This window comes from Falco rusticolus, chromosome 3 (genome assembly GCF_015220075.1).
Source record: "Falco rusticolus isolate bFalRus1 chromosome 3, bFalRus1.pri, whole genome shotgun sequence".
NCBI classification, from domain to species: Eukaryota; Metazoa; Chordata; class Aves; order Falconiformes; family Falconidae; genus Falco; species Falco rusticolus.
The window spans coordinates 105,927,715-106,216,072 of NC_051189.1; the positions used below are offsets into that span (position 1 = coordinate 105,927,715).

At 43.9% G+C, this 288,358-nt stretch overlaps 1 protein-coding gene and 1 pseudogene across 1 annotated transcript; both read right to left on the bottom strand.

Moving 5' to 3' along the window:
• Positions 1-80,232: 80,232 nt before the first annotated feature.
• LOC119144550 lies at positions 80,233-229,457 on the bottom strand (annotated as a pseudogene).
• Positions 229,458-230,323: 866 nt separating this feature from the next.
• On the bottom strand, positions 230,324-233,254 carry ACTRT2 (actin related protein T2). The gene is given in 9 exon segments (XM_037380051.1): positions 230,324-230,499; positions 230,502-230,596; positions 230,598-230,664; positions 230,667-230,772; positions 230,774-230,849; positions 230,905-230,974; positions 230,977-231,150; positions 231,153-231,257; positions 233,194-233,254. Coding segments are annotated over 9 exon segments (930 nt in total).
• Between the last annotated feature and the right edge of the window lie 55,104 nt (positions 233,255-288,358).

Consider the following 288,358-nt stretch of genomic DNA (forward strand, 5'->3'; position numbering starts at 1 on the left):
CATACTGCTAAAGCTAAAGATGTTCAGTCAGGCAAGATACAGGGGAAGACTTCCTTAAAGCACTTGGAAACTCTGCGTACAGGGGGTTCCGGGAACCAAGCATCACTAAAGCAAGCACAGTGTACAACACGACAATAACTCAGGTCCTGAACCAGCAGAGAGCTTAGGTATCCGTTACCTCTAAGCATGTAAACAGTTCCACTACAGTCAAATTAAGCATGTGATTAAACACCTTTCTACATCAAGCGAGATCTTATAAAATACGTATTTTAGTGCAAAGTCAGCTTCCCACTGTTTTTATTTCTGCAACACAGATATTCTCTTGCAAAATACAAGAATTTCTATCTAATTAGGAACATCATTTGGTCCTTGTATTGCACAGTAAGGCAATACATGAGGAATCTGAAATATTTTAATAGATTTAAATTTTTTGCAATAAAAAAATATATATTATTCAAGATTGCAGCAAGGCCTGCTGCCAGGAGATTAAGCCAAGTGTGCTTAACAGACTGTACCGAGCAGGTATTAGAAAAACTTTTCTCCAAAGATTTATACTGAGGGTGCTACGTTGATACATTTCCTTGCTAGCTTATTCTAGCTTCATTTCCATGTAACAAGGAACAAATCAGACCTGGGCAGGATTTGTGGGACCCATCCACTGGACTTCCACAGCTGCACCATGGGGAAGAGCTTCTGCTTATCCTTTGTCCTTTGTGCACAAAAGTAATAAAGGACGCACTAGTACGTCACGGTCCCGTGGCTCATCTGGGTAACATGGCGTCCGCAGGACATACACAATGTAATAATCTCTCCAGATAAGGGATGGAGCTGAGGCACAGGATGGGTTTTGTAGACTTACCAGGACAGGTGTAGGAGCATCCACTAAAGGGAACTGTGGGTTTCTCCAGTCATGTTTCACTCTGAAGCTCTAACTAAAGGGATTCTTCAACTCCAGCATCAAATTTAATAAAGGTCTAATTAAAATATAGGAAATACAGGCTTGCAGCTCAGGACCCATGTCTTAAGAGTCATGGAGTTGAATTCTTGTTCTTTTCCCCACTCCCTTTCTAAGCTTGTTGCTGAGAGTAGGATGGATGATATCCCTAATAATTCTTCACTTATGAAGGAGCTGCCCAGATTGTGGATTGGTAAAAAGATACCTTTAATCTTGCTAAAGACAGAAAGGCAGAAGTCATCATTTTGACTGCCTGAAGCTAACACAAGATTGGTTGCTGAGTCTTTGAGGTACCTGCAGTAACAGTTCCAAGAGTTACTACAACCCTCCAGACCCTTGGAACCCACAGCTGGCACAGCAGCAGTGTAAAGGTGTAAGATACAGGACTGCAAAACTCCCAGCCCTCCCAAAACCCAGCTCTGACCAGGAGGCCTGCTGCTCCTCCCAGGGCTGGGATCTGCTGCCACTGCTTAAGCAACAGTGCAAGGAAGAGTTACGTGACCGTACTACAGCGTGTTGGAGGCCCTGCACCACCTTATTGCCTCCCTGGATTTTAGTAAAAATGTAAGTGAAGAATATCTGCATAACAGTTTTCAGGTGGTGTGTGTGGTTGGTTGGTGGTTTTTTTCCTGCACACATATCTACAGAAACACGGTCTATAAAACCCCACGGCATGCAAAGCTTTGACTAAGGTGCGTTTGCTAAGTCAGTATTCTGGACAGCACAGAGAGCATCGTCACCCTGTGGTACAGGAAAGGCATCCCATCATTTCTTGTGAAGCAGTTCTTTCCCTGTGCTGATAGTTTTGACCTGCTCCCATTCGGAGCAGGACCATCCAGCTGAGGAAACAGCACGACCTGACACGCATCTGAAGGAGACGCTTTTAGAAAAGGAAGTTGGTAGACTTTAGGCGTGACATTTGCACTAACAATTTTGATTCAAATACAGTGTCATTTATTACTGCCTCTTGTATTAGCTGCACCACAGTGCCCACTGGCTCCGATTCTATCCCCCCCCACCCCCCAAGTGCTGCAGGAGTCGAGCTTGCCTGCCTGCCTAACAGTGTTCAGACAGTGACCACGAGGGAGAAGGTTGATAAATGGCCAGTTTATAATGCTGTCATGCCAATTTTGTCCTATGGGAAATGTGTGTCTCTCTCAAAACAGCTTATTACCAACCTGTGGCTGGGGCAATGATCAATCAAACTGATCAGATATGGCAAACATGGTAACTGATATAAAGAAGATTTCTTACTACACAGTTTGAGGTTAACATGACAAATGGTAGAGTGAGAAAGAATAACTTACAGGGGAAGAAAATAGCCCATTAAATGCTGAACTTAAAAGTAGCTTTGGGAAGCAGAGTTAACAACAATTCCTTTTAACATGCACTCATATTCCCTGTTCATTAAGGCAACCCTGAATGCATTCCCTTGCATACTCCTTGTATAACCCAGAAGGAATGGTTTTTAAATGTACAGTCAGATTGTAAAGAGAAATTCTAACCACATATGCAGGTCTTCAGTACTCAGATATGATGCAGGTAATACATTGTTTCATGGCTCATTTTCTGTCGCGTATGACAGCTGAGCAGCAATTCAGTTGTCTAAAATGTGAAGAGTAGCCAATGTACAACTCTGAGTCAAAGTTCTGTATAAAGCAATAAATAAAATGGCAAAATCTGTATTAAGAGAGGTGCTCGGGTGCCAGGAAAGACAGAAAACTGTTCTGTCCTAGGGGACTGAGTTGTATCATGCATTGAGGTTTGGAGTCTTAACATGCCTATAGCCAGCAGAGTACTCTACACAACTTCAAATTTGTCTTTTCTTAAATTTTTGTTTCTGTTTTCGAGTTGGTTTGGGTATTTTTTTTTTGGGGGGGGGGGGGCGGGGCAGGGTGGGAGCAGCATGACACAGCCTTGGATTGGAACTCGGATCAAAGAAACCCTACATGTGACTCCCTGCTCAGCCTGATCGGTTCAGTCTCAAACAGCCTTTTCACACCTTGCACTTTGGTGTCTCCACTGGCCAAGCGGAGCTGCAGGACCTCACTTCATACAGCAGATCCAGTCCCTTCCACTGCCCCTGCCTGGTACCAGGGCTGCAGGGCATGCTACCAAACACACTCAGCCCACAGCTCAGATGCAACCTGTATGCCACCTTAGGCAGACCAGACCACCTCCCTCAAACTCATGTACTTACACTGTAAGAGGTTCAGACTGTCACTTATTAAGAATACACAGACTGCCTAACCCGATGAGGCCTTGGTCCTGGGTAAGTGTTCCGCTGCAGCTTCAATAATAAAGGCCAATATGCAAGTGCCTTGTCTAAATGAGCTGCTTCGCCACTGCTGACAGCAATGAAAAGATGTCAGATGAAAAGCCTAGGGCAGAGCTACATCACATTGTGTCAAAATCCCAAAATATTTTGAAGAGAAGTCTATTGGCAGTCAGAACAGAGCTGTCTGAGATCAATACTCTTCCCAGAACTTCATCTATTTGCCTCCAAAACCATGGAGAGAAAGTGGTGAAATTCTCTGCGTTGTGCATCACCTAACTGTAATGTAAAGGCTCTTCTAAAACATGCTCCTAGAAATTCGCTTTGTAAACCAAGATCTAACGATGGCTCAGTTTTGTCCCTTTTTCATTAGCAAGCTTTCTCTAAATGCTCAGATTACTAAATGCCCTTTTAGCTTTACTGGTCACACAGTACTGAGATCAAGTCTGGCAGAACCAGGTGCATAATTTGACCCGTTATCTTTTTGGGTCTGGAAAAGGGAGCGTCTCTTGCAATGTCAGCACACCCCTCTGTAGTTCTGACTCTTGGAGAGTTGTTACAGTGGCTGTTGAGCCTCCGGCGAACATCTGATATTATTCACTTGACTGAGTTTGTGAAAACGAAGCCTTATTTGCTAGCAAAATTAATGAGAAGAGTCTTCAATGAGACAATAATTTATGGCTTCCGCAGCAGCTAGCATGTACAGTGAAATTCATCTGACTGTAGTCTTCACAGCAAAGGCAAATATTAGGGAAAAAAGGAGTGGACTGATTTTCAGAAACGTTGTCTGTTATTTCAAAATCAGGTTCTTAGCTGGGTATTTTATTTTATGAAGCCCTTCCAAATTTGATGAAGGTTGAAATAAATGGGCCTTTGTCCCCCTCACTGTACCATTGCATTTAATGGCAGTGAAATAAAATTCTGCTCTGTGGCTATACGCCAGAGATTAGATGATGGGAACAGCTCGCAACATATTTTAAATTTTGTGGTACGTTGAAAATTGAGACACATTCAAATATGTTTAGAAATTCATACATTCGGCATTATCTATCGTTACTTCACAGAGAGCTGCAAAAACATATCCTTTTCCTTGAAGCTCCCCTCTCTGATCTGGTCATAAACACCAACTCTTTGCCTTTCAAACACAGAAAGCTGCAAACAGAAAAGCCAGAAAAGCATCAGACAATAAAAATACGTATAATGGCTACCAAACTCAGTTCTTCTCTCCCCCTTCTTTTTTTAACAGATAGGTTTTAGACTCTATAATAATCATGCAGCTAAGATACAAGGTCTCTTGTTGGCAATAACCTACATGACATGACTTAGAAGGCAGGTGTTACTGTAATTAGCTATTGTTTGACTATCAAAAGTCAGAGCTGATTAAAGCCACTAAGTACAAGTGCACTATTTTATTTCAAAGAATATTATGAACTGCATGCTGGGACTCTTTCACTGCGGACCTACCTTCCGGAGTCTGCTAAGAGCCCATGCCAGCAGTAATCAAAACTAAAATCTGCATAAACCTTCAGGGTTTTAATTCAAGCAGAGCCCTTTCATTAGAAATATGTTACTTTATGAAATCTGGTCGCCAGCAAGGGGAGAAAAATGTGACTTCTTAAGAAAAGTGAATGGCATCTCTTTAGTGATTAACCCAAGATTAATGGAGGCTCCTACTGCTAGGCCTAAGTCCATTTTATTGCTAATTCATTTAGGTACTATTTCAGATGTACTTGATGAAAGTCACCTGCTAAGAAGTCATGTTTTGGCAAGCAAGGATAGCCATTATGGTCAAATCCCAAATAGAATTTTTATTAAAGAAGCTTTGAAAAGTGTCTTGTATTAGTCTTTCAGAGACATACTATTTAATGTACTCAATTAGTTAAAAATTTGGGGCCCAAGTCACTAATCAAACATTCATAAAGCATTATTTTTTTTTATTATTTTTTTTTGTCTACATGCATCTTTAATGTTCCAGGTAGGATGAACACTGTACTGAACAGGGACATTTATATACAGACAAAAGAAGCAATGCTAAGACTTACCAAGAAGTGGGTGGGATTTGGGATAAGTGCACGGTTGGATATGTGAAATGTTGGCTTGGCAGAGCATCTCTTTGTTCCCCATGATACTGTGAGGGAGTGGGAACTTATGCAAATCACATGTTCTTAAACTGTACGTAATGGCTCGGCTTTGGCTTGTGTGTACCTTTATAACATGAGGCTTGATCGCCTAACAAAAATCATTTTAGTTTTAGACTTTTCTCCAGTTTGTTCTTTTTACAAATCATAGTTTAGGAAATGTAATGAATAGAGAGCACAGAAAACTGCTTTGTTACATGTACCATGTGTACGAGAGCGCTTCTACACAGACAAAGCACCCCCGTATCCCACCCAAAGTTCAGACCTTGCCTGCAGGCTGGTTGCGCTTTGGGCGAGCTTGAGCTTAATTCATGGACAATTCTACGTGCTGTCATCACATATTTGTTAGGTATTTATACTCCTCTCGAGACACTGGCTGCTGGTCACTGCGAAGCCCATGATGCTCCATCAGAGAGACCTTAGCTCTAACGGCGTGACCTTTTTTCCCTATATTGTTTAGACGCGAACATCCTGACAGTGAGCCCAGAAACACTCTGCACAGGAAAAAGCACGTGCCAGAGGTAGTTCTGATGCTCACAGACAGCCTGACCTTCACACGTCATTGTGCCCTTCTTTTTCAAAAAACTGGATGTACATCCAAAGGGGGCAGAAAATAAGCACAGACGAGCAAGATGCCTGCTTCCCCCACTCAGCTCCCCGCTTGCCAGGCACATTCAGTGGCATAGTGTCTCCTAAAAGCTACGGTTCCTGAATTATCGATAGCCATGAGTGGTAACCACCGCACGTCTATTTTGGTGCAAGTTACTTGCTCATGTATAAAGACAGGGGCCTGAGAGATCCCACTCGATGACCGGCACAGCGCCGCTTCACAATTGCGAAGGAGCAGAGCGGTTTAGTGCAGAGGCAAATCAATCCGACCGTGTCTGGTTTGGGCATTCCAGCTCGTTTGGGCTGAGCTGGTTCCACACTGGGGAGATGACTGGTTTTGCAATCAGCTGCTGGGCCCCACCAGCACGCACATGAGCCAAACCCTACAATTCACCCTTTGCTTTCTCACAAGAAGTGTGCAAACGCCTGAGCTCCGGCTGCGATCGCGTGCCGCACTGCTTCCGCAGCTGCAGGGGGGCACAGACGGTCCATCGCCCACCTGCCTTCCCGAGCTTTAACTGCCGAGGACTGAGGTGCCCCAGAGATCACATGAGATGACACCGCAGAGCAGCTCGTGCCCTGTGTACGCTGGTGGCTTCTCTGGGGGAATGCAAATTCCCCCCCCCCCCAGGCTTGGACAGACCCCGCGGAGGGCCCTGCTTTGGGTGGCCATGCCAGAGGTGGTGCAGCCAGGTCCCCTGACTGTACTGGTAACGTGGGGCTACGAGCAGGTGGGGGCATTTGAAGAAGACGGCTTCAGGTTACTTTTAGCAGTGATGTCTGAGCAAAACCCAGTAACGAACTGATTTTACTCAGGGCCAGGAAATGATCTCAAACTTCCCTTCAGTACACGGCTGTAATCCTAAGGAAGATCCCCCCAGATCCCTTTTCCTAGCAGACTGCTTCTTCACAACACTCTCATCGGGTTCGTTAGCAATATGCTAATTTTTATCCTCACCATCTTCCACACTTTCCTAAGCATTTACTACAGCCAAGACTATCATAATCGGCTTCCTTTCTGTGACCAGCTATATGTTATTTGTGTGTACCAAAAACCTGTGAAATTCCCACAGGCTCACAGTGAGTGAGACCCTCCTCCCCTCTCCGCCAGGGGTGGCATCGAGGAGCTCTGTGGGAGCCTTCTCCGGCCATGCACAAATGGTGCACACCTCTACAGAGGCACGGGGAAAAGCACAGAAGGATTTTTTTAAGTCCACTCTATATTCTTTGGAAATGTATTGGAAGTTTCAATTTAAATAAATGTCTCAGCATGGAGATGAAGGGAGAGAAAAATTACATGTGTCTGCGATGTAACAAAGTTGAAGATCTCTTAAAGCGTAGAAAATTTGACATGACATAAGATCTCCTCTTTGTCTCCTGGAAATACAGAACACTTCTAAATGTAACAATCTGGTTCTTAAACTGGTTTTGGTTTTTTAAATGAGTGATACAATTTCCAAATTATTTACTGGAATGGTTAGAGTTAGTAAGAGCAACAAAACCAGGAAGACATGTGCAAGGTGCCACAGAAGAGCCTCGTTCAGGTCCTTATCGCCACACCCTCCCGCCTCCCGCAGGGGTTCCATCCTGCATCCCCGATGCTGATGGGCGCCTGGCAACATGCACTTCAAGAGAGCAAGGATATTTCCAACCCTCTACTAGAAATATTCACAATTATTAGAAATGGCAACACATTCTGTGGCAGAATTCTTCTCCGTGGAGGCTACAAAAATCAGCATGGACTCTTAAAATACTTTGCTGAGGGGAATGTGCTACTAAAAGAGCCGCCTACATGTGATAACAAAGTTAACTTAATCTGTTCCCCCTTGTGTGCTGGGGCACTCATACATGCAAATCTTGTCTTGTTCAACTGTGTTTGTTCACCTCCATAGTCCTTCGGTGATTCAAATCTGTGTCTTACTATCCTATAATACCCTTGTCTAACAGTTCTTTTTAAATGCATGTGTTAATTATCTTGCCACTGCTGTAATTTCTCCCTGTAGTCCATTAATTAAGAGGTCACAATCTAAGAGCATGTTTACCCAATAAGCTTTCTTTTTTAATTATCTTAATTGCTTGGATACTGACAAAGACTCCATCCCTCCCCTTTCTCTGAGTGGATTAGAAAACGACATTTCAAAGCCCCACACAACGATGGGTTTGTAAAACACACACGCGCATATATATATACACACACACACACACACATAAATATATGGTTTTATAACTCCACAATGTTCAAACACCAGAGGTCAACAAGACACACGATATTACATTTCTACAGCTATATAAAATGTAGATACAAATGGCCCTTCATTAATTTATCTATCAGTCTAGAATGCTATATATTGGTCAGGAAAAATGTAAGTGACACTTTTAAACCTTCAGAACTAAGAACAAGAACAGCTAGATGTATACAGCTTGCTCTGTTCTGCAGACCATCGCAGTCTCTTACAGAAGTGCACCTGCATGGACATCTTTGAATAAAAGCAAGAAGAAAAAGAAAGAAGAAAGAGAAGAAGAAAGAGAAGAAGAAGAAGAAGAAGAAGAAGAAGAAGAAGAAGAAGAAGAGGAGGAGAGGAGAGAGGAGAGAGGAAAGAGGAGGAAAGAGGAGGAAAGAAAGGAAAAGAGGAGGAAAGAAAAGAAAAGAGGAGTAAAGAAAAGAAAAGAGGAGAAAAGAAGGAAGGAAAGATAGAAGCAATAAGCTTTTACTGCAGCAAAGATCAATTCTTACTCCCCCACCTCTAAAATATTACCCTCCCGTAGGTCACATCTTGGCAAGGTGGTCCTAATACTTTTTTTACTGACTTAGCAAAATTCAAAAGACAAAATCTCTACCACTTAAAAATTTTAAACCTCTCCTTTTTTTCAAGCTTTTAAAAGGGAAAAGTAGCTATTTGAATTCCAGATAGGATTTTAACACAACAATTAGTAGAGGTTATGTCCAGAAAAATTACTACTTTGTCAGAATGTGAAACAACATTTGATATGTCAACTAAAGTAAAGTTTTTTGTTTTAATAAAGCAAATGTCTCATTCAGACTAGTCATCTCGGGAACTATATAACAGAAGTATAATTACTTAGAAATTGCTTAGGTAAGCGTGATTGATGCATGGTAAATAGATGTTTCCAGCACTTATTGTTTCTTCCTGATGGATTAGGAAGAGTTGTTTAACAGTTCATTTGACCAGTCTCTCCTGGTGTTTCTTGAGTCTGGCTGTGCCAGTCAGCACCAGCAGTTCCTGGTAGTTTAAGTCTCTTTAATAAAGATTAAGATGTCAGAGGTCCTGCATTGCACAAAATCCCAATTTTATTAACTTCTCATTATCAGCTGAAATATGAAGTGCATTTCTTTTCATCTAAAGTAAGGTGCTTTCTCAAGGGAAAGAACAGATATATAATATACATTTATGATGATTAAGGGTGGGTTTGTTCCAACCCTGACTGATGTTGGTGAACATTTTCTCACACGATGGGTACCACATATGCTGATATTTCTCCCGCAGAAGGAGTTCAAGTATTCCATGACTGTGGACCGTCACAACGTATTAGTAAGTTGGCAGTGGTGAACCCCGTGGTCGAATACTTGCACTACAGCACTTAAGTCAACAGTGTTTTCATTAAACAGCAGCAACACAACATGCACCGGGCAGAAATACTGAACCTCAAAAGTCACTCAACGAGGACAAGTAAACCATTGGCACTCGCTACGTTCAGTGTTCCCCTCCCCATACTCTGCAGATCTAGGAAGACAACAAACAGCACTCACAGACTGCACGACACTCACTAAAACAGATCACAGCAGCATCCAAAGTCCACTCTCCAACCAGAAACGCAGGTAAGTTCAAATACCACCTACGTGAACTTAGGCAGCCACTGATAAACTGCTGAAGGCAGCAGCACCGTGCAGCACCCCAGTACTGTCACTTCTGAAAGATTTCTTTTTAATCCCGTACGCATCTAACCAGGCTCCCGCACCCCAGCAGCTGCACGGTGGCACGTGAGCAGCCACTGAAGCAGGGCCTTTCCCCGCCCGATCCTCAGCGCATACAAAGCTGCAGAATTTATGCATTCTGCATATTTTAAAGAAAGCCTTTGACGTACTTCTTGTTTTCAGCCCTCTCTATTGCAGGAAGGAAAGAGCTGGCACTGTGTGTACTTCCCCAGAACAGGATGATTTGCTGGAAATTACTCCGCAGAAAGAGTTAAGAGGTAAAATCGGTTCTTCTAGTATAACACACGTCCTTCACGACAGGATCAAAACTGCACACTGCTTTACAGGGCCGCTCTTGTGAGGGTTAAGCTCTATTACTTCTGGTCTCTGACACTGCTAATGGCACTCTCAAACTAATTGCATTTCTATACCTATACATACATCTACGCAACAAATAAGCCCTTTAATCAAAGAGCTTCATCTACTTCTAATTAATTCCATTTCTATGCCTTTTTAAGAGTACAGGAACATACAAAGACACAGATGATAGAGTACATTCTGTTGCCAGTTGACAAGTTCTGCTCTGCTCAAGTCTCCCTCATGATTGAGCCTAGTTCTGTGCGTCACCGTCTTACATCTTTAGTATCGCTCCTGCTCAAGACTGAGCAGATGCACGCCAAAGACCGAAAGTAACAAGCCAAGGCTGTGGGGAATTAGCTACGATTACCACACTGAATTGCTTTTGCATTCGTTTATAGATTCAGATGACTTTTTGTTTTCATCAGAAACGGTATTCATCTTGTCTTTTGGGTGCACACAGCAACGCAGTAAGAGAAGACTATGGCATCAGCTGAGCAAACAGAGGCTTGCTGTTTGCATATCCAGACCTAACGTAAAGTCTACAATTTGAGGGCCACCAACTTTGAAGGCAACACTGATTCCTCTTCTACACTTATTTCTTTGATAAAACAGGTCAAATGTATCAGAAAAAAAACCCACCACCCCATCAGTACTTAGGGCAAGAGAAATACATATGCCATAAGCTGTCTATTTCAAAGGTATGTATGTACAAAAGGCATGATAAGTGGGTGCTGAATAGTTAGGAGTGGCAATTATCAGTTACACATATCATTATAGTCTCTCAACTTTTCAATAGCACAGAGTTCCTAATACCATGTTTACGAGATCAGGTAAAAGGGGACTCTTAATACTGTGCAAATATGACTTACCAAAGGACTTTGCTTTCTCACCTATTCTTGGGCTTTTCAAATCAACATTATTAATTGGCTGGCTTATCGGTAAGTGCTGTCTGGCAGTTAAAGGATGTTTCCACCCATTGCAACGATACATAGAAACTAAGCAATGTCAGCCACAAGGACAAATAACTTCCATGTTGAAACAGGAAAATATTTTGACACCTTAACTCTTCTTTATAAAAGCAGAACACGTTTCAGCATTAACTTGCTATCCTTTACTGCATTTGTTACTCCATATTCCACCATCCTTGTTTTTCCTTATTATATTAATTCAGAACTCTGGCTTACAGTTGCTTTTATTTTTCTTTTTCTTCTTTCCTCTTTCTTTTCGTTTTTTCTTGTTTTCTATTATTCAGGTGTGTATAAATACATAGTTTAGAACCTGGATCAACTAGTTTCCATACTAGGAAACTCAACTACATCAGAGTTTAGGAGGTAACTTTCAGCCCTCCACATTGACTTTCTCTTAACCTGCCAGCTCTCCTGAGCACAAAATCCACTTGAAAATGGACAAAAATGTTTGGCTGATAAGGAACACTGAAAACAAAGAGCATAAAACTTACCAGGTGCCATTAAAAGAAAAGCAAAAAAAGTCTAAAATAGGAAGAAAAGCATTCCATGCCCCATCTCCCATTTTTCAGTATGCCTCAGCCTGCACGTGCAGCCGACCTGGAGAATGAAAGGACAGGCTGAGCCTCCCGGCCTCGTTCCCTCCACGGCTTGCTTTCCCACTGATTAACAAGATAAACTTATAAGCACCATAAAAACCCGTAAGGCTAGAAAGGAACTCAGGAAGTCACCTAGGCTTTCCCTTATTCTAATGCAGGATTGTGTATATCTAGTCCAGCCTGGCAGGTATTTGTCTAAACCTCTTAAGAGCCTTCAGTGGCAGATATTTTATCTCCTCCCTAGAGAGTCTACTCAGGTACTAAACTAGTCTAGTATTTCATTTTTCTTCACATCTAACCCAGATCTTTCTTGCTACAAGGCTGGCTTCTTCTCATCTTATTCTGATGGATGTGTGATACAGATGATCGCCCTCCAGGTTAATGCAGAATATGAATTTTAGCTTCAGCTGTTTGTTTTACAGAATGACATCTGCTTATCTTAAAGAATTTTTCCAGTAGAAGCACAATTAAACTGAATTTATTTATTTAAAGTATTTCTGCTTCTTTTAAAGAGGATTTCCCTCTGACACCACACTGGCTTTGCGGTTGTGACCCATGAATTAAGATGCTCAGGAGGGTTTTTTTCCTTTTCTTTTTGAAAAGGAAATAGTTATTCATTTAAGTAGATATTTAAAGAAAAATTGAACAAATATTTGATGTGCTGTGTTAGCATGAAAAGGGGGAGCACTGTGTAAGCACAGTAAATGCAGGTGAACTGTTTTATGTGAGTGAAAACAAACTGAGGGAAGAAGGGCTACTAACAAAGGTAAATCATGGCCACGTAAACACAAAGAGAGAGGTATGGTTATTCACAAATGGGAAGGATGCTTACCAAACACATGGCTATTATAACCCAGCGTTTGACGTATTTCAGCATCACAGAAAAAGAGCAGAAAAAGCACGAGGCTAACAGAACAAGCAGGGATACAGGATGATACAGTGAATGAGATCAACAGATATTTTTTTTCCTACCCAAAGAGAATCCAGTATATTTTCTGACTGACACTAAATATTAATTTAACCACATATCTGAAAAATATATTCTCCCTCTTCAAAGCCTAAAAATGTGAAGGGTTTTCCTCTGGCATAATACTATAGCAACTAAATACTAAAAACAACATAATACTAAAAGCAACTGTTTTCAGTCATTCAAATAGATGTGCACAGGATTGCACCCGTCTGAAGGCAGTTGAAGGCAGGGGCCAAATCTACCAGTGTTGCAGTCAGGCATTTTTTCCAGTTATCCATCCCTTTTTTTAATAAATCAGTGGCATATAAGTTTGTTATTCATAATATTTACCATTTACTTAATAGCTAGTGAGCTTCTAAAATTTGCTCATTATGCCAACCATATCCTCGTTTGTGGTTCTGCTTTGTTATAGAACTATCCATTCAGACATACTAAAAGAAAAAGTCCTTGCTCTTTAATTCTACTAAACCAGCGCAAGAAGGAAAACACAATCTCAAAACCTTGTCCAGCTCCAAAGCATTTCTGAACTTTCAGAGAAAAAGAAAAAATCCATTAGCTTCTTTTCTCACTATTTATGTACATAAGCTTCTAACACTTTAAGACTTTGGCTGGCATTACAAACAGAACAGAGAAAATACAACAAGGAAACCTATTTCTTGGGTATTTCCAGCCCAGTTAGTGTGAGGAATTAGAAGAAATTAATGTAAAAAAAATGTCATCTGCAAAGTTTTCATCAAGGTTTTTCAGACCAAAGGGGTTCTGATGAATTTCAGAGATGCATCCAAACTTCTGAGCAAGTTTCCAAACCAAACAAGACTGCAAACTCTGACATTCATCAGCGACTTGTTTGCCAACCTTCCTATCACACAGCAAAAAGGGCCATTTCAAATCATCTCAGAATAATCTGCTTTCATGGTCATGGTCATTTTACTCACCTCCGTCTGTGTAACACTTTTAAGTCACAAGAACACAAACATCCATATAGCAAATGGCTAAAGCCTTGGTCCACGTTCAGAAATAACATAGGCATATACCAGGATTAAATAATAATCCTTGCTTTTCTGACTTCCTTACTCTGAGAAAATCTTGTCATCTGGATAATAATAATTAAAATGTCTATTTCTTAATATTATGCCTTCTTTTCTTGGACTTAAATTTAACTTTAAAAAGCAAAACTGATCCTACAGCTGTGTGAACAGCAATCTGGGCACAAAGCAGTGACTTGCTCTGCCTGAAGTCATTCCAGCTTCGGGATGAGGACGGGATTTGCTGAATGCCACTGCTGCAGACATTATCTACCAATACAGCAATGCCTTGGGAAAATGAGTGTGACCTTAAAGCCTGACATCTCTGTACACCAGGATTGCCCCATTTTTACCAAGGGCAGCACAGATACACTGAAGTTTGCTCAAGCAGGAGATAGATGCTCTCTGCCGTAAGCCTATCAAAGCAAAGAACAAATGAGCATATGGTGAACATCAGAACTGGAATGGAAGATGGGATACCATTCAAATTAAAAGTTTTTATTGGCAAAAGGACCAGCAAATATAAACTGCCAGGAATAAATTTACATTGGAACTTAGCAGACATGTTCTAGTCATCAGAAGACAGAAAGCCTGAAAGAAATTATCTTACTTAGGCGGGGGCACAATCCTTCTGTGAGAGATCGTACATCCTTACCGCATGCGACTGTAGGAAATTGGACAAAATAACCCAACAGGATTGCTGTAGATCTCTGTTCCTAACAGGAATTAAGGTGAAAAAGAAACAACTACCTGTATTAAGCATATGAATTAACAGAAAAGGAATTATGTCAGAATAATGACCACTGCAACTCGAGACAGACCAAAGTAGAGCTGAGCAGTCTCAGAAGATTGACAGTGTTTTTCTTAGTGTGTAGATTTTACAGGGCAACCCGGGCCTCATCATATATGAGCTCTTTCCACATAGTTTTCAGGATTCACCTTTTTTAAGATTCTCACGACGAAGAAAATTAGTAATCTCTATTTCAAGGTAGTGGTAGTGAGTAAAAGACTGCTTGAATTTGCCAATACAACTCAGCAAGTAGCCCCAAACTATTTCTGGGCATAACTATGGAAAGAGAAAATGGAAAGAGAAAAAAAGTTAACCAGATATTAAGGGAAGTGAATGAACAAGAAAGTCAATACTTTTCTGGGTTTATATATAAATTATATGCAATTGCAGGGGGAAAGAGGAAAAATGAAAATTCCTCTTGATTAATTTCAAAACTTAATTCCTAAGGAAAGAAGAATTATAACATTTTAGCACTACCATAAAAACTACCTGGATGTGACAGCATTTATGCAGACTTCCAGAGTTTCCACCAGACTGCACAGAAGGAAGAACTAGTCGCCTTCTGGGTGACGCAAGCTAAAGCTGAAGACTGAAATTCCAGTGGAAATTAAGAGAAACAATTTCTTTAGGACTTGGGATTTATTCTTCTGGAACAGAAGGAATTATTGCACCAACCAGGGTCTAAAATGTTCTGACAGCAGATATGCGTAACTATCTCTACAGTAATTATTAATGATCTGGAAAAATGCTCAGTAGCAAGCTGAACTCACTCTTCTCTGAGGCCAGCGTTCACTTCAACGAACCCCTAAAATAATCAGCTAACTCATGAAGATTAGGAGATAGGATGCCTGGATACAAAAGAAGATTTCTTAATTTCAGTTACTTATAGGACAGTTACTTACAGGACACATTAAGTAAATAGAAGGAGTTTATAAACTGGTTTGTAATCTATTCCACAGCTTTCTATACTTCTTTTCTACACCTCTGTATTTTATTATAAAATAAGGAGGGAGGAAAAAAAGAAGGAAAAAAAAAACCCCAAATCATGTGGGTAGCCAAGTAAGGATTTAAGCACTTAATTTAGGTTCCTCTACTTCTGCTATTACTACTACTATTATTAATATTTTTTTTTATTTGCAACCTTTCTCTGTGCAGTAACAGAAAGTTACCGTAGTACATGTATAACTGTACATTTCAAAGAAAAGTAACCAGACTTCAAAGCCTTACAGCTGCCCAACCGGACAGAAACTGGTATAAAAAAACCCTCTGCAGTGTCAAGAGATAGAGAATATTCATTTTGCTCAGCTCAGGAAATTAATCAGGAGATCTTCAAAACTTAACATCAAGCTAAGGCTACAAATTCAGTGAAAATTACTCAGTAACTGAAGATGGAAGGATAACGTTCACATTTCATGCTCCCCCCCGCCCCCATTATCTTCTCTGTAGGGTCTATCAGAAAGAAGTTGCTGCCAACTCAATGAAGGTACCAAAGGCAACAAGGGAGAGAACCCCGAGCTGTGGAGCACCGCTGACAGTCAAAGGGCAGCCCGTGGGCTTTGCAAGCCGTGTGTCCCCCATCAGGCACGCTCCTTGCTCACCAGTTGCAAACTCTGTGATCAGCTGATAAATTTAGAAACTGCTGACCAGCTAGCGGGGAGAAGAAAAGTGAACTACGTATCTTGACTTCCAGGTTGCAATCTTAGTAACTCATAGGTCACCTTGAACAACTTCGAGATAATTGCAAATAGCGCTCCCCCCCCCCCCCCCCCCCCCGACTTTGCACCTCTTCTCCCTACTACTCTGAGAAACACCCACCCATGTGAAAGAATACTCAGATCTGCCAATTTTAACAGGACCAGCGCCACAGGGCCCTTGAGGTGTACCCTGAACCTACTGTAGATCAAACCCAAAGTCCACCCGCGCAAGCAGAGGCTACATTCTGTTCTTCTGGATGCTGAGCAACCCCAGCTGCCAGCCACGGCGCACAGCCCAGGGCAGAAGAGACCACCAGGGCAGAAGAGACCACCAGCCCAGCAAGCACGGGCTAACACCGACCCAACAGGCAGGGCTGAAAATGAATGATGCCAGTATAGAATCTTGGACATGTTGCCATTTCCTCACCTGCTGCTTTATCTCCTCCTTAGGAAGGACGAAATCAACCCTGCAAGCTCTTGTGCCTCCGAATTAGCATGCAGGGGATTTGGGACTGTGAACTTGGCAAGTCCCCGTCAGTTTAAGTACTACATAAATACTCACTGCTATTGTTGATATAAATTAACACTAAGGCTAGAATTGGTTGTACATTTCTCAACCCCAAACTGTTGAAAAGTTACAATTTGATTAAATCAAAGTATTTACAGAAATTTAGATTTATCAGAAGTTAAAGGAAATAATCTGAAAGTATAACTCAATTAAGTTTAAGTGAAATATTTTTGGCCCAACTCAAAACGAAACAGTTTTGAAAACTCACAATGTTGTGAAAAGAAACATCCATATTGAGTAAAAATAATTTGAGGACAATGATTAAAATGTGGAGCCAAAATTTTCTTATTACCATCAAATAAGTCCAGTTTCATATGGCAGGTCTGAGCATACAGCACTCATTCATGCAACTACTGTATCTACTACAAGGAGCAAAGGAAATTAACTTAATTAGCTTACGAAGTGCTGCTATTGCATGCTGAAACTTCCACGGATAAAGACAGACCAGACTAGTGAATATCACTGAACAGTTGACTTCTAGTAATTATTTTTCTCCCCAAAGTGCCCTATGAAAAATAAATCGGGGCTTTTTTTCAGAACACATATTTTATAATCTCATAAAAACCTCATCTAATCTAAAACCCCATCTAACTGGCATCATCAAAATATACTGCACTCCTGGAACGTGTGTGGGACAACAGTCATATCTTTACTGCTTTGTAAACCCTTGATATATTTCTAGAGCAAAAGGGGGGGGGGGAGAACAAAATCATTTTTTGTTTTGCTATGATATATATATTTAATTATAGGTCACTGGCATCCAGCTCCCTGCTTTTTGGCTTTTCTTTTCTCTTTTGAAAGCAGCAGCATAGGTGCTAGGAGCTGACTTCGGGTCACTCTCTGCTATCCACCCCCTCCACCCAAACCCCACATTTCCTTCCCCCCCACCAGTTACCAGCCAAGTTGTTCGTTTTAGCTAGCAAGCTCTAAGCTCCCCCCGCCCTCCCGATAGATGCTCCCTTTAATAGCTGCACAGTGTGATTAACCAAATCCTGCACACACCTCAAGACCACAGATTATATTAATAGAACCATCTGGCTTCTATAATGTATGTAACATATACGACAGATCCTGATCCTAACTTTCACTCCGGAACAGAAACTGTCCTACACGGCACAGTCTGTCCTTACAACACTGATGTATTCCCAGTACTGTGTAACTGGTGGCAACACACCAGGGCAGGGCTGCACGCAGCCCCACGTTGGCGGGGTACCAGTCGCAGGCTCCTGGCACTGCCAGCCCATCCTGCAGCGGTTCCCAGCTCCAGGAACAGGTTCCCAGCTCCAGGAACAGGTTCCCAGCTCCAGGAACACCTCCGGGCAGGCTCACCCTCTGCAGCCAAGGAGGGACTGCGGGGCCGACCGAGGTGGGGGTTACCTTCCAAGTTAACATACAGTTTTGAAATCCCAGAGGCTATCATTCCAAAATTTGTGATGTTTTGTCTACTCTGGTGATTTAAGGTTTGTCAGAAAATGTCAGAAAGGCCACGAGGCCAAGGGCTTCCTGATGACGGAGGATTTTCTTTCACATGACCTTCCTGAAGTTGATTTTGGGCTCCAGACAGTGCTGCCTTCAGCTCTGACAGGGGCCGGCTGGCAGCAGATTCATGGGGATCTCTGGGGCATTCTGGCATTTTTAAACTGAGTAGAGGCTGTAATACCTCCTAATCATCCAGAATATTATTTCCCTAGTAATCGTCTTACAGGCGGTACATAAATGCCAGCTTTTCAGTTTGCAATTCATTTTGTTAGCAGGAGAAAAAAAAAAAGCGTATGTGCTCAAAGGGATGCAAACCATTAAAAACATCTCTTGAATGAAATTAATAGACACGTGCGTAGAGTATTTTTAATTTCACATGTGAAATTACACGTGTTTTTTCAACAGGGAATCACTGAAACCAATTATACAGACAGAGAAGCAGGATTGTGAGAAAAGCGTTAAAACTGTCAGTGTGTGCTCGTGCACGTTTTCACAAACGCCAAGCAGAGAGCCCACTCGCTGGGGCACGGGGGTTTCGCACCCTTTAGGAAGCTCTAAGCTGTAAAAGAAGTTTATAAATTTTAAATTTGCATACATCTTTAGCATAACCGATTACTCAGCCAAAATTCCTTAACAAGTCTCCTTTACCATCACTGTCCTGTGGGACCGCCTGCCGCTCTAGGGGAGGTACCCAGCCCCCCGCACGGCCCGCAGAGGGACAGGGGACACGGCGTCAGGCTGCGGGACAGCTGACCGCGGGATTCTAGGAATGCTCACCAGCAGAACGCAAGATATTTTGAACCACTTACAAAAAAAAAAAAAGGGATAGAATGAATGACTTGGCCAGCTAGCTAATGAATTACCGTTTCTGCCCTAACGAGATGAGGCTGCACTGATGCTGAAATATGACTCTGACACTTATTATAAATCACTAGTGGAGTGGTTTTGGCTTTTTTCCCCCTCAAGCAGACCACTAGTCGGGCACAGGGGTTAAACAAGACAGCAATTTGGACTTGACTCTTACTACTCATACTTTGTACTCGGAGACGCAGCAGCTCTGTGATTCAAATCGACATGAGCGGGTTGGTTTGTTTTGTCAAGGGAACAGCCTCCTGCCTTCTCGCTTCCAAAAAAGCGTAGCTGGTTTTGTTAATAACTTGAGGCCACCATAAAGGCTGTGTGTTTATGTTTGAGATGCATTGTAAGAAGACAAGGTGACCTCTCGTAACTGTCTATGCCTGAAGTTAAATGGACACTTTTATCTTAAGAGACACTGTTCAACAGAGATGCACGTCATTTGGGACAAGGTGTATAAATAGCTCAGCAATACATTTGTCCAAAATTTGTCCACCGCCCTCTCAGCCACAGCAATTCACTTATCCAAGAAAATAAGACAGCAGGTTAAAACTTAGTGCTAAAAGAACAAATCAGCATCACTGCTCTTCGGTTTACACTGGTGGCTGCAGTGATTTAAACACAAACTTGCCTAGAGTGGAAGGGAGGAAAAGAACCAACTTCATCTATGAAAAGGTCGGATTTCAAACTGTATGTATGAGGTGTTCACACTGTATCCATCCTTTGCATCATCTTGCCAACAGGGAACATGGTGAACTGCCGTTCACCACCCAAAACATCTATAGTACTGAAACTCCTGGACACAGACCCGTGCTGAGGCACGCTGCCCACATCTCGCTGTGATGCATGTGGCCATAGTTGACTGGAACGTGCTGGAGATATGGAGGGAGCAAAGTTAACCACTGCTAGTCGTCTTAACATGGCCTGATTTATGGGTTCAAAACCCCTCGAGACCTCTTCGTGGAATCATTTGTCATACACACACACACATTCTATACAATCAAGCCCAAACATCTGTATCACAGAAATTAAACGTGCGCTGTTATTCTTGCAAAATAATTTAAACCATCGCTTTTCTCCCCCGACTTTTCTGTGCCAGCCTTACACCTTTTTTTTACTTTACATGCTTCATTTCAGCAAAATCAAGGATGCAAACTTCTTAGAAGTACTTAGTTTCCATGGAAACCTAAGCTGACCGCAACATTATTGTTCTCAAGAGGGAACTGACTTTACTATATGTTCATTCACTGAATTAATGGACTCCTGGTTCTTTTATTAGCAGCTCTCCAACAATAGAAAGAGAGAAATGTTATAAAAAAGACTCTCAGACAACTGTCCACTCTTTTGTCCAGGGCTTATTGGAATGACGCAAGTCTATTCAAGAAAAGATTATAAAAATCAACTCAAAGCTGCCTCTGTTTGTGGCAGCTAAACATACCTTTATTTCATAAAGATACAACCTATAAAACAAGCAAATTAAAGCTCTTTCTGAAATAGTAACTGTAAGGCAGTGAGGATGTTGAAACTGGACTTTAACTATGATAACTGGTATTGTTACACAATCTCAGAGGGGTTTGTGAAGCATCATTAACCTCCAGTTTTGGTCACTGTGCAGCGCTGCCTTCCAGCTCTCGATAGCCTGGTCCCTTTTATAAGAACACGCTCTCCTTTCTTCACCTAAACTTAAGCACACAGAAGCAGGCGCTCTATGAAAAATAATTCAGTCTGGTTCATAGTGTAAATTCTCAGTGAGTACGAAGACTGTTTTAAAACCACTAAAACTGGGGGGTTGATTCTCCAATATACAGAACTGAAAGATGAAGAAATATCACCAAAATTGGGATTTTTAAATCCTTACTAACAGTTTCAAAACACCTTTTATTAGATATAGATAATAAATATATTCATAGTATATATTAAATGCAGGCATGCAAATGTACTTTGTGCAAAGTGCTGCAAATCCTGGAACTTTAAACGGCTCAGGTTAAAATCTCGATCTCTCCCTGCATGTATAATATTACGACAGTCTGTGCTCCGGCCTGAGGGTGTATGGCCCAGCTAGTAATTGCTCCACAAAAGACAGTTAACAGTTCCCTTGCTCTTCTCTAACTACCTTCCTGACTGCTTATTGAAGTCTGATTTCTTACTCCTCTGGGTCATCATTCATCAGTCCTACAGATCCCACCGGGAGAGACCGACCAGACCTTTCCATATCCCTTGTTGCCAGAGGCCATTTCTGACGGCCCATGATATAGAAAATGTCTTCACAGCAATCCAGTGGGACAAACTATGGTTATAATACCTAAATAATCATTTTGCAAATTATCATAATTATCAATCAATCATCTTGTGTGAACAATGTGTTTCTGAAGTATCAGATGGTTCCTGTGACCTGTAGCGTTTTGTATATAATAATAAATCTGGAGAGATTTATGGCCCTATCCCACTTGGCATCTGCAGTAACACAACAGTAGTTGGCTTTTACTTTTGTTTTAGGAATAAAGCCTTTCCATCTACCTAGCTTTCTTCTTTACTACTTGATGCTTTTTAAGAGGTCAAGATTTCTAATCTCACCCCGTTTTCTAACAGCAACTTTATTTAAAAAAAAAAATCTACATGATTTGGGAGTAGAGAATTAGTTACTATGCTGGATAAATTTCTTTCAGTTTATAGCATCATCAGCATTACATTATCAGCTTCTAGTATTTTGCAATGTACGTACAAAGTCAGCCAAAGCAGGCAAAAAAAATTGGTTCTGTCTTCAGTTTTTGTTGTTGTGTTTTGTACAATACCAGATTGAATCCAACTCTTTTGAAGCCGATAGCATCTCCCGCTCCCTGTGTAGTACATTCTTGTTAATGGATAAATTCAAGCTCTCGAGAAAGTCAAAGAATAAATTTAAAGCCTTTTGCCAAATGCCTATCCTATTGGATTTTGATAAGACGGCTATTGAGCTTTAATAATGTCTTCTATCCTTTTTCAGCTGGCCCTTAACATGTCTCTTTATTTGTCCCTAAAGCCTCTTCAGCGATGCCTTTTTATTACAAGTCTCTCAGCTTGCTCTCAAGGGAGACAGGGTCGACAAGAGTGATAGATAGATAACTCTATAGATTATCTCCCACAGATGTTTTCTCTCCAGTAGCCCCTCAGGCTATTCCCTCTAAGTAAACAGAAACTAAATAGAGAGTCTACTGAAGAGAGAAGTCCCTGAGGTCTCTTGTCACCACAGTCAGAAAAACAGCCCATCCAGGGGAGGCTGGCTAGGAGCTCTACACACAGAGCCTCCTTCAATATGATTCTCAAACCATCATCCAAAGTGACTTTTTGAGGAGAGATAAATACACCTAGCACTGCTCCTTGGGAAAAAAAGGTGTCTCGTAATGGATGCTGGCCTTGTTTCCTGCTGGAGGAAGTCTACATCTTTCATCTCCCTCTCAAAGTTAAATCAAAATGACAATGGAGATAATGATAACAAGCCATTTTTTTCCATGTATTAAATGCAGTGGAGAAGCTTAGAAAATTCAGGGCAAGAGCATGTGAGCTGCTCTTTAAGCAAAATAAACAGACTGCGGGAAGATGGCTGGGAAAAAAAGAAGTTTGGGATTGTGAGACAGTATAGGACAAAACACCCACAGGTATGACATGCATTTGTGCACATCTCTGAATATATGCCTTCAGTGCACTGAAAGAAGTTAATCTCCCTTTTTAGCATTACTTTCACAATCGATTATCTAAAATTAACCAAACAGGCATGTACATTTGCGTGCAAGTTAAACTAAGTATCAGCAAGCTAAGCAGATACAAGGAAATCTTGCCATGAGTACACCACGTTTTAGTCTATGGCACAGCACGTTTCCAGATAAGGAAAAATGATCCTGGGTACAGGTCCTTTAATAGTATTGCTAGAAATCTGAATTCTTGTGAGACAACCAGCACCAAACAAATCAGCTTTCTGGTGTTAGTGGTCCCAGCAGAACTAACAGTAATACGAACTGAAAAATACTGGGCATAGTGGAAAAACACTTCTTATTTTGCTCCAAGCCAAAAAAGGCCTTGCTTTATTATACGATATAATAGTGTCTGCTGTGCTACATCTTCAGACTTTTCACTGCCTTTCAGTGTATGAAAAGTTAGGCAAGAGAGCATTTAATTTTTATAATTTTTTTTTGGCAGCTTAACAGCAGAAATAATACTGGGGTCAATTTTTAAGCAGAGATTGCTTCCTGTGCATCTTCCTCTACCTCTCACTGCTATCATGCTTCCCCTTCGCTGCTCTGTTGTTTTTTTCCTGTTTCTACAGATTTTCTCTGCATTCTAGAGATTTTTTTTTCCTCTTTCTAGCCCTTGTTACTACCCAATTTTAAACCTGTGATACAGCAGTCAGTCAAATGAGCCACTGAAAATTACAGTCCCTCAGTTTGGCTCCGACTAGTTTAAATCAGCCCACCCACTACAGTTACATTTGTCTTCAGTCACCTTCTCACCACCAACCCATCTCTGAAGGAACAGGAATAAATTGAAGTCAAATCTCAACTATTGTATCTTCAGGGATATGACAACTGAATGATTTAGAGAGGCTGGAAAAGGAAATCTTCTCCCAAGAGGGTTCTGTACCACCGGAGCAAAATGCTAGAGTACTACTTACAAACAATTTTAAGATACTACAAAAATTGTACAGAATGATTTTTCATTCTTTATTTTTCATTTTCTTCTGACTGAAAAGCTGTCTAGCAGTAGTCTTTTCACAAGCCATAAAGTTTAGACTTGAACTCTTTACCTTACTGCTTTGACCTTTTTTACCCTAGCTGTAAAACCCTACTGCCCATCCTTCAATAAATTTATCACCTCATAAACTCCCACTAGTGCTTCTCTACAATGCATTTAAAAGACAGAAGTGGAAGGCCAGTTCTTCCCCCCTTGTCAAATATCATAATTGTCCAGTTTTATACCTGCTGTACAAAAAAATATTTAAGGGCACGGGATTTTTCAAAGACCTGTAGTTTTGCAGCATTTCCCTTTGAAATAACAGTAAGGAACTTTAAATCCAAAACCATGTATTGAACATATAAAGCTGCCAGTCTAACGTTTCCTTCTGCCCTGGTTTCATACAAAGCTTGCTCTCTTTAGGGCAACGTGGATTCTGCGAGGCAGGGATGCAGAATTTATTTGTGATATTGTAATTAAAGGCTGAGAAAGAAATAGCTGAGCAGTCCTAGGCCATGGAGAATTCACTCCATCCTTGTGATAAGTGCATTGCGATAATAAGAACCTGCCACCTTGTCACCATGTCTGTTCAGACAAAAGGATCCCACAGAGGCAGAGACGAACACCAAATGAGTTATGGAGATGAACAAGGTAAAAAGTTCAGCGGTATTGCGATAGGTCCTTCGCAAGGTCATCGGATGGTCAAAGGATGTTTCGTATCGGTAGCCTGGCTTTCTAAAATAAAAGCCCATTTTTTTCGACATGGTAAGAATAGAACGGGCCATACTGGACATGTGTCTAAATATCTTTCCCCAAACTTCGGAGCCCGACAAGTATTATATTTCACTTTGTTTGGCAGGGTGAAACAAGTGTTTCCTTTTAGCTTTCAGAGTTAAGAAACAGTACTGAAGCTCGCCTAAATGGACGAATAAAAATGGCAGTAGTTGCGAGTTCCGATTTAAAATATTTTCCACTTGCGAAAAATCATATTTGATGAATAGGACTGTGCATAGCCATTCTAAGACAATTGCATATGAAAAGAATTACAGCTCGCTCATTATTTCAACAAGGACGCACTACCTCTAGACGTCTAGAGAGGGTATAATCCAATATGACTTGTAACACTTCACTTTGGTAAAGCTGTTAACCAACAGATAGTCACGGAAAGAATGTCATTTTAGTGTTACTGAGAGTAACCCCAACAAAAAGAGTGGACTGGCTACTGAAATATGTAGTACTGAGGCTGCCTCACAGCTACTACGAAGAAATTTATACAGCTGGGCTGTATTTGGAACACATTTTTCTCTGGTCAGTATTATAGTTTAAGCATCACAACGCAATGAAAAGCACCAGTAATACATCATATGAGTTACATTTTATCCTTTCATATATCTGTTCCTCTTCCCTTGGACTTCACATAAGCCACATTTACATGGTGAAGTGACCTCTAAAAATTTAGCACTTTTAACAAAGGACCAACATTTTCTTTTACTGGAAAAGAGGTAAATGAGGTTTTTCGATTTGGACTAGTAGCTGTTTATTCTGTAGCTGAATCAAGAAACACTTCAAACTATTATTTTCCTTTTCATAAATACTGGAATCACAAAAAGACAGAAAAATACGCCAAAAGAACCACAATACTTAATCCAAAAGAGCAACAGCAAATATTGGAAAACTTTTACGATGCTATTGTGATACACACCTTTGTTCAAAAGAGGAAAAAAGTGTCTACGTGTATTTCAAAGCCAGACAGTAAAACAACTTGCGTAAGTTTGATCCACGTCCTACCTTTTTTATATTGCCCTCTTGGGAGGTCACCTCAGGATCAGTCAGTATTTGCTAAGAAAAAAAACAAAACAGGAAAAAAACTGAGTTGCAGCTAAGAACGTTACAAAATAATAAAAGAACATGATGATGATGATGATGATTACGTTTTGGTTTTTGCTGTTTTTATTTTTTTAAAATGCAAACTCTCAACTGCAACAGAGCACCACGGACATTTTGGAAGTTAGATGGAAGGCTTATACCAGAACTACTATTGTATTCTCCCACATATTTTAAGGTTTTCTGCAGCTTCTAGAAATAATTTCTTTAGGTTTAGCTGACAAGAACATGTTTCCCAAATGGCAGGTGATATAGAAGGTGGTCACTAAGAGGATGGGGACCTGCGGGCTCTCCTAAAGTGAGTCCCCTGGTGCAGGTGACCAAAGCCAGCTGCCAGTGCCACAGCTCGCTGTGCCAGCTGGCCGAAACGACGGGTGACAGGGGCAGTCCTGGTGACAGGGGCAGCCCTGGTGACAGCCGCGTTCCCCACACGATGCTGGAGGCGCCTCTCCCCTGACAAACATGCGTGCTCTCCCCTCCTGCAGCCAGGTGCTGAGCTTCAGAGCACACCAGAGCCCACACCAACAGCGGGGACCGCCTGTGGGGCTGGGGCTCGGGCTGGGGGACCACTTTGGCACCTCGGCGCTCCCAGCAGCTGCGCAGGAAGCTCTTTAATTCCTCCTCCAGCAGAGGTGTGGTGATACAAGTCATTAAAACGCTGCTGTGCTCTACCTCCGATTAAATCTAGGTCAGCAGGCATTCGGGGAGGTCAAGTACCTGCACTTCCCATCACACTGGCTAGCCCCACCAGGATAAACACTCTCTACCAGGACCCGATGGAGCAGCTGGACTCCCGAGTATTTGAGCAGTTTCACTGACCTCAGTGGGGATCTCAGGTGTCTAAGGTTAAACACATACTCAAGTGCTAGGGTGGGCTTGAGGTCCTCGGGGCTTCCAGGCCCACCCGATGTATTTTGGCTATCAAAGAAGAGCGGAAAAAAGCTCCAAGGAACCGAGACCAAAACGCGAGGAAACCCAAAATGAAATGAGAGTGGCTGTACATTGTGAAGGACCCTTGCTTAAATAAAAATAAAAAGAAACAAAAAGAAAGGGCCAAGGAGACTCTGTTGCATTTCAGCAGCCGAGGATTTGGCACAGAGTTCGTGCACCCCTTTGACCATGCCCAGGTGAGACTGACCAATGTACCAATTTCAAAAATGTTGGCAACTATCCCCAAGCTCAGCTGTAATAACAACTTGTCAGGTTTTAAATCATAAGAATCCTAAACCATTCTGTGTTTTACAACAGCTCTAATAGATACTGAAATTGTGGTTTAGAAAGTAGCTGAAAGCAAACAGGACCAAGAGGTGAATACCAGAGCAATAAAAATCTGTGTGTTCCTGCACTTGTGTGTTGCACATACGCAAGCTGAAATCTCACGCTGAATTATGGAAAGTTAAATATCTGTCACGCACAGCGAGAAGCACACGTCACGGGGTTGCTGGCGGGTGCTGACCACTCCCCAGCGCAGAGCACTCGCAGCTCCCATTACTTTCACTGGGAACTAGTGACCCTCAAAAGCCTTTTGAGAATTAGGCCACGAAACCTTCAGAGCTGTAATATAAATATGATGGTGCTAAATGCCTTAAAAACCTTCATGAAACACTGCTGCTTCCAAATGAAGACACTTAACTATAATTATTATATGCAAAAAACCCCTTAAATACAATTGGTTAAGTATGTGCATTCAGAGTACATAATCCACCCGTTCAACATGACCATAAACGTAGAAGGGGAAAAAAAACTAAAATGAAGTGCAAATTGGGCTGTGGTATAGTCCTATATAAACAGGCTTAAGAGTCAGGAATTCCTGAGTCTGAATCTAAATGCCAACACAAGCTTCCTTTTGTTGGTTTGGACAGATCCACACTCAAGGGGCAAGTTCTGTTTTTCAAACTGTATTTGTTGGGGTTTTTTTTCCTTTCAATTCATAGCCAATCCCAAATTTCAAAATTCTTAAGAGAAGAGAATTTCTGTAAAAAGTATTTCATACATATTAAAAAATGGCACTTCCACAGGAAAGCATTGGTGGCTGTTTATCTAACTGTTCATTCAGAATATTGCAAAATGGCTGATTTTTGACAAGGTGAAATATTTTTTCAGTTTCCTTCTATTACAGAACTTCTGGGGAAACAAGCCCTGATTTCATGATGAGGTTTTGTTTCAATGAAACCATCTCCACCCTCAAATTATCAGAACATTTACGTGTGGAAAAAGGTATTTTAGCAGTAATAGGGGATTAGGAACTCTTTTTAGATGGTATCATCCATCCTTCCTTCACACCGGACTGTAAAAAGGAAAGATGGTTACGTCCAAAATGCAACAGCATGGGAGTAAGTTCTGCCACAGCCACTCTGCCTTAGGCTGGACATGACCCATAGCCTGAACGTCCCACATTTCCTATTTGCCCCTGTCAGTAGGACAGGTTGGCAGTCTGACACTGAGATAGTTTGGGTATTTGGCAGGGTGTGGTGAGTATTGTGTGCTTGTGGGGGCAGAGGCTAGAACCCAAAACCTCCTGCTGCCAAAGCCATTGCCACGGCTCCGACAGAGCCTTCAGAAACCTTCCCGGGCTACGGAGGAAATGCCAAAATCCTTCTTCTGCATTCCCAGTTGGGAATGAAAACTGCTGCCACCACCTTTCTAGATGGACACAAGTTCAGCAGCTGGCTTGGGCACGCTGGCACACTGCAAGCTCTGAGGGGCAAAGTCCTGTGAGCTCACCCCGCAGCACGAGGAGAACCCGATGACTGCAACATCGCGATGTAAATAGTACCTCTTAATTAAATGAGAAAGGAAGAAAGAGGGAAAGTTAAGTACCAGATGCGATGTTTATTAATAAGAATAACAAAAGATACTTTGAAAATCTACTCATGGGGTAATTTTAGCTCAGGCTGGACTTCATCTTATGCGAATGCCATAAGACTAAATATAGTGCTTGACGTGTACAGTGGGCTGCACTTTTGCAGTTAACACAGATGTTCTTAAATGTACTCAAAATTTACACCATATGCTTTTTCTATCAACTGATATGTTGATTTTAGCCAAAAAAAGACAACATGTCAGCAGCAGCCACGTCAGGAAAACTTGTGTTTCAGGAATCTGGTTGGAGGTGTATCTCCTCTGACTGTTGATGAATTTCACTGCATTTCATTTCCTGGATTCAGCAAACTGGTGGCAACAGAATCCTGACTTAGTTACATTAGTTAGGGATGTGCTATAATTTTTGCAAAGCCTCCTGAATGTATACTAAACATGTCAAGTAACACCATGTGATTCTTTTTGAAAAACAGTTTACAAGCTGGCATTCTCCAGCTGCAGTTAGCCCTAATTTGATTACATTACCGAGACAGATCACAATGAGCTTATGTAAATAGTAACGTTATCCATTCATTCTGTGAGCTCAGATAAACTGTCATTCAAAAAAAAAAAAAAGAAAAAAAAAAAGAAAGAAAACTTGAATAAGCATGGCTTGATGCATTCAGCAAACTAACGGTGAAGATGGCAGACTAGAACCTGCCCCTGCTGTATCACTTATTTTTAAGAAGTATTTCCACATCTGCTCTGAGTTGGAAACAGAAAAGAATGCCCAATAATTCCACAAAAGTCAGTGTGCAGATACTAGCACTTTTTTCAATAACTTGTTCTTCATTATCATCTGACTCTTTAGTAAGACCTCAATACATCACGGCTGAAGTCAGTGAGATGTAAAGTTAAGCCAGCATGTCAATGTTTACATCAGTGCCCAGGCACCTGCCCTTGAAGCCCACGCTCTCCAAGCTATCCTGCCCTACACCCACACTGTAGAGCCCCTTGCACCCCCATCCCTGCTCAGCCTAGGTCAGCATTACAGGGGCATCGCTTCCAACTCCATAACCCAGGCTGTGCCACCCACGCTGTCTTAAACCTGCCCCTTCTTCAGGGGGCAGCATGCAGCCGGATCATAAAAAAACTTACCTTGAAGACACTTCTTTAGCCTTAAATTAGCTGAGGCGCTGTGATTCTTACTTGTGCCCAAGTTCACGTTAATACTTCAGACGAAAGCACAGATTATGTGTCTACTGTGTCTAATTTGCTGTTGTTAATAGGTAACTTACTCCGCTTGACTGAGATGCGATGACTATACTGTCTGCACCGTCACCCGGTGCACATGGGAACAGCAGGACCTGCAGAGCAAACATCTTCTTCCAGCCACCTTGTTACAGGCTTTAAAATCCGCCTCAGCCGTGCTGCTGAGAAGCAGTCACACCAGCACAGCGATCATACCAACCCGACACTGGGCGTCCTAATCCTGGTTGGTACCCTCCACCTCCAGGACATGGTCCCTAAGTATAAAAACCCACCTGCCCAGCTGCGGTACGCATCCCTGCATCCCTACAGCACATAGCATCCCCAGGGAACGGCCACTCCTGCCCAGCATGCAGGCAGCAGCTCACCTGCTTGCTGTACCTCTGCTCCAGTTCAGCTCCGACACTGTTACTAAGCTACAAATCTTGTTCTTCATCATTTCCATTAATTATTCCTTTAAAAGTTGCCTCCTGCAAACTCCAGAGAGTGCTAGCCCTGACCCAGTCAGGTGTTTCAGCAAGTAGTATCGGTGATATTGATAGAAACATTCACATACATAAGGGCTTTTCCAGAGGCCTGCAGCACAAAGCACCTTACGGGATGCACCTTATGGGATACAGCCCTCCAAGCACAGAGGGTATCAAAAATGAGGATCAAAATGAGTATCAAAGAATCAAAAATTAGTACCAAAACTCATCTCGGGTACTGGGCAGACATTCCCACCTCCAGGTGCCCTGCGCTGTGCTGCAGCACCTCAGCCTCCATGGAGAACCGGCAATGTTCAGGATGCACAGGCTGGAGTTGGGATATAGGGGTTTTGGTACAAAAAAATGAATCTTCTTTTCAACTGGCTGCTAGTACACGTTGGCTCACTTGGCTCTAACACATACAGAGACTCTTCATTACATCTGTCTGTATCTAGCTTTCGCAAAAATCACAACAGCATTCTCACTCCCTGGCGCCCAAGGACAATTTTACCAAAAAACCCAAACAAAAAACCAAACAAATCACATGAAGTATTTTTCATTGTTACTATTTGCCTGAGACATGAAAAGCCATCATTCGTTATATTGACAAATGCTCTTGCTGTAGCAATAAAGAGCTAATCAACTCTGCCATTAACAGCTCTGTAGATTGCAAATAGTGAATGCACGCACAGGAAAGCGTTTGTTTATTTATTAACACTTTGCCAATTTTGAAGTGAAACCAAAAAACTGATTTGTGCAAAGCATAACACTGACGGAACAGCTGTTGCTTTTCTAGTTCTTCCGTGAAGTCTGGCGTTCTACGTGAAGGTCTCCTGCAGCATCTAGCTGGGTTATCAAAGCCTCACTGCTGCTTTGCAGCACACCCTTCCATCGCACAGGCTAGGAGCATCACCGACCAAATACAGACACTACCCTGGGCACCACAGACCTTCCAAACAGCACACAGAACCAACCCAAGATCTGTCAATCAATCATTATATAAATATGAAAAAATTAAACAGAAAATTGGGTGAGTTCTGAGCTCTCTGTGAAAGGAAAATATCTACTTGAAAAGCCTATAATTGAGGTCCAAAGACTGAGTTGCCTGAAGTTATATGGTAAATCAGTGGCAAAATTCTTTCGCCTTCACTAACAGACTATGGAGCCTGCCAAATGAATAAACTGGAATAATTAATAATCCGATCTATTGTCACCAAAGCTATCAAGTCCTGAAATACAAACAGGACTATTGGTTATCTTCTCTGCATTAATGTTATATGGGTGGCCAAACAGTGCTTCATGAGCGACAACAGCCTGCGCAAAAACCGTTAAGGGTGTTAATCCAGTTCATGATGCTGTTTGAGTATTGGCAGGGAATGAGCTGGCTTAATATTAATTTTGATCCAGATGCTTTCCGTGTAAACATTTTCACCTTCAGTGTTGTATCTGTTTTTACCTCCCAGCACAAAGAGACACTCCTCATCTGAGCTTCCTTAATGTCCTTAAACACTCTCATGATTAATGCCCATTTTTGATACTTGATGCTTTTGTCTTTATAAATATAACGTCACCCAGTTAGGAAAGCCTTGCCCAGGAATGCCTTCAGATGATCATCCCAAGACCCCCCAAGGTGGAGCTATGGAAAAGGTCAGAAATTATATACGCTGACGTAGGCCAAATGAGTTGATGAAAAAGCACTGTAATGCTATTTATGCAGACAAGATTAATTCTGATGGTAACCGACTTCAAAGGAACGCTGGTGCACGAGGACATAAGAACCATATAAGAGTGGTATTAAAGAAAACAGATATAAAATACACATGAACCTAATTTGGGATTGCCAGGTTTACATTGTGTTTCTTTACTGTCATTTGGTTTTTCCACTGGGAAGCTGTCCCATCACTGCACAAACTGCTGAAGAATAAGCCTATTGAAACCTGTCAACCTCCTTTGCAGTTTGGAGCAAGAAGGATGAGCAAGACAGGCTTTTGAAAACAGCAAATAGCATGGCATGGGCTCACCCTGGTGATAACTGTAAGCGTGTTGTTAAACTCTGCATTCAGGAGCTGGAACGGTCCTTTAAACCGCACCGGCTAACAACGCCACAATAGCTAAGTCACAAAGATGATGTTCTTTCATAGTAAAGCCAGAGGGAGAAGGGACCCGTGGAAAACCATTTCAGTACTTAAGTATTTTTTCTATTAGCCATATTTTTAAAATACAGGGATTTCAGAGCACTTTCTGGCCACAAATTTACCCAAATTTTACTTTTTCTATAGTACGTAAATTTGTGAAGCCCTATTAACTTGAGGAAATTTTCAATATCCTGCCTTGGGAATTTGAAACAAATGTGCCTGGAATTAAGAGGAAAGGGAGGAAAGCTCTTGTCTGAGAGGAAGAATTTCCTTTCCTGGCTGGTGAGTGAAGGAGGATGAACAGCACTACTCTGACTGGCAAGAAACAAGCCAAGGGCTGAAAAGAATATAAAGAATAAACCAACCATTCACTGCTAAGGGCAACCCCAGCACAATTGGGAACACTGTAGAGCAGCCAAACTGTGGTTTGCGGACCAGTAACAGTCTGCAAAGCTGTGGTATGCACTCCACAGCCCGTTTTATAACCATTTATTTTTCAGCTGAAAGTCTGAACAAAAAGGTGGTACAGCACTGCACGAAAAACATGCAAAATTAGGAGGGGTTCATGGCCCAAATTTCTGGTAACCTGCCGCAGGGAACACCTCTGCACTTGCTCACACCTTATGTCCTGCACGGCTTTGCAGAGGAATTCTTCCTGCTTGCCAGCTCTCAGGAGAACAAACTGCAGTTTACAGAGGTAAATCATTACAGGTTATTCCAAGGGGCTTTCAAGAGAAAAGAACATCCTAAGTCATCTTCTAGTAAGAAACAGAACCTTCTTATAACATGAAACATCCTTCTACGCATCCACAGAGGTGCAGGAAAATGCCAGGGGTAGTTAATATTAAGAAGAATGAACATCAAACATTAAGAACGTGCTTAAAGACAAAGACAACAAGACAGAAAATAAACACACAATTTACATACATGGTATCACAACGTCTGTATCACTTTTTAAAGACAGAACTCCTCCGTGGCATTGCGATCAAGTTCAGCTGCAAATACCAGGAAGTTAAACAGAATCTAATGGAGAGCATTTGTAATAACTTCAATAAGCTGAGGACTTGAGACTTTCAGCCAAGACAAATAAGAGAGGGTACTGATTAGTAAATGTCACCGTTTCTCTTGCCAAGCACTCAGGGACTGGTGATAGGAGAGTATTAAATATAATCTCACAGTCTTTAGGGGCTCTTTGATTTTATATTGCATTCTTATCGAGTCCTTAAAGTCCAGTGTTAATGAGCATGAGAAATCTGCTTGATAGTTTGGCAGTTTTGCTAAAAGAAAATATATTTCATTCATTACATGTGTTCCTTGGATCCAAGTTAGAGATGCATTTTCCTTCCATAGGACACCACGGCTAACCTGTCCCTACTCTTCCTCTCCACTTCAGCAATCCAACATCACCTTTAGCAACCGTCTATTTACTATTACAATTCAAAGGAAATACCTTAGTCTTACCAACTACAGAGAATGAGATCTTTAAGGACCCTGGAGTGGAGATGAAACATTTACGTAGGAAGTGCACACCCACTGCATCCCCCTGTTCCAGTGTATAGTGATTCCTGAAGGCAGAGTAAGTCCCAATTAATAACAGAAGCCTGCAAGTCTATTGTCTAGTATTTTGCTCATTTCTTGAAACACCTCCCAGCAAAGAAATATGTAACTGTACACACAATGAAGAAAAAAAACATTAAATTAATCATGATTTTCTATTTTAAATACGCTTACCAATATTAAATTGAACTCCCTTTTTCCTGAAGGGACATTCCATTATAAAACTGAATTCTGAAAAGATGAAAGGGACACTTCTCTTCGTGTCTAGCACTGAGCAGTGTGTACAGTCTGTGGATTAAACCAGAAGTTGTAAGTATTGAATTGTATCTATTGAATTGTATCTATATTTGCTCAGTTTGCTCACCTTCAAACCTGGGAACATGCTGAGCAGACTTCTATACTAAATAAAATATGAGATTCACTGAGACAACGTGCTTCTGAACTGCAAACCCGTTACATCTCCACTCTAACCACAGAGAAAATAGTAGTAGAACAGAAGCTTAGGGTCATCAACTCTAAATTCTGTCTGCCACAGAACTACATAACACAATCACTTAATGTAGCTAGAGCTATTTATTATCTGAGCAAAAAATCATCTTGAAGAGTGAAGTGTAATGTTTTGGTTAACAGATAAAGCTCTGCTGTTTGCAGCAATGTAAATGGATTGGACGGTTAGCTTTAGTCATATATGATCCATCTAGCCTTTATTCTCGACCCTTTTTAGTTATAAAAATGACCTTGATATTGACAGAATAATATAAATGAACTTACTCTGTACTTCATATATTGATAACCTGTTTGTTAAGATGATCAGTAATAATCATAAGTAAATAAAGAGAGATCATACATCTTCTTGTAATGGCAATGCTGACGTGCACTTGATCTGACGTATGGGGACCTCTGGGCTTCAGCTGAAGAGCTCATAGTTCATATTAAATTGCAGCCTTTCTATCCAGGACACACATTGACATATGAATCTATAAAGGCAATGCACTCAAACCTTAATATCTAATCCTACCTGTTATGACTAGGGTATCTTGGAAAATACCCTCAAAGGGAAGAAGTGTATTGAAATGGATTCAACAAATATACCACCTAGTCCCTAGAACAACTCATTACTCGAACTCCAGTCATGTATGCCTCCCTTTGGGTGAGGTTCACAGACAGCTCATCAACTGGTTTGCCTCATTCTTGGTATCACTGAGGTGGCATTCATTTCCAGTTCCATTGGCAAGACTTCAAAGACTCCTGCCCTTCTCCCTGCAGCAGCAGAGGTTAAGTCCCTTCCAACCTATATGGTGACATCAACACTATTTCTTTTTTCTTACAAAATCCCCTTCATTGTAGCCTATTGATGCTGAAACTGACGAGCACCAATACTGTAGGAAACAGGGAAGCCTCAGCACTTCCATCTCCCTGTACACACAGTTGCCAAAGAGAAGGACTAGGATTAAATGCACCCAGGTAAAAGGTTTTCTTCCTCGGGTCTCAAGATACAGAGCAGGGCCAGCTGGCTTTGCCTTCTTCTGTCACCCATGCTGAACGACACAGCCTCCATCCTTATTAAAATGTAATAATTACAGTTAGGACTTTGAGAAAGAACAGAGAAAAATGACATAATTTCATTCTCTTCCTCACAGCTTAAAAAGACACTGATAAGAATTACAAACTGGTTTACCGCTTTTCAAGAGTATATAATGGATAATTTTTTTTCACAGGCATGCTCGCCTGTCTTGGTTCAAAAGGCAAGTCTTCCCTCTGCTCAAGTAACACACACCTTTGTGAGCTCACTGAAAGTGTTCTAAGTTCTCTACATGCCAGTATGTCAAATCACAAGCACAAACATAAAACATAAAAGCCAACCGGCGAACCACCGCGTACAGAATTTGCCCAAAATCCAGCTCCATAAACCGCAGCTGTATCTAGAGCTTATCCTCGGTTCCATCAAAATAATGGCCTTCGATGTAACCACTATAGTGCACCAAAGCTAAATAGCTAAGCTGTGACATGTAGGTTTTTGATCGTTAATCACACTTGAAGGAAAATAAAGCCAATATGCAACGTTCCCACCAATTTCAAAAGTCTAAAGTGGGAAATGCACTGTCTCATTTAGCAGCTTAGTTTTGCTGCTCACACTGTGAAAGGACCGAATGAAAACAGCAGCCTTCCTAATGGCTGGTACCGTCCAGGGGGAGCATAGGCTGTCTGGGAATGTATCCCCGCCTGGCACTCAGACAGAAAGGATGGGATATGTCAATTTGATACCCATCAGCAGGATAACCTAACTGTCACTTTAACATGACAAGGTCACAGACAGCCAGTGTGCTGCAGCAAGAAAAATGGCCCATTAAAGCTCGAGAAGAACTGGAAGAGAAACATAAGGCTGATTTTGAGATGTTCGAATCCTGTTTATTTTAGCAGAAGATGCAGATACTTCGTGCTTCTTTGCAGGGATGACCTTTTCTGAAAGAATAAGACGACAACGTTCACTAGCATAGCCACCGCGGGTGCCTGCCACAGACAGCTTGAAGGAAGTTTACATCACTTAACTCTCAGTTAATTTAGCAAAACAGGGCTTTGATAAACTGCAGCTATGAAGAGCCTTGCACGGGCTCTAAACAGGAGGGGAATATTCTGTACTGGTGTGTTTCTTCCATGGTATGAGTTGTGTTAACCACACAGGTTAAGAAGGAACAGCTTCTGCTGTTGTATATGCCACTCATCCTCAAGATGCACTGCCGCTCAAATACAGAAAAAGTACTTACTCTGAGTTAGTAAGTTAACTTGGAGAGGAGTTCCCCGTAAGTGATGTTCTGTGCAAGGAAAGAGAATGATAGAGGGACAGAAAAGGGCACTTTGTCTTCCTTTATTCAGAAGTCATATTAAGCAAATGATACTCTCTATAAAGTAAATATGGAATTATTGTGTGGACTAACTTCAGACATCAGCACAATCAGTTTCTTATTCAAAAAGCGTAGGGTGTTTTATCTGTATTGATAGGGGGTGCCAGGTGAGCTCCCTTTTAAGAGCTGTAGAAACAATCTCAGACAGAACTGGATAATATTATGCTTGGAGTGATAATATTGTGTTTGGAAAAGGTCAATATTTTATTTAATCAGCCAGACAGAGAGTGGGTGGCAATGTCAATGCATTTTCTTGAGAGAGGAATTCAGGGAGTCCAAATGGAAATAAGTTTCTGGTTTTTTCTCAGGCTGCTGATGTCTTCCACAGGTGGGAATCTGTGTTTAGAGTGTCCAAGGGTTGGACACTCATACATCAGGGCTGGGTGTAGCTCCAGTGCTGCTTCGGGGGGAATGCCATCCTGAGGATCTGTAGCTTCACTTTGCATCTAGTTTGTAAACCAGCTATGTGTCAGGCATTGACAAATAAGAGAATTACAACTGCAAGCTAAAAAACATTAAACCTAAGGTAATCTTTAATCTTTAGAGCATCTGTATAAACTACAAATATGAATCACTCCTCAAAATAAATCTATGACTGCACATCGTGTCATGAGCTTAGAAGGAAGTTTTCACTTTCTCAAGTATACAACACAGTCACTGAGACACAGACTGTTAGTTGGTTTGGTCCCATTTCCAAAACTTTCTAAAACAGGTAGTAAAAAGACATCCAGAGTGAGGAGAGAGAACTTTTATCTATGTAGATATCTGGCATTTGTCCCAAGTAAGCTTCTAGAAAGGATGGAACCCTAACAGTAAATCCCTCAAAAGCCCCTCAAAGGCTTTTAAAGTAATTCCTGGGAGAGACTAAAACCTGCTGGTGAGAAGTGGAAGGATGCACTGAGCCTCTCAGGAACTTCAAAGATGAAGGAATGTGGAGGTTTTAGCTCATTATGATCCCTTACACTATGGATCCCATGAGCACCTCTTCCACCAAGTTCCAGGCAGCATATTCTGGCCAGAGGAGCTTCTGCACTCTCTACACAAGCGGGAGGCATCCCTCTCAGAAGCTCAAACCTGCTGCTTTCCTCTTCCCATGCAGCACCAGAGAAAGACTAACCACAGCTGAAACTCTCCCGCAACTGGTGCCAGATGTAGCTCAATACCCTCTGTACCACACACTGCACTGCAGAGAAATGGGCAAACCATCCTGAGCCGTGGATTATGACTAAGATTTAGAAGCTTTTGCTTAAGCTTCTGTCCCCACACTAAATCCCATAGCAAAAGCACTGAAGATCTGTTTCTTTCCCTTCCCTTTGTTTCAGATAGCATCCCAGGTATCGTTTGGCACCTACCCTCGCCTTTCCCAGTGAACACAGTGAAGAAAGGAGGCCTGAAGACTAGAACGGGCAACAGACTGTCGGCACCAGTGCCACGGTGCATGAGAAGAGGTGCAGCATCAACCTGTCCTGCATCCTCTGCACTCCAGCCTTACAGGAACTGGCAGTCACGTATCCTTATTGTCTATGCTCCTCAACATATATTTTTCTTTTCTCCAAACTGAACAGTTCTACACATAGTCCTTTCCAGCAGGTCTTTCCACAGCATAATTCATTCTTCTGCTCTGCCCTTCAGCCTCCTTCTGCCAAAGTGTAATTTGGGGCAGCACTCAGACGGTTTTCCAGGGCAATGGCATCCTCCCATCTGTTTATATAACAATTCCCTTTTCAATGGGACTTGAAAGAATGTGTTCTTTACACATTCTCACATTATATCTGCCTTTCCAGACAGCTGTTGAACTCACAGCAGAGACTTTTCGGGCATTGGGGAGGGGGCTGTTTTACTTTAAAAGTACATACAATAAATCAGCGATAGGATATGTGAAAACTGAGGTAGACAGTAACACCACCCTCTCCACCAGGACTGATTCTGGCCTCCAGGACAGAAATGGGCTTTTATTCCCCAACAGAGAGGCCAGTCCTAATCTAGGCAGAACACTGATTAAAAGAGCCAGTGAATAACTAGGGAAATGAGCTTACAAATACAGTGAGCACTTCATTTCTTGAGGTCGGAGAACATGACCATTATCTGTCTGCTCACGTTTTCTTGATTACACATCTTCTCTGTAAAAAGACCTCACAGCCAGCACTTCAAACAGACACCTGACAAAACGCTTCCCTCAGCTTTGACCATGATTCTCAAGCAACGGTCCTAGCTGTCAGAGCGGTGGCTCAGAAAATTCTGAAATCTTTGCAAAAGACTTTCCTGAAGTAAGCCAAAATGCTACCAGATTATTTTTTTTTATTTCATATGTTATCCTTAGTAACTCCAGTTGTTTGCTATCAGAATTAAAATGGATTCTACAGTTGGAGCTTCATTCAGAACAGTAGCAGGAAAAAAAAAAAAAAGGACTTTTTTTTCATTAGAAGTTCTGAAAAGCACACACAGCTCTTCTTGTTATTAAACACTCCGAGTTCTGATGAAAAACTTGGGAGATCCAGCTCTGAGTATTGATTAAAAGGAGTTTTTTCATCTTATGCCAAAAAGAACATTGAGGTTAAAAGATGGCTCCATACATGATCTTGCCAAATAGCATTTCTGTTTATGTCTTAAAAACTACCACCTATAGATCACAGACAAATGTCCATAATGTATCCAGATGCGGGAAACAAAATGTATTTAAGCCATTGAAGAGGGTTTAATGAAGTAAAGCATTTTTTTAACTGCCAGCCCAAAGTAAATAATCACTGATTTGAGTACAGTTAAGAGATCCTGTCTTACTCACCAAATAATCTGAATGTGCCATCAAGGAAACTCTTGCTTTGTAGGAAGAACAACACAGCAGTTTCACATTCTCCTAAACTTGGTTCTTGTCTTCCTCAACACCCTAAACCTCTTGGGACTGAGAAAGCGTAAAGCAAGCACTGCAAAAGCAACAAACTCCCTAGCGCTTGTCAGTCCCTACTGCTGGGTCACCAGGGTCAATTGGTCCTGCTTTGACTTAAGGAAGGGAAGGATGAACTCATTAGCGAAAGGCTGTGATAATTTCCCCCTGTTTGCCCATGGCACCTGTTGGGACCAAGTGGGAAATGGACCAAAACCTGCCAAGCTGGATGGTCCTGGCTGTTCCAGGACCACAAACAGATGAACAGCTGTAAAATGAATATTGTAGCTTTTACAGAGAAAAATATGGTCATCTTCAATGGAACGTTCCTATGTTTCTTGTTGAAGGCTTATCTACTGCTATGAACATTTGGCATCATACTGTAGATCGTGCTAACATTCAGACAGTTCCATAAGGGACTCTGAGGCTCAGGATGAGTTTGTGGTGTCTTCAGTTTCTCAAAAGACACCACGTCATCACACTCTTCCATACCAGGCTTCCTAAATACCACCACTGTATTTAAGATGTGCCTTTTTATAACGCAGAAGCAATGTGCATTTTAATTGTATTTGTTTAAAACAATAAAATAATGATTTCTTGTATTAGGATAAGCAATGGAATAAAGCAGAGAAGCAACAAAAAAACCCCATACTATATTGAATAATTAGCTATTTTGCTATAGCCAAGACTGTCAACTTGACTGTAAATTTATAATACACAACTGTATATACTCCTTCCCTAATGCAGGCAATTCAGCCTTTTGGTTAGAAGAACATTAAAATTATATCCAAAGCAATAATCTGTCTGACATTTTTCTGGGACAAGAGCTTGACTTGATTAAATCACTCACCTTTAAAGACTTACTTTTACGCTCTCACTTTTGCCAGCAGTGTAATGACAGTGGCATTATCTGCCAGTCTATATGGCGTCTAAATTGTGTTTTAGTTCAAATAAGAAAAAGTGAAAAGAGAACTTTACAACAACGTATCCAGGCTGTACTAGGCGGCAAAAGTACTAAGTGTTTAATTCACTGTTCTGAAAGCAAAAGCTATTTAAGAGAGCCCTAAAAAAAAAAAAAAAAAAAAAAAAAAAAAAAAGGTAAAATACCTGCTTTAACTGATGCATAATAAATGCATGACTCAAACTAATACAGACAATTATGACTCAAACTAATACAGACAACCTAGGTTTTTGGAATCACTTATTCCACAACTCCAAGTTATAAAGACTGGGGGTTTTACATTCTTGAAAGCCTTCCAGGGTGCATCAGAAGCAGCTGTACGCAAGGCAACCCTGGCAGTCCTGGGGGCTTTCCTGACAAGCTCAGCAGATACATCTACTCCATTATTTTATTCGGACAGCACGCTGGATGGTGTGACGCAGGCATTCTACATGGAAATAATTCTTCAGGTGAAAAGGAACATTCCTCCTTTACTGGAAAGTAAGCATGAAAGAACATTTCCACCCCTCTTTTGCTCTCAGGGCCTTCTGTCTACACAACCGGTGTAACTTGTACACTGTTTTTCACCTTTGAGGATGCACAACAAAGGGACCAGGTGAGCACAAACAATGGAAGATAGCCAAGGAAGGAACAATCCAGGCTTACTTTTGGTTTTCTCTTGTGCACGTATAAAAAACAATGGTATTTTGTAGAGGGAGATTTGGCCCTGTACAATTGCTGTCCTAAGTCACTCTAAAAGAATACACAAAGCAGCATTTGTGACATTATCTCACGGGCCATAACACCAGAATTCAAGTTATGTGCATTTGAGTTATAAGCTTTTATTTCTCACAGATTTCGCGCAATCTGGTTCAATTATGAATTTGACTGCTTTTTTTGCAGAATATAAAATCCTATCCCTTGCACCACGTAATTGTGTTCCGTGGTAGAACTGGTATTCATCATTGCCCTGCTGTCCCCTAGCCTAAAAGATAAAACATCCACAGGGTAATAAATGTCAAACTATGATTATTGATGCTTTCAATTAAATTGATTATCTATTTGAGGTGTATAGCATGGTGATTTATTGCTGTCTCTTTACGTTGCACTTGGCACAATGGCTTCTCTGAAAGGTGAGCATTTTGACTGTTTCAATAGATTTTCTATTAAATCTGATTTTTCAGAAGTGGCTCACAACCCTCCCAGTGCTTGGTTAACTGAAATGGCACCTGATCGAGTCTGAAATACGCTACCTCTTCCCTGTTATCTTCTGGAGCATGGAGGTTAGGAAGCAGTGTGTGAAAATGGAAAAGGAAAACTTTTAAGTGTTAATGGAAGGACAGAATACATCCTTGATTTACATCCCTCGTTTACAAACTTTTGTTTACAGACTATATTTAGACAAAAAGGGGTGTGTAATCTTGAGCTTTGTTGAGTACTACCCACCTCAACAGAGAGATGAGATGACCTTCGACTCGTCACTGGCATTGTGTTTTTATTAGTTTCAGATAACCGGAGCTATAAAATTCAAAGACATTTGCTCACCAATGATAATCAGCAGCTGCTTCACAAACAACACTTTTGTTAGCTGCATCACGGTTAAGGTGATACAAGTTGACCTTTATCTGATAATTTACTTGAAGAAATGCCTTATGTGGCTGGACAACCTAGCACCAGCTTCCACTGTTGTTGTTTCTCCAAAGCACAGTAGTTTGTTTCAAAAGGCAAATTTGGCTCAAAACCACGTATAGGCTTCACCAAGCTATGCATGCTTTGTGAAATGCAGGAAATTAGCATAAGAAAATCTTAATTCCCTTAATGTGTTCTGCCTAGCTGTGAAGAAAAATATGCAAAATTTATCTTTAAGCAGGTAGACTTAAAAGAATCTCAGCAACAAACTCCACCGTTTTCAGGGACACATTTTTCTCCATTATTCCCCACATCTGATATTTCTAAGTAATGAGGAAGCACCATGTCAGATAACCTTGTGACTGAACTTCCTGGTGCAACACTACCCGCCGAAGTTTCCCACCATTATTATCAGGAGCATCCAGGACAAAAGACCAAAGCCCATCTGCGCTAGCTGATACATAAAATACAAAGATGAGTCTGCCTAAAAGACCTTGCGAAACAAGTAAACATAACAGATAAACATTGAGAACAGAAGAAGAGAAGGATTACTATCCCAATTTTACAGACAAGACTTGAGACAAGAAATTAGGTGACGTGCCCAAATCACACAGTCTCTGGCTTTTAGAAATTGAGTTTCAAGCTCCTTAGACCTAATCTTAACAATAAGGCTGTCATTCCTCCTCAGATGCAAACACCTTTGACCCCAGTAAGCTCAGAATTATACACACATCATTTCAGACTTTGAAGCCTGGCTTATCTCTCTGTAGTGTAACTGTCCCCTCCACTGTAACTAACAGAGATAGCTGAGTAAAAAACAAACAGTCAAGGAAGAAAAAAGAAAAACAAAATCTACAGCTCAGGTCAGAAGCAAGTGTTTTGCATTTGTTACGTTCTACTCTGACCTGCCAAAGCCAAAGTGCTTTGTAGTTTCTGTATGTGTTAGGAATCTATTAAAACCTAACTGAAGCATGACCAGCTTCAGAGAGGAACCACAGCAAGTATCTAACAACCCCATGCAAACCTGCAGAAGAGGTAAGGACAAATACTGATGTAGCATTTCCATTGGCTACTGCTGGCTGCACCTGAGAATGCGGAATGTCATAATCCAGGTTCAAATCCGGTCATCAAACCCTGGCGGATACCAGTTAGGAGTTTCTGATGTACCCCTATTTGAAAAGTCAACTCTTTAATAGCTCAGGTTCATCAGAACATCATTCTGGGGCATCAGCTCAGAAGAACAAGTGACACAATCCCTGCAACCCAAAGGTTTTTATTAAATGTCCCCCTTCAGAGGACTAGACCCACCCCTGATGGACCTGTAAGAGCAGGTAAGAAAAGTATTGCACACTGGTATGGCAGCAGCACCTGCACTGGTTGCCAAAGATGAGGCTTCAGAAAGGCCACTTGGAGATTCCTGCTGCTGGAAGATGTTTTCCAGCACGGGACACGCAGGTCCCCACCACCACCAACCACACACCAGGGGTAGTCAGTGCTGGTTCACTGAACTGTGAAACACTGAGGGGAAAAAAAAAGAAAAAAAAAAAAAAAGAAAAAAAGAGTATGAGGAAGACAACAAGCAACAGGTAATTAGGACAAATCCTTTTTAAAACTACAGATCAAGGCCAGTTTCCTTAACCATTTCTGAACATCAAGGTCATTTCCACAAAAAGATAAATATCTGTACTGTAAAGTTTATGTGGCCAGCCACTACCCCTGCAGCAGAGGTTAGAAAATGTGACATCTGGTTTCCAAAGGATCTCTGTGTGGCCACACACAGTTGTAATTATAGCAACAATTTGTAGAGAACATGAATGTATTTTTTGGGCTTTAAGGATGACACTAAAGGCCTGGAAGGAAAAAAAAGACAACAAAAAAAAAAAAGAAGGAAACCCCATATGATGGAAGGCACCGACTTCCCTCCTTCGCACACATCACGAGCTCCCAGATGCACGGAAACAAATTCAAAGTAACCCTCTGTGGTGAGGGTTACTACATTGCTCTGTGTCCATGGACTGATTGACAGAATGTGCCCGTTGTGATGGGAGCAGCAGCTCGGAGGTGAAGGTGTTTGCATATGTAAAGTGCCTGGACTGCTTCCAGTCCTACAGAACTGAGAAAAATGCAGAGGCACTAAGACGCAGGAGGAACACGGTGTTCAGGCTAATTCTGCCGCCGTGTCTGGCTTCTGGCATGGGGTGTATGTCCATGGCTGCGCGCACAGTGAGAAAGCACACCCCGTATCACTCTTGGCTCGTGCTTGGAGCACTCTCTTTTCACTGGCTGACAAAGAAACAAAAAATGACCAAGTGGCTCAAGGCAACTCAGGGCTTTTTATTTCGTTTGACTTGAGAAATAACTGAATTCCTTCACCCTGAAAAATTTATGAACCATGAGTACCGCTCCCTTCAGCACTGACTGTCCACAAATGCCTTCCTCACTGAAGCAATGCACACAGGAGGTCATGGCAAGCTAGCATGGGGAACTCAGTCCACCACTGTTCACTCTCTGCATTCTTTGGATACCAGGATAATGATTTTAAAAAAAAAAAAAAAAAAAAAAAGGAGTAACTTTCTGAGCCGCTTCCCATAAAAGTTTCTTCTTAAAATTATTTTTCAAATTGCATAGGGCAAAGTTCTGCCCCAAAAAGGCAAAGAAAATGAAAACTGAAATGGAAGCAACTGTGGTTACTTACTCATTCTAGTACAGTCCATGGCTCACAGATCTCTCCACCCAGCCCCAACAAAAACTTCCTAAATCCTCCCAGAAGTTTGAATCACTCTCTCCTTTCCTTTCCTTCCTGTACCAGATGCTAGAATGTGCCTCTTCAAAGGAAGTTAATTCTTGGATTCACCGATGGGCTTGGTTTCATGCACAAAGTGCTGGAGCTCCCTGTTCTGGCAGTAAGCGTTGTGAAAGGCCCGTCTCAAAAAGGAAACACATATTTCGCGTTCCATTCTGTAACATTCAAACCTGGAACCCAAAATAAACTGCTTTTTCTCTCTCCCTTTCTTCATATCAACTAAGTAGTACTGTTTTCATATCAGATCATAAATAACTGCCTGCTGAGATCCACAGGAATGAAAACTGTAAACCGACTCTTAGAAATAGCATCTTCATTCTCGACAGAAAGAAACCATCACATTTGTGCTTCAGTTATCTACTAAAGGCGAGGTCTTTTTCGTCCTTTTTTTTTTTCTTCTTTTTTTTTTTTTAATAGGGACGCATTGAAAATGTTACCGTCTTATCAGGGCAGCTGTACGCAGCTATCAGTAATAACCGTGCTGGCTGGACTGGACTATGCCACAGAGGCACCGAGCAGCATCTGCTCTGTTTAACACACAGGAAGCGCAGGGCAGGTTTCAAGAAGTGCGCAGAGGATGTAATGGAGCCTCTAATGTGTTTAGGTTTCTCCAGCGGAATCCAGTTTTATCAGAAAACAAAGGTCCTGATGGGATTATCAGTAGAAAGAAACCCAGAACCTGTCTAGTTGGGAAAAGGGCTGCGGAGATTGTTATGTCAAGGTGCAATAGCTTCCTTCAGGCAAAACTAAAAGCTACTAATTAGTCTCCTCCACCAAATTAACTGGAATTCTGTGTCCACATGGAAGATTTTTAGCAGAAATAAATCAGTGCTTGCCTCGTGCTGATTCCTTGTAGAAAGGAAAGAGAAATTAAGATGTCTGCCTAGCATACTGAAGTTGCTCTACAAGAGGTACCAGTATCTTAGCGAAATAAAATGTTACTTTCAAGCAGCTCATTAAGAAGTGTACAAAGTTCATCCCTGTTATACATCCAAGTGCTGCACCGCACTGCCCATTATGATGAATCAAACGTCGTCTAAAGCTTACAAGCACTTCACACCTTCAATATCACTGCTCCATCTTCAGCTAATTAGTCCTCGCAATACACAGAATGAGACAAATGGAGGGGTGGGAGCAGCAAGGGGGAAACAGGAACCAAAACAATAAAATAACTTTTTTACAGGCAGATAATAAGATTGCCATTTAGAAAGTAGTAATTATTTTTTAACTTGATCCTTGCCTTGTTCTTTTTTTTCTATAAATGATTAATAAAACAATTATAACAATTCTTTAAATTCAAATACCAGCCTGTATAATATAAAATTGAACCATGTCAATCTGTTAGTCTCAGCTCTGCTCAACGCAGCTGCGTAACAGGAAAACACCAAGGCAAAGCCATAAAAATGAAACCTTCTGAAGCTCTCAGAAAGGTTCAGCAATCACTCATTAGTCAGTGGGGATGATCCAGATCGCTAAAGTTTCATAAAATCCAGCTTTACATGCTGATGAAGGTATTACAGTACACTCAAAAACAGCGTTTTGATTCAAGGGCTCTTGATGACCCCATGAAATAAATACAACATGGGTATTTTAAGGAGAGAACCACAACAGTGCTGAAATACACAGACCGTTTTTTTTTTTATTATTATTTGCCTTCCATATCCTTGCAGACTCGCACTGTTCTCTCCCTACTCCTTTCTCTTTCTACCCCTTTGTCACATTGCTGGAATCCTCCAGCAGTTCTCAAGGATTACACTCTTCACGTGGTAAGACATATCATACAAATCCGTTCCTCTTACACAAGCAATACCCAGGAATACCACTACTATCGTTAAAAAACAACCACTGCTGCTGTTGGGTGACACGTTGTTTTGTTAAGGATGTAGAGGGGCTGTTCATCAACAGCCTGAGCCTTTCTCCCCAGCACAACATTCACCTTGGTCCACCTACTATCTGTGCCATAACAAAGGGTGCCTGGTTTTATCGACCGGTTCCCAAAGGGGTTGTAGCTGGCTCGGAGTGGCGTCCCACCTCTCGCTGCAGCTGTCTGGGGTCTCTGCCTTCAGACAGAAGCAGAGGATGAGACCATACACTTTGCTGCTGCTGAGCAGAGCCCTCCTCCCTTTTCTCTTCCGTGCCCCCCTTCTGCTGTACCCTACCATCCCCTCACCTCCCCCACAAGCACCAACTAAAAAAGGGAAAGAATGAGAAAGTGAGTACTCTGTAGCTGGCACTGCAGACAATGTATGTCTTGTGTGAGTAATTTAGCACTATGGCCAGTCAATCTGGTTTCTGGGCCCAATGCCCTGACCCTCTTTAGAGCTGCTCTCTCTCTCCAGCACAGTGTGAAACATTTCCTTTCACAGCACTGACACTTTGCAGATTGAGACGTCAGGCCTGTCCAACTGCAGCAAATTAGCAATTTTTCTTTTACTAATTGGAAATAAAAATGTTTGCTAAGGGAATAATTTGTAGGAATGCAGTGTTAGGTTTCCGGCTTTTTATAAGGATGCTTTAAACTTTATACATGTGCACTTTTCTTCTGTTTTGATGCCTTGCACTGTAAATTTTAATAGGTTACTTGACTGCTAACTTTACAGTCTCAGCCTTCCAAAGGATTAAATGAAGTTTTTCATTTATCTTCCTCTCCAAGGCAGCAGGGTCTTCTTAAAGTAGTGCCTAGCACAGCTTGCCCACTTCTCAGCAAGCAAAGAAAGGGAACACAACTTCAAAGGGTTAAAAACATACACGGCTACGTGGCATCTGGATGAACCTTGGGCAGGCGATTTGTTTGCGAAGCCTTCAGTTCACAGCTCTCCAAAGTTCCCCACGAGCATGGTGGAGAGAGATGGGTAGCAGATTCAGGAATGCTTTTCAGCATTAACCTGCCACAAACGGGCAATTTCATAACCCTGAATCCGCATCTTAGCGCAGCAGTTGCACCCCAAACAGACCCGAAGTGTAACGACTGGCCCCTCCATCCCTGCTGCTAGGGAAGAGGGGCAAGGAGGCTCTTCTCTTCCATTTTTGCAGTTCATTTGCATTAATGCAGCTTTGCCCATTTAATGAGGAAATATTAATACTTTGGGCAGGGTTTGGTGGTGACGGTGTCTGGAATTTGAAACTCCTTTCACATGCAAAAGTGGACTGGGGACAGTTTGATCTATTTGATCCTAAAAATCACTGCAGTGAAGAAACGGCATGCAAATGGCAGTCGATAATGACTTCCTCAAATAAAAAAAGTTCTTCAAGAAAGTGGGATCAGGAAAGAGCCTCCTATAATCTAGGAAAACCTGCTAAGAAACTAGAAATTAAAACAAAATGCCCTTTTGCTGAAATACAGTATTTTAGTTTAGCGTGTCTCTCTCCAGTTCTTACAGCGTGTAATGTCTTCCTGCAAACTGCGCTCCAGCAGTAGTACATTAGCTCTTATAACAATGCCAGCACATAAAGAGTTACTGTTCTTTCCCCCTACACCCCCCCCCACACACCCCCCCCATAAAGCATTTGACAGCCATGCCTAATAATTCTTTCTGGTGTGGTTTTTCTTTTTCTTGATGTCTTTATGTGAATATGAAGCCAGAGTGAAAGGCTTTGGGTGACCCCCGTGAGAGAGAAAAAGTATGAACTACAGAGAAAAAGAGTGAGATATAGACTCCCTGCCGAGACATAGGCATCTTCTCTGGCAGCTCACAACTTGGCTTCAGAGGGCCTTTGTAAAGGAAAAAGGACTCTTCTTCACTCAGGCTGTGACAATAGGTGTTTTGTCAGAGAGGGACAGGATAAAAAGCAGGGGGTGGGAGGCGAGATCATCATCGGCAAGGGGCTAGCCTTTGGGGCCTGCAGATGTTGGAAGGAGGATGATTTATTGCTCCAGTGTCCTCAGTGGCATTTGGCTACCTTCCCAGACCCCAGTATTGGTGGCTGGGTGGGAGGAGGGAGTGCTGCACAACAAGGCATCTCCATCCCTTCTACGGGCAAAGCGTGCGGGGGGCTGCGGGGGGGCGGCCGCCAGCGCAGCCGGGGCACAGCGGCACGGCAGGACTCAGCCTTGCCCTGGAACAGCCACGCAGGGAACGGACGGCACAGTTATTATTTCTACACCACCTGAATATGAAGCCCGCAAAAAAGGCATTTTTAATTCCTCAGCCTAGAAAGACCTAGCAGAAAAAAAAAAAAAAAAAGGGTGCGATGGTTACTATAAACGCAGGCACTGACAACCAGCTAACAGGATGACTTTGCGCTGGGAAGAACCAGACCCAGTTAAGCCATCTTCATCCAAACTGAGAAGTTTGGGGGTGTCTTTGCGGGTGTGAACACGCAGGAGATCCATCCTTCCCGCAGCTCCTACTACCAGCCAGCAGCACTCAGGCTATTTCTGCATGGCTGTATCATTGCCCATTCATTAATAAAGGTGTGAGAGGAGCTGAGGTGCAAAGCTAGAAAAGAGCTGTAGGACTGGTGGGACCTGCATCTGGCTGTCTGACCCCAAAGACAATTTGGTTCAGTGTGTGAACGGCAGGGAGGGATGTGATGCCTGCTTCTTGCTCAGAAACTACAGAAAGGCTTGGAAGCAGTGAAGGAAGATTTATGCAAATCAGCTGAGAAAAGGAACCGATATTTTGGATGTCTCTCCATACCCCAAAAAATCTCAGAGCTGTTTGAAGTCTGCCCACTGCTCCATATATCCAGTATATTGAAAAGTATCCCAGATCACTGAGCCAGGAAGTTCTGGATCATTTCCAAGAAAAAGGAATCGCAGCCTAGCAAGAAATACACACCAAGACAGTATATTGCCAGGAGTTTGATTTAGGAGTTTTGCTCCAGCTCCTTTCCTCTTTTAATATACAGTTTTCCACCACACTTTCTATATAAATACTGTATCCTATGGCTGACAGCCTCTTTTAGTAGATTTATCCATTAGTGGATTTACTAAAAATGTTTTCTGTTGAAACAAGGGCACATGCTTCACCTCGGCAAAAGACAAATCAAGAGACAGTATTAAAATACAATACCAGTAAATCCTAGACAAGATAGATGTAAAGAAAAACTTCTGGAGTCATTCTGTACAGAAATTGCTGGTAGAAAAACCAGAAGACAAAATGCAAAAGTGGAACGTGACTGAAAAGGGCATGAAAGAAAATCTGCAAAATTCCTGAGACGAGTGCCACAATAATAATGCTTAACAAAACCCAGCTAGTGAAGAGTGCTATTAGTTTTAATTGCCAAGACCCAATAGCACCTATTATAAGGGAAATCTCAAAATGCTTTACCAAGTTCCAGACACACTTTTCTGCATGTGCTCAAAACTGTTATATCCATTTACAGAAGGAAGTGAAGCATTCAGAGTATAAGTGACATGTCCAAGGTCACACACAGAGTCAACTGCAGAGTCAACAGAAGAGTAACTAGATCTTTGCTTAAAATCCCTTGGCTTTGACTGCTAGACAATGGCTCCCCCTCCCACGTAATCAACCAGTTATGGAAAGGCATAAATGCATATCTGCAGGACTAAGTATGTTCACTTGAGAATAAATGTTTGGATGATTATCTATAAATTATATGACACTATCCAGACCTCTCTGGTTTGGAAGTTGGATAGAAATTTGATGAATTACAAGCAAGACACAAACGTAAGAGAAGCTTCGCTTTGACTATTCCTCTTGGTCTCAGCAAAAAAATAAGAATTGCATAGATAGACCAAAAGAACACAATCCCCACAGATCCGAGTTTTCCAAAACCTCACAAATTATTATTGCTATTCCCAATATTCGACTGTTTATCAGTATTGGCATTTAATATTCTACTACTCATCTCACTGCAAATTAAGGTTTTCTGAAGTCAGGCAATGACCACAAAGACTGAGAAAAAAGTCTATTTAAAAGGCAAAAGAAATGTTGTCTGGACTTCCATAGACTGTCAGGTCTCAAACGTCTCACATTTTCTGATTAAATTATTGCCATTCTACAAGTAAGTCTTACGTAGTCTGCACATCTCAGGAGTTGTAATTAAAATAACGGAGTTGATCTTTTAATTTCCATTGAGACTCTGTCTGTGGTTCATACACATACAGATTCCCATTATTTGAGTGCAGCAACCCCCGTACACTGCGTGGTGTCAAGCTCTCTGGCTCCTGAAGGACATCATGGTACTGGAAGTAGAATATATGTCAAACTACAATGTAAGGGAACATACTGTTAAAAGCTGGCTTTGTCTATTTTTTTATTATTATTATTTTTTCTTTAATAGGCAGTGTTTGGACTACAGGCACAGATAATACTGCATCTTTAATGCTTTGCAACAAATTGCCACATCAGCACTAAATACCTCCACTTAATTTTTCATTTGGATACGATGAAACATTTTTTCCCATGGAAAGAAAAGTCTGGTCTTTGTGATTGTGGCACTGCCAGCCCAAGTTACAGTAAAGGTTAATCACAAACAAGAGACAAGTAAAGTAGACAAAGAGCATCATACACTTCACTTTTCAATGGATGTTTTCATAAATGTATGAATAATTTAAATTATCATTGCCGAGTATTTATTCGAGTGTTTCAGGGGAAAAAAATGCCTCCTCTTTTTTTTTTTTTTCCCCTCCTTGATTCTTTTCATTTCTGTCTCATCTCTTTTATGTGCTGCATCGGCTGTTTTCTTGCCATCTGAATCAGTTTTTTGGAACAATGGGATGTATGAGGGCTGAGGGGGCAGTTGAAGAATACAGCCCTTGTTGTACACTCTGTGACTTGACATTGATTAATGAGGGTGCGGACATGGGCAGAATTTGATAGAGAGAGAAGGGGAAATTGGAGGACCTGAGGGCACCAGAAGGAGGAGGGCAAGGAGATGACAGAGAGAAGACTAGAACGATGCCAGTGACTCCGCGCAGTTATGTGGAAACAGCGAGCAGCAGAAGTGACACCACTGGGGGCCATCTACTGTGAAAGACCCGAAATAGCTGGAGAGACTTCTTCTATCCTGGGAAAGACCTAACAGTGACAGCAGGGCACTTCAGAGACTGTCGCACCTCTCTCTAGGTTTATCCTGCATGTCAAGACCTGCTGTGTCAACATAACCCTTTCCTTCATGTCAACATTTGCCCCCAAAATTATTGGTAGAAAAAGCCTTGTTGCTTCCCCTATTCTTCCAGACATACCTCAGTCTCCAGCCTGTTGGTTTGCTTTCAGAGCCTAAACACACCGCGGCCTGTAACCTTTCCTGCAGGAGTCTAAAACACACATACGACTGTGCTTAAAAAGAACACTCAGATCAAGGCTTTCAGGATGTTTGGGGAGCGTTAGGTTGGTATCGCTTTGTAAAGAGAAGAGTTTTCCAAATCCTATTATTTCAGTAGGATGTCTTTTATTTTCTCACGCGAATAAATCAAAAGTACTTATGCTGGTCATTCATACACTGAAAAGCCAGAGATGTTTTTGGCTGGCTGAAAGTTTGGGGGATGTGATATGGCTTTTTTTTATTATTTTTTTTTTATTTAAGAAACCCACCTGTCCTTTCAGAAGTCTAGGCCTACAATGTGTTTAATCAGTTGGTCAAGTTGTAGGAGAAGAACAATACGTTTCTTGAGTCTTGTCGAGTGGTTCGGGCTTAATGAAGCCTGAAGCATACAGTCACCACATTTTCTTTAGTTGCATTAAATTGGAAAAAAAATTAAGTGTATAATAGAAAAGTTTAAAACAAGCAATGAAAAATGACTGCAATCTTTTAAGATCCAGTAAAATCTTTTTTGCATCCAGAAATCTTCAGACTTTTTGATAATGTAGCAGACAAAAGCACTTAAATATGATTGAACAGAATTTTATATTTGTGGCTTCAAACTTTGTATCACTCTCACCTGCTGCTTCACTGAGGTGCCACTATACTTGTTCTTACTGTCTGTGTTCAACACCACTAACAAAAAGCTTAAGTCTAAGTAGCAAAAATCTTACATCTAACATGTATCGGATTTAATAGTTCAGCAAGTTATGTGTAACATTTCTAGAAAGAAGGATATAGTAAAAGAGCAGCTGGACCACACGGAAACATTCTCATTTGGTCTCAAAATACAAGTATGCAAAGTAACTGTTTTTCTCTGGTGTGAGAAATGAGTGTACTAGTTGGAGAACAAATTTTACACCTCTACTTAGCACTTCAGACTGGGGGGGCGGCTCCCCATGAGGCACAGTGTTGCCTGGAGGAAACTTTTGTTTGCAATTGCATTTGCAATTGCAAATTAATTTAAAATATCGTAAGTAAAATCAAGGAATTCTTTACAGGGTTAAATGACCCAATACAGATTATAAAGCGGCAAATAATAGATGCCTGGCGTGGCAGCTGGCCTAGGATTACAGCTAGGTGGTGAAGCCACATAAACGCAGAGGTGGCATTCCAGTTGGCCCACAGTCATTGTTCTGCCAAAGAACTTTGCTGGGGCTCACAGTCACTGTCCCCAGAGGCTGGCCAAGGGGCCTGAGGCAGAAGGGTTGACAGACACGTCTCTTTCCCACTCCACTCCAGGACTGACCGCAGGTCTTTCCTGCTCCCAGTCTGCCAGCGCCCCAAGCTGTGCACTGCTGACCCGGGAACTGCACGTGGGGAGGCGCTGGGTGATTCGGATAAACAAGATAAGCGCATCTACACAGCATAAGAGACAAGCAGACAGCTGTCACACATCTCTTTCTAACAGGTGGAAGACAGATTAAGTGTTTGCTCATTCTGCTGTTTCAAGGTGCAACTGAATAGCACTTCTTTGAACTGGTAACTCTTAGGCTTGTCTTGCTGGATCCTGACCTCTGCAAAGAGAGATCAAGGCTGCTGGCTCAGACAATCTGAAATGGTCACCAAAGTGCTCAAAAGCCATCTGAAAGCTTTACACTGATCTGTGTCATGTTCAGTTGGCTTCCTCACAAGGGCCTCATCAAACAAGGCACCGCACCAAGAACACGGCAGCCACCCAGTGAAAGCCTGCTGCTTCAGGAGTGAAATGCAGCACGCTTTGTGCAGCAGTAAAGACAGGACCTACAGAACATCTCACTAGTCAGAAATCTTTACACAACCCACTCTCGATGCAACCTTGAAACAAAGCAGCAGTTTCAGTAATTTTAGTCAGAGAGAGCGAATCCACCCCAAAACAGCAACAGCCCAGTTCTCAGACTCAAATTCAAATTGTTTTGCCTTCCTCCATTGCCCCAGATAAATCCGCTATCTGCCAGACTACTGACTGTTCATGTGCTAATCTGACTCAGCCTCTCATTCATGGCTGTTCTCTTTTGCATAAAACATTAAATGTTCATTTAAGGGAACAGTTGTCCCTACACCCTAGGCGAAAGCTGTCCCTGTCTGCCTGCAGGCCACTCTAAGTGTGTCCCATTTTCCCTTCATGTGGGGGAAGAGCAAAAGATCCTGGGTTTGCTGCTGTGCATATAAAAGGAACGCAGAAAAGTTTCACAGATGAGTTCAGAGTCTCCCCCATCTCTCATCTGCCGTGACCACCACCAGCCAGCCACCAGCTTTAACGCCTCCCCCGAAGAGCAGCAGGAAAATACTACAGGTGGCTATCAGTTGCCTCCTGGCTGTTAGATGCACACAATCTGTTTGAGCACCGGCGATTTCTGCCTGCAAAGACAAAACCAGCCTCCTGTCCCTGAACATCTGGCTGAGCACGATGCCTTAAGACTTTTTCACTGCAGCAGAATCTTCCAGCGTTTCCCTTTCTCTCTCTCCTCTCTGCATCCAAGACAAGCAGTCCAGTGATCACCTGCAATGGCAGCCACAGAGGGTGACCTGAGCCCTAGAGCTACTGCTGGAACAAATGAGAGAGCTTAACTAGAGCAAGACTGGCATAAAAAGGAAAGAGAAAAAAAGAGAGGAACAAAGATTCCGTCCAATTTGCTCTTTTCGGCATTGTAAAAACTGGCCTGTTTCCCAGTATATCACTCTGCCATTGAATAAGGTCAATTGCAGAGCAGTTCTTCAGTCATCCTGATGGGTTTTCATGAGAAAGTGAATGGAGTGCAAATTAGCCAAAGTCGTCACAAGCTTTTTTACTGTCACTCTAAGCCTGACAGTCCAAAGGAAAATGAGGATTAATAAATCTAACGAACTTTCTCTATTATCCAAGCCAGGTTAGGAAACTATTTATTGTCTCTCTTTTTCTATGTTTCATCCATTTTGCCTACTGTGGTGAAGCATTTCAAGAAGAAAGAAACAACAGACGCATGCACACACACGCTTGCACGCACACACACAGCTTAACCTCTCTGAATCTGCTAGACAGAGCCACAGACATACCAGAAAATAAAGGCACCGGCATCATGCAAGCAAATCAAGATTTAAAAGCTATTTTAACTCGTACATATCATACAGTTTTACATGAATCCTTAAATCTGCTGATTTCCATTAACTAATATGTGTGCAATGTGCCAAACGTGCATATGTTATGGGAGAAAGAATAACGACTGCTAGCAAGTCTGAAAAATTACATTTTTTTAAGAGCAAAGAATTGGTTTCAATTAATGGGGAAATATTTTTAACAATTATATCCACATTCGTGAAGTAGTTTTAGCATTGTTTCTATTTTTTTTTAATAGAATAAGGCATTTCATTAGCTACTGATCTAGAATGCAGATCTTAACTAAGTTACTAAAATCACTTGTATTCAGGTAGCTTTTGGAAAACTAGCTTAACTAAGAGTGACTTGCCTGAAACATTCTCAGAGGACAGGAGGTCACAGCAAGCCTATCACAGAAGTGACGCAAAAGACCTCTAGGAAGCATTTAGCATTTTTTATGTGTGCATGCATATACATACATACATATGTATCTAAATATACACAGACACGTACATATGTATTTACAACCAGCATAATGCAAATCTGTCCAACTTCACAGTTGGGCAAAACATTAAATTTGTAGTATACTGTGATTAGTACAGTAGTTTTCATTCAACAATCTCAAAGTCCCTCAAAATTTTCATGAATCAGGCCTCATGCTGCCTGAAAATAGATGTATATGTTTTCAGAATGCATGTTTTAAGCACCAATTAAGACATTTCACACCTGCGGTAAAACAGGTGTGGAAAAGAAGACAAAGAGATCAGCCACTTGCTAATGTCCTTGGAAATAAATGCCTGGGAGGAAACCAGCACAAATTTCAGGTCAACTGGCTCCTACTGTAATCTTAACAAAAAGTGATCCAACTCCTGACTTCTGAGGATTCTTCCATATTAATGGTGGAATTGAGCAAAATACACTGTAAACAAAAGATTGGCATGAGGATCCTAATAAAAACACTCCTACTACAACAAGGACAAAGATGCTAAGAGAACATTGAACTAGTCACACACAGAATCAACAACTCTTTTTTTAGACTAAAATGCTGAACATCAACACTAGCTACAGCCTCAAATGATGTGATTTTTCATCTTCCCTCTGGTAACCATGAAAACTGTTATTTCAGATCTTGCTTCTTGCCTTTGTGTTGGTACTGACAACAAGTGTATTCCTCTCCCATCATTATCTGCTAAACTTCTTTCATTAATAAGAAGGGAAAAGGTTAAAAGGGAAAATGCAAGGTTTCATTCTGAAACCTAAAGAAAATTTGCTTTAATTTCTGCCATATTTCTTCAAGATAATCAAGATTGTAGCAAAATATAAAATCATTAAACACAGTTGGGCATGCTCATAGCTGCAGTGGATAACAAACCAGTTTAAAGTCAAGTCAAAGAGTTTGTTTCAACACTTTGTTTTCACCTTCTATGTGCAGACACTTATCAGAACAAATTCCCCCTGAGGAAGCTCATGCTCCAATCTGACTAAGCAAAGAAAAATTGTTTAGCATTCAAAGCAATCTGGCATTTGTTGAGATTTCCCTTCTACTTTTACAGTCACTTGTCATTCCCTTTAATAAGAGAGAAAACTTTCCTGACCATCTAAATTATGCCATATTACAGAAAACACACATACCCCAAAGTAAAGGTAAAATTATGCTGCAATCATCAAATCAGCCTTCCCTTCTTTATCCCATCTGTATATTCTCCTTGTAAATGCTTAAGTATTGGCTAGAAAGCTACATGAGCAGCAGTCCTACCTGTTTGCCACTTAAATTGCTGGTATTTTAATCTCATCAAAGAATCTGAGTTTTTCTTCCTGCTGTTTTGACTTTGCTGTCTCTTAGTCTTGTCACATTCACTAGTTTTGAATAAGTGCAGAACTTGCATTTACAGAATTTGCAATCTGCAAGATTGTTTAAGTGATTTATCAAATACTTTGATTGAACACTTATTGCTGTTCCAGTTCTGAATCTCATTTAAATTGACTGGGCTTGACATAAGCCTTTAGAGTGAACACAGAAATGAGTCCGGGCTGTGTCAGGGGAAAAAAGTTCCACCTCCAGCCCCAGCACTTCTTGGAATTGCACGCTGATAAAATCAGCCATGTAATATATTCCTTATTAAGCATTTTATGTCTGATAAAACCAGAATACCAACAGTCAGACAGGCTTTTAGTTTATTAATGATCCAGCACAATGTCTCAGCAGGTAGGTTCGTAAGACACAGAGCATCTAGCATCACCCACGTTTCTAAACCAGAAACTCAGTATTATCTCTCTGTGGACCTGACGGCTCCGTGACTTTGGCACGCTCTGCGCAGCCACAAAGACCACATTACTTAAACAGAAGGTACAACCACTTTGCACTCGCAGACAACATACACAACAGAGTAACGCTGATCTCTAAGGAGTTCTGTAATATCTGCAAAGTTGAAAAATGGCAATTTTTTGTCATCAAATAGATCCTGTACTTCTGGGGGATACAAAGCAAACTGAGGGAAAACAAGCTTGAAGGTCTACATAGAAACCTAATGCCACACCAGAAGGGATGCAGCAAAACTCCTCCATGAAATTAGAAAGCAATGCACCACAGACAAGTATCGCTGCAAGATATCTGTTTTAACACGAAAAAGAAAAACCATCTGTAACACAAACTTTCTTTGCATTTACCTCTATGATACTGTCCTAAGTGTTCACCCTGCATAAACTTTTTAGCGGGCTGTTTGTATCTACCCTACTCTAAAGATACTATTCAACAGATGGATTAACTGAAGCCATCGGAGGTGACTCAAGTGACTGTGCACCTGATTATTAGACAGAGGCATGGGTCAGCTCTGACAAGAAGAAGGTTCTTCTAGCAGGCTGCTCTGAGAAACCCTCAGCTTTGAAATGTTTTTATCCACTTTCTATGAAACAGTCAACATTTGTTGATCTCCAAAGATGCTGCAAATCCCTTCCTTCCTTCCTTCCAGATTTCAGTGAAGAAAATGGATGCTGCCACGTGTGTGTGGATTGTGAATGGCTGTGCATGTAGCAATGCCAGCCACCTCTTCGGGTCTGGCTGCTCCCAGTCATCACAGACTGCTCTGGTCGTGGTGAGGCCACGTTAACCTCTGCAGGTTCATATCAGTAAGTATCACGGAGGCTTTTAGACTTGCCATTTCCTAATAACAAACAAATAAAGTTTTATTGCTTTTCTTCCTAATTTTGCTTAAGTACATGGGATTTGACAGAACCTTACCAAACCACCCAAGAGCTCCCCTTGCATGTTCAATGCCTTATGCTTCACTGAGGTACTGTTTGAAATTAACTCTCAGTATATTAAATTCATGCAAGAGAGGGGCTCCCCTGTTGTTTCACAATTTAAGGTAGAAAAAATACAGTCTCCAAGAACATTTGCTGTTTGCCACATTGCTTTCAATGGGTATAACGATTTAGAAACAAAACTTAGAAATTAATGAAAGTATACACAGGTGCTGTAATAAATTCTTATTCATATAGATGAAAACATACAAAAATAAAGTCTTCAAAAATTACAAGTAGCGATGAGCCAAAACTAAATCAGATTTCAAGCACTCAGGATTTCGAGGTGATCACATACAGAGTTTTCATCATTAATAACAAGCAAGCAAAGACAGAATAAATGAAGAGAACTTGTTTCAGTTCATAAGAAATTAAAATTACATGCTTTTGCAGCATAACAGTTGTGAGTCTTTCTTACTAAATCTGTTGTCTTTCAGGCTCATGGCATTTTCAATGCTTCCTCCAAACTCATGTGGGATAATGCACTTCCAAAAAGTAGGCTCTAGGTATGCACATTCTTAAAATCAACCACTCAACACGCATCCAAATAAAAGTGAGCTTTCCTACCCATTTTCCCCAAGAAAGGAAGCTCAGAGCCCTTTTATGCATTGTGAATGGCCCACCTAATTTAGACTGAATTATACCCTAACCTTCATTTCCCCTTTACTTCTTTGCTCCATTCAGCAGTTTCTGACTTCAGCTAATTCACTAACAATCCCAGCTGGTCCTTCCCAGCTCCCAGTTCTTTAGCACATTGTCCAAGGAAACTATGTGCTCCTATCTACACTGGTATTCCACTCTCCAATTAACCTACTGCTGAGAGGCTTTACCCCTTTTCCACCATCCATTCCTCTGCACATACATCTTTTTAACCTCTTACTTCTTGAATTAAAGTTTATAAGATCTCTTCCAGGTGAGAAGGTGTTAAATTTATTTGCTAAACGTGGTACTGGTTACACAGGAAGATACAACACACACAATCGGGCCATAGCTATGGAAAAATAATCTGGTTGATCTGGAATGCATTTCAAAGCCAAGTGTTAAGGCGCAGATTTTTAAGATGCAAGTAAACAAATAACAAAAGAATTTCAACACTTGCTGTATGACAGGCATATGCCTGTTCTTATTACTGAAACTGTGCAGAGTAACTAAGGTCAGCCAGAGGTATGGCTGGTATTTCATCTACGCAGCCCTGCAGTAGCACTGCTTAAGACATGAGGATGGATTTTCTATTCTCATTATTTAAAAACCATCAATCACTTTTCTATCATACAATTATAACTCTGATGACAATAAAATGAATGCCTGTACCTATGCAATCATGTCTTCTTTACTGTGAAAGTTCTACCATGTCTGCAAGGGTAACAGTCTTAAACATGTCCGTATTTCAGATCTAATTTCTAATACTATTTTAGTATTAGATTACTTTAGTATACACTGTTTTGTCTGATCAGCAACATAGATGATCCTAGTTATGGGGCGCCTGATCATCACTCATCTCCTTGCACAAACAGAATAAACCAGGCTAGAAACAGCTCTGCTATCTTGGGATAAAAGCCAAGACTTCAACATCTTGAAGTCCCCTACCCAACGACTATGTGATTACATGCAGCAAATTCCCACAGCAAATGTTAGTAAATCTCACTTGATTCAGACTACAGACTTCTCTCTCCTCTGTTCCGGCCAGTGCCTGCACATAGCCCCTGCTGATAAAAATGTGCCTTCCTTTTTACTTAAAACTGTTGTGGTTATTTCAAAAACTTTTTTCTAGTGTAGATTAAGACCACATTTTAAAAGATCTAAACTTCAGCGTATGCTTCCTGAGAGCCATCTAACATTTCATTTTCTGACACAATGCCAAGTGTCTTCTTTCTAGGTAAATGGGACAGATCTCATTGTTGACAAGATCCTAAATAAAACAAAGATAGTGAAAATGTAATTGATGGCTATTAAACACCTACCTCCCCCAGTTCCTTCTTTCTTGTACATTTGCTTAGAACCAAGCGAGCATAATAGCAGCACAGTGCTCAGAAAGTGGTTCTCAGAACCAGGCAGCGAGAAAGTCAATATGGAGCAGTGTGTCCATTTGTTTTGATTTATCTCACTAACTTCAATTGACAGTTAATTCATCAGAGTAGGAAAATGCCAGTCTAGTGAAAACACAACTCATGAAGGAGAGGGAACAGAGTGGAAAACGTAGAGTGTGGATAATACAGGTAATAAATTAAAGGATACAGTATCTGTATTTTATCATTCACATTCTGAATTTGCTATATTACTACTCTTGCCAATTACAGTTTATAGTAAGCAGTAAATTTACACATGCATTTATCAATACATATATCACACACACACGTCCTTTACAAAATGAAGGAACTTTGAAAACCAAGAAAAGACAGGAAAAAAAGTCACTTTGGCTCAAATTTCTAAATCTGAAATTTCCAGCCAATCACTACAAAATCTCATAATAAATTGCAGGCAAGACGTGAATTTACAGTGTGATTGTTGGCTTGGATCTAAATAAAGAGTTGAAAATGAGATTTGCAATAGAAACACTGGTGCACCACTAACACGAGTGCAGCACTGCCAGAGAGCAGGGAACAGAATGGAACACTTACACCTTCATCAGGTCCTAAGAAATGCCCTGAGTAGACCAATGGTCTGCCCAGCCCAGAAGCCTTAGGAGGGCTGCATGTCCCCCTCTAACTTGGGGCACTGTTTGGTGTGTTCCCTGTTTTAGTCCCTTGACCCCACAACTTCTCCCTTTACGTCATTTGTTACCACCCAGAAACATTTAACTTCTTCCTTGGTTGTTTTTTGGCCCTTGATGCCCCTTTCTGCCAAAGGACAGCCTCAAGGACGTTTTCAGGGTTGGTCTTTGCCTGACCTTAGGACAAGAGCAGTGATGACAATGAAAGCTGGAGACAGTATTTAGGGAGCCCATTACCACTACATTTGCCTCGTAGACCTCCAGTATCCAGAGCCACTACGTAAGAGATATTAGAGACAATATCCCTGCCTACTCCTGCTGATACATCCATCCATGGGCTGGATTCACACCACCCCAGTCCTCTCAGAACCTTCTGATCTACCTGTCTCAGCAGATACCATGTTCTGGAATTCACTTTTCACTACATGAAGTAGTACTTGCTTGTATTTAATTTAAACATTTTTTCTACTAGTTTCATCAAATGCTCCTACTACAGGTATTACATTATTTCTTAGATAGAAATTACAATTTCCCTTTATCCACTGCTTTCAGGACTTTGTAAACTTCAACAGTTATCTACTCTACACCTTCTCCTCTCCAAAGTCAGCAAAACCAGATTTTCTAGTTCTTCCTTCTAGAAAAGTTGTTCAGTCCTTGGGAAATTTCAGTGTCCCTCCCCTGTTTTTTCCCCAGCTCTGCTCTACCTCTCCTCACACCACAGCTGCAAGATGGAGGCCCACCACGATCTATATAGCAGCACAATGATGTCCTCTGCCTTCTACTCAACATCCTTCCTGGTAAGCCCCGTGTACTGTTGACTATTTTTTGGCTGCCACTGCACACTGAGGCAATGATTTCACAGCTCTGTCAGCAGAGACTGCAAGCTCTCCTCCCTCCATTCTGCCAGTTTGAAGTTCAGCATTGCACAGACACAGCTTAGATTATTCTCCACTAAATTACATGACCTTACACGTATGTAAATGGAAGTTAACCTGTGACTGTTTTCGCTCACTTACTAAGTTTTGCAGGGTTACTGACATTTCGGTCAGCACCATCCCTGACGCTTAACTTATGTCTGTGATGTACTGCTAGTCCACTTAGCAGTAAAACCCAATTTCTCCTCCAAAGAACATAGACAACTTGACAAGAATCTGAACTTCCTGGATTCTTTTTTTTTTTTTTTTAAATCAAGCTTCTGTGTTTATTAAAACCTAAGCACAGCTGCAGTGGACTACAAGAAATTAAGCTTCTTTCTGTCCATTTCCCAGGAAACTGGACAAAAGCCAAAAATAATCTCTCCCATTATAAGTAACTATCTGCATTTTGCCTCAACAACTCTCCAGAAAGACAGCCTTTTTATCTCCCTTCCACACTGCTGAAATTCATTTTGGAGATGATATTAAGCACTTATGAATAGCAAAAGACAGTTAACTTCTGAGAGTGGAAGTGTCCGTAAATCAGTACTTTGAACAACAGTTTGGTTAGTATTTACGAGAGCAGATACACACACCTCTTGTTTGAATGCAAGTAAACATATAACATGGTGCAAGCTTCATAACAGTATAGTACTTTTGCATTATTAAGCTCTCTCAATAAGAGATTAAACATACCCGCTACTGAGAGCAAAAAAGATTGCATCAACTCTAGAAATCCTATGACTTCCACATTACTAGCTAAAAGACTGGCAAGGCACAAATAGGGGTTAGCCACACAGAAGATACAAAGCAATCACAGCCTGAACTTTCACCCAAATATCTAAATTAAATCAGAAGTCTTCCAAAGCTTTAGAAAAACCTAGACGTTTCTGTTATAATCACAAGTCACTGCATTTTGAGGGCTTTTACTGCTCAGAAAGGAAAATACCAATTAATTGCAGTAGGGTTTTTTGGTATGTACAGTCACAGGAAGATCTGAAATTCTCATAGCCAAAATGCCAGGCTTGTCCAGTGAATACGCTAAACTCCTCATAACCTTAAAATAATTTCAAAACATTGGTCTTTTATCTGCATCCAGCTTCTAAACATCTTGCGGTTGATGTTCACCATTGCTTGACACTGCCACATGAATTTCACAAGTTGGTTCTTCAGTATGTTTTTGCCCTGCTGCTCACTTGACTGCTTCCACACTCCCCCCACACCCGCCATTCATTCCATCCTTCGCCTCTTACTTCTTTTTCACTGTAAGCTGAAACATTCCAAAACATTCAAATATACCAGAAGCTCAAATAATCTACCGAGGGTGCAAAATCTGCTTGCATTACATTTTTCTATGTAGACATTTCCACCACTTGGCCAGCCCCCCCCAACCCACCCCACAGCAGCAGGACTGCACACCTGGCTCCAAAGGGAGCATCGCCGGCAGGTTCCCAGCCTGCCTTTGTGCCTCGGCTGTGTTCCTCGACTGACGGGAGAAGACACACATGCAGTAATACAGCACCGGTAATAACCACCGCTACCAATATCAAAGGCTAAATCACTGGAGCTGTGTTTAATTCTTCCCTTGCAAAAGCTTTCAAGTCAACTCAATTAAAGTAATCCACCACAATGATTCAAGTTTTACAGACAAGGATTCCGCCCCCCTCAACTGAGCAGCTTGTGATTTAACAGTAATGTTTCAAAGTTGTTAAACAACCCTTTCGTGCATTATATAAAAGATGAAGAAAGCTAAAAGGTGTAAGCACTAAAAAGATACCTGATGTCTTATGGTATCAGGGGTGGAATTACCCAATTCCGCTAAAGCTAACAACAACCACCCATGTTGTAGAGGCAGGTTGTTCACCCAGACTATAGCTGAAAACCCTCCCCTCCTGCAAGAGACAAATATTTATTTCCCTGCTTACAGCACGTCCTTCGGACTATGGCTGTTGCCAGCTAAAAGTGTAAAAGTGGATCTTTTCTTTCACACTAGGCTCTTTGACACTTGTCAAGTTCACTTTAAAAAAACTACAGCTCTTGCAGCATTAAAATCATGCTCCCAATAACATTTTTGCTGGTCTGCTGCACAAAAATACTGGTAGCACACACATATGTAATCCAGTTTTTAAAATTTGCTTTAAATCAAGCAACTGGATTTAAATTTGCAAGACCCCCTTGTTAGCAGTTCTGAAAAAGCTGGAGCCCCTCTCCCTGCGGGGCAGTTTTCTGCCCAGGCTGTCCCCCCTCCCTGCCCCTCGTGTGGGGACAGACTGGCCTACCAAGCAGGAGCCCTCCCTGCAACGGTCAGCGGAGCCGGGGGACTCCGTTACTGCTCAGACCTACCACTTTCTGACTTCAAGACAGGAGGTTTATCCAGTTCCCAACATCACTCTCCTTTTCCAAACATTTGGCTTTGGTGATTCACCCCCCACCCCACCCCCCGGCTCCTTCCCTTTCCCTTACTCCAAGTTTAAGGCAGTTCACCACTTACGGTCATTTACAGCTTACATCTCAGTAAATCCAGAAGGTGTCTGAGGAAAAAGAGGGACTAGCCAAGCATCTTAATCCCCCTGTTCATTCATGCTCTCTGTAATGTTCTTTCAGGCCTCTGCTGAGAGACTAGGCTGAAATGAAGGCTGATAAATTAGTCTGGAGGGAAACAAGGCAGATTCTGCTTGTAAAAGGTCATTCCAACTTTGTTCTGGGTGAGGGTTTATCTTGACTGCAGCTGCGACAGACAATGGCCGGGGCCTAAACGGCAGAAATCCTAGCTCTGCTCATGAAATTACTGTGCTGATAAGGTAGAATGGACTTCAGTGAGATCTAAATGGGAAAAGGGAGGTGGGGGACAAGGGTGAAATGTAGGTATTTTTGAACATGATTGAAGAGGGATGACACAATAAGATGTACAATTAAAGCAATGACTTGCCCAGGCATTATCTGAAAGTGAAGAAACATACTGCTTGCTAATCAGATCAAAAGGAAGAAAATACCCACTTCTGCGTGTGGAACAAACTGCCTCAGTACAAATGCAGGCATGAGTGGGCCGAACGTTGCCGTTTCTATACCAGAAAGGTTATGAAATGCATTAAACACAAAGCTGATTCTTAAAGATCAGGGCTTCTGAACTACTGCATCATTTACTGTACATTACATTGCTTCCAGGACACGCTGGAGATTTACTTCGCTCGCAACATGTTGCCAAGAGCAGCCTAAATAAGCCCCACTAAAGAGCGCGCACAGGCAGGGTGTCTGGGTGAGAATACTCTTCAGTGCAAAGCACTTTACCTTTTTTAAGCACATTTTGTGTATTTCTAGGGCAAAGAGAGTGAGTGATGGCAAGTTCTGACGAACCGCTCTCTCGTCTGTGCTTCCTGATGTGTACACAGATTGACTTCCCTTGCAAGAGAGATGCCTCTCCTTTATTTACTCATCCCACTTGAATGTGCATGTCTCTGATCAATGCAAACACATTAAATGGTCACAGCATACTGTTACCAGTCTGGAACCCAATTAGCTAACCAGCTTCCACTTAGGCCTGTGCCTCTGATGATCTTCTTATCTGTTTGCTTTCAGAGAGAACAGAGAGAACTAGGAAATGAGAGATGCACAAACCAGTCGAGGTGGGTATTTTACAAGGACAATTTGCAAAGCAGCTGGCCTTAGCCACAACTCGAGAAACAAAGCACACGATTAGTAATAAAATTTTCAAAGACATCCCTATGCATGGACACACTCCTTCCACTCTGACTGACCAATGGCCACCTTGTCTGACCACTAGCCCTCCTCCTGCAGACATGCTTCTTCCATTAATGTTTCTAAATGTGACTCAAACTTAGCCTCGCACCTTCCTTGGATAAACAGGTCCTGCATTCCAAAGTTGTAAACTTTCAGTACAAAGACTGTCTCATTTTGTACAGGTCCCAGTATTTTGCTGTGATGAAATACACCAAAAAAAAAAAGGAAAGGATGAATAACTAATACGTCAACAGTGAAAACCAAAGACCCACCTACATCCCACTACTTCAGAAAGAACCACAGACCAAAGGGGTCGTTTTCATCACTGTATACAAAAAGGTAACCCACTTGCATTTCCAGAGCCAAGTAAGGAGCAATCAAAGTGCCAAAATGTGTCAAGTGCTAAATACCACAAAGTAAGAGTTGCTACATTTAGCAGTTCTCCAAACCTGCGGTGCTGCTCCATATTTGCTATGGGGAGAGGAGGGCAGTGCCAAATTATGCAGAGAATGTGATTTCTCCTTTCTCTGAAAGTAATTAACAGAACATTTTATTCTGGAAAATTCACTGTTGCTACTTCTTGTATCATACAGATTGAAGCAAAGAAATTTAATTTAAAACCTTCAGACTTCATGTTTAACCAGCAACTCAAATGAGGTTCACTGAAAGGTTTGCTCATGTCACAAACCTTAGGAGTCTAAACACAGCTCCAAGTAATTAAGCCTTAACTCAAAGCTGAGTAACGACTGTCTCTAATGTCTTAGCACAAGGTCACTGGGACTCAGGGGCTAGGGATAAGCTACGCAGAAAAAGGACCCCAGAAAATAACTGGGTGAACACATAAAACATTGAACCTGGCTGGCAGGGTCCCTCACACAGCAAGGACCGTACTAGAGAGGTGTGGATAGCCTACCTTTAAGTAGGAAAGCGGCAGCAGCTCCGACCTTCGAAGACACCTCCCAAGGTCACTGGAGAACTCAGGTACATTCTGGTATGGCTAGCTCATGCTGGAGTCCTCGGTGCCATACTATCACACCTACTACTAAGTAGCACAAGTACTGTCTTCTCAAACAGCAAACACATCTGTGATTACCATGCAGAAGCAGCCTATGAACAGCAAAGCAAGTTATTTTGCATTGCTTCCACCTTCTGAAATTGCAACTGGAAGACTCCACAGTGATGTGTCCTTTAAAGCCCCATGTATATTTATGTTTTAACTCTTAACTTATTGATCACTTCCTTTACAAAAGCCTACTGTGTTCCAATGCTCCATCAGCCAGGCTTTTCCGGGAACAGACAAAATAAAGGCTGGATTTCTACATAGGTTAACATTCCAGAGAAAGTAGTGCCCTGTGTTCTGCAAGGCTTTCAACAAGAAGAAGAGCTATTTTTCAAACCCTGTGGTCACCGCTGAGCTTTTTGTGGGATTTTCTTTTCCTCGTTTTCTTCTTTCTCTCTCTCCTTTTTTTTTGTTGTTTTTTTTTTAAGTGTGGATGATAAAATACTGTTTCAGAAGTTGATATTCATGGATGTCTCTCAAAGACGAAAAGAAAATATTTATTTCCTTTTTCTGCTTGTGAATCAGAATGTTCTATTTAAAGAAAGTGCCCTCTGCCGGATTGCTCATGAGTTATTACCCCTTATGGAAATAAAGGAGAAATATCAGGAGGTATTCTTAGTCATTCCCTTCCCCTGTCTCTTCTTTTTTTTTTTTCTTAATTCCTTATATACCCATGTTTTAGAGAAGGGCCTAAGATAGAGCAAGATATCTTGGCATTCTTGGGCCTAAAAAAGGCTTACTCTTTTAACCCTGACATTGAAGCATTTGGTGAAACATCAAAAAATGGTACAAATTTCAGTCATTTCACTTGGATGTCACGGAGAGCATTTTTCATTTGTATCCAGGGTTGAAATTAATAAATTACACTCCACCCCCCAACAGATTTAGTTGTAGAGAATGGGGGTTTGCCTTTGATACAAGAAGCAGCTCCCCTGCACACTTCCCTGCTTTTTCTTTGTTGCTTCTTTTTCTGAATCAAAAGCCCGTAGCATGTGCCTACTGGCATGTTTTTAATACCAGGCATAGGAAACAGCCCAATAGTTGACAGGACCTGGAAGCTAACTCCTTCCCCTTCCTCACCACAACAAAGGCCATGTATTGTGGAGCAAATTAAAGTGTTGCTGTTCTCACCACAGTTGTCCTCTGGAAAGGGGACAGTATCTAGCACATATAACATTGAGCAACTTTGCTGGCCCAAAATCACAGAGTATTTACAATATTTAGAGTTCAGTGAGCTTTTTGTCCTCCTTGAGGTTAGTTTTTTCACTTACGTGCCCATTTTCAGTCTAAAGCAAAAGTTTACCTGCAGTTTTATAATGCACATATATATAAATTCTAACTACAGATGCCCACTAGCAACTACTAGTGGCTAAGAGCATATCTGGGAGGTCCCAGAGTGCTCTCACGTTCTGTTTACCTTATGAAGCCATAGATTCTTTCTTTTTCAGAATTATTCTAGCCAAACAAAACTTTGAGAAATTGTGAAGTAATCTTGCATGGGAAATGTTTTCTGCGTAGGTAACACGCTCCATCTAGGGAATGGCCATGCACACCACTCTTCAGCAATTTCCAAGACTGCTCATTCCCTGCAAGAGCATTAGATGTGGTTTTGAAAACAGCAATTCATAAGCTCTTACCCTGAGCGATAGAAGCTGTTACAGTAACATTATTCTCAAGCCAAAGGGAAAGGCAGAGGCCAGAGAAAATGAATGAATCAGAAGACACATGAAGAAAAACTACAAGGAAATGTCATCACATCCTTTCAGTCTAAGAGCTAAAAGAACATTAGCAAGAGATGAGTGCAAACAGGTTTTGGGATTTCTTTGCTCATTTAAAGGATTCATACTTCTTTTAGCATCTTTTGTTAAGAAACAGGACAGACAAGAACATGCTTCTTTAACAAAACGTATCAGCCTTTAAAGTGAACTGAAGGAATTTAGCCTCATGTTCTTTTAACTGGAAAGCACGGCAAAACCATCACTGCTAGAAGAATGCTTAGAGTCTCCTTCCTTTTTTAATATTTTTAAGACTCCAGGAAATACAATATAATTCTCCTCTCAGCACTCAAAGCCAGTCGTGTGAAATAAATTTCCCTTGGCACTCACAAGTATTTAAAAAAAAAATAAATAAAATAAACACAAAAGACACCCCCCCACCAAAATTTCAATATTCTATTTTGTGGGAACAGGGAGGTTGAACTACTATGAATCACTGACACTATAAAGCATGTTCAAAAAACAGCAGAGTTTTCCACTGGCACAGATGTGAAGCCAAGAATGTCTGCTGCATCCTTAGCTGCCGGCTCTTATTTTTTCCACAGTTATTTGTCTTCCATGGGACAGCTTATATCTTCACCCTAAAGTATCAAATGAAAGCACTTATTTTCCATATGTAAAGAAGAAGCCTGCCTCTTACACTTTAGCGTAAGAGAAGTCTCTTGTGTTTCAGGAAATAACCTCTCTTAAAATACAAATCAAAACAAGGAAACTAATAACTAAATTTTATTAATGGTATTTACCCTGTGAAGCAAACTGAGCTAAAAGCGTATCTGATTGTTTCCAAATTCCCTGGAATTCAGTTGCTATATTTCTCTCCAGGATGTGATTCCCATTCTTCTCTCAATTAGCAAAATAAACAGTGCTATGATAAATATCACTATTTGCTCAACAAAGTGATCAAAATCATTACGCCTTTTTTTTTTTTTTTTTTTTAGGTCCCAGAGGCAATAAAGTGAAAACATGCTGTGATTTATTTGGGGTACTCTGAATGGTATGTTCTGTGTCAGCAGGCAAGGAAGTAATAGGATCAGGAGAGCAGAGCAGAAATGCAATCACGTCACACTAAATAATCACAAGGCTTTTAGTTTGGGTGGTGTCTTTTAAGGAAAAAAAGGTAGATAAACATGACCAGCACAGTAGTGTCAGGGAATGAGGCACAGAGGGAAAACACACGGCACACCATCCTATACAAGCACTTACTGAATCATCCCTGTGAGGGGGTGGGGGCCGGAAGACCGACACATCTCATTTATTTTTATGAAATGAGCATGAATCACTCACTGTCATCCCATGTTAAAAAAGCCCTTGAATAATAGGTGTGGTTTAATTTAAAGAATATTTTTTACAACATATTCCACAAAGCAAATGTTGGAGGAAAAACATTCAAAGAAACAAGATAGTAAAGACCTGCTGCAGATAAAGTAGGACATGTATTCACCCAGTCTTAACCCAGTCCCTCCTGTCTGACTAAAAGGAAAAACATCTATAATAAAAAAAATACGTATCTTTTTTTCAAGATACGGCAAGTAAGACACAGCATTCTGTATTCTCTATGACGTTTTAGGCTATTAGGAGAAATAATGAGTAAAGCTGAAAGTTTCAGCAAAGAACATTCTTCTTTTACCTCCTGGAGCTAGATGTTTTACACCAGAGCCAGGTCTGGATCAAACAGTTCAGGTGAAAAAAAAAAAAAAAAGAGCTGGCCGCTGCCTCCAAACAGGAGCCCATGTTTCTTGCAGACTGCAAAGAAACACAGTTAACTGTTTTGTTTCATTTTAATTTTCACAGATCTAGTCTTATTGAAGTTTGAAAGGAGAAAGCTATTTCTGCAGCATTAATGCCTTGGACAGAAGAGAGAGACCCATTTTCAAATCAAAGCCCTCAGCAGCCCATTTTCCAGCCCCCCTCCCAATGGATGTTTTTAATTACAGAAATTAGAAGAAACCAATCTTAATTGTGAAGTACAAACTGAAGCATTTTTAAATTTGTGTTGTATTTTAATACGCTGAATTAGCATGCCTAAGCTTTAACTACAAAAATCCACAGAACAGCAATAAAGCCATGCCTTCCTACACACCTACACATAAAGAGCCTACTTCAGCGTCCCCCCACACTGTTTCACGCCTGAGGCTACCCACAGCAGATGGGGGCCCATTACAGATGGGCACAAGTCCAAACCCATTAAGAAATTTGCACACTGACCATGTTCAGAAGCCAGATAGGCATTTTTCAGCACAAAGATGCATCCTATACAACACCATAAACAACAGTTTTCTAGCAAAACTGAGATGTTGCTAATGAAAGGCCACTTTAAAATGTGATGTAAAGCATTCTTAGATATTTCCACTTCTAGTGGCACTCTTTGTTTAGTCAAAGCCTGACAACAAATTTCCTGTGATGAAGGGCATGAACTTTCTGTGCGAAAGGCAGAAACACTATTAAAATTAAGGAACTGACGACTATTAAAAACAAACAAACAAAAAACATGAGGTTTTTAGGATTTGAGGGCGTGAGCTGGGGTGTCCAGAGAAGTGGCATTATCAAGAGTATAAACCATAGAAAATGAACTGAGAAGCATGAATAGATAAGAAGGTTGGGTGTGAAGCACAGACATCTTTCCTGAAGCACAAATACTAATACAACTACTAGGACAGGCACTTCAGGTATAATGGTAATATCTCGTTAACCAGCAATAAGGAGTCACGTGTAAGAAGTCTTACAACCACATTCACCTCTCAAGTCACTGCAAGTCAAAACGACAGGTTACAGAGAAGTATTGTCAAAGAATAACATCAAACAGCATGAGGAACACTTCTCAAGGAATGCTACAGAAACTAGATCTGTTAGATTTATCACTACTGTAAGAAACAACACGTAGAGGCAAAAGTCTAGTCAACAAGTTACAGGCTGACAAAAAAACCCTCCCTTTTCTTTTTTTCTCTTGCTGCCGGTTGTCTGCCAACTAAAGTTTTCTTAACAGAGGACGGAAACATAGCCCAAGTTACAATTTCCTAGCATCATTCCTAGTGACATCATGTCAAGTTGCCTTGAACATCTCTTTAAGGCCTTTTCAACCTTACACACAAAGGAAACTGCTCAGAAACCAACCCACAAGCAGACAGTATTGATTACATTAATTCCCATTTAGCACACGAAGGTATCCATGTACGTTGTTCCCCGGTGAAATGACAAGGTACCGAGTGACTAAAAATGGGTTTCTGAACTGCCTTTAAAGTGGAAAACTTCAAGAGGTGTCTGCAAGTGCAGGCAAGGTCAAAAGAGAGAGTGTCAGGGCGGGTCGAAGGCAGTGTTTGAGGACATCTGATGGAGGACACATAGTCCTTCCTTTCAGGCATGAAACATACGGGCCGAATCAGAGAACAAAAGAATGCCGCTGGAATGCGAGAAGGACCGCAGAGAAAGAAAGTTTGTTCAATTACGCTACAAAAATAAACAGTATCACAAAGTCAACGTAGACCGAAGTGAATAGATACGGCTTGTATCAGGCCTGGCACTCAGTGCAGAATGGATATAGGGAACATTTCTTAAAAACATGAATGTAAATACAAACTTTTATCAGAAATACAAGGACAAAGTTTTGCCAAGGTCATAGAAAAAAAGATTTGCCTTTCAAATTTGATCTTACTTCTAGTAGCCAAGGAGGATAGAACTTTTGTTCCCAAAAAATCAACCTTAAAACAAAACACCAAACAACAAATGCCACCTATAAAATCTAGGTTCAGAAAAAGAGACTTCACCTTTCTGTAGGAGCCACTTCCACATTGCAGCCTATAAATAATAAATATTTCATATTCCTAGAGGAAAATTGTGCTTTGTCTCAGAGAGACCTTAAAGTGATCAGTGCATCAGCTAACCTCAAGCTGCCCTACAACTACAGCCTCCCTGAAACAGGCAAGTGTTTCCAGTGTATTTACAGGGATGGGTTTTTTTCCAAAAAATCCCCGTGTTTTGAAGCCAATACAGTAATACTAATCAAATGTTCTGTCATGATATTCACAAGAAGAGAAGCTAACACAAAGATGAACTTCTAAGCAATGTCGTCGGCAGGGGGGACAGGGAATCAAAACTCTGTTGAATTTCCCTTCTTCCCCTGCATTAGGAGAGAGAGAAAAGCAAACTTCTGAACTCAGCCATTTAACCAAACTCTGGTTTTAGCTCTTCATTCAGACACTTCCTACTGCTGAACAACAAAACATGACTGAGTTTTGGTTTTCTAGCAAGTGGGGTTTGCTTTTTTTCTGCACTTTGGACAATTAAAAAAGTAAACTAAAACATCTGGACATACTTCTTTGGGCTTCACAGGATCAAACTGCTCACTGATTTTTCAGGCTTCACAATCAAGAGTGTAAATATAATCAGACACAATTTAAAATGTTAATGCTTAAGTTTGGCCTTTTTGACCTTGTTTTCTAAGAAAACAGAGCTGCTGTGATTGCACTGTTGGCTTGCCCACATGATAAGTCCTACAGTTTTATCCCTTAGTTGCTTCTCACCTCTGTACTCAAATAGCTTTTAAACCGTGGCTTCATGTCAGTTAGTGGCTGGTGGAGGAAACAGGCCAAGTTACTGCTTCACCCGGGCAAAAGGGAGGTAAAATTCACCTTCGGCGTGTTTGGATGGACAGGGCTAGCCCTCAAATAGCACGTGAGCCTGAACCAGCTTCCCCAGATGCAGCCCTTTCTCAAGACAAGACAGCAGATCTGATGCCCATCACGGGTGTTGCAGTGTTGGTGTGGACATGGGGCTACAACAGAGAAGCAATTATGTATTCTATAACGGACACTGGAGGCACTGGGATAGGGCTGTGGACACAGAGCACAAATCCTAGGCTATGTTTCACTGTTCACAGAATCTACTATAATTGATGGTAATTAGTAGGGGTAGAGATATTTTCAAATGAAGAATATAGGAGCAGAAGAGAGTAAGATGATTTCTGGAACAATCCCAGAAAAGCAGGGAGAAAGACAGGAGTTCTGGGATAGTGCTGGTTTTCCCATTGAAGATTGTTTTTTGTTTAGCTCTTAGGGGAAAATGACTTTCACATTTCTTTATCTTTGCTGCAGAACAAGAACTCAAGAACATCTAGAGTGTTAATGGGTACATGCTATTTTTCTATGACCAGTTAATAACGCCTGCACAGCTAACATGGACTGGAAGTCAAAGGTAACACACCCAACTACAAAACATGATGCGACTAATCATATTTCTTCCATTGTGACAAGTTCTGAACACAATTTGAAAATGACAAGCACTTTAAGAAGTGACCCAACATCACTTAAAACCAACCTTCCAAAATGGTGCTAGGGCAGTATTTGTAGCCCAAGAAGCTATCTTAAAAAGGATTTCTGCTGCTTTTTAAATACTGCAGGTATTCGGGGATGCAAAATAACGCAGGGAAATACGGCATTAGCAAAGCCACTACTGGTGTCCCCAGGCCAGTCGGGACTCAGTCTAGCTTTATGAACAGTTTGCACAGAAGACAAATGAATGTGATTAGCACATTCAGCACGCTTACCTCCCATCCAAAGTTTGTTTCCTTTAATGTGCTCCTTTGTACTGTCATATAGGGTCCAAATCTTTCCCCAACTTCAATCTTCTTTTTGGCCCAAATCCCTAGCCCTGCCCCTGGAATCGAAGATTCTCTGAGTTCAAAATCTGGTGGGATTGGAATGTCATCAGGAATGTAGACGGGAGCTTCATAAGGTGAGCCCTCCTTGGGAGTGAAGTCCTCACTGGTGGGAAAGGGTGATGGAGGTCCGACAGGAATGGGGGACATAATACTGTCCTCTGTTTCCTCCTCTGCACTTTCGCCAGCAAGGAGATCAGGGTCGGTCTCGTACATATTATTTACAATCTCGCTGTCACCTAAAAGGGGAAACAGCAGAACAAAACACACTGAAATACTCACGTGAACATCAGTTAATCTCTTCTTGGGACAAAGTTTCATAAAGCCTAGTTCACATGCTTTAAGGATAAAAGTAGTGGCAGAAAAAAAGATAATCCTCACCTACAGAACTCAGGTGGAACTGAGGTAAGAATAATCCTGCTGGTTGCACAATATTCAGTGCTCCTGAAGGATGAGATGGAAGCTAACTGCCGGCCTGCCCCGGCATACTGGATCAGGGCTACTGGGGGGGGGGCTGTCTTTCAATAACAAAAAGAGGGAAGAAAACACAGAAGAAGTGTTCGAGGTTCCCTGTAACCATTTATTGTTTTAACTGGCTCAGTATATTTTGTAGAGGAAATAAAAGAGAAATTAAGGTAAAATCTGAGTTACGTTTGGCAAGAACTGCTTGCCTAGTATTTGGGTTTCTTGGGTTCAATGTGTCACACAACAGAAGCGGTGCCTGATCTGACCTTCCAGCTACGTCTCAGCAATGTACCTTTTCAAGTGTAACAAAAGCATCGCTAGTTTTTAACACTACTTTGAGCTAATGTGTCCTAAGTGCTCGAACAGTGAGCATTTTAAGCTACACTCCCAGCCACAGTACAGATATTGTTTCACTGAACTCCACAGGACAAGGATCTGGTTTGCAGCAGTGCAACAACGGTCAAAGGGCTAGGGAAAGGCTGTACCCTCTTCTATGCCACACAACATCTCAGAAACTAGACAGGAACAGATGAACCCAAGCAGTACGATAAGATTATTCTTTAAAAAGAAACCCAAGCACTTAAAAACACAGGCCTAAAATGCTTATTTAATTTCATACTATTAGGATGTAAGAATTTCGGAGGCGAGTCACTATTTCTTTTTTCCTTTTTTAAAATAATGATTTGTGTGGTCTTTCCACAAAACATCTGCAAAACTGCAGCTGTTTTTCCTATGCCTCAACTTCTTCAGTGGTATAAGGTAGTAGAAAAAACCCACACAAACACTTAAGAAAATTTGAATGGGATGTATATAGAATAAAGGCAAAATTTTAAGTATAAGGACTTAATATTAGTAGCCAGAATAGGTAACTGCCATCCAGTTAGAAATACCATATCAAATCTTTCATGCTTAGCATCTTCAGTATGATCACAGCACTGTTCAGCTCAGTGACTACAAAAGAGTGGGAATCAAATTGGTTCAGAGGATAGGATGGGAGCGTGTGTGTGTGCGCGTGTGTGTTTGGGGAAAACAAACACACCACACACACACACACACACACACAAAGTAAATGCCCTTAATCCTGCAAGGATTTTTAAGCTTCATTTTCCAGCAACAAATTATTACACTTCACAGATTACAAGTCAATTACATTATTAAACTGTAAGAACATGTATCCATTTTCTGGTTTGATACTGGCTTGTACAAGCTAAAAGTATTCTTCAAACATCCCTTGCTCTTCCATTACTTGCCAAAAACAAATAATCTGAGATATGTTTACCAGAATGCACCGAAAGAAAACTAAATAAAGAAAAAAGTCTGTGAGCACAGCAGTTGACTAAGAAGTTTTCAGAAAAATAGTTGACTAAGAAGTTTTCAGAAAAATACTTTTAACCGGAAAATGATAGTCTGTCAAATCCAAAATGCTTCATTCAGACATGCATTTCAGTGATTTCACGGCAGAATTCTGCTTGCTGGGTGCAGTTCTGCTAAGAAACTGCCACATTTCCTCCAAGTTCAGGTATGTGTCAACCAAAGAGGCCAATCTTCCAAGGTAGCCTTGCCATATGGACTCTTAGGGCTTCCTCCAGCTATTCCATGCTGTGCAGATGGGCTCCTACAAGTCCCTGGACCTGCTGTTCTAACAGAGACTCAGCCGCATTTCCACATCAGGAGCCTGGAGAACACAGCTGGAGCTCTGCTTGGACTCTTCCCTCCCTGTCACAGGGCTGCAGGGAATCGTAGCTGAGTGGACATCAGATCTCAGAATGCAAAAATACATTTCATTTTTCTGTTTTCGGAACCAAACACTCCAATCATTTCAAAGTTAATTATCCCCTTTCCTCCTTTGCTTTCCTGACCACACCAAATTCTGAAATTTAAGTGTTGTGATTACAGAAGTAAGATGATTTTTTAAAAAAAAACTTATTACTTTTTTTACAAAATTCCCCAAAGACAGAAAACTCTGGGTTTTGACCAACTTTTCCTTGGACTTGTACACAGTGAAATTCCCACACTCAAACCACATTCTGACGTGCTTGTGTTTGGCATACACTTATTCCTATGAAATGCAGCTATTATCGTGACACCACTGCTGAAAGCTCCTATTCAGTCTGATGAACCAGCCCTGCTTAGAAGAGAGCTCGTTCTTCAAAGAATTTACAAAGAGACAGAAGGGGAAATAGTTTACAGAGTCTTACAGGTGAGACACATAGCCGTATGAGAATAAACAGGTTGCTACACAGCTGGAAAATGAACCTCAGAGGTCTTAGCCAAGCACCTTCATGAGGAAAGCAACCTCCTTACTCCAAAGATACAACAGAAAGGAGAGATACTTCAGTTGGCAAGACTGCCATTACAGTTCCTGTCTGAAAAAATGCCTTCTAACCTCACAAACACCTATACTGCATAGGAATACATGAGACTGGGTTTGTCCACTCACTGGGGAAAAAAATAGAGCAGAGTAATTTGTAAAAGCATTGCCGTTGCAATCCAAACACAGGCCCACGGTCACAGCTAACCAGGCCTCAGCTGTAACGCAAGTGTTTCCCATCAGTCTCTCCTAGCTTGCTGGAAAATCAAGAACTTGAGTTCTTTTTAGGACTCCAAAAATATGCTGCACAATAGTACATTATTTCCACTTTAAAAATCTTGACATTTTCAGGGGGTTTAAGGTTTGATGTTACAGGTTTATAATTGTAGCGATCATTCTGAAACATTCTTTGGGCAAACAAAAGAAGCAATTTGGGGGTGAGCATAAAAAAAAATAAAAACACAAGCTGCTGTATCAAACAAAAACCAAACCCCACGTCACTAGTTTCTCTCTTATCCACTGTAGCATCTGTGTTCTGACTATAAAACCCTGGTGGTGTGATTTCCTGAGCCAAGCTGGCCTGCCACACTAGAGAGCCCCTATGCAGCGAGGCAGAGATGTACCATAAACAACCAACAGATCTGCAAATAGGTACAGCACTGATAGATTTTAAGGACAGAAAAGAGGATTTGTGCTAAGTCCACACAACCTCCTACATTACTTAGACCACGGGACTCCTCTGAATTATTTCCATCTTCAAGATCAAAAGGTGGTACGTTGCTTATGTTTGAGGCTGAAAAAATGCCCTGCTTTAAGATCTCCCAGCAATGGCCAGCAAGCCTTGGTACGCCGCCCCACCGTCACACCGCACTGTGAGGCTCCTGCCCAGTAGCAATAACCGTTAAGGGGAAAGGGCTTGTACAACACCCACCCCCCCCCACGAAGCACACAGTTCAACAGCAAGTGCTAATGGAGAATTAGAAGCCCCTTTGTCTCCTCTCTCCCTGCCAAGCCGTCTGCCTCCTTTTTACCTTCCGCATTCAGCATCTCTCCCTTTTCAATTTCTGAGGATGTCACCTCTTAACCTCTTGAATGAGCTACATAGGATAGAATATCTTTCACTGAAATGTGTGTTTCCAACCCCTTAAAGACTCCTGACTGGACCATCTGTGGGTTTTTAACAACTTTTTTGAACTCTCTATATTAGAACTGGCTAGAGGATGCCAGGATCATCCAAGCAAGTGCTAAACCCAGTGAGTTTATAAATAATATAATACATATTTTATATACATAATAGATAATATATATTGTAATATATAATACATAAAATAATATAAATTAGTTTATATATATAAAATCAAATAAATTTATCAAAGGAGCTCTACTAAAGACAACAGGCTTAATCTCTGGGATACATTTACCTCTCTGGATTCCTAGTGCTAAACGTGACCTTTTACAGATTTTACAATCTTTATCATACAAAGAAAGTATAATATTTTAACATCATAGGCTGTATTTAAGTGAACAGTTTTTCAGGCATCATCAATCATTTCAACATAGAGTTATCAGAATTGGGCTCTTGTATCTTCTATTTCCTATATCTGAAACATGATATACATACATATTTAGGTCCAACTTTCCAGTGCACAAAGACCACTAATGAGATTTCCCTCTAACTAACAAAGAGCATTTTTACTCTAATGGTTTGAGATTAAGAAGTAAATTTCAGACATCTTCCCTGAAAGCTACTAGGAAACAAAAAAAGTAAATACTACGCATCTTCAAATTTTTTGCCACATCAGCACATTAGAATACCCTGTTTGAACTGAGTGATGCACGTTCACATGCCTTGTATCAATCTGAAGCACAATCGATAATACATGCACATACGGAGCGGGGGGGGGATCAGCTGGCAAGAAAACTGTAGTTTTAACAGAAAGTTGGGTAAAATGTTTAAGTAATATTCCAAAATACCGGTCAGTAAGAAAATTATGGTTCGTTGTGTAAAGCTAAAATGGTTCGCATGACATTACATTTAAGTTAGTTGTAGCTACCCCATAATAAATCCATAGTTATAAATCACAAATTAATCCTGATTTAACAAAAAGACAAATATTCCCATCAGCTAGTGCATTAACTTTGTAGTGTACAATTCCAGCCATTAATTGAAACTCAGCGTGGATTATTATTTCCTTCTAATCCCATAGCTCACAGAGCAAAATGGGATGTTTGTTAGTACCCAACTTTTTCAACACTAAACAAAAGATATCCTATCTGTTGAAAGGGAGAGCATCTCAAGGAATTGCAAACACTGCTTACTTACACACGAAAATATTATTCTAGTGGGGAAGTCTCAGAGCAGAACTTGTAAAAGAGGTGTACTGAAATGTAAAAGCAGATTTAGGAGAGGGAACAGTGCAAAAGAAGTGGCAAGCAACCGAGATGGATGAACAAACTGACTTGGAAAAAGGTGAGCTTTGAGCAGGGTACTGACCAAAAAATCAGCTGAGCTCTGCAGTTCTGATTCTGGAAATTCTACCTGACAGGAATAAAGCTGGTATAGGGATGGTCTAATTCATTAATTTAATGTTAAATAATTTTCAGCAATTGGAGAATTACGAATAGACTGAACAACTGCTCTGGATCAAAAAATGAGTGATACCCAAAGTAATTCTCTTGCACACCCATCAGACAAGTGGTGATGCATGATCTGGAAGCACCTTTCAGTAGGCCCCGGCATTTCGTAACATCAACTCTTAGTACAAAGAGTCATCGGAGCTATGGTAGGTGAAGAAGATTCAGGGTAAACAAGCGGAGAACCAGGCCTTTTTTGACTGTCCCACACCATCAGACAAGAGGTGGTACCCCAGGGCCGCCTTCCGCATGTGGCCAGTCTCACCCGCTAGAGGCATAAGGGCATCATCCCTGCTAACCAGGTCCCACCAGAACACACCTGTGGTGATGCCAAACAGCAGCATGAACATGAAATAAGCTGGAGAAGCAAGTTACACAACCAGTTCTCAACATGCTAAAGGGAAAAAAAGAAAAAAGGGGGTGGGGGGGTGGTGTAACCACAAGTCCCAGGGAGCCTGAAATACGTAACAGATAGGAAGCTTAAAGGGTGAAAACGGTAGACTTGGAGAGCAATAATGTTTGGGGATTTTTCCAAGAGGAGTCAATTGCTAAGCTACAACATTCAGATGTAACGAAAACGGAGCTTTTTTTTCATCCAAAAAGGAAAAAAGTGGGGGAGGGAAACAGATGAAGGGGAAAAGAAAAACACATTTGTCATACAATACAAGTAGTTGAAGTATTTTGGGAACAGATTTGCCATCTCTCAATTAAACATGAGGCAGCATGACTGTGCTTTCATTGCACAGTAGTTTCCACTATGATAACAAGTCCAACAACCGCCTCATTGTGGACCATGCAGAAATGAGAGGGACTCCCACAGTGCATATTAATGACCGACCTCTGATGTAATCGGGGGGGAAACAGCACCCAACAAAAATTACAGTTTTCACTGCAGCATGGAAGACAGTTCTTGCTGCCAAATAGAAACCATCAGGGAAGAATAGCTGAAAAAGCAAGGCTCAACTTAAGGTATACATACTACACGTCTTCTATACCCTCAGAATATACCTTCTGTGTGAAAGACACATCTCCTTCTCTATTTTTTTTTTTTATGCCTAATAAAGATTTTCCTGAGTTCATGCCTAAGAAACCTGGTGGCAGACTTCACTAAAGACGAGGATTTTCATTCCTTTGCCAACATTTTTTTGCTCCAGCTTTTAAGAAATACAGAGAACTGCCTGCTACAGCTTACAAATGTTTCCTCTGCTAAAAAGTGCAACCCTCCTTACTCAAATATGTAGCCAGAAACAAGCTTTCATAAGTATGATATACTCCATAATCCTGAAAATACTTGTGGTTGCTGTAAATGTTTTCTCTCCTAGTATTAGCAAGTCAAATTATATTCGACTCTATGATTAGCCTCTTTTGCACTTAAGAAATAGGAATTCCAACTGAGTTGAAAAGCAAAACTAGGTTTATTGGAGCACAACCTGTGAAAATTTTCAAATGATACAAGTAGAGCATAAAGACACCTCGCTACTGAACACTGGTAATTTTATTTCTTCTATGGGACAATCAGGCTGGTTCTGATTAAACTTAATTTACTCCAAAGTTGAACCCGTATGTGACTGACCTCATATTTTAAGAGAAATCATGAAACACAGGTCATCTTTTCCTCCTGCCTTTTTAGTTGCTAAAATCAGTTATCAAGGACTGGCAACGGGCATGTGGTGACAATGAAACAGAATGTTTTCAGGTCATGATAGTTCTGATACAAGAGATACCATACGGCATCCGTGTGAGCAGAATCACCAAACAGGTATGTGGATGCACGCTGGGTTCGTCACCACAATCAAATATTTAGATCAATAGCTCTGACATAGTATTTATTAACAGCCAGGGCTCTCAAAGAAAATCAGAGCTGCTCCTGTACCTGTCGCTCCTTCCGTGCGCTGCCCAGCAGAAGGGGCAGCCAGCCTGCATCTGGCCAGGACCCGCTGGAGGTTGTGGGTGCACGGACAGCACAGCTCCTCATCCACCCTTCCTATCATTGCTACCTGCCTTCTCCAGAACATCACTGGGCAAAACTCTGGGCAGCGTGCCTTCTGAGTCCGCCTCGGAAGCGGTAAGCCCTGCTAGGAAAGAGCTTCCAGAGATCCCCCTAAACCACACAGATGCACTAGCTGATATTCTCCACAGCTCATGCTTATTCCAGGGATTTTAGGCAAACTCAGCAGCTGGGGTTTAGTTTTGATTGGAGCTGAAGCATCTGTGACAAGTCCATCTACTCACACTACTTCTTCAATATTGATTAAACCTCGCTAATTTCTGGTTATCACATTGCTAATAGGCCTAGAATCATGGCACGGCGGAATCTTCTAGATTGCCATTGCTGCTTATTGCACCAGTTGCTGACCTTACTGCTCTTCTCAGGATTACTCTAGATGCAACACAACTGGTTGGTTTGGTTTTTTTAAAAAAAAAGAAAAAAAAAAAGAGCAGAGAAACATCTTGTTTAGGAATAATCTTCCTTTCTGCTGAGTTTCAACACAAATCAGCTGGCTGCTATTCGAGAGCTGCATGTGGGATGTGGCCATTCACTGATGACAACCATGCTGTCCTACATCTGTCCCTCTTCTAATGGCAAGTATTTCAATACTCTGGAATGTCTGGTTGTGTGAAAAGCAGTACAGAAATACAACTTGACCTTATTGTTATTGTCATGAAACTAAAATTAGTCCTTCAAAGCTCACTAGCAAAATTACTCAATAAAAAGACCCATTGAAAGGATATTTCCACAGATAATCAGATATGGGTACAGGCTTAAAATCTGTGTGACACCAATGAGTTTCTTGCAACAATGAAAGTGATGCTTTAGTATTGATGAGAGATCTCATGAATAATCTATTTAGCAGCTGTAATGAAAGAAAAAGAAAGTCTGATGTTAAAGGAAATGGTGCTAGAAGAAACAATGCCTTAGATTTCGGGGGGGGGGGGTGTAGGTTTTGTATTTGTTTTTTAATACATTTCTTAAGAGTATTATTATATTCTGCTAAGGAAATGTCTGCTTATCTGAAATGACTAAGCACCTTCTACACTCACAGGCATTGCAAAGAGCATCTCCAACCCCTTCGCTAGGGACACTTACAAACACACCGAGAATGAATTAATATTGGACTGCTCATGTCTGATCAGTAAGCACAATCTGCCTTGAACAGCACTGACCTTGAAATAAATATAAAACTGGGCCCGATCCCACATTCCTTCTGTACTTGGAACTCCCATCGAGAGCAATGGGAATATTCAGAGCAAAGAGACGACGGGACTGAGCCCCTAACACTGTTGTTATATTCCATGGCACTGTGCTGTTTGCTGACACGTGGTGACTTTCCAGGCTCAAATCTGGCAGACAGCTCCAGAATGGGATGTTCACAGAAACACCTCACTTCTACTTGTGCGTAAGGTAACAACAGGCTGAAGTCCACAATGCTGCCAGGTCAGAGGATGCTCTTGTTGAATTGGTCCATATTAATGCAAAATATGTGTAAAAAAACAAGTATTTTCATTTTCTACACAACAAGGAGAAGAATTACAGGCACCCACTGAACTCACACTTTGCCTTTGAAGCTAACCTGGAATCTCTGGCCCCAGAAAAGAATGTGAGCAAGACAGTAGAAAATATAAATATGCACCCAGCATTGTGACTTCATACCTAAGACTGAAACAATGCAGTGATAGATTGACAGACTCTTTTTCCTTAGGTTGTTGAAAGGTTTTTTTAGTCAGTTAGTCAAACGTTGCAACTCATTCTGAGCTGTAAGTTTAGAAGCGCATACAGGTATTAAAACTGTAGCGTTGTCTAGAACTGTCTGTTCTTGGGCTATTATAATAGAAAAGGTATCATCAGAAAATACCCACTAGGCCAGGACTTCCCTGGGATTCATTTCCATTTTTCTGACTCTAGAGGAAGAGCAGTGGGTGACCCCAAACACCTTTTCCAACCCAAAGAGGAATGTCACCACCACCCTTACAACTCCATGGAACGTATCGAGGTTCCTACGCTGTATGACTTTTCCTTTAGAAACACTCCCTAGGGAAGAAAACAAAGCGATCAAACAAAAAATCACCAGATACAGTGCTACATTAGAAAGAAGACACAGAATATTTCACACTGCCAGAAAACAAGACCGCCTACATTTTTAACTCTGGGGCGACAGGATTCTGTCTCTATTTGCTGTACACTCAGTATGTTTCATCAGCAAAATGAAAGTCATGTTTATGACCGATTTGTAGACCAGCAGAGCTGGAACAAATCATCAATGTTACAGCCTAATCCAGCCAAGAGTGCAAATACTTACATTAAGCAAGTATGTGCTTAGCCACTGCCAACAACTGGCAGGGCTCATTACCTCTGAATATTGTGCTGCCCATCTATAACTTACTTCAGATAAATTATAACAAGTACCTGTACTATACACTGCCTTACTCCATTCGGAATTCTGCATGAGCTTTGCTGCCTGCTCTCTCTGTCCTGGACAGGGTGGAAAGCTGACAGCCAGGTGCAGACCAAAACTTAGAAGACACATCTATAAATCACACAGGACACTCGAAAGCACCAAACGGCACCCACCCAAACAGTGACTTCAGAACAGTGAATGATCTTAGTGATCAGATTGCCACCTGATGGCCACAGCTGAAATACAATAGAAAATCAGAAACCTCGTCCCTACTTGGACTGAATCTGTCTGGACTTGGTTATGAAGCCCAGTTTCCACAAACTTCAAGCACTTTGCAGCGCCAGGAACTGGCATCTCATTTCACATGGGCTCACGTTCTTTAGGACGCAGGTCTTCTGCAGAGTGCTTTGCAAACGCCAGCATCAAAATAAAAAAGTCAAGGTGTCCAACACATGCCTCAACGAGACTCCACTATTCAGTTCATCTAGGCATGGTTTCCCAGTCACTCCACTGGTGAAAGCAACCGACTGTTGGGAAGAGAGTTCACCTCCAAAGGCACATTTCCCTCAACACACAGGGAGTCTTCAGAGTAAAGGAAAGAGTAGCTGGTGTTAGTAACACCTCACAGAGTTTGCATATGTAAGCCAAAGACCTAAAATTCAGTGCAAGACCATCTCTGGAAGCTAGTCTAAATTATTTGGGTCTCCTTCCCCCAGAAAGGATGCAAATTAGTGCCAAAACTGGTGACAAGAATTATTGCTGTTTCATTAAGGATGGGACTGAAGCACGAGATGTTTCACAGCTATACAAAAATGGCTTCTACTCCATCCACAGACAATATTCACTTAATTGTAATGGCTGTAAAGAAACAACAGTAAAGACTAAGTTACTTAAGATTCTCAAGTCCGTCACACAATTTCTTCTATCCATTCATTGCAAGAACCTTTCTCCTCTAACTAAGCTGTACCGGTATCTACAGCATCTGCTGGTGGATGCAGGTCAGAGAGCAACACATTCAGCAACCCAGCCGAAGTGCCGAAGAGCACCCTCCTGCACACAGCTGCAGAGCCATGCTCCGGAGGGTTCCATACAGCTCTAACTCCCACAAGAGGAAAAGTAGATTCTGCTTCAAATGAACGTTTAGTATGTCTTTTTTTTTTTCTTTCATTCATTCATGAAAACCCTTCATCTTCACAAGTTTCATACTTGAAAAAAGACGCGCAATAAACGTACAGGGAGGGAAGTGGTCACAAATGGGAAGTGGTTTTGCCAACATGCCCCTGTGCCAAAGGAGTGCCACACGATCCAATGTGACCTTTGAGAAATTACACTGCTAACACAATCCTCTACTTAATTTTTTAGTTTAATGGGCACTGCTGCTATATAAATTGCTGTGATTATGCCTATTTTTTCCTCCATGGATGCTGAACGTACCTGGAAATATCCAGCTTGAAATAATATTTTTCTTCCCTTTGGTTAGCTCTAATTTCTGCGTGCCCCCCCCCCCCCCCCCCAAGTCTTGCGCCTTGAATAACTGATGACACTAATACATAAAACATTGTAGACATATTTCTCAGTGGAGTAAGCCTCTTTCTCCTTTAGAGCACATCCATAGGCTTTCACAGGCTCTCTAACTTTACTATCTGAAAGCACCCAAAATGTTACAATACAAAGGAACTAGGGACAATCAAAATGGTTCCAGGTAAAGGTCTGGTATTTCATATCCCCTGCTCAGGACAGAACGGTTGCACAGTTGCAATAGGCCAAGTCACAAGTTACTGGCTTTGTTCCAATGGCCAAGCCAACCAGCTAAATTCCACTAAATAGGTGTGCATATAAAATTCAGATTCAGATTCTGCTAACCTTAAATCAGAGGTGACACCAGCACACACCCTCCTTACCCAGCTCTAGCAGACATTCAAATGCACCTCTTTTAGCCTGTTGGTCTGTATTTTCCCTTAAAGCACTGCAATTATATTTTACTTACACACTACAAAGCACAGTATTTCAGGAATGCTCAAGAAGCCGGAAGATGCTGATTTTGTAAAAAGGATCCTGGCAATGAGTGCTCAGGTAACACAGTCCTGACAGATCCAGCTGTCCAAAAATCCATTTGCCAATCCCACTGTACCTCAGTCACGTCACTTTGCAGCAATTAACACCTGTTCTGACAAACCCATAAAAATCATGCCATCGCAAAACACATTTCCAGGACTATTCATAGAAATTTTTATTTATGCAAGTCATTGAAATTAAGTCCAAAGGAGACACAAGTTTTAACACATCTCCTGTGTAACATTTCAGAAAAGAGCAAACTATTTGCACTTCTCTCACAACAGGAAACTTTCACTGTTACTGCTGTATTTCGGTGTCCTAGTCTAGCATACAAATCACTCCATCTTTGCAATCGATGTTTAAGGGTGTAATACTTGAAACTTCCCTGAACCTCTGTCAAATGTAGAACTGCTGTGGAATACATTAAAAAACAATTTAGTCCTGGAGAATACTAAGAACTGCAGAGTTATTCAGAGATGGAGACAGTGAGGGATGAGGCAGAAGGAGACAGGACGAATGAAAAGGAAAAGGACTATGATAAAAATTAACTATTTGCAAATATAACACCTTTCCCATGTTTACTTTGTATATTCATTTTTCAAGTTTCCCATTTATGGTCTGTTCTGCTTGATTGTAACTGTACCTCTCAAAGCAGATTCAAGTCCTTTTATCAAAAGGAAACAGAAACACCTTACATCAGAAGTGAGCTGTAAGAACAGATGATGACTCACTACAGAGCAGGAGAGTTAATCAGACGTCTTTTTAGATAAACATCCTAAAAAATCAGTTGCTTCAGAACTTGGCTGTAAGAAGAACAGGTATTAAGAATTTAAAGTGCCTTCGGTTTTAAGTAAAAAAATATAACTGTTTTTTTTTATTAAGGGATTTCTGCTGGCAGAAATGAAGAATAAAGCTCGAAACAGTATTTCAATGTGTTCCTTAATATGCATTTTCCTCTAGTAAAACCAGCAGGGAAAGTGTCCAAATTACTCTCCACTAAATGCCAGTATTATATTTCCAGTAAAAGTCTAGTTCAACCAGGCATCAAAAATATTTCCATACAAGATCCTTTCAGAATCAAACTTAAGAGAATGTTGTTGTCAGTAACTACACTTCACCTGATCTCTCTGTATTCAGCATTTTGTTTTCTATTGGAATTTAAGACAATATTTCTACAAATTGTGCTATGTTAAAAAATTAATTCAATGCATATTTGGCTGCAGTAGATAAAGTAGGTTCTTTTAAGCAAAAAAAGCTCTACTATCTTATTATTAAAGCCACTGGAAAAAATATTAGCCTTTGGGATTTCTGTCTCTAAACTATTTACAAAATAATAGCTCCAATGAAGCGTCACAAGAAATGTACAATGCATTACACATACAGTCATAACAAACATTTGTGAAGAATCTATAGAAATAATGTAACAGAAAAATGCAGAAAGGAAGAGATGAAAGCCTAAAGAAAATGCTCCACTTCGTAAAGAAAAATCATAATTGCTTTTCAGTGGCTTGCTTATTTTTGCTACAAAATACCTCCCCTTTAAAAATCTATAAAACTATAGAAATGGTCCAATTCTACAGAAATTTCTTTCCTGGAAATGTAGTAAAGTGGAACTTTAAAAATGACTGCAAGATAAATTTTCTGCTAAGAGAAATGTTACCTATTTAGAATAAATAAATAAATGCAGTTAGACTAGCTCTCCAAAAACTATCAAATGATGCTGGATATTTCTCTCAGTCCTGGATGTCAAACCATAGAACAAGAATAAAGCATTTGTAAGTCTCCAAAAGGAGACCTTGCAATTGGAATTCACATCTTTGCCAAGTGCTTTTCGGCTGTTGTCACCGTCTCATTGTCATTCAACTCACTGTGGGTTCCCCAGGGTCCAGAACAGGAGTCCTGGCATTATTAACATAGCAGATTAATAGCAGTGGGAAAAGACATTTTCACAAACATGCTAAATATTAATATTAATCGATAACAATTTATATTTCCTAACATGAGCCAGACAAACATACCCCAGGCATGGAGGAGAGGAGGGAGGGCAGAGCAAGGAAAGGGACAGTGTCAACAGACTATACAGAATAAAAGGGAATCAGTGAATCAATGCAGGACAGAGGACTGAGCCGTGAGGTGGGTGTCAAAAGCAGAGCTCTATTTTCAGAGGCACAGAGGCACACATTTAATGCCACAATATAAGTTGGATTTTCCATCCCTGGCCGAAAAAAAAATCCAGTGAAGCTCACCAATTTTATATCATACAATAAACGGCAGAGCTCTGCAAAAACAGTGACAAATTGCTTCATACTATTTTTACCATCCTGAGTAACACTGCACTCCACAAACCTGATTTTCCTCAACACTCACAACACTATATAGGTATTTTTTAAACTCAGATATGCACAAATTTACCACATTTCTAGATTTCTATTTCAAGCTATTTTCTACCACCTACCCTTTCTATTTTAAAGCAAAAAACTTTGTAAAACTTGTTGCATTTTTTTGAATGGATTAGCCTAGTCAAGTTTTTTAAAATTCAGTCTTTGAAAGTCATCATCTCACATACTTTTTAGTTAAGAACAGCAGAAGTCAAATGCACAGTTCTATTGCTAAAGAGGTTCCCAAAGGACCCACCCCCCAATGTCTGTGTTGCTTAAGCCAAATCAAACTCAAGACCTCTTAGCAGAACATAAATCCCACCCAGTCACTGAGCTGAGTCCCCCTAGAACTGTGTACGACCAGTGGAGGTTTGATTCACAACATTCACAGACACGTATCTGCAGCCACCTCAAACTTCACTTTGACCCAAGAATGTTTTTTCCAGACCTGAAAGTCAAGTGAAGATCTGTGCGAAAACTCCTCTTTGTACAGAAGAGGCTGCCCGAGCTCTGCCCCAAACAGGACACACAAAGGGTTGTCAAACGTTAAGCTGACGCTTTTATCTTTGGAGATTTTTTATACAACCACATTAACGGGCACGCTGAAAGAACACACACTGTCTCTGTGCGCAGATCACAGCAAACCTTATGATCGCCAGAACGGAGGATGGATGAGGACACGGCACTGCACCTCCACCGCTGCCGAGCCCCTCTGGGAGGGCTGCACCTTGCCGAGAGGCTCCGAGCTGGGTGCCCCACGCCGTGCGGTGGTCGGGAGCTGGGCTGGCACATCACCCCCCAAAGCGCTGCCCTGCCTGGGCTTAGCAGCAGGTCTGCCTGCTTCTGCATCCAGAGCTGAGCATTCTGCCCACATTGGGGGGGCACAGGCTCACTTTACCTGTTACAGAAAGCACCCTGGCTTTGGCTGCTGCTCCCCAGTTCCTACTCACGACCCCCAACTTTTCCTCAACAGAAAGCATGGTTTGGCCGCGGTCCCACGTCACTGTCCCAAGCACAGACAGGGCGCTGCAGAGAGGGACCTCTGGTTAGACCATGAAGGTTCCCTCCTAGAACCACGGAGCCAACTTTCTGAGATTTGACAGTGCCTGGGAGCAGAGGATGGTGTTCAAAAACTCAACTGGAAATGGCTTTCCCACTCCCTGCGGATTCGCTTTCGAAGCACATGGAATGCTGGAGGGGTTCACAGCCGGCCCCTGCCCGGCTTTGAGCTTTATTTCAGTGCTCCCACACATCCTTCACCTGCCTCTAGAGCCCACCAAGCCTAATGGTGGCCTGCAACAAAAGTCACAAATAATTGTGTTTTCTCTGTGTCCTGGGCATCTAGACAGCCTTGTCACCATATTGTCAGGCCTTTTTTCACAACTGTTAAAATTAGAAATCACCCACTGATTTTTCTTAACAGTAACTGCCCATAAACTGATGATGCAGCTTCATGGAGAGAAAAACATCGTAACAATCAAGCACAACCAACAGCAACTGAACCTCAAATTTGCATCTGACCTTCGTGGCCGAGGTGCAGCTCTAACTAAATCCATTCTGTCAACTTCCAGCTGAGACTCAACCTGTCAGATTTCAAACATGCAAACAAGGAAAACTCAGCAAAGACTGACTTAGAGGTCTACCGAAGATTTCCCACCGTTAGGCTGAGGAGTCAGGTTACTGATACTATGGGAACAAACCCGAACTCCTTTCCTGGACCAAGCACCTTTCCTCCAGCTACCATGTTCGATGGATTACAGAAATATTTAACTACTATGAAAAAAGGGAATTTTAATGGAGCAAGCAATGACAGTAAGAAACACAACTTTTTCTAATCCCATTCTCTGCAGAGAGCTCTATTTCACCTCTAAATATTTCACATCCTCATTTCAACAAATGTTTGCACTGTGAGCACCAGTGCAGAGACTACTGTTTGGGGCATTTTTTCCTGCTCACTCAAGTGGTCTTTAAAGTCAGGCTTTCCTCTCGATAAGAAAAAAAAAAAAGTCCTGACAAAGGACTAAGCATATGTTTAATCCTCGTGCTTTTTGCCACTGAAGCCTATTTACAAGTCATTTGGACTGTGAAAGTGCTCCTAGACTTTTTCTGCAAAATATAGGACAGGAATGACAGCAAGTTCAACAAATGACAGTGGGATGTAACAGTACATATAACCCTTCTCGAACACTTTGTGAAGAGGTACTGCTCAGCAGGTAGGTTTCCTGAGCATTTGGCAGATGGGTTACAGGACTTTCCCAAGGAGCTGAGAGTGAGTGTCAGGCAACAGTGGATAATGTTTGTAGGAATCTCACGATCTCCAATGGAAAATCTCCCGATACCAGGTAACTCTGCAGTAGTTTTATACCCACTCCGTTCACAATCACGCTGCAGTATTCTTATGGCTTAGCTTGACAGATCCATTAACATTATTTTTAAGCTGGGAAGATGTGGAAGCATGAGGCAGATGGGGTGTTTTGCAGGGCACGTAGCCACATCTGGGCAGAGGTACGCTAACCTGCTTCCCTCTGCTCTTTTCCAAAGCAATCTTGGGTGTTGCACCCACCACCTGGCCCTATTTAAAGCTACTACATTATTCTAAAAAGGATTATTTATAGTAAAAACACTCCCGGGACTACTGTATTTGTATTTCAGGGCTGCTGCATCCCCTATTTCCTCACTGCTTTAATATAGCCCGAGGCAGAGCGGGTGAAATGACTTGCGATGCCACTGTAATTTTTATCAAGGCTTGTTCCTGGTAAAAAGCCTCTTTGTTTCAAAGAAATGTGATTTGGCCTTTTTCCTCCTCTGCTCTATTCCTTGGTTAATATACCACTTCCACTTGCCCTGGGGCTAAGAAAGGTATTCCATGGAATTGGTCAAATCTCACTGTTTTTCTTCTAAATCACAACTGGCTTTTTTTCCTCGACCCTTGCTAAGCACTATCTAAGCTGACAGTCTGAACTTGAGATTTTATTTGTGCCTTAACTCTTCAACTCCTGGATTTTAGCAGTCACATGGCCACGTTAAAGAGATGCATGTCAGGACTGGTCAATCTGCTCTGGCAAAGGAGAGACTGCAGTGATTAAGAGCAAGGCAGGAAGGAGAAGCTCTGGCTAATGTTATTTACTATTTGAGGCAAATTCAGCCATCTCTGAAAGTGGTATATTCAGCCATGTAGTCATTTACCATAAAATTGAAAATAAATATCTTCTGCTCAGCTGACAACTTTCAATCTCATTCAAGGAGTTTAAAAAACACTTTGGAAGAATAACTGCAGAAGAATATATTAGAATATAATATAAATGGAAAAAACATATAATGAAACACACGAGAATTTAGACGTGGCATTGTGGAAGCTCCAATTCCCCACTGAAAACAATTCTCTCAGAGATATGTATTGCAACAGCTTGATTTAAGTTAAAAAATAGTATGGATGCTTTTTTAAAAAAATAAATAGAAAATCCTGTTCTCTTCAAATAAAAAGTCCAGGCTAACAAAAATATTCGAAAGAAAAAAAAAAGAAAAAAGTAGAAGAAAAAAAAAGTGTGGTACAGATAGCTAATGGGCTCAAACACATTGGATAAGCAGACTTTGGCTATCAGAGGCCCATGATCCTAAGTAAAAAGAACAGGGCTTCCTCAAGTAAAAGGCACGATTAAAGTTACAATTAAAACCATAAAAACCACAAGACAACAGAGAAAAGAAACCCAAGTCTCGACAGCTTTACCGTTCTTTCGCTAGACTGGTTCTTTTAAGGAGACCCACCATAACAGCATTTGCTGTAGGAAAGCTTAAACCTTTTCCCAAGTGACATTATACTTCCAGGCCCCTCTTCTGGAAATAAGACATAAACCAAATCCTGCCATGAGCCCCCATCAGGGACCTGCCTGGACCTCCAAGGAGTCCAACAGAAGCAACAAACTGTAGCAATATGGAATACTGAGCTATAGCAGTACAAGATGACTAAAGCAATGAGCCTTGATACCAGGTGAGGCAGTCAACCTCCGTGAAACAGTTTGGGAATGGGATCCAAAGCCTAACTTACACGGGTTACACGTTCGTATGTAGATGAACCAGTGACACTTTGCTGGGCAGCTAGGGCTTCTCCCTCTGCATCAGCATCCGTGGCACAAGGAACTGATACAGAAGTGCTTGGAGAAACATCATTCTTTCAAAACTCCTCATGGCAATCCCATAAAAAATGATACACAACTTTGAAATTTTATTTCATTAGAAGAAAAGCATAAATTAAGATTATTTTTTTTTAACAACACACTCCAAAATATTTCAGTTCAACGCTGCCAAATCACTTCAAGATATTTCAGCATAACTTTAAGGAACAACCAATATTTTAGCCTTGTTAAAAAAATTCCCTTTCTTGTTGGAAATTAAATGATACTGATAAACTCCCACACAGCAATTAAGATTTATTCAACAAATATTGACCAGCCCCATCAGAAACTTTTTACAACTGAACGCACACAGTTCTTGGTCTAATTTCCTAGAACTAGATATCTGCGTGTAAGCTCACAAATATGTTATTAAAAATATTAATGGATCTACAGTGTCCCAGACAAGACCAAAATAATGTGTATTTTATTTAATACAGAATTGGTTTATTTAAGTACCAGTGGACTTCTACCTAAGTTACTAAGTTTAAATTTGTAATTTTCAAAGTCTTTTCAAAAGGCAGGCTCTTCAGTCCTTATGTACCACAAAGAATTTTTCAACACAGTAATGCTTAACCCAGATTTGGGATTGGTTAATCAAGTTTTAATTTATTCTGCCTCTCACATTGACAAATAGGGTAGATTTTCCTATGAAATATATGCCAAACCCAGCATTCAAGCACACTAATAAAATATACTTTGAAAGCAGAAGCTGCTGCAAAATCTTGTTTGCTGCTCTCCTGCATTTATACAATCCCCACGGTCTCTAATACAATGTATAAATTATAAACTAGGCGTTGCAGGATTTTTTTAGAAATCTCTAAACTCATCGTGTTTGGAATCAAATTCCTCATTTAACAGCACTTGGAAGCACTGCACATAGTTGACAGCGTAAGAGAAAAACACTTCACCTCAAAGAAAAACCTTAAAGCTGGACCATGCTTCATTATGCAATATATTACTGCATCTTCACATAGGAAATGGGAGTAAACATCCCAACCAGACCTTTAACAGTGACAATCGATCAAGACTTCGCTTTGTGTTTGGTCTGAACGAGAGCATCTCCATCCTGAATTACAGGACAAGTCACAGTCCCTGATGCAGCAAGTTTTCAGTACTGTTCAGCAATTTAAACACATTTCTAAACTTTGCTACCCATAAAATTGTATTCACATAAAGTGGATTAAAATTGCAGAAATGGCATTCTGCTTTCTTGTGGTTCTTCTTTTGAGATCATTTTCCTAGATGCAGCAAACATGTTTACATCAAAATTAAATTCAGACAGGAAAGAGAGTTCATTAAGGGAAGCACAACCCAAAAGTATACAAAGCCTTTACTTCTCTCAAGACAGTACCCACACATTGTTGTGAAAAGCAATGTATCTTTAAGTAGTATAAATATTTCTTCTTGTGTTCACTGACACAGCCTCTGTCAGAGCATCTGTGCAGAAAACAGAAGAAATGCAGCAGCATGCAAGACAGCCTTTCCTACGGCGTGCACATGTGCACACACACACAAATACTACAGGATTGTTGCTGTGCCCCTGTCTGCAAAGTGAACCTGGCCACTTGATGTTCATTCCTGCACAGCGCTGAGATCTTCTGGTTTTTATTTTCAAGCTTCCCAGTGTTTTCCTTTTCTAATGCCTCCATTTTTCTGCTCCCTTGATAGTCAAATATATGATAACTTGCGAGATCTCTGACAGGTCAAATGGTATTTTTCTTCATATACGTGACTTTAGAATGGTGAAATTGCTTAAAGATTTCCCGTACGTACTGCATAAAACAAATAAGGCCTTATAGTAGGGTTATTTGACATTTGTTTTCTACTTAATACCAGGATTTTCAAAATCGTCCTTCATTGGTCAGCTTGGCAAGAGTATAAAAACTGCAGGTAATGCAAGCAAAAACAAGTTGGTCAAAGCTCCCTGATCACTTCCATCAGAGCGCATCTGCAGAGTGTGGTTCCAAAAGCCAACACCACGAGGATGCCAAGCAGCGTTCCCACCATCTCTCTGGACTCTGAGGTACCACTGGGCTGCACCCTGCATTAGTCATATGCTCTACAGAAGCAATTACCTCACCAGGAAGACCCAGCATTTCTCACCAGCACAGACAGAATCAAAAGTCCTCATGAAATCAAGCCAAACTCTTCTGTAATTATCTACGAGGCGCAGCTCACTAGTTAACAGGTAATCAAGTACCAGTTCCTGCTGCAGCATCAAAAAATTCTGCTGACTTCTTCATGGATACTGCCTTTGCCATATCATTTCTTCCTCTCTCACCCCATTCTCCAGCCTAACCTCAAAAACCACCAGGAACAAGAACCACCTCTCCCAGAGGACCCCTCCATGCCCAGGTTTGGTAGCAAGTGTCAACAGTTATTTGATTACTAGTGTTAATTGGAGGCTTGATTGGGCAAGGAACTGAAAGGAAGGCACTAGCCAGCAGCGCTCGGCAAGCACAGAGAGGTGGCTTTGCCAAAGTTCTGTGCCCCAGAGCGGCCAGGGCACTCTGGATACAACCTTGAAAGAATAAAGGGAAGGAGGGAGCCACGACATACTAATATTAACCATTCATCCCCACTATACCAGATCAAACCTCTTTTGTTTTCTCTCTCTTCCCCCTCCCAATGCAAACACAGACACAAACTTTCAAAAAGCCTCTATGCATCTGAACAAACCTCTCTGCAACACAAACAAAATCCCCAACGCTTGCCACATCCTATCACAACTGTAATAAAGATGTTTATAGTTTTAACCATCAAATAAAGTGCTTAATTCCACCGAGCTTGTCCCCTCCACTCAGTCACTCCACAGCTTCATTTAGCAGGCCAGTGGTAAAAAAAATTCATTAATTTTTATTAACAGGGAGAGCCATTTGTTCCCTGTGACAATATTTGACTTGTCGAAATGATTTTCACCTCTGCCATGAGGTGCGCGCTCCCCACATACATCACCCGATTACTCCAGGAGCGGCCAGAGTTGCAGTCATTAGCCAGTGAATTAACGACAATCCACAGCGCTATTAATCACGCTGACAAAAGCGTTAGCTTGCTGCTGACCCGAGCACGGCTCTGGGACACGAGCAGAGGAAAGGAGAGCACAGCCACAGGGCTAGGAAAGAAAGGATTTTTTTCCCTTTTTTTTTTTTTAAGCTGCTGAGGCAGGGAAAAAAGGGATAGAGAAAGAAATCAGAGAGTAACGGTGGAGCAGGAGCAAGCTACACATGGAAACTGAGGAAGGCACAAAGGTGCTAAGAAGAGGCGGAAAGAAGGAGAAACATCAAGTCACCTACTGTATGTAACTCAAAAGTACTTTAAGCATCACATATTAATTTCTTTTTAATTGCCTAGGTGGTTCAGACAGCTTATTCCATTGACTTTCACTAGGTACACAGCAAGCCTCCAAACCAGCTGCGGTGACTTGCTGCGGTCTAATGTCAAGTTTCTGTCCCAAGCTGCCCTCCCCTCCCCACCTTCCACACCAGCATTTCCTTCTCTCGCAGTCTGCAGCTTTGTACATTAACAGAAACTAAAAGCAGTGGCGGTATATAAGGTAATGCTTTAGACGAGAAAATTTCCTATCTCAGATTCTGCCATCCCTTCTGTAACTTCCGAGAGAGAGAGAGAGAGAAGGCAGGAACTGTAACCTCTTAAAACAGCAACAGGGGCCAATTTTGGAAATTCTTGGAAATACAGCTGGTTTGATCAAAGCTTATTCCCAAAGGCCTCTCCTCTCTCTCTCCGGAGATTTCAAGTAACCATGTTTCATAAGGAATTGAATGAATCCTCCTATCCTACTTCCAAAATAACAGTCTCTGAAAACTGTTGGCTTCCAGATCACACACCACTTGTGCCTAGAAACACTTTGAAACTGTCAGCATAAACCACGGTGCTTTCTGGCATATAGCCCCATTTTTATTTTTTTTTTGCTTTAACATGGCTTCTAATTTCAAGTTTCTTAACATTGTGCAAAATATTCAGAAGAGAGACACACCAAACCCAACCACTGCAATTTTTTGAAAATGTAATGTTTTTTAAATGGCACAGTCTTTGTGCTCTTTATGACAGTGCTGCACTAATCCAAAACAATACATGTATTTGACTGCAATTTTTAAATTGAAAAACAGCGTCAGCAGAAACAGCCAAGAAGGGAAATCTGAAGAAATGCAGTTCCCGTACGAATGCATGAGGAAGGAGACTTACGCATGCTCTGCGGTAGTGGAAGAACAGGGAAAAGAATGATTCTTTGCAATAGTTTTGAATGTTCCTGCTGTATTGTACAAGCAGTGGCAAAGAAACTGCATTCTTTCGGTCTTGCCCTGTACCATCAGTTCATAACTCCCACTAAAGCAGTTTCAACAGTGAGACCATTGAAAGTTATGAAGATAATAAAACCATGGTGAGAATTCCAAAAATCTCTTTCGAAAGTTTTTACTGCTTTTTTTCCATTCATGACCTAATAAGGGATTTAACGGAGAATTTTCAGAAGTGCCCAGTGGATTCTTCCCCCTCAATTACAAAAGCACATACAGCAAAACACTGTAACTAGGGCTGCCGTAACACAGACGGTGAGGACCGGTGCCATAAAGCAGTTCTTGGGGTGTTTGCAGTGTATCACCACCTCTAACAGACATTATGCCTCCACTGCAACCCACCATCTACTAATCAATTCTCTGCACTCTTGATTCCCTCAGTCACCGTTTATCTTTCTCTTAAACCCTTTTTTAAAGGCAGTGGAACTGCTACTAAACAGGTTGATGTTTCACTCTTACCATATAAAATAATTTTAGAACCTGTTTCTTGTTACTCCCTTTCACCAGTTTAATTCTCCTTTTGCAGCGAGGAATGTCGTAAGGAAAGCTGGGTTCGGAAATCCATGATTTCCTGTCAGTTAATTCATTTCAGCAAAACAGAAGGCAAGGTGATATTCCTGTGTAATGCTGCAACACTGATACAGTAATAACCAGGGGCTATAAGGGATCCCATCTGCTGCCATTTTCACTGCACTACTGACAGCACCAAGTACCCACCTTGTGCAGATTTATACTCTTCCACCCTGAAGCCATTTTGCCCCATGTACAACTTCTACGAATTTAAAATCAAAGCAGGAACATGAACTGGTCTAGGTGTAAACCACTAACCCTGGTTCTACAGCTGACTTCACCCATTTGGATTAGCAAAGGTTCCTATGGCCTTATACACAACACAATCAACTACCTTTCATTTTTTAAGGACTCAGTTTGGAGGCAAAAATAGCATTAATGCTAATAAACAGAATTCTACCTAAAATTTGTGCTGCATTGAACACCTGTCTGGAGTGATCTGTTCCAGGACTAGCTCACCAGCGCCAGCCAATCCAGCCAGGTTTTAAAGATGACGGCAAAACCAGGGCTCTCTAGGGCAGCCTCCAGCACCCACCTCCCTCAGGCAGGAGCCGTTCCTCCCTCCCTGTCCGATTCCTTGAGTTACGTAGAGAGCACAACTGCTAGAGGACATGACAGAAACAGATGGGGAATGAAACAGTCAGCCATACTACACCCTCCCCTACAGGTCCACACCATGAGTCTCTTCAACTTCCTCAGTAATATTACATTCAGCATCCCTATCTCCTCACTCACAGGCAAGAGATGACTGGTTTGAGTGATGAAACTGTTAATTGTCCCACTTCACAACTGGTGCTTGCCTCTCCATTCCACCACATTTTCATCCCATCGGCACCCAGGCTAGTTACTCCCTCCACTATTGGTTATGAAGATTTTCATTGAGACTTGATAGCTAAATCCGGAAGGATTTACTATAAAACTTGATACCACTCTTTTAGTATCTTTTAGTAGATCTACACAACACAACATTTCTTCCTCCTGTATTTCTCGTGCTAGAAATACTTTTGTTGGGCCACATACCACAGCAAAATGATTCATGTTCCAGGCTGCCCAGTAACACCACCGAAATGCAAGGTCTTCTCTTCTCTACAGCTTGGACTTTGCCAGGCCACAGCGTACAACAGTCAACTGCAATTGAACAGGCAATTTTTCTGCCTTTGAAGCTATTATTAAGAAAAATATTTAAGATAAAAATATTTTTACATTTTGCTTTTGACTGGCTAGCAATAGTCCCACATTGTTTGAAATATTAACTGCTACCAAAGGGAACTTAAAGCTTTCTCCTTAAGAGGAAAAATCCTTATGCTCTCAACCAGGTGTCTAAATGACTGTTATTTTTCACTGTTTATCCTTCCGGAAAACATGCAGATGCACTGAAAATACACCAATCAAAATTAGCATCTTATTTTTATTCAGAACTAAATACAGCTACTGTCTTCTAATATTGCATGTTAACATCATCCACCCAGAACAACAAAACAAAACAAAACAAACTCTTCCCAGATGCTCAAGAAAGCTCTATACCCTGTAAAGATCGCGTTTTAAAATTAATTAAATAAATAAATTGATTTCACTTTTTGTATCTTCTGTATTTTCTGGTGTTTAAACTTAGTGTGCGCAGCACCAAACTTCATCAGACTCCATCTCTGCACCTAGTTTGCTGCTAAGCCTCTCCTTTTGCTTTCCTTTTTCATGGCAATTCCCATTCTATCCCTCTTTCAATAGGTGATTTTATATCTCACCTGAAAATCTGTCTTATCACCTGCCTTTGCATTCATGTCTTTCTTCCTACGTTACATATTGTTTATTTCTGCAGTCGATTTAGAATACTGCATGCATGGAAGTTACTACAGAAAGTTTTCTTTTTGAAACAATTTTTTAAAAAATTAATTTCTTAAATCAGTGGTAGGTTCTTTGTCTCTTTTTGATTTTTTAAAAGATTTTTTCTTTGAGAAACCAGATGTCTGGCTTTGAAAGAGAGAAAGACCATCTTTCACTTGCCTGGGGCAAGGTGTAGATTCAGAGTTCCTAGCTTTACTGCTCTTGTTATATCCAGCACAAAGACAGAAAGCAAAGGCACTTTAAAAAAACAAACAAAACCAAACAAAACCCAAACCAAATCAGAACACACGCACACAAAAAAAGAAAACACCAAAAACCCCTTACCTCTTCTGGCTGACCAAATGCTAGGTGTGATGCATGACTACCAGCCAGTACAGCTCTAAGACAGTGAACAATGAAATGAGCATCTCCGTCTTTATTTTTGTCAGGTCTTAGCCGTTCCTGAGAGCTCTTCCAACTGAACTCAGCTCACTATTTGAAACACAGCACCTCCATGTTTCTTAGATCTGTGCCCTGGACCCTACTGATCTACAAAACTGAGGAGCAAGAATTAGGATGTTCACGTACAGTAAATGATAACAGCTGCAAAAGCCTGCTGCTGCCACCCGACAAGATAAGAAACCTTTTCCAATCAATTTGTGGATATGATTCTTGCTATCCTGGATCATGATTCTTTTAGTTCATTCTCAAAGCAAAACAAATTAAAGCTCAATGCATATGAAATGACCGCAGTTTTTTTTCAAGGTTCTCAACTAACTGAAAAAATAATAATAATAAAAATTTAGATCAACTTAATTCACAATGGAATCTGTTTTTCTAAATCTGGGACATCTTAGCCCCTGCATGCTCTCTCTTTTCCTTTTTTAAATTTAGGTCATTTCAGGTCAGAGCTCAAATTTTTTAGCTTTTCTGAAATAAAACACTATTAAAAAAATATTCAAGTCTCTTGTTTGGACATTTTTGTGATTTTCCACTTTTCTGACCAAAGCTGCTTTCCAAATTCTGCCTCCAACACCTTTTTCTTCTTTTATAAATCAATTACCTGTTTAAAAAAACCCAACACTACTTAAATCTAGACAGACACCCTCTACAGAGAGGGCAATTTACCACTCATGTCATCTTTTCTGGATTCTAAGATTCATCAAGGCATTTACGTAAATATGTGTAAACTGAGCACATTAATCTGAATTCGATCATCTCCACAGTTGTCCATGCCAGCATCCATGTCAAGTTTGCCCTCCTTTTGTAAACACAGATTCAGAGATCTAGAGATCACAAAAACGAAAATCTGGTGCTTAATGTTTTTTCCGTACCACTTTCTGGCTGCTTTATATCTTCTTCTGAAATGCATGGTGAATGAAAACATTAAATGTTTCACAGACTTTTTAACTTAGGGTCTTCATCCCCACATATTTTTCATATTACTCATATTCCCCTGCTTGAGTTAAACTCAAACAGGCCTGGAACAACTTCATTAACATAAAACCACATGATAATAGCAAACAGAACCTTTTAATGGTTTATTTTCTTATTATCTTGTGATATATTTCATCTTCTCCCCCTTTTCAGAGTGCTACTACATTCTGTTTTCACTCTGCTTGCTGGTTCAAACGGAGCCCCAGCTTGGCAGCAGGGAGCAGTCACACATACAACAGCAGATTCCATTAAGTCCAGAACTTTTAAGCTCACAGACTACAAAACACACTCTTACTCCCTTAGTATATATATTAGGTCCAAACTTTTCACACCCCAGAACATCTTCTACCACTCTACACCAGTTGCAGCATTGCTGCCATGTAAGCATCCATAAAGTCAATAAAAACACAGACTTGGCTTTGCTGAGAGATCAGAGCGGCAACAATACTGCCCGTTATCTACTGATAAGGGAACCCCCTCCGACCAGCTGAGCCTGTTCTTTCAGTTCCTTCGCCCTCAGTCACTTCCCTTTGCAGTCTGGATGCTAGGAACACTGTTGAACCCAATTTGCGTTTGATCAAGCTATCCCGTTTGGTACCAGGGCAATCATAAAGGCTCCAGTAAAAGGTATAAAATATCCCATGTTTACTTTTAACTTAATGTATAAGCACACTATGCTATATCCCAACATTACCCAAATAACCCCTGTCTAACAACAAACAACAAAGAAAAAAAAGTCTTCACCCTCTAAATTTTGTAATAATTCACAGGCTTAGATGGTCAGGGAATATGACAAGGGAAGCTCTTGTGCAATAACATTTATTTTTTTTTGTCCCAAGAACACAATTTCAAAATTCTGGAGTTGCAACAATTTTTATGAAGGTTAAAGGATTCTGAACTTCATGAGAAACTGCATCTGCTTCAGGACAGCTCTTCCAACTTATTTCAGTCATTCTTACTTTTAATAATGAATAAAAAATTCTTTACAAGATTTCTGCTTTAAAATACTTGCTTTCATTTTCTTGACTTTTTAAACATGTCATAAAAAGCTTCCACAACAGCTTAAATGCTAAAGAATCGCTACAACTTCCTTACTGTTTTGTACATGATAACTTAAACCCTAATTAATCAAAAAATGCAAGGTAAGTGTATTATGTCTGACTATAAAGCACATTTACTTAGTATGCATTGACGATATTTAATCTGTAGCTTGAGAGGCTCAGTAGCAGCCTTAGTCTCGTCTTTAAAAAGGAATGGCAATTTCTAGGATTCACATTCTATCATAGCTCAAAGTAGGTTCTCTGAATAAATGGGAGATGGAAATCAGTGAGATATATTAGCACCAGTATATATTTTTCATTTCCCTCTGTCTCTGCTTCCAAAAGAATATTGGTGATGAATTTGCAAATGGTTCTGGATTATGACAGTGTTTTTTACCCTTCATTATTTATCCCCCCCACTGAACACCTCTATTAGAGATTACAGTGACAAATGCATGAATAAAAGGCAAAGACAATATTTTAGCACTGCGGTGTAAATCTCCTTTTACGCATTATTAATTTAAAGAAATCCATTATACCATACAGCTCTGAGGGGAAGACAAGGTTACATAAGAACTGTTATAGGCAGCTGGGGGTCAGCTGGAGACAGAGCCCCGCTGCCATCACCCTGCCATGCTCAGTTCTCCCAGGCGTCTTTCTGGAAAATCTCCTTTTCTTTAATATTCTCCTCTTCTTCATTTCTTTCTGCACTTTTATTTAACACAGGCACGAGGTGGCTGACAGCCTAGACCAGTTCTGCCTGTCTCAGACTGGACACAGCACGGGCAGAAAGACCACCGGTGTGCCTCAGACGGGTTATTCCCCAAGTCCCACAGAGGGGCATGGAAGGAACCACGTATCAAGGGCGAGAGAAGAATAAACGCTCCTTTGCCAACTCAGCACGTTCGGCTGTTCGCTGCAGTTGTGAAGAGAAGCGTGTGTGGTAAAGGGAGAGGAAGGAGGGAGAAATTAGCGCTTACTGAAGAAGGTTTTTTCTGCTGTGGACCCTTAATTCACCGTGACCTGGACTGGGGCCCAAACTTGTATCGCCTGGGTCAAGCTGTTAGGTAGCAAAACTGGCGATCCTACCCTATCTGGGCTCCCTTTGTGTAAAGCCTTCCATACTGGCTTTCTCCAAAAGCCTTTGAAACAAGTGAATAAAAATTATTCCTTCTCCTCTCTTTTCTTTTCTTGAAGACAGAGCTTAAACTTTGGGCAATATCCTGTAGCACAGAGCTAAGTGAGGCTTTGCACAGTGTCTCCCTCTCTGCCGCTCCAGCAGAGTAAGAAGGGGAGGAAATGCTGCTCCTATCAAGAGGAAGGAAATAGGAAAACAGATGGAAAGTACTCAGAATTGGAACAAGTGCGTTTTAAACAATACAACAGGTCCCTTTCACTCCAAAATAACAGAACATTTCTGTGGAAATCTATATACAATCATGCCATCGACAACAAAGATAACAGGGAAATAATTCTGTGAACCTGAACTGAGAGTACTTTTTGTGAGAGCTGCTAATCACCAGACACAATCTTCATATAGCTCCCATCATGCAAACCCAAGCCTTTGATTTCACTTGATTTTTTTTTATTTTTTTTTTTTTTAATCTTGCAACAAAAGACTTAGGACTAAAATACCCAGAGTTTATACCTACCAGTGATTTAAAAAATACCCACCCATTTGCAAGAATTTATCACCCATTCTGCAGCGCAGCAACTGACTGAATTATTTGCAGTTCATCTACTCAACAAATGTGGTCTCGGGCTTTTTCACTGACAATCTTCTAAGAGATTATATGTTGCTCTGATTAAACTCAATCCTACAAACACTCACGGATGAAATACAGAATCACAAAGATTTTGCTGGGATTCTCTCTCTATGTGCTTAAGGGAAAGCAAAAGCCCTTCAACAGAGAGTAAGGATGCACAACTGGAATGTCCAAAAATGAGAGCTTTCTGTTCTATTTTCTGCACCACTATGGGTTTAGGCACTTGAGACTCTGTTTGAAAATGGAAGGTTTAAACATACAACCATTTAAGCATAACAACAATATAGATTAAGCACCTACTCTTGCTCCCATTGACAAAAAAGTTAATCTCCCAGTTTTAAAGGGATTAGCAACAAACTCATAAACTGAAAGGTTCTTGCACTTTAGGCCTCTGTCCTTCAAAAGAGGAACATGTTATCGCAGTATTTGTACAACATGTTGTCACCTGACTCTCATTTCTACTTCTCTACCTGGTATTTCTTACAGCGCGCCAGGGTGCTCCGCGAGGTTCTGTATCATAAATTCAGGCTTTCTAATGCCAATAATAAATGGAGCTAAAGAAGGACCAACACAGGTGGCAAAAAGCAGACCCCAGAACAGCAGAAATTTCGTTCTGAAAGGCCAGATAAGGTTTGCATGGTAATTTGTGAAATTCCTTGATTTTATGCACAGGACATACTGAATATACCTTATCGGAGTACACAACAGTTCTGCTTCTGCTCCTGATGACACAGCTCAGAGTCAAAAGAATCCAAATAAACACAGAGGGGGAGGAAAAAGATCAAATACTAAGCTTCTCAAAAGCCTGGTGAGGGCTAAATTCTAACTTGATCTACTTGTTCCCTCAGTGGTGTTGGTAACTTCTCCCAATCATTAACTCCTAAAATAAAATTTGGGGAAATAGTTACTTTGGCATTTTTTAGTTCCTACATTATGCAGTACAATAGATTCCATTCCTTCATAGCTGAAAGGACATTGGGAAATAAAACACTTACCAGACGTACCGTTTTAAGCTTTCAAGACTGATTTCAAAACTGTCCCAGCATTCGCTACCCCCACTGGAAACGTCAAAAAGGAAATGTCCTGCATTCAGAAAAAACGCAGGTACTTACAGCTTTCTGAAAAATTGTGTTTCTTTAGGATGTTTAATATCGGAAACCTAAGCTCACTAGTTCTCTTTCAAAATGTAGACTATGGTTCATTGATTTCTTTCCTTCTGAACTGAGGATCTCAGTCAAGGGGGTTGAAAATAAGAGACTTAATAGTAATTTTAAACCCCTAATTTGTTTGCCCTGCCCCATGCTCCCTACACCTTCACAATAAATCCTTTGAAAAACTGGAAATGCTTTCCTGAAAGACTGATGGGAAAAGTTAAAAAATATCATGCAAGGAACATCAAGTTATCTCTGTTATTTTAGGCAAAACTTATTTCCTGCTTTTCTCCCTTCAGACTTACTAACAGTCTGCTGTAGAGCTCAGGCTTCAGACTGTTCTGTCAATCAACGGTTAGAGAGGTCACTCATACTGGGGTTTTACTAGTGTACAAACCTCCTTCTGTAGAAGTACCTTCACCTGTACAAAGCCCTGCTGTGGGCACAGGAACCACAGCGAGCAGCTCCAGCACAAGCTCCAGCCTACAGTGGTGCAGCAGGTCTGCGTGGGAAGAGTTTTACCCAGTTCAGCAACACACACAAACCCAGCTGCAAATTCCACCGCTGCTGACAAGGCCACAGCGCTGCAAAGAGGGTCGGACCACGTTTGCGCTCCAGGAAACGCAGGAGGAAGAAGGGCCATGGGAGTAACTTGTGTGACTTTCTTATTTCTGGGTCTGGGGATACCTTGTACAAAGACTCTTCCTCTACAGAGACTTCGGCTTTTAAAACATTAACATTTTATAAAATACAACACCTGAAAGCCCCCAGTGTCACTCTCCGCATCACAAATGTCTGAAAACTGCCAAGGGAACTGTCGCAATGTACTAACATTTATGTAAAAATTACAGAAATACTTCCATAACCCCTCACTGAAGTTGATGAAAAGGGTCATTATTGCACCTCAGTGATCCTGTCCTAATAAAAAAGAAATTAGTCTGTTTAATAACAGTGCATAATGAAGACTGTAGAATAAAGCAGTGGATAATTTGTCAGTGATTAGAAGGTCAATGGGTCAACTTATGAACAACTGAGTTGCTTTACCTGAGGGTAGCCACTTATGTAACTGGAGAAAGCCCCTCCTTTGTCTCCGTTATCTCACCACGGGTACATTATCAAAATAAAGCTGTAACTTATCAGTCACGAGGGAGACACAGCCAGGTAACTGCAGGGTCTATCAACAGAACCTGGAATTCTCACGGTTTGTTTGAAAAGCTTTTAAAAAACCAGACGTATTTTTCCAAAGGCACATACCTTCCCCCCTTTTTTTGAAAAGGCAAGTTGTACTTTCATCACAAACTTATTATGGGATTACATCACTTCTGCAGAAATATTTTTTTATTGTAGTCATCTCAAATGGGAAAGTCTGCAGAAATAACAAAGTTTTTGCTCGATTTGGTTTGTAATCCCTGCACCATTTACTTCTGATCCCATCCTGGATAATTCAAGTTCTATTAAACACAATGCCATGCTGGTCTCATTGCTGAACAATTCACTGCAAAAAAATTCTTCTTGAGAAACCTATAAAGCTGAATTATTACCTGCCAACCTTCAAATTCTAAATTCTGTATTTTTATACAAACAGGTCCTGATACTGCTTACAGCTGAAGGAGAAAAGGAACCCATGGTCCTCACACTGTGCTAGTTTTTGTTGACATCATCAATTGTAACCAAGGAGGAAAATTCAGAGCCACAAACTGCAGGCTTATGAGATTTTCCAGGTCTCCTGCACATATTTACATATACATTTTAGGGGCCAAGTTTTGTCCTTAAATGCCTGCACCTAGCCCCAGTTTAAACTATAGCTTCTGTGTGCAGTACTGTCGTTTATACAGGCTACAACTAAGATTAAGGTGATCTTGTGCTAGATGCCATAGAAGCAAAATCCACACAAGATATGTGCCTGAAACACTTTATACCTCAACAAACAGAAAACTACAGAATTTTTATGCCAAAGGCACAGTTGAGAAACTAAACCTTAGAGATATGATTTCGCCAAGGTGATAAGAGTGAGGGCTAGGAAACTATCTCTGCTTTTACTAAATCCTATGTTAGAGCCTTTGCTGCAAAACCATCATTCCTTTTCACTGCTGGCACTCACACAGGGCTACATAAATAGTTGAACCCTACTGCCAGGGCTGTCTGTGGTAGGCACTTTGGGTCATCTCTAACATGAGCAGAAACCAGTCCTGGTCCCGATTCACGCAGCACTTTGCAACAGGAGAGGAACAATCCTGCAAAGTGCTGAGTGCATTCCTAGAAACATCCCATCCAGTCGGTGAGTTCCAGAGACATTCCCCTTCTCCAAGCACTGAGCAATAAAATTCCTTAAAGATTACAGGTATCATCTTGACAAAGGTTTTCACTGACAATGTGTTTCAGTATGTGGCATAGTGTGACTTGATATTCCTGTGTTCCTTTGGAAAATTTAATTCACAAGTAGACAACAAAGAACACCTCTGATCTTTGAAAAAGCTGAACGTTAACTCCAAACCTATATGTATGCAAATAATTTTCATTATTGTAATGTACCATAATATTGTGTAATAATAAAAAAATTAATGTAAACTATTCCATTTATTTCTAACAAAGGTTAAAGACGGCTAAAAATATTAGCAGCAATTTTCAGTGCACATATGCGCGCGCACACACACAGAATCAGGCAAAGCATCTTTGTTTCTTAAGATCAGGTTCCATTCAGAGTGAAGGGATAGAAAAGCAAGCTGAATTTGAATTGATAATAACATTGTGACTTGAGCTCCAAGGAATTCCCCTCACCCTCACAACCACTTTTTTTTTTTTTTTTTTGCTTAATATAATTAAATTGGATGAGGCAAGATACCTGATCAGTTAACTTTTCCATTCCTCCATTTCCAATTAAATAAAATCTAGCAACAAGTTTTTGCAAAAGATTGCATTCTACGCCAGTGGGTCAGTGGCCAATTTAACCATAATAAATAATAGTCTAGTCTTTCAAAGTTTCAATGATTTTTTTTTCTGTAGGTGAAAAAAGAACCCGAGTGCTAGAAGACAGTTTGGATTTCCTCTGCCTTTTTACACTGCCAAGTCACTAGCACACTTTCCTCTAGCTGGCTAACGCATCTCCCTGGTGAAAATGTGCAAACTGCTGCCTCAGACAATCCCACTGTAGCAAAGTCACTGGCACTCACTACAGGCGTATTTGCTGTGAAATTATGTGACTTCTCAATAGCACAACATTCAGGTAACATGCAGATTCAGCGCAACTTCCTTGACTTTGCTGTTTGCATTCTGCCACTTAAATGGCTGTGGTTGTGGCGGAGTTAAAATATTTCAGGTCTGAGTTAAGGAACAGTAAAAGTTCTAGTACAGAGACACTTTTTTCCTCCTTTCTGACAGTGATTGGCTTCCCCTGCACCTCTTTTGTTTTGAGAATTTTGGAGTATGCAGACTTGTGTAATGCAGAGATTGCTTCCAATTTAATTTAGTTGTTTTGTCTTTTATCATAATGGAAACGAGCACAGGATCCTTCTCAGGCTTTCTGCCATATGAAAGGATGCAGAATTTACTCTTGTGGTTCCTCAGAAGGATGGGGGAGGGTGAGCAGTGGGAGAAGGATTAAATAAGATGCTAACTGAGGGTAATACAGCAACTCCTGCATAGCTAGCAAGACCCAAAACTCTACTCTTGGACTCTATGAATTAACATTTGCCTAAGTATTACACATAATCTGCCAGATGTCAGCCCCTGATAAGCTACAAGAGCCCTTGCTACACTTCGCGGAGAAGAGTGCGCCAACCAGTGACCCAATGAGTAGGTCCTCTGCTTTTGGATCTGAAATCCACTGTGGATTCAAGTGGGTAGAGATTATAAACTTAGTCCCTAACTCTGCTAACAGATCGTTTTTTCTCTGAATGTGTTTGACGTTTTTAAGTATCTGCTAAATGGTTGGAGTAATCACACTCAGTTCACTGGTTTCTCAAATCGTTCACTTTTGCTGCTAGGGTTTCCTCCTGCAAGGCAGTGGCACAAGGGCTATCAAACACGGGGCTCCGGGAGCTGACCTTCTGAAATTACCTGCACAAACCGGGGGGCTGGTCACCGCAGACGCCAGTGCCAAACAGTGCCCCAGCTGGGCAACCTACCTTTTTAAACAAGTGGATAACAAATACTGCCTGTTGTCTTTGTGCAGTATAAATATTTAAACTAATAATCATGCAGGAGAAATATGCGAAGCTTTCAGGATTTACAAACATTTTTCCAAATTCCTGGCATTCAGCCAAGCACTTAACAGAATATTATGCTACGAAGCACAAATGTAACTACAGGTGCAAAAAAGTCGATCATTTCATTTTTTTCATTGCAAGTATGCTCCAATACTAACACTCCTAACAAGTTTTCGGACAGCACAGTTCCCAGGACAGATGGAGGTCACAAATCTGTGTAAAATGGTACATTAGACCGTAGGGCACCTGATTTAGCTGGCCAAGGTACTTCTACCTGTGAGAAGAGACTTGGACTTCATCAAATTCATGGAAGAAAACTAGCCATCCTCCTGTTTAGCCAGATGAAAAGTTCCATGAAATATCACACTGAAGGGATGAAAGGATGAAGGGAACACTGAGAAGCAGAAGATGGACGACTACTTCTGACTAGCCAGCCTGCTTCTACTCTCACACACATTAAGCAAACGCATGATTTCTGGCACCAGCTGCACAGAATTATGAACCCAACAGGCAGGTTTTATCCTACTGGACAAAATCTGTGTCAGGATCAAATCACCCAACTCCATTCTTCATATGTGAATATGACGTACGGAATTAGACTCTATAACTCGAAAGTTATAAAGTAGGTATGTTTACTGCGCGCAGATGCACGGGGGATCGCTCCTCCACAAGCGTGCATACCCGAAGTGACGAACCATCTCACATTTATACAATAAAACAAATGAATATTCAATTAACGCCTATACATATTCGTTACCTAAACCCCGCTTCGTATGTTAATTAGCTTATCAGTCCGTTTCCTGGAATGTGGTGGTCTTGCAGGTTTGTAGGTGATTCATGTTCTTGTGACCATCCGATCTTCTCCAGCAAGGAGACTTAGCACTCCCTCCCTCTAGATAGCATTTGAATGTCTCTCATCCTTTTCTCATTCTCTTTTAAATAGCCCCTTTGTTAGAGGAAGAAGGGCTGGCGTCTCCCCGTCTCCCCTTTGTTAGAGGAAGAGGGGCAGGCGTCTCCTCAAAACTGTAATTGTCTCCTCAGAGCTGTGTGCCTATGTGACCAGACACCGCACCCATGACTAGTCACCATACCCACATTCCTGAGTAGACATATACAATCACAGTCGGTGTCCATTGTCCCCATTTCACACTATTTCTCCATATCAAATAAAAAACCCTTAGTCAGTACTACTGGAGTGATTTCCACTGCAGTGCTTTGTCCTGCCTTTATTTCTCTACATTTTACAGTAAACTAACTGGTACTTCTCTTGGAAAAGATGAATAGGTACAGGTACTTTAAGACACACAACATCCTTCCCAGCTCATTGAAGGGATGCAACTGAATTGTTAATAGCACCCATTAGTAGCAACAATGTTCAGAGAAGACCAGACAGACACTTCATCACCTTGGCACTCTGGAATGTTCCTACAATGACGAGAGGATACTGGGGATGCTACATTCAATCGGCAATCACAGGAACATTCACTCCTTCACTGTGCATATTGGGTGTAAAAGAAATTAGCATTCTCTGTATTACAAAACTTTCCAGGTGGAAACCTGTTTCAGGTATGAGGTCAGAAGCAGAAGAGGAAGTTCTGCCCTCTTAGTCAATCCTTGGAGACACATCCTAATCAGAAAAGCACACACACACCCCCCAAGGTCTAAGAAAAAGCCAAAGATGTCCTAAGAACTGAGATATATTTGCAAAACTACAGACACACATACCACTTGTTCCACAGAAAGCAACATACTCTTGATTGGCAATTTTAAAAAAGGCCATGTTTCAAGAGAGAATATGCAAATTTTTTTAAAGATAATAACAAACTACATCTTAATTTTAAAACCACTTTACATTGTCACCGAAACCTCATTTACTGACCACCTTGACAACAGACTTTTGAGAAATATCAAGTAAACGTGATGCAAATATATTTTTAGCCATGAATGACTATTTAAAGAAAGCTCAAAATATTAATTCAATATAAAACAGTACTTTCATTCTTACAACCTAGCCTTTACACAGAAGAATAAGAAAATAAAGCCATAAGCATATAGTGTGCAATAGTTTTTTGCACACTTAGCAACTGGCTTTAGCTTTATTAATAGCTTCCAGGAAATCTGAAGCACAGGTTCTGCTGAGCCCCAAATATTAGCAGCACACAGAAGCTGAAATTTGCTACTGTGATCCTTTATGCACAAGAATATGAAAGATGAACTATTACTATACAGCATATTTTGTCAGGGCCAATGGATGGGATTGGGTTTTTTGGAGCCTGAAACTTCTGACTACACCTTTGAGAAGAACTGTTAGGTATCACATCAGCATTGCCCTTGTGAAGGTGAAACAATGCAACATCGCCATTTTAATCAAGAAATACATGAATGAACCTTGAAAAGCAGCAAAGGAGATCATATGGTGTATATACAGAGTTTCTGTTAACACCGGCAAAGGGACAATCAGCTATGGACCTACACTTCAGTCTCTAAGCTGTCTAGAAGCCTAGGAGATGCAGAAATTGGAGGGACAGATTTTGATATGTATTCAGGAACAGAATCAACTTCAGGGATCACAGCTTCAAAAAAGCTCCATTATTGTCACACTGTCAGGAACTGGAGAGGCAACACATCATGAGATGGCAACAGTACAGGGCTTTAAATAGAATCATCTTAACATTTGCATAAACCCAGTACAGACATTGCTCTCCACGCACCAGTCTGCATGCCTGCATAAAGGAAGCACCTAGGTGATTCGACCTTTATGGCTTAAATTGCGTATCAGTGCATTACAAATTTTATTTTAATAATATGCCAAACACCTAAGTATTTGAGAATATATAACGCCAGATTAGCACATTCAGAAACTTCTCAGAAGCCATTTCCCAATACCTTGTATAAGCCATGTGATCTGATAATCCCTGTTAAACAGAGAGAGCAGATTACATGAAATCATACCATACAATTAAGTTGAATTGTAACAGGCTACAAACATGGCGTGGGATATTCATTTGTCAATGTATCAGATAAATTCAAATACCTCCTCCGCGATCCTTTGGCTAACTTGTTAGTCAAAGAGTTCAGTGATTTGCTGGAAACACATGCAGGCACCAAGTTTCTGATTACACTGTGAAAATCTTCTCTAAACGTGATTCAGCAAGACGCAACATGCACCTCTGGAAGGGCAAGAGTGCTTCTGCTACAGGGTTAAAGGGGTGGAGAGGCGAGAGGAAGAAACCCACATACAACACAACACAAACAAACCAAACCCTTCTTAGGTATTTGTCCACCTGCTTGGGCTGCACAGGACTGTAGCAAAGCAAACAAAATCTCCATGCTATCAGCAGATAGCACAGTTCATGGTTAACTTCAAGTAGCACAGAACACACCTCTTCAGAAACAGCAGCAGCTCAAACAACTTCAGAAAAAAAACCCCACACACCCACAACCTTAGGAAGGGTGGATGGCCCTGGCTTTCAAAAATCAAACTCCAATGTAAACGAGATCATCGCTGCTGTCCTTACAAGTCAACAGCAGGGAAACCCTGGAAAATCCTCTGATCCCCACAAAACAGAATTTTTCAGGTGGCTCATTTCCACCACATTAAGCCTCAAAAGATGTCTTTTGGGCCTGTAGATCTTCACTCCAACCAGACTACAAATCTCTGAGGTGGTTATTATCTCTGATAAATGTTTGCAGTGTGTGTAGCATAACATTTATGGGTGGGCCTTTCAAAGAGGACAGAACCACAAGTAACAGCAGGCACAATAGCAACTGCACTATATCAGAGAAGTAGATTTTGTTACTCCTACTGTTGTTACGTCTTTCACACTTGAACTGTCACAAAAATGCTATCTGAACTAAGGTGAAATCCCTATTTTGTAAGGTAACTTTCCCCCACAGGTGCTCTCCCTCCATCTCCTCCAAAACACCTGTTCCCATTAGACAGAGGACACAGATTAGCTGAACCATTGGTCTGATCTGTAACATCAATTCCTTCCCAAGCATCAACACCAACATGCCAGGCAGATAAACTGAGGACATCGTTACCACTCTTACAGGGAGCCAGAACACAAGCACCTCTAAAACACTATATCACTTGAATAAGTGTCTAGAAGGGGAAGCTGATGTCCAACGCCAGACAACCAGTAAAATCACAACCCAGTAAAAACAAAACAAATCCATGAGTGAAGACCTCAGCATCCTTTGCCAACCATATTAATTTTACTAAACACATTTCTAGGAACAAGATCCCTAAATCTGTGAATTGAACACTGCAAATGAGAAAGCCCTGAGTAAAATGATAGAGCAATAAGGAAGACAAAAGAAGTAAACTTCAAGAAACAGTCTTCCTGCAGTTTAGCTGCCAGTTTGTACAGGCTGAAGGTAATGGGCTGTTCATTTGAAATTATTCCTCTGCTTCAGATAGGTATCTCCAGAAGTGCATTTGGCAGCAGTGAAAATCCTGGTAAAGACAGTATTTACAAACACAACGTTCATTAGAGCACATTAGTAACAGTGATATACAGGTATCAATAATTTCTCTATTGGATATCAATATTGTGGGTTTGACCCTTTGCTGTGGAACATCCACACTGACAAATCTTTCTGCCCACACACAAACCTTTTTTTCAAGCCATATTTAGTTCTAAATGGAAGACTATAAAATATCTTTATTAAAGTTTGGTCTTAGATTAGCACTGTGGCTCTCAATCTAGTGCACACATTTCCCGCCTAATGATAAAGTAAGGGAAAGCAATGTGATGGCTCTTTCTACCTTCCTGATTTATAACTGTCTATGACTATAGGTCAAATGAATGAAAAGCACCTGGGGAGCATGCTGCAGAACAAGTCCTTAGTGTGATAGCAACCCTAGAGTGCAGAGAAGATAGCTAGTCCGGCTCAGTCAGACAAATTAGATAATTAAATGGAAACAGGCTAGATAAATTGCACTTTCTTAATTGGGTTATCAAGAAACAATAGTGACTATGAATGACCTCACTGTCTGTGTAGTCTAACACTTCTCTCTGTAGGAACTAGGAGGGAGTTATTCGTCTAGGCTACGGTTATTGTTGGCCTAGAAAATGAATGCTTAAGAACAACTTTTTTTTTTTTTTTTTCTCTCACCAGAAGCCATTACAGATAAAAATCTAGGTCTGCTGATTTGGAGGTGGGAGTGTGCATGGGATGTAAAGAAAAGAAGGACTGCATGAACCTGGCATTAAAAATTAATAGCGCTCTCACCAAAGTTAACTGACGTGCAGCAGATCATTGGTGCTAAACTCTGGGTTTGTTCACACCCACAAGTTTGTCATCACTTGAATTGTTCACACAAGGGGGTTCTGTGCTCTGTGCGAGTGTGTGCTAGAGAGAAACAAAATATCGCAGCGCTTCCAAGATGCTACAGAGAACACAGTGGTCAGAAGGCAAGAGACTGGGAATTAGTCACCCCCCAGTCAGGCCAGAAAAGAACCCATAACTGGGATTTTATGGCTCAAACCTTCACTGTTCCACAAAGTCGTAAGTGTGCATCTTCATGGAAGTTGGCACTGGGAGAGAGGAGAACAGGAAAGAGGGAAGAAAAATTCTTAGTTCCCCAATCTATAAAGCATCTGTACCCCTCTACGAAGAGTGGTGGATATGAAATAAATTAGCAGATTCAAGACCATGGGATCTAAAACAATCTGTGCTGAGCACAGCTCATGTCTCTCCTGCTGGCAGTTCCGTATATTCTGATACAGAGGATGTCTAAAGACTCCTGATGTATGGCCAGTATCAGACAGTTTAATATGCTTGCCCTAGCCCTTCTCACTCACTGTCTGCCCTTTAGTATGCAGAACTACTTGGGTCCCTGGTTGACCTGTGCTGCTAAAACGCTATCAAAAGCTGAAATACCAAATAAAAGCTCTTCTCTTCCCTCCTTATAGGACCATGCACCACACTGGCTTGGCACTTAGTAACTTACTTCTTGTTCAGATTTGCATCACTAAGCATAAGTGCTGTGCAGTTTAAGGATTCCTAAACCTCCAAGACCCTGCATGTTCTCAGGCCGACAGTCATCTAACACGGGCACACACAGGGGCCTGGAAGCACCAACATTTGACATCACTGATGGGCCTCTCCCAGACACCTGCACAGTGAGGAACACGTGCCTCTTTTCCAAGGTAGCTACGCGTGGTCTACGCTGCAATCCCCCCCTAGCTCCCCAATAGCACAAAGACTGTTCACTTTCACCAGCTAATAGATTTTAACAGGAAAGAATTATTAATAAAAAACGCTTCACATTTGTCTGCATTGCCAGGCAAGGGAGCCACTTATTTTCCTTCTATGGTGCTGGTCTGAAAAAAGACCTAGGAAAACATTCCTCTAAAAATTAGTCTATGTTGCAACTAAGTCAACCAGCTATTCAGATACATCACCTGTTAAGCAAAAAGTGAATTACATCCACTTCTTAGTACGTTGCTACAGAACAGAGTCCACAGATACCGGAATTCAGTGTTTTAAAACATTTTTTAACAATGTCAAGATCTTGGTATTATCTACTGAGCTACCGCTCCATCATGCTCAGATCCTGTTTAAAAATAAAAAAACCATACCCAGAGCTCCTTTGGAGAAAACTCTATTAAATAACTCGCATGCTTACTGTGCATAGCACAGAATGACCAAGTGCAGGGGTGGAAAACTGAACATATACATTTAAAGAACATTTGAAAGAAAGAACAAGCATATGGCTTATGTTTAGAAACCTCTCTTGACTCAACAACCCCGAGGCTACAGGCTGCATTGAAGTCCAAGCTTAACTTGGTCTTAGTTGCCTGCTGTATTTTGTTAAAGTAGCCCCTTTACCCTTCATTGAGTTAATGAATATTATGATCTTACTTGTGCTCAGTTATTAACATCCTGAAATTGATTCTAATTCCACACACACTTCCATTTACTTCTGTTCCCTATTTACAATGCAGAAAGTAGCCGTACCTGACAAACTAACAGTAAAAATGCATTACAGGATGTTTGCCGTTTGTTAGCTTAAATTTTAAGCACTTTCTCATAGACAGCGCTACCTAAAGCTACTTTTACTCAAGGTTCCTATTAAGATACCACATGCTCCATCCTTATTTTTATTCAAAATGACAGGAAACCAAAAACATCAAGTGAAGACTTTTTATTTAAGTCTCCAAGAGATCTAATGAAAAACATAACTAGGGGCTGCATCCAAGAACACATTTAAGATTCTCTAATTATGAAAAGGCTACTGACATTCTTCAGCTAGTTACCCAGAGTGAGACACTGGCAAGTTTGGGTATTTTGAGACCCAAACAATAATTTCAAGAAAAAGAAAGGAAGAATTCCATTCCTTCTTCACCTTTTGTTCAAAGAACTGAAGCACTTAGGCAATGCCTACAACCCCACTAAAGCAGTAAAGTACCAACATGCTCACTTTTAGCAATAAGCAACCTGAGGCACAGAAAAAACAGATTCAAGATAGCATCCTATCACCCCTAGACGATGGGTACTTGGGGGGAAAAAATGACTATGAACAAAAAAGCTGGATACTGGTTGTCCAGTTTAAGGTGGCCACATGCTTTTTTGTGAATGGTTCTGTGCACAGCCCTGGTATCTTCCTACGTCCCTACCCATTAAATATTAAATGGCTGGCTGAAAGCTGAATGCTTTGAAAGAAAAGATGACACCTTGAGAAATATCAGAAGTTTACTCCCATCAGCCACTAGTTTAAAGCCCCTCAGGACACCAGCTGCCCAGTTAGATCTACTGCAATGAACAGGCAACTGGAGAACATCCCAATACTGTTTCTCTCACCCCAACAGGCAGATTAACCCTCCCCACTCTTCACTTTTCAGGAAATTCTTAAATGAAATTGTTCTCATCACTTCTATGCAAATGGATTTTTCTCTATCAGTGAATGGGATTACATCCACTCCCCACACCTCCACACACACAAGATTTGAAAAGAGCTACATTTAATTAAACATCTCTATAGGATGAGGTTTAACAAGGCAACTATACAAGCATGAATTTTAGCATGGCAAAGTCTTTTAATCAGGCATCCAAATAAGTCTTTAATTATTTACAAATTTAGATTTCCTGTAACTGACCATTTTCCATGAATTCAAGCAGAGTAATAATTAAATTCAATTTTAGCCAAAGTTAGGTCATTTTTCTCCTAAACTTTGTAAAATATATTATTTAAATAATCCCCCCAGTTGCTGTCAGAGTGCTAAAATTTGCTTTTGCATTCAATCCCTCAGTCCCTCAGTCTCTTCTGAAAGGAATGAAGCCATGAATGTTACCTCAAAAGCAGAATCAGTGATGGATAATTTGCCTTTATGTATTAGATCGATGTGTATAGGTTCAACATAAATATATCAGTAACCATTTGGGAGATTTACATGAACCTTCTGCAGTCCTGCTTTATAGTCAAGCAGGGGAGAGTTAATTATTTCTCCAGAATTTATCTTCTGAATGGATATTCACTTGATATGTTATTCACACTACTTTGCAACGAACTCTGCACTTTCCTACTTTTCTCCCAGGAAGTCGCAATCGAAGACAAAAGCCTGCAAATGATAGACAAGGGCAGAGGCCATGTCCAACTTTGATATCTTGTTGATAACGTATTGTACAATTAGATCAATTTGACAATTTCCATTATGGCTGATAAAATATTTATTGAGCCTTAGAGATGATGTCTGATCCCTGTGCCATTTGTTTTACTAATGGGGGAGATATTTACCAAATCAGTAAAAAGCATTCAAATTTCAGATCCTCATAGCCTCCCCAACATTAGATTTGCAAATTACTGGCTGAAGCTATAAATTACAGCACAGCACAGCCAGACTGATGCCAAGCTGACAAGGTAGGTAGATGGCTTGCGATGACATTGTTTCATAGAAGCATTAATCATAGCAGGAAAGAAAATACTCTCAAATTGGTCCATAAGTCTAAATATTAAGGAATGAGAAGCAGGTTGCCAGGAGATAGCTTTAGCTGCAGCTGGAAAATTAGGAAATGAAAAACCCTTTCTATTATTTAACAAATCATCTTAATAATGTTTTACGCTGTAGTGCCAGCAAGCAAACGAAATTCCTATTCTTTCCCATTTGCTCTTTATCCTCATTGCTCTTTAATAGGAATATTAATAATCTGAGGACTGGTGCAGCTGCATTTTTCTTCTGCCATTAACTAAAAAAGGATACATACTAAAAGAAAATAAAATTTTCATTTCCACGTTTAAACTGTTTGCTTTGTCAGCAACACCAACAGGGGCTATAGCTCCTCTTCTGCTCTTATGCTCAAGGTCAAACATATGTTTATTTATGTGCAGGCCAAACTTATTAAAATCTCACAAATCAGATAAACTGCAGAATCCAGCTTACCATGAAATACTGAGACAGAAGTCTGTAATCTTAAGAAAAAATATACATGTATCATTGTTGATTAAATACAAGCCCTGCTGATTAATTTGGAGAAAAACACCACCTTACAGGGATGATTATACAACGAACAGCTTAAAATACTTCCCTGCTAATAGCATTATCAAGACCCAGAACCTTACAGTACACTGGCCAAGGGAGATTCATAGCACACCAGGACTAAAGCAAGTTGAAAGTGACATATTTGTCTGGCAGACATAATTAAAGGTATAATATTGGTGCTAGAGGTCAGAGTTGTAGAGTCCTAAGGCAAAAACACTTTGAAAGGAAAAGCTCTGAAATAAGGGAATGAAGAATGATGTTGGTCAGAAGCCTGACACCTCTCTAACTAAACTTGCTAAGGTTTGTCTCAGCAGGCCTGATGCCCACATTTTTCCCTTCCCCAGCAAAAAGGCAAGGCACCAGGGTTCAGAAGTCCCAACAGGGGCCCAACCACTAAAGCTCTGCGCCTCACTAGCTCCCATTATAACACACCGATGGCTACATTTCCGACAGAACTCCACGCTCGCTGCATACCCAAACCTTCAGAAAAATTATGCTATTATGCAGTGCCTAAATAGAATTTGGGCATCACATCACAATGCCCAGCTCTTGGACACACTACTGCCATTAGGCATCTACTCTCCTTTTAGAAATTGATGGGAAAGCAAGACAAAGATTCATAAAGGACCATGATACTGAATAGGGAAGCGCTTATACAGTTAGCCACTTATGGTTTGTCAAATAAAATGCTAAACAACGGGTCTGCCTTAAGGTCTGGCTTGGTCAAAAGCTTAAGTGTGATCTCTACAAGCTGGACTTGTGGGTTCATCAAAATGAGTGGCAGAAGATGATAATAATGGTCTTCTATTGGGAACGGGAGCAGTTACACAAGGGAAGATGCAATTTCCTTTTGTTGCTGGAGAAAAATGTCTTAATCACAGGGGCCTGCATGCTGTCAACCTTTCCTGCCGAAGCAGGTCCTCCTGCAGAAAGCGAGACAACAAAGAAAATGTCCCAGTCAGCTAATGCCTAAGGGTTTAAATTACACTGTTCTCATTCATAGACTGTGCAAGGAAAGTAACAACTGCATCTTCTTCAAAAATTTTCTAAATTCCACAGAACCTTTATCCAGTATCATCAAAACAAACAAGTGAGATGCTCCACGTCTTAGGTGAGTACCTAACAGGGTTACTGTATAGAAGAGTTAGGCAAGCAGCACATCTCAAAATAGGGTAACACTTATCACAGTGGAGGTTCTGAGGATCCACATCACTAACTGCACACCTGAAACACTGAAGTGGGTGATACTTCATAACCTCCACAACTCCCACTGTTGCTTGTTTCATCTGCTCAGCATACTTCACTTGGGATTGTAAGCAGCATTTCTCAGCACAGTACACATTTCACATAACCTCTCCTATAAAAGCATTCAAACAGCACGCATTTTAGCATTTTGACAAGTGATGACATAGGGGCAGAAGAAAATTCACCTCCAAGCTCTCAGGAAAGCCCTTGCTACCCTTGTAGATTTGTTGCAGGAAGAAATGATTTGGTGAGCGTAAAACAAGAACTGATGGAACCTTCTCTCAAGATGCTCTGGGGTTCAGAAAAAAGTTGAACTTACTGCTTCCAACTTCTTAAAATCCGATGCAGCTTGCCAAAGTCACCTTCATGCTCATGCAGTCCCTTATACCTTTTGCCAGACCACCACAGATTCAAAACAGCTATAAATCCCTCTTCATTCCACTCCCCAACACTTCACTTAGTAATTCACAATGCTCAAGAGAGAAGGTTACTACACCTTTAAGAGTGACATTTCAAAGCAGTGCTGTCTTGTTTTGTTTGAGATAGCAAAGTTATTGTCCTTTGCGCTGTCTGGCAACCTCTCATGTCCCTTGGATTTATCTCACACACATGATGCAGCTTTGTGGAAGGGATCGGGAGAGACTTTGCATTCCTCTGGTAGGATGATACGAGTTTGTATCTAAATCTGTTCCATATGACCCACCTCACATGGTTAGTGTCTCGCCGATTCACTTGTAAAGGTCAAGAAGTATTTCAGCTGAGGCTTCGAAGTCAAAGGGTTTGTTAATAAAAAAAAAAATCCCACTGATAGAATCAGGACTTCATAAAGATACTGTGAGCATTCCTTATTCTTTTGTGTAGATGTATTTAAGGACTGCAAGAGGCACAGGTGCAAGGGTGAGACTGTGGGTGCAGTGTTAGGGGTCTCACAACCTTTCCACCTTAGATGACTGAGCCTTAACACACCCTAGGATAACTAAAATCCTTCCAGGTCCAACAAAATCTAGGTCAAGAGGATAGGGTTTCTCACCACATTTTTAACAAATAGCAGTATTTTTTTAACTAATTGAGACACTTCTGTTTTGCTTCTGGCCTGTCAGAACCTGAAAGTGCAAAGCTCTGCAGAAAAGCTATTCAAACCTCTCCAAAAACTACAAAATGTAAAGATTAAACAAGTTCAAAACCATATCCAAAAGCCTCCCAGATCATCGGTCTCAATAATGAGCTACTGCAAACCAGTGGAAGTGAATGGGGCCAACACTGATCCCAATTTTGTTAACCAAATAGCTCTCGCCATGTCATAAGATGGAGGCACTCTGTTCAAATCAACACTCCAAAACAAGCAAACGTTTGCAGTGAGTTTCTCTCAGGCAAAGCAGTTCTCCTTTCTCTAGGGAGCACATCCTTACAGCATCCCAAGTAGTTCGACGCCACTCCCGTATGTGTTTTCAGGAGACAGTGACAGGCACCACGTCCCAGACTGTGAGAACCAGTACAGCAAAAAGCAGACAGTGTTTTTCTAAGGAGAGAATTTGGAGGATGGGTACAAAGTACACCTGACGTTTTTTATCATATACAATGATTTTTAGAATTTTAATCTAAATATTTGAAATTTCAAATAATGAAAGTCAAAGCGGAGACTTGAAAGGAATGAACAGAGACAACTATATTTGTAACTAGGTCTGCTATACTTTCCAATTCCTAAGAGGCTGCATTTATGCTCAGGGTATGGCTCTGTGCATACAACTCTCCCAGGTCATCAAGTGAGTATAAAAATTTACAGTGCATCAATAACTCCACGGAGGCTGCCAGTGTCCACAGTTACTTTGAAATATACGCCACGTAACATACCCCTCTCTCATTAACTATCCAACACAGACTGTCACAAGATCTTATTCATATAGTCATGCAGCTTGCAAGTATCAGCATTCTCCTGGCAAAGCTGAAGTACAAGTCAGTTTGAAAAACCGTATCAAACTTGTACTTAGTTACTTTACAAAAAGCCTCACAGAACTCCATGGCAACTCCCAAGCACTTTACAAATTCTCATTACAAATCAAGCTCAACCAGACCACAGCCAGCCACATCTGGAATAGGTTGGAGGTAGATAATCAGATCACTAATAAACTACCAAAAAGGCAGATAAAACTGTTTCGTTTTGCTGTACTCTTCCATATGCTTTAGAAAAATTGAGATTAAAGTATCTACACACAACTAACACTAACTGCTTTGTCTGAAAGCAGCAATACCAGTGTCTTACTATTTCACCTGTCTCTCATGGAAAGCAAAGTTGGTCCCTCTGTGTTTGGGTTCCACAATTCTAAGGCTTACAGCTATCTGGAACACTGATATTTTGACTTACAGATTTTACAGAAAGAAATTTCCATAGCATTTACAGCTGGAGCCCATCTTTACTGCCAATGCTATTTCATGTAGAATTGTCTGGGACAATTCTGCTCCAGAGGCGTACAAAACTTCCACCAGCAATCTGTCCATTTTAAATCACCAAAAATAATGAGGAAGAGATGAGTGCAAATTGAGACTAGAATGTCCCATACCTAAGCCAAGAAAGAGGAGCTCCTCCAGCAGTACAGACAGTGCTGTTGTACACCCCCGAGACTAGCAGAGACCATGACAGAGCTCCTGGGTAGGAGACTGTGGAGCTGCACACTGCAATACCAGGTTTCTGCAGGTCAGGAACCCTTCACAACACTTGTCAGAAACTGGTGAGAAGTGCTGTACTTCCCTAGTGTGTTACAGAACTGGTTGAGAAATAACCCCATCCATACTTTCATTATCTGTTTGCTCCAGAGATTGTTTTCTAGATTCAAGATGTAGCAAATTTGGGTGCCCACAACAATCTATTATCCAGAAAGTAAGCATGCTTCAAACAAATAACCAAGCTCATGAGAAAACAGCGGAGGTACAACAGCTTTTAGAGAATCTTTATACATCCCAAAATCTTATGTTACAATACAGCTAGGCATGAAATTAATTTAAATCTGACTATCATTACATAGGTTTGAACTTCATCAACAGAGGCAGAACAATGAATGGCACCACATAAAGGTAAAATGCTTAGAAATATCTCTCTAAGGTTCTGATCTTAGGGAAAAGAAAATCAAGCTTATTTTTAACCAACAGGTAAAAGGAAGATTTAGGAAGCTGTTTTCCATCTTAACATTTCTGCTGAAGTTTGACGGCAAAATAGCTGTGCTGCAGTTGTGTGGCTCACCTCTGAGGGGTTTGTAGATAGTATGGAAATACCTATTTCTCATCAGGCAATATGACCCCTATAATTACCAGTGATCCTCAGACAGTGATGCTGTTTAATGCCAACCATTTAAACAACAACAACAATAAAACAAACCAAGATAAATCTATGAAAAACGCCATACTTAAAAAAAATAATCCATATTGGCACTGACTGAGATGATTTGAGGCTCTGATATCTTACCACAGACACACAATATAAGATTTTTTTCAGGAATGGTATTAGAAAGTCTGATTGTTGCTACCAGTTTAAATGGTAAAATCCATTCAAGTGCTTTAAATCAGGCTTGACATATCCTGCTTCATTCTTGGTCCACAGGACTCAGCTTGCCCTTGGTCAATTTATGACCAAAATACTACCACGCCCAATCTTGCATCATCATTTTTAAGAAGTCCTTTTTAACTATAGGCATTGTAGTTTCCCAGAAATCCTGAATTTACCACTGGACATACGATGTACATGTGCATATATAAACAGGCTAGACCAACCCTGATTAAGTACTGCATTTATCTGGAAGTCCATTAGACTATGAACACAAGGTCTTGCAATATCCTTACCAAAAGAAAGGCAGAAAATGAAAGGCAAGATAAAATGACAATACAATTTATCCTTCATGGCCAGTGCAATCACTAAAATGTGGAAGCCGATTACTGCACATCAAGTTGATGGGTCTGTAATATACAGTTATGTTTATCAAGAACTAGTTTAAAGTCACAAACTCATTTCACATAGACCACCAGCCAAGGACAGGAGGAAAAGTTTTTGGACAATGCCCTGTATATGACCTACGTGGACTAAAGAACTATGACCACCATTTGAAATCTCCACAGTATTGCATATTCATGAGTAGCTTTTATCCCCTTACATGAAACATTAAAAATTAACAACAGATCATCTGACTAAGACCTGATTACACACAAGGCAGCAGATAGCTCATACCTCATGCAAAATCAGCGTTGTAACTTCCTTCCTGATATAGCTACTTAAAGCATTTACCATCTGCATGTGCATATCATGAAGGTCTCAAAACTACCTAAGGGTGAGATTTAGGAACCTGTATTCATTTTCAGAGGTCACATGAACATGCAGAAGCCTAAGTGCTATTTAAAGTCAGCAGCATCTGTTATCCATACCTTAACACCAGGTCAGTATTAATATAATGAATCCAAGGCTCATTTACATTAGCACTGGGAAGATCATTGCCCCAGTTTTTCCTCTCATTTAGAGAAAGCTTTTACAACTTTGTCTCTCCAACAGACCTTGTGGGTGGCCAGTGTTTTCACTGCTGCACTAGCAACTTCGACTTTTAATCCCCCTGCTAATACCCCAGCCTGATTCGCTTTACTGGCGATAGATAAGTCATGTTTCTGGGTCCCGCACACAGTGACTGGACACCACCTCTCAGTGGCTTGCAAGCAAGCTCCATCGCTAAACAAAAGGCAGTCTGTTTGGTCACCCTTCCCTCAGAGAGGCTTAAGAACATTTTTGTCATTTTTGAACAGCTAATATCTTGCAGAGGGAAAAAAAAAAGTTGTCTAATCTCTTTAAATTTAATCTTTACTTTTTGAAAAATCTGAGCACAGATGCTTAGTGCTGGACTATGTTCCATTAGACTAATTAGGTCAAGATTACCTAAAACGGTATGACTCCACCAACTCAATTTACAATCCCTCCCTCCTGTCCCTAAACTTGCACTGTTTGGAATTTTATCCCCTTTTTCTCTGTACTCCCCCAGAGAGCACAAAGTACATGAGCAAATATTATTTTAAAAAAACAACAAACAAACAAAACAAAATTTGAATGACTGCTAAAGTGAAATCCAAGGGATTCTTCTCTCAGTCTTCAGTATCAGTCCAAACTGGACAAAACTTTACTAATATTTCCTGACTTCAGGACAGCCGTGCTCAATAGCACTCAAAAAAAAAAAAAAAAAAAAGTCTGCTTATATTCTTATATTTTGCTTTCTTTACAACATGGATACAACTTAGCACTTCTACAAGTCAACAGTTTCCTGTTAATGAAAAAAGACAGATGGTATTTTTATTGCTTTTCTCAGTTTTTGAGGTTTTCACAAAGTTTTAAATATTTTATACCCATTAAAGCAAATAATAACTAATTAAAGCATCGCAAAATATAAAATAGTTTGTGGATTTAAAACCAAACTTTTAAGAGATTTGCTTGCACTGCTTATCAATCAGAACACCCATTGCTATTTGGTACATTCGATCATCCACCTGCCCCTTGGACCAACCTCCATGGATGGGTTTCAGTTTCTGTATTTTTCCAGTAAAGATTTCTCATATTCTTCACAGCCAGCACAACAGTGGGCTGTTTGGTTCATGGGTTCAACATTAACACAAATACCTAAGAAAAAGGATACATTACACCCCCACCCCCCCCACAAAGGGAGCCCCAACTCACCTCAGAATCTAAATCCCACTGAAATCAAGCACCTTCTGAAAGGCATCATTAAATAACTATGGGAACAGTCCCGCATATTTCATGTTATCCAAGCCTTGTGACTAATTACTCAAAACAATCAAACCAAAGTTACTTATTTTTATTTGGGACCTTTCAGAATATGAATGAATGTACAACTTGCAAGCTTTTAAAATGCGTACAGTTCCTGGAAGAAGGTAGATAATTTGCTTAGCACATACAACCTCACAAGAGAGCAGAACAAGCCAGTGCTCTAGTTGCAGGAAGAGTTGTGTGAAAAGTCCGTCCCCTATGCAAAAAAATACGCTGAGAGCTCTTGCCTAAGCTGTAGAATTTTCCAGTGAGTGTTAACGAGTGCTACTTGAACCTCAAGGTGTTTGAATTGGTCTGCACTTCATGAAAGCATGAGACCAGTCTAGTGCCTGTCTCTAGTAATCCCAGCATCACTAAGTTGCATAAAGCAGGCTGGAAATCCCAGGACAATGCACTCCTGTGATACTGCTTGAGCGTTCAAGATTTAGGTCCAGGCAGAAAAATCAATACTGCTGATATGAAAGAAGGACAAAACGAAAAAGAAGGTAATGACCCACCTTTAATCTCTGCAAAAGTGCTTCAAACCTTGCATATCTCCCCTTAGTCCACCCTTCAATAAAGCATGCAGGGTTTTTTCATTTTAGATCAGGAAGAAAGCAATGCGGGTACAGTACAAGTCTCAAGGGTCCTTTTTTCCAAAGGATTTAGTTTTCATCCCTGTTCTTTATGGCAGCTTCCCATTCCTTCCACTGTCATTCATGAGAGGACCTTCTTCCCCTTCCTCTTCTAAGCTTTCTCACTTTTCATCTAGACAGTTCTTCTGAATTAGGAGTTTGGAACTGAGATTGGCTTATCATAGTATATTAAAAGTATATATATACAGTCATAATTTTCAAAGTACCTAAATACATTTTGTCTTCCATTTCTACCCTTGAATATCACTGAGATAACTCTAAACCCATTCAGTTACAGTATTATCTAGGGAGTTTAGATACTATAACATCTCAATTTCATCCTTACAAAGAACACAAAGAATTTAGTCAGCATTGTCTTTCATCTGCAGAAGTCTTTCAGCTCACCATCTCTACAGTCTGTGGGACAGGAATATTGCCTGCTGCTGCCATAGAGAAGACAACAGAAAAACTGGATCCTGAGCACAGCTTCACATCAGCATGCTGCTTTCATCTCAGCTCCTAAATTGCTCTGCCCTCATTCCATACTCATATAAACACCTTGTCAATTCAGATCTAGAAGAGGTGCTGCACTTCAGGAATGGGTTTAAATGCATGAGAGGCTTATTGTATAAAACTCTGGAAGGATACACAGACTCTGGGGTAACCTGACAGAATGGAAAAGAATCAGGGTGCAGATCCTCAGAGGAAACCAGACCGCTAGGCTAGAGCTTTCTAAGTTACAGAAGTTAGGAGTCTGTTGTGCACTTCAATATATGCAACATTAAAGAAGCTATTTAAAAGTAGCTCAGTGGAAATACAAGAGTTTTGCTAAAGGTTCTGAGTAAAAGTATTTGTAGTTTACTAGCATTTGAAGCTGCAAATACATTTAACTGGCATTACGTCAAATGTACTGTAATAGATTAAACCAGCAACAGTACAGAAACATGATTTCATAGTGGTATCTAAGCAGGGTTTCCCCTTGAGGAAGAGAGTTTGCGTGTATGCACGCATATATATTTTCTCTCTCTCATCATTTTTTCTTCTGATCATCAAACAGGTTTTCGTGAGATACCACCTTCCTGTCTTCATCTTTTATGTCCTCAAAATGAGGATGTGGATAGTTTCATCACTGAGCTAGACTATATCAGAGTAATCTAGGCATCATAAGCAGTAACGCTGATGTACACTGATGTGCTGTTTCTTCTCATCCCATCCCTTCCTCCAAGAAAGCAAAAAGCTGTCATCTAGGTAGGAAAAGTGTTAGGGAAAAGGGGGAGGTTCACCCAGCAAACTCTCAGCAGGTATATTACCTCAGTTCACCTGATGCTTTTAACATTTCACATTAGCTTCAAAAGCAATTAAATTTAGAGCAGTTAAAAACCATTACTTTAGCACTCAGCTATTTTAAGACTGTCTGAACAGTCTGCAAAGTGCTGCTGAGCCACATCACATCAACAGCCAGCCCCAAAACCATTCTTAGTGCTGCTCTTCATGACTCTACCAGTGAAGAGGCAAGTTGCACTCGCCTAGGAAGGCCTGTCTGTGTGCCTCTGAAACTCAGCTTTGCCACTGTTGATGTTCAGCTGCACTAGCAGCCTGACCACTGGTCGCACACAACAGTGTGTCCTGAACACCAAACAGAACTACCATTCACAAAGGAACGTGGCAGATGTCTCAGATTCTGCAGGTTATAGGTGTATCAGCTGTAGAAGCACCAGGATGTTTTCCAACTCAAATCTTTAAAAAAAATAAAATACTGTTGTTGTTACTATTACATGTTTAAAACAGAAAAGGCCCTAGGAACTATACTGCAGATGACCATCCTGCACTGTCATAACTGAACTATATAAACCTTTTCTACTATGCTAGTGAAATTTAAAAGCTCTGCAGACAGGGCACGCTTTCAGAGAAGCCCGTCTTCTAGCCACGCCTTTTGCTAGCAAATCATCCTTCAACAAGGAGGTGAAATTTTAGTGAATCATGCCTATCAAAACAAAGGATCAGAAGCACAGCAGATAATTCTAGCTTCAGTAATATCTCAGCTTCTGAACTTCTCCATACAGTAATCTCAGTCTCTGAAATAGCCAAACTACAAACATAATCATACTTAATAAATTCTAGTATTTTGGAAAGAAGTGGCATCACATTATATTAATAAAAATGGAATTATGAAGTGGTCCAAGAAACCAAAGAGAATAAAAATGGCATTTGCTGTTGCATGGACTAAGTGAAATGTCACTGACATTAGTTGCTAAGCTTAAATGAGTGAACTGGTATTACTTAAAAACATGGTAAAATTTATTTACATGAATAATTACATCATCATCACTCACCACAGAACGAAGCATAACAAGAAATGTACTTAATGCACACAAGTGACTGAAAGACTTTGTTGCAAATTAAATTGTTTACAAAGATATGCCACTGTCATCAAGATGCGACAGGCAGTTCTCACTACTAAAAGACACTAAAATCAGTTCCTAGAAAACAATACTCTCCTATTATTTTAAGCACCTTGGATTACAAAATACAAATGAACGTTAAGATCAGAGAAACTTCACACACACCCCGATTCTTATTTCATACTTGGCTGCTTTTGCCTACTTGCATTTTGCCTGGCTTGGATAAAGAAAAAAAATCTGGTGAACTTCACATACAGCTTAGGGTCAGCAGACATCCTGGTTTCCTATAAATTAAGTGCTACCATGTTTTTGTTTACATGTCTGAAGAAGCTTGGCTGTATTTTTTTAAGTATTTATTTTACCTACTTTTCACGCTAAGAGTTTAATCTACATCTAAGTTACATCTATTTTTACTGATTCAGGGTTCAAATAGTTGAAAAACTGTCCCATTTTCAAACTGCTGGTTTGGGGGAAGTTTGGGGGGTGGGTGTTTTGGGTTTTTTAAATGTACTATAGCACAGATTAATTTAATAGATATTAAAATATGGGGAAGGAATATTCAAGACTGTAAGAACAGGGACATAGTGACAGATCACGAAACAGTTAAGATACTACCTTATCACACATGAGTTCCCAGCTCTGCCACAGACTTCTCTTGTGACCTTTGTTAATTCACCAGTAAGATCAACTGACCCAAGTGCTGCTGAACCTGATCAAGTGTTAACACCAACTGCTCTCCATTACCTCTCTATCTAGCTGCTGCTTGTACTGGTTTCTATGAAATTACCTGCATAAAAATAACCAATTGAGTTAAAAGGACTCACTTGTCGTGTTACAGACTCAGAAGGCAAAGAGATAAGATGAACAGTTAAACTGTCAGATTCAAAGGGTCAGCCACATCTGGCAGGGAGCAAGGACAGCAGGTGAGGCCAGGCTGGGAGCCACAGCCAGACCAGCAGCAGCTGGGACAGTTCTGCTGACTGGGTGCCCTTAAAGTTTTGACGGATGAGCACAGAGGGCTGACAAGGTTACTGCCCCACAGTCGTCAGCCCTGCCCCTGCAGCACAGATGTCTAAGATGTTGTGCATCAGCTCCTGAACTGCTGCAGTTCACAGTGTAGTTTTAAAGACAATCAGAAGCTACAATGGCTTGCTTTAAAAGTTTCATAACAGAATTTGCTTTCCCCTCTGTAAAAGGGGGATGGTAGAACAGTGCTACCTCAGAGAGGCAATGCAACACCAATTACATTACGTATGTCTAAGTTTATACTAAGACAAAAGCATCCGCTCACTAAATAAGCAGTGCAAAATTAAGCAGAATTAGGACAAAATTGATTTACCCATCTTGCTGATATTTCCAAGTTTTTGTTTCTCCAGATACAAATTTTAATATTTTGGATCTTTTTACATTCTATTAAAATGGCTGAGACAACCCAGAATAACTCCATGATAAACCGTCATGGCAGAAAAAGGTGCGAGTCTCTGGTTTGAGTCAGGCTGGGTGTTTACTTCTCCCTCTCACAAACAATTTGATCCTGATGACTAGGAACCTCCTTTAGGAAAGGCTTTATCAAAATTTCTGGTTAGCTTCAGGGTAAAGGTTTTGAGAAAGTCAGAAGTTCCACAGAAATTTAGCAGAGTAGGCCTAAAGCAATTAATTTTTCATCCTACAAACATTGAAACACAAGTATAACTTCACACACTTATTTACCCAGTGATGCGTATCACATGTGGGTCTGTTGTCATTTCCTTTTCTTAGAAATATGTTTTATCCAACTTAATATGCAATTTATTTAAGACAGGATCAGTTATTAATATGCTCTTTCAATTTCTGGAAGATATGAGTATCTTCTTTGGCTGAACAGTATAATAGTCCATTTATCAGCGAGGAAAGTCTCTAGAGGAATCAGTTTTTTATTTCAAATATACTTTTGCAGTTATTGGAAAAGATTCAGCATTTTTCTTGGAGAAATATGTCATTAAAGTAGAAAGATGAGGGAAATGCTTGTATGCAACATAGGCTTTTCTCTGATAGCAGACTGGTGCCCGTCTGGACAGATCCCTGAAGACACAAGCAATCCCAATTAAATCATGAGCATTGAGCTCTGCCTACATAGAGCCGATGTCTAGATCAAGACCTTGGAATGTCAGCTTCGAAATTTCCTTGGCAATTGCATCACACAGCCTACTGATATGAAAAAGCAATAGTACAAGCAGGCATTTCCCTCCTCTTTCTATTTTAGTGACTTGTGCCTCCAAGGGGAAAAAACCAAACAAAATAAAAACCCCAACTTTAAAAAACCTTAAATGCTGCATTCGGTATAGGAAAGTGTGAAAGGAATGAATTTGAGATGTACTGTCAATGATCTAAGGGTTAGCTGATTAAGTTCAGTCTGATAATATTCTACAATATTTCAGTGAATTCTACAGCATGAAATAAAATACAAATTTGATCTCCCTCACACAAACTCATAGTGAAGTAATAAATATTTCCCTACAGAATAACTTTCCCGTAAGCAGAGATTTAATGTAGCCCAAATCACAATCTACTCATTTCAGAGCATTAAAAACTAATCAGACTCTCACTAGAACTTAGATCACTGGAGGAAGATTCACAGTACAATTACACTCGCAAACAGCATCCACACTAAGAAAGTTTTTATAGATGTTTTTCACTCCCTAAGTTGGGGGGGTAGGGGTGACTTTTGTTCTCTTTCTAGCCATCTAGAAGACAGGAAAAAATAAGATTATTAAAAGGAAAACAATAAACAATGGTGGCCTTTTAGAGACTGGGTGGTTATGTTTGGAACTAACATTTCCAAAATAAAATTGTCAGGAACTAAACACAATCATGCTTGGTCAAACAAAACTTTTGCAAGTAAAACAATGAAAACTATACTGGGTACAGCAGAATTCCCCTGCCTTGTAAAGGTTAATTCTCTTCCCTCACTCTCACAAATCCAGAAAAAAAAAAAAAGGGTACTTGCTGCCTCAAGAAATGTTAAATAACATCTTCCCAATAAGCCAAAATTATGTGTAGCAAAAAGAAGAACAATATTCAAGAAAACCTGTGTAAAAAAAAAAATATATTTGGGGAAGGTGGGCTTCTGGCAAGCACAAACACAACCGTTAATGGATTTTTTAATAACTCTGTGCCACACAGTAATAGGGAACCACCTGCCAAAAGCACAGCAAGGTCAAGTAAGTGTCACATACATGTTACAGCCAAAGAAATTCTGTGATCATCTACTCTGACCTTCCACAGCAACCACCACTGAAACAGTCTCATATAGTAGCATGGTAGGTTTCTAGCTTGCTTTTTTGTCTGGTCTATTTTCTTTTCCTCAACTTCAACATGTTTATTTTGTTGCACATACCACCCAAAATAAACACAAGCATTTTGTGATGCCCACAGTTCTCCCCTTCCCCAGCAGCACTCTCTGCTCCCACCCCAACTGCGATTCCACAATTATTTGATGAGGGAGAGTGTCATAACACACTTGGAGTGAATCAAACCCAAAGGCAGGCAGAACAAACAATACAGTGTGTGTGTGCGTGTTTGTGTAAAAATCAATCACTCTGGGTTTCTCTGGCTTTCGGCTGCCAACAGCTGAGTGGAGACGCTGAGAGCGTGCGTGTGTCTGCATGGGGGGGTCGGCCAGCACTGTTTGGGCCTGCCATCCCCACCCACAGCTTCTCTGAGCTCAGCCCTGCGCAGGCTGCTGCAAAGAAACTCATTTTTGCCAACCCATTCCCTGTGTGGCCTGCACGCCTTCCCCAGCTGCGGCCAGAGAGCGGGCACAGCTTTCCCTCTCGGCCTTGCCCCGTGACAGCCCCCTTTCCCTGCCAAAGGGGCCCTGTGTGCCCCCGGGCAGCTGACTCGGCCGCTGGCAGTGTGGGCAGCCATGACAGGGCAAAGGTAGGCCCTGGACCCCACACCCAGTGTAAGTGCCCAGCAGGTGCTGCCTGCGTGGCTATGTATGTGGCCTGGCTACCACATGGGCACGTAGCCCACGCTAGGTCTTGGCCCTGGGCTGGGCCACTGCCCTCAGGCCAGGCCTCAGCCCCATGGGACGTGGCCCCAGGCTGGGCTGTGGCCCACAGGCCAGGCCTCGGCCCCATGGTGCCTGGCCCTCACTGGCCCCACAGCACCCCCCAGGCCTCAGCCCCAGCCTGGTCTGTGGCCCTCAGGCCAGGTCTCAGCCCCATAGCACATGGCACCCCCCAGGCCTCAGCCCCAGGCTGGTCTGTGGCCCTCAGGCCAGGCCTCGGCCCCACGGTGCCTGGTCCTCGCTGGCCCCACAGCCCCCCCACCCCCCGGCTGGGCTGTGGCCCTTAGGCCAGGCCTTGGCCCATGGCCCTCCCAGGCCTCAGCCCTGCAGCGCCCGGCCCTGGGCTGAGGCATGGGGCCTGCTGCCGCCCAGCCCCGCGGGCCCAGCTCCCCTCTGGTTTCTCGGGGCAGGTCAGAATATTTAAACAGTTGTATATTCAAAGACCACAATGGAGGGAAGAGAATTACCTAAGGACAGGGTTAGCCTGTTTGATCAATGCATAATCAGATAACTGCTCCAGCTTTTTTACAAGTCTTTAAGCAAAGATCAGCCACTCAAATTCTAATTCCTTTTGCTAATTAAGCAGCCTGTTAATTGCTCTCGGGGTCTCTAATGCCATGTCATTATGCTTTTTAACAGCCTGCTTGACATCAATAGGGCTGCAAGCTCCACACAAACAAAGCGGGCATCTAGCACTTACTGAATTAGGCTAATGCCGGCATTGGAGCCGGGCACTGGCACGTCGCCTCCAGCGGGCGGCATTTCATTATCATTTCATCATCCCTCACAGCAAAAAAAAAAAAAAAAAAAAAAAAAAAGCAAGTTACAAATGTTCAACACTTACCAGAGCGGGCAGCAAAAAGTGCTGAACCTGAGGAGAAAGGCCCGCAGCCCTCGCTGGCCGCGCTCAGCCCCTCGCCGACTGCTCACCTGCGGGGCCGCCCGGCCCCGGCCGCTCCCCGGCGCTGTGCGCGGGGTCAGCGGGGCCGGCCCGCGGGGGGGCCCGCCGGGGCTCGGCTGCGGGCAGGGCCCCATCCCCCGGCCGGGGGCTAAGCATAACATGTGGCTCCAGCTGAGGGACTCCGGTTTCCGCACTCCATTAGTCCGGGAGAAATTCCACCGGTGAGCCGCTGAGTGAGGGGCCTTGTCTGCCTGTCACAGATTAGGCTCCGGGAGGGCAGTGGCAGGGGGCGAGTGCTGCTTGCCCCCCAGAGGGTTTCACCGTGACTTTTATTTCGACAGGCGTGCATGCACACACAGAGATGAAGCCGCATGATTTTTCAAGGCTCCCGGGGAGGAAAAGCTGCATGCAGCAGCGTGAAACGCACAGGGCCCCTTCCCAGCGGGGGCCGGGGGAGGTGGCGGCGTGAGGAGCTGTGCCTGGGGTGCCACCGGTGGCGGTGAGCCCGGCTGAGGGTCTGCAGCGCCTGGGGGTCCCCGGGGCACCCCAGCAGCCCAGGCCCTGGCTCAGGCACGAGGCACACGGCTGTGGGTGGCTCCTGCCCACGCGGGATGAAGGGCCAAAGGCAGAGGGAGGCCTGGGCCGCGGCGAGCGAGCACTCCCGGCAGCAGGCACAGCACCCTCGGCACAGCACGCACACCAGGGCTTTGACCTGTGCTGAGCTTTACACCACGGAAAGGCACATCTGAAAAAAACCTTGAAGTTTTCTTACTCCCAGCCTCAGCCATCAGTACTGCAAGGCCTGACTGTAAGGGACTTGAGCTATGCACCTCTGCCTCAGCTCACATCTTCTCACAAGCTGCTCCTATCATTATTCTCAGAGTAAACAGACTTCTCCAAATGAATGCATCCCCTCCCAGTGCTACCCCCCTCTCTCTGCCACAGAAGGACAGAGCTGTGCAGCTCTAGCTGCAGGTACCAGCTAGAGGCATCACTCTGCAAAGCGGCTGGTCTCTTTAGCCCCGAGAGCAACACATGATCACTAGTAATGAGAGGGCAAGTTAAAATTCTGCTTTACAAGATCTTCCAGAGCCTGAGAACTGCAGTTAGGTATATCTCTCTTAACGTGAGATACCTAAAAATGCATAGATCTTCCCTGTTACTGAACAGCCATCCATCATGTCAACAAGAAAGGAAGCTAGAAAATAGCCTTGATTTCTCTGCCCCTCAGCACAGACATCTTGGCATCCTGAACATGTATCTGAGTGACCTGTACTGTCGTTGAAGAGTCACTGTTATAACGCGTGGAAAATATTTTCAGTTATACTAAGAATACATAAATTGTATTACGTTGCTGGACAGGACAACTTTGGATAAAGTAAAAAACCATGAATGAGTTGCAAGACCAGACTGAGATCTCCACTGAAGCAGAGTCCAAACAAACTAACTAAACCAAAGTGCAAGTTCTACTGGACATGCCCAAACTCAGCCGTTCTTATTGCTGTTTTTATTTTGACATCACTTAAAGAAATTGCTGGTAAACTGAATGAAGAATTCTTCATACAAAGATGTGTGAAAAAATCCAGTAGCACAATAAAAATAACTCATACCCTAAAAAGAACGGGTATAGGTACAAACCATTTCTTACCAGCATCTGTTTCTTACGAAAACTGAGGTCCCAATCTGGAAGATGCTTATGCACATTCCTAATTTTTCACCAGTTTTTAGCCCCATACATATGATTTAAGGAGAAGTCCTCATACAGACAAAGCTAAGCACTTTCTTAAACCACAAGTACAGCAACTCATTCTTAAAGTGCAAAGATTGAAGAATACAATAAGAAATAAAGGTCTTTTAAATGAATTACTAAAGCATACTTTTGTGTTTTGCAGCAGAAATAAAAAATGCCAAGGTGCTTTAGCAGTTTTCAAAATATTCATTTGTCAGGCATCTTAAATCATGAGATGGAGTAGGTAGCAGATATTACAAAATGCTGAACATCAATTAATAGAACAAGAAATAATAATTATTAAAAGCTATATTAGGGATGACTCCTCTTTTCTCTTGAGGACCAGATGTTTGTTTTCCACTATCAGGCCGTTTACTGGCTCTTGACGCAGAAATTTGGTGTTTGGACAAAACAAATTCTAGGTCTGGGCTGATAACGAAACCCAGCGCTTCAGTTCCCATCAAAAAACATCAGCAGCCCTACTTCTCCCTTAGTGCTTTTAGCACAGATTCACACTCCTTTCAGTTGTGTTTTGAAGCAATTGGTCTCCCAAGCTTTCTTGTATCGTAAATAATGCTTGATAGCATCCAAGAGATGCATCTTTGGTAGAAACACTGAGCTTCACCCCGACTCAAAGTCCAGAAATTAGGGAGGCATGCCCAGCACTGTCAAAACAACAGCACAGATGGGTCAGGAGGGCACACGGGACGTTGCAGCATCCGTGCTGTTATTAGGATCCCAGAGCTGAGAGCGAAGTGATGCCATCTTTCAGCACAAAAAAAAAAACCCTGGCACTTGGGGAACTCTCACAGGTAATGAGTAGGCAAGTGAATCGGACTTTGAGATCTGAATTCAGTATTGACTAGGAAGTGACCCGACTCCCATCAGCTGCTACCCTGCTCCTGCCTCAGTGAGGATCACTTAACAGAGAAAGCATTGCTGGTTTTGACAAACCGACTTGACTTAGTAGGTGCCTGCCTGGGGCCACTCTTCATTTCTGAGCACCAAGAATGAAGAGAAAGTCTTGGGTACACCTGGCAGGAACTTTTGTCTAAGTTTTCTCTGTTTCTCATCCAAACCACAGCTCCACCTCAAAATAGCTAAAAATGTGCTAGTTAGGGAACTTTGCCTGGTAGAGAATGGGAGTTTTAACCTACATCCCTCTCATTGCAGGTAAATGCTCTACTGTCCAGCTGGAAAATAAGTTGCTCTCCCCAGTGCCCTCCCTCCACCAGGGAACTAGTGTTTATTGCACCAGAGGCATTACATCTGCCTGCATGGGGTTGTTTTCAGGCAGGTGACAGGCTGAGAGAAACCCGGGTTTTAATTCCAGCTCCAGATTAAACAGACAGGAACCTGAACCTGCACCTTCATCCCAAGCAGCTGCCCTATTTACTAAGTATTTTGGAGACCGAATCTGTCTGGATTGAAATGCAAATGCTGAAAGATCTCCATTTTTTCCCTGGGTAAATTTAAGAGAAATTTGGTAAGCTCGGTTATTTTTCTGTAACAAAGTTCTTGTTCATTAGCACTCTGTGGAGCCAGGCTTCTCTTACCCAGATCTACTCACGCACCCTTTCCCCATTTCTTTGTCATTACCTCCTCTTCTGCTCTTCAGTGCAATCCATCTTTCACTCGGCCTCTTCCCCCTCTCTTTTCCTTACTCTGTCCATTTTCAAACAGCAGTAGCAATAGCCTCACTATTACTGACAGTTTCCATCTGGTTGCTATCTCCCTATGCTAGCTGTAGTCTGGGAAACTCTCCATGTTGTCCTCTTCCCCTCACCATTTCCTCTGCGGCTCTGGCAGGAATGGCTAGTGCTCTTCAAACAACCGGCGAAATAATGAGACAGGACGAGCATGGTCTGCCCAGATAGCTACACTGATCTGTACCCACAGCCTTCAGTATTTCTGCTCCGGTGTCACCAGCAGAACTCATTTTTAGACTGCTTCCCTTTAAACTTTGCCTTGTTTTATTTGCTGACATCAATCTCTGCAGTTCAGACTGTAGCTTATATCAAATGTGCCTGGTTATTAGCTAAGTTAAAAGACCTATTTCAGCTTCATTTCGATTTCTTTTTCAAGGAAATTTTGGCACATCAGAATGAGAGACAGAAATATTTAGTATGTGACCTTCTGCGTTGCGGGGTTGTCTAAGGAACGGCTATTACTGCTATCACACACAATTAACCCTTTGGCTGCTGACCTTAATTTACAAATGAGAAAAGCAATCAAAAGACATGCATCTGTGATCCCCCAAATATGCTGCTGTTCTTAAGTGGAATTAACCTGACGCCCCTGCGTATAGCCATTTAGGTACAGATATTTATGTCCATGCATGTGTAACAGGTAAAAATGCATACACACACAGAGAATAATTTTATGCATCTCCTATGTCTGCTGCAGGATAGCAACACAATTAAGTCACCATGACCGAGACAATTATCCATACAGTAAGTAAAATGAGATGTCCACAGTATGCTGCGGAGTTTTTAAACCTGTGGGAATAAAGTACAGAAAGTCTGTAGAGTCATGCAGCTAATGAGCAATAAATACACACTGGCACACCCTCATCAATTTTTAAGTCTTGGTATGAAAAGAATGTAATTAATTAAGATATGTTGATTTATAAGAGGTGACATAACAAGATGGATAGAGAAATCTTTTTCCTCCAATCCGTCATGGTTTCTTTCCAGAAGACGGCCCAACATGTGACGATGTCCTCCTTGGACAGCCATAAAGAAATAAGCCTGAGTTGTGTTCTGGTTTTCCCCACTATCGCAAGGCATATAAACTTCCTTTTCAACCCTTATTTGCTTTTGGCACAACATATATTTAAAGTGAAACTGTTGTAAGGACGCAAAAGGAAAAAGAAAAAAAAGAGCTGACAAAAATTATATTTAGAAAAACCCTTTCCACTTTTTTTACTGTATTACGTTTCTGCACATCGAAACATAAACCCTGTTTCCCTTTCTCCCCCCACCCCCTTAAGTCAGATGACTTTTTTGTAACTTGGCATACAGACAGTCTGGTATAAGACAGGACTGTAGCATTTGTTGAGTCAAGATGTTTAATTTTTTTCACTCACATAATGATCCTTTTTTCCCTCCAGCCACTTGAGTTTTGTTTATGTTGCTTGAGCCCTAAACTAATACATGAATTCTCTTCACTGCCAAGATGACGACTTCGGCACCAGGCTAGATGAGCCAAAGAGGACTACATTCACTTTTAAGGATAGAGGTATTTTAAAAGACTTTTTTCCAGTTGTGACAAATTAAATGCATTAAAGGAAGCAACTGCTGTTGCGAGAGCTACTGGACTTCAAGGAGGAACTGGGAGAGTTTTATTTTCTTTGCAAGCACTTGACTTTTGCTAGGGGGCACTTTGCCTCTGTGCCAACTCTGGCTTATATTTTATTATTCTTAGAACAAAAGGTTGCAGTAATTAGAATTGGGGAAGTTGTGCTCAAAGAAACTAAGTCATCAGATAAATTTGATACCATTAAGTGGTTAGAAAAGGTGGGATCTTTAAAAAGAAGAATAACTGCTTCAATATATTCGTTTTATCCTGTCAAGGAAAGATGAATGAGAAGTACAGCTACTTTCACTCAGGCTAGACATGTAAACCTTGTACTTAATGACTGATGAGCAAAATTTTTTCTCTTCCAACTGCAGATGGGCAAATCCCTCCTAATTACAAAACACAAGAAAATCTAATTTTACCAACAGAAAGCAGCGCACTGTCCAAATGTTTCCCAAGCAAGAGCTTTAGGTGCTTGTTGAAGACAAAAAGCCAAACAACATTTCTTATAATGTGATCCATATTCTACCACATGCACATTTAATATAAAAGTTATGTTTGATATATACCGCCTTAGCATTTTTCTATTTTAACTGAAAGCCTTTTGTTCTGTCAAGATTATAGTAGGATTTGCTTTCATTTTGCATGATGTTTCACTCAATACATCACTAACATTAGCAGGACTTAATAAGGGCCCACCTTCTCCTTCCCCCCGCCCTGCCTGAGGTCTTTTGATGCATATTCCTCCAGAATCTTCAGATGTCCAACACTGTTTGAAAAGTGGCCACTCTATACCCTACTCTCAGAGATAATGAAGAGGATGAGTCTGTAAAATACTGTGTGGTGCTGGCAACACAGTAAGCAAAATGTTTTGCAGCTTTAAATTCTGCCCTTGATATGGTCTCTGTAATGGGCTTCCCTTCCTCCTTTTCTCTGGTGCAGATTCACATCTGTTTCTCTGCATTTTGAAACTGTGTTCATTTTTCACTGCTGCCCTTTGTCCCACACTTACTAGCTCTCGCCAAGGGCTTCATTTCACTTATTCAATAAGCGAGAGGCACTGCAGACTAGAGAGAGCTTTAGGACAAAGCTCAAACTTCTGTTAGGCCTCAACAAAAATGTTTTTGTTCCCCATCAAGGAACTTTTTCCTATTGCCTGTTGTTGGTTTGTTTTGGTTTTAATGAACATTTGTAGTTTGTAATTGCCCAAACAGCTTACAAGTCGAAAGCTTTAAAAGAAATAAAAAATAGGTGCAACAAAAATCTGTATTACCTGTTCCCAGAAAAACTTTGCACTAGAAAACCCGTGTGTCCTTCACTCTTCTACATCCACAATACTTGGCTGTATCTGCAAACACAGTGCATTTGTACTTCTGAGGTCCTGGTTTCCTTGTACGTCTACAGTCGTGTAAGCACTCTGTTAACATATATTTTCATGTCTCACTGGCTTAATATACGTTATATTGGAAACCGGGCGAGGCTTCCTGGTAGAGCCTTGCCAAGCCATCCCTGGCTGCGCCTGGGTTGCTCCTCCAGTCACAGCACTAATTGCTCTGTTTTACTGCACAACAAACCTAAAGAGAAGTGACTGGCCACGCAGGTTTTCCCAACACAAGATTTTTGACATGTTAACAAGTTTATTATACCCTGTTGCTAATCTAAATACCAAAGAGCTCTTCTTTGGAGGAGAAATGGTGAGGGTGAAACTTCTAATGCTTAATTATTGTACTAACAGCTTAACATCTGCATGTGAAATTATTTAACTCTTGTGGCTATGTTCATTATGCTGTAAGCGTGTGACTCAAATATAGGGTTTTTTTCTTGCTAAATCATCATCCCGCTACGGTGCCAGTATTATACACTCTGTAGTAAAACTATGAGGTTCAGGAAATATTTCTAAGTGTGTGTTGCTTGGCCCAAAATTATTGACAGTCTGTATGTGCAACCCATTTTCTCCCCTGGCTGTATTTCTCTAAAAGCACTCAGCCCCCTCCCGTAGGAAGCTCATCTGAGGCTACAGTCTGGAGTACCCCTGTTACTTGCATATGTTTCATTAGTAATTACATTCTGGTTTACACCTCAAAGCTTTAAAAGGCATAGAAAGAGAAGTCAACAACGTGTACTTTTATAACTACTGCATCTAAGGAGACAGTAAAGAATGACAGCGAGCTGTATGTGTGTGTTGGTTTCATGCTTCTCCCCAGCTTTGGGCTAATAGAAAAAAACCCTGTGAGAAAGCAGCGATGCTACACTCTCAGCCTTGGGTGGGCTCCAGCTCTGCTTTTCTCTTCTAGGGGAAACAACTTCAGAAATATGGGATGAGGGGTGTCTCACATCCCTCACCATTCCCATTTAATCCATGATTTTTTCCTGTCATGAATATGAACTTTACATCCCAGATACCCTGCTAACTTTTGCCTCAAATGTTTTGTGTAATTAAGAGCAGACACCTGTGTTCCTTGTGCTGCAAGCACAAAAGAAGAATAAGCAGTCATCAATTACCCATCTACCTTACTTTTGCATAGGTATTTAACATGCTATTCCTTCTGGGTCCAGTACCTGCACATCTTCTGGTCTTACTATGTTACTGCAACTGGGTTACGCTGTTTGGTTTAGGTTCTGTCTACTGTCAAGGAGGTTTTCGGTGAGTTATCGTAATATCCCAACCACGTTTGTAGCTTCCTGACTTTCTCAGCTCTTGTTTACTGCAGAAGTTTTATGTGTGGATGGGCTTTTCAAGGGCAGCACAACTATATTTACACTTGTTCCAGTCTCTGGTAATTTAAGCCCATAAGTCAAAGTGAACAACTGGTGACATTAATGAGGCTTCAGAAGAATGAAATTGGTGGTAACTTGCATCCCATGGGAGGGGTGTTGATGATGGAAAAGGGAAACTTAATATTTGTGAAATTAAATAATGCTGAATAAACAAGAGGTCTAAACCAGACTGTATCCATCTTTTTAATTATTTAGGGTTTGGTGTGTTGGGTTTTTTTAAACTAGAACCTGACTGGTGAAAGTATTTCTATTTTCCCCAGCCTCCTATGGGACCCAGAAAGCACGATATTAAAAGCCTTAACATCGTTCTTAGAGAGTTGGGAGGGGTTTGATTGCACAAAGCCTCTTTCTCTTAGAGAGCTGAATTAATGCCTTGGTCTTCAGATAGTACCTAGCACAAACTTGCCAAGTTACCATCACAAGGGAATTTAGCATCTAGTCAGCAGCATCTGTTGGAGGGAAGCCCACAAGTCAGAGTGCCCACAGGGCCACTGTTGGTCTGTACTTGGAGAGGACCACCCAGTTTCATGCAGGAGATGGGGAAACTGAGAGAGAAGAAAAAGGGTTAAGCAGAATCTGAGAGGCAAAACCTGCAGCCTTGTTCAAGTATCTCCATTTGGTCACAAAAACTGGAATAATTCCCAAACCAGTTTCAAAGATCTTAAGGAGTCATATATCAGGTTCTTCAATACAGCATAAAATATTAGGATCTATATTAGAAGATAGGAAGAAGGGGCAGGGGGAAAGTAAAAAAGGGAAAAATGGAGTAGCTGATTTTTGTTCACAAGAAAGTTTTTATCGTTTGTCTGCTTTCCCCAAACAGCACGACAGATCTTCACAGCCTTTGCACTTGTTGAATTTGGTCAAAGAACGGTTGTACGTCACTTCATGTTGCATTAAAAATAAATAAAAGGAAGGGAAAAAAACCCAAACCCTAAAACACATCTTTGAAAGTAGGTGGCTTTCCGTTCTAGGGTCTTAATGTTTACGCTTAAAATTGTCAGATTCTTTCCACTTCTTCCTGTCCCCGCATCCTACCCCCACTCCCCATCCGAACAAATCAGCACATGAATATTTACAAAGACGCGGAAGAAGGTAATTGTCCCCTGAGTTCTTTTCAATTGAAATATCATTTCAAGCTGGAATCATGTTGAAGATAATTAAAAAGGATTCCAAAGGGACAAGCCCATCCCCGGCTCACCCGTATGGCAGCACAATGGGCTACCACTGTGCAAGCGAGCAGGCCTGATGGCACTTTATTTAACATGTCTATCTTGCCTTGATGAGCAGCTCGTATTGTGAATCACAAGGAAGACGTACTGCAGGACAAGCAGTGCTGACAGACACAGTCTGTGACTGTTCATAAAAGGGAAACAGCAAGAGCTCTCTGCAGAGCAGGGCACTGTCCCACTGTCGCAGCATGGAATCGATATGTTTCTAGATGAATTCACTGGGGAAGTTTGGAGGGGGGCAGGGGAATAGGAAGCATTATGCATTGATAAAAACTGCATCAGTAACCAGCATCACCACACTAGCAAACTTTGCCAGGAGCAAAGATAAACCAGGCTATTAAATCATACTACAAGTTTCTCCCTCTGCAAGGTATTTATGCCAATGCGCAGAGTTTTCTCAAACCGTGTCCTCTATTAGCACTTGCTTTCATTCAAATTAGGGCTACAATAAAGACAAATGACTGTGGCAGATTCAATGCATTTTTACTTGTCAAATACAACGCACATACTTTCCTTCATGTGCAGCTGGCTGTTAAGGTAACTGGCTGCAGTAGCCTGCTATGCCACGGGTAGCTCATAGTGTGCATCCAGGCTCTTTGCAGAGCTCCTTTTTTTGGCAAAATGCTTCTGAAAATGCAAAGTGTCCTTATTTCATGCAATACACATGCAGGCACACAAATCCCTTGTGCTGCACAGGTGAGGAATCTGCTGGCCAGTAGCTTTGGTCACAGACACATCCAAGCTTTCTGATTTTCTTAAAGAAAACAAAATTAGTAGATTCCTTTGAGACACTTGAGTGGGGAATTAGCTTTAATTTATTATATACAGCAACTGATTCCAATTAATGCCTCGGTGAAGCAATGCATTTATTATTAAAGCTGAGCAAAAAAGAGATGTAAACATTTCTTGGGATTCTCAGAGCTTGCCCTCACCCCACCACCCATATGACGTGCAATTTCTCTGGCCCAAGCAACCGTGTTACAAGGGAAGACAAGCCAAAATAAATGCAAACCACTCCTTTTTCCTCTAGCTTCTTTGAGCACACGTTATGTGTAAATTACAGAAAAAAGGAAAGATAATAAGAGAGAGGGTTTCTGCTTGTTAGTTGGTTTAAATTGTTGGTGTCCAAGAAAATTTGGAAAAAGAGAGGCAACACTGGAAATATATGTAAAATGGCTTCACTTTCCCATTCTCAGTATATCATTTCTATTATTTTAGTACTGTCTGACAACCAGAAGCAGTGAGATCATGTCAGTAACCAAGCCAGCCAGACAATACTGAGACTAAACTTCTCCCTGCCTGCCCCCCCGCCCCCAGTACACACCCCTAAATCTGATTTTAAGGCAGGTCAGCTCCCGCGGAGCAGAGATCCTTAACTGGCAACTCTCTCTTCTTGCAATAAAAGCAAGGTATACGAGCATTCCCTCTCCTCCAGCAGTCTTCGAAAGAGAAGGTGTCAGTCAAAAAAGTATTTAAGAAGCAAATTCCAGCTTTGTAATGGCTCTTGTGCCTTAGCAGTTCCCTTTTGGCTGCTTTATTGCCCTCGGAATATGTTATTGGTATGAGAACAAACGCCCCCCAGCCTGGCAAGGTGAGCAGGCAGGGTTAGGAAGTGCGGCTGCAGCTGGGGCGTGGAGGCTGGTTTCTGCAGGCTCCTCGTTTACCGAGGGAGACAGGTAGGAATAAAATCCCGGCCTTCCGAATTCCCTGGCTGCCCTCACGCATGGCGCAAGATGCAAGTCGGGAATTGCACGCGCAGCGAGACCCACCGTGAGGCTGCGGCGGCGTGACCGGGGGGCAGCAATCATAGCACATGGCAGTGGAAGTTGGTATTTAGCCCGTCCTGAAGATTTTCATCAAATCTTCCCCGTTTATGAAGGGGGGTTGCACATGGCACATACCTGCAGAGGGGTTTTTTTCTGCACAAGTCCAGCAGTACCGTGTTTCCATTTAAACTTCATCAATTCCATTGACTGTTAATTTCCATTGCATCAGTGTTTATGAGACAAGGAAGGTAGGGGGAATACGTATAGCCTTGCAGAGGCCAAAATGCATTTATTTTTAAATTGTTTTCTTTTGCTAAGTGTCCATATAGGTTATTGCAACTCACGTGCATTCTAGGACCTCTGCGCAATCTGAGAATTCTTGATTTTAATTAAATACTACACCATTGAAAATATTTACGCTGTTCATAGCTAAATTTCTCCAATTTATTTCTATATATTTTGCTTGGAATTTAATTTGCTTTTTTTTTATTAAATGGCCTTCATATAAACCCCGCCTTTCCATAGCATAGTTATATATATAATTTCTAAAATAGCAGCTTGTTAGACTCTAATAAAAAAATACTTGCTGCCTTCCAAAGAGTTCCTTCAGATGAGATAATGCCTATTTATCTAAAATATCAAATGGGTAGAGAGAAATATCAACAGAGAAACTGATAGGCACACAAGAGGCTTTCTTTCCTTCTCTTTCTGAAGAGACTTTAAAGCTGAATAAACACCTTGGAAAAGCACAAGCAATATACGGATCTCCTGGGTTCTGAACCTGACCTTTCAAAGTTAAAAATACACATTTTCAAGGCTGATCCTCCGAACCCTTGCTCACACGAGCGGTCCTACTGATTTCATTCCTGTGAGCACTCCAATGTGGTCTATAGGATGGGAGGTATAAGGTCATCCTGAAGTTTGTTCGTTCTTTCTGTTTTCTTGATCAAGCAAAAGCATTCCTGCAATGTCTCCTTAGCATTAATTTCATGCTCGTGATGATTAGCATATAAATCTAAAAGCATGTGTTGGTCTGTCCAAGGGATTTTTTTTCCCCCCCATATTCAAAACGACATTAATCTTATTAGCTCAGGTAAACAACTAATAGCTATTAAAGAGAGTGCAATTTATCAGGAAATAGTTATCCCTTTTGAGCATGCCAGATGAAAGGGGAAAACTCTCAGAGCAGCAGGAATGTCTGTTTTTAAGACCAGGAACACAGCAGATTTGGTGCCTTTTGCAGGAAGATGCCTGGGGCCTCTTCTCGGTCCATGGCTGGGGTCAACCCTCACCCCCCCAGGCAGGGTGCAGCTCAGAGCCAGGGTGACTTACGGGGTTACCCAACCCAGCCCGGGGGTTGCCCACTAGCCCAGAGCCCCGGGCAGTTGCCCCCATTGCTCTTCCTGAAACTGTTGGAGGCTTTTGAGTCGTGAAAAGAGGAGGGACAGGACTGAGTCCGAACACTCAAATGTAAAAGAGGCCCATCGGGAAACTTGCAGCTTCGGGAAGCCCTTTGGATTAAATCTCCTCGCTGCTGGTGTAATATATAAAATTGCCGCCGTAAGGCTTCAGTGCCCCTCTGCCAGGGGCGGCCCCCCAGCGCTGGCTGGCAGCCCAGGGGCCCCGTGCCATGGCTGTATGGGGTGCAGGGGAAGGGGCTGTGTCGCAGTCCCTGGAAAAGGAAGGAAAGGAAGGGTGCAGCCTGGGGTGGCAATCGCGGCAGGGATCTGGACTTGCTAAATTGGCGAGGAACCTCCAGAGCTTCACTTCAGAACAAAACAAGAAAAACCAAACTGGCCCCTAAAAAAACTGTGCGCGCTGGGGGCAGCGGTGGGCAGAAAACTGAAAAGCTCGGCAAAGTTACACCAAAGGGTTCTGAGCACCAGTGACTGACACCACATGCTCCTGTGAGAGACACGCGGGGCTTCCCTGCCTGCTCAGTGGCTTGCATGTTCCTCACTTCGAAGCACCTTTCACACTCTTCCCTTCCTTTTATTAGAGTGACATCTCAGTGTTGCACATAAACATGCACACATCCTTACTTCTCTTCCCCCGCTGCCAAAACAGAAAGCCCTAAACTGCTTTCCATCTCATCCCCTGGGAATTCCTCCCTTCATTTGGGAGGATCGTTCCCTTTCAAAGAGCCTGTAGACCACGTCCCCTGCCTCCAACGAGAAAATCAGCACGGTGGTTAGCACAAATTTTAAGCCCTCAGTGCAACTGAAAAGAATGTGGCTATTGAAAACAAATCTTTAGCCTTACACCTCCAGTGGCCCCCACTAGTGGAAAGGTTTCATTAGGTGAAAATTAAAGCGGGCCCAGGTAACAGAGGGGTTCTGCCAGACAAGGAGGTGATCCTTGGGGAACAGCAGCAGGGCTCCTGACAGCTGGCACAGGGACACCCCTTGCCTGCAGCTTGGCATTACACCCACTGTCGGGATCACGCACACACAAGATCTGCCTAGCCTAAATGACTGCCAGCTATTTTTTTCCCCACATATTGTATTTGTATGGAAGAAGGGCCATGCTTCTGCCTCATGCAGCTAAATACAACAGAAAAATCACATCCCATCAGTTTGTCTGAGCTCCACCTAGAGCGAACCCAGTTTATACCAACTGGAGGTTTTTGTAACAGAAGTGGACAAAGACAGGAAAAAATGTATTCCTTTTATGTGCACAGCCTCCCTTAAAGTCCAAGAAGTAAACCTTTTTTTTTTTTTTTCCTCTCTTCATAACTACTCAATTACACATCCCTGACATCAAGGGGGAAAAAAATCAACAACAAACCAAAAAACACGAGAAGGCTTGAAAGCAAGCAGTAAGCGAGCCCAAGCCTGGCAGCCCCCAGCGCAGTGCCAGAACTTTGCAGAGACGCAGACTTTCCCCCACATCTCCGTTTCCAGCACTGAAGGAAGGGCTCCCAGAAGAAAAGGTTCCCCTCAGCCTGCAGGAACCGTACCACAGAGCCTTTTCAGGCTCACGTTCGAGTTTTACCGGGTGCTTGAGACAGTGCTGTGCGAGCAGCGAACGCACATGCTATCAGCAAATATCTTTCTTCTGTCCATACAAATGCTGTTCACAAGGTCTCGAGCTCTCTTGCCTGATAGAGTATTGATCCCCTGGAGTGCAAAGTCCAGCATGCCATTAGTCCAATCTGTTTTCAAGCTGACACAATCCCATCATTTGTCATCTTCTCCTGTCCTGCTGTGTTTGTTTAGGAGCAGGATATTTGCTTTATCTGTCACTTTCCAATCCTCACTGTATTCTTTACCTGACATGGAGTTTATTGGGTCCACAGTTTTCTCAGAGTCATTAACAACAGAGATTTTGACATGCTGATGAGATCACTGGAAAAGGATGATGTCAATAGCTTGGGAAGCATTCATGGATTAGACACAAAATGTATTTTGAACAAGGATGTTTTTAGTGTTCAAAGCTAGATTTCAGTGGAGAAATTTCTAAAGAACATTTAGTTTTCCTATAGCGAACATACAGAAAAGACAGGCCAGCAGAAGACTGCAGGTGATCAAATCAATAAGGATACTTGGGAAGAAAAGTTGGCTCAGTAACTACCTTCAGAATTTGTAGAATTCAGAATGGAAGCACCAGCACTATCATCAGTTATCAAAAGCAGAGCAGACAGCTCGCAGAAAGCATTCACGTAGATAAAACAGAAGCATGCTGCATGCTTGCTCTATTACAAACACGCAGTTTTCTTTTTTACAGTTTATATTTAAGAGATGTTTGCATCTCATAACAGAGTTCACAACCATCCCTCCAAAGTCTGATGAAAGTTCCATTTAATCATTTTCCTCTACCTCCTCATCCACTACTAGCCATATAAACGGTAGTTAGCTTGCACAGACGTTTTGTTACCACGACCATTGGTATTTCCACACTTGCGGGCATGAAAAGCACCACTAGAACAGCATCTGTTTATCGTCTGTTAGCCAGCATTTATAGCCATTTTATTTATTTTTTTTTAAATGCAGATAACCTATATTGGAGCAGCGGAGTCTCTTGTGACTCAAGCACCCAGTGACACACGTATGGCAAGTAGTGCCTAACCAGTTCCCCAAGACAGACATTTCTTTTAATAAAGCTCTAAACTTTGGCTCATGCCTATAAACAGTGAGTATACGCATAGAAACCTGCATCAGCACACGGGGAATTTACAAATGGAAAGAAAAGACTTAAGTTTTCAGCTCTTGCTCCTACAAATCAATGTTTTTGTTGATTGGGATATGCACTTTTTAAATTTGCTGTTTGCATTGGAACTGTATAAGTTTTGTTATTGCAGGATCTTAAAATAAATACAAGCAAGACAACAGTCTCCAGGCTAAGAAAGCAACAATGCAGTCACACACTTAAGTAAGTGTTTAATTACAAAGAAAGCTGCAGGCATCTAGGAGTTGAAGCTGCAGCGAATGCACCTTCTATCCAGCCTACCTAGTAAAGCCAGTGCAGCCCTCGTAAAAGCCTCACACGACTGATTGTCCTTTTCCTTTCCCAAGGTTCAGCAGAATGCTTTCCACCACCTTTTGTGGAACAGGATCGGGCCCTCCCCATCCCACACCTGCAACTGGGGAGGTTTAACATTATATTTAGTCAACTGAAGCACAGTGAGTATGACACTGACCTCTGCATACACAAATTTATCCGCGTTGAAGACCAGCCTCCACCCAGCTCCAAAAATGTCTTTTTTTCTGTAGAAATGTCCCCATCACACCAGAGCCTCCCGCACTGCTCGTCTGAGAGCACAATAACAGCACTTTGCAACTGCAGGTTCTGCTTTTGTCCTTCACTACCATATAATAATTTACTCAATATCAGAGTCTTTCTGAAAGACATACAGCTTGTAACCGCTCGCTCTTCTTGCCTTTTCCCATTTGTTTTTGCAACAGCATGAAGCGCACTTTGAGACACAAAGAGATTAGAGACACACCAAGATCTTTTCCTATCTCCCAAATTCTCCAAACTTGATTTGCTTGAGTCTAGGTAATAATGCAGTGCCCCTGGCTCCTCACATCTCTTTCTATGTGCCCTTAACTATTCTTTTGAGCAAATTTTATTTTTTTTTAAAGTACATTACCCGGTTTCCCTATCAAAATATGTTCTATATGCTGGGGAAAGTAGTAAAAAGACACGGAGGAAGTAAATAAGAAGCCTGGGTAATTTAGGAGGTGGCATTTTGAGGGTTCTGGAAACCTCTAGCAGTTCAATATCCCTTAGAGATTTGGATTAGGTAGGTTATAGATCACAGGATACACTCTTCAATAAAACTTTAAACATTCTCATTAGCTAACAGAAGTCTATACACAGAAAACAGCTGTACAGCTGTTAAGGATTGTCTGTGCTCACTCCGCGTTGTAAAGGCAGCGCAGGCAGTACTACCAGCCAAGTGCTGGGAGGGAGGAGGGGAGGGCTCCCGCCTCTCCAGTGACAGGGAATTCGCACTGGGCTCTGGATCCCTGTCACTCAGCCTCACAGATGTTAACCGAGTTTACTACCGCTTTCTGCTCATTGCTTGCAGGTTGCTGGAGTAATTGGTTGAACCAAAAAAAAAAAAAAAAAAAAAAAAAAGGCAAACTACTTCTAATAATATAATAAAAGCAAATTCTAGGCAGTACAATAAAAAAAGGAGGCAGTTTATGCTTTCTGAGCAAACAGCATGTGAATTTATGGACAAACAGGCCTCTGCGTTCTCTCCCTTACACATATTGGGGATAAGGTTACATTTTATTTGTAGGGAATTTTATGGCAGTAAAGCCCATTCATTAAAGAAAGAAAAAGAGAAGAGAAAAAACAGATGATTGTTACCCAGAAATCCTCATCGACTCTCCCCCAGTTGTTTATCCTTTAACTTTTTAGAGGAATTTCTAGACAAAGATGCTTTCTTTCTCCTCTGGAAAAGAAAAAGGAGTGGGGGGAAGACGTACAGTTTTGCCCATGCGCTTTTCAAATCTCTTCAGGCAGCACCCTGAAAACAACTTTCCCTTTAATGAAGACCTTTCTGGTGCTCTCTTCAATATTCACTTTAAAAAAATTAAAACCGCACAAGTTCATAAGGACGGATCCCTGGGTAGGACTTTTATTAAGTCTTTTCTATTTACTTCCTACCTAGATAAGATCTTAATCACAGCCCCCAAATTATCCGCAATGACATTTATCAACTCTAGTCATCTTTTCTTTAGCATGCTCCGCCTGACCAGTCGGCTTTTCTTCCACCCCTTCCTTTCAATGGAAGTTAATTTCGAGTACATGATTTATCTTGCTGGGCTAACAGCACTGAGGCAGCCCACCTTTTCAAAGGGCTGGCCAGGGAGTGAATTATAGCAGAGTTGTCCAGTGATTGCGTTCCATAGGGAAGGAGAATAGGCAGCCAGTATGTTGCCCCGATGTGGCGCTGGGACCTTTTCAGCAACTGAAGAAAAAAAGATTGGGCCTCTGACCGTGGGGCTGACAGGCAAGCGTTATATCAGCAGACAAAGGCTCGAATACCTGAAAGGATCAGAACTCCATGTACTCCGAGATGTGATGTTGTTTACAACATCAGACGCTGACCCTATCCTGAATTTACATGATATCAGTGCAGTGGTCTTTTAACCTTTCCCCATTCTTCTTCGTGCATCTTTGCACAGCTATTAGCATACAGAGAATTAGCAACAACCCCATTAAATCCACCAACACTTTGAAATCCTTTGCACGCATTCTGCAGCAAGCGTTGCTGAAATGTATAATTTCCCTGCATGCCCTGTATATATCCAGGGGCTCTGTTTGGTTTGGCAATGGGTTTCATTCAGTATCTATTAACATTCAACTTCTATTTGTAAAGGGCATGTACAACCCACTCAAGTACATATTTGGCACAACCCACAGTCATTTAGTGTTGGTCCAGGAGTACAGCTGGTGCCATCTGGGGCAGGATAATAAGAATCTTTCACAGAGATCTCAGAAGCTGTGTTTTCATATTCCTTGTTCCTTCATTGCATTAGACAAACGGGGGTGGGTTATGAATATGCTCCAGTTTCGAGTTAGCAGCTCATCCAGAACCGCAAGCCGCAGCTGTACTAGGAGGGGAGACCTCCGTTAGCTTTGGAGGTGCCGTTCAAACAAGCCCCCTAAATCTGCTGGCTTAGGGTCCTGGCTGCCAACAGCTAAACAACCCGAAACCCCAGCAGTTTTCAAACAGCAAGGAAGATTTCCAGTGCTTTCTGCTTTACTTCTAGAAAGCTAGGCATCTCCTTGCTGATGCTTCTACTTTCCCTGCCAACAGGGTTGGGAAATTTGGAAGTTACGGCTCGTCTGAGGAAGAGGGAGAGAATTTCTCTGACATGCTAGAGGATTCTGCGGGGTTTAGTGCAAAAGTTTCAGCTGGTTCTTAACACATATCATGGCTTGAGTCAGCGGTGAAAGGAAATTTCTTAGATACAAAAATCACTTGACACCGTTGAAAAACCTGGGGCCAGACAACTTGAAGTCTTCTGCACCCACGTAGCTGTTTATTTTCCTGTTCACCGAGTTACTCTAGATGGTACCGCTACACCGTTCTAACACTTGGGAGAAATAAAAGAAACAAAATGTTCCAGTTGGTACCTCCGCTCCCATCCATCCTCTCCACAGGGAGCCAGCCCCAGCGGTCCTGCAGTGCCAAGGACAGCCGGTACCAGACCTGCCCATGCTGGGGACTGTCCCCACAGGGTGACAACCCGTGGTGCCACGCTGTCAGTGGTTCTGGTAGTGTGACCCCGACCAGCCTGCGTGCCATGCGTGTGAACAGCAGTGTCAGGTCTAAGGGATGGATGAGCAACCATAGCCACCAGAAAGCCACTGATCACCTAGGGAAGCAGTTCCTCTAATTATATGTCTCCAGGGGGCGGGAAACAGAAATAACTGTGTTTCTGATCACCACTGGCAGATGGATCCCATCCCTAGAAGAGACTTTTATGACTGGACCACACAAAGATGAGGTGAGGACATGGTATGAGGGCATCCCGATTATCTGGTTAAGCCAGGCACTTTGTTTGCTCCTCTCCTTTAACCAGGTAGAATTTGTTTTCACACTATATGCTACCTTTTGGTGCTTTCCTGGCTCTGAGGAAAGATGCACATTTCTTTTGGTAAGCTTTTTTGGTTTGCGGGGAAGGGTGATGCTTCTTTGAAGAGACCAATGATGTTTAGAAAGGTTCATTGCAAATTTAGCATGAATGCAATACTCGGCATTGCTTCCACGCAAACCTGCTCAGCCTTCAAAAATAGCAAACACTGTCATCTGCCCTACTCATTACCAATGCAAAATACAAGCAGCCCCCTCCCAAACATATAAGAAAGCTTCTATTTCTCCACATGATTTTAAAATACTTTTCTCCACTGGCCACATTACTTGAGCTTTTATTACGTTCCAGCGGAAAGACGGGCATTCAGCAAACTGCATTCCTCTGACAAGCCCCCACAACTGTCACATGTGACTGACGGACAGGGACTCTTTGCAAAGTGGAAGCCTTTGGTGATTTCTCATTCCATTTGCGATGGTTAAACTCACATTCAGCATTCAATGCAGAACTTGGGTTAAAATATTATGCCTTATAGGAAAAATACAAAATAAAAAAACCAGGCTTTTCTCCCCTTTGTGCCACAGTGCATAGCTGCAGCTGCTAGAGCTGACCCAATCACTCATAGCAGAGTCACATGCAATAATAATTCTGCATGTGAGTTGGCCTGAAAGCAATGTATAATTTTCTTGAATCGTTTCACTAGCCCAGCTCTCAACTTGAAGCAATAGGCAGCTTCCGAACAAGAGCTGAAATACGAGCTCCGTTATTCTTTTTTGGTTGGGTGCGTCGTTCACATGGTATCATTTCTATTCTGCAATTGGTGAACATAAAGGAACTCATACGCAAATTCTTTGGGATTTTTTTTTACATTCAAGTAGAAATTTAAGTTCTGTTACAACAGACACACGCTGTTCCCAAACACTGCTCCACCTGCAGGGAAGACCAGCTAGTAGGAGAGTCATTAACAAGGAAACCCAAAGGGTAAACACAGTCAGAACCCAAGAAGATACTTGTGAAAATTACCACCAGTATATATTTCTCATCCAGCCAAGATAAAGTTGTATGCAGCACGATACATATAATTATTACACTGGAGAAAAATAAGTTGATAACCAAAATATGTGTCCATCCCTTAATCATTCTTAGTCTGCCTGGCACCATCCCAGTACAGGTGTCTTCTGGTCCATGAATAGCCATTGCTGATGGGAACCGTAAAATTGCTGAGCACATACAGGGTTATTAAAAGGTGTCTGACTTCTTGAAACTGCAAATCCTAAACCTTTTAACATCTGCCTACAGAGCTGTACGTACCTCTTCACCAACCCCATCTCTACAAAGAAGGGCGTGAATTAACAATCAAAAAAATCAACATGTATACGCATGGGGACAAAAACCATTTCCAGGTTTTACTGACATAAAGTTTGCCAACATTTTATGAAGAGGAGGAGAGATAGCAACATATTTTGCTCTCAGACATATGCATTTCTATTCCACTGATAAACAGGATTAGATAAAGATGAAGAAAGTCACTGCTGTTAATAAGAGAAATAAGTATTTTATTAAAACTGTGTGTGCCTATACTTGAGTACAGAACTGCCTCTCGTTCAGCATAGACCACCTTGCGTAATGCATTTGACTGGCACAAATTGTAAAGGCGGCTACTTTTTTTTACTGGGATTTTGTGCTCTGTGGCCTGCGGTTCTCTGTAAGCATATACAAGGAAGAAACTGCATTCTGTTGGGGACGGTGTGCCTAGCTTTGTTTCATTATTCATACGGTTAGATTTCAACAACATAAGAATAAACTGCAGAGGTGAAGAGGGGAAAAAATAATTAGGAGCACAACAAAATGCAAGAGCACGTTAAGGTGTTAAAAGGGTTGGAAGTGTGAAACCCCAAAACAAACATTCTGCTTAATGTAGTAAGGTAATGTTTTGATGTATGCTAACCAAATCAATATTTGAAATCGTGGTAAGAGAGCTTGCATTTCCAGCTGGTGTAAGGACATAAAAACTGAACAGATTGTATTTAGACCAAACCTTACCATTGCAGTGTTCTGCGACATCACAAGCTTGCATTTAGTGGCATATAAATTGTGTTATTCTTTGTTTACGTTAGGATTAACTTTGTGGATTGACACTGAAGAACTGTAAAAAGAGTTTTAAACCCCTTCACTTTTGTGATCTTTTCTTAACCACATCAGCTACTGTATGCTAACCTGCCCAGCAGCAAAGACAACTGGATCTTGAGTGCTTTTTTAAGCAGAAGCCTCCCAAACATACTCCTATTTGCAAGCTGCCTTTGCAAGGGCTACTGAAATGGAATCGATTGGGACTTTCCCCCATCTCAGGTGTTAACCTTAAAAAAAAATAAAATGAAAAAAACCCAAGAAACCCCAAACACCAAAAAACCTACCACACACCTTTCCAAAAGAAGCGATGAAAGTACTGTTCTCCTTATTCTCCATATGCCGAATGTTAAAGAAAATGTATTTCGAATTAAGAAATTTAAAGTGCTAAAGTGGGAAATTAAACATTTTGTGAGAAAACAATGAAAGCAAACAAAGAAAACAGCTGATGAAACACAAGGTGGGGTGCAGATTAGCTTCTTTCTGATTAGAGGTAATATCTTAAAGCCAATAGGAAAGGTGCACGATGGCGTGGATATTTCAGTAGCTGAGCCCATTCTACCCTGCTTTAATCTGGAGCCAGTGGATGAACTCCCAAACCATAGGAAATTCCTTCATCCTCAAAGAAGCAGCACCACAACTACAGAACAGAGGTGCAGGATGGAGTATGGCTGTCAGGACCAAAAGGCAGCATCCAGGGAAAGACCCCAAGCAGATTATCCCTCAAAACAAACCCCAACTGGCTTTCTCAAACCACAGGACAGGCAAAGCCCAGTGCCCAACGAGACAAGCGTCCTCATGCTTTCACCATGTTTCAGGAACGTAGGTAGCCCCGTTTCCTTCAGTTCATGCCCTTTGTGCTAAAGCATGATTTATTCACTAGCCTAACTGTGATTGAGCTGACCTATGCTAGAGTGAACTCAATCAAGCCAGGTCTGGTTTAATGTGAAATAGCGATGTCCATGAAATACGTTAACTCAGTTTAAAGAGATCCTCAGAAAAAACCACTTTGATTAGACCAGATTAGCGCAAATCCCAGTATGAGGCAAACCCTGAGAAAATGCTTTCTTTACATGTTAGTACTCAAAATGCACTTGATCAGATTATAATGTCTTTCAGGCAGCAAGGTGACCTCCAGAGATCCCTTCCAACCAAGGCTTCCATGATTCAGCAAGTACAGCCTTGGTCTGCACGATGGATCCGGGTGGCACTTGCTTCAGTCCTGCCTGAGAGATCTTTGCTGAACCATGCAGGGAGCTGGGTCCAAGCCCTGGAGAAAGCTAGGAGGAGTAAATATCGAGGAACCGGCCAGCTGCGTTCAGTAGCTCTCCTAGGTGTGGAGGTGGAGCGTGTCACTGAGGCAGCAAGGGCAGCCACGGCCGGGGGGGCGAGCCCCGCACCCGTCCTGCAGCGAGGCAGCTGCCCGCTCCCCAGAGCACCCAGCGAAGCGGGGACAGGCCCTGACGATGCTCTTGTTGCTAATTATTAAGACCCACCAACGCCAACCCAAAGCGCGCGCAGCCAGGGAGGGCAGCTCCTTGGAAGCTGCAATGCGGCGTTGCCAAAAGGCCAATCCGCGCACAAAGGCAGCCCCGGCGTTATGGAGGAGGTCCATCTTCACGGCAAATCTGACAAATGTCTTATTATTACTATTATTTTTTTTAAGTGGGCTTGTTCTCTCTGGGTCACTTTACTCGAGCCTGCCCAACCTTGGTAATAATGAGCTGAGGCTGGTTAAGCAGCTAATTAGCATGCCGTTTGTTAGACGAGTTAAGAACGTAATTATTGTGAGTAGGCAGAGCCTGCCGATGGAATGCATTTTGAAGGTTACCATAGGAATCTTTCCTTGGTCTATTCATTCTGAGTGTAATACTAATCACTATCATAAGGAAAGGATTGCTTGGATATAGACTGTAGGTTAACATCTGATTAGATTTCCAGTGAACAAAGCAATTCAGGCAGTTTGTTTGTTAACCCTTTTGGGTCCTGCCAAAGTGTCCTGACCTGCACGAAGAACTCCCTGCCGTTTGGTCCCCCTCCCCTGCCCTGGGTTTGAAGTCACAGCATCCTGCTGCAGAGCTTGGGGCTCTAATTGCAGAGGGCAGGCTGAATGCTGTCCTCCAAACGTGCTGAAATTAGTGAGGTATTCACCAAAACTGGCATGGCGAGCCATCCATTACTGCTTTTTTTCACTTGTAGATCGGTCGGGTTCAAATTGCGCTGGATAATTCAAAGATCTGATTAAAACAGTAACTGGGAAAAACTAAAGAGCAGAACTACGGCATTATTCTTTTATTTATTTGATATACGTGGTCCCTCAAGCATTCAGTGTGGAATCCTGCAAAACAAACGCCCTGGGCACAAGTCCAGCCTAGCGCTGTGACAGCTCCACCCTACAGCACTTCCATGGGAGGTCAGTTTGGTCTTCAAACAAGAAGCTAACCACCAGCCCCCGTTACAGCATCTTGGGGAACACTGGCGTGCTCTGCGTGCCACGCCACAGGGCTGCGGTCCCCCCAGCAAGCCTGTGCAGACAGGACCACCACCAAAGGATGCTCTCTGGTGCCTGGAGGAATGGGAGCTCTGCAGTCCAGGTCTCATGCACCTCCATGTTTCTTCGATCACATCGGCAGAAGAGACCCAAGATGCCCAAACCCCAAACTTGGCTCTTGCCTTCAGAATTGCTCCCCCCAGAGCTGATGCTTTGGTGGAGGAGCACCGCGGAGTGAAGCATCCGTAAAGCAGTACCTGCTTAATATAATTCTTCTGTGGGTGAAGAGCAGCTCTCTGGGTAGAGTGCAAACGTGCTACCTTTTGTCAGAAAGGAAATTCATGTAAATTTATCCTTTGTTCCCCTGCCCCCCAAAGTCACAGTCAGCAGAGATCACATTTACACCAGTACAGCTTTAAAGAACCGTGGATGTTCATTAAATCGCCTCTGCATATTTTGCTCTTTTTTCCCCCCTCAAAGCTGCCTACCAAAGTCTCCCAGTGGTGTTCCTTAGCTCTTACCCAAAAATATTATAAAAAGTGAAGCAGTGAATACCACAATCTGAATGCATTCTGTGTCCAGCATCATGCTGTTCGCAGCTCACTTGCGAGGCCCAAGGCTCGGTGGGAATTTACAATTCATCGGCGACCAAACTATTTTAATGTTATCAACACATCTTTACCCTGGCATATGAGTGTGTGACTTATGAGGAGAGAAGCAATTTGTTTCATGAATTTCATCCTTTGTTATTGAAAGCTGCTGGATTTGGATGTATAAAGACCTGTGCCATTAAGCCACAGGGCAGAAGCATCCTATGGGCTAACAAGTTTGTTTGCTTGTTATTATTATTTTTTAAATACAAATTACTTTAAAAGTAGCATTATGTAGGACTCTGAAGGTGCTTTACTTAAATCTTGTGCCTCTTCCAAAAGATTGTTGAATATGAAGAAAAATGCGTGGAACAGTCCGTGATCTCAATTCAGTAAGAAAATACCAGCTGATTTCTAACCAAATTAATGTATATAATTCAGTGGGTTTACAATTGTCCAATCCAGTGTACCTCTAAATAACTGTATTTATTAGAAAAACGTGGATTTACTGAAATGGGGATTTGTCTGGTGTCTTTTTAAGAAAATTTTAAAAGATAAAGGAGGATCAGTGTGAAAAGACAATTTGGCATTTACTATACAGCTCCTTTTTTGCTGCAAAGTGCCGTCTGCTTAAATTGAGAGGTCTGGCTTGTAAAGAAAGAGTCTTAAAAGTAAGGGTGAAATTGAAATAAATATTTAAGGTCACGGAAATAACACATTTCTATTGACAAAATCCTTTTTTTTTTTTTTTTCCCCTTCAAATAATTAACAATTGGTGGTTTTAAAAGAATGCTCAAACCCAACTCAGCCTGCCTGGAACGGGGGCAGTTGTCAGAAAGCAAAGGGCTCTTGGCTGTGGCAAGGCAGGGCACCAGGCGCTGGCCGCTGGGCTAGGGGCAGATGGGGCAGTTGTGCCCCAGTGCTCCATTTCCCTCCGTCAACACTAGTCAATGTCGCATAAGTCTGCAGTGGGTGCAAAACACCACGACGCAGATCGCAGCTCTAGCAAATGAATTGCAATCCTTTCTGCACTCATGCAGGCTTCTTGAAATAATGTGGGGTTTGTGAGAGATTGGCTCTGGATTTTCCTTGAGCAAAACTTGAGACCTGAGACAATTTCAGACAGCAAATAGCTTGGATTTCCTGAAATAGCGAGCAACTAGATCGGGTCTTTCATAGGAAGGTTGGAAAAAGTAGAAAAAGGCTTCTTTGCATTATTTCAAATATAAAAGCATCAAAACATTATTTTGTTCATTTATTTTCTCAAGTTAGTTTATAAAAACAAGAAGCCAAGAAACTAAGAGGAATAATATTTCAATCCAGCTTCCAGTAGATTACCAGACTCAACAAGAAATAGAAAAAAGTGTTCTATGCGAACTATTGTTCTCAAGCCAGTTCTTTCGCTCTATTTTTGGCTAATTAAATTAATCTGGTAAGCAGGTGTAAACCCACTTGTTTAAGCAATGGTTTGGGTTGCTAAAAGGAAAGATTGGAGGTATTTGCACAGTAAGAGATTTGTACATGGGAGCATTAAACCCTATCAACAAGAGGAAACTGCACTCAGGATGCAGAAAATCCTGTTTAGTGCTTACCAAATCACACCAAACGTGAAACACAGCCTGCTTCTAATCCAATACTCTAACACCAAGGTGAAGCATAATCACCTGTTTTCTTAAACTGAAAAGTCTGACTGCTATGTTGAGCATGTTAATATTTTACGTGGTGAATAGAAACATATAAACGTTGCTGTCCTTTGACATTTGCAATCGGTGGTATGCTCAGTTGTGGTTCAAGAACAGTTACTGTCCAACCCTGAATTGTGATGGAAAACTTTTTCCTTATGTGCTTTAGTTTGCAGAAACATAAACTGACCAGGCTATCAATAAAGATTGCAGACAAGCACAACATCAAGCACCCTAATCATCACCAAAGGCAAAGTAATATTTAATATTCCAATCAAAGGGCAAAAAAATAATAATATCAACAAATGGGCAGAATTCAGTCTCACCTACATAGAGTTATAACGCATTGCCCTTGATTTGCAAATATTAAAAATTGCTTTGGCGTGATTACTATAATTTGGCACTAAGGAATACCAGCTGACGTGAAAAACGCTTGATCTCTGTTTCAAAGTTTGTTTGACCTTCCTCTGGGTTATAAACCTACTGGAGAAGAATGACAGTTCAGCACCTGGAGCGTAGAGGAAGCCACAGCGCACCCTCAGCCTTTAGCATCCCATAACAACAGAGCCCCAGGCCAGCCCTTGGTTTTGAACACGTCACACTCATTATCTAACACTCCATCCCCCGACCAGGAGTGCCTGTCTTTTCTGCCTTTCAAAAGTGCTTCTCTGAACCACCAAAAATAACGGAACAACATTCATTCCCGTTGAGGCAGCTACAAGTGGGATGGCAGAGCACGGTGGTGCTCGGTGAGGAACGCTGCAGGAGTGAGCGTAAGGGGAGGAGGAGAGGATCGCAGTGAGCCAAACCATGGCTGCACGTGTCCCGTGTCCTTGCAGTGCTGGGCCCTTGCCAAAGGCCAGAGGAAGCATTCAGAGAAGAAGCAGTGGTGGTGTTGCCTGTGAGCTCGTTGAGACATTACATCTGCTCAAAATATTCCTCTTCTCCGCAGCCACCACCAGAGCCCAGCCCCTCGGCTGCTAAGGGCAAGCCAGCGCCAGCAGCAGAGCAAATGCGTTACAAAATCGATGCGGAAATATTTGCCTGGAGCCCGCTGCAGCCATCCCTCCTGAGACAACCTGGGTGGCAGAGACTCTCTGGCAGCACACCTAGCCCAAGCCCTGGCATCACCAAAAGGCCGGTTCCTCCCTTCGGGACCCTGCAAGAGGATCGCGCTGTCATTCTCGGACTGCCTGGACCACGCAAGGACATCCCTTTGCCCAAGCCACCCTTGCGCAGGAGGATGCTCACCCCCGACACTCCCCATCGCGTTTATTTCAGCAGTGAGGAAGCTGGATAGTCAAACAAAATGGCCATTTCATTTACCTCACTCAGTAATAACGACCTGCAACAACAATTAACATCCCTCCTCTTTCCCCCAGTCCAAAGCACTTTTGCTCTTCCCCCTCCCACCCGCCCCTTCCAGATTTGCTCCTGTTTTTCGTCTATTTGTGAAGGTGCCCAAGACAGGAGCTCACTTAATACGTTCCCTTACGCTTGTGGCGCAACAGCCTATTCAGTACAGATAAGCCCCTTTAGAAATGAAGGGGAATTTAATTCAGTGCTTGAGTGACAGCAGGAAGATTTATCCCCTCAGTAGACAATACGGCTTTTGGGGCTTTAATCTTGCCCAGACAATGGGCTGTTTCTCGGCCCTCATCTTGTGCTTTTCCCACGATGTTCGGTGATTAACCGGGGCTCCATTGGATGGAAGCCACTATCTCTCATTTAAGAGTGTTTGCGCCTCTGTCAAGGACCAGGGAGGGAGGGAGGGAGGTGGGAAGAAGAGAAAGGAAGGGGAGGGGGGAAAAGTTTAACTCATCTAGGAGAAATGCTGCGAGGCTGTAGACTGGGCCCGGACAGATGCCAGCGCTATCTGCAGTAGGCAGGGCTGGGTGACAAAGCAGATGGATACTGGCATTGTCACCTCTGGGAGAGCACTGGGCAGGGCCCTGTCGATTTACTTCAACAAACAGAAGCTCCTCGTTTATTTCGTTATGGTCATTATTTAGGAAAGCACTTGTCACAGGCTGGAATCCACTGGTCCTTAGATACGTGCCGCCTAAATTTAAGCATAAGTACTTTTCCAAAAAGGAAGGAATCCCAGCACGCCCTGAAACCTGCTCTTAAACCAGCCGCTGTGCTCGTGCTTTAGAGTAAGGCGCTGAAGTTCTGTACTTGCCTAGTGAAGATACTCAGCTACCATAGCGAGAACAGCCATGGGGAGCTGGTACTTCAGAAACACCTGCAAATACAGCAGGCGCTCTAAACACCTTGCAACAGAGGCATTTTCCACCATCCCTGCACTGCCCAAAGTGCTACAGATTCTTCCACTTTCCTGGTGAAGACGGTTCCATCGTTGGAAAGTTCACCACCAGTAAAAGTCTTCTCATCCCTAGTGAGGGGCAACCATTGCTGTGATGCTAATTTGTAAATCAGTCTTTGTAGCAAAAAAAATAATGGTTTATGTTCTTCTTACAGAAAGAAAATATTGTGGACATCAATGCTTCAGTTTTGGTAATAAGCAGAAATACAGATTTAGCCTCAAAAATAGCATCACGCTATTCTGAGTGGATGTTTATTACAGTAACTCTGGCAATTCAGTCATAATGGTCGGTATTGAGGCATTGCAATGTCAAGACCCTTTTTTCATGGGAAAAGTTCCTGCCAAACTAATGTAATTTTTCATTTTGTTGGAAATTCATTGTCAGTTTAAGAGTTCTGTTTATTATAAAAATTAGATCGCTACATGCGCCTTCCATCATAGAGTTTCTTAACTCCCACGGAAGACGACAGTAGCCTGTTTGACATCGAGTGGGGAGATGGGACTGAAAAGATCCGCACCAGGGGCTGCAAGGGAGGCAAACATGCCGTCTGTCACCTTTCCCAAAGGGCACTGGATCGGAGCCATGGGGCTTCTGCAGCTCAGGCAGCTGCAGTCGATAAAAGACTTCAGCAACCCTAATCTAGCATCTAATATCTGGATCGCTAAAAGCAGCAAGTAGAACAGAACCAGTGCATGCAAATGGTCGTAAGATTTAAAAAAAAAAAAGTTTACTTTTGAAAGAGAAATAATTTTCATCATTCTTGAGACCTGCCCACTGGGGATTTCTTGCAACAATTGAGGAAAATAAGTTATACAAGTGTAGAGGGCTCTTCTATGGGTTTCCTACCCCCAGCTAGTGAAGGGCATGGACCCATCAGGTCAGACTGCATCACTTACGTCTTAGTACCTGTGGGCATCAGCTGCAGCACAACACCATCAGGTGCTGCGCTGGCTTACACGGCCAGACCAGTCTGAGCTCTAAAGCATTAGCAGGATCAGCAAGCACTGATCGCTCCTTTCCTATGGCCCATGGGCTGGCTCAGAGATGCTCTGCGTTAGCTATCACATCCTCCGTTCTCAGATCCTACAACTGCATATGTGGATGACTCAATCAGTTGGGGGGGTGGGGGGGAAATGTTGCAGTGTTCTCTTTGTTGATGTGAATGTTTGGGAGCAGCTGAGCCAAAAAGCAAAAGCATATGTTTCTCCCTGCACTGAGACTGGAGTGTGTAATCCAATAGACACAGCTGAGTCAAGGCCACCAACAGACTGACGTGCCCACGGAGACTCAGGCACACGTTTAGGATGTGGGGTGCCCGCAGGGTGGCACGAATCCTTCCCCTGAGAGAATATGCTCTCGGTCCACTAAGAACAGTGGCTACTCCTTCGATTAACCTGGGAGTAACACGTGACCGGGTGTTTATTGCTTTAGGAAGAGGAGAGCAGAAGCAGGGGGGTGATGCTATTCCCTGTGGGCACTCCCCTCCCCATTGCTGGGTTTGCAGTGGCAGTCGCTTTGGGGGGCTGTTGCAAACAGCAAGGAAGAATATTCCGTACCACATTCTCTCCAGTTGGAATAATTTTTGCCACAAAACTGTGGAAACCAAATGACACGTGGGCTGCTGTTCACAAAAGGGCAGGGGTGCCTGCCTGCTCCCAGCCCAAGGAAGCAGAGATGCTCAGCCTCATCCGCAGGGTTCTCATGAACTACTACCTAGAGTTGCCTCAACTATCACAATTAATGGGCCTCCTTTTTTCCATCTTTTGAATCCCCAAATTTCTGAATTTCCAGGTTTCCGTTATCAACAAAAAAAACCAAAACCCAAAGAAGCCTATGAGATTATTCAGGCAGCATATGAACAGTCTGAGAGGTCCAAGAGCAACACCAGTGACTGAAGCTTGCATGTTAATTACACGTGATGACACCTTACGTTGCTATTAAATGTACCTTCATAGTAGATTTTTTTTCTCACTACTATGTTTTTATTTCTGCACTAAGAAAATTAACATGGAAGATGATCAGAGCCCTTAAGCCTCAACTCACATTAATATGGGGCCATCAGAGGGTCTAGTTTAAGGTTTCTTTAACATTTGGGACTTCTCAGTTCCTTTAACCACAAGCTCAAGTCCCTGAGGAGTCACTTAAGTTCTTCAGTCTCTTTAATGAGATCAGCTGAGTGAATGGGGGTTTTTTTTGAGTGGCCTTTAAATGTAAATGTGTTGAAAAGAAAAGGGTTAATAGAATATTTTAAGGTTTTGGTTTTATTTTTGGTTTGTTTGGGTTTGGGGTTTTTTTGTTGTTTTTTTTTTTTAATTTGACCGCAATCAGATTGTTTTGTGGGACACGCTGGGGACTGCCAGCCCACCACTGCTCACCTGCCAGCGTTTCTGTGAACACATCTCCGGGAACCTTCAGGACAGAAATCACTAATTTGTGGAATAAAAGGTCTATAAAGCAAATGCCACCAAGGGATGTTTAAACCACTAATATATTCTGCTATCTCGTAGCAGGGACTCCCTGTCTGCACCCTTTGCCTTCTTGCTTTTGTCTTTGACTCTTGTGAACTCACTCAAGGCTCCTTTGAGGGCTCACTAGAGTTCCTGGGAACCTTTTCGACACCTTCATACTGAGCTACAATGCGCCTTTAACACGCCGAGCCGAGCAGCCCGTCTGTACATCCCCCGGCACAATCTACTTGCGGATGGGCTTGTGGTTTGCTTTTACTACACCTCTGTCTTAAAAGATAAAAGCCCCGTCTTCCACATCACTTTACGTAAATCAGGCATGTACGAGACCGGTGGCTTCTAGCAAGTGAGTAACGCTGCCTTCAGCTGGGCCAGCCACGGCCCTTTCTCTTCCCTAAAAAGCACCAGAGCCCACCAGCAACTCTGGACCCGCTGCACATTGGCAATTGGGGCTACATGGGCATCCTGGAAATATTTTTTTCTATTTTGCCTTCCAAGCGACTTCAAGCAGTGTTTTTCTGTTCTATTTTAAATGGTGAATGCAGGGAGGAGGGAGGGAGGGGAGGGAGGAGAGAACACAAGAGGAACAAAAATAAGATTAAAATAAAAGACCATATAGGGAGCCCACAGAAAAACAAATGTTGAGGCCCAATTCCCATGTCGTCTCAACCACTGTGAACCCAGAGTCACTCCATTTCACCCAGAGAGATCAAACTGTGGCTTATAATTTTTACAGCACCTTTGTCTGGCCCAGCATTTAGAGGAAGTGGGGAAAGTAGAAGGAAAATTATTCTGTACAGGCTTCCTGAAAACTATGAGGGACTTTTGTGGTAGCAGCAGGAGGGTAGAAGAGATCTGCGTTTAGAAGAAATACAGCATAAAAATCAAATTCATTTAGCAAGTACCCTGACCACACTGGTCCCCCCACCAGGCCAGCGCCAGCCGTACCCATCACTGCACTCTTCCGCTGCGGGGAGGGGACACATCGGTGGCTGACACAGCCCATAGGAGCTCCTTCCCCCTTTGCCTTTCAGAGATCTCTTTGCAGCAGGTCCTGGAGCCAAAAGCAAGGGCTTTTGCACCCTCAACTTGAAGCTACGCTTCCCCTCCTCTCCTTCGTGTTTACAGTACATGCACCAAAGCAAGCGGTGAGGTCCCTGGGCAACGTGGCCATGACCGAAGACATCCTCCATGGCCCCACGGGCTGTGCCAGGACCTCCTTTCAGAGAAGCAAGCAGGAAGAACAGCCACCAGCAGCAGCGATAGGAGCGGGTGGGCAGCATGCAGGGAGACAGGCTGACACCCTTCCAAACGTGAATCCCTGGAGCAGCTGTACCAGGCTCTTACACAGGGCGCTGGCATCCCTGCTTCAAGATGGGCAATTTCAGACCCAAAGGGCCAAATCCGTGATGCAAACCTCAGGGGTCAGACATCGCAGGGCCTTCAGCCCCCAGATAGGAGTCAGACACTGAACAACGCCGCAGGTTGCAGAGAGCCTGCTGACTATGTCTTCTGATCGCCTGTGCAGTATCACATCAGCCATACCCTGGTGCTCCCTTAGCTGCATCTATTCCCCAGGGACCCTGAGCGGTGAATGCCATTTTCCAGGGTCGAACTCCAGCTGAACCCTGGGAGGCCGAGGATGCTGAACAGTAACAAGTGCCATTATACAAGTACTGAGCTGAGCTGGCAATGTCTGGCAAGGTTTGCAAGCAACTCAGGTCTTCTGCTTGTGTGTGTCAAAATATCCCAGGATAGTGGTACATGCAAATAGCAGCTCACGGCTGCTTCAGAGGAGCCCTCTGGAGCTAAGGTGCTCCTCTAAGAAAGAAACACTCAGCTGCAATAACCAGTGTTCCTTCACCCTCTTCACTCAAGGAAAGGAAAAAAAAAAAAAAAAAGTATTTCTAATGACTGCTTTCAGGTCATTCAGACCGGCTGCTTTGTGAGAAGCTGCCGAGAGAGGAGATCAGGAACACATCAGACCCACTTCTCCAGCACTTGCTCACACTTCACAGAGGTCCCCTCTCTCCAGGCTCTGCACACCCTCTGCAGTGCCCAAGATGAATCTGTGGGACTCACTCGACACTGTGTGACACCACATTTCTATTTGGTCTGCAGTTTATTATTAGCACACTTACACAGAGCCCTTCCAGAGCTACAAAGCCAAAAGCAAGCCAGGTGACCCCGATGGGATACAAGACTCAAAGGGGAAAAAACCCAAAAACAAAACCAAAACCCACCTTGCACTGTTTGCAGGTATTTTGGGGTTGGATTTCTGAGCAAGTGGAGCACTGCCCACAAGCAAGTTAACACCTATTCTTCAACCCAGCTGACATTGCCTTAACCCATCTAAGGTTATTACTGTGCTGCAGTAATCCCCAGGGGCCTCGAACTGATGCTGGACATGGTACAACTTGTTAGTAAAAGCGAGTCCTTTCCCTGAAGAACCAATGGATCTTTGCGTTGCTTGTTAAGGGTGCAGAGCGAGGAGAAGGAATGAGCTGGCAGAGGTGGTCCTGCAGGCTAGCGGCAGAGCCAGGCAGCTCGCCTGCCTGCCCCTGAGCCCTGGACCCACAAAGCCAGCCTAGCAAAGAACAGATTTGTCCAAACCACGCACGTCAGCCCTGAGCACCAACAAAATAAGTGTTAAATAAAATTAAATACAAACTCAGCATCCGCTGCTTGCGTTACAGGTTACATTTAACATTAAACTGGTTTAGCGGTTCATTTGCTGCCTTGGAGTTTAGCAGCACAAAGCTCTTCAACACCAAGTATAAACCCCTTTGCCCTTCACCAGTCTTTGCCCAAAGCCACTAAGTGACGCGATAGCTATTATACATAGAAACTCACCTTGTTTTTCTAATAGGTTTTTGTTTCAAACATCCTTAACTTCCCAAGCCCCAGGTCAGGCGAACATAAAAGTACAAGTATTCGGGAAGCTTCTTTGCTTTAAAATCACCGCATTTTGGCAGCAGCACTAACTCTTCACAAAATTACACCTTTTCCTCAAATAATCCACTTACATATTCTAGAAGAATCCTGTCTGTATGAGTTGCAGTCACTGCAATAACACAACTCCTAATCGAGGTAGCGTCAGGTGTTCTATTTATAGGGCCTTTCAGTTAAATGTGCAGGCATGTGTGTTTGCTTCTAAATATCTACAGTCTCTATAAATAGGGAGATTGTCTCCCATCGCCAGCTGTTTGATGATTCGCATTCACCTAGTTAGCGGTAGATGCTACAAATCAGTTCTTACACAAATATTTTCCCCAGTCAAAATCTCTCAAAACATAATCGTGCCAACCGACTACCGATTGTTACAGAGATGCCGTACTTCGGAGGCAGCATAATCCATTTGTTAAGGAAAACAGACTTTTGTCCTGACCTGGCACATACAAGGGACAACTGACAGGCCAAGGGATCAAAGTCTCCCCTTTATCAACACGCACTTGGCAGAGGTGTAAACTTCCCCATATACAGCTTCATACATTTGTTTGAACTTGCTGAAAAAACAGCTAAAGGCATCTCAAGGAGTAAAAACTCAACCAGCCCTTTCAGCCTCAGATTCCGAATGAGAAAGGCAACCCAGGTATATTATACTGTGGAAGGAAAATTTTTTTTCTTCATCTACTGTTTTTAAGTTTTCAAGGGGGAACAACTGCATTAAGATTAACATAGCAGATATATTTTGGTAACAACAGAGAGGAAAAAGTAAAAGAAAGCATAAAAAGTTTTTTTATATATATAAAAGTAATCGGTTTGATAGTGAACTGCTTATTTATTTACAGAAATAATCCACTAGTGCAAATCCAAATCAAAAGGTTATGCAGCATCTAATCGACCTCCCATCACTGGCTCTCCCAGTTGCAGAAGGTAGATGAGGGAAAAGCAGGTAAGACAGGCAAGAAATGAACGCAAACGAATTGCAATCAGAAGGAATGATTAACAGCAAGACAGACACCCAGCGGCGGCAGGCATTTCTAAGGGGAGATCACTAAGAACTAAGCAGACTCTGGAGGGGAAAACTCCTGCAGTTTCTGCAGCTCTTTACGAGCTGTTTTCTAAAGGAGAATTGTTCCAAAAGTATGATTTTGAAGTTTCCTTACAACATACATAAAATCCTGGGGTCTGGTGAAAGAAAACGTGTCAATTCTTTCATGATGCGCTTTGCGTATTCCTTTCTTCCCTACTTCTGCAGCCATCCTCGCCCTAGAGCAGAACCTGACCACTGTAGTGGAGCAGAACAACTGCTGAAGGATCTGGAAACTATTCAGTGGAAGGATGAAGGTCATCCTTGGAAAAGGATGACCGAAGTGAAACTTCCAAGGCTGGTGTTCCATCTGGAAAGCACAACAGCCAAAATAGCCAAAATCAGATCCAAAAGCCAAAATGGGTTGTCACAGGCTGAAATCCTAACTGAGACCAAAGGCAAAATGAAGGTTTGCCAACAGCTGTAAACACCAAAGCCAAGAACAACAAATTAGGTGTGCATTTTGATTTCATACCTAGTGAGTAGTTTTTATTTGGCAAGAGAAACATCTGGAGCACTAGGATATTAAAGGCTATCAAGCAGATACGCTTGAAGACAAAAAGACCAGTACTGCTCAGAACGCTAGAGATGAAAGCAAACCATAAGAAATCTCAAAGATGTGGCTGGTAAGCTGGTAACACCACAGCGGCATGACACATTCAGGGAAAAGTTTAAGCAGACTCATGCAAAAACACCTACAGACTTCTAATAAGGGGACTTTTAAAACAAAGTCTTCAATAAAGCAAATAGAAACACATACCAGGAGTCTGGTAGCAGCCAAAACGATCCAATGCTCTTCAGATTTTATTTCCCTGGAAATCTTCTGTGGATGGGTCTGATGCAGTAGAGAAACTCAGACTGCTCCTCAGAAGTCAGATCCACATCCCTTGGGTAAAGAAAATACCCAAGGGTCTTTCCTAAGGGACTAATGAAATTGCTTTACCTGACCAACCATAGGTTTCAAAGAAGAGGAATTTGAGATGTGGGTTTTGTCTGCAAAAAAGTCAAGACAACAGCTAGAGATAGAAAGAGGAAGGAAAGAGGGGGAAGAACAAAGAAGGAAGCACCAGCTCTTTGACACCTTTTGGATGGGGTTAGATTTGCAAAGCAGAACATACCCCCTTCCCTTTCACCAGCCTACCCTGTCTAATCTGACTTGAAAATAATTCCTTGAAGGGAATCACAAGGAATCATCACTCTCTGCCACACGTGCTGCAGTAGTTTTGCCTTCAAAAGGTTCTGTGTGTTCACCTTTGCACCCTACTCTAGACATACCTGCCCAGCACGGCGCAGGGTTTAGCGGGAGCAGTCGTGGCCGTAAACCCCAGCCAAGTTCTGGGATGGAGGTGCTTAAAGTGCCATCAAAAGGGTGGACACCAATGGCAGCTGTCCTTCAGTGCAGCGTTGGCAGGATACGGTGAGGTGGCCCCAGGAGACCAATGACTGCAAGGCAGGCCAGAGTCCAGGTTCGAAATCCCCCTCTAATGGGTATGTAAATGCCTCGGGTTTTGCTTGCACTGCTACTAACAATTCGCCAGCAAACTTATCTCACTCGTTGAGCCCAGTTTCTCTCTCATTTATCCCCCCCAAAACCCACAGGGGCTTGAATTTTATGAGGTGCTGAGCAACCACAGCTCCTGTTCACTTACGCTGCGGTTGGAGGTGGGAGGGCAGGGATGCTCAGCTCAGCACCTCCGCCAAGCAGACCCCAAGGAGGGTTGCCGTGCACGTCCTTAAGGAATACACAGGCTGGGTGAGCAGCTGGGGACCTGTAGCTGGGACCCGCAGCCTGAGGAGCAGGTCGTCCTCTGGACCTGGGCATCCGAGTTGCCACCTGGCTCTTTACCAGCGAAAGAGGGAAGGAACAAGCTTTGGAGAAAGGTTTCTCTTGGCGCGCAGCTCTCCCCTAGTTTATATGAACAGACGAGTTGCCTGCTCTAAACTCTGTGCGGTAATACAGCTTGATCCAAGGGCTAAAGACATTCTCCAGCGGCAATGCCAGCGGTTGTGCTCAGTGGACTCAGACTCTTTCTTCCTCTGCCAGCACGACGCTGTCAAGCAGAAGATGCCCAATGCCTCTGTTTCCCTGTGTTTGCAATCACAGTAAGAAATATCCGCCTTTTTGGTGGATGAGCAGCTGTCCACATGTCCGTCACCAGCTGATCCAGCTGGAGCAGCAGTGAAAGTGAGCGCATGAGCTGCCACCTTGGCTCCCCCCGTGCCCCAGCACTGCGAGTCACTCGGCATTCACAGAGCCGGCGCTTGCTGTGTGTCTCCTGCACCTTTCAAGGTCCCAGTGTATCTCCCAGGTGGAATCCAAGGGGAATGCTTTTATAGGAGCCTTGGGGGGGGAAGTCATCTCAAAGCAAGAACGATCTATTTTTGATGCTTGTTTTATAATTGCTGTGTGTGAGACCCAGCTGTAGTTAAGACAGTGCTGTGCATGCGCGGCAGGCGCTGCATCACGTAGTCTGTGTCAAGGAAGAAAGATGAAGAGAGTTGCCCAAGGTCACGCATGAGTTCATAACGAGACCCAGAACCGAACCCAGATGTCCTGCACCCCAGTCCACCTCGTCCGATGTGATAGCCTTAATTTTCTGCCTTAGCAACTCTCATCTAGGATGAAGTTTCACAGGTGCATAACAGTGTCACAGACCGGCACAGACACACTCCTTGCCAGTTGGGAGTCTGATATTCCTAAGGCAAACGATGGAAACAGTAGGCATTTCCATATCCCGAGTGATTTGACAGCTATATCTAACAGGTTTCTGTTTGCTGCGCTGCTTGTACAGACAGAGTAACCACCACTCCCCAAGCGCATGGGGCACATCTGACCGTTTTTCCATGTTAAAAATTTCCTTTTCCATAAAGTTAAATAAGCCACTTCGGTTTTGACCTACCAGTGTAGCTGGAGCTGCTTGGAGCAAGTGCCCTGACCCTGGCGGTGTGGAGAGCAGGAGGTGCAGGGCAGCGAGCAGGGCACCAGCTGGGCACGCGCCACAGCCCAAGCCGTGACGGCAGCCAAGTCACTTCTCCCTTCACCACTGCTGCTTTTTTCACCTTTTTCTGCTTAGGTTAGGGGGGGCGATGGGATCTTTGACGGCCTGATTTGACAGCTCTTACACATCCAAGCTCTTTACAAAGCGCACCGAAACCTGCTTTACGGCAGCATTTATTTTGCTGCGTCTGTATAGCACCTCACATCTCGAGACAGTGGTTTCAGCTGAGACTGGCATGAGACCCAAAATGCAAATTGGTAATCCACACAATTAGGAAACTCCATTCAAATAGTTATTTCCCTTCATTTCTGTGGCATCATTAAAAAAGTAAGATGATAAACCGATGTATGATGTTGTTTACAAAACCAAACCAGAAGTGTTCAGTAACACCAGTAAGAAAAAAACCAACAACCAACCCTCCTCTGTGCCAAAGTGTACATTAAAAAAAATTAGGTGCTTACCCTGGCAACACTACAACTTTTCTTTCTGAACTTTGTAAAACTTCATCCCCAAATGGATTGACTTCTACATTATCTGACATTTCCTCATTAGCTTCTTTCCTTTCTCTCTTTTCTTTGCAAAAAGGCCCTTGAGTCTAACAATGTCAGAAGTCTCTGAAATTTGACAGATCTTACATTTCCAGCTCATTTTCTAATGAGTTTGTACATCAGGACTGATTAGTGTAATAAAGAATTCATGAAGCAAATAAATGTAACATGAAGACACCTTGAAGAGAGGAAAGAAAGAGCAAGTCAAATATGTTGAGAAAAGGTCTGGCCTTTTTAACCTTCATTTAATCGTTCTGACAAAGACACTTCATCAAAGAGACTTGGCAGGTATTTGGACTTTGTGCACATAAATACCAGGCTTTGAACTTTTTCTCCCCTGCATTACCCAGGAGGACCCATCATTAGCCTAATTCAGGCAACTTCTTATCAAACCGAGCTTTTGCTAACCATCTACTGACCTGCTAAACATGGCTTAAGTGCTGCAAAGGGTGAAATGCATCCTTGGTGACCAGCTGGCACAGGCACCTGCCACATTGTGAGGATTGGATTTCTCAGCCCTTTTAGCGTACGCGCTCACTGCGTGTGTAAACCAGCAGGCAAACCTCCTGAAGGACAGCAACCACCTCACCACCCAAAACCATCAGGGGGTGAGCTGTGTCTCCGCTAACCTACATCTCAAGTAACCCTGCCAAGCAGAAGTACTGCAGGTTTTTTTCCACAGAAGGTACTGCTTCCCCAAGTAAAAAAAAAAACCAAAACCAAAACCAAAAACCACACACAAAAAAACCCCTACACACAAACAAAACAACAACAACAACAAACCCCAAAACTGAACAGCACGTTCACTTACAAGACTCACATCCCTGGATTCACTCACATTTTATTTTCACTATGTTCAGTATCACTTTCCTGTCACCTTTTATTTAGCTTTCAACAGAACTTCACGCTCCAAAGTCATCTGAGCAAAATAAGTTTGCGCAAAGGCCATTTCCTTCTGGATACAAACGTTTTTTGGGGAAAATTGGCAAAGAACAACCCCCCAGATGTTCAGATCCTATGGGAAGGAAATACCAGTATGTTTTATTTTTCTTTATTTTTATCTACAGAATTAAAAATAGGCTTTTTTAAAAATAGAAGTGGATTGAATCTTTGCTAAAGAAAGTATAAATTTGAGATGTTTGTGTGGAAAATGTGCCAGAAGTTTTTTGCTCAGCTTTAGGTTGGAGTCTCTTCCACCCTGGACATGACTCTTGGCATCAGAGCCCTCGGACCCTGCAGGCAGCTGCACGTGCTGATGTAACAGGGAGCAGAGCGATACAGAGTGGCGAGGAAGAATTCTATTGTGTGTGTTCATCAGATGAATAAACTAAAATTCGTGAGAATTTGGATGTTCAGGTCGGTTTCACCACTGCACAACAGTGAATAAGATTCCATGAACCAGGGCAAAGCAAGCTTGCTGCTTTCCTTTGGGCATCCCTTCAGTGTCCTTCGGCCCATTGTAATCGCTGCTGTCATGAAAGAGAAGCTCGCCCTGCCTTTACCCAAACGTAATATTGTCAGGGCTCCTTCGGAAGCTGCAAGAAAATTCTTTTGAATTGGGACTGTATGTAAAATAGTTCAAAAGAGCCCTTGTCCTGCACAGACCAGATCTGCATGGGAAGTTACTTTTTTGTTCTTCAGAAGAAAGCAAAAACCCACAAGGAAGAAAAAAAAAAGGAGAAAAAGAAAGAAACCAAAGAAACCTCAGACAGTTCAAAGGGTGTTTCATCAGCATCTCAGTCCTCAAGAGTAAGGACCTCTTTGTCATCCTTGGGTGACTGGCTTCTCCCATGAACTGGATACGCACAGAGCATCGGATGGGTAGTTACAGCAAAATTATTCTTGCTGAGCTACACTGAAGATCCGCTATCCCTTGCAAAAACCTCTGCACCCACACTGCTCACTGCTGTCGACCAAGAGCCCCATGCACAGAAGTCGTGCAGCCCAGGAGAGACCCCCGACCTAAACACGGCGCTCTGGGCACTTCAGCTGTCTGGGGACTCCTGTGACCGTGCATCATCTGCCTCTGCAGTGAGAGTCACCTTTGTTTCTATTAAAGCTTTCAAGGTGAAGAGTTTCACTAAAACAAAAAGGAAATCCAATCTAAATCTGATTGTCCTTGAAATTATAAAATTTAATCACTTTTGAGGTTCTTGCAGCTAGTGTCTATTTAAAAAAGAAAATCTCACAAAAAACTACCACAGAAATGCTCCCCCTCCACTCCACTTATTTTCTGTGGCCTTTTGACACCATTTGTCCCAGCCACCTTTTTTTACCTTTATTCCCCTTCAGCATCTGATCCCATTTCCTCATTGTGCATCCTCTTTATTCTTATCTTCCATCGCTTCAGCTCTTCTCTCTCCAAGTTCTGCAATGCTCTGGCCCACACCACCACCGCCCCTTTGCCTTCCACTTTCAAAGACACTTATCTACCTCCCCACTGAATATCACAGAAGAAAAGCCATTTCATTCGCTGTATGGCTGCTCTAGCTTTAATGCTACTCTGCAAAATTTTCACGGATAGTAAAGCTTGTGTTATTGCCAAAAGGGAAAATACATAGTAGGGGGTCATACAGACAGCACGTACGGCACAGGCTGATACACTGCAGGGCGTGTTTCTCTCCTGATGCACTTCAACTTTGTTTTCTGCCTTTCTTACACACTTCTAGAGAACTTGGCTAAGCAGCATTGCTATGGCAGCAGGTAACAACTGTTTTCCAGAAAACTACGGGGAAAAAATCAACACAAGCGAGAAGATGCTCGGTAACCTAAACTAGCAATAGGATACCAGGGGAAAAAAGCGTCCAGACGTTTTGGCATAACAAATCATTTATAACATATACGATAAAAACGAGATACCATATAATTAGTGCGAACTTGGCACACTTCCAGCATGCTGAACTAAAGAAATGATTCTGTAGTTGTTTTGTGGCACAGGGAACTATTTGTATTGTCACCACAGCGCCTGAGGGATAACTCTTGCCTGCAGTAACTACATCCCACGGTAGTGCAATATCGGCCCTTCATTTTCTGACTCAGGCCTTCCAAGCAGTGGCTTGAATCCCACTCATTCCACTCCTTTTTGCATCTCTCTTTCTTTTCAAACAATCACAGAAACACCACAGAAACCTCTGGTGAGACGGGGATGCCCTGCTCCCTGCAGAGCTGGGTCTCAGGCACGGCAGAGCTGGACAGAGGCTTTAAGCAAGAACTTTTATGGAAAAAGATGCTTCCCAGTTTTTCTCTTTTTGACCACATTGGCCCACAAACAAAATGAATCTTTTTCCATCTTTCCCCCCACGCACATTTCCAAGCAGCCAATGGAAAAGAGAATCTCCATAACTTTTATTAAAACAAAAGTTTCCGTATGTTTTCCTGAATAGTGTCCAACTACTCATCCTCCCCAAAGACACAAAAACTTCTTTTCAAGACCTTAGTTTTGAAACCTTCGAAGTTGTTCAGTTTTCAGGGAAAAAATCTTTCATGCCAAGCCCCCCATCTCCCCTGGGCTCCACCACCCAGCCCACCAAGGGGCTGCTAGTGCCCTGCTTGGGGCTCCAGCAGCTCCTGCAGGTCTCCTCAACGCTGTGTGACACTACCCAAGATAAACTTCCAGGTAATTCCGCCTCCTCACCACTTCTGTTCATAAACTTCTTGATTTGGACTAACCACATTAAACAGTTTTACCGCAGGAGCAGAAACTTTCATTATCACACAGGAGGGCAGCTCTGCAGGGGCAGCTTTTTTCCCATGGAGGGGCGAGTTTGTCTGCGTGAAACTCTGGTCATCTCTGGTTCAGAATCACCAGAGAGGGGACAGCAATGGTTTGGGGATCTTCTGAAAGCTGCTGGGGACAAAGGACCCAGCAGGCACAGGTAAGACCCTTGCCATCCACACTGCTCTCGCTTTGACCTCAGTGTGGTAATCAACCCCCATTTACAAGCACCCTGCAAACTCCCCCAAGATGCAGGCTGACAGGCACCCAAGAAGTTTCATGATTAAAATACAGCTTTTGGAACAGCTGTTTGCGAAACAAAGTCGAGAATTTTGGTGAAGCATGTTGCAACGAGGTGGAGGACAGACATATGTGCAACTGTCCCCTTTCAAGCCTGGCTTGCTTTTAGTTATCTCTGATTTTAGTCAGAGCAAAAAGACACTTTTACCCTTTAAAATACAAAATATTTATGAAAACTGATGATGTTTATAAAAACTGACGATCCAAAATTATAGCTTGAAGATAGAAGCTGGCAGTCCGAAGTGATAGTGACAGTAACCTCATAAAGGCAAGGTCAAAAGGGACTGTGTTGTGGTTTTCCGGGCTGACCTCCTGCACAATGAGGCTTCCGCAGATTAATTCCTCTTTGGTACACGCAGACCTTTTAGGAGGCAGCAAACCTCAGCACTTAAATTGTCACCAATATACTACAAGTCACTGGCAAATTGTCCAAGCATGGAAACCCCATCCCGGGGAGTTTTTAAGAACCTGCTCAACAAACATCTGGCAGAAGCAGATAGGTGACGTTTATCTCGCTGGGGTCTAGCGGGAGGCACGAGCTGGTCTTTGGGATCACTCTTCCCATCCCATTTTCTTTGATTCCTACTTTTTTTTTTTTTTTTTAAAATAAAGACTTGTATTAAATCGGGTGTTTTCACACCTTTAGCCTATTGAATCAAATTTTGTTGGAAGGTAAGTGCTTTAAGATGGCATTCCTGTCACCTTTTCACTTTCTCTTCATTAAACTAAACCGATTAAGCTTCTGGAATAACAGGCAAACTGTTCATTGCTGGGTTTACAGCTGCACATTTTTGTTAGGAATTGCGCATGAAGGTTTATGTTACAAAGCAACAAAATGTGTTTTGCGTTGTTGTTCTTTTAAAAACCCATTTCACAACGAAATCCTACAGAGAATAGCAAAACAAGATGTATTATAATCCTCTTCATTTAAAAGTTTTAATGAAATTAAATGTGACGATACTACAGTAGGGCCTTACCCGCTGCTCTCAGCTGAAAGAGGGAAGAAATGAGCTGACTTTAAAATGAAACAGGTTTCTCTTCTGACTGACTGAAAGTTACAGGATGTTGGTAGTGAACCAATTAAAACACATCTTAAAACGATAAATACAAACCAAATGTACATTATCAGCATGTTCAGCCTTTTGTTTCTTGGTTCTATTTTGTATCTGCTTATTGCAATCATATGTGTTTTGAAGGAGGGGGAAAATCAAATCATTTTAGGAAATAATAAATAAAGAATTCAGTGGAGGAAACAAAGGAAGACTGCATTTATTCAAACATAAAATAAACCATGCCTTCGGAGAGTATGTTAAAAAAGAAGCCGCAACATTCATGGATCAGTGGAGCTCAGAAATATCTAGAAAATATTAAAAAAAAAATATCTGTCTCAGTTGAAGACAGTAACATGGCACCTATGCAACATTCTGCAGAGAGGAAGGCATCTGCTGCGTACGTACTGTCTGTCTAGACCTCGAGGGAAAGATGTCCTGACGCAGCCGACGAGGAATTGTCGTCAAAGCCTCCCAGTTTGCTGGGAAAGAGCAATTAAACCTAAAGCAACGTGGCTGGGTGCATATAAGCAACACGCTTCCCCTTTCCCTTCCACAACCAAATGACCCTTTGGCTGCCTGCTCTGTGCTCCCTCCCTCCCCTGCGGTATTACAGGTCCTTGATAACGCCGCGCTGGGCTTACCAGACCCACACCTGCCGTGCAGCATCAGCACCGTTACCCACTGTTCCTCTTCCCAAGACACCGGCTTCTTTACATACATCTCGTCAGCCTCTACAGTTTGTCACCTGGAGTACCAGCAGCCTACCTTCTGACACGTATGAGATGTCTATCTAACCCAGAATTAATCCTCTCGCGCATCAAGAAGAGTTGTGTGAAATTACTAGTCTGAATTTCACTGCTGTTTCCATGAGAATATTGACATTTTCAAACACGGGCAGATTAGTGCTGGAGGAAAATTGCCGTTTGTCATGCAGATTTTTCAACAGTTGCAATGACAGGAATTAAGTATCTGTGTGTATAAATATAAAAAAAAGTACACCAGCTACAGGCACTCACTGCTTTCACAGTAAAACATACATAGATTTTAGAAGTGAAAATGTTCCACTTTTTACAAGTCCCAGAAAAACAGAGGGGGGGGTGGTGGTGGTTACATTTTTCCTCCCCAGTTTTTGCTTTCCCAAGGCACAATTTTTATTTTTTTTCCCCCTATTGATCTGTCCCCTGTTCCATACCCCAAGTGGATTCTTCTTAATGAAAACCTGTAGAAAGTTTGCACAATTTTTTCATTATTGAGGCTGCAGGTAAGTAGCTGCGCAGTCCTGTGCTTAGTGGAAGGAAGTATTGAAAATCTCCTTTGCTATTCCTCGTTTCACGGTTTATAATGTGATACTTATAAATACTTTGGTAGCAGATTAAGCTCCAGAGAAATGAAAACATTTAAAAAAGAGCACAAAGCCTGCAAGTGTCCAAATGAGGGACCAGAAACTCTGCTTTAAGCTCCAGGAGGGGGTTTATGAGATGTAGTGCCATGTGCCATACAATACAAGATAAACATCTGTTGTTATTTCAGTAAACTTAAATCAGATGTTAAGCTTTTTCTTCAGAGGGATAGTGGCACAAAGAAAGGGTTTTTCCTTTTTCATTTTTTTCCTCCTCTCTTCTTACCAAGGTGGCCATATTCTATGCCAGGAAGACCAGGAGAATGTTCTGGAGGGGACTTAGATAAATACCATCATAGCAACAGAGTGGTGATAAAGTGACCTTTTGTAACCTTTATTGCACCCTAGGCCTTCGACCTTGGATTTCTGCCCAGAAAGACATCTATTAGTAAGGAGATCGATACCCCTAGTACCGAGGAGGAGTTATTACATTCACACACTGAAGAACAAATCCCAAACTGGATGACTCTAATGGAAAGAATATTACAGTTTCTGGTGGGTTTTGGATTAAGCCTTGCGAAGCTGCCCAGATGTCCATCCTGTGCTGGACAACTGCTCTGTGGTACCCTTAATGCACCAAGAGAAATACATAGAACCCCACTGTCACCTTAAGACATCGCGAGCTTGCCAGTTGCTGCCCAAGGAAGGGTGCTTTGCTTTGCTCCAGGCTCCAGTGGTCCCCCCAGCCCCACCAGCAGCCTTCCTTCTGAGCATCCAAATGAAAGGTGCCCTGTTCCAGAAGTGCATAGTGTCCCCTAGACACCAGTCTGTCCCCAGTGCAGGGTACTTGTTCTCACCAAGGGACCAGAGTTCAGGGAACCGCACCAGGCACACGGGATGAGCCATCCCGGAGAGGGTACCACCGCCATCTGCTAGAGGTACCTTCCCCACTGAGGGACTGCTCCCCTTCCACCCCAGCCACCTGCTTTGGCCATTAGACAACGAAAGGCTGAAGTGATGACATAAATGCATGCACTGCACCAGTTCCAAAAAGCATCAGGAGGTCACATACTGGCTTACACAGAAGATAATATCAAACTAAGCTAGCTGCTCGATTTGCTGTTGTAAGCCCACGGTGGTTTGCCATCAGTAACGTGCTTTGATTAAACAACATCAAATAGTTCAGTTTTATATGCGATACTCCACATTTTAAATTGTAAAAGATCAGTCTTAATTGCTAAGTTTGACAGCTCGTCTACTTTTCTCGTTACACACTGTAAGCTGTAAGGTATAGCTAAGTTAATATTCCAAGCTGTTTCTGTTTTGAAGACATTAAAAGGGACCTTATATCCCAAGCACCAGACAGCATATGGAGTTCAGCTCCCCAAGCCTTGGGGTAAAACTGCTAGGGGTTACGCTGGACCACTGGAGATGTTGTAAAAAGGAAATTTTGCAAGGTACAGTTCCAGAAGCTGTACTTGCTTGTGTTTCTCTGCACAGTGGTTACCGGCAGCGCAAATGAACCATAGACCAAACGCAGAACTCCGGATAAAGTAACAGTAATCTGCTTTTGTGTCCAATTCCAGATGTATTTCTGTTCAGCTTTTAATTCGGAAATTTTGTGGCATAAAGCGATTTAACAATGCACTTTTAATGACCCTATATATATATATCTTTTGTTTCATTTTTATTTACCTTAGCAGCATACTAAAATGTAACCAGCATACTTCAGTTTTTTACATTATATTTTAATTAGTGTTTTTATATATGAAAGACAAAGACGCTACTCAGTACAAACACACATCTATTGTGCTGCATTTCCCAAGGCGTATAATTTAATACCCAGAACACTAAGTTTGTCTCCATCAAAATTAATATTCCCTTGCTGGGTACCAGCCCTGGTCCATCTGGTAGCTGGGGTTTAGGAGCTGCAGGAGGAAAGAGCAGCGTTTGTTGTTCTTTAGAAGTAGTGAATGTTTTATAAACTCATGAAACTTCACAGAAGAATTAGTATCACTGTGAAAGTAACTCAGGGAAAGCAGATGTGCCCCACAACTAATTAATTCTAGGTGGGGTTTTCGTTGGGTTTTTTTTTCTTTTTGTTGGTCATATATTCAACAGGGATGGTGCAAGAGGGAAGACCAGGACTTTTCCCAAAACCAAAAGGTGAATTCAGCCCTTCTCAGTGTTGCATATTGCTTATTCAACTCTATATATAATTTTCCTGACAAAAACCCTTCCCAACATGGGAAGCAGACAATCCCAGTGAAGGTGACTGTTTACCGCAGCACATCCCCAGCATGAGGGATGCTCAGAACCGCATTGGGGGTGGGGGGTGGGCAGCAGAGGTCTGCCCCGAGGGGTACAGGGAGAAGCCCAACATGAAAGCAACCGAGCTGAAAACCCCCATGTCCACCCAAACCCACCCATTGCCTCTTCATCTGCTTCTCACCTTGGCACCCCTGCACGATCTTTGTCTTTACCCTCCTCCCTCCACTCCGCCAGCATCATTCTGCACTAAACTGGTGCTGGGAAAGCCGAGAGGCGGCGAGCACAGGTCGCCCCGTGAAGAGAAACTGTGCCGCGTGCTTCCTCCAGGCTGCAGGGCTTAGTCTCCATCCATAACGGTTTGGCCATCTACAGTTTTAATCCTGTGCAACATTTATGGAACATTCCTTCCCTCCTCCTCCGAAGCAAGTGCAAATACCATTTGGCAAAGAGGGACTGCCCACGAGGAAAGGGTTCCTTGGAGCGGCAGCGCTAGAACTTCAACTAACCATAACATAACACGTCTGAATAATACTGCGAAAAATATATAAAATATGTTATGGCATTAAAAGTTTAAACATCATAAATCTTCAGCGTGCTATTTACTAGGCTGAGAAGGTGACAGAAACAACATTCTGAAGTGGAATGAGAAAAGAAAACGTAGCGTGGAGGCTGGAGCACGGGAAAATCCCCCGGGACGTGGCTGAAAACGCGGCTCGACACGAAACGTTCACCCAAGGTTTGCACAGCCGCAGCTGGGAGAATTTGCCTCAGCACTGTAAACGCGCACCTTCCCAGCAAACAACTTAGTTAATGCTCTGCAAAAAGGTTTGAAAGAAACTTACCGAAAGAGATAAGAATATAGAAAGGGGGGAAAAAAATAAATCAGGTCAGAATTAGTGGCAAAGGGGTCTCACACAAATAAAAGTTCTCAAAATGTGCCACTGCAGAGGCCCTGCTCCCTTCATGCTACTGAAGCACTCCATCCCAAACCAGGGGATGTGAGGGGGAGGCTACACAGAAAACAGAGATTAAAATTGCCAGCTACAAGATCAGCTCCCACGTTTGCCAAATTTCAATATAAATTCAGAGTTTGGGTTTAAATCCAAAAAAAACATTTTGTCAGTGTTCAAGTTGGAACCTTGCTAAAGTATCAGATTGGTTTGAGCTTCTTTCTACACACACAATAACTGATTTATAGCGCAGGCTCTGCGTTACCATGCAGCAAATAGAATATTTAAGCAGTGACTGTGAAAAATATTTAAACAAACAACTGCAAATTTTGCAAACTGTCAGTCCCAACCATGGAGGAGTTATGTGGGGGCTCCGCCTGCAGAGAAATAGGGTTTCTTTCCTTTGTTTTCTGGAGGGAACACTTTTTTTATCTCCGTTTCTTTTTTTGAGGGGGGTGGGATGGTTGCGCATGCAAACTTTCAACAAGAGATCGGTAAGAACCTGACTCGCTCATTGGAACTGGTGATTTATAGGAAGCCTTGTAAAACTGTGAAATTATTTTCTTCACAGCACTCCTGTTCCCTTCACTCTCTCGGCAAACCCTGTTTACCAGTTGAGCAAATTATAATTTGTATAATAATACTGTTATGGACCACAGCCACACACACAAAGCCTAGAGACCATCCTGAGCAGGTTTGTTACGACGATGTTTAGCTGACATTTAGCTTGATCCACCGTACACGTGGACCAAGCTTGGACCGCAGGCTGTTCCTCATGCAAACTAACTTTATTTCAGTTATAATTCAGAACAAATTCAATTTTCATCTGTAACTGTGAACTTTTCTAGGTTTTGTAGCTTCAAGTCAGCTCATTAACATTACTTAGACATCGGTTTTATAGTTGAATTATACTATGTTTATACTGTGGAATTCCATTACTTAATTGCTTCACTACTGGAAATTTCAGTGGGGTTCTTTTTTTCGCATAAATCTTGAGAATAAACATGTTTCTGTATTTCTCTTGCTTAATTAAGTGCATATTTCATAAAAATAGCCAACTTAGACAAATTAAGCAAAGCATCATTTGTTTAATCAAACGGGAAACTCACGCCGCATGTAAATAGGGAGACTTCAAAAGCTTCGGCATTTGCTTCCAGGCACTGCCAGAGACTAGGGATTCCTCCAGCTATCCAAACCTCTTGGCCAGCAAAAAACCTGCACTGGGAATCACTCACACAGTGTTCTCCCAGTAGAAGCATGCAAAGCTGTGAACCAAGTCCCTGCAAAATAATCTGGCCGGTCTAGAACGAGGGAGAGCATGCATGCATGGGTGTGACGCCCAGAGCACACATGGGGGCAGGCAGCGCAGGGAGCTGTGCATGCCCCATCCCTCTGCCCCGTGCCACAGGCAATTCCATTGGCATATTCCATCACATCGAGCTATCTTAACATGGAAAATGCCTGCAGCTCCTCACTGACCCACCTCCTGTCTCCAGGAAATCTGCTCTGTATCAGATCGCGTTTGCTTTCTTAAGGCTTGTCTCTAGATAAAGGGTAGAAGATCCACTTGGTTCGCTGCAGCAGTGGGGGTTTGGGGTGCGGGTTGGTGGTTGTTTGGGTTGTTTTCCCTGTACATGGCAAATCAGTATATAGCCAAGTGGCTCTGGGTGACGGGGTTTTAATCAATAGCACATGGGGACAATATCACAGCACTTTCCCTCTGCTAGTGTGGAAACCGCAACCAGAAGACAGACATTCTTGAGATGAAGGAGAGAAGCAAGAAATGAAACCGAGAAATAACAGGAATAAATGTCTGACTTATGTTAACGGTGGGATTATTTTTCCTTTTAACAAATTTGCTTCCTGTTCTGTATAGAAGCTTTCACAACAAAATATGTTTGGTTTGAAGTTTAATGAGGAATAAAATAATACCTTAAAATTAATAATTACGGAAGTACTCAATTTTCACAGCTATTTTGGATGACACGAGCTAAGGAAGAGCAATACGCACCCAATAAAAAAAAAAAAAAAAAAAGAGAGAGAGATTTGTTGCCACCCAAGTGAGAAAGATCTCATCTCATTCTAGCTATAAATTCATTTTAATTCTAACTTCTTGTCTTACACATCTTTACAAGGTGTAGGTCAAGGTATAGGAATAGAATTTGGGCTTTTTCTGCAACTGCAAAATAACTCTCAGAATTCATTTCCCTTACAAAGAGTTTTGCCTTGGGAAGCTGGTATCCCTTCTCATTCCAGCTGTCCCCCTCCCACAACGCTGCTTAGACGTCGCCTATTTCTCGCGCAGGGCAGACCAGCTCCGCAGCAGCCCAAGAGACCATTTCTAAAATTCCAGCCCCTCATTCACCAGGACTCCTCCCTTTGCCAGAAACCACTCCCACAATAATTGTGTAGACAGAACTCATTCAGAAATGAACTTTAAAACTAAGATGCTGTCCCTTGGGTGATGGCATCACCCCCACGACTGCCCTGTCCGCAGCGGAATTACGCCTCGGCAGTCAGTGCCCGGTGTGTGAGACTTACAAATACGTTTACTGAAAGCTCCGATTTTGAGCAAGCTTTTACTCAAACATCAAAACGGTTTAGAAGTTATCACCTGTCTTGGCAGAGAAGCAGCAGCTGAACAATACGAGCATCTGGATTCTGCATTTGTGGCAGCCTCGGTAGTTGGCATCGAGCGTCAGCCTCACTCATCACTTTCTGAAACACCGCCAGGCTTTTACTTCCTAAATGAAACCTGCCCGCCCAGCGACATTCTGCTTTGCTGGAGTCCTGGAGGAATCAGGAGATTTATGGAAACCAGTTACTCACACTTGAAGCCTGGACTAAATAATAATCAATAATTTATCAATATTTTTAATATGACATTATGGACTCTGATTTTTCTTCCACTGAGACATCTGTAAGACTATAAATAACCTCCCTGCTACACCGCAGAAAGATCTGTCCACAGGACTGACCTCTGGAAAAATGTCTGTTCAGGTCTGGTCTGGCCACCACAGCTCACTGCATCTCTGCAGCACATCAGAGAGACACGGAGGGCAAGGGCTGGACCAGGGAAGATACTTTCACTGGGCATTTTCAGGAATGAGGCAACACAGCACAGAAAAAACAACAACCCAAGAGCGTATTTTTGACCTTCCTTTGACAACAAGAACTTCTTGAAGCATGCATGTATCAAAATACTTCGCAACAGCTCTGCAATTCCCCTCGTGCGGGCCACCCACCCAGCGATGGCTTCAGCTGCTGCCTGCCCCCTCCAGGCACCTTGGCTCGGCAGCAAAAACACACCCTGGTCTAACTACGACAGCATCAGGAAGGACTGGGTCCTACAGGTGGGTACCTCAAACAGCGGTCGTTCCAATCTTTTAATATTTCAGGTGCTGCAAAGCTTGTAGCAAAGGTTCTAAGCATTTCTGTTCCACCTCAGGAGAGAAGGGTGAAGATGAACCGTGAGATTCTTGAAGCGTTTGTCTTCCCAAGTACCAGCTCTTTGTTCCAAGAGACAAAACTAAAAGGAAATTTGACCCACTGAAGTAACAGCTGTAGTCTGGAGGGGATCCCAAGCCTAACATCTCTCTTCTAATATCTTTCTTCTACAGATATGCAAAATTCTGCTGATTTTTCCCTTTTCTGAATGCAAGCGGAGCAGCTCCTCCCCCGGCCCAGCACGGCACGAACTCCGAGCTCAGTGCTTGCTTTTACCATGTGTTTCCATGTGCAAACTTGAGCATGACAACCAAAAATTATTGCAATTTTTAAAGGATTAGAAATGAAAATATTAATTCTAGAGGACAGAAAAAGTGGTTTGACTTTGATCCCAATGACCTAGCTCATGCCTTTCAAAAATCAAGTTTGGTTTTTAGATGTATATTTATTTAGTTTTAAGACTGCAGCTAGCAGGGAGAGCAAACAATCCTGAATCTCCTGGGCCCTGTTTCGAAGGGTCTAAGGCCACAACAAATTTCAGTTGCATTTAAAAGTGGCCAGTGCCACCCAACACTACTTTACACTGTTTAAAACATAAACTAGCAATAGATTTTGTAAGTCACATAAGAAAGGGGAGTGAGAAAGATTTGGTAAAAAATAGCCTATGTAACACAGAGAAAAATGTCTACATAAAATAGCTATTTGAAAGCGGTGCCTTTTCCCCCATTCCCCCCCTTATCTTTATTCTACCTACCCTCTTGAGAGCCAGAAGTAGGCAGGTTGGAACACAGAGGACCATAAACTCAAGCTCCGTTACAGAAATGTTTCACTACAAGCAGAACTTCACCCCTGTAAATAACGGCACTTGCTTTGAAACATACATTTGCTGAAGAGCTCAGGACCAGAGTCAAGACTGCAGTCACCAAAACATCCCTTCTACTTCCTCCAATGTGGATTACAGACATTGTCCCAGCAACTCCCATCCCATGGGAAAATGGGGATTCCTCTTTTTCACCTCAAGTCCGCTTACCTACAACACTCCATATTTACCACCACAAAACTACTCGCAAGACACTGAAGGCAGAAAACCTTATCTGCAGCGCCACACTATCTATTCCTGATGCTAAAATCTTTCCCTTTGGCTCTGACACCTCGTATTAAAAATTTTGCTCATCAGCTGTAATCGTATAGCCTAGTGCACTAATTAACCTAACAGCATAGTCAATTCTTGGCCGACAGCATTGCAGATAGCCAAAGATGATACAACGAACCAGCAGATGCACTGGGAATTTTTACCTTTTTCTCTTGACAAAACAGAAACAAGACAAAAGTTAAACCCGAGGCAGTTCCCAGACACATAAAGCCCTAGGAGGAGCGGACCGTGCTGCCTCTCCCCTCTTCTGCCCCCACCATGGTCCGTGGGAGCCCTGACGGGAGGATGTGGCTCAGCGAGGCAGCGTCTGCTGCTGACAGTGGCTCTCAGCCTGGCCCACTGTCCTCTTTCCTCAGCTCTCGGTAGAGAACGGCCGTTGCACTAGCACCTTTCCAAATGGGAACCGAAACACCAGGGAGTGCAGGATTTCAAGTCAGATGTCAATATGCCAACTCCAATATCATTCTTGTATGAACAGAGAGTCTTGCACCTTGCCATAACGGTGTGTTTCTACTTTTCACGTAAATTTTGGTCTCACTTTGAAATTTGAAAATAGACTTCAAGACGTCAGAAACAGAGACATGAAAAACCTTGATACTTTCAAACGTGGCTCACGTGTTCTTATGGATATCTACAATACGAAGCCTTTTCTTACATGCAAAAGCAAGGGGGGTGACATCACCCAAGTGGGTTTCTGCAGCTGGCAGCAGTTTTATGGCAGGGGTTTATGGCAGGCTACCTTAACGATACCAGGATGCCACTTAGCTACACAAAAGTGACTCTCTTCTAAGTGCTGCAATATCTGGAGCAGTCCCCCACCTTCCTTTACCAAAAGAGCATCCCTTACGTGGTGCATTTTGAAGGGAATATGACATACAATACCACTTTTATTTCCAGCAGGCAAGGTTGCTTCCCACACATCTGTGCGGCGAGTGGTGCTGCACAGCAGCGCGGCAGGGGTTTTATTCCCAGCTGGCACGTGACTGCAATGAAACATTGATACTCCTTGTAAACCCCAAAATGTTTACCGTGTTGGCACAGAGATGCCTTTAATCTCTTTTCACGTGTAAAGTCCTCTCCCCTCGGAAAAAAAAAAAAAAAAGCTCTTCCTCGTACAGAAACCATCCACAGGGCGTAAAGTAGCCAGTGGCTGTAGCTTTCAAAGCAAACCCAGAAGTATTATTCCATTTTCCACTGAATAAAAGTATTGAGGTTTCTTTGTCAGAGAAAAGCGAGGCCGGATTCCTTTGTCCGCCTGCCCTTCCCGCTCACAATGCCATACTCTGTTTGGTGGGCCAAGGAGGGGTGTCTCCCAAGAGATCCCAACAGGATTCAGTCCTCTGGTAATGGACTCCTAATACTTACTAGAACCACCAGCCTCCTCCACATTTCTCTTTGAACGAGGGTAGTCTGTCAGGAGTGGAAAGCAATTCAAAACCACTGGTAAAGAGAGAGCTTAGGTAGAGAAGAAAGAATGATTTCTTATCAGGGCTGCCAATAGAGAAGACCCAGGTGGCACGGCAGAGGGGGATCCCAAACACCTACCACCAGCCCGGAATTAGCAGATGAGATTCAGTAACAAACAGCGGCTTTTAGCAGCTCGGCACAGCCTTCGGAGGGTGGCGATTAACACTCTGCTGGGGGGAGACGCATGAGGGGAGGAAAGTAAGAACCTCACCTCCTGGAAGGTTTGCAGCGCTGAAATGTCTTTCCACAACACAAGAGATGGGCAGGTTCACCCTGCGACCCGCACCCGGCGCTTCCGAAGGGCTGCCAGCTTCAAGGGGTGGCTTAGGGAACTGACATATAACATTTTACTTTCCTACATATGTGTGCAAGAAGACCCAGGCGGTGGGAAGCCGCAGGAACACGCAGCGCGCTTAGTCTTTGGAGCTCTACAAACCAGGCGGTGGGCACAGCACACTTGCTTTGTGAATGATATTTCACTTGGGCTCTTTGTTGTTGGGCCGTATCAGAGAGGTGGGTCACCTTACACCCTCCGAGAACTGTCCCGCTCTATTTCACATCTCCAATGAACCTGAATTCTCATTTCCCTACTTTTTTCTGTGAAGGATAAAAGCAGTTTGTGTCAGAAAGAAACAACATTTTAGAAATAAAGCATGCTGTCAGGCAAAGAAATAAAAATGTCTGCCTTCGCCAAAAAATTGCCATTTAAAAACATGTACATATGCTTTTTAAAGCATTATCTTTGGACAGGCAACATCCCAGACCTTAGTACATACAATTTAGAGTTCTTCTAATACCTTTAAGTGTGTGCGTGGGGCGGGGGGCGTATGTAATCTGTTTTGATAACTCTTGACATTAAAGAGCGATAAATAATTAAATACGTTTAATTGTTTCCTTAACTAAAGATAGATAGATTGAGAGCGCTCCATAGATAGAATATAGATCAAAAAGATTGAGACTGGCTGTAAATTCCCCTGATGTTTTATGACACCATTTGTATTCTGTCACTCACTAGCTTTATGTATAGTCCAAGCTGTGAACTGAATACCCCATTCAGAAAGCCACTCACTCTGCATGTTATTGCAATTTAATATTTTCACACACAGACACATCATTATCTCGGAACCTGACACTGCAAGGAGAATTCAGTAATTTTTCAAGAGTGCTTTTTTTTTTGTGTGTGTGTGTTCTAACGTGAGCAGAGGCACAAGAGCGATCTAAATGAGCACCCTTCCAATATTTAGTCCCTAGATAGATAGATCAGCAGGTAGAGATTTGTCTGTGTTTGCAGAGATTCTTCTCTTTTCAAACAGGTATGATGTAATTTCACCAAAAGAACTAAAAAGGAAGATTAAGATTCTGCTATTACCCGCAAGAAGAAAACCCCTTACATAGCTGCAGCTTGCAACTGGGAATTAGGTGATATGTATATATATAAATATATATATACACACAGGGAAGTCCTCAAAGCTGTCTCTTCAGTTTTCAGTAGCTGAAATGTGACTACAGGATGGGATCATTCCATTTATGCTGGAATTCTGGAGGGGCAGCAAATACACATTCCTCTAGGCGGTTTGAGAAGAATCAGGCACACAGCCCTTCAAATTACAGGTTTAAAAACCCACCTTTGTTTATCAATATTTTAAAAGTCAGGTCACATGAGAAAAAGGACTTTAGAAGCAGAGACAAAGGCACAGCTGATTTCACCCATGGGAATAGGTCTATCTTATACCAGACTCTTGGTAGCTAATCATTAACGAGCTTTACATACAAACTCAGATATAAGAAAAATATATCTTTGCATGCCAATGGCATGGATGTCCCTACGAGTTCAGTGCCTTGAGGGCCTGCTCCAAAGTCCAGCCAAGGCAAGGGAAGGGCTACCATGGACTTCAGCGGGATGCAGGTCCTGAGCAGCATGGTCGCAACGCTGCTTTTTGCGAGCAGATGGATCCCCTTGAGGGATCCCCTGCAAGAGGGATCAGCTGCACAAAGCTAAGGGCAGCCTTCCATCGGGAATTCACGTTTCCTCGTCCTGGGAGCTCAACAGGAGCCTCAGTTTGCCCTGTCATGCCCTCAAGTGTTCTCATTTGGAGAGAAAGGAAAGTTCCAGACCAAAGCAACACTCCAGAAGCCTTCCAGAGGTCCCTTCTCCCTTCTCTCCCCCCTGCCCCATTTATTGAAGTGCTGGCATCTCGGGGCAGGACAGGGGAGGTCCCTGGGCACAGAGGGTGGGCAGAGCACGGCGCCCAGCTGTGTCTGCAGGCGTGGGGTGGGGGCTGTCACTGACCCATGCAAGCCTCAGCTTCCCCAGACAGGCCAAGCAGCTACTTCTTCCATGACTGTCATGCTAAGCAGCAAAATTCACCAATATAATGCAAATCACCCCAACAACACGGCCATGGACACACTGGAGAGATGCTTCATAGAGTTAATTCTGCAGCAGGGCATTTCTCCGGTTAATGCCCAAGACTTATTTCACAAACTGCTAAACAACCATACTTTGGGGAAAAAAAAATTTTAAAAAAACAGTTACTGTCCATTGGGTAAAGATAGATTTATAGGTAGGCTGTAAAGGCAGGCTCCTTTTCCTGATCTACTGGAACAGACAGTGCTATTACGAAAAATCAATGTTTAGCTCAGGTATTGACTGCCGGATCATACAAGAAACTTTCCGGTTATAGCTAGAGGCTACGCGGGTGGCAAGCTGCACTGAACCTCTGCTCTCCTTCAATGCTTGGAGATCTGCACATCACCTGAAGAACTACACAACGATGCTGGTTTACCCAAAACAAGAGTTAAAAAGTAAGGCGCAAGTTTTAAAAGGAAACGAAAATGAAACTCAGGCTTTGAAACGTGCAGATCTTCAACACCTGCCTCATCCACCTGCTTCTCTGAACAGCTCCAGACGATCTAGAAGCCAGCTTTGAGGCGCATTTAACAGGTTGATATCCAATGTGCTTCACAGGTGCATGCTTTAAAAAAAAAAAAAAAAAAAAAATCATAAAGGAAGCGCTAGAATTTACGTAAAGGGCCTGAACCGCAGAGATATTGTACTTGTCTGGAAGAGTACGCATCGCTGAGAGCCTGGGGAGCACCAGCGGCTCTGCAGGCATTTCCATAAGGAAAGGACACATCCATGGAGATCACTGGGGTTTCCCGAAGGATCCCCTGCAGTCGCTAGTACCAGGCAGCTCTTAAAACCACTCCTTAATAGATACCTCCATGAACAGAAGACAAAGAACAAAATTCTGTTCTAAACTTTATCTGGATAAATACTCGAAGAGTTTTCTAGCAGGAAGAATTTAAGAACTCCCAAAGTAGCAAAGATCTGGTTTTTATTCATTATGTATGGGATATACGAGCAGAACTGTTTCTGAGCAGAGGGCTTTTCAAAGTTCTCCATGAGGTATCAACTGCTTTTTAAATATGACTGTTGTGCCATGTAGGGATTTAAATTTATTTTATTCCTATGTGATAATTCTAAAATAAAATATATGATCACTTGCAAGTTGTGCATGTTCTTTATTTCACATTTATGTAATAAAATATAAACCGAAACCAGTCCTTTTCTATAAACAGAACAAAAAATGGTAAAGCAATTTTATACTACATCAACTTCAAGCGCAGCCATTTAAAAATTAATTTACATGATTGAGCCCAAAAGGTCCATTCATTGTGAAATAAAAAGCACTAAATACTATCCTGAAAGAAAATGCCAGACTGCTGTAAACAAAAGCTTTTTTTTTATAAGCATCTGAGACTGAATAAAAGATTTTTAGCCAAATCTGAAACTCGCAAAAAAAAAGAAAAAAATTCCAATCCAGTAAATTCAGCAAAAAACATCCCAATGACCTTGGTGGGAGCTGGAACAAACAGAGATCAGTAACGAGACATTTATCCCGAAACGACAAAGACAGGTATGTGTACCCCTCCTGTTTGGCAGATAAAGTAGCTGAGGGTAAATTATTGGCTTAAGCTGGTCAAGTTAGTTCATCAGCTTAGCAAAAACCATAATTCCACCCTTTTTTTTCCCCTGCCTCTCAGACCAGTCTCTGACCAGGTAATATTGTCTCAGCACGCTCAAAGGCGGCGGTTTTTCATTTTAATAATAGCACAGGACCCCACCCCCGGCTCCACTGCTGCGCAGTTCTACTTTTCCATGTCCTGAGCAAAACTCCACATCCAACTTTCCACGTTTCCTTACAGCCAACGAATCCTACGCTCAAAGCACAATAATGCTGGGCTGAGAGAATAAATACACACGCTAAATATAGCCCATACGGCGGCAGCCACGCCATGGTGCAGAGCTGGCCCAAGCCTTGCCCCGTGCCGAGGGCTCAGGTGGAGCCGCTCAGCCAGGAAGGCTTATGTGGCACCCAAGGAAAAGTCTTTTCCCTCATCCTGCAGCTTCCCTTTACATCTCACGGAGCCTGGGAGCAAGGCAGGGGAACCAAAACACAAATGTGGTCCCATCCCCACCCTACGTGGTTTGCGGCGCTTACCTCCACCTTCCTCCAGACCCACTCGCTCCCTCAGCCTGACCAGGGAAACCGCATTGAGCTCCTTTAGTCCCCCCGAAATTATTCTGTACCAAGTAGGAAATAAAGCTGATTTTCCCCCACACACACCCCCTAATACCAATAAAACAATAACTCAATAGCATGTCTACCAAAACACTGCTGCTATAAAGTAAAGATATGGAAAATAAAATAAACTACTGTTTATGACAGCAGTGGAAGGGGGGGGGGAAGCACAGTGAGTGCAAGGGAACAGATGGCTTATGTCCAGTATGGCCCATCCTCTGTATATTACTGCTTTGGAAAGGAAGTCTGTGCCACTTCAGAAATTAGCAATCTGTCTAAAATATGCTGAGGTTATAGAATTGATCATTCCGTAAGTTAAGGGTAAAAAAAAACAAAAACAAAAGCAAAAAAACCAAGCTACGGTTCTCCATCAGATATTGATCTGCAGATGCTAAAAGTGAATCCCCTTAAACCAGCCATATCCCAATATTTGTATATTTTATGCACATATGCACAAAATCTCTTGGGTCACATCCTCAGCTGGTGAAAATTAGTTTCATTGATGTTGATGCTTATTTACATGAGTTGAGGATCTGGCCTTTCATTTAAAAACAAAAATATCCTGAGTTTTACTAGTTTAACCTGTTTTCACTGAAAAGAGTCAGGCACACGCGTGCTGCTCAGCGTTACTCGCGATGGATTACACGTGTGTCTTAAACCGGCTGCACGCGCTTACATACAAAAGATAAAACGTATTAGCAAAAATGGTAAAGAACAGTCTTGTGGCTAAATTGTGGTAGCTGGAAAAGACCTCGTCTATTGAAGTGCAGGCAAGATACCTGTGAACCGAAGTGCCAGGCTGTGCCCCCCCACCCCCCCGGTTACAGCCCCGCTGAGCCCTGGGCAGCTCTGCACTGGTGGGCTGCATTTGGCCCTTGCCACAACCGCAGGGAATGGCAGCAGAAATCTGTTTTGAGGAACATACCAGAAGAGGGATGGATGTGTGCACACTCCCCTCTTTCCCTCCCACCTCAGAAGACCAAATAAATATTCAGAACTACTTTAAAAGGTGTTGCACACCGGGTAGCACGTAAAGAAAAAAGCCAGTGGAAGGGGACGGCGGTGTTTGAGGTGATGCTGCATTGCATGATGTCCTGAGCCTACACTGCTGGGAAAAATCGATCCTTGCACTTGCCTTAGCAAAAGCTGAGCAAATTCGGTTAAAAAAATACAGAGGGAAGCATGTTTCACTCCATGCTAACAGCCCATCTTCAAACTGGGGAGCTCTGGGCAGACAAGGGTGGATTTTCTAGGGGGGAAGCAACCTATGAGTCATTCAATAAAACATACATGCGATAATGAATAGCCAGCCTTCTTTGGTGGTGATAAGATATTTTAACTGAAAGCATCAGGGCATGTTTAAAAAATGATTACAAATTATTTTAACAGTGTATTTGCAGAGGGTTATAAAAACAGCTATAATATTTTTGTCTTGGATTCTAGAATTACCAGTGTGACAGCTAATGCAGTAATGATTTGTTTCAAATGCCAGTGTTTAAGCTGTATAAAGCTGATTTTATACATTTTTCCAGTAGGCCGCATTGTAGTTAATGAAATTAAACACACCAATCGCATTTGTCCCCAGGGGATGAGGAACTGAACACGCCACTGGTTTATTTTTTTATTAAAATAAATTGCAGCCAGCAAGATGGACTAATTGCATACAGAATTGAAAAAGAAACATTCCATTGATATAATTAAGCCAATTTTCATGGACAAAAATAGTTATAGTGGTTATAAAATAAGCAGAGCATTCACTACAGTTCGACTTCTCCCCACCCTCTATATTTTGTACAGAACATTAACTATTAAACAAATATGTATCTCAAACGGGCTGACAGCATTATCTAGTAATGATGGCTAAATTGATCCCAACAACTGACGCCGGGGCATTGTGTCTCGTACCTTGGTGGGAGAGTTCGCAAGCCAAAAAAAACAGACCAGCAAAACCCTGCCACATCAAAATATTACCTTAAAGCAAAACACCTGAAAGATGTAAAACTATCGAGACAAAAATAAATCACCAGCCAGTTTATTTTGGTCTGACATTTCACCCCAAACGCTTGTGAAGTCACTTCTTTTTGGAGAGCTGTGGGCCAGCCTCCCCCAGTTTAGTCCACCGTATTGCAAAAAGCAAACGGGTAAGAGAAGATGAAGTCTTTCCCCACCAGCTCAACAGAGACCAAGATTTACTGTGATAGAAGCATTATTCTGTGGCCTACTGGAAATAATTTGGCTGTCTCGGTCCATTTTCACCTGGAAAACGTCTCCCCAAGAGGGCCAGTGGCCTCATTTGCAGTACAAAAGTGTGTTCAGTGGCACAAAAAATGCCTTGCTAACTGTCGGTCATAAATTTGGGCAAAGCACATCTTTGGGGGGACGTGATGAGAGCTTCCACCCTCTGAAGAGAAACTTTCATTTCTCCCACTGTCCTGCACGGCAAGCGCTGCTGAACGGAGTGCCCATGAGTTGGTACCTCTGCACAGAGAAACACTTTACTCCACAAAAAAAAGTTCAGATTCTAGCCCTACCTACTGATGCTAAGCACACATTGTGACCCTTACCACAGGGCAATTTCTTCCCAATCGGGAGGAAAAAAAAAAAAGCCACTTATACCAGGTATGAGCATTCATGAGCACAAAGAAGTACACTTATTACAGGGATGAAAGTCATATTTCATGTTTATTAGCAAAGAGGATCACATCATTCACTGAAAGAAGAGAGGGAAACAAACTCTTCAGGACAGGGGTACTCTGCTACAGATTTGGATGCTACATAACGCACCACCTACTGTAATAAAAATAAAAATAAACAGCCCATGAGTAGGTAGCAGCGATGCATGAAAATCCATAAAGAAAATAAAAGAAATAATAAGGTCATAGATCTCTTCCACTACCACATCCCTGACCTGAAATTCCACCAGAAAAAAAAAAAAGGGGGGGGCTGTGCACATTTAAGATCAGAAAACACAGCAGTGATTTTGGTGTGGAACGCTGTGAAGTACTGACGTATCAACAGGCTGTTACCCAGAGAGTGGGAACAAATGTGTTGGCACATATCCTTCAGGTGTCTTCATTCTTAACTACAGATGGACATTGTACATCGGTGTTTATTGATATGCTGGTCACTTACCCCTACAGGATTAAAAATATCTTTTGGAGAAAAAGGCACGAGAAAATCATTATTCAGCTAAGATTTTTGATCCTTTCTGTTAGCATTCAGAATTGTGCGAGTTTATCATTTAAATAATCTCTAACTGGGGAAAAAATAAACATATCCCATAATAGTGGGAGAGCCATCAAGTTGGAGAAAGGAAGCATGAGCATGCCCCAGCCCACAGAGAGCACAAGCAGTCTGCTGTGCCATCAGCCTGGCACCAGAAAAGGCCTAGACTGAAAACACAGATATTTTTTCTACTGAATTTTACACAGCAGAAGTACACTGCAATAGCACACACACACGATAAACAGAGAGAATGCTTTTCTAACTGTAACATTTGCAAGTCTGAAAAATGTGAGTGCTTTTCCTGACCCTGTCACCTGCAGCGGGCCAGGATCCTCCATCCCATCGTGCCTGCCCTTCCCGCAGAGCCAGCGGGACATGCCCCACCGTCAAGGTGGCTACTGAGCTTTACCTCGGGCATGTTTGCAAACTTCTGCAGGCCTTTGTCTTTGAAGCACTGCATTAAATAGCACAGAGCTTTTATAAAATATATAAGCCATAATAATCGCAGCCATAATAACAATAATAATACTTTTCACTCAGTAGGGCCTTTCCCTCTGAGAATCTCAGGGTGCTTTACAAACACGGATGAGCGCAGCCACGCCGCAGACGGATTTTTCCCTCCTCGACAGAAGATTCCCTTGTCATTCCCTTCAGGTATTTCCTTGCCAACGGAGCCTGTTTGCGCAGCAGCAGCGCAGCCCGTGCGGGCAGGTGTAACCCCTGCGCAGCAGCGGGCTGGAGCATTCCTGTAGCAGCGGTCACGGAGCGGTTACATCCCATGCGGAGCTGGGGTATTATTACAGTGAGCAGCAGCGGTGAGTTACACCGCTCCCGCGGTGTGAAACCCTAGCTCCTGCGCTGCCTTTTGCCTACAAGGCGGTGGAGGTTTGGCGTGTTACAGGTACGCTGGGCTTTCTCCCCTTGGATAACTCAGAATCCGGCCCATTTCAAAGCCGTATGACACCGCTAAAGCCCGGCTGAGCGTTGGACGGGGTGCGTTTGTGTGGGGAGCAGGAGAGCAATTCGGGTTTTTTTGGTATTTTTAACAGCAACCTTTAGAAAAATGCTTGTTTTCATTCCCCCCCGCCCTTAGCTCATTAAAGCCCTAATTTGCTGTCGCTGAACTTGAACTTACACCGCAGTTCCGATACAAAGTCTAAACATCAGGCATTTAGTTGTTATTAAACGAAGTTTTTAAAACACAAGCCGCAATTGCTGCATACAGCGCGCTGCCCCTGACCACACGGTACCTACGATTTCACCCTGTGTTCCGAGGCCACCGCCAGTTCCACAGGGAAACGCATCTGCACGGGCACCGTTTGCATCGGCACGGTGTTTTTATAGGAGACAGGAATTTAGTGGGATTGGAATGATGTACCACCCTTGGGTGCGCTTTACCTCCCGCTCCTCCGTGCACCGGCGAGCGCCCCGCGATGCCAGCGCACCTAGAGGAGCCTCGGGCACACACAGACCGCACGGGCACCCCCAGCAACCGCTTTATTGCGGGTCAAAACTCAGCCCCCGGTTTTGGGGGTCTTCCGCAGGCTTGGGCACCTTGAACCTGGTAGCCTGCGGGCAAGTTCGGACAGCCTGGCACTGCGACCCGGCCCGCGGCTCCCGCTCGCCACGTCCCCTCCTGGGGCAAGCGCTCTGCAGTTGTTCCCTCCGCACTTTCTTAAATAAATCAAGCGGGGAGGGCGGGTGAATTGATAAATTATATTTGTAGAATTTGATTGGGGTTTTTTTCCAAGCCTAAACCCATCTTAAATCCTCGGTAATTTTTGTTGAAGCGCTAATTACACATCACCTTAATTAGCGGATCAACCTCCCCCCTTTCCCTACCCAGCACCCCTAATTGCCTAATTGAAAGGATCCGGGGGAGGGCGAAGCAGCTGCGGGGGGGGACCCAGCGCCCACCACACCTGCGCCTGTCCCCGCAGCGCATCGCGCACCCAGCCGCGGAGCGCACCGGCGGGCAGGGGGAGCGCCCGGCCGTGGCGGGGTGAGCAAGGAGGGGGGGCCCGGGACACCCCCCCCAGCCCCCGGGCCGAGCCGCGGCTTCGCGCTGCCGTTCGGCGGCTGCCCGTGCCTCGCTCGCTCGTTGGCAGGGGAGCTGCTGCCCGGGCAGGGGCCCGCTGCCAGCGGGGACCGGGGCTCCGGGCAGAAGAGCTGGCGGGCTCGGAGAGGTAAAAAACCTACACGGCCGAAAACCGCCGTAAAGTCTCATCCTCCGTGTGTTCCAATATTGGAACCGTCTGTTCAAGCGCAAACATAGTCGCACGCCGAGAAGTGGTACTTGGACTCCAGCCTCTGCGCTCCCTTCTCTCCCGCTCCCTCTTCCCTCCACCATCTCGTCAGCCTTAGTTAAAAAATAAAATAAAACACAAATGAACAGCCTGTCCTCCAGGGGAACGAGGTCGGGACCCGGGGAGCAGGTACCAGCACAGCGACCATTTTCCCGTCGCTCCAGCTGCCCGCGGGATGCGGCAGCTCTGCCTGGAAACTCCGGCTCGGAACTTTGACTTTGTCATACTCCCAAGAGCGAAAAACAAACGGGACCGTAGAAATCCCGACCGCCGTTTATCCAGCACGAACTTTTTTATTTCGAGCCCAAGACCCAACAAATGCCCGCCCGGGGATCGGGGTTACAGCCGTGCCCCGCACACGCCGCTCGGGGGGTTCGGAAGGAAACGAACCAGCTTTGCCCGAGCAGCGCTGCCCCGTCCCTCCGCCGTCCCCCACCTCCCCCTCGGCGGGGAAGAGCCGGGCAGCTCCCGCAGGAGCGGCTCCCCGGCCGCCAGCACTTTATTTTCCGGCTGAAGGACGGGGCCTGCCGACTGCGGGGGCCCGGCCTTCCCTGCCTGCTCCAGCAGACAGCCCCCCCGGGGCTGCCGGCTCGCCCCGCTCCTCCGAAGCGCCGGGCACCGGCCCCGTCCGTCGGGGGGGCTGTGGGGCCGGTCGGTGCCCGCTCACCTGCGGCCCCCCCGCCCCCGCCGATGTGCACCCATCGCCGGGGGCTCCCACCCTCCGAGGCGAGCGGGGCAGCGAGCGAAGGCACCCCCGTCCGGTTCAGCTCCTCCGATACCTGCCCTGCTCCTCCAGACCCGCATTAAAATTGTAGAGAATTTCGTTCTCGCCCCCTCCCCAGCGCGCACACACACGTTCATCCCCTTTCCAAGTCAGGTAATAGAGTCGAATTCCCAGAGGAGCTTCACATCTGCTTAAAATATTGTCCAATGAAATGAAATTCTACAACATATTGTGTTTTTAATATACTGTATACTGCTGCCTCGCATACCTCGTCGGCCGAGCGCGTGCGGATGGCTTTACCCCGGGATACGTGCAGGCGTTAATAAATACAACCGGGGGCTAACGGGGGCTGCGGCACCTCGGGGTGCGGGCGGGGAGGTGTGCGGGCAGGGCCGGCCGGCATCCCGGCCAGCAGCCGAACTTCTCACCGCGGTAAATGCAGCGAGATCCACACACTCGTGTCCGTGTTTAATCTGTTTTGCAAATAAATACTCCTGGGATATTGAAACCTTAGCTTTGGACTACTGTTTTGAACTGTGATCCCTAAAAAATCCTCAGCTGAAACCCCATAAACCGTTGGGCCTTGTATTGTATTAAACACCTGATTTTAATCAGAGTTCAGCCTTCCGAACAGACACTTCCAGCCCCAGCGGCGCTCGCCCGAGAACCGGGGCTCTCCGGCCCGAGGCTGCTGCCGGAGGGACCCGCTCGCTCCCCGGCACGGCAGCCCCCGCGCATCTCCCCAGCCACCGGCAACCTCGTAGCCCTCCAGCTGCAGAAGCCTCATGGCTACCGCTCCCGAGCCGGGCGAGCTCACGGGGAGAGGCCGGGGCAGCTTGCGCGGCTGGCCCCTGCGCTGCGCGCCCGGGCGCACGGCTGGAAAACCCCCGTGTGCCTTTCGCAGAAGCAAAAAGGAGAAAAAAGGGAGGGGGGAAAAGGGGGGAAATAGTTTTTTTTTTTTTTACAGGGAGAAATAATTCCATTCTATTCAACCTCGCTTTCACAGCTGAGACACCTCTGAAAATTACTCTCCCCCTTAACAACCTATAACACTAACTGATGACTTTTTTGGAAAAAAGTTATTCTTTGAACGGGGGCGTTTAAAGCGTGTGTTTATTGGGGGGAAAAAGAAATAAAAATGGCAGGATTAATTAAAAGACAAGCTCCCAGCTATCGTGGCAGCGGTGTGCTGGCCATGCTGACGGTACCGCATCCCCGCCTCCGAGCAGCATTTCTGCGTACAGAGCTGCGCTTGTTGGACCGGGGAAGGTGTTCGGATGTCACACAAACACAGGCACGGGGCTGTTTCGGGAGCAGGGGAATCTTAATGGAGCGCATTGTAAAATGTAGCCACATAAAGGTAAATTGTTGGGCCTTGGGGTTGCCTGCGTCTTGCGTCGTTTGGAAAATAAAAGCGGGGAGCGGCGGGCGGTGCCGGGCCACCGCGGGACTCGCTGCGACCGCGACCGCCAGCAAACTCAGCAACAAAGCGATTTTTTGTTGGGTTTTTTTTCTTTTCTTTTCTTTTTTTTTTTTTAAGCAAGCCGGAGCGAGAAGCCGCGCTGCTCTGTCGGGCAGCATTTACGAGAGCCATGTCCTCTCCGGGAAGGGAGGCGGGGGGGGGGGGGCGGAACTGCAGCCTGTACCAGGGAGCCGGGACCAGACCTGCGGCAAGAAATGCCCGTTGACCTTGAAGAGTCGAAGAGGCTCCCGAATAACGAACTTGAATTACAAAATAAAAGCTTTGCACCCACGTGTGAGAGCGCGGCGGGGGTCCGCCGCCCGCGACCCTTCGCCGCCGGGCTCTGCACCCCCCGGCGTTGAACCCAAACCCCGTCGTCGCACCTGGGGAGCGCTCCCCCCCCGGCCATTTCCATGCGAGGGGGCTGCCAGGGAGCCCCACTCTCAGCCCCATCATCCAGCTCTTAACGCACCCGAGCCCGCCCGCAGGACTCCCCCGGGGAGCGCACGGGGTTTGCCCCAGCCGGGCAGCGCCGCGCCGGGTCCTGCTCCGAGCGCTGCCGGGCTCCTGCGGGGCGCACGCTGCGCTGGGACTCCTGCAGCCTCCGGATATTTCGCCCAGAGCGAAACAGAAACTAACTATTGCTGGAGAAGTACAGACGGGCTGCCCGGGCACCGGGATCCTGCGCTGCACCGAGCCTCAGAGCTAACGCCGGCGAGGCGACGGGCGGAGCAGCCACAGCCCGGCCCTGCGGGGGCGAGCGACCCCCGCTCCGCCCGACACAGCCGCGCTCGCCGCCTCCGAAAATCCAGCCCCAAAGCGGCTCGAAAGGAAAGAACGGGAAAGGGTCCGCTGGAAGAGGGAGGAAAAAAAGAGCTGCGCGAGACTTACGAGCTGCAATTCCACCCCCGAGTAAATTTTAAAAAATTAAAAATTAAAGACACTCCCCCACGCTCCCCTCCCCCAGACCTTCTTAACCCCCAGCTGGGACACCCGAGCTGCGTTCAGGATCTTCCCTCTGGACCTGCGAATCCAAAGCCCCTCACTGAGAGCGGATCCATTTTTGCTACAAATTCTCTTCCTTCCCTCTCCTCGATAATTGTTCCCGAGACTAGAAGGGTTCCTTTCACCCCCCCGTCTCTGCCTGTCTCTCTCCCTCTTCCCCCCCCCCCCCCCCCCCCAGCGTTAAGTCTCTCCGGCTCTCGCAGGCAGATGCCAAACGCAGACCTCTAGCGCCCACTATTTCAAAAGCCAGGAATATTATTTCACAAGACTTGGAACGACTCAATAAAAAAAAAAAAAAAGTTGCTATCCCCTTTCGTCAACTTCCAGCTAACTTTCGCTTTTCTCCCCCGGCCCCGCGCAGCTCGCCGTCCGCCCGCGGCGCCCCGCTATAGCGCGCCCGGGCGCGGAGCAACGCGGAGCGGCGCGGAGCAGCGCGGGACGCCCGGTCTCCGCACACACGGGGCGGGCGGCGCGGCTGGCCGCCGCCGCGGGGAGGGAGAGGGGCTGCAGCCCCGCAGCCCCCGGCCCGGCTCCGCGCCCTCCTGCCCCGGCCGCCGGGGAGGCGGTACGCGGAAGAAAGGAGAGAAAGGACCTACTTTTGGGCAGTTTTCTCGCCCTCGCCTTGGATCTCATCGTGTCGGCTTGTGGATTCCTCTCCTCCTCCTTGAGCCCAGAAGCAGCTACACACTATCTTCATCTCCCAAGCATTGTCAGTTTGGACACCTTCGCACATGCGCACAGAGCATTCAATCTGACACCCTCACCAGGGCCAAAAAAACTTTCCAATGTATTCATCATCATCAGGGTGGTTTGGTTTTTTTTTTTTTTTTGTCCTATCCTCTTCTTCAGACCACTTATCTCTCCCCCCTCCTCTCTCCCAGCACCATCACCGCCTTCCCCCGATCTGCCCCTTTAAGAAAAATCAGCCCTCTCCGCTCCTAACCCTCCGCACACTGACCTTACACACTGGACAATACTTAAGGATCAAGGTGCCATCCTATAAAGAGGTGATTATCATTATATTACTATTTTTACGATTATTACCGCTACTGAATAGCAATGCTGTAGAAGGAGTTTATTAACGGGTGTCATCTGGTAATTGTGCCTATTTTAGTCATGCTTTTATTTTTCATTTGAAAAATATTTATTTACAGTAACTTTTCCGTCAGTGTCTGTCTTTATTCGCTCCCTTCCCTCCCCCTCCCCCTCCCCCTTTCCCCCTTTTTTGCCCCCTTCGGCTCAGGGGCTTGCGTAACTTTTAAAAATAACGTAATTTGCGCTGTGTGTTCCGCCGTCACGTCTCGCGTTTCCAGCAGACCGGCGCTCGGGAGCCCGGCCGCCCCCGCCTGCCGCCACCGGCCACGGTTGGACCCGCACCGGGCCCCCGCACCGGGGCAGCCCCGCGCCCGCAGAGTCGCCCCCGCCACCGGGCCCCCGGTTCCCCGTCGGGCGGCGCGGAACTACCGCGGGCGCGGACGGGTGCGGCGCCGCTTTCTGCTGCGTTTCAGGTGGAAGGCAGAGCGCTGGGGGAGCGCTCCCGAGGGACGGGGGAAGCCGGGAGAGGCGCGGACACCCGAGAAAAGGGGGGAGAGGAAGGAAAAAAAAAAAAAAACAACCCCGAACGACCCACCACCAACCCAGCCCAGGCAGCCCCAACCCCACCCCACGGAGCGGTGCCGGCGAGCCCCCAGGACCTGCCCGTCACCCCCGGGAGCGAAGGTAGAGAGAGCCCAGGCAGAGCCGCTTTGAAGAAAGGAGCGAAGTGTAAATAGCCCGATGATTGATGTGCTGTCTTTGACTGCGGAGAAAGCACTATTTTAATTCAAGTGGCCAGGTCAGATGGTCACGGAAGAAGGTTGAAAGGTAGGATTTAATGAGATTAATATGGGGGGGTGGCGGTGGGGGGAGGGAGAGCGAAAGCGCGCGCCTTCATAAACATTCAATAAAATAATCGGGTTAGGGAGAGCGCGCTGCTTTGCGCCCGAGGTGCTAACCCAGAGCGGGGCTCCGCCAGCAGCACAAGCAGGAGCCCCGCTCACCGAAGGGCACTGCAAAAACAAAGCAAAACTTCTGTGGGTGCGTCAGGTCTCTGCTGGAAGCCATTCTGCCAGCTGCACTTTTGCCCTGCAGGTGGAACTGGGGAGGAGGGGGGGAATATTCTTGCTAATTACCGGTTTTCCCCTCCTCAATAAACTCTTTAATTGCAAATGGGAGCAGGGCCCTTTCAGACGCTACCTAGGAGCCAGCGTTAAAGGGAAAGGTGGTGGAGCAGGAGTCCAAATAAAATAAATACGTTTGAAGGGAACTTGAAGCCACGTGTCGCCTAAAATGTTGAAATGGTGCCTGTGAATTCCTTCCTCGAGGACGCGGCAGCGCACAGGTACCGCTTCACGGCACGGCCGGCACCCCGAGGGTGGAAAAACAAGCTCGCCTGAGCTTCACCGGTGAAACAGGAGCTCCAATGTTTCCAATCCATTGAAATATTCCTTCCAACGGCCTCGGACGCTAGCTGTCTCCCGCATCCCCCCCCACCGGGTGCTCCCGGGACAGACAGATTTCGGTTTCAAAACGCCGTCCAGGGTTGTTTCTCCCTGTTATTCCAGCCGTCCTGGGGCACAAGGCGCTGGCAGCGCCCGGGACGCGCTCAGCCCCCGACCCGGAGCGGAGCCCTGGAACCGGCGGGGGGTGCCCCGGCGGCCGCGGCCGCCCTGCCCGGGAGCACAAAGGGCACGGGGGGCCGGGGCGGTGGGCACGGCTACCCGGCGCTTCCCCCGCCGCCCCGCTCCGGCACAAGCCCGCCTGTTGTTTTCTTGCCAAAATCTCCTGCTTCCCCAGCATTCAGAATAGCTCCTACGGTAAACAAGCACGTACTAGCGGACCCGCTCGCAGACATGTGGGAGACGCAAAACGCTTTCGGGGGGCATACGGGGAAAAGGGGGGAAGTTTCCTCCACGCTTCAGCTGATGCTTCTGCAAACGAAGCCACGGAGAAGCGATCGAAAAGTCGCCGTGCGAGCCGAGGGCTGTGGGTGCCCTCCGTTCGCCTCGGCGATCAGTTTTGTTTTCCTGCTTTTTCTCGCTCGCTCCGGCCGCTCCGCTCCCGGGCCGAGGCGAAGGGCGAGCGGGCTGGAGCCGGGCTCTCTTCGCGGCCGCGGGACGGCGGCACCCGGGCTGCGCTGCGCCTTCGTCGGGCCGGGAGCAGCGCGGGGAAGCGGGGGAGAAAGAAGAAGAAGAAAAAGAGAATCAAAAAGGAAACAAATTTAAGAACGAGTTTTTAACCGAGAGTGCCGGGCTGTGCTGGCGGCGACCCGCTGCCATCCCCGCCACGAGCGGGGCCGCTTCCAGCAGCGGGCACGGGCAGGCGGCTACGGTTCGGCAGCCCCCCGCCCCCGGGAACGGGCCCCGCTTTAAGCCCCCCAAATGTTGTAGAGGCGACAGGCGGCTGGCATCGCGGGCAGGAGGGGCTGCGGGGGCACAGCGTGTCCCCCCGGGGCACGCTCGTCCCTCCGGCTGAGATCTACATCGCAGCCGGACCCCCGGGGGAAAGAGCGGGGCGCCTGGGGGCTGAGGGCAGGCAAAGCTTCAGAGCAAAGTGCGCGGTTCGGGGCCGGGAACAGACCCGCAGCCGCCCCCGGGCTCCGCCGGCCGGGCGAGCATCCTGCGGCCGCCGGCTGCTCCTCCGGCTTGCACCTGTCTGAGTGCGTGTCGCTTCCACGGAGAGCGGCAAATTAATTAGCGTGGCTGAAAGGAGAGGGGCCAAGAAGCTTCTCGGCTCCCCCCCGGGTCAGCCCAGGTGGCGGCCAAGGACCTGGCAGGGGGAGCGGGCGGCCGCGGTACCCACGCACCCCGAGACACGAGCCTGCAGGGACCTCGGCCCCAGGGCCGGCTCGGGGGCCCTCGGAGGGGGCTGAAGGGGGACACGACCCCCGGGAAGGCGGCCGCTTTTCCACCAGAGGCTTAATGACCGTCACCTCCAGGGCAAGGAGGCGCCTGTCCCCTTCCCAGCACAGCCGTGCCAGCCGAGGGGGACCGGCCGAGCCAGGGAGCACGGGCAAGCCGGGGAGAGCGAAATGCGCCTGTTTCGGAGTTTATATCATCCGCCCTTGCTCCTGTTTGCACCTTCATCTCTGCTTCCTCGCCCAGCTAATATACATTTCAACACACCGGCTCCGCGGCGTGCCACATGCGCTGCAATGGAGATGCACGGCAGCTCCTGGAGGGGGGCGCGGGAGCGGCTGTAATTTACGGGTGGGTTGCCCGGCATTTTCACTACAAAGCCCTTGCTTCCCCAGGTATTTGATGAAGCCAGCTTTGAAACTACGCTCCAGGTGAAACTCTGTGTGCGAGCCTCCCCGAGCGATTTTGTTCCAAACCAGATGGCACCCCGTCTCCCCCCGACATCGTCCCGGGCTGAACGCTCGGTGCTGGCACCCGTTCGAGGGTCGGAGGAGGGCAAAGACGCTCGGCGAGTTGTTATGCACAAGTATTTTTAAGCGGTAAAGAAGATTAAAATGGTTGAGATAGTCTGGCTTGTCCGGGAGCTGCCGCACATAGGAGTAACCCCTTTCCCTTCCCAAGGATTTTCGCATAAATTACTTATTGTTTCTGCGCAACGTCGCGGGGAGATTAGACCAAGAATTAATATTCTAAACTACGCAAGATCCCCGTGGCATACGGCGGGGCTGCTCTCCGTCGGGGTCAGCGAGCCCCGGACAGATTAGGCAGTAAAAATGTCACACGCTTCCCTAGAGATTTTTCCTTTCTAATCTGCCATTAATAAGCGGAGGAAGCACACACACAACCGCCACATTGTAATTAGGCTCTGCCTTAAATCCACGCAATCAAAGAGCAGCTTGCCTTTCATCCCCGCCGGTGCCAAGGAATTTCAACACCTTTCGGACGCGGTTTCAAGCCCCGCTTCCCTGCGTGCTGCGGGCGCAAGGGGGCAGTTAAGGACAGCCGGGAGCCCGGGACGCGGCCCCGGTGGCGGCAGGGTCAGCGGCGCCGGGACCCCCGCCGGGGCGGGTGGGCTGCACCCCTGCCGCCGAGCCCTCGGCCCCGCGCCGGGCCGGCCTTGCTCTGCTCTCCCGGCGGTAGCTCCGCCGCCTTCCCCGGCGAGGGGGGATCCAAAATAATAATAATAAAAATACAGCTCCAAGGCTGGCTGCAGCCTCCCCGCGGTTCCGAGGCCAGGCAGCCCCCGAGAGCGACCCGAGCCGGGCTCACCCCCCGCCGGGCCGGGGCTCGCGGTGTCCCCTAGCAGGTGAGCGCGGGTCGGGCGAGGGCATCGGCCGCCCGCAGACCCCAGCCGCTCCGGTCCCGAAGGAAATCATTTGCATGCTCATTGATTTAAAACCATTTTTTACCCGAAAACCTTCGAGAAGCTCTAGAACAAGCATCAGTGAGAACGACAGAAATACCTGCATTCTGTACAGAAAAAAAAATTAAGAAATTAGTCACTCTTGCTGGTCCTCTTAGCAGTGAAATACACGGGGGGGATGTTAATGTCACCGCAAAACCTGTGTATGCACGGTACTGTCCTGCAGCTCACTTTCCCGATACTTAAGCTGCACTGAAATCAGTCTTTGCATCAAAATGCATTTATCAGACTTCCCCCCCCTCCTCCTTATTTCTAGAAGAAAACACTGGCTTCTCTGGCCATGAAAAAATACCGTGTAAATTGCCATTTAAGATTTTTCAAAAAACATGTTCAGCTATAAGAATTCCTTCGAATTCGTTACACTCTACTACGCAAGGCTACGCCTTGCTGGTCCAGGGTAAGGTAAAAATGCATGTCCTAAAATAAGAAGTCGTAAAAAGAAAAGCAACATTTACATTTGAATATCTAACTTGAACAGTATTATAATTACAATCGTAAAAGATCGTGCACTGCTGCCTTTAAAACGCCAGCCTATGAACAAACAGTTTTCGGAGGATGTAAACACAGCAGTTTTAATCATGACGGTCTCTTGGAATGAAGGGAAATTAAAGAGTTATAGCAATTTTTTTAGACGTTGGATCAAAATATTTTTGCCCGGAGAATGCTTGCCAAATGAAAGCAAAATGGAAATGATGGGCGCTGTAATTCGGCAAGCAGTTCTGTAATGGAAGGAGCCCAAGTCCCCAGTCGCTCAGGGCAGAGGGCTCTCCTGCCCCCGGGATTTTTGGAAGGGTCCTCTCCTGCGGAGATGGCATCGGCAAATAGCTATCGGGCAAGTCATTTTCGATCCAACGTTTTTTTCCACGGAAACACGGTGTTTTGAAGACACTAAAACGATCTCTATCGCCTTTCTGCTGGGATTCCGCAGACCTGCCCCTGCTTAAGGACGCGGAGGTGCGGCGGGTGCTGCGGGCTGGCGGCGGCCCCTCAGCATCGCCCCGCACCCGGGAGGAAGGAGCGTGCTCTTTCTCCGCCGGCCCTGGGGCACGGCCCGAGGAGAGAGTTAACGTACTTAAGTTTTACAGGGGGAAAAAAAAAGGCGAACGAACAGAAAACCGCCCGCATTTCATTTGCCGGCCCTTCCCTGCCCCGCAGCAGTCACCAGCGCCGGGGGCGACCCTGCGAGCCCCGACGTGCCCCCCTGCTCCCCGTCCCGCCGCTGCCGGGGCTGCTGGGGGGGAGGGGGCAGGCCCCCAAGCGCAGCGCGATGCCGCCGGGACGACGACACAGGGCGGCCCCACTGCTCCCCCCGCACGGCCGCGCTGCGGGGCCCCGCACGCTCCGCGCCCACTTCGCTTGCGCTTCCCCCGCTAACGACGGCTGCAGCGGAGCTGGCTGTATAATTATTAGCTATTAATTGAGTTCAAGACCTTTTATGGCTATGGGAAATGAGGAGTCCGACCACTAATCCCAAGGAGGGTCTGCGCACAGCCAAGAGCTATGAAAGCCATCCAGGGCTGGCTGGGCCCGGCCTGACACAATGCCCCCGGGGGCGGGGAAAGCAGTAACGAAAAAAATTCATTAGGTGAAAATTATAGAAACTTTAAACCGATGGATTTATTTACGAGAGCCCTTCGGGGGCTGCCACTCGGCAGCGGGGGGAAGAAGGGGGCAGAGGTGCGAGGGGCCCGCGGCGATGCCCGGCTCGGGGGCTGCCCCCGGGGCTTCTCTCCGCTGGCTCCGCCCGTACCAGCAAAGGTGAGGAGCGGGGTGGGGGCTGCTCCGGGGTCCCCCCTGGCCGACTCTGCAGCCCGCCCCCCCCCCCCCCCCCCCCCCGAGCCCGGCGAGCAGCGGGGCTCCTCTCACCGATTCGCTTCCCATATAGCCTTATCTTTACACGCTTCCACCTTCCAATTAAACTTCCCCAAATTGCCAAAAGCCTTATTTGCATGCAAGGAACTCTGTTCAAAGATGCTAACTTATTGTCTCCTCGCAGAACTTAACATTTCTCTCTTCAGTTCCCACTTGAAAGAAGTTTTAGAACAGTATTCAAAGACTGTCCAAACGAACAAAACCTTCCCCTTCGCTAGGGAGAGAAATCCGGTGTATTCAATAAGAGGGCATATTCTCAGAAGTTTGCAGATTTGGTTTTAAAAGCTGTATTGTTCGTGCCTTTTTCCTGAAAGTTTTTTTTTCAGAGAACGGCTCACATGCCTGCAAAGGATTATTAAAATAAAACATCATAGAAGGGGGGGGGAAGCTCTTTTTTTCCGCTGTTTAGAATTACTTTTCTGGAAGAGCTTTCTAAGCATCCTCCTCACTCCCCAAGTCATAATTAAGAACACTTTTTTCCTCCTAGCAAGCAGGAAAAGTGAAGAATCGAACCTTTTCCCAAATGCCCCTTTTTCTTTAAAGACGGGCAGAGTTCCACACTTTGAACATATTTATCCGTTACAATACACCTGAAAATATTCTGGGTGCTAAATAGACGGCGTTCATCTGCAGCACACCAAATTAAAGCCGTGAGACTTTCACACCGGGCAGAGCCAGCAGCATCCCTACAAGGGATAAACACAAGCTACAATTCTTACTGGGGTTTCAAAAGCTGGTTAGGAGATGCCAGGATCCCTGCTTCCAAACCCCAGCCCCCCCGCCCCGCATTTTTCTTTTGAAGATTAAAAGAAGATGATCCAATGAGCTGAGGATATAGAACCACTTTTGGGAATGTGATAAACTGCAAAAACCCAGTGGCAACTCATTTATGATTAACTCCTTTTTATAAAGGTGCATAATGGAAGCAAACAGGGATCCGACGGGACAGGAACATATTTTATTCATTTAATACAAAGCAGCTTTAAAAAAAGCCTTTAAAAAAAACGCAGTTCAGAGCATAACTCAAGGGCCGGGGGGAGAGAAAAAAAAATCCACAACAACTTATGGGGTGTGATGTGATTTCGCCGTGATGCCTCGCTCTCCAGCAAGGGTGCGCAATGCACCGCGGAGAGCGGGAGGGGGGCGCACCCTCCGCAGGGGGGGCGCCCCCGGCCCACCTGCCCGCTGCGGTCAGCGCCCCCCCCAGCCCCTCGGGGGGACACCAGCACGGCGAGCCTTTTCCCCGCTAACCGGGACAGCGGTAGGAACGCTCCCATGGAATAATGGAAGCGTGCACGGAGCACAAAGAGCTCCTGTCCTCGGGGCTGGAGATCATACCCAGGGATGGGAAAGTATTTAACAGCACCCTTTAAGTGACCGGTGCTGCCTCCGTACATCCCAGCCCAAGGGAGAGCCATCAGTACTACAAATTTTTGAGCCATAGGGAAACCAAGAGTTCATTTAGATTTACAAATTAATGAAGACTTACTGTAGAAAGTAACTGTAATAGATGTGTTCAAAAGCAACAGAAAGAATGTCATCGATTTCCATGAGAGGTGGATTGTATCCAGGAAGAATGAGTCAACTTCATTCCTTGAGTAAAACTCACTGAGCTGAACTCAGTGAATTCCAGGCGTGAATCTGGATCATCTCATTGTGTGTGGCTCCCCCCCAGGTATTGCTCTCCAGCACATTATCTCTTCAGTGTTGTTACAGGTTACAGCTAGGTGGGAATTTGTAGAAAATGCTTTTCATCACCAGAAAACAATGATTTGACAAATTCACCCCGCCCCATATCACATCAGTTGCAAGTAATTACTCAGCCAAACAGTCACACACACAAGACAGCACGATCCAGTGCAGGAAAGAACAGCTTTGCTGTTAGGGCACAGAGAGGGAGAAATTAGGTCTTCTATGTATCACCAAAACACCTGCATTCCTGGCTGGGTGTCCTGCTGCTAATTCTTGTTTCTCCTTCACCCACATTTAGCCTTAAACTTTGCAAGGTTTTGGTTTTATTTCCATGGAGGAGATGAAAACTCTTGAAGCCACCAAAATGTTTCCTAACCAGCTCTATTCTCATGCTACAGAGGGATGCTTTTCACTTCAGAAGAAAAAGCACCATGTCTAAGTAGTTGATAGAGAAATCTTTCTCCAATCACATGCACATCCACTGCTGCAACAGTCTTATTCACAGGTGGAAGAATAAATGACTTAGATTTGGGTTGAAATCTCAGAATACAGTGAGGGGAGCAGCAGTGACATTCATGGTAATGTACTGTCAGAGTCTGGATCTTTGAAACTCTGGGTTTCTGAATGCACACAGACCCTTCCACACCTCTATTAACACATGAAGAGCATATCAAACATCTAGAAGCAAGGTCATTAGGCTTTTCAACCTTACTGTCAGGTTTTAGCTCAAACACCGGCTACAGGACAACCTGTGGCAATCTCTCAGGAGGTTCAGCAGTTTTGCTGTTAGAAAAACAAGGCACAGCTAGTGATAAGCTAATTGATAAATAGCAAAAAGCCAAGCTCTTTTTGAAAAGTTAGAAAATGAAATGCAAATATATACAAAATATCCAATGGTTTCTATGAATATAAGTGTCTGTCTACCTTGTGACTGGTGTTTTCCAGCCAGCTTTCCAACCAGTGCAGCCTTTGCACTTCAGTATCTACAATTGTACCATTTATAAGCCAGGAGCCCACCTTTCCCATATGCTTGTTCCCAGAGTGACTCATATTCCATTGGGTTTATTCCTGTGAAGAATTGCGTTAAAACAGAGGAAAGAGCAGAAGCTTTGGGAAGGAACATTGCATTTTGGAAAGCACAAGATGTACTCACTATTCCCTGTCAAAAAATGAAAGTGCTGATTTATATCTTGCATAGGAGAAAGGCTTACAATTGGTGTAGCATTAAAAGTAAAACATTAATTGATACCCGTTTCAAGCAAAAGTCTTGCTGAATAATAGCATTTACTCAACACCTTAAAAATAGTCTTCCTGGAGGAATACACCCAGGGAGGAAAAACCTCAAATTATCCAGCCAAGGCACAGCAAATGAAGAAACCTTACTTTCATATTATCAATCTATTGAAGCCCCTCCAATCAAACTTCCCCCAAAAATGCTTACCACCACTGCTTTCTGGTAGCATTTGCTGAATTCAAGAAGGAAATAAGTACCCAAGACTATCTCCCAGTCTTAGCTCCCAAGTAACAAACTGCAAGCCAATCTGTATACCTAGGCTGGCTGCTACCAGTCCCCAAGTTCTGCAGGGGAATTTCTTTCTGACCTTCACAATTAAAAAGCAACAGCTGCCCAAGAGCTCAATCTGCCACAGCTCCCCACACCAGCTGTGCAATTTGGGATGTGCAAGGGAGGCACAGTCAAGCCTCTTGCTTTGCTGATTCCATCTGTCTGATGGCACATATCATTTAACAGCCACAAAATGCCTGTATTGGCAGAGTCCTGCAAGTACAACTCCACCCAAATTGTAAAGACAGTCAGAAATCAAGGTTAGAATTTAGTTGCTCTTAATATTAAGCAGAAAAAACAAGGAGAAGGAGGTTTCTTGGGTATTAGCCGGTCTGACAAGTTGCAACTCCAGGATCCAAAAGTTCACAGGGCTAGCTCCAACTCATGATTTCTATACAACAAATTGTGACACCTCCCATTAAAGGTGAGCAAGATACCTTCCAGCCAGAGCATGTATTTCTAAACAATTGACCAGAGCAACTGCCTCGTAAGGCATCATCCATCCTGACTGCTGTCCTTCTCTGCTTTGTCATGTCACCTGCCCTATCAGGCATTTCACAGGGGACAAACCCAAAACTCCACTGCTGCCAGAAAGGTAAGTTGCTCCTGAGACCACCTGTTGGTGGGATGCTCCACGGGACAAGTGCTGCAAAACCAAACCAAAGACCTGAACATGGCATTTAAAGGTTCCCAAGACAGAAAAGATGCTGTCCATTCTCATTTTCTTGTGGAATTAAGGCCCATTGCCTTGATCTGCCTGATAAGGGAGTCTCATTTCCTACTTTTCCCTAGCAGGTTGGCAGATGAAGCTTTTGAGTGAAGGCAGAGGTCTCATGAAATTGCTACCAGTAAAGAAAAAAGTGTCACAAAAAGTTCCCCAAAAGGGATGAAGTAACCTGTTTGATAGAAAGCCCCATCTCATTTTTGCAGACCTTTTTTTGTTAGAATCTTGTTTTATTCATTTACTCTACTGAAGTTGTCCACTCTACTGCTGTAAGAGTTGCTTCCAGACTCACCAGTGAAAGAATATAGGAGCAAAACTGTGTTATGGTAAGATACTTAAGTCCTCTAGGCAATAACAAAGCCATGCAGGACACTCAAAGAGCTCCCAAAACAAACAGTTTTTGAAGTTGCCGTGTAAACAACAGCAAAGAGCCAAAGCAGCAGGCAAGCACACTGCACCAAAAAAATTCAGCAGCAAATATTCTGGCTCAGAGTCCTGCGGTCAGGCTGCACTGTCTGATGTTACACAGGGTATTCTCAAAGACTGGAGTTCCTGCAGAGAAGCTTTGCACAACACCATTGTACACTGCTTTATGGCTTGAAAAAACCAAGCTTATTTCTTAGCTACAACCTCACAACAGCACCAGCAGTGCCCTTTCCTGACATACACCTGAAGACTTCTCATTTTCACTCCAGATTCTTTCAGTACCCTGGAAACAGATCCATCACAAGTTGTCTGACTACCATTCAGCTGCAGTTTTGTTCCTTCAGTATAAATGAGTTGGGGAAATAGTTTTATTTCTCTGAAGTATAAAGTTAAATAGAGTGAACTGAGAAGGTTCTTCAAAAATAATGGAGTGAGATCACCCATACAGTGATTTTAAATGGCTCAAATAAGAGCAGTCCTTGCATTTAGCAAGTACATCCTGAGGAGCAGGAGGCTTTCTCAGTTTCAGCCACTTGGGTGCATTACAAGGGGGACAGTTCTCTTTCATAATGGGAACATTTTCTATAAAATTATTACTAACAGCTTTCTAACCCCACTCTTAAGCACCCCTGCACGTGATCACAAAAAGACTTGACGTTTCCAAGGGAATTTGAGTCTTAATACATTTTGTCACACAGCTCAGCTGGATGAGCCAGCTAGGCAGTGAAATGCTTTATTCCCAAGTATACCGGCTGCTAAGCCTGGGCTGGAAGAGCACAGCAAGGGGGTAAAGAATGACTGTGACATAGTAAAACCCAGTGAAGCTGCAGCAGGAGAAGTAGTGACCAGTGTCTCCCAACTTCTTTTCAAAAGAATTAAAAGCTGCTGCTTTTTTGAGACTAACACTCAGCTTTGCAAAAGCTCTGCCAGCAGAGCAGGTCAGCATTTCTGCATTGCAGTCACATCAGCCTTTAATTTTTACAGCTGGACCTGTTTATTACAGCCTAACTTTCACTAGAAGAGAAAAAACAGTCACTTTGAACAAAGCCATTCAAAACGCAGCATCTTACTATAAATAAATCACAGAAAAAAGATTTATGTCCCCAATGTTGTCATTCACCTAGACACTGCTGGTTTTCTGAGCAAACCACATTTAGTATTACACCCCCCCCCCCCTTAAACACCATGAACTAACACTAAGATTGTTTAGTCATGCACATTGCTGGAAAGTAATTTCTGAGTGTTTCACCATTTAGCCATTTTCTCACAATATATGCTCATAAAAGCATATATTTCACAATGAAATTTTGGATGCTTCTATATTAACAACACCTCAAAATTTATCATACACATGGTACAGACCTGGAAGATACTCCGACACCTTTAGGCATATAAGCTGTCACAAACTCACAGGAGTAAGACACTGTTAACGAATAATCAACCCCCAGAATACATCATCCAAGAACAGAACCACAATTTTCAGGACTGCCTAGTTGGTGGGTAAATGCAACATTTTTGTCACTCAAGTGGCTGCATCTTCGCAAAAAACTCATCACAACAAACAGATTTTATTCTGGAAGGATGAGGAAAAAATGTTAAACATTTTTTTATGGGAGAAACAGAGATACAGAGCTAGCTTGAAAACTGAAAATCTCTCATGCCCTGATCTATAAATAAAACTAGCTGGGCTTTTCTTTTGTACTAAATTTAAAGGAAAGCCTTTTCCATGGAGAGTTTTCTTTAAAACACATATGCCCCAGAAGGACTTTAAATGATGGGGTTTCCAACAAGCAGCATGAATGAACTAAACAATAAATGCAGTAAGAAAGCAGCTGCATTTTTCTTTACTAGAAGCAGATGAACACACAGTTCAGACATGGCTGTGCTCTCAGAGGGAAGACGACAACTCCCGACAGTTCTCATCCAGATTGCAACAACAGTTTTCCTTCACCACATACTCCAGACCTTGGCTCAGGTGCCATTTGCCCTCTAGCATCATGAAAACCTCCAAGGTTAGCTCTGGTGACCATCAAGCAGAAATCCCAAGCTCCATTGCATACACAGTACCAAATCATTCAGCTCTCCTGTATGTTATCCACAGGCTAGGCAGGGGAAGGGGGAGAAAAGATACTTGGGTCTCCTTGATAGAGTCAGGTCAGGTCTATTACCACCCTGTAGCAATCTGAGCCTAACTGCTCATCTTTACTATTTCTTCCCTTTGGAGATAAACTCCAAGGTCTCCTGTAATTCCTCGGCCCAGAAGTCACCAAGGTCTTCCTCTTCTATTCACAAAAAAACCCTCACAGTATCCTACTAGGAGCCAGAAGTTTCAAAATAACCGATTCAGAGAGACACCAGAGCAGTCTCCAGCAATTTACCTGAACATAGATGAAACACCACAACCAATGCGAGCACAGGAGCCATGCTGGCACCGTAGGAGACCCTGCTATACTTTTCAAGAGCAACAGTGTTTGCTTGCTAGCCTAGCAACAGCCACTAATTATTTTCATTTGATGTTTCAAATAGACACCATCACCTTCACTTCCTGACCAAAGCTGTTACTCAGAATTGCTGGATGTGCACCACATTCCACCCCAGAAACACTTCAGTCAGAGCAGAGGCCCCTGCAGTAATGCAGGATCCCCACATCACTTTCTCTTAGCTCTTAATTTCCACTTTTCCTTTTATTTGCTTCAGCCTTGATGCTTCCTATGCTTCAGGTTTTCTAGAAAGGAAGTTTTTTCTCCTACTTACAAGGTCTGCATCTGCTGTTTTCTTCTTCCTCTGCAGTGAGGAGATTGCTCTTGATACATAGGAACTGGACATCCATACCAGTAACATCAGAACCCACCAAATCTGTAGTTAACATCACACTGTTATGTTGAAGCAAACAGCTTATTTCCTTCAGCAGAGCTGCTTCCCCCAGGTCCCACTGCAGCCCAACCTGGGCCATAGCAGGGTAGGGACCCTAAAACCCACAAGGCAGCAGAGTTTGCTCTTTACACCACAAGGAGGCTACAAACATTGCAAAGGCTCCTGCTAGAACCACAGGTTGCCCAACCCCTTGCTGATGCACATCACCCATAGGCAACTTTTCCAGCCTAGAGTTTACAGATACATACACCATACAGATGCACCAAAGAATATAAAGCAGCTTGCATTTTGCTGTTACAGGTCTTTCCTGAATCTTTTCTGATCCTCTTTCCTACAGCTGCAAACCAGCCTTCGATTCACTACCCCAAACCAGCTGAAGAACATACCTGGAAAAGGTTGCAGAGCCTCTTGTCTCACAAGTTAGGACAGAGAGGGCTCCAACACAGCAAGCCTCCCTCCAACAGAATACTGACCCTTCTGGCCTCAGAGATGCTTATATAGAGTTAATCACCTTGCTGAAGGAGCCTGGTTAAGGTGGTGGAGCCAGGTGAATTCAGTTCAGCTCATCAGGCCGTGGGCTGGGTCTTGTTAGGGTCCGGAGCACAGCTGGTGATGGAGAGCGGGGTGCAGAGCTGCAAGTGCTGGCGCAACCCTATTGCTCCTAGCTGCTCCCAGGGCAGCAACGATCACGGTGTCTGTTACACCCGAGATGGCACCTTTGCACATGCAGTGCATTTCTGCATGGATGTGTCAGTGGTTCAGCATGAGCTAAAATTGTTGCTGTGGATGCGTTCTCCAAGCATCCTGACCACCCGGCTAGGTTCCCATAGCGCATTCTAAGAGATGGAGATTTATTATGTTACAAAGAGAGAGAAAACACACATGCTGAAGCAGCTCATCAAGTCTGAAGATGGGCACTTAACGAGTTTTAGGTGGGCTGTCAATAAGTCCCAGTGGTATGTAAAGCTTATCTTGTGTTGCTCAAGTAACAGCCCCCCCCTCCCGCCCTGCCCTGCCCCTCACATGCTTATAGCTGCAGCACCGGCAAATGTGGGGCAGATTTTATCTCACAGATGAGTCAGCTGTTGGGCATCCCAAAGGGTCTGCATTTAATAGCCATCACATTTCCAATGCTTAGACTCTTTTATTTATACTGACTGTATGTTTCATAAGTATAAAGACCGAACTTCCTCATACATGCCGTGGAAACATGTAAAACACAACTCAGTGTCATTTGACCCACTGATATTTCTATTTCCAGAGGAGAGCAGGAACACTGAAAGAAAAAACCCAAGTCTTCCCCAACAAATTCTGATGTATAGGAGGTGACATAATGGTGCAAAAACTTCTGGCAAACCCAGGGATTTTAAATTGCTTTGCTCTGTTGTGCTGTGGTGGGAGGTTTTTTTTTTTTTGCATTTTTTTTTTTTTTTTGCCTAGCGCTGACACAAGAGAGCAGACAGTCACCTCGAGTGCGTAATGGGGAAGAACCCGAAACCATTTTGCAGACAAAAATATATTGAGTTCAGCACACTAGTTATAGGTTACAGCAAACAGAAGCGTTTGATTTAATGGATGCTTTCTGGCTACACGGGAACCTTTTGAGGGCCCGCATGCAGGAGGGGGGTGGCGGTGATGGGGTGGCAGGTACATGCTATGGGGGGGTGAAAGGGGACAGAACTGTGTTTCGCTTTTTACAAAATAATTTGCTGAGCCCCCTGTGTTTCATGGGGTGTTGGCAGAATGGGGCAGATAACGGCACGCTGCAACACGAGCACGTCAGTCCACCTGTCCGCGGCTCTGTGAGGTGCTGAGCTCAGGTCCCAGCACCCTGCCCTCACAGATGGTGTTTTGGAAGGGTTTGCTCCTCTGACAGCAGCTGAATGGCCACGTGCAGGCTGTGGGCTGGGAAGGGGCCAGTGTGAAGACGATGCCCTCTTGCCATCCCTGTAAATAAAGCAGTGTCTTCTGGGGGGCGGCTCCACCTGCTCCCAGGCTGGGGCAGAAGGTGTTTCTCCATCAGAACAAATGACTTTCTCGGACGGCCCCTGTACAGCAATGTAACTTTCTTTGCTTTATTCCCCATGTGTCGACACAAAGAGGAGCTGCTCGTGTGATGGTTTGTATTTAAAGCGTCTCACCTGCGCGCCTTCATCCCTGCGTAGCCCCCGGCAGCCTGGCCTCCGCAGAGCCGTTCCAAAAGCCACGTGCCGTATGTCGCGGCTCTTGGGCTTTATTAGCTTACTCAGAGGTGTAGTTTGGAATGCAGTGGCTGTTGCCCATAATGGCAGAAGTGCACTGCAAAAGCCCTGTCCGTAAGTGTGAGCAGTGAGGGCATCCCGTGCATGCTGATGCTAACACTGCCCCTTGTACATTCTTTCTTTTTCTCTTCCCTCTCTTTCTATGAAATCTTTCCATATTATTGAATGGCTAGGGTGGATCTATAGCATGTGTTCCTTCCAGCATTTTCTTGTTTGCTGTAGTCTTCAAATTTTCCAGTTAATTTCCTATTTTCCCACTCTAAAACCCTTGCCACACCCCCCCCCCCCCCCGCCCCCGCAGCACACTTGGGTACTTGAACAGAAACCCCCCAGCATTTGAGAACAGACGTTTGATCCAGACTCTTGTAAATCAGTAGCAATTTTCCCCTCAAATGAGAGTCATTTTCATCAGTAGCTAACAGTTCCTCAAGGTGAGTTTTTATCTAATTAACTATGCAGACGCATTTCAATCACTAAAATGGGGAATGCTGTGTCATATAATTTATGTGAAATTAGTAGTCCAAGAGCATTCAGCCAAAATATAAAGGCTGGCCTTATGATAGGCTATTTAATCAGGTTCCTTTAGGAATTAAATGATTAGGAATGAAATAAATGAAATGGATTTATGCCTAGATTTTCTAAATGACACTAGCTCTCATAGCCAAAGAAGAAACAGGTACCCAAGAAAAAGTTCCTCGCTCGTGGACTGGAATATTAGAAACAAAAGTGGCTATGTAATCCCCCATGGAAGGAATTATTTTGGTTTCATATGTAATCCCTCACCAGAAAAACTGGAACATTACAAACTCCACTGATATTAAAGCTCAATGCATGATGGTGCCAATTGGAACAGGTTAGGAGTTAGGGAATTCCTTAGGACACTCAAGGAGAAAAAAATTCTGGAGTAATTTCATGGGTTATTGTTGTTTTTAATCTCTTCTGTGGCTTCTGAAAGAAAAGCCTCACCCATCTAGCTGCTCCTGACACAGACGCTTCCCGCTAAACATAAACTGGAAATAAAAGCAGTTGGACATCAGTCAGACTGGTGGAACTACTATTAAATGACTCAGGCAGCCTGACATGTGAGACCAGTTATGTCAGCATATAACACTGGTAATTTGGGGCTGAGCTAATTCTGTTCATGGGTGTGATCCACTGTTCCGTGCTTTAGGATAAAATGGCAGGTGGTTCTAATGGACCTTTTGCTCTGAACACCCCCCACCCTCCATTTGCTCTGCAGGGACAGGCTCCCTCAGCCGCAGGAACCCCCCATGCAGGCTGGAAAGCCACATCCCATGCTGCGGCAGCTCACAGCATCCCTTCCCTAGGGACTGTGTGGGATTCAAGCCAAAACAGAGGAGAACAATATAAGCCGGCACTCTGGCCAGGATTTTTTCCTTTGAATGCACCTGGGCACATCCGTGATTTTTCAGTCTTTCCCACCGTCTCTGATGGTGACACCGCCCCTGAGTGTTTGACCAGATGAAGCGGAGTGCCTGGGCGTTAGCAGATATTGCACAGCAGGAGAAGCTGCCTGAGGCAGGGCACAGCCCAGTCCTGACAGCAGCACCTCAAACAGAACTACTCTGGCTTCATCTATTTTTGCTTTTAAATAGCCTAGGTAATAATTTTGTTCATTCGTTTCTTCCAGCCTTCAGGTACAACTTTCTAATAACAAAAATAATCTCTCTCTGACCACATGTGCTCTAAATGTCTTTAATCTTCCCCACAGTATTTAAGTACCACACAACTCCAACTGATGCTCAGGAAGACAGCGGCCCAGATCCAGTTTCATTGATATGCATAAAGAAGACAATTACATGAGGAACCCAGTCCCAAAAGATTTTCTCTTCAGTAAATGGAGAGTGATAAAAGCCCAGCAGCTTGTAGGTAGTTGAAGTCTCTCCCTCTCTCTCTCTCTCTCATCTGTTTATCTTAACTGGAGTTTATATTTGCTTTAGTTGTAAAAAGTTAGATGGGACAAAGATCTTGGTGACTTGCCCTAGAAAATCTGTGACGGATCTGGAAAGAAAACCTCCAAGAGGGCAAGCTGCAAGTTATCCAGGCACACTGGGTATGCCGGGATCCATTCCTTCCCTTGTTACAGAATAATGATCTCACATCAGTTAAAAACCCCACAGTTTCAAAGTAAGTCCACTAAATACTGTGGGTTTAAAGCTGTGTAGCTGAAATCAGCATCTGGACTTTCGTCTTGGATACCTTAAAAATCCATGATTTCTTCCTCTAGGGGCATGTGCTTCTGGGAAATACATATTATTTTGGCTGAAAGGCAGTATGAATGTCTTCAGAGAATGTCATCAGACCACCAGCACCGTCTAATAGTTCTGTTGGGCTGTTCTGAGAAACGCTGCTTTCCGTAGGAATTTGGGAATGACCCATAGTAACAACTTTGGCAGCGCGTGTGTTTCCCTTTGGCTGTGTCAGGGCAGCAAAAAGGATCTGAAGAGCTGAGTCTGTCCAAATCTTCTCAGCTCATCTGCATTACAGGGACCAAGTGGCTCACCCGTGGTCCCTCGGCTGGTCCCGGCTCTGATGTGAGCAGGGTTACATTTGATCCAAGATATCCTGAGACCTGCACGGAGAGTAGTCTTCTACCATCCCCAAATTCCCCTCTCTCTTCTCAGGGAGAGAGATTCATTGCAAAACCAAGCAGTCAATTCTCCAAGGCTGCAAGAGCACGCGGCGCTGAGGGCCAGACAAATTAAGACAGATGCTGTGAATGAGATGGCCAGGCTGTGGTTTTGTGCGGCTGGCTGTGTGAAGGCTCTCAGAGCATCCTCCCTTCTCAGAGAGAAGAATGAAGCAGATAGCACCATGAGACATAATAAATCGAATCCCAGATGACTGTGGTGGGTGGGGTTGCAAACCTGCAGCCATTCCTGGGGCTTGCAAAGAGAGTCCACTGCTCGGCTGACTTTCCCAGCTAGATTCATGCTGCTCAGCACATTCCCATTGCGCCACCTGGACAAATAGAAAGGCGGAAAGTACAGGCAAGTGTTTGAGAGACAGAAAGACGATTTGTCAGGAAGTCTTGCAAAAGAGGGAGATGTCTTATCATGTTACTCTTTGTCCCTGCACAGCCACAAAGAATACAGAAGGAACAAAGGGAGGAGCTCTCTGGAGGGAGGCTGAGCTCCCCAGAATGCCCAGTGAGCTGTGCCAGGCCAGCCCAGCAGTCAGCATCCTCAGGCAACCCTGTTGCTCCTCGCGCTGTAGCCTGCTTGCCTGGCTGCTGGGGATGGCTTGCAGAAGCTCTCAGCCACCCTTGCAAAGGTTCAGTCTCCATGCAGCCGTTCAGCAGTGGCCTCTCCTTCCCAGCTCCGTGCGCTCCCATAGCCCTTCGTGCCAGAGACACCTCCCGGCCATCCCCTGCCCTCCGGAGCTGCCTGGGAAGCCTCTCCCTGTAGCCCACCCATCCTCACCCCATGCTGACCACTGAGGCACCTTGCAAAGCTGAGGACTAGGGGGTCTGAGGTGTAGAACGGAGGAGGAAGAGGAGGAGGAGGAGAAGATCACCTTCCTGCGTAGCACAGCCCACAGCACTTCTGCCTTCCTGCCAGCATGTCCCAGCGGCAGGAGTCAGGACTGGGGTCTGGGCTTTTTTTCAAATTGCATGATATATCTCTTACATCCACGGTGAGTTAGTTTTATTTTCTTTATGTGAACAACATAGAAGCACAATTCTAGAGGAAGAATGACTTTTATCCAAAGCCTTTGGAAAACTAACAGGCAAAGGCAAATGAGAGTGATGCTCAAAGTCAGCAAAGATACTTAATTCTGCCCATTCCCTTTTAGGGAACCCCGGTGCTGTGGCTCAGATTTGACACCCATTAAAAGTATATCTGGAGTGTGCAGTGAGAAAGAACTGTTTATATCACTTTTTTTCCACCAAGCAGAAAAATCTCAAACATGACTGACAGCTGTCACGTCACAGCACATTTCATTACTTCCATACTGTCAGTCGTGGTCACAATTTTTCCAACATCAGATTTTTTGAGGTGTTTTTTTTTGTTTTGTTTTGTTTTGGTTTGTTTTTTTCCCCCCTGTTCTTCCATTTCCTCATATATAAATATCAGACTGTGGACACAGAACAAATCACCTTGGTGGGAACGGTCATTAAAGAGACGGGTAATATACATGCTTGTTGTCCCACATGCTTTTCCATTTAAAATATTTGGCCTGAGAACGTGGGAGGTAAAGAACTTACATTTTGAGGTCTTTATAACACATAGCTTACATCCCCTGATTTACACTCCTTGGGACTTGTTCTATGTAAAACATTTAACTAGCTGTACTTTAGATAAAGGAAACATCTGAAGCATTAGCTGTTTCAGAGTTTCTCATTCTTTTCTTCCATATATCTTCATAAAACATAAGTGCCAGGCACAATATTGTAAATCCAGAACCTTTCCTCTTGCTCCTGAGTTTTCTTTTCTTTAGCAACATGTATAACATCACTTTCACATTCTCCCCACTGCTGGGCTCTCAGGACCCACATAGCCCCTAGTTACTGTACCTACCAAAGCAGGGGATTGGTGTTTCAGTCCCAGTTTTGCCACTAAGGACACGAGACAACATGTGCCAGATGCCATTCGTGCAAAAGGAATGCCTGAAATAGCAGCTTCTGCTGGCCCCAGTGTCCGGGGTGGCGCAGTGGCAGAGCCCGGTGTGAGACCCTCGGCACACTGGTGCTTCAGCATCACCCTTCGCCAGGTGGCACAGCACGGCGTGGGGAAGATCTAACCCCAGGGTGATGTCAGGATGACACCCGTGCAGTCGTGCATCCTGTCGGCGCAGCATCGCAGGCTCCTTTGTGCGGTCCTTGCACCTTCCCCGCCATCTGCTGCACATGCACACGCTGGGGCAGTTGGGCCTGGCAGCTATAACACTAGATGGGGATGCTGAAAAATCTACATTTAATTCCTGGCTCCGCTACATGCCTCAGTCAGGGGCTGAGCCAGGTTATTTCCACCTGTCTCTGCTTCCCTTTGGTGAACCAGTGACCAGATGATTTCTTTTCTTCTGCCGTGCATGCAGATCTTCGCAGGCGGCTCTGCAGGGTGCAGAGCAGTGTGGTATGGGGACAGGGATGCCTCGGCTTGTTCAGAACTTGCTCCCTCTTCCACGGAGAGCTGCTCGGCCACCTTAACCATTGGCTGATTTGCTCATTTAAGAAATAGGAGTACCGAGGTGGTCCAAGCACCGTGCTAAAAGAGCTGTCCTGCTTGTTCAGAGCTGGCTTGTGTGTTCGTGCCCAGCGCGGCATTTCGGTGTACGGGTGCGCCGTCGGGAGCGGGACAGCCTTGCCATGCAGGCTGTGGGGTCTACGTGTTGGATGCTTTGAACAGCCACAGCTTCTACCAGCTATTACTGTAGCCCTAGATACGCTGCCCTTAGAGAAATCAGAATCAATTTAGGCACCTAATACTGGGATGTCTGTGAGTGAATTGGTTTTGAATTAATTGAGTAAAACATGGCAGTGGAAACCCATGTAACATGTTGGTCTGGAAACTGCTGCAGCCCTGGGGATGGAACAACAATGCATATTTTACCTCGTGAATTTTTTATTAAGGGCTGTTTTTTTTATTTTTTATTATTGAATATGAATATTTTACACGTCCGAGTTCAGAACAATGCTTTTTTTGGCTGCCTCTGCACTTTTCATGGTTGTGTACCCTTGCATTGCATAACTGAGAGAGATCCATTTACACACAGGGGGAAAGGGGACTAATGAATCTCAGCAAAGCTAACTTTACTGTGTGTGAAAAAAAGCACTCTGAAGTTTTCCAAATAAATATATATATATATATACATACATAAAATACTTGCATGGAATGGCTTAATAAAATCAGTGTGTGTGTGTGTGCGCGCGTGCGTGTAGTTGTGGCTGCACGTGTTTGTGCATGTGCTCCTGGGGGTCCGTGTGTAATGACTACAGAGCCTCCCTCCCCCAGGCCTTCACCTGACTCCATGTAGCGACACCTCCACTGGGAAAAGCTCTGGAATGTTCTTACCTCCTTCACATCAAATCCCTCATATTCGGGTACTCACCTGGATGTTTCCAAATTGGAGAAATGGAGGTGGGCCTACCAGTTGCTCGGTAAGTGAACTGACGGAGCTGCCCACGCTGGATGGGTATTTACCTGCTGTTGGCAATGCCGTTACCCTCTCTGGCCTCTTGTGAATGCCCGCAGAGCTCGTTTGAACGCCCGCCTCTGCAGGATAGCCCTGCAGAGCCTGCCCGCTGCAGAGCCTGCCCGCTGCACCTCGCAGCTTTCCTGCCTGCACCAGATCTCCGCTGCCCTCAGAGATGGCTACTGCTCAGCACAGCCACGTTGCCCAGCATCTTTGATGACTGCCATGCTCCTGCAAGCAGCTGTCATGCCTGTCAGCGGCAGGCTGCATGCGCTGGCCTGCTGGCGTTGCTTCATTCTGACCACGGATGGGCAAGAAACACCTGATTGACCCGGATGATTTGGATGTGACCTTGCTTGCTAAGCCTGGCTGCCAATCCTGGTGTGGCAAGGCTGTGAGCACAGCGTTCCTGGGCTCTGGTAAGGTCAGGTCCCTCTGCACTGTGCCCTCAGCATCGCCCTGTCTGGGGTAACGAAGGGACTCGCTTCCCTGCTGTCCTCCATGCCCCGCTGCAGAGGCGTGCTCGGCACCTGCTACCCAGCCGCTCTCAGAACAACCCCCACACCCATCCCCATCCCCATCCCCATCCCCATCCCCATGCCCATGCCCATGCCCATGCCCATCCTCCTCGAGACCTGCAAGCTGCAAGGCAGGGGCGAGGGCACCTTCTCCAGCAGCGTGCTTACCCAGCACAGCATGGAGCAGGGCAGGGGACAGGAGCCTGGAAGAATAAAGATAATAATTATTTGGCTAGCGTATATTCAAAGCTAGCCTTTTTTATTGTGCATGTGATAAGAGGGAGGTGAGGGAGAAAGCAAGAGCTCTTGTACAGCTTTCTGAGAGCTCACAGCCAAAAGTGGGCAGGGTGACAAGAACCACATTGTTTGGGGTAATCAGTGTGCATTGTCCCAGGCTGACATTACTGCCTACCAATAAAACCTTTACATTCACAGGGAATGGGGAAAGTGCAAAATGATGACTTGTTTGACATTTAAAAGAAAATAAAGATCTGCTGAATTGAAACTTAAATGAGACTCAGGGAGGGAGCGCAGAAAATACCAAGCTGTGCTGGTTTTGGCTGGGATAGAGTTAATTTTCTTCACGGTAGCTGGTATGGGGCTATGGTTTGGATTTGTGCTGATAGTGCAGGGATGGTTTTGTCACTGCTGAGAGGTGTTTGCACAGAGCCAAAGCCTCTTCTGCCTCATGGACCACCCCATGGTGAGCAGGCTGGGGGCACAGGGAACTGGGAGTGGACAGCTGACCCCCACCGACCCAAGCGATATCCCAGACCATGGGATGGCACGCTCAGCATGTAAAGCTGGGGGAAGAAGAAGGAAGGGGGAGATGTTGGGAGCGATGGTGTTTGTCTCCCCAAGTCCCCGTCACATGTGCTGGAGCCCGGCTGGCCTGGGGATGGCTGAGCACCCACTGCCCGTGGGAAGCGGTGAAGGAATTCCTTGTTTGGCTTTGCTGGCACACGTAGCTTTTGCTTTACCTGTTAAACTGTCTTTATCTCAACCTACCAGTTTTCTCTCTTTTACTCTTCCCATTCTTTCCCCCATCCCACTGGGGGGGAGTGAGCAAGCGGCTGTGCGAGGCTGAGCTGCCAGCCGGGGTTAAACCCCGACACAGGAGCAGGTAGGGATTTTTATGTAATGCCAGTGCAGCCTGCACAAATAATTTTGGTGTTTGTGATCTTGTGACCCCGAAGTACCAGCTCTTTGCATTTTGCTCTTAAAGCAAGAGACAGCACTTACCCCAAACAGCTTGCAGGACAACTACAGGATGGAGCAAAAGAAGTGTGTTTGTAAGTAAGTGGGAACTGATGCCTGATGTGCCCAAGATGAAACAGTTCATTCCACAACTAATTGCTGGTAAATCTAGGAATTTAATCCTCCTCTTTAATCCCTGCAGCCAGTCCTGTATTCACCACACTAGCATTGCTTTCCTGAGGCCAGAAAGGTCCCAGGATTTTACAATTCCAATCCTCTATGTATCCGCAGGACAGGTAGAGCATAGGTGGAAATACAGCAGAGGCAGGATTCCCGTGATCCATTTGCTATGGCACGAGGGCCAGGGGAATAAGGTCCCAAATGATTAAGACCTCAGACTTCTTCAAAGAAAAAACGAAATATAAATGAAGGAAGGAATTCCCAGTGCCCTGAGCAGTGATGAAAAAACAAAGTGACCAAGAGCCTGAAGAGGCTGAAATGAGGTCTAGTGTCACGGAACATGTGTCAGCTTCTGCTGTCCTGTTGTGTGCCCTTGAGTAAAGTCATGCCTACGAGGTAAATGGAAACAGCCAGGCCAAACCAGTACCGTGGGTGTCACATATCTGTAATAATGGTTTGTTGAATGATCTTCAGCTGGGCGGAGCTGAACCAGGTCCCTTGATGTAAAACAAGTTTGGCGTCAATGAATCCATCCGGGATTACATCAGGCAGTATCTTGCTCTGCAAGGGTGAAACCTCATTAAAAGCACACACAGAGCTCTGCTAGGTGTCACCCTCCAAATACGCTTTGTGTCTGCACCTGGCTTTGCAGAGTGACCAGGCTCTCTGCTTTTCTTTTCTCCGTCCTGACAATAACCTTGGGTTGCACTGTTCGCTTAGGTTCCCTCTGCTTTCCACCACACTCTTTTTTTGCATTTTTATTTGCATTAGATTATCGGAGCAGGAGCCTAAACACTTAAGTTACTGCAAATCCCTCCTCATATGGAAGTCAGTGAGCTGTAAAACATTTAAACTGTCTGCAGTTGTACCTCGTTTGTGTACACACTTCCAGTGGGCTGCTAAAAGGTAACATACCGTAATAGAAGAAAGATCCAAGATTGCTGATTCTGATTTCTTAACAGCTCTAAAAGTGCTCTGAGTACTTGCATTAACTTGATGGAGTAATAGATAGCTCCACTTTCTGAAGCCTTTGGGACCAAGTGGAGCAGGAGAGCTACCCGCTTTCCTCCAGACCCTTTGCTTCATGCTTTCACTCTGATCGTTGAGGAAAACGAGGTTAGGGGGCTTTTGCTGTAGTCACCCCCAAATCGTCCTCCCCTCCCCTGCTCATGCCCTTCGATGCTGGGTCTTTCTACAAACGTCTTGTAGAAAAGGAAAAGAGCCTTGTGCTTCTTCAAAGGGCAGCGAGAGGAGGTGATAGATGGCTGATCAGTCCCAAGGCAGCAGAGGGCATCAATGAGTTTGAAGATTCATCTCCGGAGCTGAATGAAAATAGCCAGACACTGTACTGAATAATTCACAAGACAGATTTCAGCTCTTTTCCTATTTTCGTGTTAGTCTTGAATGAATTCAAGAAGTTCTCAGGTATATCTTGAGGGTTTTTTTTCCAAATAATTTTTGAACAATGTATAAATCATAGTGCGAATCAGTTACACAAATTACAATGAGATTTCTATTACCTGGCTGGATGCCACGCATATATATGCAGGTGTGGATAAAGATGATCTCTATAAACACCTAATTTTCAAGTTGCTTATTTGAACACGAATTTCACTGCTGAAAATTCACACCTTTGTTATGAATTTTGTAGTTCACTCTGGAAATCCAATCAGTTGGCTGTTATATTTATGCTAGTTAAGCTTATGTGGTGGAATTATTTATAAAAGTTGAGCTTGGCAAAGCAGATTTGCTTAGTAATTCAAGCAAATATTTGCAGGATTATTTTGCCGTTTTCCCTGGCTCTTGGTGTGAGATGGATGAATAAGACTTTTCCTAACATATTCAGCTTTTCCCAAAAGAGAATCAGTGTCAGCTAGGGAGCAACGCGTGCACCTTCTCTTAGATGCCTGACATCAAAACATTTGTTCAGGAGCCAGCTAAGAATGAACCAAAACTAGATACCTTCCACCCTCTGCTTTCTGCTTAATTTACTAATTTTAATTAACGGACATGTAGCCCCACATAGTCCTAATGCTAGAATGTTAGTGAACTCCCGCAGCTGGGCAAATGGAGGCAATGTTTCACGTGATGTGACATAGCAAACCCCATGGCAAAGCCGCGAGTAGCGCAGCAATGTTCTAGGTCCAAGAGCTCTGCGCTAACGGCCAGCCCAATGCGTTTTCATTTTGGAAGCAAAACCAAATGTAGAAGCTCCGTCCCCGAGATCTCAGCTCCTCCACAGCTGCTACAGGAGATTTCCAGCGCTATGGCGAAGGGTCAGCAATACCCCTGAGCCCTCTATTTCTCCATCAGAGGTCTCTTTCCACTCTTTGGAAGTTTACGGGGAATGGCAAGGAGCCAGCCCCCACGGGCATGGGATGGAGGTGGCTTGTTCTCAAGTGTTTAAAAGTCTGACAAACTGTTTGCAGTTCTAGCAGGGATCAACACATTTCAAGAATTAAAACCAACATCTTGGAGAGGAAAAATGCTCTGAACAAGGACTCTTTCTTCAACCCAATGCACAAGGGACCTTTCTTTAGTAAGCTATAAAATCACTTACTATAAATCAATTATTTTTGTACTGATTTATTAACTGCTCTCCAGCTGTTCAGACTGGCACTTAAAACGAATTCCTGGATGGTCCTACTGAAACTTTCAAAAGTACTTTCTCTGGGCTACTGTTGGCCCAACCTCGGTACAGTCTGCCCTGGTAACCCACAGATTTCTAAACGTCCTTAAGCTGGCAGGGCTGGAAGAACCAACCCCTGCAGAGTACATCCGATCTTGTGGCGAAAAGGTCTTGCCATAAGTTGTGTCAGGAATTCCTGCCTGGAGCTCCTTCAGAAGCCTCTCCTTGAAACCTCAGAAAAGAGTCGATCTGCCTGATAACAGCATGTTCCTTAGGATGTTGGACTGGATATGCTCATGACGCTTGGCGATGCTCTGGAGGACCACCCTTCCAACCCCTGGCCCTGGGATTTCTGACTCTGTGGGCACAAAAAGGGTTTCAGGAGCTCAGAATAGCTGGGCTCCTGCCTCAGCAGCCCTTCCATCAGGGAGAATGGGCTCACATGTAAGTTCTTCAGGCTTTTCCTGCATATTTTGGCTAGGATCTAAGGCAACACAGCACAGCTTCTCCTTCATATCCCTGATAAGTTCCCTTTCTGCTGTGCTTACAAAGGAGCGCCTGGTTTTCCAGAGGAGCCTAGCAAGGTGTTTGGTTCCACCTCTGCCTGCAAAATTCAGCCTGGCAATGCCACATAGTGGCCTTTGTAGACAGGGATCATGGTGGTGACACCATGGCCACTGTCCAGCACTGGTCCAGTTGTGTGGGCACAGGCACACAGGGCCGGCACCTGGAAGTTTTTGAGCATCATCTCAGCCAGTTTTTCTCGATAGGACAAAGGATTGAGAAGGGTTTTGGTCAGCAGTGCTGGCCTCTCCCTCGGTTTCATTTTGAGTTCTTGTTCATAAAGGTATCTCCAGATCTTCTCCACGTTGCCCCAGGATGTAACTACCCCATTTTCCATTGGGTAAGTAAAAGATAAAATGCCCTTTTTGGACTGGGCTTCCTTCCTGATGTGGCAGTCCTTATGACTCGTCCCAAACATGACAAGTTTTAATTTGGGGTACCCCAGAGCAGTAGGAACAACCGAACAGGGTGCCTGTAGCCCTGACAGACCAGCCTTACGCTGTCCAGAGCCGATGTCAAAAATCCATGCGCAGGTCCCTGCCGTCACCGTGCCATCAGACACCCTGTGCAGGATGGTGCTGCCCCGGCAGTGGCTGCTGGCACAGATCATCGGTGAAATGTCCTGGATCCCCCGGTCACAAAGAGGCACCGCTCCGCCAAGCTCTCCATCCTCTGCAGCTGTGCCGGCAGCACCGCTCCCTCTGGGGAGCCGCTGGTCTGGAGCATTTTGATTCAGGGTTAGTACTTGGAAGTGAAACTGGGTGTTCTTACTTCCCAGATAAATTACAGCAGAGAATCAATGGATTTTTTCAGACCCTCAGGCACAGAGGAGGGTCAGTTACAGTAATTGCATTTGCATTGATTTATATTTGGATTCTGTTTGGGGTTTTGCTGGGTTTCTAAAGGAAATGTTTTTAATGAGGTCAAAAATAATGTGAGAGCTCATTTTAGAATACAAACCCCAGATATCTCAGAGACCTTAGAGGGAAGAATCTCCCAGCAGAGGAGGTATGCTACTCCCTGTATGACTCCAAGGCAGACTGCGAGTCAGTTAAGGAGTTACTGCATCCCTGTGATATGCGCACACCTGTAAACTCTGCAGGGGCAGGGAGATGATCAACAGTAAGATCCTCATTACCAACATTTTTAATGTTTTAGTTTCATCCAGGTTCTGCCAGCCAATAAATGCACAAACAGCTGTAGCACCTTTTAGGTCAGCCAGCTCCCAGCAGGGTTTCTCGCTCATGCGTTACAGCAAGCCACTCACTTGGTCTGATGTTCTCCTTAAAAGCATTTCTGATGAATGACAGCTGCCCCCAAACCCTTGTCACTGCTGGCGGTGACCCACGTTTGTTTGAAAGATGTCAGGCAGCTGAGGATGGAGGCTCCAGTCCACACACAGTATTTTCTCTCTGGAGGTGCAATGTTCCTCACAAACATGTCAGCAGCACTTGCAGCTTCATCTCCTTCAGCATCTGCTCCTCCAGGCCAGGGAAGAGTGTGGACCCACCTGGGAGCAGGATGTTGCCATAAAGATTCCTGTGCACATTGATGTCACTTCATGATGTTGTTGAAGATCATTTTGTGCACACCAGGAGCTCCAGTGTTTGCAGGCACACAAAGGTCTCTGGTGCACAAAAGAGCTGGTTGCCTGTCCGGGTGATATTGTTGTCAGGCAGTCTGTATTCTTTCATGATTTCTTCTGGCTTTGCTTTAGGTTCTTGGATGGGATCTAAAGTCTACGTAGCACAACTTCTCTTTGATAGCTCTCACGATTTCCCTTTCAGCAGTGCTAAAATATGTGTGCCCACTCTCCTAAAGAAGGAGATACAATCATAAAAAGATAAATATTCATAAAAGGAGACATATTCATAAAATATTTGATGAGATCCTGGCCAGCAATACCCAGCCTGCAGATGGCCTGGGGTAAGCAGATCCTTCAGATGTGGGGACAGTGTGGGTAGCACCATCCCCACTGCCCATCACTCTCCCAGTGGCACGGGCCGATGCACAGGGTGCCAGGGCTGTCTGACCTGCAACGTACGTAGCCGGCACCGTGAAGCCTTCGAACGTGATCACTGACATTGTGTCCCAGTTCTGCAGAGGACTGGGGGGGCTTCAGTCAGCAGCACTGGCCTTTCACTGGCTTTGATTCTTGGCTCATACTCATAGACATGCCTCCAGCTCCTTCCCGTATCATCCCAGCATGTAACTATGCCTAAGTGGCAAAACTGAAATTATGCCTAAGTTCTAACTGAATTACCAGTTTGCTTTTCTGAATACCATCTGCGTTGGGAGCAGAATTTTTTTCAACTGAATCCTTTCTGATTCTTTAGAACAAACTCCTAAAAACATTTTAAAACAGGTAGAACTATGTTTGATTATGCCATTCTGGAGTCTTTTTTTTCCTGTCATTACTTAAAGTTTATTTTTTTTGGTAAAATCACAAAAGTGAAATAATAATTTCTGCCTCTTGCTGCTTTAAAAAACCCTGACAACTTTAAACAATGTTTGTAATACCTTCAAGTGCAAAGAAACTCCATCCCCTAATGAATCTATATCCTCGGCTGCTGACAAGCTGACCTGCCTGCAAATAAACAGACATGCAGATGTCTTCCTTCCACACTTCCCTTTTCCATTCAGCACTTTGCTGAGAACAACAAAGTAGTCTTTGGAAGTTTGTTCAGAAGCATTAAAAATACCCTAGATCTTCACAACTGACCCCCATTTCATATCTAATTGTTTTTTTTTAAAAAACCTTTAGCTTCAATAGAAGATTTCCCAGAGAAGGAAATTTCTGTAGCTTTGGATCTGATCAGCTCTGACAATCCAAATCTGTTTACAGAGAAAATTCCCTTAAAAAATAATAATAATAAAAAAATCACTATACAACTTCAGTTTGAATCCTTGGCTGCCAAAGTTTAATTGCTTCTCCTTGTGGCTCTAAATCTAGGCCAGCTTCAAAGCAAGGGTGGCTTCTATTAAATTTAATTACTTTTTCCTGCAGCTCGCATGGCAAAGGTGCTAGCTGCTAAATGAAGGTGGTTATGAATTAAGAGGCAGGTTCCAAACAAAGATATATATTAAACAGAAATTCTAAGTGTAAGCAAATGACCTCCTTGTACAGACACATTTATACCCCAGATGAACTACTAAAATAAATAAATAAATAAATAAAGCCACCTAACAAGGGATCAGCTCCGTGTATGTTATTTCCATTCTGCTCAGATTCCAGACATGTTTGTGTTAAATGCCACTCTATCCATTTTAGCAATTTCTCTAATCCTCTTAATATTTGTGTACATATATTTCAGTGTGTGGCACACTTGTTTTCATGCATGCTTCTATATTAATGTCAACAGGTGTCTGGATCGTTTAAGGGGTTGTTATATGCATCACACTAGAAGCCCCATTTAATCCCGCGTGGTCTGCATGCAGCTGACAGCGAGGCGCTCTGTTTTGAACGTGATGTTGAGTATTAAAACAAGGGAATATTGACTGTGATTATTAAATGGCAGTTGAACCTAGACGCAGGAATGCTCATCTGTTCCCTCACATCAGTTCTGTCATAAATCACCTTAAAAAGGGCATGTGTGAATTAGCTTTGTTACTTGTAATAGGCGAAACTGCTGTTTGTGTTGGGCTGAAGTACGGTAAATTGAACTCACGGAAGGATCATATGAGACATTGGAAATTTCTTGTGCTCACCTGGAGGTAAGCTTGCACCGATATCACCAGACCTCGTTCAGGAACGAAGAGACAGCTCATGACCTGAGAGCCGGTCCCTCTTTGGCCTTTGATGTTTTCCAGGGGCTGCCAGCTGCGGAGAGACACATCAGGACCTGGACTGAGACCAGCAAATCCATTCCAGCCGAGCTGCTAACTTCTTGACTAGACGGTACCCGCTGTTTGTCACCTCTGAGTGGGATGGAACGTGAACTGGAAGCTGAGAGGCACATTGGAAACAGAGTAATAACGTAATTGCCACAACGTACCAAACATAAATGAGCTCTGCCCCACAGACACTGCATTGTAAAAATTCACAGATAATTAAGCACATTGTTTATAGGCCGGTCTCACTTGCTTTATATAACGTCAGTGCTGCACACACATTTTTACTTACTGGCTTATACATGGTTTTTTGCTTTACTGACCGTGTCGCCTGCACAGCGATCCCTCCAGGCAAGCCAGGGCTGGTCCTTTCTCCATCGCCATCCTCTGTCCAGGTACTACTGGGGACAAAGACGCCACTCAGGGCAGATTCTGAGCGGGTCGGGCCAGGCTGGAAAGCACCTAGACAAGGGTGATGAGCTGTGGAAGGTCTGAGTTCACCTGGGGTAAAGCCAGAGGGAAAATGGTTGGCTAACTCAGTCTGTATGCCCACGTAAACCACAAGGTCCTGACTAACACGCAAGATCTGCAGCAGCAGGGATAAATGTCTCTCCACATCTAGAAAGTGTTACTGAAGAGAGAGGCAAGTGGGACCAGAGACTGAAGGAGAGATGCTTCTCTCTGTGCCTTTCTACAACAGAACATTTTGATACCTTCCCTGCTTTTCCTTTGCATTTCTGTGGGTCTTGCTGTCCTCAGCAGACTCTTTTCCAGATGTACCCTCATTCCCAGCAGGCACAGTGCAGGGCAGCAGCTGAGGCGATGTGATACACCACGTACAGGTGATACCCCAGAGATAATAATGCTTCATCTGAGAATCCCTTAAGGCAATCCATGGAATCATGATTTTTTCCTGTTTCACAGAGAAAGGGGAGGATCACAAAGAATTTGTTCATTTCCCAAACTCATTCCACTGCGAGTCTGTCTCAGTTTCCTACAGGCAACTGATGCTGCTGGCTAACACAGTCATTCAGAGGTCTCAGGCATATGGCTCCAAGGAAGACCTGCCTTATCCTTCATAAACCTGTCAGGCCCTTGATGAATTGGCATTAATTTCTCCATAAAAGAACTTAGCATTGGGGCACATCTCCTCTGGTCTACCCTAGTTCACCACACACCCCACCCCAAAATGCTGGTCACCTTCTTGGCTTAGTTTCCTCACCACTGCCTTTGGATGGGTTGGGCAGATGTCCCAGGAGAAAGCTCCATGACAGTGGCTCTGCCAGCAGGATGGCCAATGCAGCTTTCCATGTGGATTTTAATTAGGAACCTTTGATTGCTGTTAAATACATCAAGAAGAGGAAAATAAGGAAAATACAAGAGGCTGGCACATGGTGAACACAAGTCTGAAGGCAGTGAGTTGTGTGTACTGCCTTTTTACGTACAGTAGTAATTTAGCACTTTCTGGGATATCCCCAAAACAAACCAAAGGATTTATTAAAGTGTTAAAGCTTAAGTGTTAGAAGTCTGTGCTTTTACAGCTGAAAGATCGCAGTTATGGAACCATCTCCCTGGAGCATGCATATGATTTGTGTAACAAATAGGAGCGCATTCATGGAGTGAATCCAAGTGCATCAGGAATAAATACTACAAAAGAAAAAGCGAGGAAAAGAGGGTATATCAACCCTGTGGAAGTGTGAATGAGGAGGGACAAAAATCTTCTGTTCAGAATACCACCACTGCAACCCTATGTGGTGAAGACAGAACGGAGGCTGCTCAGCCTTCTCCATGTCCCAAAAACCTGGAGCGGCAGCTCACAGTGCATGGAAGAATCAAGGGCATCACATGCCGCGGCCAACGATAGTTGCCTTTACCAAGTCAGCCCAATAGCACTTGAGGACAACACTTGTTCTGTGCCATGGGTCATTTTGGTACAGATACAAACCAGATTTGCTGTTTATATAGAGACAGTGCCTGGAAATCAGTTGGGCTTTCCTCAGGACCGCAGAAACAAACAGCAAAGGGCAGGACTAGCGCAAAAAAATTTAGCCCAGGAAGTGGGACCTAACAGGTGGGTGAGATCAACAAGCCGGGCAGGGTGGAAGGCAAGGGAGATGGTGTGAAAGGAACTGGGGGCTGAGAGCAGCTCTTAGCCAGTAAGAAGCAATAATCACCATCACAGATGCTTAGCTCAAACAACTCGACAAGGTCCCTTTCTTCACATAGGAGCTCTCCTTGATTGCTCCCATACTTGTTTCCATCTAAACTCCCCGTTTTGCAACATCTTTGTGACACTCCAAACATCCACAAAGCTCTTTGAAGTTGAATTTTAATGTGTTTATTGACATCAGTTATGATATTTCAAAACACATGGGCTACAAATTGTTACCATGCACTCCTGGTGTTTACAGTAATCCCCATATTAAAACAAACTCAGCCTTTCCTGATGATTTTATATCTTCTTGCTGACTCACTTGCCTGTGTTTATTTAAACTCCTGTTGAGGGTTTTTTTAAAATATTCAACACTTTTGAAACATTTTGCAGATTTCATATACTTTTGAAACGTTTTGCATTCATTTTTTATGGGCACCACATGGCCCGAATCCTCCTTTCCAGCGTTCCTTGCCGTCTGCCTGGCCACACGGGCTTCCCACGCTCGAGCCCCACAGTTAACCCGACACACGTGGCTGGCCTTGGTGTTAGTACTGGTGCCACCACCCAGCCCGGCGATGGGTGGCTCAAGGAGCTCAGCCTGATGCAGCTGCTTGGCCCCAGGAGGTTTCCCTCGCATCTCCACGTGCTAGAGCTGGGCTAGGGAAGATGTCCAGAGGCAGCACCGTTGTCCGTTAGCAACAATTGGGATAGCCCTTCCTTCCCTTGGCCAGGGCCAGACTGCTGAGCTTGGGAGGCCTGTCCCACGCTATGAGGACACCTTGGCCGTGTGGTCCTGAGGAACGTGGAGCTGCCTGGTGGTTCAAGTTCAGGGCTGCAACAGGGCTTTGCCACCCTCAGGGGTCACGCTTAGTCAAGCAGGGCCAAATGGGCCACCTGTCTGGCTACCGAATGCAGCAGGCTAGCAGGCACGTGGAGGTGGATGCTGTCAAGGACCGTGTGTCCCGTCAACATCTGCGGCTCTGGGCCAGTTTCAGTGAGCAACTGGGAGCCAGGAAGGTTGGGCCCTCCACCACGCGGCGTGAAACAAAAACATTGTAAACCTCTATGTTTTAGCGTCTACCGTTGCAAGTGAACAGACTTATAAAAGCCCCTATAAAGCACAAGACGTGTCTGGGGTTCTCACCTAGGCTCCAAGACCCTTTCGACACCAAACCTCCTTGGTGGTGTCATGGGCAGCGGCGGCCACCACTGCCAGGGAGGGAGGAGCAGGACCCGCTCCTGTTAACGTCCCCAGACGGACCCTCAGGGAAGCAAAGCCAAAAAGACATGTTCACTTTGGCAGCTAACAAAAGCACTGGGGAAGGGAGTAAAATCAATGTTTGCTAAATAGAAAAAAAGGATCAAGACTGGATGGAAATACATTTATGTTGTAATTCCTAAAAGGTATTGGAGTGAGGGGAACTGAAATTGTAAACAAATTAGAAAATATAAAAAAACCCTTACAATGCATTGTCCTTTTAAAGGAAACTTAAATTACTGCATTGCTAAATTGGAACAGCTCTGGGGACTCGTTCATGGTCTTCTACTCTTTAGACTCACAAAGTCTAACCAGTTTCTCCAGGGGTGGCTGGATTTAATAGTATCATCTGAAATGTAATAAACCCTGCAAGTGATGAAAACCAGGAAGGTGCAGAACCCACTGGGATTCAGATTTAATTCAGATGATTTGAAATTCAGCATCTGAGAACTACTGAGAGTTCATGTTATTTTCTGCGTTGGAGGAAAGAAAATAACGTCTATACCTAGGAGATAATATAAATTGTGCATAAAGAAACAACTTGGTTGAAAATTCATATATTTAACATAACAGTCTTGATATTTGAAAACGAAGACAAGTCCAGGAAGACTTATTTATTGTCTGAACACTCTGAATTGGGGAAAACAATTTTACCAAGCTGAGCTCCGATCACTCATCCACAAACTAAACTTTCCTGGGGAAACGGCAGAACCGAGGCCTCACGGCTCCACACTCTCCAATAACTCCATCTCCCACCAGTTGCCCCAGAATACTAATAGGAAGAAGGCCAGTTGGGGGCTGAAGACACCAGAGCCTCCCAGCTCCTGCCTGGCGGCAGGCATGGCTCCCCAGGTCCGTGCTGCAGCCACCGGCTGAGCATCCTCCCGCATCCCAAGAGACAGGCAATTCCACCCTGCGCCTGGCGCCTTCCAGCATAAGAGCAGCACAAAGACTAACACCTGACATGAAAACAAAAGTAAAGTGACACTTTTTATAATCCCACAAGAGCATTCCCTGCTCAGGGCACTTCAGGGGGAGGGTACGATATGAAGCCCCACCACCGCTGGCCCCTGGCATCTGCAGCTCTCGGCTCCACGCCTGCTCAGGTAAGAGCCTTCGTAACAGAAATCAGAGTTGTGGGGGGTTCTGAGGCTGTACAATGGAAAAAAAAAAAGGAAAGCAGGGCTCTCTTACCCATGGAAAACTGTTAATTCAGCATTAAATACATAGTGAGCTGCTCTGGATTCTCATTGTTACTTTATATAGCCAAGTACCATTACCTCCAACTATTCCAATGGCTGTTGGACTTGGGTTTATGAACAAATTGTTAAAAGCTGTGTCTGAGGTATGAAAGCGACAAGTGGAAAGCATTCCCATGAAGTATGCAGGATCACTGGAAGCGGGCCAGCGGTTTAGGTCAAAATGCAGTCACATGTCCTGCTAGCTGGTCCGGAACATCCTTCAAATCCAGCTAAGCAAACAGCTCGGGGAGCCCTGTGCCAAGTGCCAGCTCCAGCTGGCATCCCAGTACATTTTATTCTACAGTTGGTGCAGTTTTGGAGGTTATGAAAAGTTTACTAATGAGAAACATTCCAGGACACTGTGCCAACAATTTAGGCTGAAGGAAGAGCTGTAATGACATGAGCATATATAACTTTGGTGGAAAGTCTGAAACATCGGTTCCACACCCTGAGAACTGCCTCTTTGTTTATAAATCCCAACAATTCTGTACTTCAAGAGAAATATGTCTGCTTGCTCTTAAGATGTTTACATTGTGCTTTCTAAATATTTAAAACCATTGATGAAATTAAAGACAACTTTCATGTTGTTGTGGTCCTCAGTTGTTTTGTTCATTTTGGTTTGCAGGGCCAGTTCTTATTTTGTAAACAGGAATTTGATATAGCAAAAGGGGCGTGAGAGCACTGGGCAGCCAGGGATTCTCAGCAAACAATTTTGATGACCAAGAAAACCCTCTTCAAGTGATCTTACCAGATTTCTGCTGGGAAATAATACATTGTTTGGATTTCTAAGGAGGAAGCAGTTGCAAGCAACATGTTTTTGTCACTGGCACAGATGGGCAATCAGGCTTTCTAGTGATTAGTTCAACTCCAAGCATCCACTTTGATGCAGAAGCCCACCACCAAATCTTATTTGACAGAAGATAAAGCGGCAAATCCCAAGACAAGCTTCCTCTCCTTGTGGTTCGGATGAGAGCAATTCCAGCTAGCGCTGCCAGAAGTGCACACGCTTGAGCAGCGTGCTGTATGCCCACAGACGTTGCTTGCTTAGTCCGTTTTTTATGGCTGCAGATGCTCAGGTGCTCTGACATGCGGGAGATGGATTTTCAGCAGCTGATCTGGTAGTACCTATATAGTACCTATAAAGGCAAAATACTGCAAATGTGTTTCTCCTGGAATCCAGGCTTGGGGAAAACAAAAAGTCCCATATTAGAAGTGGATATCAGCAACTCAAATGGAAGAAAAAACAGACATACGAGATGCAGAAGACAGATGGGATGGGATGGGATGGGATGGGATGGGATGGGATGGGATGGGATGGGATGGAGAAGGTGCCTCTCAGGATTCTGGTATCAACTATAGGTGCAGAGCCCATGTAAGTGTTGTTCAGTGTCAGAGAAAAGGGACAGCAAGGAATCATTGCACTGGATTCTCACAACAAAACAATTTAAAGAACTTTCTCAGCTGCTGTGTTTCTCTCTTTCGTTTTCACAGTCCTCCTTTGGCTGGTGCTCCAGCTGGCATTCAACAGACAGAAAAAAAAATAAACCCATGGTTCCCAGAGGATTCCTAGCAGAGTATTCAACACACTAGAAGTGAAAGAAGAAATGCTGGAAGTGCAAGCAAAACCTATGTTCCCATCTTCTCTCAAAGACAGCGTTTGGGTGCAGTAGGAGTGCAGAGTGATGTTTGTCCATCTACCAGTGCTATTCATCACTAGGTTTACCATATTTTCCTTTTCTTTCCATAACTCCTGGCCTCGCTCATGTCTGGGTGTTTTCTAACCAGCCTTACGGCGATTAATCAAAGTTGTCAGCATTGGAAGAAAATTAATGTGAGAAGCTGTTCCAAAGGCCACCAGCGCTTTCCCTACTCCGTGTGCTGTGTTAATCCAGGATTCCTCAACATCTTTCAATGTTTTGTGATATTCACAAGGTTTTGAGGCTACAGATGCATTTTTTTGAAGGGTGGCTTTGCATTGTATCCCATGAGATACCAAATTCCTGGAGTTTCTTTAGATTTCCAAGAGAAGAGAGGGTGCTCAGCATGGGCCCCAGCCTGACCCCAGGCCATCTCCAGCCAAGTCACAAGCAAAACCCAGCTCCAGAGTTGGAACGCATCAGGCTTTGAATCTGGGTTGAACTTTTTGTGAAGAAAAAGGCCAAATGATTAAAACCCAATCCTGTTCCTATGCCCTGTGGTGATGATGCTGGTTGAATTATTCATTGCAAGTTATTTATCCAAAGAATGTGGCTGGCATTTATGCTGAATACATTACTTGCAAGTTTTGATTTCTTGTTTCATTACTCACTCGGTGCTGTACCACTCAGAAACTCCAACCTCTTAGTTTCTGAAAGTCTCTTTCCCGAGTCTGAGAAAAAGAACACTTGGGAAACAACCTTCGGCTGGTGCTGATCCGATACAGCAACAACCTCCCTGGGAAAGGACAGCCTGGCATTAAGGCATTTTCCTGGAACTCAGGCAAGCCATGTTCTTACCCTATTCAGCTGCAGATGAATCCTGTAACCCCGGGCAAATCGCTTGGTTCCCTACACCTCTGGCTGCACATTTATAAAACAGACACGGTATTTCTCTCTGTAAGATACTGTAAGGCTAGATGTGTTAAAAATGATGAATTGCCTAGTTACTATGGAAACTGGGAAAGCACCTAATGCAGATGGATGAGTTTAGAAACAGGTCCACCTGACTGAAAAATCATGAGCAATTGGGAACTTCGTTAGGTAAAACTCATCATGTTGTAATCAGAAGGATCATGGGAGCCACTCAAAGCTTCCTTTAATGGAAAGTACTGCTTATTAGGTTTGCCCCTGGATAGGCACCGAAGGTTTTCCCTTGCATATTTTCAAACTCTTGTGTTTAACGTGTTTGTTTAGATTTGTTTTTCTCCAATGGCTTGGGATGTTGAGGTAGCAACTAAAATTCTTGTCCTACCAAACAGAGATCATTAAAACCAGAACAGTGATTGCAAAAATCAGCCCAGAAGCCTGAAGACATACGGAGTAAGAAGTTTAATTTTAAAACTAAAATCCACTTAAAGAGAAAGCACCAAGCAACTGCTGAATGCAACTGTGGCGGTTTTTCCTCCACCAGGAGACTGCTGTTTTAATTTTAGCCTCACCAAACGCTGCCACGCTCTGCTCTTGGAGCAGACTTCACCTGCCAGCTGCTCAACCAGACATGGAGAGGTAGCTCAGCTGGAGTTTTGTCCAAGTACAAACTAAGCAAGGACTTCAAAACCCAGGCCAGTGTTTGTGCGTTAATCCCTGTTGCAGAGCCAACGGAGAGAACCCACTCGTTGTTCCTTCTGCCCGGGTCCTAAATAAGCACGGTATTTGCTTTCTTCGTTCCCAGAATCTGGCTGATGAATTGGTTTCTTAGAATGGTATTTAAAAATATGCAGGTTCCCCCCTCCTGCCACACATCCAATTACAATAATTTTGAGTTATTTCAAAACTTTAGACCTCAAACTCCTCCTCATTGTCCTACCAAATTATCCAGGTCTTTGACGTGAAAAGTCATTATTTGCAAAGCCTCCTGGCAGCAGCACTTACTGAAGTGAGGCTGTTCAGGTTTGGGAGTTTAAAAATGGGTTTGCCATTGCAAATGGCTCTTCGAGTTACAGTTGTGTCTCGGTAGGGTAAAGCACTCAAGGCTTTCAATTGCAGCAGGCCCTGCTGACTCAGGGAATGAAAGCTATGGAACCGCTGGCAAAGGAAATGCTAATAATTAAAGCAGTAATCGTGACTCTGGGGCAAGAAATAAATGCCTACAGGGTGACGAGAGATTGAATAAACAAAGCAAATAAGAGCCTCAGGCTGCACAATGGCACAGAGCAGTGATTACAGCTGGCAGCGTAGTCCCCCAGCCCCCTGCGCCAGCGCAGCGGGTATCGCTTGGTGAGGCTGGGGGACTGGAGTGCCCCCCCGCAGTGGGGCTGTGGGCAGCCTGCTGGGTGTGCCAGGCTGCTCAGCACGCAGCCCCACACCCAATGCTCGCCCATTGTTCCAGGCAGAGGAAAGGTTCCCACCTTGGAAAACCACCACCACACTCCGAGGGCTCGTGCTGGGCACCTCAAAGGGTCGTGTTCTTCCCGTGATGGGGAGCTCTCCTGTGTTCAGCTCAGTGGAGGATGCTCCCCCACCATAGCGGGCACAGCAGGTCCATGCTGATGTTAAAATTAAGCCCACTACTGACTTTTGTAGTTTCACGGCTAGAGATGGCCTCACTTGTGCCCTAAATTATTCTGGAGGTTTATTATTGAAACAGATACATGGATCATGAAATGTCGATGGCAGCCGCAGAAAGCAATAATGATAACCCCGACCTTGCATGCAGCATGTTACAACCTAGATCCTCAAAACACTTTCCAAACAACTACCTCCGCCTCTCAGTCCTCTTCTGAGAGGATTGTCAGCTGCTTAATTACAGTGGAAGGCAATGAATAATACAAATACTTTACCGATAATAATTTTCTACACAAGTCACTGGTGTCCCCACGGCACTAGCACATCATACACTTAAATAAAATGCTGTGCGCAACGGTGAACAAGAACACATCCAATTTGGCACGGTTTACCTGTTTAATTTCAAACTAGGCTAAGATCCCTGGAAACACCTGATTTCTAGAAGCAGTTTGCAGAGAGAAATCCTGCACCACCCATGGCAGGTGGAGCGCTCAGCGCCTTCAGGGAAGTGCAAGCATGAGGGCGAGCAGTGGCTGGTGTGGCTCTGCCCTGAAGGACGACATTAGGACGTGCCTCGGAGTAAAGTCCGGCGCATGTGTAACCTGGCGGCTGGGGAGTAACTCAATTGACTGTCATTCAGGTGTCAGGTTCCACTTCCTTGTTTATGAATGTAATAATATCTGCAGTATCTGGCTTGCACAAGGGACTAAGTGGAGTAATTTGACAGCAAAAACAAACAAATGAAAGGAGCCTTTAAATACATCAAAGGGAAAGTGTGCTACTATCTGCGGGACCATCATCACAAGTTGTACCGCTGGATCCTAGCTCTGAAGCAGAGATGAACTTCATGTTCCTGCCTCTCCAAGGCTGCAGAGGAAGAAACACTTTGCTCCTGCCTGTCCTGCTTGCTATATACTTGCTGTTTGTTATACTATATTTGCAATATTTAAAATTCATATGAGTTGCCTTTTCCCAGTCCAGAGATTGTCCTTCCCAAGGAATACATTCTAACCTTTATCCTAAGGCTTCAGATAGGTGGCTACTAAATTTGACCCAGGAAATCCTTGTCTGGAGGCACTTAATTTCCCGAATAAAGACAACTGGGGAGGAAACCTGCTCTGGGGGTGGAAAATAAAAATCTGCTGTTACACTGTCAGTAAAATACAGTGTTGCAAAGGAGACTTCTTACAGAAAGGACTAGGAATCCTTCATTAAATGCAGCTAAGAAAAAACTCAGTTGGTTATTTGGTTTTTTTCCCCACTTGTGGGTGTTTTTTTCTCTCTAACAAAACTGGCTTAATGATGGGAGTAATTAAATTATAATGCCTACACTATTGTTTGAATAAGGCAAACTCCCTCATATGCCATTACTGTACCACTGCCAACAGCAGCCAGGGAACAGCCTCAACAATAGAGAGGATTTTCCAGCTCACTGTGCGATTTGATCTCTATAAACCTCCCATAACATATACTGTACAGCAGTAAATAATTTATAACATTATTATCCGCCCATCTGGGATCAGAGTGCAACCACTAAGACAACGCAAGAAATCTGGGCTGCTTTCAGCGCTCTACGAAATGAACCTCGTTGGTAAGATTTCATTAATTCAGCAATTCAACAACTAGATCACGCTCCCTACAGGAGGGACTGTACTTTCCATTGGCTACCTTCCTAGCTTTTCCCATGGCTCTGGTATTTTTCTTCTCCAGGATTGTTGATACTTTCACTTGGATTTTGAAATGATTATTGCTCAAGTGTGGCTGGCTGGTGGCAGGCTGGTTCCTAGGGAAAGGGGGAAGTGGTTATGGAGAAAAAAAGGCCATGTTTTCCAAGTTAGTATCAGACTTTGTTCCCAGCTTAACTTTGGTGAAAAGCCTTCTGAAGCCCTTCTGACTTTGCTAGCTCAGAATTGGAGTAGGAAAAAAAACCCAATAAGAGTCAAAGGTCCCTCCAGCCTCTTCACTGTGAGGGTGTTGAGGTGCTGGCACCATTTGCCCAGAGAAGTTGTGGGTGCCCCATCCCTGGAAGTGCTCAAGGCCAGGTTGGACGGGACTTGGAGCAACCTGGTCTAGTGGATGGTGTCCCTGCCCATGGCAGGGGAGTTGGAACTGGATGATCTTGAAGGTCCCTTCCAACCCAAACCATTCCATCGTTCTATATGTGTGTGGAGGAAGCTGCAAGCATCTTGGTGCTCTTCTGAGGCACCTGCTCTGTCCTCTCCCTGCCCTCGTGTTGGCAGAGCTTTGCACGGGCTGGTGTGGAGCCAGCAGATACACCTCCTCTATCCCAGCCTCTCACATACTACAGACACCAGCAAAAAAGGGTTAAAATTCTTTCCCTTGGAGCTTTGCTGGACCTGCCATGGGCTGTATCTCACACAAATATCCCTGCTGCATGAATGTAAGCCCAACCGAAAACTCAGGGGTGGCACAAGACTGTGCGTCTCCCTTGCAGAATATCCACACATTTGCATCGAAGCCTGTAAAACACGCCAGCTGCCAGTTTTGCCGCACGGACAGAATTCCGAGCCGAAACCTCAAAGTGAATCTCAAGCCATAGGATGCTGCCTACAGGAAATCTTTGCATGACTTTCTGGGAACAACCTCAGCCAAATTCCACACCGATCAAATGCATGCATGTCCGAACATTAAGAAGTAATTAAACCAAAAGAGCACCACTTTGCTTGTTACCTACAGCCTGGAGCAAAGCCTGCTGCCCCCTGGTCTCACCAGCCCCTCCAGCAGCGCGTTTGCAGGTAGGGAGAGATGGTTGGTCTGTCCTGGGCTCACCCTGAGGGCAGCATGCCTTCGGGAAAGGGGAACGGATTGCAGGCGGTAGGGAAACCCTCCTGTCGCTGGCCATGGTATGAAGAACTCGTGAACGGGGTAGGACACAACTTTCCGTATGACTTCTCAGCATAAAGATCAGTAAATGGAAAGCTAAGGCGGTGACAGTGCCACCGTCAGCAAGCTGCTTATAATCAGATTCATACGAGCACTGAACCTGCAGCCTTTCCTGTGCACACCTCCAACAATATTAGCATTAAATAAAAATAACAGAGCTCACCAAATCTATTCAAAGCATCATTTACTTCAGAGCCTCTGAATAATTTTAGGTAGGCTTAATCGATTTTCATACGTATACCTTAATTTATCTAAACCAGTGACCTAAACCCAAGCCAGTTCTTTGGCTACAAGCTTGTAGTTTTTCACACGTGCTTCGGAATAAAAGGAGAAATTCACTGCTTTTGTATTGAGCTGCTTGTAATCCAAAAGAAGTGTGGCAAAAAAGAGACCGACTATCAAACAGCTACCCACTGCCCCTTAGTTATTTGCTGCAATTAATGTTTTTGTACCAGCTCCTTTAGTGAAGTTTCTTTTTTAATGTATCAAGCCCCAGGGCCGAATTTTCTTTGGGTAAACTTTAAAAGTTAATATTAGAAAAAGCCCTCCCACAAAACCTACAGTCCTCTGGCTGTTGAGTAACAACAGCTAATACAAACCGTGCCATCCATGGGTTTGGGGGAATAAAACCCACCAGTCTGAGTAGAGAGGGAGAGAACTGTCCAGCCCACAGTGACGGCTGTTTAGATTGGAAACGCTGCTGCAGTACGAGGCGCGGTGTCCCTGCACCTTTGGCTGGCCCAGCACAATGCCCTTCATTCCTTTACAAAGCTGGGGATGACTGACAGGTCCTCCTTTTCCCAGTCCAGCTCCCTTTTGGGACGTCCCTCTTGAAACCCGGCCAAATCTTGTCCCTCCAGCCCTGCTCTGACCTGTCCTGCTGCGGTAGGTAGTGAGCAAAGCCTTTTTTTCATCAAGTCAATCCCCTGCCCTCCTCAAATGTCGTATCTTTTCAGCATGCCCGACGGGGCAAAACATGCCTTGGCTCCATCTGTGCCGAGGCTGAGCGATGAAATGGCTTTGCTGGAAGCTCCACAATAGCCGAGCGAGGCTGCAGGTGTGTTCTCTGGGGGACCTCAAGCCATGCCTGGATGGGTGGCTTTCCCTCTGCTTGTCACATCGGCAGCTCGGGCTCACTGGGGGTCTGTGCATCATCGATGTGATTCTGGCAGATGAATGGAGCAGCCTCCTCGCAGGTCAGCCAGCGCGGCCCTCGGTCCCAGCGCCTGAAACCCTAGTGTCCCAGCCCACCGGCGGCTCCCCCAGCCCAGCCTTGCCAGTGGTCCCCCCCTGCCTGCACCAAGCTGGCTGCGCACCGGTGCCACTGCTTGCGACACGCACGGGAGCATGGCTGTGCCGAGCACATGCGCTGGCCTAAGGGGTGTTGGTGGCAGTGGTGAGGGGAGAACGGTAAGATTGGAAGCGTTTAGTTACATCAGCTGCTTTGCTAGTTGTGCTCTGAATTGGCTGCGACTGTGGATGTCCCAGAGCATCCTAGTCCCCTTTCCAAGCTTGTTCTCTCCTATCATACCCGTGCCCTCAGCTGTACCTCACTAAGGCATCAGAGAACGGGCACCTGTGTCTAAAAAGTGACACATTCACTTGCAAAGCTAAATGATGCAAAGTTCTCAAAATAAAAAAAAGCAATACAAAAATACTAATTTGAAATGACGGGCCAGAACCATCTTCTATTCTTTTCTTGCTTGCAGCCTTTTTCCATTTTGACTGAAACAGCATCTTACCCTTGCAGCCAGTTTCAAATATCTATGTGTATACACACACCTATAAATATAAATATATACCAATTCTAAGCAGCACCTACTGAGGTAACCAAAAATGTTTGCAATAACAAACAGACAATAAACCACTCATAAGTGCCAGGTGTACCATAATAAATTTCTCCCTACTCTGAGTGGCTTTTGATATCCTTGCTACTATCAAATAGCTGACACATCCTACAGACAAAGCCAATTTGTTTCAGAGGGTCACAGAACATTTTAAAATTTAAATATTTAATATTTAAATATTTAAATATTTAAATAATCATATTCAGTTCAGAGCTTCCCCAGACCAAACGCTGCCATGAGAAAAAGTCCAGGCACCAGGAAGGCATGCTGGTCCCACTAAAGCCCATACCAAAAGCAAGTGGATCACGATCTAACAGACACGTACTTATCAGGCTTGTGGATTTATTTAGCCCAATCTAACCTGAATGCCAGCTTGTAATGTAAGTGAATACCTAAAGAGCCAGCTTGTAATGTAAGTGAATATCTCAAGAGATTATTAAATGTAACAGCAACAGCAATACAATATGAAAATCACTGGGATAATTTGAATTCTGGAAGAGAAGAAAGTGGAGAAGAGTGTTTCGGTAACGTGATCTGCCAAAATAGGACGGAAACTCTTTAACAGCACCTTGCCAGAAACAATGCATGGCAGAGTCTGTTTTAAACAAGATGATTTTTCAGAATATTGTTACTGACTTTTTGCATAGTGTTAGTGAGGTTTGTGTACACTAATAAAAAATGAAAGCTGCTATTAAAAACAAATCAATGGACTGTACCTGGTTTTGATCACACAAGGGCTGCCCATTTGCATCGGTATTTGCAGCATCTGTTCCAATTAAGACTTGTTTTCTAGTTTAAAGATATTAGTCCAATCACTAGTGTTCTGTTGAAAACATGAATAGAGCATTGTTCTGGCAGAATGTAGTTAAACAGACTCCACAGACTCTATTAAACAGCTTTGCTGCCCAATTAGAATGGGAAAGAGTCAGGCAGACATGACTGTACTGTGTACCCTCTGTTCCACATGTATTTTTATGGATTCATAGTCAATGAAAACAGTTAACGTGGAACATGTGTTAGGAAAACACAGACTGCGTGCTGTCTCAGAGCACGGCAACCGGCGCATCAAGCAATTTATCAGGGCTTAATGGACACCAAATTTAATTATTATAACGACTACGTGTAAAACAATGCACGGGGATGGTGAACCACGCTACTTCCACGTGACGAAAATAATTGTTTGAAGCTTGGCAGCAATCCTCAAAGTCTTAAAGCAGACAAGGACCACGTTGACCTTTGTTTGGGTGTTGCGTTGGGTAGCTTTAGACCTCGGGCTGAGGACCATGGTATGTGGTGGGGCTTTTCCAGGGTGTTCTGTGCTTATATATAAGGATATATATTGCAGGCAGCTTGAAGGCTGATGTGGGTGTGCAACAACCCTCAGCAGAGATGACGCGGTGTCAAACGGACCATATTGTGAGAGTGGAGATTAATAAGCAGTACATATTTAACCTCATTTAAGTGACTAGGGATAGAAAAAGGCTGCAAGAGTGAGATTTGTAAGACATTCTGCTAAGAAATAACTGTTGAGAGCGTGATATTTACTGATGGGCAGCATGAGAACAAGGTTTGTGTGTCTTAAGAGCTGCCCTGTTTTTGGAACATGTTTCCAACACCTGAGACACTGCTAATGTGGTAGTTCTCATTTTTATCAGGGGAAAAAATTGACATATCTGGCCCATCCTGGCACCAGGAGAAGACACATACAGGTTTCTTTGTTCCCTGCTTTTGGATCGTCACAAAAGTGCCTCATTCACTTCATCCACGTCACCTCTACAAATCCATCAGTTTTGCATATCTGGCAGTTTCTGCTGAGTCAGCTATCCTATGTTTTTGCCTTGCTGTCCGCTGCTGGATAATAAACCCAGAAAGCTCGCATACAGTCACTACTGTGGAACACCCAAGGGGAACAGTTCTACTCGCGCACAGACTGTTCTTCTGTGCTACTCAGCCTTGTGCCTCTGTGCCTCCAGAGGTATTTTTTTTTTGTAGTTGCCTATCATCTAGAGCTGGTTAAAGACGGGTTACTACAGTAGCAGCATGGTGGGCACCAAGGGCAGAAATCACACCACAGGCTTTGCATAAAAGAAGCCCCAATCCCACAAAACGAGCCATACTTCAAACAACGCAGCACTCCTGATATTCCTTCTTACCCCAGTGCCAGGCAGCAGCCCAAGCCAGGTAGGGGTAATGCTCCAGGGACTGCCCACAACATTTTGGGGGCTCAATCCCCAAGCCCTCAAGCTATCCTTCCATCAAAAGTCTTCATCCACCCTGGCCTCCACCCAATGTGTTTGCGCTCTGCCAGCGGGGAGTGGGACCTGTGTGGGGTCCCTGTGGGCTCCGTGGAGTGGCTGCCTGGGATTGCAGCTCTCTGCTGGCTGGACTCCAGGCGGGACCAGTGCCCGGGGAGGAGGCTACTGGGAGAAGGTCCTTGAGTGACTGTGTGAGTCAGGCCTCTAGCCCAAGGCAGTGCTGGCGAGCGCGGCGGGGACTGGACGCCTGGGCCTCCTGGGTAGCTTTAAGGCATATGCAGGGAAATGTACCTTGTATCCCCTGCTGCAATTTTATAAGGTATTACATACCCTACTGTGTATCAGAGCTGTTGCCGCTTTGACTCCAGCTAATTAGCTTTTGTAGCTTTGATGGATGGATTGATTCAGCAGTTAAACAGAGATAAATTAACTGTCTATCTAAACAGAGTTTCAGTGAGGAGGGAATTCCGATTAGAATGTTATTTCATGCAGTACTGCTCTTCTCTCCCAGCAAATGCTGAAAACCGCTCACCTCCCTTTCAGAGGAAGCCCCCGGAGCCAACTCCAGCCCAGACCTGCAGATCCCTCTGGGAATCCAGCCAGCCCACCAGCCCGGGAGGACGTATTTGGGTCGGGCTCTGCACTTGGTACAAACCAGTGATGCCGCAACGATTTCTACAGGTTGAAGAATTGGTCTATGGAATTTCATTTCCTAAGACTTTCAGGAACATCTGAGACGTCTTTTATTCCCAAATGCATTAGAATGCCCAAAATCCAGGAAACCCCCCTGACTTTTCTATTCACTCTAAAGGACTGCTATATTAAAATGCTTTTTTTGTCCTGAAGTGAGAAATACCTATAAATGTTTTTAAAAGGTGTAATTAGAGATTTAATATAAACATCTTTAGCATCCGTGATAAGCATTTAGAGAAAGATAGGTCTTGTTACAATCGCACACATCATTGCAGTACCTTAACATGAGAGTAGTTTACAAAAATAAATACAGCCACCACCTAAGTATGTTAAATAAACATGCATCAAGCTAGATGAATTTTAGATCATTTCAGGTAAATATTAACTTCTAAAGCTTTCCAACTGACAAAATTAAGGCAACAGAGAATGCCACTTTACTTGCATCCTCATACACTCAGCAGTCCTGGAATGGAACCAAGGGGGGGGGAAAGAAACAAAAACAAGCAAATGCAATGTGAAAAATAGTGCTTAATGTTTCTGTAGACATGGCCAACGAAAGCTGGCACGAGGATGAACTTCCCTGGATGCCTCACCTCTTCAGCAAGAGTAATGTGCTAGCACTGGAAAGGCTGGCCAACTCCTAACCCTGCCCTCAGCCAGCTTTGGTATCTCTTCACTCGGGCGCTAGAACATGCGTGCCCAATATTCAGGTCACCGAGCATGAAAAAGTGCCTTGTTTTACATCAAAAATGTAAAAAAGACTGATGAAGAAAGTAATCAAGCAGCCTCTAGGAAGAATAAAATAGAAGTTTTTCTGGTCCTTTCTGAAAATACTCTATTTTGAGCCAACCCATCTGAAAAATCTTCTTCCTCGACCTTTCTTGGCTTGAGTTGTCCCATTTCGCTCGTTCGCTGTTCTGTGGTGGTGGAGGAGTAAGATCTTCCCGCGGTCAGAAATGTGATTCACACCCTATAGGGCAGATGAAGGCGTCTCACACAGGCGGCGTTGAAGCATCACTTGCTGTGCTCCTGTCTTCAACCTGGCACCAAAGCCGCTTGCTCCAAGGGCCAGAGCGTGCCAAGCTGCCTGGCTTAGCCCGGCGAGTACGGGGTGCTCCTCTCCCCATAAATGCTGAAATGCACCGGGTGTAACGCATCACCCCATAAATCAGCCCGGCTTTGATGCACTTCACCGGTGTTCTGAGGGGAGGGCACGTGGGGGGACAAACGCCCCCCCTAAAGGGACAAGCAGGTAAAACGGAAAGGGACAGCTCTCTTTCGTACAAAGCACATTTCTTTTTATATGTGTTTTTGAAATTCAAGAACCTTAATGAGGCTTAGTCGCACCAAGGAGAGCCAAGGGTATGAGATTTTTCTTTTCTGTTGAAGAGGCTGTAGATACATTAAAACTAATTACTCCTCGTTTTATGCTCCAATAGGATGAGAAATTCTGTTTAAGTCCGGGTAGGAATTAACGCCAGCGCACCACTTCTTTTACTGTGTGAAAAGAACAAAGCAGGCAGCACTGGGGGCAGAGCTCCCGGGAGCGAGCCCCTCACTCCAACTTCAGCGTTGCTTCAACACGTCATCGCGTGCGGCCAGGGGTCCTGTCCCACCACAGGGAACATGTCCTCACTGCCAACGTGAGGGACGTGTCCTCGCTGCCACCGCAGCACCTGCCAGGCTCCTGAGAGCGAGCCAGGGGCGCGGGCAGCTTGCTGGCTGCCCCCCAGCCCACGCTTGGGAGGCCACGGTGGATGACAGCGTCTCCAGACCATTTTGTGCATCACCCGGCTGGACCAGCACCACACCTAAAAATGCAAATCCAAGCGGTTTGTAATAATCCACCCAATTCTTTCTCCACAGGAGCGGAGCTACCGGTGTCAGCCTTTGTTACAGAAACGGAGTATTCCATAAATATGCTGAAGCAGGTGAAATTCCGGCAAGTACATCTTCACCCTGGACACAATTTGTGTCCCCAGTGTAGCCCTGTGGGTTTATATCCTGGAAAACCCAAGAGCTGTGGGTGCGTCCTGCGCCCCCCTCCCCGCACAGGGTGGCCAGCCCGGCTGCGGGGAAACAGAGGCAGCACAGGGTCAGCCTGAGCTCCACGTGGGACCTGAGAGAGTCATCGTGAACCCACAGGCGCGTGGGGTGGGAGCCGGGCTGAGCTGAGCCAAGCTGGGCTGAGCTGAGCCAAACAGCTGCGCTGAGCTGAGTTGAGCTGAGCTGGACTGAACTGGGCTGAGCTGAGCCGAGCCGGGCTGAATCAGGCTGAGCTGAGCTGAGCCAGGCTGAGCTGGGCTGAGCTGAGCCATTCCAAGCCAGGCTGAACCCTGCTGATATGGGCTGAGCAGAGCAAGCCAAGCCAAGCCAAGCCAATCTGAGCCAGGCTGAGCTGAGCTCAGCTGGGCTGAATCAGGATGAGCTGAGTGGAGCCAGGCTGAGCCATGCTGGACTGAACCAGGCTGAACTGGGCTGAGCTGAGCAAGCCAAGCCAAGCCAGGCTGAGTCAGGGTGAGCTGAGCCCAGCCAAGCCAAACTGGGCTGAGCCGGGCCAAGCTGAAACGGGTTGAGCTAGGCCAAGTCAAGCTGAGCTAAGCTGAACGGGGCTGAGCTAAGCTGGGTTGAACCAGGCTAAGCTGAGCTGAGCCAAACCAAACTGGGCTGAGCTGAGCCGAGCCGAACCAGGCTGAGCTGAGCTGGGCTGCAGGAGCAGTGCCCCCTGCTGGCCGCCGGGCAGCACAGCCTCTGGGCGGGCAGAGCCAGCTCCAACCCGTCGAGGGTCCCTGGTGACAGTCCCTGGCACTTGGGGGCTTTCGGGGCACCCGGAGCTGTCAGTGTCTCAGTTCCCAGCAGCGCGCCCTTGGGTTGGCCATGGCTTGGGCAGAGCCTCGAAGAGGCGCGGTGCTGGCTTTGGTGTTATCTGCTCCCACAAGAGAAACCAGCACGGCGTTAATCATTCTGGCAGCGTCCTCGGCTGCGGCCCTTGGACAAAGACTGTCTGTTCCTCGCTGACTGGGGTTCAGGTGGAATTCCAAAGAGAGCTGGGTTAGCTCCGCCACACGGCCGGGCAGGTGGCCATGCAGCGCCCGCTGACCACAGCCACCACAGCGCCGGCGGGGCTCTATGGCGTGGCTAGCCCTGCCAAATGGAATCGCTTTCATTTGCAGGGAGGTTTGAAAGAGGCGTTTTGAGTTTGCAAAGTGCTTCCAAGTTCCGAGTGCAAATTATTATTATTAATAGGATATTTTAGCCCATCTGGGTAAACTGTGCAAACAGCAGCAATATTACCCAGGGCTTCTCATGTTTATGCACTTCAAGCGGATCACCTTACTCTCTGTAAGCAAGTAAGTATGTCTTCAGATCACATTTGACTTTTTTTGTCTTTCCAAAGCTGTTTAGCCTTTTGTTATTACTTTAACTGTTTATTTCTTTAACAGCTCATTATTTTCAGTGGGCTCCTGTGTCTCATTACACACATTTCAGTTTTAAGAGGAAATTTGTCCTTTATACAGGTTTATTTTGCCTAAAAACATAATCATAAGAATTTCCTACTTTGCTGATAGCCGTCTATATAAAGACTATTCTGTGCTTCGTGTTATAATCCTTTTATAGGAAACGTTTTACTTCCTTGAAGCGAACCAGAGAAAGTAACAAATATCTACAGAAAATATTCTTGATCTGCTCTAATTTAACCTACATGCAAGAATTTTCATTCAATCAGACTAGCTTGGGGACAAAAATTCTTTCATCGCTTATGTGGCTAGTGTTATTCCTACAGAACAGAAGAACTCTATCTGCATCACAAAATTTAATCACCTTCCCAGGTCTCAGGAGGCTCTGAGAGAAATGGCCATGGAATAAAAAGCAGAGCAGGTTAGTACAGATGGACAGCACGCAGCCAGAAGAGATCTGAAATTTCAGCTGCACATGGGCACCGCAGAAATCTTCTGGCATTTGCAAAATGATGCAAAAATGCTTGTGAAATCAGGCTTTTCTTGTGGCAGCTTCATTACTGCAGCATCCAGTCTGTCCCGAAATTCAGCAGGAACATACGTTATTTGGGTTCTTTCTCCTTTTTCTTTGGCCTAGACTAGAGACAGGCATTGCAAAGGTGCTCTCAGTGACTCCAGGGCCTTTTGATTCAGGAAGGCAAGTTTGGGGGGATCATTTTTTCAGAACGTCTTCATCTCCTGCTGGTTCCTGCACTTCCCAAGGACTTACATCAGAGGTGCCCTTTGGTTACGTGTGGCATGAGATATCTGAATCATCTCTGTGCCCAGCCACAGGCAGTGTGCGACGGTACAAAGCCCCTCAGATCTAAGTCTCAGTGCAGTCCATGGGTATGTCCTGTGATCCATCTCTGCCTCAGTTTCTCTGTAAAACGGTGACGGAAGCTGCAAAGACAGCTGTACTCAAGGCACAGCCTCATGGAATGCACTCAGATGAAGGGATGCGATCTCACCGGTTCGGTAAATGCAGGCGATGTAGCACACAGTGAACCTATGCTGACACAGCGCCTCAGCCACCCCACAGTCAATAAAACTGTGAGAGAGGATCCTCACTTGTGCCGTGTGCCTGACGCTCTGCTTTCCTTCTAGGTGCCAGAAGATTGATGTCCCACCTGCACAGCCCCGGGAGGCACCTTTCCCGTGTGCCATCCCAAGGGCAGCACAGCTAGCATGGCAGCTCCACTCCTCGCACGCTCCACCAGCCCAGACCAAAGTCCTGGTGCAGAATTCAAATAACCTCCTGGCCTGAAGGTGACCGTGATGCCCACAGAGCCAAGGCAACGCCACACCAAACTGTACATCTCTTCAGACATCAATCATCCACGCGGTACGTCAGAGGAGAGATGCCAGGGCGCAGCAGGTGAGGCTAATATCGACCTACACAGCCACATGCAGAAGAATCCATCACCCTGCCTGTCTCTTGCACGTAAAGGTGTCACACTCATCCTCACCTTCCGTAGCTTGATGACTTCACTACACGCAGAGCTGCTCACAAGCACGAGCATTACACGTACTCATCTGTTTTAAGTTAGGAATATGCATAAAGACACTCACCTAAAGTGGAAGCGTCTGACAAATTTATGTATTGCATCACGGGGGTTTCTTTTTAGAACAAGTTATTAAAAAGCTAAAATTCACGGGCCGTTATTTCGTTGGCTCACTGTAACAAACCCCAAAGCTCTGAGGGTTCGTTTGCTACTGGAGTCGCTGGAACCAGGCTGCTGGTACAGGGCCTCGGTGCCTGGGATCGGCAGGTCAGTGTGCAACAGCCTGTACCTTTCTCAGGGACCGCTAAGCGTGCAATAACCAGGGCACTGCTGGGAAGCTGGGGATCTGAGGGACTGAGAGGAGAAGCTAACCCCGTGCAGCGCTCCTGCTTGCAGAAACCACCAGTTGGTGGGAACTGGGTCTCTTCTGTTGAGCCCCTTTGACCCAGGGAAAGCAGAAGGATGGTTCCAGTTTTAGGGTATGTCTGAGTTTAAAAGCCCCATCAAATCCAGCAGTTTTTTGGAGGGAAGGGTGGCATTTGCTTCACAGAATAATGGGTTCTATTATTTTAGCTACCGGAGAGCCTGAGTAGACCATAGCGACCCTCAGACACCATCAGTGCTGGCTCATGGGCACCGGAGGACAGGATTTTCCCAACCTGTGCCTGTCCCCCAGCAGAGGAGGCAGTGTCTCTGAAAATCACCAGCTAGAGGTACCTCTTTTTTCTACAGCTGTGCCACCAAAGCCACGCTCAGCATCACATGGCGCTATCAGCAATGCGCCCTTTGCTTTCACCCATCTCTCCTCTTTCAGAGCAGTTCCCGCAGGTGCAGGCTGCTCTGTGCGCTACCGATGAAAAGAACAGCTCAACCAACACGCTCTTGCAAAAGAAAACCGGTTAAAAAAGAAAAATAGTACTCAAGGAATTTGGGAAGCTTATTTTCAGCCCAAACGAATTAGAAAGAGAAAGAGGGGCTGGGGAGGGCAAGAGGGAGGGAAGAAAAGCCGAGCTGTGGAACCACTGAATTACCCTTAATTCTAGGAGCCTGGCCAACACAGCATACGAATGATTGCACAGACAGTTCCAAAAATGACACATAGGCTCTCTCCCTGGCTCACCAGTGGCAAACCCACAGCAATGAGTTCTTTTTTTTTTTTTTTTTTTCTTCTTAAATGCCCTGGAATTCCCATGAAAGCAGCAAAAGGAGCCAAAGCCAGAGGAGCTAAGATGGTCAAACATTGCAGTAGCGCCCTATATTTAAACACTTCTACAAGCCCTTCAGTTACCAAATGTGATTCCAGCCAGAGGCAGCCCTTTGCCCAATACCTTCTTTCAAAATAGAAGCCCAGAAAAGGCAATGACCTGTCAGTCCCACTAACCCTTTTTTTTTTTTTTTTTTTTTTTAAATTTAACATACCTTTTCAGATATTCAGCCTCTTACAAAGGAGGTAAGTCTCTCTCTGGTGTTTTTTTGGAAGGAAAATGTGGCATGCACCTATTTTGTTTCATTCTGTGCCAGGACCTATAAAGTTACTGTGGGTTGCAACTCCTGCCAAGTTCTAAAGGTGACAGGGCAATGGGCACCCAAAGGACGCTTCTATCAATGCCCTTTTATTTCCCTCTCTTTCCCCTTCCACCAAACTTTTTTTTTCTAATAGAATTACTCTTATCTGCAAGTGATTTAAACTCTAAGGTTTACAGAAGATTTAAAGAGTGCGAACACAGTTGGAATGTTTTAAACTAACAGTACAAGTTGCATTTTAAGAAAATAATTAACTCCCAGGGGAGGTGCGGTTCTTGGAGTAATGACAGATTCAGGGCTGGCTTTCCCTATATGGAGTTTCCAAATAATAAAATATCTTCGGTTCCCTACTGGTGTCAGATGAGAACCTGTTAGTGTGCTAGTTGCTAGTGGACTGTCATGGGTTTGGGTTTTTTAGGGCTTTTTTTGGTTTGCTTTTTTTTTTTTTTTCCAGTGGGCCCATTGGCGTCTTAAAGACACAGTACACAGTAGGTAATCTGGCATGCAAAGCCTTAGAACAAAACATTGTAAATGCACCGAGTTTATGTGTTCACAGCCTTTCCTCATCCCTTCTTGCTGGAAAAAAGAAAACGCTTTCCTCTTGCTTTGCAGTCCTGGCTTCTCGGGGTCTCTGTTCTGGCTGAGGGCTGATGACTGCAGCCCAGCCATCAGGAGATGGACGTGGGGCACCCAGCTCAGCCTGACCCCCCACCGCTCTCACGCTCAGCACTAGTGGTAACACAGCGCAGCCACCTGACAAGGTGCAAGGACCAATGCAAACCCGCCAGCTAAGCGTTTAGCTGCCAGCATTAGGAGTTTGGGCAAAGGAAGAGAGTTGCTTGACCAGTCACTAGATGTCTTTTTGTCCAAACCCCAAGGCTTTTGCCTTGGCATCATGGAAAACCCCCAAACCTTTGACTATTAAGGCAAAATAGAAGCATTGCTCCATGAATACCTAATAATGTCCTTTACCAAAACCTAATAATGTGCTTTACTCCTTTGACCATGCAAACCCCGGCATTTTGAATGGATAACGGTTGACTCAAGCTCTGGGGGCTTGATGAAGGGGAAGAACCTGCCAGTTCATGGGACCAGAACATATTGGAGGGCTGTGACCCACCCAGCAGGTATGGGGAAAAGAGGAATGGTTTCAGCACGTGTTGTATCTTTACTTGGTAGCTGTGGTACAGGTATCTTTCAAGCAGCTTGTTTAAAGGTGGGTCAGAAGAGGAATCTGAATGATGAACCCTGTGATGCAAAACACATTCAGCAAGATACACTCAGAAAAAGGGGCAAAATGGAAAGGCAGGCAGCGCTGCTGCTCTTGTTCTGTATGAGGTCCAGTACTGTGCATTAAAACTCTTTTATTTTTAAATAAAAGACAGCTCATTATTGGAGGAAAACAGTAGTCAAGCTGATCATACTGTCTTTTGCTGATGTGGACAACAGAAATCACATGGATCTCAAATTCTCTTCCATCCAGGAGATAGAGCTGTCACCTCTTTCACCACTTGGGAATTATTCACATAACACAGAGCAGCTTCCCAGGCCTGATCCCATGCCAAAGCTGTCTGAATCCCCGTACACATTTCCAGTGAGGCTGCGTGCTTGATGTACTACAGACCTTCACAGCCGGCGTAGGGGACACGTAGCACCCCTGCAACCAGGAAAGTGGAGACCTTCTTGTAGACTCAAATGATAACACAGTGTGCACCATCCCTGCCCTCCGAGCTGCCTTGGGGCCACTCTCTGGCTCTACTTTCTCTCCCAATATATCACCATGGACTTTCCAAGAGATGCCACATTCCCCCTCTGCCCTGAGATACCTGGTTCACAGCTCTCTGGGGATGAGCCACACTTGGCCAACACAGGCCACCAGCACCAGGTGAAGTCCCGATAAGACGCAAGATTGAGCAAAGAGTAACTCCTGGTTGAAGAAGCACTCAGCTACTTCAGTAGTGCCTCAACCAGCAGAGATCCTCTGTAGGACACTTCGCTGCCGCGGAGGGAAGACGTTGAATTGAAATGTTCAGGGCAACGGTAAAAAATTAAGAACATAACTGAGATTCCGTTAGCACAAACAGCTTTACCCAGGAGTTAGGGTCAGGCACTTTTGCCAGGTTAAACTGGATCACTGGAGTTTCCTCTGTCTTCAGTCACATGCTCAAACATCCCATCACAGGCAACTCTTCACACCCCTCCCCAGTCACCTCCAGCCCCTTTGCTACAGTCACCTCCCAGGACCCTTCCTATGGAACACCCTGTGCAACATAAGGGCTCAGCAGCACTAATCAGACCCCACCTAAGTGCCTCTCTGATTCATTAGAAATGTTACCAACCAAACAATTAACCAATAAGACCTGGGCTGCTGCTTGGCTTGTCAGTACCCCCCACTTTGTGGCACCTCTGTCGATTTTTTGGCCCCCTCTTTCTAATTCGTGCCTAATTAACCTCATGTAAGGCAGCATTTCAGAGTGGGCACCACAGATTTCATCACACATAGAAGAGGTGGTTCTGCATCAGTCAGAAACAGATGAATAATGCATAACCTTAGTAAAAGCAGCCCCCTACATAAAATAAAGTAAATAAATCTGATCTTCCAGGGTGTGAAAAACTGGGTTTGAGCCATTGGAAGAACTAGCTCTCTGGTGAGATTTCCACGGTCTTACCCTTTTACCAGGCACAAATGTCACAAATATCTTTACTGCAACCGGGATGCTCGCTCAAGGGTGGAAATGAAATTTTATGTATATTTAGTCTACTGACTTCTTTGTTTCATACTCCTAACAAAGCTGTGATCTGAGATGTTGGGTAAAACTGGAGGTTGCTTCTTATTTTATCTATGACACATCACCTATTCATTTGTGAAATGTGGTCATACAGGCACAATATTTTAATTGAAATACAACAGCCTATCAGATTACTGGCACAAAGGCTTAGATGAAGATGACAGTGACTTTATAAAAACTGGAATGGTTGAAAGTTAACAAGAATATTCACTATGACTTGTGCATGAATCCTAAAATTTTCTAAAAAATTACAAAGCTACATTTTAGGAATGCACTATAGCATATGCAACGGTCCCTACCTTCTCTTTGCTGAGTGTGTGATATATGTATGCATACTTAATATCTAATATACACATAAGATTCTCAACGGGAATATATTAAACCTTTTTCTATGATGTATACAAATGATATCTCACATCACATATACTCACGCCATTCATTTTGCCCAACAAAAAAAAATCAGATGGCCATATTCTACGATTTAAACATGCATGCCATAGTTTCACAATATTTTGTTACTAAGTTCATAAAACACAACAGGAGTAGTATGAGTAACTCAAGAGTTAGGTTAAAAGAGCCGCCCAGACTGATGAGTATCAGCTCCGTTCACCTTGCGCGCAGCTAGCCTACTACAGTTTAAGACTCCTGCAACACACAGACACATGCCTGTTCTGAAATACGCTCTTCAGCCTCTCAGGGATAGCGCTTTCCACAAATTTAATTACTTGCAAAACCTTTAGTCATTAACACCCAACCTAAATTCTATTACAGGTCACAGGCTATTAAAAAAATAAAGCATCCATGCTCCCTAAATAATGATTTGCTTAACCATAGCTTTGACTAAACCGGCAGCCGCAACACCATGGGAATCCTGCTGGTAACGTACCCACCCCGTTACTCTATCTGCTAGAAGCAGTTAATTGCCAGGTTTTTGTGTGACACTTCATGATGCTGTTAGCCATCCCTCAGGCCACTGAACCGCTCTGTGTGTGTATGTATGGGCCAAAACATCTCGTCACCAGGATGAAACACATCATCCCCCTGATGTGCTAAGGCCATGTGAAGCCCTAAGTGCACTGAGGATTGCCTTATTACTTTAAGAGAAGGTCCCCTACAGGTCTGCTGTATGAGGTGGGACTTCAGCCAGCCAGCACTAACCCCACTGAACACCAAGGCATTGAACAACATGAGCCACCTGACCGTTATTAATGATCAGCATCGCAGACCTTAGAAGGCACTGGTGCGCTCTGCCAGCCTGGCTGGAAGTTTGTGCACCAGCTGGTTACGAGAGTCCCTGTTGGAAAGGCTGGGGGTGCACAGCACAAGCCCCGGGGATGGAAGTAGATGTTCATTACCTCCTTTTACCCTGGTCTGGAACGGGCTCCATTAGGGACTCAGCACAGCTGCTGCTCCTATATATTTTCTACAGCTTCTTTGCATCATCTAGCTCAGGGCAACATAAGAGCAAGGTCTGGCTCTCCCGGCACGAAGCTGGCTGGAGAATGACACACAGCTAAATCTGAATGCACGTGCTCACAAAGGGAGAGCCCTCTCGGGCTGCCTGCAGTAGGGATATTTTATTGCTTTCATAATATTTTCTGGGTTTGGGAAATACAAACCACATGCTTAATATTTTTTCAAAATTTACACATTGCACTTGCTGGCTAGTGTTCATTCCAGCACCCATAGCCCCAGACCTTTCTCAAAAACAAAGAGAGAGAAGAGAAAGAAACACACCCGAACCTGCTGTCATTGCTCTTGGGCAGCCCTGCTACTGAGGTCCAGAATCACGGGGTGCACTCCTCACCTACTTGGATGTTACAGAGCGATAAAAAGTTAATTTGACTTATCTTGTCATCAAGGAAATCATTAACATCCAAACAAAGGATAGAAGCCTGACAGCTTGCTGAAGGTGGAAGGGGAGAAAGTATGAAGGTAGAAATGCTCTAAGCCAAGTGCACCTGGGGTGTAAACCCCTTAAAATTCATTCAGTTCCACCACAGAGGAGTTTGGCCCATGCAGGATAAACTGTGAACCTCCCGGAGCTCAGTTGTACCCGCTTGCCACAAAGCAAGAGTCCTTCTCTTGTATTCAGAAGAAGGGATTCAGAGTCAATAAGTAATTATTCGTTTCTGCTGGGGTAGCAAGAACTCATCTTCTCCCCTGTTGACATCCTATAGAATTCATATTACATCCTTACTATGTAAGGGCATTGGGGCTGACCTGCAGGTGGATCGCTATAGTATTCGACTCCAGCCCACCTTTAACTTCTTAAAGCTAATAACAAGTTAGCTCACTTGCTTTTTTGTGCTCAGCTTTCCTCGATCTCTGGGCCAGTCACTCCATTTCTTTTAAGCTGTAATTACTACGTCCCCTTCAGGACTTTCAGTTCGCCGGCGCATCCTATTTCATCACAGCACTCCCCTGCGAATCATCCCATCATTTGTATTTGGGAGACAGAAGAAAAGGTTATTTGGGGTTGATATTTTTTTTTTTTACCCATATCCAGGGTGAATAGTTAAGGTCTTACCTGCTTTGTTCCAGTTACTAAGCTGTTAATTATTCTGTGATGTAATGGTTTTAAGTTTCTGATCAGATTAGCCTAGGTGAGAGAGCTGGATACTCTTCAGATTCATTGCTAGCTCTTGCACGTGCAGCATTTATTACTTTGGGGAAAGAGACCACGTTCTAGCTAGCAGTGAGGGGCAAGGGCAGCTGTGCCCCCCGAGCAGACACCTCTCTTGCTTTCCCCTGTGAAGATATCCAAGCTGCTGGAATGCAAACCGGGGAATTTACAAAGCAGTTGGTGAATTCCTAGCTGCCATGACCACACAAAGCTGCTCTTGGCAGGCAGCTTACCCCATAAAAATCTTTAAAAGGGACATTTTCACAAAAGGTGAAATAATCATGAAGGTGGGTTATTTTCAGTTAATACAGCATTTCAGAGACACACCATAAGCGCTAAGCTCCTGGCCACCTAAGTGGCGTGGGGAGCACCGAACAGGCCAGGGCTCGGTGGACACGAAGATGCTGAGCAGAGCATTCAACACTGTCTGCCGCGTCTGGTGCTCCATGTCTTTGTCAGAGACCCTCTAGCAGATACCTGAGAAGTTATGGTCACACTCGTGCACTTATCCCACAAACTCGAGCTATCGATCACTTCAAAATAAAGCAGAGGCTAGAGGTAAGTGGGCAAACCATGCATCAGCACGGGAAGGTTTCTGTCCTGCTTTTCAGGGCTGTGGATGAGCTGGGATCTGCAATTGCTGTGCATGCAAAGCGTCAGTTTAATCACAGTGAGGACGCTCGCTGAAATACCACTACTCGTCTTTTGCAAAGAATTAACTTTTAACTAGAAATTTGAAAGTCGATGACAAAATACCTATTTTACTTATTTACAAGTTTAAGTGGCATTGGTATTTTTAGCAGCAGATAGAATCTGGGAGATAATAGACAAATCCTCTGTTTTCTACTCCTCAAAGGAAAGATTTCTCCGAAACCGAATCTTCTTCTACATTGCTACCAGCTCCTCTTAATGACTGAGGAGTTGAGGCAAGCCTTTAAACCTTTGAGCACTGCTTCAGAAAATAATGGGAAGATTCTCCAATTTTTAAAGCTATATCTAAAAACAAATGCAAGGGTTTTCAAAACCAGCCAGAAGCCTAGCTCTCCTTGGAGCCCCTTGTAGCATCCCTTCAGGAAAACTGCATTTACTGGATGTTACGGGTGTTGTAAAAACAGAGGAATTATTCCGTGCCTTGGGGACAATCACAGCCAATTGTGCTCATATTCACATCCAATTTGCTGCCAAGCAATTTACACATCAGTGGGATCTACACATGGAAGAACCTCTGTTTGTAAATCATGTCCCCATAAGCGAAGGCCAATTCCCTCATGTGAAATCAATGGGAATTAGACACCCAAGTGCTTTTGAAAATCCCGTTAAGTAGCTATCGCGTCTGTAGGTTCCCTTTAAAATCTATCACTCTCCACTTGAGTCTAATGGGTGTTGAATCAAGCCCTTGGTGCTTTCTGACTTCTCCCTCCCTTCTTCCATCTTGTGGGTACCTACACGTATCAGGATCCATGCTTCACACTCCAAAGAAAATAAAGACCCTTGCCATAGCAGTTGCGGTGCTTCCATGCGGAGCCACGGTGGGAATGCACCCAGAGCCTTGCACGCAGTGCGAGGAGCGCAGCGGGTACCCGAGCCCCTCCCTGCTGCCTTTTTGCTGGTGCTGAACACATCCATAAAGGATGCCGTATGTCCATTATAGAAAATGCTGATATTAGACTTTTAATCATCATACAAAGTATTGGGGAATTATGTCCATCATTACACGTTTTAATGAGCATGTTCTCGGCGAAGGAGCTCTGTGTCTGCCAGGCAAGATACGGCCCACACTGCGCTGTGTGCTGCTTTAACTAGGACTCATTTTAATGGAATAGCAGGTTAAAAATGCACGTAAAACTCACATAAAGGGCCTGCATTTGCGTCTCAGGGCTACTCTAACATGGCGCTTTCGCAGCTGCCTCTCTTCACTCTCATTCCCTTATGAGACAGAGGAGCTGGCACAGTTGTTCCAGCTCCTGCCACGTTGCAGTGTGGCCAGAACACTCCAGTTGCTGTCAGAGGCAAACTTAGGTCTCTGCAGGGTGAGAACTTTCCCTGACAGATGAACAGCATCATCTAGGGGCTGGAGATCAGCCCTAGGCATCACGTGCATGGCCAAGGGAACTCGTGGGGATCTGTAAAAAGATTTGCTCTTTGAGCATGACAGTCGGTCACACGAGAGGCCCGCTGCTTTATTCACACTTGAAGCAACATGCTGTGCAATGTCTTACAGCAAGAAAACAAAACGCAGTTGAGCCAGTTCGCTGTCACAAGTCGTCTTTCCTTCGGTGATTTTCCAGCGGGGTGCAATTAGCCCAGACCAAGGAGAGCAGCCCAGGGTGCCTTTGCCCCCTGAGCGGGAGGGATGCACAACAGCCTTGCTCAGAGGTTGCACAGTCACGATAACATCGTGACAGAACTGGCTTAAAAAGCCTCCAGAGATCTGGCTAACATGACTACAAGACACCCAAACAGGAGCTGGCTTAGGCCCTGCCCGCACAGCCCATCTAAACTGCCAAGCGAGGCACAGCCTAGGAGGAAAGGTACTTATGGTAGTAAATATAAACACACACCCTCCACACACACAGATGGAAATCAGTAGAAAAATTGCCCCCCCCCCCCCCGATGTCAGTAGTGTCAAATCTGGCTCAGCACACGAGGCAGAGCACATCATGGCCACCAGCCCTCGCAGCAGTGCAGCTACTACAAGCTTTCCCACTTAAATGGCTGTCTCCTGCAAGCTGTAGTTTGACTCTTAGATCAACAGATTCCTGTAAGGATGTAAAACATCTTTATAACAATGATGATTCTAAAACCACATTATGTCCAGAGGGAAGCGATATTCACTGGGTGAATGAAATTGTAAAAACAAATAAATAAATGATCCCATCCCCAGGGGACAATTACAGTCAATTGCTCTTGTACTCGCATCCAATCTGCTGCCAAGAAATTCAGACTATCAGGATTTACACATGGAAGAATCCCCATCAGGCAAGAATGTCCTAAATGAAAGCCAATTTTCTTGTACGAAATTATGATTTGTAACTGAAATTCTCCGACTCGGGCTGTGCAGCAGGTATTGGTCACAAACCAAGACCTTTACGCAGACTCCTGATTCCAAACATCCCACTGTCACGGCTGTGGGACAACGTGAGCTGTTTGTTTGCTGTCATCAATTTAAGATGCGATATTAGTAAGTGCTTTTATCACAGTAATATAATGAAAAATGGGATTTCCTTGTCTGGCACCAGTAGGGACAAAGGAGCTATTCGCATTTCGCTGGGTAGATGAATGTTCACACTTTTGGAGAACAAAAGCCTAAAAAGGAACTTGGCACTCATTACGTCGGATACAGCTTTAAGTGCCAGGGGTAAAGACTAGAGCATGTTTAACATTTAACAGATGAAGTAGATGCGTATCCCACGTGGGTGCAGGACTCAAACAAGCCTGGTTAATTGATGTGTCATGTAATGTGGCTTCCAAAAAATACATAAACAGAGCTCCAAGCCAAACAAGGCTATTTCAATAGTTACTTCTAGGGACTTAAAAATAAGCACATTCCGCAAACTGTTGTCAGCTAGAAGCAAAAAGGCAAGAAACCACACAAAGAAGGGACCTGCACTGAAAGCCCAGCCTAAGTGTAAAGGCTGAACGGGAGCGAAGAGAAGCTGCTAGAACACGATGGCCACTGACAAGGGTCACTCTTGGCTACAGGTTTCCAACTTGCTTTGACTTGGCCGCTGCCTGGCTGAGGCGGGCACTTCAGCTGCTCCAGGAGGGCAACCCCAGACTAAAAAGACATACTGGCCCAAAGGCAAATGAGAGAGAAGGCGTTTAACATCCATAAAGCCACCCCAGTAGAAACCAAATGACTGATGAAATAACGGAGGTCCCGACAGCCCACGTTCTGAAACGCGGAGTTTGGGGCAATCCCTGGCTATTATTTTCACAATACCTTGCATTCATTACTTTATTTAAAAATGGTGTACTGTGTCTGGAAAACAGGAAGTAAGCCATAAATCTCTAGTTTAAAAGCCATCTGAAGCCTGTGGACCAGATATGTTCTCAATCAGTAGTCAGGCAGTAAATAAACATTTATATACAGCAACTGCTCTCAACCAGCCTGACCTCCGGCTATTACAGGGCACATAAAGAGGAAATTTGTTTAGTCCCGTAAAAGCCCAGGCAATATATCAATAGATTATTAAAAATGGAAACAATGTAGGCTAATGGATTATATTGATTTTAATAAACATAAGTATATGGGATTCAAAGATAAGAGTCAGATATGACATCCTTCCAAGCTCACCTTCAGGGATATCTCCTAAAATTAGCAAAACTACATCTGTCAAGAATATCAGTGGCTGCTATTTTTTTTCCTTTGCAAATTGACGTATTTTTGGCTGAAGGACTTAAATTGGAGGGTTTGCATTTTTATTTCTGCTTGTGAACCATGAACACAGTCAAAAAATAAAACTTGGACATCTTTTAATGTCATTGCTGTACAGAAAAATAAATTCAAGCAATTGCAGGCTCTCCTCAGGCGTGCTGGCTGAAAGCACACAGATGCTGCTGGGTTTGGGGTTTTTTAGCAGGATTGCTTGCTCTTGCTGCAGCCACTATCAGTGGCAGGCACCGAAGCCTGAATCTCTTACATTTTGGAAGCCCCAGTGCAGTCCAACGACTTTCAAGCCTGAAACCAGCTCAGTACCTTTGTCCTTGCAGCAGTTCTGACAGTGCCAACAATCCTGCAAATCAGTCTGACTCTTCTAACACGTCATTATCTTTGAAATGGTTGGCGTGTGCCCTGAATATGTGGCTGGTTGTCAGAATCCTTGGGTACGTGTCCACTGCTAGAGTGTCCCTTTGCTCTGCTATTCTGCTGAGCCTCAGGCTTCCTTTGAAGAGATCTCTTCAATTTGCCCACCACAACTGCTCCCCTTTGATTTCACCTGGGAGTCCTGCAGACAGTCAGCATCATCTGGAAAAACCACTTTTGGTTTTAACTTTAGGAGAAGGTTTGTGGAAGAATGAAGTGTGTCAGTCAGGCATTCCCAGAGATGAGGGAAGAGAGAGGCTTCCCCAAAAAATAGGGAAAGGCAGCCCTGTACATCAAATTGCATGAGTAAGTGACTGCTGGTCCTGGGCTGAAGGCAGCTAGGAAGTCTGTTAACGTACTCTAAAGGTCAGGGTAGGGAAACAGGGTGCTCTGTGTAATAATTGGGTCGATGTGATTACAAGTTTAATCTACCTCAGCGATTATAACCAGACTAAATTGAAGCAACCGTTGCTTGCTTTAATGGACAAAACCCTAAGCTGTTTTTCCACTTGGAGGAAAGGTTTTCCATCATCAGCAGCAAGGTGTAAGTGCACACGCCCTGAGTATTTAACAGTTCAGAAGACCTAAATTCACACTTCCCTTAAAGATCATACAAAGCAAACACAAGCCCCTAATTACAAACATCCTTAAAACTTGGAGTAACTCAGCTCTAACCCTTGTGGAAGGTTAGGACACCTTCCTAATTTATAGTGAGAATGTGTCATGTGTTTTATTGTATCAATCAAATGCTACTTGAAAGCAAATGAATGCAGGGCTAACCTCGACACTTTGGAGTTTGGATGTATACCCAGAAGTTGGATCCTTATGAGATAGCCATTTGAACCACCCAAGTTTGTAGACACCACAAAGTATAGTTATAAGAAATTATTTCTCTTGCTGCCTACTATAAAAAGATGGAAAATAAAGGAACAAGCCAAAACAGGTTCCTTTTGTTAAATTGATAGAGACGATCAGAAAGTTGTCCAAAGGACAGACACCAACCGCTGTCCTCCTCTGTGCATCACTTACTTTCCATTTCTTTCCATGCAAAAGGAGGGATTAAAAGCAGGAAAGCATCCATTTACTTGAAAGGTGTGGGTTCCCCTCACAAACAAAATTTAGTGTGATACTTGTTGAGTTGTGGGGTTTTTTGTTGTTTTTTGGAGTTTGGTTTTTTATTTTTCTGATCACAAATCAAAGGCTGAAGTCCTCATTTAGTGACAACAGTTTTCTAAAGAAGGATACAAGACTAAACTTACAGTAAATTTCAATCACTGTTCATTAGCTCCCAACGGTAGAAATAACACCCTTGCGAAATCCTGAATACCTCACAAATTACAGTAATCTGCAATTATAAACTACAGTGTTAATGAGGTTTGATTGCCTGTTATTTGTGATGCCACCTATAAATGCCACTTAGATTTTACAGCATATTGAAGTTAACAATCTGTTTTGAGAAGATCACTAATAGTCAAATGGACTTTTATGAACACCTTTTGTGATTTCAATTTGTTACCTAGAAACCCAACGTGGCCACAAAGCATTTATCTTCACCGCAGAGCTGCACCCGTTCGACTCCCCGCGCCACTACCATTCCCTTCCGTACTGATACTGGTCTTTATGCAAGAGGGCTGCTTTTCTTAATTAAGGAGAGTAGCATCTGAATTTTTATGCTTGACCTTTAATCAACAGTATTTTGGGAAGTCTCTAAGAGAACTAATTGTGTCATTCATATACTTAAAGGATAATGCGCCTTGCAGAGTGGTACAGAAGGCAATAAACAGCTTTTACAAGAGATTAAATGCCCAAGCACAGCTAAAGCATTTAGATAACTGCAAAAGCCATTTATTAACACTGCTCTGATGCCAAACCCCACTTGTCTTATACAGTTCTACTCATAAAAAAAAGCAGCAAAAAGCCCTCACAGCCATTGATTTTCTACCTAAGAGTTCTCTGTGGCTTTGTCCCAGGCGTATTTCTTAAAAAAGTCTAAGTGACTTTTGGGGTGGTTTGCTTAAGAAAGAAAACAAAAGAAAAGCTCTAAGGATTACCGAGGTGTGTTATTTTCAGACGGTGGACTCCATTTCCATAACCGTGGAAATCTTGGCCTGATTGACTTGAATCAAAGCTGGATTTGTGCTTCTTTCCTCAGTTGTAGCAGTGACACGACCCATCGGAAGGGACCTGGAATGTACATGCTAACAGGGGAAAGCAATATTTGGGGTGCTTGGGGAGCCAATAAACCAAGCTGTACAGGGATTTTTGGAGATGTAGTATTAAAGAAAATAGTTGGCAAAATATGAGGACAAGCTGTTGTAGAAAGGAGGAAATGAAAGACTAGAAAAATTGAAAGTCTAACTCAACTTCTATATTTCATCGTGCTTGACTCTCAGCAATTAAAATCCGATGGCTAAATGCAGCTCACTGCATCTAACAGCACGGGGGTCACAAATAACAGCCTAAATGTTGTAAGAAGCAGCTTCACAGCTGTGAATCCCTCAAACACTGTGCTTCCCCAGGCACCACCCAGCACTGCTGAGGCTGCAGAGAAGGTCAGTGCAGTCATTCAAACAGCTTGAGCATCTGTAGTATCACACAGGTGTGGAGGTGGGTACCTAAGACAACTAGTTCCTTTAGGGTGTCATGAACTAAGTCTAAAACAGACAGAGAAACCAAATTTTCTCCCTCTCCCAAGAGCTCTGAGCAAAAAATTCATTGTCTTTCCGCCCCCCCCCCCCCCATGTTTTTTCAATGCTTCTGAATTTCCAGTCAACAGACTTTAAAACTGACAATTAAACAATCTTTGGACAGCCCCAACAGCTCAGTATAAAATGTTACCGATGTCATTAAACTTCTGAAGTTATTTTCTAAATCAAAGGGAACTTTTCCTAGTTGGAAGTAGGAGAGCTAAGGCAGGAAAGGATGTTTGAAGCTAAGAGTGGAGAAATAAAAATAAACCCTTCATGCCAGTGTGTTACTGTCTCTCTCATTACAGACAACTCCCAGCAAACACTCAAAAAACACAAGCCCAAACCAAGCACTGCTTCTAGGTACCTTCAGCACTGGGGTGATTGCCAGAGATGTTCCAAACAGACTGTTTTGAGAAACTGGAGAAAAAATCAGGAACCAGTTTGTCCAGGTTTTAACCCCTTAATTCAGCCTGGTCTCTGCTTTCCCTGAGCCTGTTGCAAGCGTGATAGCAGCACACATGCGTGCCATGCTCTCACACCACCGCACGCCCCTCTGGCTCGATGAACACAGAGGGAGAAACACCATCATATTGCTGGTTCCTATAGAAGCAGTATCTCCTACAGCTCAGGGACAAGTTGCTGTTTTGTGATAACAAAGACAGTTTAGTGTTTGCTGGTGGCCCATGCAGGAGGTCACTTACAGAGTGCAAAAGACTAAGCAAGGGATACAATTTAGGGCCTCAGGTTAGTAGTAAAACACCTTGCCACAGCAGAGCTACAAAAGAAAAAGCATCTCTGGGCACTGCCAGCTGGCCAATGATGAGGAAGGAGGGTGTGCAAGCCTGTGGAGGTGGTACCTGCAGATGTGGTACCCATGGATGTGGTATCCCGTGGTCATGGTACCCCATGGATGTAGTACCCCATGGATGTGGTACCCTGTGTACGTGGTACCCCATGAACATGGTAACCTGTGGATGTGTTACCCCGTGGATGTGGTACCCCACAGACAAACCTAAGCTCATTCTGCTTCGCCTTCCAGACGGGTAGGTGCAAATGGGTCCTAGAGCTATACACTCAGGCCAGCTTGTGGCTGAGCGAAGACACTCCACCTTTTGGCATGGTGGAGGGCCCAGGACAGTGGCACACAGAGCAAAGATGCCCAAGACATGCCAGATCATGAATGTGCCCCGATACTAGGCACTTAACTCCCTACTACTCTACAGCATGCTCTGCATCATCCAGAACGCAGGCTGCACCTTGTCAGACAGACGAAGAAGCATGTTTGCTTCGTGAAGCAATTTCTCTTTTCTTAATTCAGTGCTTCCCAGGGGAACAAGTCAGTCCTGCACCGATGCTGCTGGTGTAAGGCTGCAGAAGGTGCAGGACTGTGCGTCTCCACCTGCTCTGCAGAGCCGCAGGCTCGTGCTTCCTGTGCCCTCGTCCCCTGCAGCATTCTCAGGCCCACACTGCTCGCCTCCGCTCCTACACATGGCCAAGGGAATATCTGAGAGGTGCTCACCTAAATGGCTTTCTTCATTTTTCTTCCACAAAGCATACCCATGTTCACCTTTCAGACCTCTGGGAAATCTGTACGGGTTCCTGCTAGCATGCCACATGCAGGAGAAGAGAATTAATGCATCCCCGGCACAAGTTAAGTACATAAACTGCCAGAAAATATTAACACAGATATGAAGCTATTAGAACAAACCCCACTCCATAAACAGACTTTAAATACGCGTAGCCAAGATAACAGTAAAATAAAAGGACACATTAAAGTTATATCCCTTTAAAAAATTAAACAAATCAGGTTTAGAGCGATAGGCACTTCAGAAAGTCTAAGGCCAGTCAATAAAGCATAGGTAATTGGAGAACAAATTGACATTCATAAGCTGGCATTTAAGACGACTATGGTAAACAAGGTAATAGACAGTTAATGCAGCGGACAAGGGCGGTGAACAGAAGCAATCCAGGTTGAATAATGGAAAAGGACCAATTGAGCAAATTCGAAGCGCAAACATTCTGACTCCAGCCTGCTTAGCAGGGACCGCTGACAAGCTTGCAGCTGTAATAGGCTTGTTTGGGTTGTTGTCTTTAAAGAATGAATGTGTCAACCAAAAAAAGAAAAGAAATCTACATAATGGCAGATGAATCCAGGTTACTAAGTGCACATAGTGATAAGGTTCAGGTGGGTAAACACTAATGGGTGCTTAGCACTGATAGATGTCTGAAATAACAGTAAGCAATCAGCGTGCAACTGGCCGCTTAATGGTGCATGACCTTAATATAAAAATTACAAGGAGTCAAAACCCAAAGGAGCCACTGGAGTTAAGCTCTTCCTTACACAGAGGCCTCTTGCTCTTAAAAGGTGTGCTGCTTTCTGTGGTATGAAGGCAAAGTAAATCCGGGAGGATCTGAGACCTCTTTCTCACATAGCCACAGGTATTAACACTGAAAGGCTCGTTAGGATCGTACCGTTTAATATTTTGCCAAATGCACATTCTGAACTCCTCTAATGCTTCCTGCATGCATCATTCCATTGGGATGAAGCAATGCGTAAGCCTCAGCATTGCATCCACACGGATGGGAAGATCTGTCATAGACCATGGGCTCACCGCAGCCCTTAGGTTATCCTCAACACCGCTATCGCACGGGCTAAACGGGCACAGCCTGGCCATGCCAAGTTCTTTAGGGCCTTCTCTTTAAAACTGATGGGAAGATTTGAGAACGTTGGATGGAACAAGCAGAGAAGTGGTATTTTCTTGCCTTTCACCTGATTGGTAGCACAGCTTTGGGTCTAGGAGGGGAGGAGCAAGGAGAACAAGAGATAGAAGTGAGGGAGAACCAAGGCTGGAGCTGTGGAGATGTGTTTAATTCTCTCACCCCAGGCCTTCAGATATAGAGGCTATGTTCATTCTAAGCAGTTATGAGTAAAACCAAAATTTTGGGAACCAGGAAGGTTTTGACTTCTCAGCCAGAGTCATCTCTACCACGTTTCACCAGAAACCACTCAGAAAGTCAAGGTCTGATTTCAGACGCAGAAGTGAAATTGTTTTTGTTACAATTTCAATCAAGTTTGATGTTTAAGAATATTTGACCAGCTTTTTGAGTTTGTGCTTTCTTTCCCAGCACAGTCCTACAAGGGGCTCTCTACCTACTTGTAAAGGTAATACTACCTGTACAGCCCGTCTCGTGCACCTTCCGTTCCAACCGCATCCAACAGCTTGCTTTCCAGCAGTATTCGGATAACAGCCAGGAGCTTCCCCCACCCCCAGAGGTGCTAGGATGTGTCGAAGGTCTTCACACAGCCCAGCCCAGCTGGAAGACCCAACAGCAGACCCCCGCCATGCAGGATGTGCATGATTTTTATCGTCTAGCATCTAATATCAGGTTACGACTTAGCCAGACTTCCTTATCCTATGCCCTTAAGTTAAGCAACCACCACTGCAACAGTTAATACTAACAATTTACATGGCGTCTCAGGCTTTTTGTCTAAAATTAATGAAGTCCAGCCATTACCAATTAAGATCATGCTCTTTGCTCCGCTCCTCTGAAATCGATTAATGTTACCCCAGCGCTTAAAGGCTTCCAGTCGCCTGCGCTGAGCCCCTTTGCCAGCCTACGGTTGGGATCAAAAAGACAGCGAATGCTTGCTGTAGAGCTTCAGACTTCTTTCTGGGCTGAGTGTGTGCCAGCAGAGAGAAGACCACTCTATGGAGGGTTGTTAATGGTCCCCATATGCCACCTGACAAAACCACGATCTCTGCTTCCATCCCCTCGATCTACCAGGTCCTCTCAATGCCCTTGGCCAAGAGGCTCTTGGAGCACTCAAGGAGCGATTTCTTTTGTTAGAGTCCCTGGCTTCGTTTCATTTATTGATTAATCTAGAGCTCAGTTTAGGGCTGCCCCCGATTTTCTGCAGACAGTTATCTGCTGTTGCCTTGTCCCACAGAGACATCTTTTGGAGCCCTTCTTGATCAACACGTTTCCTCTCAACTCTGAATTGTAGACCTATATATAACACAGATGACAAGCAACTTCGCTGTTAGATGTAAACCTTAGTATCTTTCTATATTTCAGATGTTAAGCCTGTTTTTGAATCCCATTACTCTGATTTCAATTACTTTACCATCTTCAGCAGTTTTCTCAGTTTCTCCCAGAATTGTTTTGTTTTGTTGCTTTTTAAAACCTGTCAAATAGCCTCGTTGCCCTCCCTGCTACAGCTTGTATAAAACTGTCTTCCCCCCAATGCCTTTGATTTTCAGAAACTTGGATCCCATCCAGTCCCAATTTAGCTCTTGAAGTTACTTAAATATACCAACCAACAAGATGCTTTTTTTTGTGTCAAAGAAATATTTTTGTGTTCAGACAGTCCTCAAAATAGATCTGGGAAGATTTTTAGATATGTCTATATTAGGGGTAACCAAACCGGAATGGATATAATAAGCAGCAGCTTTCTGCAACTGAATAAGCAGCATTTTCCCCGCTCCAAGCTATTGATAGCTGGATTTGGGACACACGATGAGCGGTGTGGAAGCTGCATCGCTGACAAGAAGAAAGGCTTTTGCAGAGCTGGGGACTGTTAGATGCGTTTTATCCGTGTCTACACATGAAAGAGCACGTGCAAGGAGGGATCTCCAGTACGGCATGCTTTCTAACAGACTCCACTGTAGGTTAATGATAACCTCATTTATTTTTGCCAGTATACAATATGCTTGTAAGGCTAATATTGATAGCTGTCTGAGTCTCTTAAAGCCTGCAAATAAATTGACTACACATAACTAAATTATGGAAACACAGTTGTGAAGGATGCTTTCTCTAAAGCATTGATTCGTGTAATTGATGACAATAGTTTCCTTTTTAACTGGTTGCTGCTACGTATAGTGGGAGGCAGCACGAATTACATATCCTCTATTGCTAAGTGATGGCTAAGATTAAGCAGATGCTCACTAGGGTATTATCCCTTATGCAAACAAATAATAATTTCCTTCATAAGCGACCTGACTCATAAGGAATTGTGTGGGCTGTGCCATCTATTCTGAATTTCTTCCCCACCGGACAGGACACCCAGGGACTCTCGTTCACCTTGATACAACTCAAGAAGGACCTGGCTGAAGTTAAGGAGATGGTACCCGGCTAGAGGCCATAAGGGGAACAAGGGATGCAGTGCTGTCATGGGAAAAGCTGGAGACTTGCAATTAGAATATCTTGCTGGAAAGTCACAATCTTGTGAAAGGATGGCAGCGCCCACATGGCTTTTGCACGCTGAATACGCCATTCTTTGTCCACTAAGGGGAGGCAAGCTGGCCTGGAATAAGGACATAACAAGGACATGACAGGACGCCACCGCAAGCATAAACTTGCCTTGGTGAAGGTCACAGTCCTGCCCTGTTCCCACACCACAGCCTTCTTCAGCAGTGTGCGGCAAATTCCTCAGCCTGACTGTCGCATGCGCTGGAGCTGACGGCACACGTGCACGCCGCAGCTCGCGGCAGATTTCTCTTCTGTTTGCTTCCACTGCTATGGCTCTTACTGAGCTAAACCCTTCTGAGGGTTCAGACCTCAGCTGTAGCTGGCAAAGCGGAGCCCAAGAGCGCTCCTCTGTTCAACAGCTTGTGCCAGGTGTCAGGGCCTGCAGGATTTTCACGTGCTGATGCACCTCTGAAATCAGGTTGTGGTGTATTTTAGCTGGGAAGAGGACTGGCCCCAGTGTGGCAGCAGCATCTTTGAGAATTTTGGCATGTCAGCGTCCCAGAAGGCACCCGAAAACTACACAAATAACTTCGGAAAAGTTTCAGGAGGACCAGCACAGGCCACGTGGGAGCCCTCAGAACAATTAGGCTCATTAAAAATTGATATCAGAAACATTTGGTGAGACAGAGAACAGCACATCCATTAAGCCGCTGTTTACGTGGGTTTTATACGAGTCACTCCACCACCACAGCATTTTCCTAATGAGCAGCAAATATTTAAAGCTGAATAAAATACCCAGATCACAGAGTGCAGTTACAGGCTAAGTGGTATTTAGATGAGTTCATCTTTGAGGTGTAACACGTGGGTGTGAATAAACTTAAATCCAGGAAAATTTAGGTTTAATGATTTGAAGTTATAGAGAGTCTTCCTCGTAGGCAGTGCATTTCCAGAAGGTGAGATTATTTCTGTCTCTGCCCATTTGAATCCTGGTTTTGAGGACGACCTGCCAGGGTTGGGCCAGCCCCCCCTGCAAAGTGAGTTCAGGGTGCCCCAAAAGCTGGCACGACCGGCTTCTGGTGGCTCCCCTACCTGTTGGCTCAGCACCCCGCGGGAAGGAGATGCACCCTTGCAACGAAAGCTGTTTCCATTAGAATCAGTGGCTACAACCAGCCTACACTCTGTGGCAGAGCACCAGTGGAAGAGCAGCTTGATCCTGGAGGTTAATGGTGCTTTCCCAGTGGTGCCTGTCACCCACCACCTCAGCATCCCTCAGCCACACAGAGGAAAACATCGCGCTGAGGCCACGATGGCACCAACGCAGCTATGAAACCTTCCTTGCCTATGCATGGTTCCTTCATTGGCACCTTGGGCTGGGGGAAAAAATACTAAGACCCCAGCCTTATCAGCATGGGCAGGGAGCTTCTCGCTTCGGAGCCCGGCTGGCGCAGTGGCTCTGCTCCAGAACATGCATGTTGCTCCCAGCGCACGGTCTGCCCTGCTGCTCCCGCTGCTCCCCCAGCACACTGCAGCCACGTGGCACTGGCCGGGCAGGGGCAGCAGCCATGCCTCCCCGGGGGGCTCTCGTTGCCGCTGCCCCGCGGTGAACCGCGGTGATGGACCCGAGGGTGCCGTCCTTCGCCCGCTGTGCCGAACTGGGACGGGGTTCCCTGGCTGTGCTGCTGCCCCCGTGCCAAGGGATGGGCACCCCCCCAGCAGCACCGGCTGGGACAAAAGGCCTTTCCCCCAGTAATTTCCAATTTAGAAACACTCCAGACGGGCTCCTGCCTCCGCGCAGACACGCTGCCCCTGCTTTAGGCATTAACAAGTTTATAAAGACAGTCGCAGCACAACAGACATCGCACTTAATGAGAGACTGTTTGCTTAGGGGGCAAGCAGCAGAAAAGCAACTGTTAGTAAAGAAGTAAGTGTACGGGGATATAAAAGATCTTGAAGTTTATTTTACCCCGAGTTAAAGTAAGGACTGCATAGGGGTAGTTCATTGTTCTGTTTTCATAAAGTCATTTAAGTAGCAAATGGCCCCTGAAACTGATACTATGATTTGAGTCATGTTGGAAGACATATTGAATTAATGATGCAGGTGTGGGTTGTTGTTCCAAAAAACTTTTTTATAGCAACAGTGGGAGAGGAGAAGGGGAGGGGGGGTGGGGGGGGGAAGTTAAATGAAAAGATTTGGTCTATGTTATGTTTTTCTAATATTTGAATTTTAGCTAAGATTACTCTTTCTCCTCTCTTTAATATATTGTTTTAAATAAAAATTGCTAATAAATCTTGAGAGAAATATGTCATAGTGGAGTTTAAAAACTGTAGTGCAATATATAACAGTTCATAAAATATTCTATTCAAATAGCCAAAATTGTAGTGCATTTGGACCAGAAGTAGTTAACTGCAGGAACAGCATTTTATTAGCTACTAAAATTAAGAAAGAGAACTGCTGTTTCACAGCCAGATAATTAAGTACCGTTTTCTCTTTTTTAATACTATAAAATTAAACTTCCTGTTTAAATGGCCTGGTGGGGACTGTAGGCAAAGGGTCGTCTGATGAGCCCTCCGGGCAAATCCAGAAACACAACATAGCACTTATTCACACAAGACTTTAACAGGGTGGAAAACACTGATTGAGGAAAAAAAAAATGCTGCAGTAAGCGAAAAATTGCAGGTAATAAATCAGAGATCCATTTTTTCACATCATTTTGGCTAATCCATTAAATCTCAGTGCAAAGGAATCTATCAGAAACAGAAGCCACTACCCTCACTTCTCCGTCTCCAAATGTTATTAAAACTGTATAAGCAGTGAAAGAACTCAATTAAACCCAGCGCCCTGATGAGATGTTCCAGTCACGCCTGGCCCACCAGCTTCTCCTGGCTTCTCTTCTGGCAGGGACAGTTGCGCTAGTTCTGTTCTTTAGAAGGGATCCCACCCCAGAGCTTTGCCAGGGTGATCAGTTTGTTCGTCAGGGTGATCATACACTACGGAGCACGCTACTTCATGATGTGTTTTTTCCCCGCTCGGTCTCTCTCTCTCAACGTCTACCCACAATTAATTGTTAGTAGTGAAACGACGCCTATGTTAACAAACCTATGGTCACTGCGCCGCTTTTGCTCATAGCTCTTACCCCGCTGAGAAGCTCCGTGCTGTGAAAGCGGTTTCTCTTTTGACCGAGAAGCACAAACACTACAAAGCCAATTATCCCAACCTGGCAAATATGATCACAAATTCTGACGGTCTGTAATTAAACAGTGGACTTACACTACGTAGCACACCACTAAATGAAAGATTCCCATACAGAGCAGGCAGGAGGCTCACCACGAACTACCCAGCCTCTCTTTCTGTGCGTTATAGGGTTGGGTTTATTCACCTCTAACGTGCAGCCCGCAGATGCAGCGATGCCTCTTGCCGCCCGTGTACGGCTGAGCAGCATCTCCCCAGGCACAGACCCCTCCCCCACCAAGAAGGTCTCCACCAGCAGGTATTCCATCCCTCCAACCGGGAAGCTGATGCATCCATGCACAATGCAAGAGCCAACCTACTGTCAAGTTTACCCTTCAAGCTGCTGTTAAATACATATTATTTATATATTTATTTATATATATATAAAGCAAGAGGTTAAAATCACCCATGAAGGCTTACTAAGTAATAAAATACTGTCTTCAGCTTTACCAAACACTACAAGTGCAACTACTGTTGGGTCTGCTCAAGTATTTTATGTTTTTTCCAAACCCACATACTAATAAAATGCTTCCATATACCACAAAATTACCAAAAGAAATAACAATGTTATGGTTAAGGCACTTTAATAGGATCTGAGAGATCCAAGACTGTTCCTTCCTTTGCAGATGATGTCCTTTGGATCCTACACAAACCACTTCGTGGGAATTCATCCCCACCACACGTTAACTCCAGATAACCGAGTGGCTGGTCTAAACTACTTAAATCACTCCCCAGCCTATGGGAAAGTAGACAGGACAATTCACCGAAGCTTAAAAAAAAACACAAACCAAAGCAAACTCAAAATTCACGGTTGATCGCCCCTCAGTACGTGTCTACTTACGTGCATATTAATGCCATTATTTTTGCTCTAGAGCACACAGACCCTTGGAGCCATGACTCCGGGCACAGGCTGCTCAGGACCCCGTTCCACAAGAAGCCCACAAGTATGAGCTTGTGGTGGATTTGTATGAACCACAGATTCCCCCCAGGAGGAGAGCTGCTGCACCACAGCACCGGAGGGGAGATCGGGTCTGCGCAGGAGAGGGAGATCCGATTCATAAAGAATTCTGGGATTTTAAAATTCATGGGGTTTTAGCTGAAAGCAAAACTCCAAAACACCAAAATCAATTAAGTAGTTTAAAGCCTGAATTGACTGAAATATTTTATTACATCAAAACATTACTTCAGTTTCAAATTTCTAGCAGTACATGTTCGTTCTACAGAAAAAAAATTAGAAAAACTCACTGAAAATCCACAGTGACACTTGATAACAGTATGAACACGGTCTGCTTTCTTCTGCTACAGCTTTTTACTTACATTTTCCTTCTGAAACAAAAATTCAGGAAAATTTGACTCAGCTTTATGAAGCATTTGGCTGTAATGTGGTTTTGGCAACATTTCTGTCTAGCACCAAAGCATCACATCTTGTTTGCAAAAATCCCAGCAGAACTTGGGGTTTGCTTTGCTCAGCTTTCACCAGTGATTGGAAGTTCCCACTGGTTCCCTGGAAGTTCAACGCTGAAGAAGCCTTCAGAGCCTAAAGGAGTGGCTCGGGTGGCTTTGGGTTTTTCTCCCAGGAATATGGACAAAAAAGAACAGGAGATGGTTTGTGCCAATCTTTTTTGTTATGTTTCCTCATGGCTTCCTGAAAAATTGGTAACGCTCACCTGGCCTAGCATCACTTAATTCCCTCGTGAGATCCAACAGACAATTTTTACATCACCTCACTTGAGAGAAAGGGAAAATGACAAAAGCCACCCAGCATTCCGTCAGTTCTGCCGCAAGCACACCGGTTTGCTCCGCCAAACAGCCACATTTCAAACGCACGGAACCTCTCCTGCTGGCAAAGAGCTGTTCCTACCAGAAGGAATCCATCTGCAGCTTCACAAACAAACAAAGAAGGGATAACCGTTTTTCTGCTGCACCACCCACACCCTGAAAACAGCAGCGTTACACCCATGGTGAGGATGCTTCTCCGGGCTGGCCTGGAAAGAGCTAGCTAGCTCTCTCAAGTGTCATTGTCAGGGAACCTCTAGCAGAATTCCAATTTATTTTCCTAGTTTAACTGTAGATGTATGTTTTTAGCTGTTTGTGAGCATCCCACTTTGCCAGCCCCTACTGTCCATAGGATACAGTAGCTGTGAAACTTGATGGAAGGCTTTGCCTGCAAAATCCTTCTGTGCATTATGGTAACGTAACACCGCATTTTCATAGTGAAATACATGTCAAACCTTAAAAGAGAAAATAAAGTCTTTTATGTTGCTATTAAGTCTGAGTAAAGCCTGGTTATCAGATTTCATCCCTCTGTTCTTCTGGGGCCGCTGCATCAGATTGCTCTGCAGATAAGTCACTGGGGCTGCGGGATCCCCGGCATGCACCCCGTGCACGGCACGAAGGGAGCTCCCTGGGAGAGACTAAACACTTGAGCCACGCCGCAGCGAAGAAGTGCTTTGCATTATAGCAATAATAAACTACTTCGAGAACTGAAATCACACTGTGTAATGTTTAGTCTCATTTAATCTAATATTGGTTGCTAATGGGCTCTGATCTTGCTTGTATACGTAAGGAATTCATTCCATTGGGCCAAGTGGTGAGATTAGCCTTTGCATTTCATTTGGAGCACTCAGCATTTGATACCTGAGTAGGTCTGTACAAGCTACTTTTAAAATCAAATCTCCAAAGCTGAAAATACAAGTTATAAACGCATCCTCTAATATTTTTCCTGTTTATTTCCTAGTGAGTTTAATAGTGATAGCAAGCATACAAACAGATGGACAAGGACTCAGTATAAGGGGTAAATGCATGCAAAAAGGCATGCTTGAGTTCTTCTGGAATTTGTATTTATTGATTTGTTTTTAGGAAGTGTCAGAACACAGTGTAAGTATTAGCCCTACGTTAAGAAGGTCTGTGAGAGAAAGCCAGTAGCAGAATACCTTTCAGATTTTGTTTTGCTGAATTGCCAAGTTTTAGACAAGATTAAAAACGACTGCATTAGGGAAAAACAGATTATTTAGGTTTCTTGCTTGGGCTGCATGGAACACAATTGCTTTTATCCAGAGGAGCATCCTACCACCTCAGGTGCTAATGATATTGGTGAAGAAACCCGTCCCAGGCTTTACTCTTCCACAATTTTTTCATGCATTTGTTGCTCTCTACATTCAGATATTTTTTTTTCCCAATTTGCTTCTCGTGGTTCTCACCTGTATTTAACTTTGTCAAACTGCAATTGCAATGCTGCACACAGCATTGAAAATACAAGTCTGCAATATTCATCATGTGCATATATATATATAAAACAGCTTTTTGATACAGCGGGTCATGCAGCAATACGTTATGGCACCGGGAATGTAGTATTACGGAATTATAATTGAAATCGCCACAATAGATCACAGGCCAAAAATGTAATAGAAGTAGAATAAAGGGATTAAAAGGGATCATGGTTTATATCAGACTAATTTTGAATTAGATGATCTAGAACTGTGACCAGTCTGATTTAAACAACGGATTAACAGCAGAAGAAAATATCTATCTTGAGACTTAAGGTACACGACAAGTATTTTCGGTATCACATCTCTTCCTTTTCTCCTGTTTCTCATAGTGGTAAGTGATGCTATTTGCATGGGAGGGCTCCCCGAGACCCGTGTTCTCTCACCATTACCATGCAGAGCAGGTAGCACAGCAGAACGGCTTTCGAAGCGAAGACCCCAGCCCTCGGGGCCGCTCCCCCGCCGCCAGGTGGAGGTGAGGTTTGCTTAGCTGTTGAAAGCTCAGGCCAGCTGGACTGGAAGTTTCTTTTAAATACAGTGAGGGTTCAGACAGACTTTCAGTGAACCCAAGATGAATTTCAAGCCCCCAAACCACACAGGCACGCACGGGCTGGGTGCGTTTCAGCGTGGAATTTTAGGGTTCATTAGCACGGTGGAGGACCTGACAAATGGCAACTCACATGAAATCTGGCCCATCAAACCCTTTACCATCAAACGCTGCTCTGGCCGCTACCTGCCCAGGTGAAACCTATTTTTCATCTTTCTAAAATTCACGTTTATTGCACAGACACCCCACCCCTGGCCCCCCTTCAGCCACGTTCTTCCCCGAATGCCAGGCAAACGGAACCGTAATCACTGCATGAGACTCCCTAATTGGCAGCAGAGCACCGGCCCAGCCAACATCTGCAGCTGGTTTCGGTGATAATAAATCAGGGGTGGGGGGTTTCGGCATGGCAAGCTGCCAAGGAGCTTTCCTTCTCCCCCATTTCACCAAGCAACGGGAAGACAACAGGGAGGAGTGGGGCAGCTCGGGTGTGCAGAGGTGGTTAGAGCTGGGGGGTGTGTGTGTGTGAAACCCAGCTGGGTGTATCTGCAGCCACCCACCCCGGCTTTGCTGCTTTCCAAGCAAGGAGCTGCACCGTGCCAGGCAGCCGACACCTCTCTTCCACCTCTTAGTAACTTGTCCCCTCAAAAATATCAAACGCTCCAACAAGAGCACAAATGCAGGAGCAATTGCTTCCCTGGAAGGAAGGGCTCCCAGCCCAGCCCTGCGAGGGCTGCCCGAGTCTGCGGTTGCTCTGTGATCACCGAACACTCACTGCAAACACTCCTGCAGGTACGTTTGCAATCATCAGATGGGATGTCCGGACCCAAACGCTGGATTTCTCCCCATGCCTCTAGGACCGACAGCTCGATGCGGTCCTTTGCTCAAAAGCCAGCGAAAAAAGCATGAACGTGAGGTCATCCTAACTCTATGTGGGGAAATGCGGGGAGGGAATAAAAAAAAAAACAAAACAAACAAAACCAAAATAAAAGTCGAAGTCTGAAAGAGTTGTCTGAAACAACTAAGAAACTGAAATTTATACCCAACAACAAACTGTTAATTGAAATCTGCGGAACCTTCCCTGCTGACCCTGCAGCGTGGTTTTGTACCAGGTTTGGGGCAGCGTTTTGAAATTGCATTACTTGGTGCCGAGCAGCGTGGAAGGAGCGGGCTGCAAAGGGCACCCAGCCCCGTTCCCTGCGCGTCCACGGCCACCCCCTGAGATATTCTTGTGGGGAGAAAAAAAACACTTTGGAGAGCACATTTTTAATTAAAACAATTTGGTCTCAGAGAGGCTGGATAACAAGCTACAGGTTCCATTTATTACAAGTGTGTAAGTACCCAGGCTGGTTCTTTCCTTTGTGCAGCACCCCCTGCCCTCCCCATACCGGGGGCTTCAGGAAGGAGCCCGGCACGGGCACGGCAGCACGTGTGACACAGTCCTGCTGTCCCCACCACAGTTTGTCACTCGTCCCCTCAGCCTGCCGGCAGGGGAAGAGAAACTGGAAAAGCAGCAGCGAGTGCTCTGCGCCCCCCCAGAGCGGCGTGAGCCTGGCAGCACAGGTCTGCATCTGGGTGACACCAGCTGATCTCCACCAAGTCCACCTGAAGCCCAGTGAGAGAGGGTTGTGCCACACTAGAGAAGAGCGGTTTGAGCTGCAGGTGACAGATCTCTAGATCACCATGTGGGGAAAACCACCCTCCCGTTTCTGAAGCCCTCTCCATTCAGAGCGCATACATTGCCGACGGCCTTTCAAGGTGCCTGGTGCTGTATCAGCTCGTTTTGCCAGGTGATTTCTACTGACACTCTTCCTGCTAACGTTTCCATCCCCAGCGCAAGCCAGACCCCCGACTCACAGGCTGCCCTCCCACCAGCCCCGACCTGCACTGGAACACCTGCTGCAGCCTTGGGTGCTCCAGGCACTTTGTCATCTTCATCCACAGTCCCACCCAGCACGTCTAGTTCACCCCAGCCCTTCCCTCAGCCTTAGTCCCTTGCCACCTCACACAGCTGTCCCCTGCTGCCCAAGGTCCCCTCCCAGCCGCCCCCCACCCAGCCCTGCACTGCTGCTGTATGTGTTGCTTTCCCTAGTAGACATCATCCACCTCATTGACGTCACCGTCGTTGTTAGTCCGAATGGAATTACACAAGCAACCCCCTGCCCCTCTGCAGTGCAAAACCACTGAAGAACACTGAAGACCACCTCGGTTATGCTGTAAGACCAGCAATAATCGTTAGCATGATTAAGAATGCATCTGCCGCTTACTGCAGTGCTACCTCTGACAACTGTAAACAGTCAGGTATCCCACTGCTTGGAAGCAGTGATTCACATTTGCAGAAATAATATCTGGCAGGAAGTATTTCTTGAGCTTATCTAAGCTTTATAAACCTATGGAAGGAGCTGTGCATGATATCCTGTTTGAAGGCATTTCTAATTGAAATTAATGGCCTGCAGGATATCTCAAGGCAATAATGATCTTATTGTACTAAATCCTGCAATAGCTGAAATGAATTATAAATTCCTCTAACTGATTTAGCGGTTAACATTCTGAATCACAGCGAACCCATGCAATGCTTTCTGAGTTCCAGCATCAGATTAGATGAAACTACAGAGGCTGTCTTCAACCCCGCTGGCTGGTTTGGAACAGTCAGTGAAAAATGTTCTCCTTCTGAGGCAGCGGAAAGCGGAGCAGCCCCGGAGGTGATAAACCTGGACTTCTGGGAAGGCAACCACATTTCAGCCAGGCACCTCATTTCCAACACCCAGCCCCACAGAAATGCTGGAGCATCCAAGAAGCTGAGGCATGGACCAGCGGACGCCAAGTAGGCACCAAGCTCCCCCATGAGAGGAGACCAGCTCCCCGTGGAGACAACTGGAGACTCGTCACTGACTGTACAAGACCCATGATGTGCCTAAACAAGAAACTCTTGAAAAATGACGCTGCACACACCATTTGCTAATAGTAAGGGTCGTTCTTGCTCTGGTGATGACTTGCACATTTGTAAGTCCATACGTCACATGTATACAGAGCACAGTAAAAAATAAGATGGATAAAGTTTCCCTTTGAAAGGGCAAAGAACCAAATTGCCCCTGAAAAAGTGTGCTTTCAGCACCTGGGAAAAGCAGCCTGCTATTTCACTTGTGAGCCAAACAGCACACGAAGCAATTGTATCCTTTTTTTTTTTTTCTTGACTTGCATTTTGCACTTCTTTGATAGACATCATTATGAGTATGCAGGTCTTCCTCACTCTATAATCCAAGGGATTTATGTATAGCTCAGAACAGCCTATTTTATACATCATCTGCATTTTCTCAAACTTTGCAATTTCTTATTCCATTCAAGCTGCCGTAAACAAAACGTTTACTGCAAACAAGGCTCTGCTTTAAGCCTTAAAAATATTCTTAGCATTAGGCTTTGTGCTCTGTTATGAACTCAAACGACATACCAAGCTGTACAATGTGACTTACTAAAAGTATTAGGAAATCCGTAATCCATTTCCAAGTGAAATCCCAACAGGTTTGTTGTTGCGGTACCTGACTGGGCAGAAGTCAGTGTTTTCACCTCTGTTTCCCTCTGAGCCGAGCAGGTTGGTTTGAACCCCTAATTCAAAACGCAGCTTTAACCTCCCTAGCCCACATGGCAAAACCCCCCCAAACCCACTGGTGTAAGTAAATCACCAGTATTTAATAATTAATTATGCACAACAACTTTGGAGAAGTGGAACTCCTGAGCTGCATGTATATCTGTATCTATATCTATATATCTGGCTACGGTCATCCTTGTGAGACATTTCAGCAGTGAGTAAGGAGCTCTCGGCACACCCCCGCATCCCAGCGCTGGCAGCGAGCGCGGGCACAGCGGCTACAACTGTTGCTGTTCTTCCACTGCTTTCCCTACTCGTGCCTAACAGCATACCTCAACATGGAATGACGGCAAGACTTAGGGACACCAGGATGCCACGTAGCAGCCGCACAACATAAAAATCCTCCCGCCTTGTAAACGGCTAATTTATTTCGCTTGTTCCTCTCCTTCCCAGTGTATACTTTATTATTTTAAGGCTCTTTTCTCAGGGACAAACGTTGCCTCCCATTATTTCTAACTTGTACCCAGTGTTGAAAGCCTGAAAAAAAATGATAAATTAAATGAGAAGGAAATGTTTAAGGGTTCCTATTCATAACAAAAATACTTAAGGCAGCTTGGGCCATGAATCTTCCACCAGCAAGTCGAGATACACATAAAGAACCTGATTCAGAAAAAGGAGTGTGGAGGACTTTCATGGATGCCTGCTGTTCCCTGGATTTATGGGGGTAGAAGTAGGTATGTGGGTAGAGTCCAGGCAAGTAATTAGTTCCTTGCAGAACTCCAATACAGACTTAGATTTTTCCAATTGTTCAAAGGCTTTCCCCCCAAATAGTGGGTTAGCAATAAGCAGGTCTGCTCTCGCATCGCCCGGTGCCTGCCTGTTCCGTGGCTCAGCACCGCACTGAACTAGTTGCCTCCTGTGTGTGAAGATTAATGAATGATCAAGTCCTGGTTTTTTGTCAGCAGGGACACGTGCATCTAATTAAAGGATTCAGAAATCTGGCAGAAAAGTCCCGTGGTGTTTTTCAAAGCCGCCCAAAGTTTTTGTTTGGTTTAATTTTCCAGTTATGCCCAGTTAATAGGGATTAACTTACAAACTTCATTTACCTTTTTCTATGTATGTCAGCTCTTGAGTTAACATAGTGGGGAAACTGCTAGATCCATAAATCCTGTGGATTTAAATCACGTGGTTACCCATGGATCAGGAACGGGCCTGGACTGTGGCAGAGAGGTGCCCCTGTCATCATGTCTCGCCCTGACACCGAGGACCACGTTTTGGGTCAGCGCCCCATCATCTCCTCCCAACTCTGAAGGTTTTCAATAAATGTCAATTCCTGCCAACAAACCAAGGCGCTGGGGTGCTTTTCCTTGAGTCCTGGCACCCACAAAGTGGACCAGGACCACCCACTCTGCATAAACAAAACCAAGCAGGAACTCTACAAGAGCCTGGCGGACACAAGCAGAGATGTTTAAGCTTCTCTTTGCAGGCCGGTGAGGATCTTGGCAGCTTCTTCCTCCAATGGAAGAGGAAGGTCCTTGCTCACAGCCCATCCCAAGACAAGCCCTGCCACGAAGGGAAGCCCCCTTCCCTTGGCACAAGGTGTCCTTCCACAATAAGGGAATAATAAGTGATTGTGTTAATAGTTTGCTCTAAGGCATTGCAAAGCCAAGCCTGAGAAGTCATCCTGCTGTCGGTGAGACAGCGGAGGGCAGGTGCTTGGCTCTGACAGCCTGGCTTTGCCAGATAACCAGACCTGGAAATAAAGCGAGCACATGTTAATCAGCCCACTCCTGGGTGGGGGAGGGGGGTTACAACAGTCGTTAAGCCTGCATAAAATGGTGAAACATATTCATCCTTAATCTGAACCACCTCAACGTTCAGCCATGCTGAGCACCAAGACCTTCATGTGTAATATCTCCTAACGTCCAAATTTGCCTGGACTTTCAATTATCCAGACAATAATGAAAACATGTTGGTGAGGCAAGCGTCAGGTTACAATCACAAATTCTTACTTCAATAACAGCCATAAAACAGAGACCTAAAGCATGGTTTTTTGCTTTTTTTCCAAACATTAGCAACTCATCTGATACTTAGTCCAAGGATCCAGTTTCCTGCAAGCTGATGACATGTGAGACCACAACCCTGAGGCTGATATTAAATTATACATATATACATATATATATATACAGAAAGAAAACCTGTGAAATTACAGACACAGATGTGTTATTGGTGTCATAATTTTTTTCCATTAAACACCGTATTAGGTTTATCCCCTTTCTATACTTGAAAATCTTCACATATAAAAGATGAATAGCAACTTCTCCAGGGGATCCTTGTGGTTTAACCTTGTTACAGGAGGTCAAATGCAACATACAAACTATATTGGTACAAAGATGACTGTAAAATGGAATTAGCCTTTTGCTCTCTGTTCAAATGGAAAGGAAGCAAACTTTCACATTTCTGAAGCACTCCTGCTTCAGAACCCCAAAAGGGGCTTGTGCACACTGGTCTCCGGGAAGCTCAAAGAGCACATTTTGCAGAGAACGAGCTAAATGTGACACCCAGACCCTGAGTGGCATGAAGTTGCACTTTTGAAATACCAAGCCATGACAATTTAGGTTTGAAGGAGTCCAGATTCCCCCACCCTCTCACTGCTGATCCCCAACTTTAGTAACCCGCTTCTCCTCCCACAGGTACATGACTAACCTGCTCGGCTAATGCGGGTGCAAGCTCCTCTGACAGTACTTTGGTCTTCTGTGTGGCAGGCAGATGGGACCCCTTTAAATTAGAAAAAAAATTAAAAAAATTTAAAAAAATTACCATAGTAAACAGAGGTGGCGAGAAGGGGTGTTGGAAAGGGAATTCAACTTTCTGTCCTTCCTTGGGCACTCTCTAGCCCCGCGTTCTCCCCACCCACGCTCCAGGAAGACAAATCTTTACTCATACCCATTGCAGTTGCTAAAACAAGCTCGCGCCCAGAGCCTGCATTCCAGCACCACCAGCTCATACAGACCTGTGATGGTCCTGTGATTTCATAAAAGGGGGCTTGAAGAACACAACAGAATAGAATTATCATTATTGTTACCCAGCAGCCAGGGTACTCTTTGCTTAACCCATACCCTCTTGACACTGTGGGGATTTGCTCCCATGTACCTGGCCAGAAGGGTTAGTTGCCACCCGCTTCTGGAGAGAAGCCTGTGCCCCAGAAGCGCCCATTTCCCAGCATAAGAACCATCTCATTTTCAAGCTTTCTTCTTGAAATAGCTGGGCTAAGGGCTTGGGAAGAGCAACAGCAGCTATACTACTGAAATAACGGTGAGACGGCGCAGCAACACCAGCGTCGGTCTGCGAGACAGGCAGGGTGCTAGCTCCTCACACGCTGTGTTTCACAGGGCTCTTGCACCCAGTCTAGAAGGGCACAGCCCAAGGTTCCCTCTCCTTTCCTACAGCTGCTTCACACTTCACACAGGCACCGCTTCTCCCACCTTCCCGTGACTCCCTGTGCAAAGGGCCGAGAGCCCATTGCATCGCAAAGCCGAGGTGTCCGCTTCCCAGCCCAACCCGCGGCTCCAGCTCACAAAGGTTCCTCCCCACACAAACCACCAGACACAGAAGCAAATCTCTGGCAATACCTCTTGCTACGGGGGACGACGACAGGGAGCCAAGTCCCAGAAGGTCGC